We start from the raw sequence: 251,431 nt of genomic DNA, 5'->3' as shown, positions 1-251,431 counted from the left end.
TAGGACCATGCAAAACTTAATTGGGAGAAGGTATTTAGAGATTCCAGGAGTTCTAACAGGTCAACCTCACTATGAGTTGTGACATCAGTGCCTGTTTCACCACACATGCTATCTGGATTCTTCTTCCAGACACCAGTTTCTCAGAACTCCACAGGTGAGAATTAGCACTACAACATGTACTAGGTTCTTACCATCCTTCTGGCCTTAATTTACATGAGTTCCTTCCATCTTAGCATTTCTTTCACAGTAATTACTCCTTTCTTCACTCCACTTTAATTTTCTACATCTTTCATTTTCTGACTTGTCTATTTTTCACCATCCCCTTGCACCTCCGTTATGTACAATGCACTTAGCTTTTCAATCTTATTAACTTGTGCATGATGTTTTAGCAGTAATCTCTGTCTTGCATATTATCCTGTCTTCCAGTTTTAAGCTTTCAGGTTTACAATTCTCATCCTGTCTGGTAGGTCTCCCTTGACCTGGAGTTCTGGGTGAATTTTCCGAACTATTCCCCTTTTCTTGAACCTCTCAACCTCTCCAGTCCTTTTCCTTCAACCCTCTTCTGCCCCTTCAACTCTTCTACTGGAAAAAGTAGCCCCTGGCTCTGAAAGCTTCCAGAAGTTAAACATTTTGAGTGTGTGTGTGTGTGTGTGTGTGTTCTCCTGCTGCCATTTGGTGGGTAGATTTTTTTATCTATCCAATACCAGTATATGGATTAGCAATGTTTGGCCTATATGAATTCAGGTGAGAGAAATATTGGTGATGATGAGAAGTTAGAGGAGACCGTTTCAAGACAGGAAATAGTAGTTCAACTTTAGAAAAAGAAAGGATGCTAACAAGAATTGAATCTGCTCAATCAGTAATGGTTTATGAGGAAACTGAAGTGCCAAAACAATGAAACGTGTATAAAGGGTGCACATTTAAAAGTACCTGCCTTCCCTTTGAATGTGACTGAAATATTTCGACTTCTGAAATAGAGTAAACAGCTTCAGCAATGGACTTTTATGCAGCAATTAATTGTTAACATTCTTGTGTCAGCATTTCACTTTATTTTATCAGTGAAATTAGACATTTCTCTTTTTGACATGCAAAATTATTTTCTCGATAGAAGAAAGAATTGAAATTGGGAAAGCATATATCAGAATACGCTTGATTAAGGAAATTCATGACATTTTCAAGGTCATGTATCTGGATAGAGGACTACCAGCAAAGAGAGCAGTGCCAAGTCTATGGAAAAGCTGGTGCATCTATGCAAAATGTAAAATGACAAACAATTCCTTCAGTTCACACACCAGAAGCTTTTACTTTATACTGAAAAGTCTTAATTTGAAGCTATATCGTGAGACAGTTGTACAGCAGTTACAGGCAGATGACAGTCAGAAACATGTAGATTACTGCATGTGACTTTTGAATAACATTAAAAATGGTTTGTTAGACTCTTTCTATCACATCAAGAGTGATGAAGCATGGTTTCATCTTTCCAGTCGTGAATTCATAGAACCAAGGTAGTTGGCAATGGAGAACCCTAACATTGTGTGTCAGTAACCACACTGTGATGAAGAAATGGGTATTTGGTGCAATATAACAGGAATCTGTGTCATTGGACCAATATTTTTTGACACTACCCTAAACATGGTTGCATATATGGAAATTTTTTATATGCATTGTGCTCAGTTCTTTGAATATGAAACGCAATGCTGTTTCTTACATCAAGTTGGAGCAACATTCCACAAATCTAAGGTACACTGGATCTAACAACGTGATTTTTTTTCCTGTAGGGACATGTGAAGAGGAAGGTTTATGAAACAAATGCACATTTTATTTAGCTTATGGCATATAACACATCATATAGAAAAGACATAAAAATTATAAGACACAGAAATAAAGAGTAGTCACAGTGTGTAACATATAGTTGTAGATATAAAAGTGTTTAAAAATAGTGTATATAACAAATAAAAGTTCACAAACAAACATCCAGATTTGTGACATAGTCTATTGCACTTTCAGTCGCGGTCAGAAACTCATTGGGGTCTCCTGCAAAACGTCTCAGAGGGCAATCTTCCACGATGTGACGAATCGTCTGCTGGTCCGCACCGCAGTCACATCTCGGGGTGGTGATTTTACACCACCTGTGGAGGCTGTCTGCACATCTGCCGTTATTTGTCCGAATTCGATTCAGGGTCGTCCACGTTTTCCTTGGCAAATTGAATCCTGGTGGTTGGACATTGATGCATGGCATATTCTGCAGGTTTTGGGGCACAGATTCTCTCCACCGCATTTTCCAGAGGTTGCCATAATCCGGGTTGAGAGGATGCGTATTTTTTGCCTTTTTTAAAGAGGGGTGTCTTGAGCACAATCTGTTCATCTCCAGGGCAGGAACATCCTTGTGGATTGGCAGTTTCTCGTTGTTCAGCACTTTTCCGTACTCGCGTAAGAGAGCGTTCTCTCTGCGCAGGTCCGGTGGGGGAACGTTGCTCAGTATAGGTAGCCAGTGTAAAGGCGTTGGCTTTATTGTTCCTGATATCATCCTCATTTTGTAGTTTAGTTGAGCATCGATCAAGCCTGTGTGTTTACTGTTTAGCCATACCGGTGCGGCATATTCTGCTGTTGTGTAGACAAGTCCCAGAGCCGAAGATCTCAGTACAGCCGCGGAAGAGCCCCACGTGGTCCCACATAGCTTCTGTATGATATTATTTCGAGTTTTAAGTTTTGCGGCTGTATTACGTAGGTGTTCCTTGAGTGTTAGGGTTCTGTCAAAGGTGACGCCTAGATATCTGGGGTAATTATTATGGTTTAGCTGCCTGTTTTCGAAATGAACGTTGAGCTTTCTTTTTGCTTGGGCATTGTCGAGGTGAAAGCATGTCACCTCCGTTTTTGTCGCGTTTGGCCGTAATCTCCACCTTCGGAAGTAATCTCCCAGCTTTGTTAGATCCGCAGTTAATGTGTTTTCCGTTGCCTCCATTGATCTGCCTCTTGCAGCTATTGCCCAGTCGTCGGCATATCCGAATTTTTGAGAAGTGGTTTCAGGTAAGTCAGATATGTAGAGGTTAAACATCAATGGCGCCAGAACGGAGCCTTGTGGTAAACCATTGTTGAGCTTCATTTGGTCACTTTTTAAGTCGCCCATTATGACTCTGAAACTTCTATCTGTGAGCATGTTATCAATGAGGTTGGCCAGCTTATTACATGGTATGACCTGCAGCAACTTAAATATCAGGCCTTGTCGCCAAACGGTATCATAAGCGGCTGATAGGTCAATAAAGGCTACTGATGTTTTGAGTTTTTTCTGAAATCTCGCCTCTATATGAGTTGCTAGGGAGAGGATCTGGTCGGTGCAACTGCGGTTGGGTCGAAAACCTGCCTGTTCAATCGGTACCACTTCAAGAATTTTTCCGCTTATTCTATTGTAGATGATACGTTCCAACAGCTTATAGACACAGTTCAGCAGAGCGATAGGGCGGTAGTTTTGGGGCATGTCATTAGGTTTGCCTGGCTTTAGTATCGCTATAATCTTTGCTCGTTTAAGCTGGTGTGGGATATTACCCAATTCTAAAATATCTGTTAAGAAGTTTACGAGTATATTTTCCACAGTGAAGTAGGAATTCCGGGTGGATGCCATCGAAGCTGGGACCCTTGCCACTTTTGATTTTTGACAAGGCTGCTGCAACTTCTTCCGCTGTGATAGGCTGGGAAAATTCGGAGGTAGGCGATGCCCTTTGTTTTAAGGATCTTAGTTCACGTTTGACGGTCGTGGTGTGTGTTCTGTCCCTTGGTGCTCTTGAGGTTCTAACTATGTGTACGGCCACATTGTTAGGGGTTATCGGGTGGGTGTCTTTTATTTTACATTTACTGCCTCCCAGGTTACGGAGTAGGGTCCATGCTTGCCTACTAGATTTAGTGAAATCTAGATTCTCCACGGTGTCCATCCATTTTTCCCGTCAAGCTGCGTCTAAGCTGTGCAACAGTTCGTCCGCGATTTCGTGGTTGTTGGTTTCGGTAAATTCCTGGTACAGGTCTTCGCATCTCTCATTCCAGCCAGGGATGTACTCTTTCCGGTAGCCTCTGGGTACATTCCTCTTAGCCGTGGCGATGACTGCTCCCACAAATCTGTCATAGTTGTCCCTAGTCAGGGGTATCCAACCTAGACACTTGTCAACGTTTTCTGCAAAGGTGGCCCAGTCTGCCTTCTGGAAATTCCATCGTGGGCGAGGAAAGGATTTTATGATTGGGATGTTAATTCCGACTTTTAAGATAACAGGGCGATGCTGGCTATGTGGGAAATCAGACAGGACTTCACGAGTTGCGGCTAGTGGTTGGTTGTTTTTGTTTTTAGTGACAAAACATAAATCAGGGTTATAATCTCGTCTCCATGCTGCTGATCGAAATGTTCCGCGGTCCTTGGCGTCGAAAATCAGGTTGGTGTTAGTCTCCTCACTCCAGCTCATCAGGGATTCACCATTCTGGTCATTTCGTGCGTACTTCCAGTTCTCATGGTGACTATTAAAGTCTCCTACGTAGATAGCAGGATGGGGATATTCTTGGAGTACTTCTGGAGGCCATGGACAGCCGGGAGGCTTATAGATGTTAACTATAGTGGTCTCGCCAATTTTGACAGCAACTTCATGTATGTTGTTGTCTGTAGATATCTTACACAGGGAAGCATTTTCTATCTTATTTCGTATGTAGGTTGCCACGCCGTAATTGCGGTGATAGGTGGCTCCCAGTATGCACAAACAATACAGGAACTGAAAGACATCATCATCCTTGAAGTTGCTGCCACCAATATCCGGACTTTACATTGGGTGTATCCAAATATGCTCAGTTGTGCACAACTGTGTATTGATGTTGCAGGGGATATCTTTCAGCATCTTCTATAAATGTATTTTTCACTGAATTTGTCATTCTACATAAATGGTAAGTATATTTCAGCTCTTTGTTTCTGTAATTTCACTGCATTTCCTTCATACTTACATGGAATACTTTTATCTGTGCAACCTTGTGAAAAAGCTGGTAAGCTTGTTCCAGAAAGGTCATGTTCAAAAAGGCTCTGTGGTCGTCTTAAAACTGTCGTAAGGATACATCACAAGAAAACTGCAATGTATATGCAAAATATATTGTGCATTGAAAAATATGTCCATAATGAGTCAACAGGAAGAGGTCACATTAAAGGAAATCCAACTCCTCAAACTATGGAAACAACATACATACTTATTGCAAGATGTAGAGTGCCAATTATGTTGTGTGTTAAAACTTTCTTTGAGGCATACTGTGCACTACTAACAGAATTATAAATGTTGCACTGAATTGGAAAGTGATAAGTGTTAACCATGTTAACAAACAAGATAAATGTGAGCTCATAACAAGACAAGGACAACAGATATCCAGGAAAAAATAAGGTGCTATTACTCATCACGTATTCATGTTTGACTTACAGAACACTTTACTTATACATTGATTAAAATAACTTTGTGATTAATGTTTCAGCAAGTCCAGTGGTATGAGCCAGCCACCAGCCAGTCCCAGTTCTTCCACAGCATCCTAGTCCATCCCTCTGCCACCCTCAATCCCAACCCCATGCCGCAAGGATCATATCCCTGTGGAAGACCTAGGTGAGAAACCGCCCCAATACACTCACTCAGCACTTCCTATTCTGATCCTATCACAAGTTTATCCTACCCCACCAGGGGTTGGATCACCTGCGAAAGCAGCCATGTCATTTACCATCTCTGCTGCAATCATTGCACAGCTTTTAATTCTGGTATGACTATCAATTGGCAGTCTACCAGGATGAAGGTCCAATGCCAAACTGTGACCAATAGCAAAGTAGACCACCCTGTGCCACAACATGCAGCTGCACAGAACATGGTTGATTTCAGTGACTGCTTCACTGTCTCAGCCATCTGGATCCTCTCCTCCACCCCCAGCTTTTCTGGAATGCGCAGATGGGAGTTACCCATACAACATATTCGCCACTCCTATAATTATCCCAGCCTCAACACATGGTAACATACTATGCCCACACCCTCCACCCAACAGTAAAGTTTCCACCCCCTCTGTCCTATCATCTCATTCTTGTCTCCCACACTCTTTGTTTGCAACCATTTGACACTGCACCTGCCCATCTCCTTTCCTTTTTTGCTCCTTTTTGCCCCACTTCCCTGCCTCACACCTCCTGATGCTGTACCTTTTGGCATTCTAATCCCTGCACACTCCGACAGACAGCACTCATCTCTCACCCCACTCGTACACTACTTCCCCTTCCCCGCCCCCTCCAGATTGCTGCGTGCATCCCACGTGATAGTTGTATTTTGGCCTGAGCTGCTGAATCTAGTGGTTATGTGTATGTGAGGTGTGCTTGCCTGTGTGTGTGATTGGAGAGTGTCTCTCTTTTGCTGATGAAGTCTGTGGCTGAAAGTTTTGTTTAACTGTCTTTTAATTGTGCCCCTCTGCAACCGAACAAGTCGTCTTTAAAAAAGACAAAAAGGATCATTATGAGTAAATATTCTATCCTGGTGGGTAGCTATCTGTGACAGAATTAGCAAAATAAACTGTTAGTGATTAACAAAATGACTGCAGTGAGCTTTATTTCATCCTCAGCTCTGGAAGCAGATATCTCAAATCAAAAGACATCTCTAAATGGAGAAAACATAAACTGGCTTGAAATTGGCTGCTGCTCGAAAGAATTAAATAAAGAGCTTACTTATTTAATAAAATTTCCAAAAAGATTCTCCTTTAAAAGACATAAATTTTTGAAAGTCAGGTAGAGGAAAACAATCACCACCCCTCAGCAATGATACATACCATTGTTTTACCCAGAAGGCAAAGCTATTACAAAATAAGGGGAAGAAGAACGTTTGGATCTCTTGCAATACATACTTTCAGTGAGGCATGTTTGTATAGGAACCTAAAGGCTGAAAATTACACTTATACTGGGCTATATGGTGACAATGCATCTGAATAAATGGTTTTTGTTTTTGTTTATTTGTGTGATGTGGTTAGCCACCTATAAAAAAAATGTGAGTCAAGAAGTTTCACAATGCACAACTTTCCAAACCTTTTGAAATTATTAAAAATAGTTTCAGTAGTTCCATTGTTCTTTTAAATTGTTGAACTGTTTTAATGCCTTTATATCCACAAGAAATGAAGGATATGTTCATTAACTTAGGTTGATATTTCAGTAAGACTGAAACTTGCCCACCCGGCTAGCCATGCGGTTTAATGCAGAGCTTCCCACGTGGGAAGGTGTGCCGGTCCCCAGCGTGAATCCACCTGGCGGATTAGTGTTGAGATCGTGCATGCCAGCTAGCCTGTGGATGTTTTTTGAAATGGCTTTCTGTCTGCCTCGGCGAATGTGGACTGGTCCCCTTATTCCGCCTCAGTTACACTATGTCAGCAATTGTTGCGCAAACACTGTCTCCACGTATGTGTACACCATAATTACTCTACCGCGGTGTGTGTGTGTGTGGGGGGGGGGGGGGGGGGGGAAGGGCAAACTCTGCACAATACACAATAGTCCTGGGTTCAGTGTGGGGCAGCAGTGGGGTGAGTGGACTGCTGTAGCCTGTTGTGGGGTTGTGTACCACTGAGGGCTTCTGCAGGGACAAAGCCTCTCCATCATTTCTAGGTCCCCAGTTCAATACATACACACATACACATAAAAGACTGAAACTTTAGAGCTAAATATCTTGTTTACATACAGATGTGGGTTAGCCATCACTACTCTGAGCCTCCCATTATTTTTATTATTTATTATATTTTACATAAGTGGACTTTTGTTAAATATATGGAGTCAGTCAGATCCTTGTTATATATCTCTAATGGAATGTAATGTGTGCTTTTTAAATAAGACTTGTTTTTAATTAATTGTGACGGGTTTGAAATCAACTGCAGACAAAGTAAGCAGAGGAAAAACAGTAGGGGAAGATAAATTTGAAGAGAGGAATGAAAAAGAAAGAAACTATACAAATTTTGCACAGATTACTATTTAATCGCTGAAAACATTTGTTTTAAGAACCATGATAGAAGTTTTCATCTATGGAAGAGACCTGCAGATCACAGAAGGTTTCAGATAGCTAATACAGGGAGATTTGGAAAACAGATTTTCAACTGCGAAACATTTCTAGGAGCAGATGAGGCCTCTGATGATGATTTATTAGCTATGAACTGTAAATTGAAACTGAAGAAATACCAGAAAGGTACAAAATCAAATAGATGAGTCCTAGGTAAATTGAAAGAACTGTATGTTGTTGATTTTCAAAGGGAGCATTATGCAACAATTTATCAAAACAGAAGAAACGAATTCCACTGCAGATGAACAGGTAGTTTTGAGAGATGAAAGAGAGAAGGAAGCAGAGGACCAAATAGGCACAAAGACAAGGCCTAGAAAAAATCCTTGGATAACATAAGATATTGAATTTTATTGAAGAGAAGAAATATAAAAATGAAGCAAGTAAAAGGAATACAGACATCTAAAAAAATAAATTGACAGAAAGTGCAAAATATCTGAGGAGAAATGGCAAGTTGTAGAAGCGTGCATGAATAGGGGAAATATAAATGCTATCTACACAAAAATTGGAAAGACCTTTAGAGAAAAGAGAAGCACCTGCATGAATATCAAGAGCTTAGACAGCAAGCCAGTACTGGGCAAAGAAGGGAAAGCTGACAGGTGGAAGGAATATGTAGAACGGTTCTACAAGGGAAACAAACTTGAGGACAATATTACATAAAGAGAAGAGGGGCAAGGTGAAGAGGAATTGGCAGATATGATAATGTGAGATCAATCTGACAGCACACTAAGAGACCAAAACTGAACCAAGGCTACTGGACTAGATGACATTTCCTCAGACTTATTGAGGTTCTTGGTAGAATCAGTCATGAAGAGAAGCAAGATTCCACCTCAGATTTCAAGAAGCATGTCATAATTACAATTCCAAAGAATCCATGTGCTGATGTGTGTGAATATTACTGAACCATCAGCTTAATGAGTCATGGTTGCATAATACTGATACAAATTATTTACAGATGAACGTAAAAACTTGTAGAAGCCAATCTCATGGAAGATCAGCTTGGGTTCTGGCGAAATGTAGGAACAAGTGAGTCAATAACTGCCAAATGACTTATCTCAGAAGATAGACCAAATAAAGGGCAAACCAACATTTATAGTATTTGTAGGTTTAGAGAAAGATTTTTACATTGTTGATTATAATACAGTCTTTGAAATTCTAAAGATTTTTTTAAACATCAGTCTTCTGACTGGTTTGAAGATGCCCACGAGTTCCTGTCCTGTGTCAACCATTTCATCTTAGAGTAGCAATTGCACCCTATGTCCTCAATTATTTGCTGGATGTATTCTAATCTCCATCTTCCTCTACAGTTTTTACCCTCTACAATTCCCTCCAGCATCCCTGATGTTATCGCCTGATGCCTTAACTTATGTCCTACCATCGTGTCCCTTCTTCTTGTCAGTGTTTTCCATATATTCCTTTCTTTGCCGATTCTGCAGAGAACCTTCACATTCCTTACCTTATCAGTTCACCTAATTTTAAAAATTCTTCTGTAGCACGACATCTCAGATGCTTCAATTCTGTTCTGTTCTGTTTTCCCCACAGTCCGTGTCTCACCACCATACAATGCTGTGCTCCAGATGTACATTCTCAGAAATTTTTTTCTCAGGTTAAGACTTATGTTTGATGCTAGCAGACCTCTCTTGGCCAGGAATGCCTTTTTCATCAGTGCTAGTCTGCTTTTGATGCCCTCCTTGCTCTGTCCCTCATAGGTTATTTTGCTGCCTAGGTAGCAGTATTCTTTAACTTCCTCTATTTTGTTATCCACAATTGTAAAGTAAAATTTCTTGCTATTCTCCTTTCTGCTACTTCTCATTACTTTGGTCTTTCTATGATTTACTCTCAATCCATATTCTGTAGACTGTTTATTCCCTTCAACACAACTTGCCATTCTTCATCAATGTCATAGAGGATAGCAATGTCATCAGTGAATATTTTGACATCTTTCACCTTGAATTTTAATCCCACTCCTGAACCTTTCTTTTATTTCCCTCATTGCTTCTTTGAAGTATAGATTGAACAGTAGGGGCAGAAGACTTCATCCTTGTTTTACATCCTTCTTAATCTGAGCACTTCATTCTTGGTATTCCAATCTTATTGTTCCCTTTCGGTTCTTGTACATATTGTATATTGCCCACCTTTCCCTATAGTTTACCCCTATTTTTCCAGAATTTCAAACATCTTGCACCATTTTACATTGTTGAAGGCTTTTTCCAGATTGACAAATCCTATGAACTTGTCTCGATTTTTCTTCACTCTTGCTTCCGTTAACAACCCCAATGTCAGAACTAGACTAGATTAGATTAGATTAATACTAGTTCCATGGATCATGAATACGATATTTCGTAATGATGTGAAACGAGTCAAATTTTCCAATACATGACATAATTAAGTTAATTTAACAACGTACTTAAGTTGTTATAACAACTTTTTTTTATTTTTTTAATAATTTTTTTGTTTGTTTTTTTTTTTTTCTTAATTTATATCTAAAAATTCCTCTATGGAGTAGAAGGAGTTGTCATTCAGAAATTCTTTTAATTTCTTCTTAAATACTTGTTGGTTATCTGCCAGACTTTTGATACTATTTGGTAAGTGACCAAAGACTTTAGTGGCAGTACAATTCACCCCTTTCTGTGCCAAAGTTAGATTTAATCTTGAATAGTGAAGATCATCCTTTCTCCTTGTATTGTAGTTATGCACGTTGCTATTACTTTTGAATTGAGTTTGGTTGTTAATAACAAATTTCATAAGAGAGTATATATACTGAGAAGCTACTGTGAATATCCCTAGATCCTCAAATAAATGTCTGCAGGATGATCTTGGGTGGACTCCCGCTATTATTCTGACTACACACTTTTGTGCAATAAATACTTTATTCCTCAGTGATGAACTACCCCAAAATATGATGCCATATGAAAGCAATGAGTGAAAATAGGCGTAGTAAGCTAATTTACTAAGATGTTTATCACCAAAATTTGCAATGACCCTTATTGCATAAGTAGCTGAGCTCAAACGTTTCAGCAGATCATCAATGTGTTTCTTCCAATTTAATCTCTCATCAATGGACACACCTAAAAATTTGGAATATTCTGCCTTAGCTATATGCTTCTGATTAAGGTCTATATTTATTAATGGCGTCATACCATTCACTGTACGGAACTGTGTGTACTGTGTCTTATCAAAATTCAGTGAGAGTTCGTTTACAAGGAACCACTTAGTAATTTTCTGAAAGACAGTATTGACAATTTCATCAGTTAATTCTTGTTTGTCAGGTGTGATGACTATACTTGTATCATCAGCAAAGAGAACTAACTTTGCCTCTTCATGAATATAGAATGGCAAGTCATTAATATGTATTAAGAACAACAAAGGACCCAAGACTGACCCTTGTGGAACCCCATTCTTGATAGTTCCCCAGTTTGAGGAATGTGCTGTTCTTTGCATATTATGAGAACTGCTTATTTCAACTTTCTGCACTCGTCCAGTTAGGTACGAATTGAACCATTTGTGCACTGTCCCACTCATGCCACAATATTTGAGCTTGTCTAGCAGAATTTCATGATTTACACAATCAAAAGCCTTTGAGAGATCACAAAAAATCCCAATGGGTGGTGTTCGGTTATTCAGATCATTCAAAATTTGATTGGTGAAAGCATATATGGCATTTTCTGTTGAAAAACCTTTCTGGAAACCAAACTGACATTTTGTTAGTACTTCATTTTTACAGATATGTGAAGCTACTCTGCCGGCCGAAGTGGCCGTGCGGTTAAAGGCGCTGCAGTCTGGAACCGCAAGACCGCTACGGTTGCAGGTTCGAATCCTGCCGCGGGCATGGATGTTTATGATGTTCTTAGGTTAGTTAGGTTTAACTAGTTCTAAGTTCTAGGGGACTAATGACCTCAGCAGTTGAGTCCCATAGTGCTCAGAGCCATTTGAACCATTTTGAAGCTACTCTCGAATACATTACTTTCTCAAAAATTTTGGATAAAGCTGTTAGAAGGGAGATTGGACGGTAATTATTGACATCAGATCTATCCCCCTTTTTATGCAAAGGTATAACAATAGCATATTTCAGTCTATCAGGGAAAATGCCCTGTTCCAGAGAGCTATTACACAGGTGGCTGAGAATCTTACTTATCTGTTGAGAACAAGCTTTTAGTATTTTGCTGGAAATGCCATCAATTCCATGTGAGTTTTTGCTTTTGAGCAAGTTTATTATTTTCCTAATTTCAGAGGGAGAAGTGGGTGAGATTTCAATTGTATCTAATTGCATAGGTATGGCCTCTTCCATTGACAGCCTAGCATCTTCTAATGAACACCTGAATCCTACTATATCCACAACATTTAGAAAACGATTATTAAAAATATTTTCAACTTCTGACTTTTTGTTCATAAAGTTTTCATTCAATTTGATGGTAATACTGTCTTCCTGTGCTCTTGGTTGACCTGTTTCTCTTTTAATAATATTCCAAATTGTTTTAATTTTATTATCAGAGATGCTGATTTCAGACATGATACACATACTTCTGGATTTTTTAATAACTTTTCTTAATATAACACAATAGTTTTTATAATGTTTGATAGTTTCTGGGTCACTACTCTTTCTTGCTGTCAGATACATTTCCCTTTTCCAGTTACAAGATATTTTTATACCCTTAGTAAGCCATGGTTTGTTACAAGGTTTCTTACGAGTATATTTAACTATTTTCTTGGGGAAGCAGTTTTCAAATACATTTACAAAAATGTCATGAAATAAATTATATTTTAAATTGGCATCAGGTTCACGGTACACCTCATCCCAGTCTAACTGCTGTAGGCTTTCCCTGAAATTTGCAATTGTTAAATCGTTGACTGAACGTACTACTTTGGAGGACTGTTTAGTATTGCTGAATGGAGCTATGTCATATATTGTAACTAGCTGTGCACCATGATCAGAAAGACCATTCTCAACAGGCTGAGCATTTATCTGGTTAAACTTATCTTGGTCTATAAAGAAGTTATCTATCAGTGAGCTGCTATCCTTTACCACCCGAGTAGGAAAATCAATAATGGGTGTCAAATTGAAAGAACCGAGTAATACTTCAAGGTCATTTTTCCTATTACCCTCTTTCAGAGAATCTACATTGAAGTCCCCACAAATAATAATTTGCTTCCCCCTGTCTGACAGATAGCACAACAAGGAGTCCAAATTTTTCAGAAATAGATGAAAATTTCCTGATGGGGACCTATATACAGTTACAATTATAAATGTGCCTTTATTTAATTTAAGCTCACAGGCACATGCTTCTATATGTTTCTCTACACAAAACTTTTTTGTATCTATACTTTTTGCACAATGATAACTTTTGACATATATGGCAACTCCTCCTTTCTCCATATTTTCTCTCATTACATGTGCAGAGAGCTTATATCCACTTACATTTACCTTATCCATATCAGTAACAATGTGATGCTCAGATAGGCATAATATATCTATTTCATCCTCAGCTTCTAAATCTTCTAAACAAACCAGAAGCTCATCTATTTTATTCTTTAAACTCCCAATATTTTGATGAAATATACTTACATTATTTTTAATTATACTTTTATGAGAACCTTTCCTTATTCTAACATTTGCAGCACTCTCCTGTCTGAGTTTCTCATTGTGCTTAGGCCTAGTTCCTATACCAGTGGTCACATGGTGTTCAGAGAGGCAGATTATGTCAACTGGGTTGGGTGACTTTAATTCATCAATGCAATTACCTAGGACTGAGATACAACTTGGTGGAGATAAAATTTCTGGTGATTGGTGAAAATTTATAATTGACAGCTGTGATTGGTGATCCAATGTGCTAGAATTGTGCTGATTAATTTCTTTCCTTAACTGAAGATTTGTTTCAATCCTGACCTCTCGTAGAACTTGACATCTTTCTGTCTTACCTATCCTAAAAAAGGTGCTGCTCCAACACCTGTAACCACTGGTATTTTACCATTCATGGCAGTGCCTCCCCCCCCCCCTTAAATTTCCTGCTATTACCCTAGCCAGTTTCCCCTTCCCTTTCCTCTTGAGATGTAGGCCGTGCCTGGTATAGTCCCACCTATTGAGAGAATCAACAGGAACCACACCAATATGAGTCCCCCCACCCGACCCAAGCAGCCGTTCCAACTCCAAATTAACTCTCGCAACAGAAGAGTTCAAATGAGGCCGGTCATGGCGTCTCAGGACAGATACAAATTCAACATTGGTGTGTCTCGATGCCGACGCAATCTTTACCAGGTCACACTCTATACTGTACCCAGGATCTCTGTCGATGCTGTTCCCTGGCCCTCCCACAATAACCACGGTGTCTTCCCTGGTAAATCCTTTACAGAGTGAACCTAAATCCTCTGTCACCTGATCCACATTAGCACTTGGTTTGAAAAAATTTGTGACCTGGTATTCTGGTCCTAATTCCTCCTGCAGAAGTTGGCCTACACCTCTGCCTCTCTGGTGCCTTTACCTTTCCTAAAGCCAAACTGATTGTCATCTAACAGATCCTCAATTTTCTATTCCATTCTTCTGTATGTTATTCTTGTCAGCATCACGGATGCAAGAGCAATTACGTTGACTGTGCAATAATTCTCTCACTTTTCAGCTTTTGCTATCTTTGAAATTGTGTGGATGATGGTTTTCCAAAAGTCTGATGGCATTCCTTGTACCTAGGTTTTCATTCCCTCTTAAGAGATGTCCACTCCTTTTCACCTGTACTGCCTGCTGTCTATAGCCTCAGAGGACATCAAACATGTCTGAACTATTGTTGTCAATGTTGGTTTGCTGTTGATTCTGATGAGAACAACCCTTTCACGGAACTGTTCACATTAACTAACTCTCTGCTTTATGTTACTATTCATAATGAATCCTACACCCATTATACAATGTCCTGCAGCTGTTGATATTACCCTATAGTCGTCTCATCAGAAATACTTGTGATGAATTCTTCTCGGGTTATCAGCCGAGTGGTGGCATCATCTTGTCGCAATGTTTCATGAGTTTCGTACCCATCATCTTCTGGCGAAGTGTCGGGATGCTTTGTTCTGCATATCTATATAGTTGCTTGACCGTCATCCACTTCTGTAGGCTGGCCAATCACGTTCCTCCGGAAGGAGGTAACACGTCGGTGGTGGAGGGAGTGGGGCCATGGCGTGGCCCAGTGTCGAGACCCAGTGGCTATCCAATCTGTCTGCGGATGCCGCTGCTTTCAGATCAGATTGTTCCTGATGTGTTTTGCCAATTGCGGGATTCCACACTGCACTGAGCTGAAAACCACTATTCCTGTTTACTAAATTGTTGTCAGACATATCTCCACTGCCTCTTTGAAGATCGAGTTCCAGAAACCGTTGGCACTGCACAGCTTCCATTTCCCCCCCCCCCCCCCCCCTCCCCCCCGAATTCGAAGGTGTGTCCCTTGATACTGCTATGTTCTGCTACTGCAGACTTGTTTGTCTGTCCTTGTCACATGTTCCTGACGTGTTAAGTACAGCGCTGGGAGATACATCATTGTGTCTGCCCTATATATCCATCCCATATCTGCACTCAATATTGTAAATGCCCGGCGGGTCTGCAACCCCAGCTGGTCTTTGGTTGAGCCAAATATATCTTTGACTTTTTTGGTGCACAAAAGATGGTCGTTATTTTATGGTTCTTTAATATTCTTGCGATCTTGACTGTTGGCGGTCCAGCAAACAGCAGAAACGTCACAAGTTTTTCTTCATCTTTTTCTGCTTTCTCCTCCCGCCTCTTGTCTGCATGCAAGGTGCGTCTTATTTGTGTCTTAGTGTAGCTGTTCTTTCAGAAGGTTTCCTGCAGATGTGCTAACTCACACAGCAAACTCTCGCTCTCACAGATCAACCTGGCTCTTTGTACTAAGGTGTTCAGTACTGAGTTATGTTGTGCTGAATGGTGACAGCTCCGAGCATTGAGATATTAGGCTGTGTGCATCTTTTTCCTGTAGCCCGAGTGTCCCAACATACCATCCGGATTTTTCTTCATCAAAATATCCAAGAAGCGAAGGCAGCCAATCTCTTCTACCTCCATAGTGAATTTGATGCTGTCATGTATGCCATTGAGATGGCGTAGGAACTCCTGTAGTTTTTCCTTGCCATGATGGGGCCACACTACAAAAGTGTCATCTACGTATCTGTAGAACACCTTTGGTTTATGGCAGGCAGTGTTCGGTGCCACATCTTTAGCAGACAGATTGGATAGTCACCGGGTCTCAAGTCCAGGCCGCACTGTGCCCCCCCCCCCCCCACACACACACACCACAACCACCATCAATGCAGTACCCCCAGGAGGAACATGATTGGCCAGCCTCCAGAAGCGGACGATGGCCAAGCAACTGTATAGATATGCAGAACATAGCATCCCGACACTTCGCCAGAGGATGATGGGTACGAAACTCATCAAAACGTTGTGACAATATGACGCCCCCACTTGGCTGATAACCCAAGAAGAATTCATCAGTGGAATACACCGAGAAAGACTGCAATCACATACAGAAATACTTGTCTTCGTTCCGTTTCACTTTGCTCATGCACACTATATCTAGACTGAGCCTTAGCATTTCCCTTTTCAGATTTTCTAGCTTCCCTACTGCATTCAGACTTCTAACATTCCGTGCCCCAACTAATAAAATGTTATCCTTTTGTTTATTATTCAGTCTTTTTATCTTGGTCACCTCCTCTTTGGCCTTCCCCTCCCAGAGATCCGAATGGAGGATTAGTCCAAAACCTTTTGCCAATGGAGAGATCATCATGATGCTTTTTCAATTACAGCCCACGTGTCCTAGGAACACACGTTATTTGTCTTTAATGCAGTGATTTCCATTGCTTTCTGCATCCTCATGCCATTGATCACTGCTGATTCTTCCACCTTTTAGGAGCAGTTTCCTACCACAATGGCAAGAGAGTGCCCTGAACCTCTATCTGCTCCTCTGCCCTATTTGACAAGGCTGTTGGCTGAATGAGGGTGACTTCTTATGCCAGAAGGTAGCAAAGGTAAAATGCTGGGACCTTCAGCTTATTTAAAACTCATACAGAAACCAGACTGTAATTGTAAGAGTTGAAGGATGTGAAAGGGAAGCTGAAGTTGAGAAGCAAGTGAGATTGATTTGTAACCTAGTTTTAACCCTTGAGTGGGCGCACTGTTCTTTATAATATGAGTGGGCATGTGGCATCTTTGTACACATGTAAAGAATAGCTGCCTTTATGTTACCAAAGTAAACATTTATGAGGAAAATCACAGCTTAATCTTAGTTTCATTAAACAATGATAAAATAAACTTACATTATACGAGCTAAATCACTGTTTAATCGAACAGTATACAATAAACTTTCATTATATCACTCTGTTGCTGTTTACAATTGTTACACCACAGTAATGACCCACTCAAAGTGTTGAACACTGCAGCTGCATCAGATCCCAGCCAGCCACTTATTCGATTGCTAATTATCTCGTAGAGAACTGCCTCATTGTGGGATTGTGTCACTAGTTTGGAGTCAGGTATATGTTCTTGTACAGATCATACATTTTTTCTCAGTTAGTATGTTGTTTATTGTATATTACTGCTACTCACTTGGATGTATGACAGCTCAACTTAATGCTTTGTCAAGTGAAGCAATAATGAAGGAATAGGTACAGACCCGCAATTGTGAAACACCAATGAGTGATAGAAGACAATGTTATTTGTGGATGGCACACTTTATACATAGGCACATATGATTGAGGATTAAGTGGTCCCACCACACCATGCCAGATTTTTGTAATATGTGATGTTTAGTGGAGGTGCCCTCTCTAAGGTGGCTGACTGCCACATGGTGTCACCGCTGTTGCATTTCCTGTCACACCACCATGCTGCTAAGCCACTACACTATGCATGTCTTGTTGCTGCGCACACAAGAACTACATCTTTCTCAAACAATTTTGACAAAACTTTTCGTTTAAAAAATTTGGTAACTTCACGATAGAGTCTGACATCTCTACTGGACTACTGACTACCAATTTTTTCATTATTAGTGATAGTTCTTATGATGTTTCAAATGTAACTAAACCATTCATTGAGTCTGCTTTGAAAAATGTAATCATGTGCTACCTTACATCTGGTGCACTTTAGGTTAAATATTGTTATATAAAAAATGTAGCTAACATAATGAATCTACTTTGAAAACAGAAAGCAGTAACATATCTATTTCCAGTCTAGACTAAATACATTTTAAGTAGTGGAGTCACACCACACCACACCACAATCATGCTGCAGACACATACATCATGTGGTATGTTTGTATCATGTGGGATATTTGTTTACATGACAGGTATTCCATCTTATTGTCTATAGTGTGAAAACCTTATTCACAAAACAATATTTAGTAACTGTTATTGGTGGAACCATGGACGGACCTTGCCGTTGGTGGGGAGGCTTGCATGCCTCAGCAATACAGATCGCCGCACCGTAGGTGCAACCACAATGAAGGGTTATCTGTTGAGAGGCCAGACAAACATGTGGTTCCTGAAGAGGGGCAGCAGCCTTTTCAGTAGTTGCAAGGGCAACAGTCTGGATGATTGACTGATCTGGCCTTGTAACACTAACCAAAACGGCCTTGCTGTGCTGGTACTGCGAACGGCTGAAAGCAAGGAGGAACTATGGCCGTAATTTTTCCCGAGGGCATGCAGCTTTACTGTATGGTTAAATGATGATGGCGTCCTCTTGGGTAAAATATTCTGGAGGTAAAATAGCCCCCATTGGGATCTCCGGGCGGGGACTACTCAAGAGGATGTCGTTATCAGGAGAAAGAAAACTGGCATTCTACGGATCGGAGCGTGGAATGTCAGATCCCTTAATCGGGCAGGTAGGTTAGAAAATTTAAAAAGGGAAATGGAAAGGTTAAAGTTAGATACAGTGGGAATTAGTGAAGTTCGGTGGCAGGAGGAACAAGACTTCTGGTCAGGTGACTACAGGGTTATAAACACAAAATCAAATAGGGGTAATGCAGGAGTAGGTTTAATAATGAATAGGAAAATAGGAATGTGGGGAAGCTACTACAAACAGCATAGTGAAAGCATTAGTGTGGCAAAGATAGATACGAAGCCCACGCCTACTACAGTAGCACAAGTTTATATGCCAACTAGCTCTGCAGATGAAGAAGAAATTGAAGAAATGTATGATGAAATAAAAGAAATTATTCAGATAGTGAAGGGTGATGAAAATTTAGTAGTCATGGGTGACTGGAATTCGATAGTAGGAAAAGGGAGAGAAGGAAACGTAGTAGGTGAATATGGATTGGGGCTAAGAAATGAAAGAGGAAGCCGCCTGGTAGAATTTTGCACAGAGCACAACTTAATCATAGCTAACACTTGGTTCAAGAATCATAAAAGAAGGCTGTATACATGGAAGAAGCCTGGAGATACTGACAGGTTTCAGATAGATTACATAATGGTAAGACAGAGATTTAGGAACCAGGTTTTAAATTGTAAGACATTTCCAGGGGCAGATGTGGACTCTGACCACAATCTATTGGTTATGATCTGTAGATTAAAACTGAAGAAACTGCAAAAAGGTGGGAATTTAAGGAGATGGGGCCTGGATAAACTGAAAGAACCAGAGGTTGAAAAAAGTATCAGGGAGAGCATAAGGGAACAATTGACAGGAATGGGGGAAAGAAATACAGTAGAAGAAGAATGGGTAGCTCTGAGGGATGAAGTAGTGAAGGCAGCAGACGATCAGGTAGGTAAAAAGATGAGGGCTAGTAGAAATCCTTGGGTAACAGAAGATATATTGAATTTAATTGATGAAAGGAGAAAATATAAAAATGCAGTAAATGAAGCAGGCAAAAAGGAATGCAAACATCTCAAAAATGAGATCGACAGGAAGTGCAAAATGGCTAAGCAGGGATGGATAGAGGACAAATGTAAGGATGTAGAGGCTTATCTCACTGTGGGTAAGATAGATACTGCCTACAGGAAAATTAAAAAGACCTTTGGAGAAAAGAGAGCCACTTGTATGAATATGAAGAGCTCAGATGGAAACCCAGTTCTAAGCAAAGAAGGGAAAGCAGAAAGGACAATATTATGGAAAAGGAAGAGGATGTAGATGAAGATGAAATGGGAGATACGATACTGCGTGAAGAGTTTGACAGAGCACTGAAAGACCTGAATCGAAACAAGGCCCCGGGAGTAGACAACATTCCATTAGAATTACTGACGGCCTTGGGAGAGCCAGTCCTGACAAAACTCTACCATCTGGTGAGCAAGATGTATGAAACAGGCGAAATTCCCTCAGACTTCAAGAAGAATATAATTATTCCAATCCCAAAGAAAAAAGGTGTTGACAGATGTGAAAATTACTGAACTATCAGTTTAATAAGTCACAGCTGCAAAATACTAACGGGAATTCTTTACAGACAAATGGAAAAACCAGTAGAAGCCGACCTCGGGGAAGATCAGTTTGGATTCCGTAGAAATGTTGGAACACGTGAGGCAAGACTGACCCTACCTAGAAGCTAGATTAAGGAAGGGCAAACCTACGTTTCTAGCATTTGTAGACTTAGAGAAAGCTTTTGACAATCTTGACTGGAATACTCTCTTTCAAATTCTAAAGGTGGCAGGGGTAAAATACAGGGAGCGAAAGGTTATTTACAATTTGTACAGAAACCAGACGGCAGTTATAAGAGTAGAGGGACATGAAAGGAAAGCAGTGGGTGGGAAGGGAGTGAGACAGGGTTGTAGTCTCTCCCCGATGTTATTCAATCTGTATATTGAGCAAGCAGTGAAGGAAACAAAAGAAAAATTCGGAGTAGGTATTAAAATCCATTGAGAAGAAATAAAAACTTTGAGGTTCGCCAATGACATTGTAATTCTGTCAGAGACAGCAGAGGACTTGGAAGAGCAGTTGTACGGAATGGACAGTGTCTTGAAACGAGGATATAAGATGAACATCAGCAAAAGCAAAACGAGGATAATGGAATGTAGTCGAATTAAGTCGGGTGATGCTGAGGGAATTAGATTAGGAAATCAGAAACTTAAAGTAGTAAAGGAGTTTTGCTATTTGGGGAGCAAAATAACTGATGATGGTCGAAGTAGAGAGGATATAAAATGTAGACTGGCAATGGCAAGGAAAGCGTTTCTGAAGAAGAGAAATTTGTTAACATCGAGTATAGATTTAAGTGTCAGGAAGTCGTTTCTGAAAGTATTTGTATGGAGTGTAGCCATGTATGGAAGTGAAACATGGATGATAAATAGTTTGGACAAGAAGAGAATAGAAGTTTTCGAAATGTGGTGCTACAGAAGAATGCTGAAGATTAGATGGGTAGATCACATAACTAATGAGGAAGTATTGAATAGGATTGGGGAGAAGAGAAGTTTGTGGCACAACTTGACTAGAAGAAGGGATCGGTTGGTAGGAAATGTTCTGAGGCGTCAAGGGATCATCAGTTTAGTATTGGAGGTAGTGTGGAGGGTAAAAATCATAGAGGGAGACCAAGAGATGAATACACTAAGCAGGTTCAGAAGGATGTAGGTTGCGGTAGGTACTGGGAGATGAAGAAGCTTGCACAGGATATAGTAGCATGGAGAGCTGCATCAAACCAGTCTCAGGACTGAAGACCACAACAACAACAACAATTGGTGGAAATATATTAACAGCAATTTAAAGGACTATAATAGTGTTGAATACAGTCACTGTGAAATATGAAAGGGAAAAGTAACATTAAAAGATAGAAACATGTAGTACCATTTCTTCCTTTTACTGACGTCATTTACAAAGGATCAATTCAGCTTTTGACTAAGTTATGGAATAGAAATTTCAGATAATTTAATGTAATGGTTAGTGTTATTATTAGAAGCTATAAATTTACACTAATTTGTATTCCATTTACATGTTTCTCAACAAGATTACAAGTTTAAGTAAAATATTTTAGATTGTTTTGAAGTAAATATAAAATAGATTCTCGTCTTGAAAATGTTTTCCCAACTCTGATATGGCAAAAAAGTGCTGCAGCCACTGTGGCATGCCTGAGATTTTTGTAACACATTTCGTGTAATGGGACTGCCCACACTGACACAGCTGTCCGTCAGTCAGCATAGTGGTACAGCGTTTTCTGCCACAATGTTGTCTGTTCACTACAAACCGCATTTTCTGCTGAACTGCCTCAGAAATGTGCCAGGTAGTGCATGTTCCCATAACCTCATGACGTGAACAGAGGAACTTACTGAAGCAGTCAAATGTTTTCCTATTCTGTTCGATATGTCACACTGTAACTATAAAAAACCAAGAAGAGTGACAACATTTGGAATGAAATAGTGAATGGACTGAGAAGCAACAGCAGTAAATGCAAGATATGAGTGCAATGTGCAGATACAAAAATCTTCAGTCATATAACAACTAACTTGAAATGTATGACAGGTAGCAAAGCAAAATTTGTGGCCAAATAGTAATAATTTCTTTCTGTACAAGTCGTATTGTGAACATAAATTTTTACTTTAGAACCAGTGGCATTTGTAATACTTCTACTGTTAAATTTCAGAATGTTAGATAATTAGCATGTTAAATGTGAAAAGAATAAGATGTTCGCTTTTGTTGAATCAATAACAGTTCAACAGAGTACACAACTAATGTTTTCACTTAGATGTCTATGCACACATCATGTAATCCTGTAAATAATGAACTGCTTATTTGTTTACACAATGATGGCATCCAACAGCAAACCAGATGAGTTCCACAGGATGTATGTCAGGTGAAATTGGTCACCAAGTCATCAAATGAGATCACTACAATGCTCCTCAAACCATTGTAACTTGGTTCTAGCCTGCGTCTGTGGCACGCTGAATGTTTTGAGCTGCCGTTCACCTAGCTAATGGCATTTGTGGAGACACCCATCAGCCTAGTGTAGTAAAAATGTGATTCAACCAAAAATCTAACACGTTTCTTTTGATTGATGGTCAAATCCTGGTGTTCCCAAGCCCACTGCTATCATAATTAATGATTTCATTGGGTTAGCATGTGAACACACAGGGGTTTTCTGCTGCAGAGCTCCATGTTCAACAATGTACAGTGAATGGTGTGCTCTGAAACACTTGTGCATGAACCAGTATTGTGATCTTTTGGCAGAGGGTCCACAGATCACCATCTATCCTACTTTACAATCCTCCAAATCCCACATTCTGTGAAGAGTTGTGGACATCCAACCCCTTAGCACTTTAGTGGCAGTTTGACTGTCCTTCTCCCTCTGTCCTACCTTCTTCCATAGAGGCTAATGGCAGTAGCACATGAACATTTGACCAGCTTCACCATTATCAAGGTATTCATTGATAGGCTCTGTGTAATAATAAACTGCTCTTTGTCAAAGTCACTTATCTCAATAGATTTCCACATTTGCACCCCATATCTTCGCTAGGGTATTCCCATGCATGTCTGCCCCACTAACATACTTTTATTACAGCATCACGTGCCCACAACGCCACCAGGTGGCATCCAACATCATGGTAGACAGTGGTCATAATGTTTTGGCTTATCAGTGTAAAGAAGGGTAGCAAAAATTTATTATAAGTGTAAAATGTTTATTTTGCACTAAATTATCAAATATCTTATTTCACAAACATTCAGTATTTGTCCCTTAATAGAAAAGTGGGAAAGGTCTGCACAAATATACATTGTTACTTTCTGCTCATAAGATTGAAACATGGAATTTTGTGGAATAGCAATGTATTTTGTCTATTGTTTGAGCTTAACTCCTCAGTAGCTGGATATACTGTGTACATTTATTAATGACACTCTAAAAGTCCCAGGTGTAGAAGTATGAAACTGGAATTTCACTATAGATGGTGATAGCTGTCAGTGTGGGGCCCATGAAACTGCGTCTGCAGCACCATCTGCTTCCTGTAATGGATGACAACTAATGTCAACACACAATAACCCAAGTTACATACACTGGTATCTGTTTCAAGCACATAAACATGTTGAGTTTTGTGCCTATAAAGTACGATTTGTGAACAGCATTGGTTTTCTGTTATCATTTGAAGAAAACTGCTGCAGAATCACATCAAATGCTTGTTGAAGCTTTTGGCAAACATGTTCTTGGGAAACACAGTGTTTTGAGTGGTTCAAAAAATTCAAATGTGGTGATTTTGATGTGAGAAACGATGAGCGCAGGAAACCCTGCAAAAGTTCGAAACAATGAATTGCAAGCCTTACTGGAAGAAGATGATACTCAAACTCAACAGGAACTCATGGAACAATTGAATGTGAATTGGAAAGCCATTTCTCTTCAGTTGAAAGCTATGGGAAAGGTGTAGAAAGTGGGAAAATGGGTTCCTCATGAACTGAATGAAAGACAGCAAGCTAATCAAAAGACCACTTGTGAAATGCTGCATGCCAGATACAAAAGAAACTCATTTCTCCATTGAATAGTGACAGGTGATGAAAAATGGATATATTTTGAAAATGCTAGGCACATGGGTGAATCCAGGCAAAGAGTCAACATCCACTGCAACCCCAAATCGCTTTGGAAAGAAGACAATGCTCTAAGTTTGGTGGGAACAAAAGGGTATCATCTATTAAGAGCAGCTAAAACCTGGTGAAACCAATAGCACTGATCACTACCAACAGAAAATGATTGATTTAAATCAAGCAGTACATGAAAAATGACTGGAATATGGAAAAAGTAAACACAAAACCACATTGCTCCATGATCACACACAGCAAAATGGATCAGAAAAACAATCAAGGTGTTCAGTTGGTTGGTTGGTTGGTTGGTTGGTTTAAAAGAGGGGTGAAGGGACCAAACTATGAGGTCATCGGTCCCTTGTTCCAAAGGAAACAATGGCACAAGTGTGAGAATAAGACAATGAGACAACACAAAACAGAATGAAAGGAAGGACCACAAAACAACTAAAGGGCACGAAACACTTAAATGGACAAAAGGTGACAAGAAAACTACAGAGATGCAAGAAATAGGTAGAAGAGGTTAAATCAAAAAAGCAGGCGACCATGGTTGGCTGACCATGAGGGTAAAAAGGAAAAGCCAGCCGCTCTGCAACACATTAAAACCCCCACCCTGAAATCACTTGGGTGGAGGACACACAGGGACAAAGGACATGTGCTAAAACTTAGAGCAAATGATAAAACTTACCCTCACAAATAAAACGTAAAACTAAAGCTGCTGTTGGGGCATTGTCACCCAACACTGAAGGTAGGGTGCTGGGAATGTTAAAAGTCCGCCGCAGAGTGGCTAAAAGTGGGCAGTCCAGCAAGAGATGGATGACCATCATTCATGAGCCACAGCAACACCGATATGGATCCTCGCGATGGATGAGGTAACCATGCATCAGCCACATATGGCCAATGCAGGGCCAACGGAGAACCACAGAGTCCTTGCGAGAGGCGCGCACAGAGGTCTTCCACACATTCGTATTTTCCTTAATGGCATGCAGCTTGTTGTGTGTACTGAGATTATGCCATTCCATCTCCCAAAACCACAAAACCTTATGGAATAATACTGAATGCACGTCAGTTTCAGAGAAGCCAATCTCCATAGGCGGTTTCTGCGTAGCCTGTTTGGTGAACCTGTCAGCAAGATCATTGCATGGGATTCTGACATGACCTGCGGTCCAGACAAACACCACTGAACAGCTGGATCGTTCCAGGGCTTAGATGGACTCCTGGATGGTCGCTACCAAAGGATGACAAGGGCAGCACTGGACAATAGCTTGTAGGCTGCTCAAGGTGTCAGTACACAGGAGAAATGACATGCCTGGGCATGAGCGGATGTACTCAAGACCACGAGATATGGCCGCCACCTCTGCAGTGAAAACACTGCAGCCATCGGGCAAGGAGTGCCATTCTATATGTCCTCCATGAATATAGGCAAAGCCAACATGGCCATCAGCCATAGAGCCATCGGTGTAAACCACTTCATGGCCCCGGTACATGTCGAGAATCGAGAGGAAGTGACAGCGGAGAGTCGCAGGGTTAACTGGGTCCTTAGGGCTGTGTGAAAGGTCCAGGCGTAGCCGCGGCCTAGATGTACACCAGAGAGGTGTTCGTGAATGAACCTCAAGTATAGGTGGTAAAGGCAAGAACTTCAGTTTGGAGAGAATGGATCGCACACAAACTGCAATTGTATGCCCTGACCTGGGCCGCCGATGCGGGAGATGAACCTGTGTGGTCCGGATAAGGAGATGGTAATTTGGTTGCGCAGGAGAATTATAAACATGTGCAACATAACTGGAGAGCAATTGTGCATGCCTAACCTGCAATTGAGGGATTTGAGCCTCCACTAGGACACTGGTCATTGAATTCATACTTAAAACTCCTGTCACTAAGCAAACGCCACAGTGGTGCACTGGGTCGAGTAATGCAGTGCTGAGGGTGCCCCCCAACCATAAACCAGACTCCCAAGGTGGGGTTGAACAGGGGCTCTGTAGAGCTGCAGCAGTGTAGAGCAATCTGCACCCCAGTTGGTGTTGCTCAGGCAGCGGAGGGCATTGAGGTGTTACCAGCACTTCTGCTTAAACTGACGGAAGTAAGGAAGCCAAGTCAATCAGGCATTGAAAACCAGTCCTAAGAATCGATACATCTCCACTGCAGTGAGTGAATCATCATTAAGGTAAAGTTCTGGTTCCGGATGAATGGTGAATGGTACGATGCTGTCAGAAGTGCATAACACACGACTTTGTGGCCGAAAACAGGAAACCATGGGATAGAGCCCATGACTGCACCTTGTGGATGGCTCCCTGTAGGCACCACTCAGGAACACCAGTACTGGTGGAGCAGTACAAAATGCAGAAGTCGTCTGCATACAGAGACGGTGAGAAGGATGACCCTACAGCTGCTGCTAAACCATTAATGGCCACTAAAAATAGAGATACATTAAATACAGAGCCCTGGGGGACCCCATTCTCCTGGATATGGGCTGAACTATGGGAGGCACCAACTTGTACATGGAAAGTACGAAGTGACGGTAAATTTTGGATAAAAATCAGGAGCGGGCCTCTGAGATCCCACTTGTATAATGTGGCAAGGATATGATGTCACCAGGTGGTGTCATAAGCTTTTCATAAATAAAAAAAATGGCAACCAGATGTTGGCATTTGTAAAAGGTTGTTCAGATGGCAGACTTGGGGACACAAGATTATCAGAGGTAGAGGGACTGTGGCGGAAGCCGCCCTGACGTGGAGCCAGTGGTCCACCTGACTCCAGGACTCAACCCAACCGCCAACACACTATATACATTCCAGCAGCTTACAAAGAATGTTGGTGAGGCTGATGGGCCGATAGCTCTCCACATCAAGCGGGTTTTTACCGGATTTAAGCACTGGAATAATGCTGCTGTTCCACAAAGATGCCATCACACCAGATCCAGTTGAAGATGACTTGGAGATGTTGCTTGTAGTCAGATGAGACATGTTTAATCATCTCACTGTGGATCCAATGTAGCCCAAGGGCACTGAGGAGCTCTCACTCTGTAAATGGGGCGTTATAGGGTTCACTGTGGCATGTAGTGAATGAGAGGACTTTCCTTCCTGCCCGCCGTTTGAGGATGCAAAAGGCTGGGGAGTAGTTCTCCGACACAGAGGCTCGAGCATAGAGCTTAGCAAAGTGCTCAGGAATCAAGACAACACACCATTGATGTTAATGCCAGGGATACTTGTTGGGGTCTGGTACCCAAAAAGATGTCTGATCTTCGTTCAGACTTGGGAAGGTGATGTATGACATCCAATGGTCCAGACGTATTTCTCCCAACACTCCTGCTTTCATCTTTTGATAAGCTGCTGAACACAGGCACAGAGCTGCTTAAAGGCTATGAGGTGCTCCAGGTAAGGGTGCCACTTATGCTGCTGAGCACCGTGAAGAGCGAGGCATTTGCGTTTTCCGCCGCATTAACAATGGTTATAGTCACCTGCTCAATCATCTCATCGATCGGGAGAGTAAATGGTGATCGCAGAGGTGAAAGTTCCCCAGTCTGCCTTGTTTAAAGCCCATCTAAACAAGTGTCCATGGTCCTGATGTTGGGGCAGTGACAGGAAGATGGCGAAGTGGTCACTACCACACAGGTCACCGTGTGCTCTCCAGTGGATAGATGGGAGAAGTCCTGGGCTGCAAATGGATAAATCAGTGGCCAAGTAGCTACCAGGAGCCACACTGAAATGCGTGGTGGCCCCAGTATTTAAGAGGCAGAGGTCGAACTGAGACAGTAACGTTTTGACATCTCTGCCTCAGCCAGTAAGCATGGTGCCACCCCACAAGGGGTTATGGGCATTACAGTCTCCTTAAGGGAGGAAAGGTTTAGGGATTTGATCAATCAGTGCAGCTAATACATTCAGGGGTACTGCACCATCTGGAGGAAGATGTACATTGCAGACAGTTATTTACCATGTCATCCTTATTCTGACAGCCGACAGCCACAGCTTCAAGATGAGTTTGAAGGGGCACAGGTTCACTGCAGACTGAGTCTAGGACATAAACGCAAACTCCACCTGACACTCGATTATAGTCGCTACCGTTCCTGTAATATCCCATATAGCCATGGAGGGCAGGAGTCCACATTGCCGGGAACCAGGTTTCCTGGAGGGCAATGCAGAAAGCAGGTGTAAAGCTTGACAGTTGCCGTAGCTCAGCCAGGTTGTGGAAAAAACTGCCACAATTCCACTGGAGGATGACATCGTGAGACGGGGAAGACATGGAACATTCATTGAGGCAGTTTATGGCTCAGGGTCACCTGCTGCCACTGATTTTTTAGCTGATCAGTCTATATCCATTGTCTCTGTGGGTCCGGTAAGATCTAGGTCCTCAGCGGACGCCAGAATTTCCACCTCATCCCCAGACGTAGAGCTTGTAGGTAGCGATGGTGTGGGTGCCACCGCAATATCCTTGGTCTTAGGGGTCTTCTTTTTGGACTTTTCTGGCTGCTCCTTGGGTTTCTCTCTGTGGGAGGGCTTCACTGATTCAGTCTTTGGGACTGAGGAAGATCATGAAGCCCTATGACCAGTTGCTTTTGGGCACTTCAGCCCACCAACAGAAACCTGGGACGGGAGTGACCCAAGAAATCGCTTCCTGGCGAGAGGAGCCAAAGAAGACTTACACTTCTCTGGCTCAGAAGTGGGGTCTGGTGTCGCCGATGGTTGGAGGGGGGCAGTTCTCCCAAAGTATGTGGTGCAGGAGCAACAGGAGGGGGAGGGGGGCAATTGGCCCCCGCCATCAAGGGGGGCAGGTGTAGCCTGCTGGCTCTGAGAGCTGACTGGAATTCGTGGAACTGATGAGGCTACAAATGTTCTTGTAGTGGCAGCGAACGAGGAGATCATAGCCGCAGGACGTAGGCGCTCATATTTCCTCTTAACCTCAGTGTAGGTCAGTTGGCCCAGGGTCTTGTATTCCATGATTTTCCTCTCTTTCTGTAAAATTCTGCAGTCTGGCGAGCAAGGTGAATGATGCTCTCCACAGTTGACACAGATAGGAGGTGGGGCACATGGAGTATTGGGATGTGATGGACGTCCACAATCTCGTCATGTGACGCCGAAAGTACAGTATGGCCGAACTTCCAGCACATAAAGCACTACATCGGGGGAGGGATGTATGGCTTGACATCACAGAGGTAGACCATCACCTTGACCTTCTTGGGTAAAGTGCCACCTTCAAAGGCCAAGATGAAGACACTGGTGGCAACCTGATTATCCTGTGGACCTTGATGGATACATGACATGAAATGAACACCTCACCACTCTAAATTGGTGCACAGCTTGTCATCAGACTGCCAAAGAAGGTCCATGTGGAATATAATACCCTGGACCATATTTGAGCTGTTATGTGGCTTGATGGTAACGGAAACATCCCTCAACTTGCTACAAGCGAGTAAAGCCCGTGACTGGGCAGAGGATGCTGTTTTTATCAAGACTGACCCAGAGCACATTTTGGACAATTCTTCCACCTCCACAAACTTGTCCTCTAAATGCTCCACAAAAACTGTGGCTTCAGTGAAACGAAGGAGCCCCCATCAGTTCTCATACATATGAGGTACCGGGGCGAATAAGGTACGCTGCCATCCTTAGCCTGGCATTCTTCCCATGGTGTGGCCAGGGAGGGGATGATTTAGGGTCATACTTTCTTGCATTGTACTGAGACTTAGAATGCTTAGAGACTGCTGGTGTTTGATCACCAGCAAGTGATGTCATGGTAAGCTTCATCGCACATCATCTGCCCTGATGCCACCCACTCCGACCAGAGGCCCTCCCCACGGGGGCCACCCAGCCGCAGCAAAGGCCACCTGGCCAGGATGGCCATTGCCAGGAGTCCCAATGCCCCAGGGTGACAGGATCTACTCCTTGGCATACGTAGGGAGTTAATGGTGCAGGCATCATCAGAGAGATCCCTGTGTTGTCAGGGGACTACAACCAACAGGCTACATGATGGCCCCACCACACGGACTGGTTACCGAGCTGGATATGAGGTGCAAACAAGTCCATGGTCATTGTCGGCACAGAAAGCGACATTGCATTGTGTGTCATGGAAAATCCACCCAGGAAGGTGTCCTCACCCAAGAGATGAGAATGAGTGGGACTTCAATGCAGCAACAAGAAAGCAAGCTACAGATCTGAAGGCATGATGGACACGATACACCATGTAAGGCATCCTTCCGCGGCTCACTCTTTGAAAAATTTTGAATAAAGGAGGTCAAACCCTACAGGAGACCATCACATAAAGGCGAAAATGTGTGTGACTTCTTTTAGTCACCTCTTACGACAGGCAGGAATACCTCGGCCCTATTCTTACCCCCTGACCCACGGGAGGGGGGGGTGTTCAGATGGGAAATACTAGGGCATACAGCTTATTCTCCAGATTTGTCTCCATCCAATTATCATCTATTTGGGTTACTGTGACATGCTTTCACTGAACAATGCTTTAATTCATATAAAAATTATGGAAATGGCTCGCTGACAGGTTCACTTCAAAAGAAGAACTGTTTTTTTGGCATGGCATTCATAGCCTGCCAGAGAGGTGGGAGAAATGTATAAATAGCAATGGAGATTATTTTGAATAAAATATTGTTTATCAATTTCGAACAACAGATGTGTAATTATTCCAACCAAATTCTGGTTTCATACTTCTACACCTGATATATGCTGGACTGAAAATTGCATCCAGAAAACTATTTTACACGGGCAGCGCAACCATTTCTGCATATTGCATGAAGTATCTAACAGTTTCGACTTTATTTATTTATTTATTTATTTATTCATCCGTAAACAAATTTCTTTGTATGGATGTCGTCATTATACATACATATGTACATTATTTTGTCACATAAGATAATGAAATACAAGATATATACAATAAATTCATACAGTTTATCATTGAATTACATAATGCGGAAGAACCTGCATCAATCAAAAGAAATGGATCACAAGACTCCTCTAATACTTGTATGGGTAAATTATAATCTAGAATGTCCACTTTATAATTGATTAACCTGATTATTTACTTATGCCAATTTTATGCTGCATGAATTCTCTAATCGAGTAAAAACTATTTTTAATAAATATTCTTTAAGGAATGCTTTAAATTTATAGAGTTCCTTTATGTTTTTGATTTCTTTTGACAATTTATTGTATATCTTGACACCTTGGTAAAACATAGTGGTTTGGGTTTTAGTTTTATTCATTCTGTCTAGGTACAAGCAATTACTGTTTCTGGTTTGGTGATCATGTATGCAGCTGTTTGCTAGATATTGCTCAATATTTTTGCGAATAAAAACTGTAGTTTGCAAGATATATTCACTTGGGATTGTCAGAATACCCCATTTTTGAAATAGCCCTCTGCAGTGTGCCCTTTTGCGACTCTTGCTCATTATTCTGATAGCCCGTTTTTGCAATCTGAACACATATTTCAAATTTTGGGCATTTGCACCCCAGAATGTTATGCCGTAACTTATTATAGAACGTATATATGCAAAGTATATCATTCTCTGGGATGAACTATTGCACACAATGACTAATATTGATAAGGCATAGCATGCTGTGCTAATTTTTTTCCCAAGCATCCTAATATGTTCATCCCATTTTAATTGTTGATCAACATACATACCCAAAAATTTTGTGCTGGCTACACACGCTATCCTTTCATGTTGAACTTTAAGTTTTGTCATATTTGGTTTTTTCTTTATATAGAAGTTCATGTTATTAATCTTTTTCACATTAAGGGTTACTTTGTTGTTATTTGACCAGTTGTGAACTGCCATAAGTGCCTTTTCACCTTTTACATTTAACATTTCTGGTGTCCTATCTGTAATTATTATATTGCTGTTATCAGCAAATAACACTATTTCACCTTACATTACCCACTGTGGGAAGCTTTGTCCTTACACTCCCAATACTGTCATAGTTATATTGCAGTACTGGCACCTGTGAGACAGAGAACATAGCTGAGATATGGACATTTCTTGGCGTCAGTATTGTTTGGAAGTGGAAGCAGAGAAATAGGTGCATGTTGAAGATATTGATAGGTCCTGCAATGTGCCAAGGTGATTCAGTAGCTCAGCAATGTCTACTAAAGGCAAATGTCTGGGTTCGAGTCCCACTCTGGCATATAGTTCAACACTGAGATTTGTATTTAAATGTAGTATAATATGGATTGCTTCATTTGATGGAAGTTATCCCTGACAAAGTATAACTGTACATTACACTCAAATAATAATTCTGATGCCTGACCAAGCTCATTCTTGATAAGAGCTCTTTCAGTCATCACATTCTGATGACATCACCAAGAAGGAGAACTTTTAGTGATGTATGAAGATTCAGTGTACACAGTCAGACAACCAAATCATAAAAATATAATCTGTATGCTGTATTAACACCAAATTGTAACTGTACTGCTTAAAGCTATTCGTACTTAAGTTAATTTTTATCAAATTAGTAATAAAGTTTTAACAATGAAAACAATCAATTTTTGACAAAATAATTTAACTGGATTGATTAAAAAAAACTACTCACCAAGCAGTGGCAGAACACACACATAAAAGAGGGTTGTAATTAGGTAAACTTTCAGACCCAGTGGCTCCTTCTTCAGGCAAGAGGGTTGAAGGGGACAGAAGAGGGGCGAAGGGAATGGACTGGAGAGGTCTAGGAAAAGGCGGTAGATTTTGGGAAAGTCACCCAGAACTGTGGGCCAGGGGAGACTTAGCACACAGTATGAGAAGGAAAGACTGATTGTTGGGGATTGCATAGGACGGGATTAGAAAATCTAAGGGCTTAAACATGGAAGACAGGGTAATATGCAACACAGAGATTACTGCTTAAATATCATGCATCAGTTAACAAGAGTTTATATAATAAAGTTGGTAATTGAAAAACACCACTGCCTCCTCAATTACACTAGATAGTTGTTGTTCATCTCCTATTGGTGGCATAATATTTGATTGAATACATTGGCATTTTTGAATGAAAATGGTTACCTACATGTTTAAACCATGTGTCCCATCTGTAGTAGGCCTATTTGCTAATTACCATGCAACTTGTAATGGAACTGATCAGTGGCTCATTTATGCTATATATTGTACTTGTCGATACAATTTGAGAACTGATTACTCAAAGCATGCATTGGAGTACCTAATACACTTATACAACCTTATCATTCGATACACAAACATCTTTCCAAGATCATAAAAATATCTTAGAGTAAACAAATAATAAAGTATTATGTTATTTATATTCATGTATGAAAATGTAAAGATGGAAAATACCACAAATTTACAAGGTGTACAACTTTGCTTCCGCCATTTGCCGATAGGTGGTGACAACGGTAAGTAGCGGTCAAAAGAAACAGATCAAAGACATCAGGCAGTTAGCTTGGACCTTGGTTAACATAACCTCATTCAAACATTAGTTGATTTGTGTGTGCATCATAAAGTTGTTCTTGATTGAAAATGTCAGTTTACGAGCCTAATTCTCGTTATTTTTGGGGGGTGTTACTGTTTTGTTTCAATATGAAGAAAACAGCAACTGAGTCTCATCGAATGCTCTCAAGTATGTATGGTAAGGACGCTATTAGTGAAAGAATGTGCCATGAGTGGTTTAAATGCTTCAAGAACGGTGATTTTAATGTCATAGACCGGCACAGTGGTGGAAGAGAGAATGTTTTCGAAGATGCAGAGTTGGAGACATTGCTGAGTGAAGACTTGCATCAAACTCAATAAGAAATAGCACGATTAGTGGGAGTGACACAGCAAGCTATTTCAAAATGTCTCAAGGCTATGGGCATGATTCAGAAAGAAGGAACTTGGGTCCCGTGTGAGATGAAACTAAGAGACGTTGAACGGCATTTCTGTGTTTGTGAACACTTGCTTCAGAGGCATAAATGGAAGGGATTTTTGCATCGCATTGAGACCGGGGACAAGAAATGGGTTCATTATGATAACCCTAAATGCAAAAAATCATGGGGGTATCCTGGCCATGCTTCCACATCAAATATTCATGGCTCCAAGATCATGCTCTGCAGTTGGGTTGGGTTGGGTTTTTTGGGGAAGGAGACCAGACAGTGAGGTCATTGGTCTCATCAGATTAGGGAAGGATGGGGAAGGAAGTCGGCCGTGCCCTTTGAAAGGAACCATCCCAGCATTTGCCTGGAGCGATTTAGGGAAATCATGGAAAACCTAATTCAGGATGGCCGGAGGCGGGATTGAACCGTCGTCCTCTCAAATGCGAGTCCAGTGTCTAACCACTGCGCCACCTCGCTTGGTCTGCATTTGGTGGGATCAGCTTGGCGTCATGTACTATGAGGTGTTAAAACCGTCCGCCTCCGGTAGCTGAGTGGTCAGCGTGACAGAATATCAATACGGCCCGGTTTCTATTCCCAGGTGGGTCGGAGATTTTCTTTGCTCAGGGACTAGGTGTTGTGTTGTCCTAATCATCATCATTTCATTCCCATCAACGTGTAAGTCACCGAAGTGGCGTCAAATCGAAAGACTTGCACCCAGCAGACAGTCTACCCGACGGGAGGCCCCAGTCACACGACATTATTATAGGTGTTGAAACCAAGTGAAACAATCACAGGTGCTCATTATCAAACATAATTAATGCATTTGAGCAGAGCATTAAGAGACAAATGGTCGCAATACGGTGAGAGGCATGATAAAGTGATTTTGCAGCATGACAATACTCGACCCCATGTTGCAAAAGAGATCAAAACGTGGAGTTATTGTTATAAATGTTAGACTGAAGTAATGGGGAATAAATGTGTACAACACTTCTTTTATTGTTCATATTAATAATCAGCTATTAATAATTACTATAATACACAGCAAGGTTAGAACAACCATCACTGAATTTAAAAATGGAAATTCACCTGGAGAAGACAACATATACAATGAGCACTTAAAAGAAGCCCAAGATCTCCTAACACCAAACATCACAGAGGTGTTCAACAAAATCATACAAACTGAAGACATTCCCAATCAGTGGAAAACAAGTACAATTATACTTTTGCACAAAAAAGGTACGAGAGATGACGTGAACTATTATAGACCCATAAACCTGATGTCTAACCTATATAAATTGTTCACAAAAAAAATAACAAGGTGATTAACAAAAACACTAGATAAGAACCAACCCTCAGAACAAGCAGGATTCTGCAAAGGATTTAGCACAGTGGACCAAATTCAAACCATTAATCAGATAATAGAAAAATTGAAGATTGCCACCTCAAAATATACCTTGCTTTTGTTGATTACAGCAATGCATTTGATACCATCAAACACCCAGACATACAACAGGCACTAAGAAATCAAGGAGTAGAAGCAAAATACGTCCAATTACTAAGGAACATACGAAACCACAGCTTCGCTAGAGTTAAAACTGAAAAGACTGGCCAACCTTTCCACATTGAGAGAGGAGTTAGACAAGGGAATATCATCTCCCCAAAACTATTTACCTGCATACTGGAGGACATATTCAGGCAACTAAAATGGAATAATAAAGACAGAATATGCCACAACAGCAAGAGACTAACAAATTTGAGGTTCGTTGATGACATAGTCCTCTTCGCCAAAACTGTAAGGGAACTGCAATCAATGCTCCAGGAGCTTAACACTCAAAGCAAGAAGGCAGGACTCACAATGAACAAATCTAAAATGCAAGTAATGACAAATGGATTAGAAACCCCAATATATCTTGAAGGAATGGAACTAATATATGCATCACAATACATATACCTAGGCCAAATAATTTCCTTTAACAATAAAATGGAAAAAGAAATAAAACAAAGTGTTTCCTTAGCTTGGAAAGCTTTCTGGGCCTTAAAGTTCATATTGCTAGACAGAACACTGAATAGCAGGCTCAAAATGGAGGCACTTGAAAGCTGCGTTTTTCCAGTGTTATTATATGGATGTCAGATGGGCTCTCAAAGCCAAAGAGAGAAACACTCTACAGGTATGCCAAATGAAAATGCAGAGGAAATCCTTGTCATCTCTCTGAAAGACAGAATATTGAACCCCTGGTTACACAAGATGTCAGCAACAATAGACATAGCACAACAGGCTACGAATACCAAATGGAAATGGGGCAGCCATATGGTGAGGCTGCAAGACAACAGATGGACGGCACGAGCTACCACATGGGACCCCTACATTGGCATGAGACTCCAAAGACGACCAAGATGCAAATGGTCGGACTTATTCAGAAAACAAGCAGGAAGACAGTGGGGCAGCATAGCCATAAACTGAAACTAAGTGATCAAGTGTAATTCAATGTGTAGTGTGCATTAAGTGCGGTACCCTCTTACGCGGACTAGCTCATCACGTGCGTCTTTAAAAGCAGCTACCCCTACTTGTAGGAGGCCTTTGCCCTCAATACGACAACACAGGCTATTTTCATTCATTCATTCGAAGTTGAATGAAAATATTATTTTGCAACAAGCAGGAATGAAAAATACTCCTAGACAAAAGAGCCTTCAAAAATGAAGAAAATACAATGGACTTCAGCAAGAAATTAAGGCAATTTAACTACATTTGATAGTTACTATTCAATTAACACATGAATTGTAATGCTTCACCTTTATTCTTCGCAGGTTAAAGCACTGTAGAAACTGAGAGTGAACCACATCATTGTATAAATGAGCTTTGAGGGGACATTCTTAAGTTTTGATAAAATTGAGTAACTTTAAAGCAATAAAACATTATAATTGGAGGCTCCATTAAGATGCTGATGTTGCATACCTTAAAATAATAAAATGTTGCAGGAACTGTATTAATTAAAATTACAATGTTATGACCATGACCGGATGCTGGATACACACTCAAATGAAGGGTATGTAACATATTGATGGGAGCACCAATGAAAGATCTGGTCACCAATGGTAGCACATATGGATACGAGAAGATAAGTAGTTATTTTAAAAGTATAAAAAATTCCTCCAAAGTAGCATCTTATCTTCAGAGAAGAAGTTGTGCAGGACATCGCAGCTGACTATCATGAAAAAAAGATCAGCGAAGCAATTCCAAGTAAGTTCGATAGCCAAAGGGGGACTGTGAGTCTTGCACACCAGTACCACACTGCCACCCTAAAATCACCGGAAACCACCAGAATGTAGCAACAAAAGTGAGCAGGACATGAAAAGGAGCAATTTTTTGAAGAATATTGAGATGATAAAAGGTTGTGAGTTTCCATAGCAACATATAATAATGAGACGAAAAAATTGGTCTACAAGAACCGATTAAGAAGATTTGGTTGTGGGGAGGAAGCAATCCTCACACAAGCAGTAACCAGCCAACACTGACGCAGTAACCAGCCAATGCCGATGCAGTAACCAACATCTGACGCTGCCGGCGCCCGTTCAGTTCACTGGTGCTCTGTTACTACACTTCACCGAAGCAGCCTACAAACCTATGCTGGGTGAGCTCAAGATAATAACTATTTGAATGTAAATTAGGGTGGTCATTATTCACAGAGGTGATTTTTTTTAATGATCTCAAGATCAAAGAAAATTAGGACTATGGAGAAAAAACAACAACCAACGCAAACTTTAGAACCAGCCATGGCGATGACAGTGACTAAGGTCAAGCCAGACTGAACTGAAGTAGCTAATTTAATTAAGGGACTAAGTCTGAAGTTAGACTCAGTGAATACTCAGTTAAGTGACCAAAATCTTTCTTTAAGTGAAAAACTAGAAGCACAAGGTGAAGCTTTAAATTCTAAATTTGAGGTGTTAAATGATAAAGTGGAAAATTTATGAGTAGATTTAAAGAACGAATTAAGTAATTCTTAACTGTACAAATGAATCAAATGTTTACAGACTTTAACCAAAAGCAGGATGATCAATTTCAGAAGTTGACCCAGAAATTAGAATTAGATATTGAGAACAAGTGTACCAATATAATGTCTGAATTTAATGAGAAGTTTGGGTGATTTCAAAGTGTGTGTGTAATGTTGCATTTGACACAATGAAATACAGATTACATACCTTAAAAGGTACCATTGAAAGACAAGACAAACTAATCCCTATTGTCCAATCACAAACTGCAGGGTTCAACACTCGTGTAGATGCAGTAGAGAGAAATTTTAATGAAAAGCTAGCAATGTCAGACACCATAAACATAAGCGGTCTTGAGGAACAGGTAGAGGAATTTATCGTCCGGAAAGTTGCCGCAAGGGTAAACACAGACAACATTCCACCACATTTAGTGTCAGAACTTGATGATACTAAAAAAGGCATAGACAATTTATGGAAAGAATTTAAACTTATTCAGAATAAGATAGAGAAGGGGGTAGCTTCACAGAATGTAGTGTTGACTAGTAAAGTGGTAGTTGTTTTGTTGAGGGGAGACTTTCACACAAAATATAATGAGAAGTGCTGGTCTGCACTTGCTCAAATGAGGCTAAGAGTAGACCCATGGGATCTGGGCAGGGTCACATTATTCCCCAGGGATGTTAACATTCTGTGTTAACGGGTGGAGCGATGACCATTGGATCCCGAGTTGGGTTTAGTGTTACTTCCATATTCGTTTTCCTACATCGAATTCTCTTGATGTCTTATACTATCCTGTATTCTGTTTTCTTCCTCTTATACTGTCATATAGTTTAGTACTTGAGCATACTCATCTAGATGTCGCGGACAAGCAGGGTTGATATCAAGGTCATACTGCTAAGTGTGGAGGTGGTAGTAAGTGATCTCGTCAATATACACAGTCTTACTTGTTTTACAGGCACTGTGATTCCCCACTGCATATTCACTGTGATGAATTGGGTTGTTATATTGAGTCAAGATGGAAGCATTGGGTAATATATCATAATATGTGAACTGATAACATGCTCCGCTCTAGTCTTGATGTAGAGGTGAGTTGACAGCATTCTCCGCTCTAGTCATCAAGGATCTTGAATACAATCATAGTTAGGTTTTATTTTTGCCCAAAGTAGTCTTTGAACGTAATCTCTTCACCAGTTTTCCATATGAACCTGTGTGCAGAGGTATTCATGGATGGCAACAAAAAAAAAAAAAAAAAAAAAAAAAAAAAAAAAAAAAAAAAAAAAAAAAAAAAAAATTTATACCTGCTGGAATGTACTCCTCAGTTATTCCAAGAGTGCCATTGCTGGTCTTCATTTGTAGTGTCTACAGCAGCCGACGCAGTCTGCACAGATTGTTAGGTCATATTTATGACTAACCAGCCTGTCTCTCCCGCCATCTGCGTGTAGTTAGGTCATAGTTTTGCCTAGCCAACCAACCAACGTATAGTTAGGTCTGATTTGGGCCTAAACTGTTGGAGGATATGATATAATATGAATATTTCTATATTTGCAATGATATGATACATTGTTTTTTACTTACTACTGAATATTTTACATCCTTTGTGAAAAATGATGTGAATGATACGATATGGGGTAAGAGGAATAATGAGATATTTGTGATGATATGATTTCTACTCACAATGATGTGATATATAGTTTTCTGCTTATTATGGAATAATTTATACCATTTGTGAAATAGGATATGAATGGGGAGGGTTTCTATAAATTTTGAAAGGAGTGGGTACTGTGGGTACAAACATGACTAACACTACACACATACGACCCTCACAGACAAGTGTGACTGATTCTTCACCATTGCTGTTCCATAGGAGTTGCTAAGATCTTTCTTTGGGGACTTCAAAGTTGAAGGTGAGAATGTCCGTTCTGCAGGCTTCTCACTCAAGTACCGGCAAAGTGCGGATCCTGGGGAAGGGGGGTGGGAAGGGTTTCCTGTCTTTGGAGCTATCTTCTTTCTCTTCTTCGATCTTAGCAACCATTTCTACGTTTTCCTTTCTTACTTCTCTTTTGAGCACCAGTCTATCTTTCTCTCTGTCCATGTGCATACACTTTTATTGCTGAAGTCCTTCTCAATTTCCGTGCTCTTCTATAACCTTCAACTTATTTTCCATAAGCTGGTCAAAGAATCAGGCTACACGACTACCCATATGCATACACACAATAAGACACAAAGACACAAACAGGAAGAGTACAGTTTAAGATAATGTGAAAACTGGGATGTGTTGGAGGGAGAAAAGTGTGCACATAGTGATAGGTATGTGCACCTGGTTATGTGCGGTGACGGTCCCACATCATGTAAAGGTATGTACAGGGATATATTTATATATGTAAGAGCTAAGAGTATTTATGGTTATGATGACTGATGTGTGACGTATCAACACAAATTATTTGCCCTTATATTCCTGAACCATTTAGATACCCCCTTTTTCAACACTATCATAATTTGGCTCATCACCAGCTGTTAAAACTACTGTAACTATGGTCTCATCAGTATCTGTCGGGGTCAATATAAAAAAAGCATGTCCAAAATTGGACAAAAACATGTACTGCTTGTTAGAAAAACAAAATATCATGATATGTTCAAGTGCCATTATGATACTTTCCTCATAATAATGAATGCTTCAAAATAATTTGCCTTGACTTCATAGGACCAATGCCTCCTTCTGATGAATATGCTTATTGTTTAACAGGCACTGATTGAGTTATAAGCTGGACAGAGGTACTGGTACCTCTTTGGGTCATAAAGTAGAAGCAGTAGTACAAGCATTTTTCAATCATTGGATCACTAGATTTGCAAGGCCATACCAAATGGTGACTAACTGTGGAAGACAGTTTTAAGTTTGGGTTATTCCAGACACTATCAAAAATATATGGTTGTAACCAAACCCAAACACACAGCTTATCATCCTCAATCAAATCAAAAAAAATTTCATTGTAGACTTAAAGCAGCCCTCATTGCCCAAGCAACTGTTAAATGGATTCAAATAATACCTATAGTACTTCTAGGTCTTCAATACACCATCAGAGAGAATACTAACACTACAATTGCAGAAACAGTTTATTCATCAGAATATCGGGTGATTTTTTTCAAAAGTATGGGACAAAAATGAAAGTAGACTTACCTCAATTTCTTTTACATGTGAAACAATATATGACTCATCCGAAATCCGTGCAATACCCCAAAAGCAAAGGACACACCATTTGTACACAAGGACCTTAGCAACTCAACCTGTGTGTTCTTAAATTTTGACACAGTGAAGAAGACATTAGAGCCTCCATATGAAGGCAAACACAAAATAATTGAAAGGACCCCAAATTTTTTTTGAACTTGAAATGAAAGGCTAGGTAAAGAATATCTCCACTGATCAATGAAAACCTGCATACATGCCTATGTTAAAAAGAATCCTTAATGAACTTAGTATGCAATAAAACAATGACCATAGCCGAGCAAAAGGTGGAAGCAGGAGTGGGTGGGGGTGAGAATTTAATAGACCTGGCAAACTTTGACAAAGTAATTAAACAAGAGGATAAAATGTCTGAACCAGTAGTGTTGAGGGACCCTGACATGGAAAGGATTTTGTTGGGGCTATTTGAGCAGTCACAATTAGACAATCAGGAACAATTCAAAACTCTCAAACAATTATCTTTAAGAAAGGAAGAAAGTCAAAATGCATGGAACAAACAGCTACGGTTGTAAATTAGTCAGAAGCTAGTCTTGAACACTTGTTGTCACATGATATTCAGAATCTGGGGGAAGAATGTTGAAGTTAGAGTACAGTCTATTGAAACAAGAGTGGGAGGAGGAGAATCTGGGCTGAGCAACAAAATTAAAAATAATAGAAATAATTGAAGCAGACAAGAATGGCAACCAATTTAACAGTGAGAATAATTATGTTGAAACAAAAAATGCAGAGGAAAATATCATAACTTGTATCATTAGTTTTAAAGCTATTGTTGAAATAGAATGCTTCCCTGCTGAAAAAAGATCAATTCACACCTTAACTGTCAAAAGCAGATGAACTTTCAATCTTAGGAACTGAAAACTGTTTGGAACCTGTCACTTGCAAATAATCAATGTGGAAAGACGTATCTGTTTTGGGAAGATTATTAAGATTTTGAATCAACGACAGCTTAGTTGGTGGTCAAAGAGCCTGAATGAAACAATAGCAAACCAATTTGTAATAATGTTGCAAATAGTGCTCATTTATGCACAACATAAAGCTCTGATGCAAAATTTTGTAATTTTGATGTGCATATTTCAATGGTTGATCATAAATTACACAATTATTTTGAAATGATGCTGTAACAACGCTAATAAATTAGTTAATTTGCATGGAATACTTATTTTTTTTTTTTTTTGAAAATGGTAGTTTTGAGCTGACAGTTGTTTCAAAAGAGTGCGTAACTGTAGTTTGTGATAGTAAAGCTATGTCAGTTTGTATTCAAAGGTCAAGTAGTTCTAGTGTGAAAGCAAGTTTAAATAAAACATTAACAGTAAATATAAAACTAAGGTACCGCAGTCTGTGAAAATGAAAGAAACTACCTGATGAATTAATGTGTAATAATAAAGCATAGCGATGCATGCAAATTTGTGTTCATAGGGGAACAAATCACCTGTTTGCTTTACTTTATTTGCTATAAGGACTCTAACTTCTAAGAGCTATGTGGGTAATGTTAGGGTTTGCATCATACTGTAAATTTCATGATTTTTCTAAGTACTATCTAAATGATTTACTGCCATGTTTTGTTTGAATTGATTAATGACTTCATGTGATTTGGGTATAAGTAGCAGCGAGGATCCAATATTTAACATTTTTCTGTCTTATTCACATTTTGCATTGAAAACAACAGTAACTACACTGTATGATTTTCAAATTAACACGTGGTGGCCTGTATACAAATATTATGGTTACATTGGGGTAATTTGCACAGTTGTGTTCAGTATTGGAAAGATTATGGATAGTTATTATTCAATTAACACATGAACTCAAACATTTCACCTTTATTCTTCAGTCATTTAAAATGATAGAGAACCTCAACCTGAACCACATTCTTGTATAAACGGGGTCTGGGTAGATGTTTATAAGTTTTGATAAGATTCTGTATCTTTAAAAATGGAAAACACTGGAAGCTTTTTAACGAAACTTGTGACTTGCCATTACTTTTCAATTCTTGAATCTAGATATTTAGGAGATTTGTGGAAAGAGTGGGTATTGAGAAATGTTTTTAATTTTCTTGTGAAGTGGTTGGGATTCCCAATTACTTGCTTCATGTTAGAGGTGTTTGCTGAATCCCTTTGTGCAAGAGTACATACTCCACCCTGAGCCCTTGCCAAAGAGGAAAAATCTATATGAAAATTATGTTTGTGTCTTGTTCTATAATTATGTAGATTACAGTTTATCTGAAACTGATTATTATTGTCAACAACAGAAACTATTAAGGACAATAATGAGAAAAAAATAAAAGATTCTTAAAAAGGCTTCTGCAAGATGTACAGTTATTTACTTTACACAATATTCTTACTACTGATCCCTTATGTCGAACAAAGACTTTATTTACTTTAGGTGCACTGCCACAGAAGATGATACTTTGAATAATAGTGTGTGAAAATAAGCTGACATTTGTCTTTCGGTCAACACAGTGGGAATGATTCTAAGGAGATAACATGCTGAACTGAGCTTCTTGATTGATTTATCCAAGTGTTGACTCCCACTTAATTTCACACACTAGTCTTCATTCAAAAGTATGATCATTAATGTCTAGTCCTGGTGCTAAAGAGTCAGCATTGCTTGTTTGAAACTACGTAATGTGTGACTTTGTGAGATTAAGAAAAATTGTTAACTGTGAAACACTAGTACGCCTGTTCAGCTGTCATCTGAACTGTGTCTGCTAGGGTTGAATTCGAGCTCTTGATTAGTATGCTTGTATCACCAGTAAATGCTATACCTTTTCAACTGGCATTCAGAGTCATTGCAGATTATTTATGTAGACGAGAAACAAGAATGAGCCCAATGCTGATCCCTGTAGTATTTCACATGCTATGTTTCCCTGCCATTTTGAAGTTAATTTCATACCCAAGATACAGTCTGTTGAGACCCTCTGCTTTCTGATATGGAGGTAACATTCAATCTACACAATAAGATGCCATAAGTACCGTAAGAATTTAGTTTGCTAAGTAGAATTTTGTGATACAAGTAGTCAAAGGCTTTGGCAAAGTCACAACACAATGAATTTTCTTGTTTAGCTATGTCAGCACTTCATTTGTGAGGTCTTGTATTGCTTTCTTGTGGGGAATCAGTTACAGAAATCAAAAAGAGGTGGTTAACAACTTCTGCTCTGTTACATGTAAGTATTGTATCATATGCTATTTTGTAAATGGGTGTCACTACGGCATATTTAAGTCTGTCATGAAATATGACAAAATTGATTACAAAGATAACTTATGGGTAATCCTATCAAGTCAGCACAAGATTTCAGCTTTTTGCTGGAAATACCACCACACTTAGCAGAATTACTACTTGTGTCACCTGGTGAATTTTTTACTCTCTTTAGGGTTTGTACTTTTGATACTAATGTCTATTTCTGGTGCATGCAGTGTCTTTACAAGTAAATCTAGTGACGTGCATTTGGTTCTTTACCAGTGGGTGCAATAGTTGCCACCACTGTGAGGAAGCAATTAGCGAATTTAGTGTACAATAATTTGAAAGGGTCACCACTTCTGCCAGAGCTATTTTCTTGAGGATCAATGTCATTTGGATCACTATGTTTGTTTGTTTCTTTCTTAATAACATTGGAAATGTTCTTGGAGTGTTTTATTGTTTGAACATAGCATATGAGTTTTGCTTTTTTAATAACAGTCTAGAGGATTTTGAAACACCGGTGGTAATGAACTTTTGGTCTTGACTAGAGTACTAACTACTACAGCTTGAAACCAGTGAGTAATTTGAGTTGCATGCCACATTCACTGGCTTTTTATTAATGGTGGTAATGTTATAAAAAGGACAGTTGCTGGAGGCCTGCAGTATATTTCTGCATTTAAAATGTGGAAAAAAAAGGTAAGTTATACCTGTGTGTTTGCGTGTGGGGGGGGAGGGGGGGAAGGGAGAGGGAGAGGGAGAGGGAGAGGGAGAGGGAGAGGGAGAGGGAGAGGGAGAGGGAGAGGGAGAGGGAGAGGGAGAGGGAGAGGGAGAGGGAGAGGGAGAGGGAGAGGGAGAGGGAGAGGGAGAGGGAGAGGGAGAGGGAGAGGGAGAGAGAGAGAGAGAGAATTTTGACACACACAAGGTTTGAATACAATCCATATTGGCTATTTCTGTGTACCACTATTCTGAATAAAGTTGTCACATGATTATGATTATTTTCTGCTGTATAGTCATGCTTTTCACACATACATGATTTTGTATAAGGTCTGAGCCTACAAAATTAATCTAATGACTTATGCACAGTGTCCCACGAGGAATGATCAATATTCAGGGATTTGACAAGAATGATCATTTGAACCAAAAAAATTCATATGAACATGTGCCCTCTTCTGAATGGTTTCCAAGATAAATACATAATGTAGATTTGTTTTTTGACATCATGGACACTGCTGCCCTCATTAGGGAACGTGCAGACACACTCAAACAAGCATTACAACATGTTCTCCCTAGAAGACACAAATGCATTTAAGTTGACACTGGGACACTCGAACATTTATTGTGAACTGTACAATAGCTGTAACGTGACGTGTATGGTAATGCTTAGAAATTAATGTGTTAAAAATACGTTATCTCAATTGATACTTTGTATAATGCATGTTGTAATGTTTACTAACAGTTGTACACGTGTAAACATGACAATGTTGTAAATAATATAGTAAATAAATAACAATGTACGTTAAGTATGTTCTATCTCAGCAACCATTCCAAACAGGGCACATGCCCGTATGAAGTTATTTGCCTCAAATGATAATACCTGTCATATTATTGAATTCTGACCATTCCTCCTGGGACACTCTTTATATACCATCTGTCCAAAATTTTCCAAGACTGATTTTCTTTCTGGTGTATAAGCAACATCAGCACAATAACTACCGTGGCAGCTTGAACTAATAATTGTAAACAACCAATTGTAGTGCCCTCAGGAATTTTACGAAAGTCTGGAGACACCTGTGTTCCAGCCGTTTCAAACACGCGTTATTTTAAAGCAGGGCATAAGGATGAGCATGGGATACTGCACCCATTTATTGTTTGTGCAGGTGAAACTGAAAGGGAGATAATTCGTCGGCGCTGGCAAGTGTTCAGCGCGACCTGCCAAGAATAAGCAAATACGGCCCGGAATCTCCGTGGCCGGCTGCAAAGAGTAATGTAGCATTGTATTGTTAAAAAACAAATGGAGAGACTTGAAATAGTGACTGTTTATTAGACGTTGAACTGCTGTTGAGAGTATGTGGACTGGACATGGATAGTCAGCCACGATAAAAGCTTATGTATTAATTGTGTTCAAAAATGTGTAATTAAGTGATTCTGGGTGCCTGGTAATGTGTGGGCTTACGTCATAAAGTTTAGTTGTTTTTTTTGTACAAAGTGGAAATAAATATGTTTTGGTGCATTGAATGATATTCCGAGAGTAGCACATTTTTTAAATAAGAAGAGAGAGAGCGAGAGAGTTAAAATTTCCCCTTCCTAGCAGTTAAATCTTCAGAGAAGCGTCCAGTGCTAGCAGAAGACATCAGTGCTGCGAGAAAGCAGAACCAGTATTCTTCAACAAGTAAGTCAACAAAAACGCTTAACTTTACACCGGGCCACCGCACAATGAGCATTCAACTGGTTAGCTGTGAGCAGGCAGTGTTAAATAATAGACAAGCAACCAGCATGTATCAACACCTGTAGCACAAATCAGAATGGATCAACAAACTGCACATCTCTAAATCAAGTGTTCAAGACATTCTCCAGAATGTTTTGAAGAAGGGAAAATAGTACAAAGTGTTTGTTCCACAGACCTTGAAGCCTGAAAAAAAAGAATGATGTGTGAATGCCTTCCTTGACTTGAGTGAAATGAAAAACGCAGACAGTCCTTTTCTGGACGAAATCATCACAGGTCATGAGAGTTTGTATGAAAATGAGAATGTGCAGAATGGGTCTCTGATGGTTCACCATGGCTGAAGAAGGAGTGAATGTGACATACAGAACAATACATTGAAGAAGAGCTTTTCTGACAGTTTCACATGGTTGTATGAATGTTCTGTGCACTGTACTCAAGTGGGAGGAAGCTATCCAGAACACCGGAGCCATTCATTCAACCATTGTACAGTGAACAGGGTGATCACCTGCTATGGTGTGTGGTGGAACAGGCAGTTGCAAATCAGGATGCTGGTAGTCCACCACTCAGTGTGGGTAGATGTGGAAGGTGAGTGGTTGCCTGGTAGTCATATAACTGTCACCAAGAAACTGCATTTTTAAACCACTCATTTATTACTCAGTACTGCAATAGAGGAAGTGAGAGGAGAAAGTACAAACTGGATCAGACTAGGAAAAGGAGTAAGACAAGGATGCTGTCTATCACTTACTCTTTTCAACCTCTACTTGGAAAATATGATTGACCAATGCTCATTAGATTACAAAGGAGTAGAAATTGGAGAAAGAAGAGTAGGGTGTTGGAAGTTTGCTGATGACATGGACTTCTAGCCACAGGGGAAAAAGAATTACAGGATTTGGTGGACACCATTGAAGCTAATGGAAAAAATTATGGAATGAAAATTAACACAAAGAAAACGAAAGTATTGGCACTAGGAGGAAATAAAGAAAGAAAAATTATACTGAATAGAGAAATACTAGAACAGGTGCAAAATTTTAAGTATCTTGGAAGCACGATAGACACCGACTGGTAGTGCACCACATAAATTAAAACAAGGATAGCAATAGCAAAAGAGGCATTTTATAAGGAAAGGAGAATTTTCTGAAGAGGTCTGGACAGAGAAGTCAGGAAGAGTCTCATAAAATGTTTTGTATGGAGTGTTCTTCTATATGGTGCTGAAACGTACTTTGAGGAAGAAAGACAGAGAAAGGCTGGAGGGAGGCTTTTGAGATGTGGACATGGCAGAGGATGGAAAGAATAAATTGGATGGACAGAGTAAAAAATGAAGAGGTATTGAGAAGAGTGGGAGTGAAAAGACAGTTACTAGATGTAATTAAAAGAAGAAAAAAGAATTGGATTGAGCATATATTAAAAATGAGTGACGGACTGATAAAAACAGTTTTAGAAGGTTATGTAGAAGGGAAAAGGAAGTGACGAAGGAAGAGATTTCAGATACTGGATGACGGGATGGATGGTTCAACATACAGCAGCCTTAAGAAGGAAGCAATGGATCACAGAAAATGGAGAGGCAAAGGACTTACTAATATAGCAGAAGACTGATGATGATGACTACAATAGCCCAGACAATGACCAGAGAGGCCAATGCCCACAGGTTGTAAGCGATAAACCGCTGGCTGGCTGGCTGGCTGGCTGTGGTCACAGCATGTGGCTTGTTGTCACAGGCAGCTGCTGGTATCATGCAAACAAGGAAGTGGTGATGCCAACAAGCGTGGAAAGGTCACTGAGACCAGAAAGATGGCATCACATAGCAGCAGCCACGCTGCAAAGAAACAGCCTCAGGCGAAGCATGCAATGGCATACACACTCTCGCCATCGACCTAGTGTAGAAGTAGCCACTCATAACAGCAGTGTCTGCCTATAAGAGCAGATGCAGGCAGTAAGGAGCTTTCTCGCAGTGGCAGTTGAATGGCTGTGTAGCCCTGGAATTGAGCTGTAACCCTCCAGGGTCAGAGGTCAACAGCAGCTGAAGTTGAAGTACACTCCTGGGTGACCTGGCATTTGAAAGTCGCAAAACCCACAGTATAGGACTTGGCACCAGGAACAGTGCCGTGGCTAGCAGCAGCTAAGTCTACAGTGGAAGACTTGTAGAAACATGAAAACTCATAATCCAGCAGCTTCATGGACCATCATAGGTTCCCCCTCAATGCTGGTTGCTTTAGGTTGCAATCTTCTGACAGGAAATTAATATATGTATGCCTGGCCCATCTTTGTTTTGCCAAAGTACATGTTTCTACCATGTAAGTCACTAATGAACCATGGCTCAGTTGTAGTGGCTCTGCCGTTCCGCTAGTACCTCTGCTTAGTGACAACATGTTTGCTCAGCTGGCCCCGACCTGCTTCTTAGGTTTACCTAGGAAGGTGCCTCAATTCCACTCCGCTGCACCAGGTAAATTATTTGCAGCAAAACAACTTCCTTCCATCTTTCTGAAAATCCAGTCTCTGGACTTCGGCTCATGATAATTCTTCAAAATCTCAAAAACATTTACAAGTTGACAATTACATACAGTACATTTAGTATTCATCTTACATTAGGTCAGCTTAAGCCACAAGGTTCATGGTCATATTCTCAACTCTAAACATTATTTTCTAGGTGGACTATCTTGCTGCCCAACAGGAATATGATCCCACTTAATCATCACTTACAGACCAGCACAATAACATTATTAAATTCTCCCATCTTAACAAATTCCTCAGCAAGCATTTCACAATAAACGATCTTGCTCAACTCCTCACACTTCACACCTCTCCTTTTTTGCCAAGTAGTTTCCTTTTTTAATTCTTACTTAACTAATCACTACTTGCTTTAGTTTACCCAAAACACTGGTAGCTGATGCACTGGGAGTTCACAGTGGTGAATATTTTCCCCCTAAGTTTGACATAGGTTACATGAAGTAAAACCAGAACCACTACAGTTCTAGAAACCGAAATATTAAATGGTCATGATGTAGTTATATTGCTCAATGCAATACGGCGGTACATTAGTTAGTTACATGTTCCACTGATCATCTGAATGATTTTTTTTTAACAAAATGATGTGGAATGAGTCAGTTTACAGGATAAGTACCGGGTGATCAAAAGGTCAGTATAAATTTGAAAACTGAATAAATCACGGAATAATGTAGATAGAGAGGTACAAATTGACACACATTCTTGGAATGACATGGGGTTTTATTAGAACCAAAAAAATACAAACGTTCAGAAAATGTCCGACAGATAGCGGTTCATCTGATCAGAATAGCAATAATTAGTATAACAAAGTAAGACAAAATGCTCAATATGTCCACCATCATTCCTCAACAATAGCTGTAGTCAAGGAATAATGTTATGAACAGCACTGTAAAGCATGTCCGGAGTTATGGTGAGGCATTGGCGTCGGATGTTGTCTTTCAGCATCCCTAGAGATGTCGGTCGATCACAATACACTTGCAACTTCAGGTAACCCCAAAGTCAATAATCGCACGGACTGAGGTCTGGGGACCTGGGAGGCCAAGCATGACGAAAGTGGCGGCTGAGCACATGATCACCACCAAACGACGCGCGCAAGAGATCTTCCACACGTCCAGCAATACTTTTTTTTTTTGTTCTAATAAAACCCCATGTCATTCCAAGCATGTGTGTCAATTTTTACCTCTCTATCTACATTATTCTATGGTTTATTAAGTTTTCAAATTTATACGGACTTTTTGATCACCTGGTATACAGGATCAGTGTTAACATTAATAAACTCATTATTTTTAATCCTACTCATGCAACTAAACTTCTTTTTTTTTTAAATCTGGATAACAGTTAAGTAGGAACTTTTCCATGGAATAGAAGTAATTGTTCCAGGAGAAATGATTTTAAATTAGATTTAAAACTTGCTTCATTAACTGTCAGACATTTTATGTTATTGGGAAAATGATCAAAAATTTTTGTTACTACACATTGAACTTCTTTCTGAGACACTGACAGCTATAAAAATGGGTAATAAAGGTCATTTTTCCCTCTAGTGTTGTAGTTGTGGACATCACTGTTCTTCTCAAATTGTGATGGACTATTTGTGACAAATTTCATTACATGCTGGAACATTCAGCTCAGCGGTAATTCAACCCTTATTCAACCATTCTGTGAGGTTATAAGCTCATCTAGGGAATGAAGCCCCCCCATGAACCTTGCCGTTGGTGGGGAGGCTTGCGTGCCTCAGCGATACAGATGGCCGTACCGTAGGTGCAACCACAACGGAGGGTTATCTGTTGAGAGGCCAGACAAACGTGTGGTTCCTGAAGAGGGGCAGCAGCCTTTTCAGTAGTTGCAAGGGCAACAGTCTGGATGATTGACTGATCTGGCCTTGTAACACTAACCAAAACGGCCTTGCTGTGCTGGTACTGCGAACGGCTGAAAGCAAGGGGAAACTACGGCCGTAATTTTTCCCGAGGACATGCAGCTTTACTGTATGATTAAATGATGGTGGCGTCCTCTTGGGTAAAATATTCCGGAGATAAAATAGTCCCCCATTCGGATCTCCGGGCGGGGACTACTCAAGAGAACGTCGTTATCAGGAGAAAGAAAACTGGCATTCTACGGATCGGAGCGTTTAATGTCAGATCCCTTAATCGGGCAGGTAGGTTAGAAAATTTAAAAAGGGAAATGGATAGGTTAAAGTTAGATATAGTGGGAATTAGTGAAGTTCAGTGGCAGGAGGAACAAGACTTTTGGTCAGGTGATTACAGGGTTATAAATACAAAATCAAATAGGGGTAATGCAGGAGTAGGTTTAATAATGAATAAAAAAATAGGAGTGCGGCTTAGCTACTACAAACAGCATAGTGAATGCATTATTGTGGCCAAGATAGACACAAAGCCCATGCCTACTACAGTAGTACAAGTTTATATGCCAACTAGCTCTGCAGATGATGAAGAAATAGATGAAATGTATGGCGAGATAAAAGAAATTATTCAGGTAGTGAAGGGAGACGAAAATTTAATAGTCATGGGTGACTGGAATTCGTCAGTAGGAAAAGGGAGAGAAGGAAACATAGTAGGTGAATATGGATTGGGGGGAAGAAATGAAAGAGGAAGCCGCCTTGTAGAATTTTGCACAGAGCATAACTTAATCATAACTAACACTTGGTTCAAGGATCATAAAAGAAGGTTGTATACCTGGAAGAATCCTGGAGATACTAAAAGGTATCAGATAGATTATATAATGGTAAGACAGAGATTTAGGAACCAGGTTTTAAATTGTAAGACATTTCCAGGGGCAGATGTGGATTCTGACCACAATATGTTGGTTATGAACTGCAGATTGAAACTGAAGAAACTGCAAAAAGGTGGGAATTTAAGGAGATGGGACCTGGATAAACTGAAAGAACCAGAGGTTGTAGAGAGTTTCAGGGAGACCATAAGAGAACAATTTACAGGAATGGGGGAAAGAAATACAGTAGAAGAAGAATGGGTAGCTCTGAGGGATGAAGTAGTGAAGGCAGCAGACGATCAAGTAGGTAAAAAGACGAGGGCTAATAGAAATCCTTGGGTAACAGAAGAAATATTGAATTTAATTGATGAAAGGAGAAAATATAAAAATGCAGTAAATGAAGCAGGCAAAAAGGAATACAAACGTCTCAAAAATGAGATCAACAGGAAGTGCAAAATGGCTAAGCAGGGATGGCTAGAGGACAAATGTAAGGATGTAGAGGCTTGTCTCACTAAGGGTAAGATAGATACTGCCTACAGGAAAATTAAAGAGACCTTTGGAGAGAAGAGAACCGATTGCATGAATATCAAGAGCTCAGATGGCAACCCAGTTCTAAGCAAAGAAGGGAAGGCAGAAAGGTGGAAGGAGTATATAGAGGGTTTATACAAGGGTGCTGTACTTTAGGACAATATTATGGAAATGGAAGAGGATGTAGATGAAGATGAAATGGGAGATAAGATACTGCGTGAAGAGTTTGACAGAGCACTGAAAGACCTGAGTCGAAACAAGGCCCCGGGAGTAGACAACATTCCATTAGAACTACTGATGGCCTTGGGAGAGCCAGTCATGACAAAACTCTACCATCTGGTGAGCAAGATGTATGAGACAGGCAAAATACCTTCAGACTTCAAGAAGAATATAATAATTCCAATCCCAAAGAAAGCAGGTGTTGACAGATGTGAAAATTACCAAACTATCAGTTTAATAAGTCACAGCTGCAAAATACTAACGCGAATTCTTTACTGACGAATGGAAAAACTGGTAGAAGCAGACCTCGGGGAAGATCAGTTTGGATTCTGTAGCAATGTTGGAACACGTGAGGCAATACTAACCTTACGACTTATCTCAGAAGAAAGATTAAGAAAAGGCAAACCTACGTTTCTAGCATTTGTAGACTTACAGAAAGCTTTTGACAACGTTAACTGGAATACTCTCTTTCAAATTCTGAAGGTGGCAGGGGTAAAGTACAGGGAGCGAAAGGCTATTTACAATTTGTACAGAAACCAGATGGCAGTTATAAGAGTCGAGGGACATGAAAGGGAAGCAGTGGTTGGGAAAGGAGTGAGACAGGGTTGTAGCCTCTCCCCGATGTTATTCAATCTGTATATTGAGCAAGCAGTAAGGGAAACAAAAGAAAAGTTCGGAGTAGGTATTAAAATTCATGGAGAAGAAGTAAAAACTTTGAGGTTCGCCGATGACATTGTAATTCTGTCAGAGACAGCAAAGGACTTGGAAGAGCTGTTGAACGGAATGGACAGTGTCTTGAAAGGAGGATATAAGATGAACATCAACAAAAGCAAAACGAGGATAATGGAATGTAGTCAAATTAAATCGGGTGATGCTGAGGGAATTAGATTAGGAAATGAGACACTTAAAGTAGTAAAGGAGTTTTGCTATTTGGGGAGTAAAATAACTGATGATGGTCGAAGTAGAGAGGATATAAAATGTAGACTGGCAATGGCAAGGAAATCGTTTCTGAAGAAGAGAAATTTGTTAACATCAAGTATAGATTTAAGTGTCAGGAAATCGTTTCTGAAAGTGTTTGTATGGAGTGTAGCCATGTATGGAAGTGAAACATGGACGATAACTAGTTTGGACAAGAAGAGAATAGAAGCTTTCAAAATGTGGTGCTACAGAAGAATGCTGAAGATAAGGTGGGTAGACCACGTAACTAATGAGGAGGTATTGAATAGGACTGGGGAGAAGAGAAGTTTGTGGCACAACATGACAAGAAGAAGGGATCGGTTGGTAGGACATGTTTTGAGGCATCAAGGAATCACAAATTTAGCATTGGAGGGCAGCGTGGAGGGTAAAAATCGTAGAGGGAGACCAAGAGATGAATACACTAAGCAGATTCAGAAGGATGTAGGTTGCAGTAAGTACTGGGAGATGAAGAAGCTTGCACAGGATAGAGTAGCATGGAGAGCTGCATCAAACCAGTCTCAGGACTGAAGACCACAACAACAACAACAACAACAGGGAATGAAGGGGGTATAGATTTAGGATGTCATTTAGATAGGTCAGATTCTAGATTGGTAATATGTCAAGCGACTTCTCCACAGTACAGATTCATTATTGTTGTTCCAGTGATTGTACCCACTATGTCACAGGCTGTACCATATGCTAAGATTCCATTTTCTCATAATTCCAACCTTGTCATTCCCTGGGCCTTCCTCATCCATAGCAGTTTACTATTACTTCCTATGGAGTAAACGCTGAGTAATCCCTGTGTGTGCCCACCCTTTGAAAACAAGAGTGTGGTATCACCACTTCCCTCCCCCCTGTTTTTCTTTTAGTTAAGAATAATTACATTTCATGGGTTCATGTTTCAGTCCAAACCATCCTCTCTCCCACCTTAACAACAAGTGTGGTGCTAAATCCATCACTTGACATGACTGGAGCCTTAACCGCTCATGCAAAAATCACAACTCCTGATACTCTTCCTTTGTTCCCCTAGTATTCCTTCCCTATCAGCTCTGAGATGCATCATAGCAAATGTTTCTTCCAATGTCCTTATTTCATTCCCTACTTCCCATGTGTTATAGGTTAGCCTTAATCTCCACTGAGAACTGCTTAACACAATGTCCTCATGTTTGGAAAACAGCATTCCTGCTTCAAGTTGCTGGTTCAAATAGTGGGCCTGCTACTTCCCCCCCCCCCCCCCCCCCCCAAAGAGGTGCAGTATCATCAGAATTATTGTACCATTCTGGACGTTCTTGGTGGTAATGTCACCTGGGGGAAAGAATAACTACTGGTGTGATATGAGTGCATAATGCACTCCAGATACACCTGCTTGTCTTCTCAAGTTCTCTTTCTTTCCTTCTTATCCTTAACGTCCTTCACTAGTAATGACACTGGCACCTGGGGTACAGCGTCCACTGTTCCTTATAAGGCTTGATGCACACTGTACGAACAATGGTTGTAATAGCAACTTCACATTCACAAGTGATGCCATTTTTACGACTTGACATGGCCCTTGACACCCAGTAAGGATTTGTGTGTGTGTGTGTGTGTGTGTGTGTGTGTGTGTGTGTGTGTGTGTGTGTGTGTGTGTGGCTTTGCCAACATGACCACTGATCAAGTCCATATTTGTGTGTCATTCCACTTGTTCTTGATATTTGAGTGCTTTTGTATTTACTTGTTTCATCATTTTCTGTAGATCCTGCAACATCTTCACTAACTTCTCCATCAACTCTGTTTTTCTAAATTTTAGGCTAATCATTTCAAACAGCCACTGCATCACTCTATTGTGCACCATCTAATACAGTGAAAGCCCAACACTGTTATGTATGAGGGTGTACTGAAAAGCAATGCCTCTGAATTTTTTATATAAAAACTCTTAAAGCGTTTTAAATAACACACACATTAGTATCAATCCATATCCTTATTCATGTCTTCACATTTATTTCCCAAGAAAGGCAACCTGGCGATGAACACATTTCTCCCAATGAGAGACTAGGTGGTTGATGCTGCTGTTGTATAATGTTTGACTTTTTGGTGGTGCCAAAACCTCATCTCTGCTTGCACCTTCTCATCACTATCAGAGTCAAGGCCTTGAAGCTATTTTTCAAGTTTCGGAAACAGATGAAGTTCTATCACACCTGTTAAGGTTAGCACCATTGTTTCCTTCATTACAAGCATGAACAATCCAACATTGCACACTACTGATGTAAATACAATCATTACCTTGCACAACTGTCATTCTTCTATGGATTTCGTCCGCAGCCCGTGGTCTTGCGGTAGCGTTCTCGCTTCCCGCGCACGGGGTCCCGGGTTCGATTCCCAGCGGGGCCAAGGATGTTCTCTGCCTCGTGATGACTGGGTGTTGTGTGTCTTTCATCATCATTTCATCCCCATCGACACGCAAATCGCCGAAGTGGCGTCAACTCGAAAGACTTGCACCAGTCGAACGGTCTACCCGACGGGAGGCCCTAGCCACACGGCATTTCCATTTCTATGAATTTCAATTGGTGTCACATTTTCTGTGGTTAGAAATTCAATTACAGCACACTGTTTCTCATGCAACCCCTCTAGCGGCAGAGGGTTACAATTTGCATCAATGAAGCAGGAAAACTGAATAATACCTCACCCTATATTGAGAACAGAATAAAAAAATTGGGGCTATTACTTTTCAGCATGCCCTCATACTTCACAGTTATATGCAGCTATGACATTAAGAAGGTAAACATCCCAATCATTGTTACGAGTGTTCACATAATAACTTAACATCTTGTTGACAATATGGTGGAGCAATGGATGCACCCAGTTCTTCCATTTGCCTGGGGATGGAAAGAGCTAGTTCTCAGCTTCTGGATCTGCAATAGATGGCATAGCTACTTAACCCTTTCAGTCACTATTTTTTCTTTGCCAATGAAAGAATTTATTTTTGCATTTTTCTTGATCAAATGATTTATCTCAACATGTTGTCTGAAAAAAAAAGAAATTTCAAAAATGGTTTTTGAAAAATATAATGTAGTCATTTGACAACATTGTGTCACTATGGGTACATATAACTAAAGAATGCGGTCAACAACTTCTTCGTACAGAAATAATTAGTACACCATTCAAGTGACAAATTTCTTGCAACAAATTATTTAATATCAAATTTAACAAAACAATTCGTATTTTTGTTCAAACAATGTTTTACATGGCATTTCAAACATTGAACTCGGCTTCTGCCTATGCATTTTTCTAATCTGCATCTTTGCTCCTTACATTCAATGTAATATGGCCAGTGAGAAAACCCATCATATCTGGCATCTGAAACTGGCTTCACCTTTCTCTGTGATGTTTTTACTGCATCCGATGTGGGTTCTTCATCTTCAAACTCATCTTCAGTCAATCGCAGACATCCTCTTTTCCTCAAAGTGGAGCTGTTTTCCTTCTCGATTACAATTAAAGCTTCAGCTTCCTGGTTTCTGAACTTCAGCATATCCATTTTCTCTTTATGTCCTTTCCCTTTGGCATCCAGATCTCTCAGGTATTGTAGCCACAAGTTGCATATGGAGAGATAAACCATGTGAAAAATTACTTTTACAGGCCACTTCTTAGTTTTCATGTGTATTCTGAACAGAGAGATCAAAGAATCAATTTTGTCAATGCCATCCATAAATACACAGTAATACTTCATGTTGGCTGATCTTATGACCTCCAGATGTTGCTTTTGTGCTGCACTCCATCCCTCTACTTTATCGATAGTCTGCGCCCTTGTATGAGGAAGTGAGAGTTACAGCACAATTATCGAGCCAGCAAATGCCAGAGAAGACTCCTCCTGTGGTCAAACAGATATCGACAGATCCTCTTTTTTCCTTCTTCAGTTCAGATTTGGATTTCAGTGGGCACTTTTGTAACTGGTTAGCTCTGATGGTCCCAATGGAAAAGATCTTCTTTTTCAAAAATTCTCGCACCAGTGACATAGATATAAAATAATTATCAAAATATAGTTTATACCCACAGCTTTGTGGAATGTGTTCACTCATTCGCATCACAATGGAACCACCAAGACCCAGGTGCTTGTGCTCTCTTCGAATTCCCATACTTTTGCCCTGATATATTTCAGAATCACATACAATTCCGAAAATTCAACAACAAACAAAATTTTTTAGACCAACGGGTTTTGGTACCATGCTTCACTACTGTCCTTCCTTTGAAAGGCATCATTTGCTTGTCAATAATTTGCCTTTCCTCTTGTTTCACACTGAGACAAGTTTCCCTGATTCTATTTAGCAGTGGACTCACTTTCCAAAGTTTGTCTTCCGGAGAGCCACCTTCCATATTGTTGACTAAATGAAGATGATTCCTCAGTTTGATTATTCTATTTACAGAAAATGTGTGTGCAATCAAAGGTATTGTTGTGTGAGGCTCCCAATATGTACACAATCTGGAAAATACTAATGTATCCATCAAAATATGTGTTCCAATCAGTTTTCCTATTTTAGAGCTGCTACATTTCACTGGCACTCCATTTTTCTGCACTGAATACAAATTTATTTGTTCCAAAAGCAATTCCAGAGAACCGATGATGGAGTATTCTGAAAAATGTTCAGCAGGACTTTTTACTCCTTCATCAGCTGTAATACCTAAACCAATGAAAGTAGTGTCAAGGCACATGAAAAGCATTTTTTTCCATTTGAAGTTACCCTGCAGCTGTTCACTTTCTGCCTGTGAAACTTCTTTTACGGGTTCTAGAGTGCCTCTTTCATGTTGTGAGGTCTGGCACTCCCACTGTGCATCTTCATTTCTTGAATCTGCTGTATCTCCAACAGTTTCAAGTCCAGGCTCTTCACTGTCTGAGATCTCTGAAAGCTCACTGTCATTGAGCTCTAGTAGAACCTGCTAAATCTCCTTGTAGAAAAGTTTCACCATATCACAGTTTGAAAAATTAAAATATTTACTAAAATGAACTATGTGATGTGTGAAAATAATTGGAATATCCATTAAATAAATTAAGAATGATTAGCTTTCAAACTTATTTCAACTGAACATCAAAAATATTACCTACAAAAATGAGAATGTCCATGCAACATGAACACACATCATCACAATGGTGTCAAATGACAACAACCAGGCTTGAAAAAAGGTAATAAAAAAACATTCACCAAAACATGTACAATAACCTTAACTTTAAGAAAATTGTAACACATTTGTCTTGTATAAATCTTCGATAGGCTCGAAACAGGAAGGAAAAAATGTGAAGCATATTGCACACACTACAGCACACGTAACACAGCATGACAAACATTTGACTGTTGACTTCCCTATACAAAGGAGATGAAAGCACTCCATATGGCACATGCCTTTGCTAGATTGCTGTCATCAGTCACCAGCATGACGAAATGCAGATATTCTGTTTTTCCACTCTGCAGCCGGTGAAACATGATGGTGTCAATTGACAACACGATTAACAGAAGGGTTAATTGACTCTGACAAAGTTGGTGCCCTGATATGTAATTATTCTGCAATTATTATGGTGAGACTGGCAAATTAACAAGTTGTTACAAAAAATGGCATGTAACACTTGCTGATTCAGGATTGTAGGCATCATGACATAACATGCACAATAAAATGTTGAATCAAAACACCTTCAGTCGTCTAAATTCCCAGTTATTTTATTTGAGAAACCAGTTTCAGCACTACATTATGCCATCTTCCTTGACCGATGTGTGGGAAGAATCCCACCTGCGGTCCAGTAAAAATAGAGGACAGCATTCAGTGACTGGTATCCAGTGACTGGTATCCACAGATTTTAACACAGTGATCCCTTCGATCATCACTTGCAGAAGGGATTGTTGTGTGAAAAATCTATATATACCAGTCACTGAATGCTGGCCCCTACTTTGACAGGACCAGAGATAGGACTCTTCCTGCACGTCGGTCAGGGAGCATGAAGATGGCATAATGTAGCGCTAAAACTGGTTACTAAAATAAAATAACAACTGGAAATTTAGACAGCTGAAGGTGTTCTGATTCATCATTTTATACTGAAATGTTGAGGTCCTGCAATCATTTGTATAACGACTGACTCACAGTAACATACAAAATCGTCTACAATGGTTAGCATGTAGTGGTTACCCACTGGTGTTAGGCTGAATGGACTCAAAATGTACATTCCAACCATTTCAAATGGCTTGGGGTCTCTTCAATAATCTTTGCAGCAGTAACTGTTGCTGACTGAGGCCAGCACATGCACACAGTATGCAATTCCTCACTTAATGGTAGACGTCCAGCATTGTCATCCTCCACCAGAATTTCTATGCTATATGACCAGAAGTTATCCTCTGCCCTCCTTGATGTGCTAATAAATGTTTGTATGCTTCCTCCAACACTTTGTCCATTAAAGTTGCAGGTATCACAACATGTGACCCATACTTCATCATCCTACACAACACCCTCTCACATGTAGCGAACTGTGGTTGTGTCCTAAATAACTGTCAGTCTACATCAGCTGTCTGTGCTTCTTGCTAAGTGACAAGTGCTCATAAGAATCTAAACATTCTGCTTAAGCCATCAGCATTGCTATGCTTCCTGCTGGGTTCATGCATTATCTCATAATCGAATTATCTGAACTTTAATGCCCCACATGTTAATCTACTCTAAGGACCTTCTAAGCCTTAGTGGCCACTTAAACACTGCATGGTCCATTATAACTTTGAATTTCTTACCTCACAGGTAACAATTTAAATAGGTAATACCTCATATGTAACTCCACATCTCTTTCTAAGTGCTTGAGTAATTCTGTTTGGCTTCATTCAACTGTCTCAATGTATATGCTGCTGAATGTTCCTCATCATCTGTATCCTGACTTGAATGCATCCAGTTGCCTGACTGTTTGCATCACAGGCTAGGATAAATTCCTTCATACTATTTGGAAATATTAATACCATGCTACTTAACACCTCTTTCAATTTCTCAAAAATGGTCCACCAGTTGACTAACCACTGGAATTTCACACCTTTTTTTCAATAAGTAAGACAGCACTCTACCAATTTCAGCAAAATCTTTGATGAATTTTCTTTAATAATTACACAGTACTAAAAATGACTGGTGGTGTTTCATTGTCTGTGACGCTGAGAAATCATAGACAGCACGTACCTACCTAGGGTCAGTCGTCACACCACCTTGGGGTAATCACGACCAAGATACTTTACCTCCATGGATGCAAAGGACACTTTTCAGAACTTAATGTTAAATATGCCAAACGCATCCTCCAGTTATTGCACAAGCTCCTCTAGATCTTCCGAAAAACACAATACTTTTGTCTAAATAGACCATATACTGCAGTGGTTTTAATCACTTTAACACTCCATCCAGTAACCTTTGCAGATGTGTCTGGTGCCTTCTTAAGCCCAAACGGCATCCACTGATACTGGAATGATAAATGAAGTGTTCAGCATCTTCTGGAACCAACAACATTTGGTGATATCAAATCTTCAGAGCCATTGTGGAGAAATATTTACATTGGGCTAGATTGTCCAAAACTTCTGCTATGTTCAGTATAGGATATGTATCAGTGACTGTTCTTGAGGTTGGGTGTAGTTATCCACAGCAAAACCTGTATTTCTTCATTCCTTCCGATGATATCTTTGGAACAATGACAATGACTGCTACCCATGGCTATCGCTTTCCTCACTAGTGACATCAGCAAACTGCTGATTGATGAGTTCTTCCATTATATGTTGCAAGTGCCTGGGTATTCTGTGTGGCTTTTTGTAGCCTGGTGGAGAGGGGGGAGGTTCTATGCTGAGTCACAGGTGTCACTGGCAATAGTTCACCAGGATTGAAGAAATCTGTAAGTCGTATTAACAAAGTTTCCTTAGCTGACTTATTCTTTTCTTTAAATGTTTCATTTCTCACATAACTCTGATGAACTGATGGTCTGCTAGTGGTAAAGATCTTCACTCAACCTATCCAAATCATCCTCATCCAAATTGGCAATCAATAACTTTCTTGGCAGATCCACTTCATCAGATCCAAAAATATTTACACTAATTGGAACCATGTTGTCACCATCTGTTTACTGCACATGTGCCACTATTCTACACACAAAACAACACAGAGATTCAGTTTGTCATTGTGTTCTAATGGCTCTATAACACAAAATGCATTATTTGCTAGGTCAGTAGCCACACTCACCCAGAGTAATTTTCGTGTACCTTGTGGTATTGCACAAACTCAGCTTTAATGAACATTCACACACTTCATTCAGTTCCATTTTGTGATCAGTGAACCTTGCGACAATATATCACTTGCAGCATCATTCCCAGCTGGAATAATCATCCACTGAGTTTGATAGTATCCTATGAAAGATCAATTTTTGTGTGATGCTTATTCAGAAAATTGTGCAATCCCCATCACTGACACTGGTTATTACTTCCATATATTCCTGAAAATTCCTTGCTCCAATACAGAAATTGTGCAGTGCTGATCCAATGATGCCACATCACTGTACCCAGGCACTTGCAACCTATAATGGAAGAAATCATCAATCAGCAGTTTGCTGACGTCACTAGTGAGGAAAGCGATAGCCAAGGGTAGCAGCCATTGTCATTGTTCCAAAGATATCATCGGAAGGAATGAAGAAATACAGGTTTTGTTGGGATTAACTACAGTCAACCTCAAGAACAGTCACTGATGCATATCCTATACTGAACACAGCAGAGATTTTGGACAATCTAGCCAAATGTAAATATTTCTCCGCAATGGATCTGAAGATTGGATATCACCAAATCACATGAGCTGCACTATGTAAAGTAAAAATCTAAGTTCTTTTACATTTATCATGCCCACCAAGCAGCAGTCTGCTTCTGCAGCACTCTGTTTTACTCGAAACAGTATCCGGTAGTCAAAGAATTCCAGTTGGTGTTGAATAAACACACATCATACCATACCATACCATGATACCATTCACTCAATTTCTTTTTAACAGTCTCATGCCTGGTGCCTCACCACCCTGCATTCGTAACACTGAGGTTGGCAGCACCATTTCCAAATGTACAACCTCACCTATAGCATTTTAGGCCCAAGGAAAAAAAAAAAAAAACCACTTCATTTATCACTAAGTCCACCTCCTCGAGCTGTGTAGAAAGCTTACTGGTAGCAGCCAAAACTTTGGAGTTTCCATCTGTATTCTTCTTGACACATCAACTGGAAGACCCCTCAAAAATGCAATACCTCCCCTCATTTTGCCTCTTGCAAAATGATTTTCTCTCTCTCTCTTTACTCTGCATCAACTTCCTGGTTTGCGTATTAGTTTTCCTGATTCTATTTAAGAATGCCTTCACCAGTTCATCTTGTTCCTGAGACATCCCATTAAGTTGTTCCTGTTCTGTTTCTGGTGTTCCTGATAAGAGTCACTTCTCAAATTGTTCACAAGTACGTACCTCATTTTAACCCCTCATGATACAAGATGTACATCTTTGTGTCACCTACTGATCATAACTTGACTATATGCAAACATATATTGTCCAGCCCATTAACCCAGATTAGCATCAGCCTCCATATTGTCAATAACTGTTGACACATACTGAGTTGGTCTATTCAAGGAAGGAGCCACTGAATTAGCCCCAAGAGGAACAGATACACTGACCGAAGCTTATGCCCCCACCATTCCACCTTTTCTACACTCACTATTTGCTGTTGTACAGCCATATGTTTCATCAAATATTCAACCACTTCTCGTGGCATTATGGCTTGTGTTTTTGGCATTTGTGTAACCTCTACCAAATAACACAATACACATAAAGAATACCACAAAGCAAGGACATCTACCACAAACACTAGGACAGAAGCTCAAGAAAATGAAACTAGTTCCTATGATGGATCTTAGTCCACTGAGATTCTGAGCACGGATGTGCTTCATGCCCATGTCAGCTTGTGTCACACACAGCTGGCATTGCCAGCATACAGAGTAATTCGTGATGTCTTAAATTAAAATCTTGCCATCTCACTGGCTGCAAATAGCATTCTTTATAATTCCTCTTCAATATTGACAACTCCACAGGTTCCTCTGCTTTCATGAGCTGCACCTTCCAATTTCTTTCCATATCCCATATACTTGAAATGGCCATGACAAAAAGAAAACAAAAAACGCCAAAGTCATTCACCAAAACTGTACTGATGAGCTGCATGCTGCAGATCCAGATCCGTGCAGATGCCAGTTACAATTTCTGTTACTGCTTATAGTGACTGGGGTCGTATGCTGCTATGGTGCGTGATGGATCAGTGTAGTTGGAGGTCAGGATGCCACTCGTGTAGTGGTGAGTGGTTGGTTGGTTGGTTGGTTGGTTGGTTTAACAGAGGGGGGAAATGGACCAAACTACAAGATCATCGGTCCGTTGTTCCTAATAAAATAATGCCACAAGTGTGAGAATAAAATAGACGAGACATATAACACAAAACGGAAAGAAAGGAAAGACCACAAGAATAAAAGAAAGGCAACGAACACTAAAAGGAACAAAAGCGGATAAGGGAACAACCAAGAGATGCGATACACAGTTAGAAGAGAGTAAAACAAGGAAGCAGATTAAATTGGCTGGCCGAACACGAAAATAAAAAAGAAAAGCCAGGCACCCTGCAACACATTAAAACCTTCACCATAAAAGCACTAGGGTGGAGGACAGAGAGAGACAAAGAACAGGCGCTAAAACACAGATCGAATGATAAAACCCATCCTCACGGATGAAACATAAAACCAAATCAGCCAATGAGGCGTTGTCTGCTAAAATCAATGATAACGAGTCCGGCAACAGAAGATGAAGTCGCAGGGCAGCAAAGAATGACATAGCTGAAGAATATGGGCCACTGTCAACCGAGTGCCACATCAACACTGAGGTGAGTCTTCACAGCGCAGGAGGTAGCCGTGGGTCGCCCATGCATGGCCAATGTGGAGCCTGCAAAGAATCAGAGTCCCTGCGAGACACCCTCATCAAGGACTTCCACACATTTGTGGTCCCCTTAATGGCTCGCAGTTTGTTGTGTGTACCGAGATTTTGTCATTCCGTCTCCCAAAGCTGAAAAACCTTGTGGCATAATAACGAACACAGGTCAGTTGCTGGAATGCCCATCTCCAAAAGTAGTTTCCGTATAGCCTGTTTGGCCAGCCTGTCAGCAAGTTATTTCCTAGGATTCCGACATGATCAGGGGTCCAGATGAACACCACTGAATAACTGGATTGTTCCAGGGCATAGATGGACTCCTGGATGGATGCTACCCCAATGATAATGAGGGTAGCACGGGTCAATAGTTTTCAGGCTGCTCAAGGAGTTAGTACATAAAGGAAAAGACTCCCCCAGGGCATGAACGGAGATACTAAAGTGTACGAGAAATGGCCACCAGCTCTCCAGTGAATACACTACAGCCATCGGGTAAGGAAAGCTGTTCAGTATGACCACTGTGAACATAGGCAAAGCCAACACAACCATCAGCCATCGAGCCGTCGGTGTAAACCACTTCATAGCCCTAGAACACGTCAAGAATCGAGAGGAAGTGACAGCAGAGAGCCACAGGGTTAATGGAGTCCTTAGGGCCATGTGAAAGGTCCAGACGAAGCTGCGGCCAAGGTGTACACCATGGAGGCATACACAAATGGACTAGAAGTAGAGGTGGTAAAGGGAAGGACTCCGGTTTGGAGAGAAGGGACCGCATGTGAACCGCAATCGTTAGCCCCAACCTGCGCCGCCGAGGCAGGAGATAGACTGCAGCAGGAGGGAAAAGGATATGGTAATTCGGATGCTCAGGGGAACTACGAATGCGTGCTGCGTAACTGGCAAGCAGTTGCGTACGTCTGATCTGCAATGGAGGGACACCAGCCTCCACAAGTACGCTGGTCACCGGACTCATCCTAAAAGCTCCTGCTGCCAGTCGAACCCCGCAGTGGTGCACAGGGTCGAGTAAATGCAACACTGAAGATGCTGCCGAACCATAAACGACACGCCCATAGTCAATTCAGGATTGGACGAGGGCTCTGTAGAGCTGCAGCAGCGTAGAATGATCTGCACTCCAATTGGTGTTGATCAGGCAACAGAGGGCATTGAGATGCTGCCAGCAGTTCTGCTTAAGCTGATGAAGATGAGGGAGCCAAGTCAATCGAGTGTCGAAAACCAGTTCTAGGAATCGATAAGTCTCCACTACAGTGAGTGGATCATCATTAAGGTAAAGTTTTGGTTCCAGATGAACGGTACGATGTCGACAGAAGTGCATGACACACGACTTTGCGGCTGAAAACTGGAAGCTGTGGGCTAGAGCCCATGACTGCGCCTTGCGGATGGCTCCCAGTAGGCACCGCTCAGCAACACCAGTACCGGAGCAGCAGTACAAAATGCAGAAGTCGTCTGCATACAGAGAAGGTGAGACGGAGGGCCCGACAGCTGCTTCTAGACCGTTAATAGCCACTAAAAATAGGGAGACACCTAATACAGAGCCCTGAGGGACTCCATTTTCCTGGATATGGATGGAACTATGGTAGGCACCAACTTCGACACCGAAAGTATGGAGTGATGGGAAGTTTTCGATAAAAATCAGGGGTGGTCCCCGTAGACCCCACTCATACAATATGGCAAGGATATGATGTCGCCAGGTCATGTCGTATCCTTTATGTAAGTCAAAAAAGATGGCAACCAGGTGTTGCCGTCTGGAAAAGGCTATTCAGATAGAAGACTCGATGGACACAAGATTATTAGTGGTAGAACGACCCTGGCGGAAGCTGCCCTGACATGGAGCCAGCAGGCCTCGTGACTCCAGGACCCAACCCAACCTCCAACATACCATATGTTCCAGCAGCTTACAAAGAATGTTGGTGAGGCTGATGGGCCAATAGCTTTCCACATCAAGCGGGTTTTTAACGGGTCTGAGCACCGGAATGATGGTGCTCTCCCGCCATTGAGACGTAAAGATGCCATCGCACCAGATCTGGTTGAAGATGATGAGGAGATGTTTAATCATCTGGCTGTGGATCCGATCAGGCCCAGGAACTGTGTTGGGGCAATGAGGAGCTCTCATTCTGTAAATGTGGCGTTATAGGATTCACTGTGGCGTGTAGTGAATGAGAGGACGTTCCCTTACAGCTGCTGTTTGAGTGTGCCAAAGGCTGGGGGGTAATTCTCCGACGCAGAGGCTCAAGCGAAGTACTTGGCAATCATGTTTGCATCGGTAGATAACACGCCATTTATGGTAACACCGGGGACACCTGTTGGGGCCTGGTACCCGAAAAGACATTTGATCTTCGCTCAGACTTGGGAAGGTGACGTATGGCACCCAATGGTCAAGATGTATCTCTCCCAACACTCCTGCTTCCGTCGTTTGATAAGTTGGTGAACACAGGCATGGTGCCATTTAAAGGCTATGAGGTGCTCCACGAAAGGGTGCCACTTATGCCACTGCAGAGCTCGCCAACACTCCTTAATTGCTTCAGCGACTTTTGGCGACCACCAAGGGACTGCCTTACACCTTGGACACCCTAAAGAGTGAGGGATCGTGTTTTCTGCTGCAACAATTGTTGTAGTCACCTGCTAAACCATCACATCGATGTACTGTATGGGGGAGATTCAATGGTGACAGTAGAGGTAAAAGTTTCCCAGTCCGCCTTGTTTAAAGCCCATCTGGGCAGGCGTCCATGGGCCTGATGCTGGGGGAGTGACAGGAAGATGCAGAAGTGGTCACTACCACACAGATCATCATGTGCTCTCCAGTGAATAGTTGGGAGAAGTCCTGGGCTGCAAATTGATAAATCAATGGCCGAGTAACTACCAAGAGCCACACTGAAATGTGTGGCGGCCCCAGCGTTTAAGAGACAGAGGTTGAACAGAGACAGTAAAGTTTCAACATCTCTGCCTTGGCCAGTAAGCATGGTGCCACCCCACAAGGGGTTATGGGCGTTAAAATCTCCCAAAGGGAGGAAAGGTTTAGGGAGTTGATCAATCAGTGCACCTAATACATACAGGGGTACTGCACCATCTGGAGGAAGATAGACATTGCAGAAAGTTATTTACTGCGCCGTCCTTATTCTGACAGCCACAGCTTCAAGAGGGGTTTGAAGGGGCATAGGTTCGAGGGCCCCACCATCAAGGGGGCAGGTGTAGTCTTCCAGCTCTGAGAGGTGACTTGGGTTGGCGGAGCTGATGGTGCCAGAACTGTTGTAGCGATGGCGTAAGACAATGTCATACGCGCAGGATGCAGGTGTTCAAATTTTCTCTTAGCCTCAGCGTAGGTCAGTCGGTCCAGGGTCTCATACTCCAAGATTTTCCTTTCTTTCTGGAGAATCCTGCAGTCTGGCGAGCAAGGCGAATGATGCTCTCCACAGTTGACACAGATGGGAGGAGGGGCACATGGAGTATTGGGATGTGATGGGCGTCTGCAATCTCGACATGTGACACTGGAAGTACAGCGGGAAGACGTATGGCAGAACTTCCAGCATCGCATCGGAGGAGGGATATAGTGCTTCACATCACACCGGTAGACCAACACCTTGACCTTCTCGGGCAATGTATTACCCTCAAAGGCCAAGATGAAGGCACCGGTGACAACTTGATTATCCCTAGGACCCCAGTGGACACGCCGGACGAAATGTACACCTCACCGCTCTAAATTGGCGCGCAACTTATCGTCGGACTGCAAAAGAACGTCCCTGTGAACTATGATACCCTGTACCATATTTAAACTCTTATGGAGTGCAATGGTTACAGAAACATCCCCCAGCTTGTCACAAGTGAGTGACTCCCGTGGCTGGGCAGAGGATGCTGTTTTGATCAAGACTGACCCAGATCTCATTTTGGAGAAGCCCTCCACCTCCCCAAACTTGTCCTCTAAATGCTCAACAAAAAACTGAGGCTCCATCGTCATGAAATATTCCCCATCAGCTCTCTAACAGAAAAGGTACCGGGGTGAATAAGATCCACTGCCATCCTTAGCCTGATGTTCCTCCCATGGTGTGGCCAGGGAGGGGAATTATTTGGGGTCGTACTTCTGTGCGTTGAATTGATCTCATGAATGCTTAGAGACTGCTAGTGTTTCACCACCAGCAAGAGATGATGGACTATGCTTCATCGCGTGTCATCCATCCTGATGCCACCCACTTTGACCAGGGGCTCTCCCCATGGGCACCACCCAGCCGCAGCGAAGGCCACCTGGCGGTATGGCCATTGCCTGGAGTCCGAATGCCCCAGGGAGATGGGCATCTAACCCTTGGCATACGTGGGGAGTTAACAGCGCAGGCATCTGCAGAGTGATCCTTGTGTGGTTCGGGGGCTACAACCCACAGAGTACACAGTGGTCCCATCACAACGGACTGGCTACCATGCTGGATATCGTGTGCTAAGAAGTCCATGGTCATTGTAGACGCAGAAAGCGACACTGCATAGTGCGTGGTGTAAAACGCACCCAGGAAAGTGTCCTCGCCCAAGAGATGGAGAATGGGCAGGACTGCAATGCGACAACAAGAAAGTGGGCTGAAGATCTCAATGCACAATGGACACGATGCACCATGTAAGGCGCCCTTCCCTAATTGGCTCACTCTTCGGGAAAATTTTGAAGAATTGAGGTCAAAACCTACAGGGGACCATCACATAAAGGCCGAAATGTGTGAAACTCCTTTCAGTCACCTCTTACGACAGGCAGGAATACCTTGGGCCTATTCTAACCCCCGGACCAGCAGAGGGGTAGTGGTGAGTGGTTGCCTGGTAGTTGTCTAATGTGGTAGCAGAAAAATGGCACTGTCAAACCATCCATTTATTACTCAGTACCACAACAGTCGAGATGATGCCCAGAGAGACCAATGCCTGCAGGATGTAAGCCGTATACAGCCAGCAACGAAGGTTCTGTGATCAATACACAGCTTATAGAGAAACATTAAAACTGTTGTGCTGCAGATAATAATCTTGGCACAGCTGATGAGTAACTGACACCAGCACGATGGCGTTCCACAGTGGCAGATGTGCTGCCTAGAGGTGGCCAAGCAGCCACGGACCAGGTGTGCCGGATCATCCTCACTGAAGTGCTAGCCCACAACAGCAGTGTCCTACCCACATGAATAGAGGCAGGCAGCAAAGAGTTTGCTTGCACAGGTGACAATGAATGGTTGCACAGCCCTGCACTTGAGCTGCAGACCTCCAGGCTAGGAGGCTAGCAGCAGCTGAAGCAGGTCCCCCCGATGTCATGCTGGCTGGAAGGTCTTAAGTCCTCAGCAAAGGGCTTAATACTAGCAGTAACGCAGCATTTAGCAGCGGCTAAGTCCAGAAGTGAAGACTTGTAGAAACATGTATACCTGCAGATGCATGGACCATCATAGATCTCTGCTCAGTGCTGGTCACTGCAGACTGCAACGTCTCTTACTGGAAATGAGGAATATTTATACAGCCCTAGCCCATCCAAGTTTTGCTAAAGCACCAGTTTCTGCCACGTGAGTCACAACAGAACCCTGGCTCAGACATGAATTAATTAGGCAATCCATCCTACAGCACTTCTGCCTTTCTCTTGTTTCAGTGCTATTGCACCACTGGTCCCTTTCCATGGTGACAACATAAGGTAACCAACTTACCTCCTCAGCTACAGTACTCACAGCTTCCTTGGCTTCTTGCGTTTACTGAAGAGGGTATCTCAATTTTACTCAGCCACGCCAAGAATATTATTTGCAGCCCAACAGTCTTAATGAAGCTCTAATATATATATATTTTTTAATCTAGTCTCAAAATTTTTTGGACTGGTGGGATAAAATGTGAAATAATCAAACACCAATTGGTTGTGTGTTGTACAGCATAAAACATTTGCCCACACGTAGTGCAACCTTACAGCTGCTGCACGTGAAACAGTATTCTCTGTGTTATCCTTGATTTCAGTAGAGTATACATTGAAATTTCTGTGCTGCCGTAGCCCATGACCTGCAGTCATAGCTTTACTTCTGACAGTGTCTCTCTCCTACTTTCCAAATTTCACAAAAGCTCTATTGCATACCTTGCTCTTAAAGCTTCCATTTAGTTGGGAAGTAGGAAACATTCAAGATGCCCGACCATTAAGAACACTTTTTGGATTTTCTTTACTGGATCACTTATTGATCCACATCCTGTTTGTTAGCAACAAACAACTTTTGCTGACCTAACCATTGATAAACTCATGGGTTTACTAGATACAAATTATGGAGGCAAGAAAAATTAATACTTTGATTTCTATTTCGACTTCAGTAAATTTAAGACCACCAATACAAATCAAACAACATGACCTTACAGATGAAAGTGAGCCAGCACTATGGCATGCCTAGTTTAGAATTTATTACTATTATAATTGCTTAAATGATGAATATTTCACATATTTGTTTGTATTCAGGAAATAAGACAAGTGTTGTAACTGGCAATTTATTTCCTGTGAAGTACTGTCAGCTGATGGAGCTAGATTTAATGTCAAACATGCATACTTGGCTTTCAGAACTATACTCTGAGAAACTAAGTTCTTAAATAAAACAATGATTACAAAAAAATAAAAACCTAAAAGCACTTACACACCACAGCATGTGAAAACGACACCTTTCCTAATTGATAGACATTCTATTTTGGTTAAATAACAATTTCCATGAGTGGATTATGCTTCAGTACGTATTAGTTATAGTATTTCAGCAAATAAGTTGAAAATGGTGCAAACCAATCAAGTTTTAGGAGCAAATGTAATGTGCCATGGAAAATAAGTGTGGATTAGTTGCTTTGTAAAGACTACTACTTAAAGAAAAAAAGAACTAACCTGCAAAAAGTTTCAAACGTAGTGCTTAAATGTGTATCAACAAGGATCTTGAAAAAACATATCTGGTTCTATATGGAATTAACCAGTTTCTTAGCAAGCATTCAATGATAATTTGATTATTTAAATCAGTCAACTGGATTAAGAATTGTAATTTTGGCTTTTGTGGTAATTTGCATCAATAATGGTTGCACAGCAGGGGACCAATGGTAGCTGCAGCCAATGAAGAGCAACGTGTTTTCGGAGGATAGCCAACTTGAGTATGAGGACTCCTGTTGTGGACATTGAAGGGAACACACACTGATTGTGGCAATGTGGAAGAGTAAGGTTGTGGGTTTGGCTAGTTTTTTAGGCAGCATACTTCTGCTTGTCCTCAACATCACAGGACTTAATAATATTTCATGGGCAATGTTAAGGTGGGACTTAGAATGGTTGACACCTCACCTGGTGATAGAATATGATGACTGGACCAATGGATGTCAACTTAAAGCATAGCTGATTAATAGTAAAGCTGCACTTACAACTGCCAACTTTAATGAACAAAGTGCCACGAGATATCTAAGTTGAATTTTGAACAAACCTTCCAGTTTAAAACAAACTCTTGTATAGTCTAGTAGTTCTTTTCAATTGACAAACACTTTTTAAGTAATTTTCTGCACTTCTCACTTCTGCTACTGAATTTATGCAACTAAAACACAAAATAATACTGTATATCAAATCCAATCTCACATTTTTGTTCGCCCTCAAAGTAAGAGACAGCTTTACAACAACATTAAATAAATAAATAAGTGAAAAATCAGTGGCAGGTCACAGATTCCAAATTATTCATCTATCTGCACAGACAATCCCTACACAAGTGGGAGGAACTGAACTAACTATCCATTTCTTTAAAATGAAATCATTTCTAATACAACATTTACACCAGGTGCAAATTTGTTGGTGCCCATATGCATTTCTCAAGTCAATATCATCTTTTCTCAACAAACACTAATGATGCAAGGATGAACAATTTGCTCTTACAGAGGTTTTTCAACTGGCTTCTGACATCGCATACTGATTTTGAGCTAAAACTTAAGATTTGTGGAAAATTTTAACATAAGAGACTTAACTGTTATAGGCAAAAGGATGTGGAACATTTTAACACAAAAGATATTTAACTATCTTAGGTAAAAGGGCATAATTCATGTCGTTTGGTTCATTTTTCAAGGTGTTTTCTCTTCATTCCCCACTACCCTTACCTCAATGATTACACTTATTCCAAATACTGTCTTATTTAAAATCATAAAATTGTGACTGTTTCGTGTAGGTCCCCTGGTAATTGCAGTAAACAGTGAATATAGACTTTCCTAGTGTATACTGCTGATTAAAAACTCTAGCATTTCCAGTTGGATGGCTGCGATGGAAATTATGTGAAATTTTATTGTTGCCACCTGGTTGGAAACCTGAGCGTTTCTCATTAGCAACAGTAAGCAGCATCTGCAGAAAATACTATGTCTTGACACCAGGTTTTCCTCTCTCTGATATTTAATATTGAACAGATGAAGCATCCCCCAAAATTACATCTGACTTTCATGAATGCAAACATTTTTCTCCAGCACATACATTCTATAAAACCCAGCAAGAAATTGTTAAATAACAGGACTCACCTTCAGCCTATCATATTGTGTTCATGGGAAATCAGTAGCAAAGTGAAAATACACAGCTGCACATTAAAAATTGCAACAGGAAGGATAGTAATTACAGATATTTTTTTTCTTATTGTACATATACATTACAGCAAGAAGATTACACAATTAAATACATAGGTGATTTCAGAGTACACAAGGCTCGAAATTTAGTACACACACTGCCACCTCTGTCGGCAGCAGCTGCTATATCATGGTTGGGCATCGAGTTGAACTGAGCTTGGATGAGGGATGCTGTTTCAACTCCATTGAGTAATTGTGGTATCTTGTGACTGGTGACATGCCAGTCTCTTGGCAACATATGGGTAGGTTTTTGAATGGGCGACAGATCCGGAAAATGTGCTAACATTGGCAACAGCCCAACAGCTGTTTCTAAGCAGGTCAGGACAGCAAGAGTAACATGCAGTCTCATGTTATCTTGTTGAAAGATGATGTCATGGAGATCTCAAAGATAGGGCACTGCAACAGTCTTTTACACATCATAAATGTAATACCTACTGCACAAAATACCAGCCATGTAAATCACTTGTGATAGTATGTGTATCCTCCAGCATCCCACACCACCACACCAGGTGCTCACCCCATATTACAATGAAAAATACGATCTGGTAACATTCATTATCCACAGAACCTCCACACATGTATGCTTCCATCACAATGCTGTACACAGAACTGAGACTGTTTGAAAGTGCGGCTCATTCCCACTCCTGTGTCCAGTGTTGTCACTGGGTGCACCACCTTGCTCTGCTCACACATCAAAGAAAGCCACAACAATGGCCATCATGCTGACAGTCAATGGTGTTACAGAGGTTGTTGCACTGTCCATGGAAATACTTGTCCTGGTGGCTACATGATCCTACACCTCATAATTTGCTGTTTCCCTAGGAAGTGGCAGGAAAGTATGTGCAATGCAAGGAGGGAGTAGTGAAATGGTGAGAACCAGGTCTTTTGACAGATGAATCAGCAGCTGCACAACAGGACAGAACGAGTACAGAGGCTAGAATATGTAAAAGGTAGAAGAGGGAGGGGAGAAGAGGGGAATGATGGGGAGGAAAGGAGAAGACAGTAAAGATAATGAAGGGAGGGAAGAGAGAGATAATTGCTGGAGACAATTCCCAATTGCATAGTTCAGAGAAACTAGTGCTGCAAGGGAGTATCCAAATGACTCGCATAGCAAAACAACTCTTGAGGAAATTTGTGTTGTGGTGCACAGAAAGTTCAGCAACCAGACTCTCAAGTTTGCAGATTGACTCAGTTTGGCAGTGGCCATTCATTCATGCAAGTAGATGAATGGTTCCTTACCATGCCCACATTGAATGGTTCGTTGGTATGTAGAGTAAAGGGACTAAATTGCATGGAATGCTGTACAGTAATTGCAGAATAGCTGATATACAACATGGCTTTCACATTTGGCCCTGCCTTTTGCAGGGTAGGAAATGCCCGACTGGACTGCAGTAGGAGGTGGTAGACTTCAGACAATGTGAGTAGGATTTTGGGTAGGATATCCCTCAACTCAAGGCAAGAGAAGAGGTAGCCAAAGTTCTGGTGAACGAAGTGGTTAAGCCTTTCAAGGCCAGGGTGATACTGGGTGATCAGGAGTGCTGGTTGGTTAACAGGTCTACTGGTAAAAGAGGAGCTAGTATGAGAGATCTGTTTGTGGATGAACTGCATAGGATACTGTCTTCAATAAAGGCTCTGGTAACATCGTCAGTATATTTTGACAGCTCCTCCCTTCCTCTGTAGATGCGGCATTTGCAAGTTACGAGGCTGTAAGGAAGTGATGTTTTGATATGGAAATGCATGGCAGCTGTCAAAGTAGAGGTACTGTTGATGGTTGCTGTGCTTGATATGAACAGACTTTCTTATGTAGCAACACACTGCAAGGTAATCAGTCATCAGTTGTTGGAGTTTTGCCAGACAGAGAAAGTATCCACTAGAGTTCCACCAGATTATCACCGTACATGATTCTGGAGGCAATGCAAAGATGATAAGTATACGTTACTTTTCTATTGATGTATGTTCTGTCTAAGAGTGAAATATCACTTCTACATTCATGGACTCAGGTTCTTAAAACATATCATAGACAAGTGCCTGTACGATTTAACGTTGCACCAATAACTACTGACCTCAACCATTTCTTTTATTCATTTTCTTCAATCATCAAGAGGAAAGCGCCAATCTTTAGTCTATACCAATTGGTTATTTAGAATAACAATTTTAAAAACTGAAGTGAACAATGTTTATTTACAATTTTAACAAATACACATATGGTTCATGAGACATATCTCCCAAAATATGCATCTTCAAATCCTACGTTAGTTCCTGTAACTGGCTTCACACTAGATGCTACACAGAATGCAGAATGTGTTTTAATGATGTCCCGAACTCTCTTGACTAGGTTTGCCGTATTGCTTTTCCCACCACTCAATGAACTGCTTTTTACGTTGTTCCCTTCGTGCAAAATACTCCGGATACTGTGCTTTCTCTAGTGGGTGCCAATAATCCAAAACCCAATCAGGTGGTTCCACTTCTCTTGCATACGCTACACCTCCTGGAGACCTCGCAACTGCAACAGAAATTAAAATATAATAAGAAAGTTCTTGCTTCTTTTTTTTATATATTCCATGTTATTTCAGTTTTAATTTATAAATTATTTTTTGTCAAATCCTCCATTCCATGATAGTGTGCCTTTTGTTGCAAATAATGAGAAGTAATTTAACAATTTTTTAGAGGAAGAAAACAAATATGTTTAGCTTTGGAACTTTTTTAATCACAGGTCATAAAGAGTATGGATTGTAACAGCAATATTTTCTCTTGTGTTGCAGGAATGCAATGAAATTTCTCCCTTAACTGTCAGAATCTTGCAACAGATAACCTAGTACTACTTGCACAAATTAGAGAAATGGAAAGGAACAAATGAAACTGTTACATCATATCGTAACAGAAAAAACATTAGCATAGTTCACTAAGGATTTTGTATCAGTATGGTGTGCTTCAATATTAACATGATCATCTATTAGAAACTACACGGGGAATCATAAAACAGAAGTGACAAATGGATCTGATGATTTTAAAAAAAAAAGTACTTACTGCACAGAACTAGATGGGGTAATTTAAGATGGTTATCCTAAACTTTGCAAGTGGCTTTGCATTAAAAAGGTCAAAATTTTAAATCATATAAAATAGTACAGCCCAGATGGTGAACTGAGAACGCACGCATAAATCACCATAAGTAAAATACATATTGGGCCAGGGAGAGGGACAAACTGTCATGGTCATATTGTATGCACACTGCAAACTTATGCTTATGAGCCAAAACATTATAACCACACGCTTAATAATCTGTTTGTCCACATTTGGAGTGCAATATAACAGCAATTCCACATGGCATGGTCTTAAGTTCTTGTTAGGTTTCCTAAGGTATGTGGCACCAGAAGCCTATGCACAGGTCACATATTTCCCACAAGTTATGGTTTGGTGATGTGTGGACGCTAAGCTGATGTCCGACAGTGTCACAGATGTGTTTCACGAGGTTCCGAAGAGGCGTATTTGTTGGCCAAGACATCAATGTGAGCTCACTAGAAAGCCGCTCAGAACACAGTAGCATTATCTGGCGTTACGACACAAAGATAGCTCTCCTGATGGAAGACGCCAACACTGCCGGGGAACACACCATGCACGAAGATTTATATGTGGCCTGCAATAATTTTTACATAGTACACAGCTGTCATGGTGTCTTCAATTATCATAACAGGTCCTATTGGGGCACATGTGCATAGCATACTACTGCCTCCACTGACCTGTGCTTGTTTCAATCAGCTGTTTGTCTCAGAGGTGTAAATGTAAATGTAAAATTATGTCAATGCATTCAATGACATATACAGTAGTAGCTTTTCACTGATACATTCCTGAAAACATGAGAACGAGTTTTACTGAAGATTTGGATTTATCTCCTGTGGGACTATAAGACAATGAAACCTCAAGACACTGATTCTATAGAAAATATAATGCACAAAATTCCTGAAAGTTAAAATTAAATTACAATGATAAAAGTTATTTTTTCATTGAAGTGGTATACTAAACAAATGTGTTCATTAAGCTGGCACAGGAAACACAAAAGCCTTTGTATATTATAAATCCCTATGCTGCAAAGTGTGGGAAACCAATTCCAGGCAAGAGACTTGAGTATTTCCAGCAGCAAAATATATGTAGCAAACAAGAAAGTATTTTTTTAACCAAAGTAATGTATAGAGAAGATATCAAGATAGTTTCATTTGGTTTGGCTCAGGAAGTAAATATAAATAATTAGATTCACTTACATGTAGATCGAGTTCCAATTGGTGAACAAACAAATAAAACAACAATTTTATACTGAAATATCAGAATGCTGTTGTAGTTCAAAAATATAAGACAAACACATTTGAGCTTGAAGACAGACAGAGAACACGAAGAGAGGAAATGGTGAAAAGTTGTCTACAGTACGGGAAAAATATAGAGGCAACTAAGTAAGCTGAATAATTCCCAATAGATACAGAATTTGGGACAGGAGAGGTTGGGGGGGATTAGCACAAACAATAAGCAAACCAGGACCATATGCCCAAGTATGGGAGAAATAGCAGAAAGAGAATAGAATAAATAACAACAACAATGAAGGAAAAGTAATTTTGCTACTTACCATAAAGAAGTCACATCAAGTTACAGACAGGCACAATTAAAAGACACTCACATTCAGATTTTGGCCACAGCCTTCATCACTAAACCACACACACACACACACACACACACACACACACACACACACACAAACAAACAAGCAAGCAAGAAAGCAAGCACATCTCAGAGGCATATGACCACCAACTCCAGCATTTCAGGCCGGTACGCCATTCCAGCCCAAGATGCTGGAGTTGGCGGTTGTTTGTGCATGAGGTGTGCTTGCTTGTGTGTGTGTGTGTGTGTGTGTGTGTGTGTGTGTGTGTTTTACTGATGATGGCTGTGGTTGAAAGCTTTATGCGAGTGTCTTAATTGCGTCTGTCTGCAACTTGACACGTCTTCTTCATGGTAAGTAGGAGTCTGTATTTTCCTACATTGCTGATACGCCAACCAGGAGTTTCCATTGTTTGATAGAATAAATATATGCTTACAAGGAGAATTTGGAATGTATGAAGGCAACCACAGGGGGATATGGAATTTCCTAATTAAAGGGACAGAAGATAGAGGAGCAGGAAAATGATGAAGGGGCAGAAAATGGAGATCTGCAGAATAAAACCACAGGAAATGCCAAAGATACATTTTGTCTTCCACATATCAGAAGCTATTGATGGTTTGGAAGGACCATACACCATGGATCCCTGACAGTTGATATTCAATACACCAGGATGTACCAACAGGATTGAATAGGCAGAATATTTGAGAACAAATTCTTTTGTGACAGCACTGTTGTATAAAACATTCTTTGACTTCTTGCCACTTCAGTTCAGGGTATAACTTCAAACATTCAATGATTTCCACCACTGTCATCATCAGGAGCAACTGACCATCAAAATTGCTGCTGCAGAGGTCAACGTCTGCAATGAAGGTGGCACCACTCTTGCCTTAGTGTAAACATTGCAACGAATATTAGTGGCTCTTCTCTGAGCAGATGATACACCCTGTTAAGGACAGTCTCTGCCTCAGGATGCCTGGAATTTACAACATCTCATGTGAATGTGGCAGCAATTACATTGGTCAGTCCACCCGCACCATTTCCGACCACAGTGCAGAACATCGACATTACATTAAAAATCATGTGCTGGAGAAATCCGCTGTTGCTGAGCACAGGCTCCCACATAATTCTCTATAATTAAAGAGGCTGTAGAAATAAAAGTGTGTAACAAAACTTTCAACCATGATGGCAGATACAATCTTAGCAGTGCTTGGAAGCGACCTCTTGATGCAGGGAAGAGCTACAGATATTCGTTGCAATGTTTACACTACAGCAGGAATGGTGGCAACACCAGCACAGACTTTGACACCATCTGTGACAACATGATGTAACTACCAACCAATCAAAAGCTGCCTTTGGGCTATACCAGGCCACCACAGCAGTGATTTTGACAGTCAGTTGCTCCTGATGATGGCAATGGTGGAAATCGTCGAAAGCTCACGGATTTACCCTGAATTGATGCAGCAAGAAGTCCAAGAATGTTTTATACAAGACACAATATTTGTAAATTTCATACATCAACAAATACATGTGATATCAACACCATGGCAAGACGTATGACAGCTATTTCTCTTTACAAGCAGATAACCACTCATCGTTTAATTACAACTCATTTACCTTTAGAGACATACCATGTTTACCAACTCCATTTTTAAACAATGAAACAATGTCACAATGTTGACTTTTACAAGAAACTGCTTGACAATTTGATGTCGCAAAACAAGCAACATTAACATGGACCCAAAACAAGTGTGAAAAGCAATAAAATATTGAGTGTATCATTGTAGATGCTCACGAACAATATGGAAATATGACTAATTAATAAAAATAAATTATTTAACACTACAGCTAACACTTGTGTTATATAGCATAATGTGTGTACCATTATTAAATCATAAGGCAAACAAAACACAGTTATCTGGAAACTTATCAGTTTAGGTCTACACACACACACACACACACACACACACACACAGTGTATGATATTTAAAAACATTACAAAATGTAATCTTCAATTACTCAACTTAGCACTAATGTAGCTGTAAAGAGCACAGTCTCCTTAAATATTACACTTAATACTTGATAAATATTACTATTTGCAAGCAAGGGAAATGTCCAATTCCGGTGGTATTGTTGGTGTAGCAGAATTCTGTAATTTAAATTGTTTTGGAAAGATGCTGTGTTTTTTTTTATTGTTGTATATTTAGCTTGTTCTCTCTGTAACCCCCCAACTTCTCACGGTTGTCTTGTTAGTTTTATTTTATTCTTGCAGTGAGACGTTATTGTGTCATTTTTATTGGTGTGTGTATGTAGTGACATCATTGTCGTCATTTTGTATACGCCGGAAGTAGCCATTTCTGCCATATTGATGATGTTAAGAGTCAAAGCAGACCGGTGGAATCTGACACTTCTGTAAAGTCGAAATATTGTCATAGATTTATCATATTATCGTTATAAATTTTTTTTATACATTAGGCCAGCTGTGTGGTGCTTAACTTATTTGGGTCCATTTTGTGCTAGTTTATTTTTACACTTTGAAGTGTTCTTGATATTTGGTATGAGGCAAAAACAGTTATTGCAGTTTAAAATCTCCTAGTGAGTTAGGCTGAGATTCCTGGTGCAGAAATAGTAGCTCAACTGCAGATAACGATACCAAAAGCCTACAACCCCAAAAAAGGAATCAGACATTTCCCTTGACCTATACAGCTCACCCACAGCTACTGATACTAAAAAACCTTGGCAGTCTCATGTTGTTGCCACAAATGCGACAGCTAACATTCATCAGTGAGAGTGAAAATCTGAAGAAACTGTATGACATACATAGTATCATCACCCATCTCAAAACACAGTGATAAGACTTGTGAACATCACTGTCATATCCATACCTAACAGAAGAAGCAATTTAAAAAAATTAAGAGTTCTTTCCGCACAACAAACACCAAACTAATCAGAGCTAACAAAAATGCCACAAACACATAAACAAAAAAAAATCTTAATAACTCACTGAAAACGCTTCACAACCCATGTTATCGCACCACCTACCTAAACTCTAAACCACTTTCACACGATCACAATGAGAACTCAAATGACCCCAATACCACAAGTTAAACTCATCACGTCCACATCCACCACAAGAAGGCACCATCAAATATAACAATACAACATCTACAAATACAACCAACTCAAAAACTCAGTGCCATAGTAACACCATACATCACTGTGTCACAGGTCAAAGCACATGGGTGGAATCGGACAGTTCTGTTGACCTATTTTTTCTGATGAGTAGAAATTGTATGTATTTTGATATTCCAAGGTAGCACAATTTCTGTTAATGGATGTTATGTGAGACTCATACACCAAGCCGTTAACAAAAACCACTGCTGATAATATTAGCAGAAAAATTTCCTCTTCTAGTTTAGTTTTCTAGTACAACAGGATCTTGAAGTCACAATAGAGGTTATGTGCAGTCTGCAAGCTTATTCTTGAGGTCTAAAACAGAAGAAATCAGAAGAAGCAAGATTCATCTAGGAGTTGTGAGGGGACAGTGGCAGGCCTGATTCTTTCTGGATAAAGAGGAATATTTGATACTAGTCATTGGCTTTGACCAGTGATGCAGGAAACATGCAAGATAAGCCGTCAAGGATATGGTGACTATAATGTGATATCAGAGGTGAATTTATCAAACAGACTACGCTAAGAGCAATCTGCCGCCAGAAGCAGGGTTTTGCTTTCACATTCATTGGCTTTGCCAATGCACAAGCAAACTTTCATCTCCCAACCTAACCTAGGTCAAAGGCTAAGCTACAGACGAATGTTACCACAACCAGTATTTTCTTCCACATTTGCTGTCTTCGCCAGCTCACAAATGGTAAAAATACGCACTAAAAAGAGATGTCACAGCAGCCTTTAACATTACATCACTGGTCAACATGTAAGATTAGCTTCTTTCTTACAGTACAGCCACCAGGTCTATGCCTCGTACTTCATATCAAGCTTTTAAACTCACAACAAAAGCCATGGCTAACACCCCCAAATAGATCAAGAACTGCCTTAACACACATTCAAATTCAAACAGTCTGAGTAAAGCACAACAAAATGAAACACTTCATTTGACAATATCAACATTCGTTTATCATTAAGGGCAGCAATCTGACACACACACACACACACACACACACACACACACACACACACACACACAGAGAGAGAGAGAGAGAGAGAGAGAGAGAGAGAGAGAGAGAGAGAGAGAGAGCAGAAAGGGTAGCAAAGGCTGCCTTGCCAGTACATAAACTTGCTTTCATTAAGCTGACAAACATTTTAGTGTAACACTGCCATTTATAACAAGTATACATCTAGATATGTAAGACAACCATAAAAGATCAGAATGAACTATACTTGATTCCAACACATGTCCAGATGTGGCTGCAGCTCATGATTTTCATACAGGTGAACAACTGTGAAGTTGGTACAAATGTGCCCAAATTGTTTAATTCTAGAGAGTCCTACAGACTTTTTTTTCTCCAAATTATATCTCAAAATACAGTGTAGGCAGTTCTAACACCCACATTGCAGAAGCTGTCATAATGCACCTCAAGATGGCAATGAAAAATGTCTTAAATAATGAATTCTAAACAGTAAACACTATTACAAGCAAAGAACTTATGAGCAACTGGAAGAAACAAAATGTTTTACACTCTTATTTCATCCAATCATTAGGTGGTGATACTTATGTTACCGTATTCTGGTGCAGTCTAGGGAGACATTTACAATCTTAGCATGCATTTTCTACCATTCATAGAATCTCTAATGCCAGAAACAAAACGTAGATATCTCCAACACTATCAAAGCAATATTAAACATCGAATAGTGAGGTGTCACAGCATAATAGAGAGATACAGAAATAAAAACTGAAGAGTGGTGGGTCACCCACTCTAGATTCCCTTATACTGTAAGCAGTGGAATGTGAAAATCATATCGAGGTTCGCATGACTACCTGAAGTTCATTGAGATGAGCCATCTAAAGGCCATGAGAACTGTACTCTAGAAACTATGACCTCAAACTCTGCTACAAGGAGATAACTGGCATTTAAAGAGACAACCTCAAGACTAGTTACTATCTGTCTGAAAAACAGCATTCAGTATTAACAGTTCTATGAAAGTTGACTGTGATTATTAAAATCCACCTGCCAAATATCTAAAATACTTCTTGGTAATTTAAATCAAAATTACATTTTCATATATCTTCTGACATAGCTACAGTTTGAGCCTTTAACACAAGCCACCCATGTCCAGATTTATACTGTGGAAGTAGATTATGCACATATTTAACAAATTAGTATGAAAGCTCTCAACTGTTAGGAGTAATGTCTGCAAGAAGTGGAAATAATGTGCTATACAAATAAGTTAAATTTTTACATGAAAATCTGAGGTTCATTACTGTATTTATTGAAATCCACAATCTCTTTAAACGTGATCCTATGTATTATGTTCACTTATATGTACGGTAACTAAAGTACTAAAGTGAAGATCAGTTTTCTATATTTTATTTACTAGATGTAGCAGGTACATTACAGTTCCTTTGTAACAGGCATATATTTGCTTAACAAATGTCAAAAAGGGTCTATTTTATGGTGCCACAACTATATAATTAATATGTAAAATCAATTACTCCAACAGAGCGAAATTAGCAGTATTTATCTTTCCAAGTGTTTATATAAAAGTAGCAGCCTGTTCACCTTCATCAGCTATAGTAAGCTTTGCCACCAGTTAAATGGCCAGTTGCCTGTAACAAACTGCCATTGACACAACACATACAATGAAACCTTCAAGGGTATGTACTACTGCTTGCTAGTTGCCAGGCAACTCTGCTTGCAGCAATAAGAGATTTGACAGCTGATGTATCACCATTTGTTTTACATATTAATTGTATAGCTGTGAAAATGGACCCTTGAACATCCTGTATGATCATGCAAGAGATTGTCATCTTGATGCTAGTGAATGTGTGACATTAACTTAACACCACAACTGATGAAGCCTGTATGGAGATATGACTAGCTACTTTTTACATGTTATCCTACAACTGATGTCTCATTTGATAATACTTGGAAGTACAGATACGTAGGAACAGGCAGAAGTGCTGGGGAGGGAGAGGTAACTACTGACTTCATGCACGTACATCAGTTAACAATACACACCATTTTCGTATTTCCAAATTGATATGAGACCCTAAAAAAATTCGTTAAACTGAAAGGCTGGCAACTAACTTTGTACTGTAAGAGCATCACAGTCCATTCCCTACTCCTTTGTTGCAAATTGCGATGTTTGAGAGTTTCAACCTAGGCGCAAATTAAAACTATAAATATAATATGTCAGCAACAACACATTTTGGGATTTAACTCACATTTTTTCGGTTGGTAATGCTGTTTCATGAATAACTCTCTTTCACCTTCCTCCAGCAGCACTCGGGCTTCTCTCATATCTTTCACATTGCGATTTTCGTCAAATCGATGGCGTAGGAGAACTGCTTGGTATCGAAACGCTGGACTGAAGAGAAGAATAAATAAAGGCTGGACTCTTTATAGATATTATTACGACTACAAATATGAAATTTCGCCATGCAGAATACTGGTGGCAACAGAGATTTCGTTATTCCGCTTTACTAACCGCCTGTCGTAAAATGACTCCAAATTTCTTAGAGCTCGTTTATAAAGACTGCATACTTTCCTAGTGTGGGACACCAACTCCATTGGTATCGCCATATTCTAAAGTAATCAGGCAGTCACAAAATACCAGCTGATAGTACCGTGTATGATCGCACCACGGTCGGATAGGTTATGATCGTCAGTTGTTCCATGGGAGACTCTGGTGGTAGCATGTTTCAATCGTTTGTCAGTTGTTTGTTTGTTTATTTTAATTCGAAATGTATGTTGTTATGGCTTACTAATACAAAACCCTGATTATTGCATTTATAAAAAGTAACATTATGGTTACCCGTAAGCGAGGTATTTGAACAATAGCTAATAAGAAAATATGATTCTCGTATTTCTACCAAATATGACTGGCTGCTGGAAATGCCACCACCAATTATTTACACTACTGTCCCCAATCTACCGCTGTTTTTAAATGATAGAAGCTCGTATGTTGTGGAAATCTTTAAGACGAAACTGAACCTGGACGAGTACTCCTCGATGCCACAATCATTGGCAGAGGACGAGGTTCCTAAACAAAGCAAACGAAAGGTAAGACAAAGCGTCACACGTGAAATGTTATTTGGCTGCACACTTTGATCTTGTGATTAAGTGTATATCCCTTCTTAGACAAAGAGAAGATGCAGCTCTGCAAACCAGACACATGAAGAAAGGAGAAATTCTAGTAGAGAAGATAGCCCAGTTCGTGATGTATCTCCGGGGTGCAACCGGCATCGACATCAGAAGCAGAAGCTGCATAAAGTCATGGTTCACGCAACTGCTGAAGGACCATTATCTCCCACAGCTGGATCACAGCGGTATGTTCAAACAGTTTTGAAAACGATTACTAAATTAATTTCATTTTAGAAGCGGCCCCGTGAGTTTCCAGAAGAGTGTATGTTTGCAGTTAATCCAAACTTAAGCGCGTACTTGAAAACATCACATTTATGTCGGTAACATACCTTTTACTTTTTAGATTTATGGTGATATTATGTTAGAGAGAGTCATGTTATAAAATACTATTTGTTCTTGATTTTATAGGACAAAAAGTACATCATCATCACCAAATTTACTCTACCTGTCAGCAGTCGCAATTAGTTCCAGTAGTTGTACATTTCAGAGAGTGTGTGTTTTAACTGCCTGGATCACGAGGATGGCAGGACTTTGTAGTCTAAACCTTGTCAGTTACATCCTATATACCAATTAAAAAACTGATTAGGCCTAACCTGTTGAAACAAAATATGAAATCAGTAGATATGTTCTTCATGGGAAAAATTCTTAGTGAGAAAGTGTTATGAGCAATCCAAATGCCACACCTACTCCATGCCCTGTGGGACTACAACCTGTGCCTAGTCCTGATGCTGCTAGGAGCTGAACTGGTGCCTTCCAGCCAGGAGGCATCTGCCAAATGACTTCTACAGATGTTAGAGTATCTACTTCGGGGCCCATGGTTTGCACCTGGACCCGACTTTCTGATGAGCTGCTGCCTGCCCTGTGCTCGTGCACTCAGCTGCTTTCTGGATTCTGCCTGTGGGTCACTGTCACAACATCCTACACTGGGTTTCTTGGTTCACCTCTGCATGCTTGATGCTTCATGCAGTAAGTTGCGCATCTGCACTATATGGTTTAATTGACTTGTTACATAGCTCACTGTTTCAGCATGTTGGTCTCCTGCCAGGACCTAATGTGCACTGCACTCCCCAAGGAGCTGATAACATAAGTTCATCACCGTTGTTCCTTGCCTAGTGTGGCGAATCTGTCCGCTATCTATCTCCTGAGGCCGCATGCTGATCTAACCATACATCATCGTCTAGGTCCAGCATGCATTGTATGCCATTAATAAATGAACTATTGTTGTTCATTGTTGCTGTGTCTGTAAAACAGTCACCCCTCTGGAGTCGGATGCTGTAAGAGGAGACAGGGCCCGATCCACTTTGGCTTTCCCCACTTTACATTCAGCTCCCACTAGCTTAGTTAATCCTTTTAGGCAAGGTACTGAAGAATAAACTATCATTCATCGATAATCTGCTGCCCTACCAACCATCCTGCTTGAAATCATGACCTGCAGTATGATAAATAAAGACTCCAGCCAGCCTGACCCCATTGCAATGGCGTCAGAAGTGGCCACTGGATTCAAAGTACATCAAGCTGCAATGTACTGCATCGTCAGGACAGTGGGGATGAGCGCAGTAACTATTTTTGAATGTGTGTTTTTTCTGCAAGTGCAATAGCCAGTCACCTGGGCTGTCCTGCGGGGCTTAGGTCAGATTTGTTAGGCTAGATGAGAGAACAGATTTAAGCCACTTTAAGGGATATGCAAGTGAAGACTATGTTGATTGGTATGCATGAATTGAGGTGCACACAGTGTAATTCATTATGTCATAGTGCACTGTGTATGGAATCGGTCCCAATAACGTGCTCTAAATGCCACGTACATATGGGTATTATGCTAGACAGTGATGGACTGTGCATGACTCGTGATTAGGCACAAGAACTAAGTAATACTATGATAGTGTTGCAGTTAGATGTAGTTCTGCTGATCCCATTTTTTCCCTCCAGTTTTTTGTTTGTAAGATAAATGGTTTACAATGACAGAATCAAAAACACAGGTGGGTACAGAATCAAAAACACGGGGGGTACCAGTAAGGACACAGTATAATCTTTCTTGGGTCAGGTAGCTCAGTTGGCAGTAGATAATACAGAGCATCGTAAGAAGTTGGATGTTGTAAGAAAGGATATGACCTCATCCAGTTTGGCTTTTCGCATCTTAGATTCAACTTCTGCTAGCCTAGTTAATCTTTTTAGGCTAGACGGTGGAGGATATACCAGCATTCATCGAGAACCTGTTGTGACATGATGAACTATATTTGTCATGGCTGATGTATTTTGGTCGAGAAGGCTAAGCGCACACTGCCCAGGCACTGCTATGGGGGACCTGTTGGTGGGCAGCCATATATACTTTTCCATATATACTTACTGAATTTGACTTGTCATCTCTCAGCATCAACTGTTCTCTTGTTGCAGCTGCAGGATCTCATCACCACCGATTTGTAAAAATTACTTGCACCTTCCATGTTTAATGGATGTAATCTGAAAAAATGTTTTTGCAACTTAAATTGGTCTTGTTTTCGGGGTCACCAATTATGTAGGTCAGAAATCCAACCCACATATACTTAGAGACATTTATTTTTACTTGAATTAATGTCAGAATTACAGTTCTAAATAAAAAATAAAAAAAAGAAATACAATGAATAAACATCAAACCATGGAAATCAGTTACTCATCCAAAGAACAAACAATGCACTTCACTGGTCAGTCTCTTGTTCCCACAAGTGTATCGAGCTCTTTGTCATATCAGAAAATCTTGAGTCTAATCACATGAAAGTATTGTTTGCTAAGCAATACATTATGGAATTCTTCAAAATAAATTTGTACAAAACCAAAGAAGCCAAAGCTTCATTTGTAAATATAAGACAATGCCTATATTAATCTATTAAACAATGTAAAACATTGACCTCAGCAGCAGTAGTATAATCTGCGAATGGAAGATGACCACATATTTTTCGAAAGACAAATTTTGGTAAAAACCTTGTCCGATAATGTGTCAAATACAGTAAGTCTTAATTTGAGGAAGAAATTTCTGAGAATGTATGTTTCGAGTACAACATTGTGTGACAGTGAGATATGGACTGTGGGAAAACTGGAACAGAAGAGAATAGAAGCATTTCAGGTGTGGTGCAACAGAAGAATGTGGAAAATTAAGTGGACTGATGAGGTAAGGAATGTGAAGGCCCTCTGTAGCACTGGTGATGAAGGAAGTAGGCCTATGTGGAAATCACTGACATAAAGAAGAAGAGACAGGGTGATAGGACATCTGTTAAGATATTAGGGAATAATTTCCATGTTACTAGAAGGAAGCATAGGGGATTAAAAACTGTAGAGGAAGACAGAGAATGTGATACATCCAGCAGATAATTGAGGACGTAGGTTGCGAGTGCTACTCTGAGATGAAATGGTTGACACAGGACATGAATTTGTGGTGGGCAGCACCAAAATAGTCTGTTGGGGGCTCCAGCTATTTTCAGATCACTTAATTGTATAGTTGCTTTCACCAGCCTATGAATTAACTTATGGAATTTAAAGACAATAAACTCTTAAAAATTAAAACTATAAACTGCTGTAGTTGTGGTATTTTATTTAGCTTTGATTGCACCTATGTTCCACTTAGTTATTATTTTTCTATGTGATTAATACATTAGTGGTGAACTTACTAGTATATTTTGAAAGCACATAATAACTAGATGAGGACTTTAAATCATCCCCAGTTGGACAAATGAACACTTGTTGCAGAAAAGCAAGTTGCAATTGACGGGAGACGTGAAAATTTATGTTACATACCTTGAGGACCTAAGGAATGTTCAATCGTGTGATGAACTCTGGTCTGGTACAGCAATATAAGAGGACAATAGCTGCAGATACTACCATTAGCAGTTAAATGGGATATGGCAGAACCAAAATGAATTTGTTGAGAATTTTGTAGATAGGATGTGAAATATTGATGGATAGTGGTGAAATGAATAGGATGTTCTACACAGTGCAGAACAGAAGATAGTAGATTATTTCTTCTTGGTTAAACAAATGGCATTTCTGCTGATGTAATGTGTTACCGGTATGGACATGTGATTCACATACAGAGGTTTTAAATTGTAAGACATTTCCAGGGGCAGATGTGGACTCTGGCCACAATCTATTGGTTAAAACTGTAGATTAAAACTGAAGAAACTGCAAAAAGGTGGGAATTTTAGGAGATGGGACCTGGATAAACTGAAAGAACCAGAGGTTGTAGAGAGCTTCAGGAAGAGCATGCATTAGGGAACGATTGACAAGAATGGAGGAAAGAAATACAGTAGAAGAAGAATGGGTAGCTTTGAGAGATGAAATAGTGAAGGTAGCAGAGGATCGAGTTGGTAAAAAGATGAGGGCTAGTAGAAATCCTTGGGTAACAGAAGAGATATTGAATTTAATTGGTGAAAGGAGAAAATATAAAAATGCAGTAAATGAAGCAGGCAAAAAGGAATACAAAAATTTCAAAAATGAGATCGACAGGAAGTGCAAAATGGCTAAGCAGGGATGGCTAGAAGACAAATGTAAGGATGTAGAGGTGCATATCACTAGCAGTAAGATAGATATTGCCTACAGGAAAATTAAAGAGACCTTTGGAGAAAAGAGAACCACTTGCATGAATATCAAGAGCTCAGATGGAAACCCAGTTCTAAGCAAAGAAGGGAAAGCAGAAAGGTGGAAGGAGGATATAGAGGGTCTATACAAGGGCGATGTTCTTGAGGCCAATATTATAGAAATGGAAGAGAATGTAGATGAAGATGAAATAAAAGATATGATACTGCGTGAAGAGTTTGACAGATCACTGAGTTGAAACAAGGCACCAGGAGTAGACAACATTCCATTAGAACTACTGACAGCCTTGGGAGAGCCAGGCCTAACAAACCTCTACCATCTAGTGAGCAAGATGTATGAGACAGGGGAAATACCCTCAGACTTCAAGAAGAATATAATAATTCCAATCCCAAAGAAAGCAGGTGTTGACAGATGTGAAAATCACCGAACTATCAGTTTAATAAGCCACGGCTGCAAAATACTAACACGAATTCTTTACAGACGAATGGAAAAACTGGTAGAGGCCATCCTCAGGGAAGATCAGTTTGGATTCCATAGAAATGTTGGAACACATGAGGCAATACTGACCCTACGACTTATTTTAGAAGCTAGATTAAGAAAAGGCAAACCTATGTTTCTAGCATTTGTTGACTTAGAGAAACCTTTTGAAAATGTTGACTGGAATACTCTCTTTCAAATTCTAAAGGTGGCAGGGGTAAAATACAGGGAGCGAAAGGCTATTTACAATTTGTACAGAAACCAGATGGCAGTTATAAGAGTCAAGGGGCATGAAAGGGAAGCAGTGGTGCGGAAGGGAGTGAGACAGGGTTGTAGCCTCTCCCCGATGTTATTCAATCTGTATATTGAGCAAGCAGTAAAGGAAACAAAAGAAAAATTCGGAGTAGGTATTAAAATCCATGGAGAAGAAATAAAAACTTTGAGGTTCGCCGATGACATTGTAATTCTGTCAGAGACAGCAAAGGACTTGGAAGAGCAATTGAACGGAATGGACAGTGTGTTGAAACCAGGATATAAGATGAACATCAACAAAAGCAAAATGAGGGTAATGGAATGCAGTCGAATTAAATCGGGTGAGGCTGCAGGAATTAGATTAGGAAATGAGACACTTAAAGTAGTAAAGGAGTTTTGCTATTTGGGGAGCAAAATAACTGATGATGGTTGAAGTAGAGACGATATAAAATTTAGCCTGGCAATGGCAAGGAAAGCGTTTCTGAAGAAGACAAATTTGTTAACATCGAGTATAGATTTAAGTGTCAGGAAGTCGTTTCTGAAAGTATTTGTATGGAGTGTAGCCATGTATGGAAGTGAAACATGGATGATAAATAGTTTACACAAGAAGAGAATAGAAGTTTTCGAAATGTGGTGGTACAGAAGAATGCTGAAGATTAGATGGGTAGATCACATAACTAATGAGGAGGAATTGAATAGGATTGGGGAGAAGAGAAGTTTGTGGCACAACTGGAATAGAAGAAAGGATCGGTTGGTAGGACATGTTCTGAGGCATCAAGGGATCACAAATTTAGCATTGGAGGGCAGTGTGGAGGGTAAAAATCATAGAGAGAGACCAAGAGATGAATACACTAAGCAGATTCAGAAGGATGTAGGTTGCAGTAGACACGGGGAGATGAAGGAGCTTGCACAGGATAGAGTAGCATGGAGAGCTGCATCAAACCAGTCTCAGGACTGAAGACCACAACAACAACAACAGTGTGAAATTTTATGAGAACAGTAGAAGAAGTGTGGAAGTGGGTAGAAAGAGCTAATACCAAGGCCCTTGAGCATCAAGGAAGAGTGGGACAGTGCAGTGCAAAATTACCTGAGTATCATATAGGTCAGTGGGTGGTGCTAACAAGCCCACGTAGCCCAAAGGGTAAAACAAAAAAATTCATCACCCATTACCAAGGTGCTATCACGTTATTGAGATGACTTCGTCATGTGAATGTCAAACTGCAATTGTGGACAAGTATGACCATCAGGTGTATTCTTTCATTTAGGGCACACCAGTTTCATTGCCCCAGTTATGGTGGCATTCCCTGAAAAGAGGTACATGTATAGAGGGAGGTGGAAGGTACTAAGGCTCTAACAGCATCGTACATGATGCTACTAATGAATCTAGACCAAGGAATACTGAACAGTGGTAGAATGCTAGAAGGATTACCAGTGGAACTAGCAGGTTATGTGAAAACAGCCACCAGTATGGTGAATCAGTAATTAAAAATATTACAGGCATGGCTAGACTTGCTGGAACCAGGTTGGCTGTAGCAAGACTTAACGAACACTGGCTGACAATGTAGGTGATACTTGAGTTGACACAGCAGAATTTCAGAAGGCAGTACTGGGCAGTTAACCACTAGACTGCTGTCACTGAAGCAATTTCTAACTGGCCCACATAGGCAGCAAAAAGAGCTGCTGGCTGTATTAGGACTTAAAACTTCTTCGTATGAGAAAGCCTTACACTATTATATCATTTCGTGACACTGAAAGTGGACACTGACAGCACTCAACTACATTTATTAGTCCTGTTCCCAGTGACAGTCACCAGTGCCCAGTATGAATGCTATACAATCCACTCATACCCAGTAAGATGGGAGGTTCAGGCGAAATATGTTCCTATACTCTTGTGACGTCCTGGCACTGCAACCCTATTTTCTGAGAATAGGATATATTCCACGTACAAACCTGTAATGATTATCGTGAACTGTTATGAGTAAGGATGACTTAAAGGTACTGAATGGTTGGAGCTGTGAGGTAGGAGCATACTCATAAATGGTACAATTTCTGATATCTCAGGACCAACTTTTCACCTTCCAGCTACCAGTGATATCTCAGAAGCAGCGTTTCACTTTCCAGCTACCATAATAGGGGCTGTGATTTTAAACATTATATATCCTCGACTGAAGTGATCTGACAAACCTCTAGATGTACTGCCTGCCTAAAACCTGACTCATCTCAACAGTACTTTAGAATCCAACTTCCTTTGTTCTCAGGACAAGTTAATATCAGTGCAGAGAGAGCATATTACTGCAGGGCAAATGCTTCAGCACAGGCAGCAGTGTCGTTATGATTACCATCATAGTGTCGTGGCAATAAATGCTTCAACCTCAGGTAAAATTTGGTTTTTACTCTTATCTGTGTGCAGTCTATATCTGTTTAAGAAATACCTGAACAACATGTGCGCAGGGCTTCTCCATAGCAAGTAATTAGTGATTAAGTATACTAGCCATTGGGTACGGTAATTCAAGATGGGTCAGTATAAGAGAAGTGGAACAAACGTACATAAACGTAACAATACATCAAGTAATTTTCTGAACCAGTCTGTGATCTGGTTGTCTGGATCTTTCAAAGAGAGGAGGTGTATTGTGCCACTGCTTTCTAACTATATGTCTTTGAATGTGACCATGCAAATGGAAAAGCTGTCACCACAGTCTGATGCAAGGAGCTATCGAGAAGCCGAGCTGACAAGCCTCAACACTGCTGCCAGAGCTAGAATATTGTGAATACAGCAAAATGCAGGATCCAGACTCGCCAGGGCATGGCACTGCGTCACTTCCTTGGCCTTCGAGGGGAAGAATGATGTCCTGTCAAAACAGGAATAGGACAAGCTACCGTAAATACTGCCCGTTCCCGCTACGCATTGTGTGTCTGCAACCAGCTCTGAGAAGTACTCCACGACAGTTGTAGATTTGATGTGGGTCACCAACTTACTGCTGGCTGATACTGCCTCTGCTAGTTGTGGGACTACAGGCTGTGCCCAGTCCTGATTCTGCTGGGAGCTGAATTGATGTGTTCCAGCTGGGGGCTACCTGCTGGTGAACTTCCACAGACTTCAGGACACCTACCTTGGGGGTCCATGGTTTGCACCTAGACCTGACCCCCTGCCGAGATAATGCTGCCCTGTGCACCTGCACTCAGCTATTGCTGGCTTCATCTGTGAGCTGTCATTATATCCTAAGCTGGGTCCCTTGGTTCACCTGCACATGCTAGGATGCTTTTTGCACAGAGTCCCGCATGTGCAACATACATTGCGATAACCTCACTATGGATCTCGCTGGTTCGCAAGATGTTTTCCTGCCAGAGCCTGACACAGCATTGTACTTGCCAAGGTTCTGAAAATGTAAATTTGTCACTATTGTAGCCTGCCTGGTGTGGTGAATCTTTGCACTGACTATTACCTGAAGCCGCACGTTGAACTAAGCACACATCGTTGTCCAGGGCCACTGTGCATCTGTGGACACTGACTGCAGAAAGAAAACATTTAGACTGCTTTTCTGTATGCCGTGAATAAATGAACTATTGTTTTTCATTGGTTCTATGACATTACAAAGGTCATCCACCTGACTTTGCATACCTGCTACCCCATCAACTATCCTGCCTCGTCATAATGACCTGCAATGGTAAAGCCATCTTGACCCCTCATTGCACAGCCATTATCTCACAAATATTTGTATTACGCAATTTCAAACAAGTGATAATGATCTTTTATCATCAGTAAAGCAGAAATACACTGTATAAAATTTGGGGGGGGGGGGGGGGGAGCAGCTGGGTAACTGTAACTAGTTACAATAGAGTTAACACATGGATAAATTAATAAACAGCTGCTGTGGCAGGAGGTGATTGATATCTTAAGTAACTAAACAAAGTTCACTACTAAAGCCATTGTGTACGTGTTGCCAGGGTTAGAGTCCGGAAGAGACTAGCTAAGTCTCAGTCCAAAACAAAGTTTGGTGCAACCAGTGACAAGAAATAATTAATCTGTAGGGAGAAGGCCTCTAGAAGGAACAAACACTGTTGGAAAAGGTTATTAACTAGTAAGTACACAAAGAACAAGTTCAAGTCCCCACATGACAGTCTCAAATGTAAATGTCGAGAACTCTGACTCAGTTCAATATAAAGTCCACAAAGGATGGTCCAATATTTACCCTTTCGCTGCTGTGGGCATGTGTACGCACTCTGCTGTGCCATTACCCATATGCTGTTGATGTGGATACGCATCTTGCTTGGATTTTCATACAGTGTTGTGACACCTGAATGCATCCTGACCAACCAACCTCTCACTGCTGCGGAAGAGTTGCTTCCATATCTCAGTGAATAAGAAAGTTTTGAGTATTTATCATACAACATCTTTGCCTGATTGAATGCTGTCACGAATGAGATATCCTTCTGCTCTAAGTTTGAAAGAAAATTTTGATGTCTGATCTCCATTTCATTTGCTGCAGTGTTAGAGCCAAAATCAAAGACATGTAAAGTTTACACAATGCATTTTTACTTCTGTGAACTCTTTAAAATTTCATGCGATGTTTCACTTAATTCGATGTAGTGCAGTAAGCATGGCGGATAATGAATAAAATCAGTTCTTTATCGAGTGAAGGTATCAGGCTGTAAGATATACGAAAATCAATATTTTTCACCTAATTGTTTCTAAAAAATTGGATGATAAGTATTTCATATCAGCAGGCAACACCTTCTCTTGGCACAGGCATTAGCATTTGGTGAGAAGTACAGCCATAACAAAAGCCACCTGAGCACGGAATGCTAAGATTACATACTCGACTCGAAGAAATACTAGTATGATTCAGTGCCTGGCCCAGGAAGCCCACACAGAATGAATTGTTACTCAGGGGCCTTGTGCAGGCCTAGATACAGCCCTGGCACAAATATACATATGGTTCTCTTTCCCATCACATGGCCCAAGTAGGTAAAATGTCTGTAGGGCCAGTGACCTCTGATGACACTTGTGTTGCCAGCTGGTTGTCGGTGGAATATACCAGCCTTCATGTGTCATCTGCTAGGAAGCTGACGGACCATGTAATTATCCAGGCCCCAATACATCATACCTCACCCCCACCCCCTCAACCTCCACCCACACTAGAAAGGGAGAAGAGGTAAGGACCCATGTCAACAACCGTGGAGAAGTGTAATCCCAGGTGGCGACATGTCCCCGCCCTCTCCAACAGTTGGCCATAGAGATATCGAGCATCTGTGTGGCTGGTGTGGTTTGACCTGATGAGCAAGCTGCCTGGAGCCAGTCTGTAAGGAGACCATACAACATAAGTGACAGACTTGATACAGTGGGTAGAAAAATGTGGAAAGGAGATGGAAGATTGAGTTTGCAGAAGCCCCTAGTAATAAAAATGAAAAAATCATAATGCAAAAGCATTTGGGATGGAAATGTATTGTGCAATTGCACTGAGAGTGGAAATTCATTGTGGGAAAGCTCTTAGGATGAAAATGCATTGTGCCAAAGCACATAGGATGGAAGTTTGTTCTGTTGAAGCATGTAGGATAAAATATTGTTGTGCAGAAGCATGTGGAAGGGAAAGGTGTCGTATGAAAGCATTGGGAATAGCATGTCATTGAGTGAAGGTAAGGGTGGGGAGCTGGGGGAGGGGGCAGGGGGGGGGGTAATGAAGACCTTGAGTCCATGAATGAGGCACTGAAAGGAAATAGGAAGACGTGCAAGGATGAGGCACCAAAAAGAGCAAAAATTGCATTTGTAGGGTAGGGAGAGGGCTCATCCAGTGGGAGAGAGGATGTGCAGTGACAGAAATGTTCTGGGAACTGGGAGGGGAAGAACTGTAAGGTAGAGTCAATGTAGATGAAGATGTCAATGCTGCTTCCAGAGGAGGAAACCACAATTTTGTAGGCTGATGGTAGCTAATGGAGCGACGGGGATGAGGATGCAAAGCGTTCCGTGTCCTGACGGCACTGACCTTAGAGTCCAGTGGTGCACCACAAGCAGGAAACAGCACCAGTGGATTTCCAGAGGTTGTGACAAAGTTCGCCTGCTTTTATTTCTTCGTTGATTGTCCTCAGTGTTGATGTACTGCATTGTTACACTGGCTAAAAGATAGGTAAGGAAGTGAAACTACTGTCTACTTTAAATGCCGTAGCAGACAGATGCACAGTTGTGATTCACAGTCTTTTACTTTCACTGTTCACAACCCCCCAATATTACATAGTTATATGGCCAGTGCATTATTGTTTAACTTCATACAAGTCCACCCACAGAAACACTCAAACAAAACTCAGCATTGTTGTTGAAACAGCTCCAATGTGAGTTGCTGATTGACAGAATGCAGTTGCATTTGGCACCTGTCCAAGGAAGTGCACTAGGGGTGAACTGACACTCAGAGCCCATGTGCTAGCCTAAATACAGCCCCCTGACACCAGGAGACAGCTGATCCTCTTTCCAGTCTTGTGACCCACATAAGGAGAAGGTCTGTGGGACCAGCAAACAGACAGTGCTTGGGTTGCCATCTGGTAGCCTTTGGAATGTGGCAGCCTTCGTGTGTCATCTGCTAGGAAGCCAGCTGCCTGCATGACTGCACTCTAATGTGGGTTGCTGGCAGAGTAGGAGTAGCCCCCTGATACAGCAGTGTCCCCTTAGAAGCATAGCAGCTTATGGAATTATCTTCTATAACAGTGCATCCAAGATAAAGGAAGTGTTTATTCTGCAATAAGAATTTTGTGTAAAGTAGATAATCGTACATCTTGCAGAAGCCTTTTCAAGGATCTTGAAATCCTTACAGTTACTTCCAAATATAGTTACTCCTTAGAGGTTTTTGTTTTTTGGTAATAAAATTCAATTTCAAATGATCTGTGGTATACACAATCACAGCACAAGACATAACAAAAATTTCAGGTAGACTTCGCCTCCTTGCCCAGGGTTTAGAATATAGCTATGTACTCTGATGTTAAATTATTCAATAAGCTTATATGTAATGTGGTGTCACCGCCAGACACCACACTTGCTAGGTGGTAGCTTAAATCGGCCGCGGTCCATTAGTACATGTCGGACCCGCGTGTCGCCACTGTCAGGATCGCAGACCGAGCGCCACCACAAGGCAGGTCTCGAGAGACGTACTAGCACTCGCCCCAGTTGTACGACGACGTTGCTAGCAACTACACTGACGAAGCCTTTCTCTCATTTGCCGAGAGACAGAATAGCCTTCAGCTAAGTCCATGGCTATGACCTAGCAAGGCGCCATTAGTTACTTCATGAATCTAAAGAGTCTCACTTGTATCATCAAGAATGCTGTATACCAAAGGACGATATAAAAGTTAAGTGTTGTAGTAGCTACGTTCTTTTCTTTATCACATTCATTACGAATCCTGTTCCAGACTTAATGCCAGACGGCGTGAGTTGACGCGTGCCCTTTCGGCTACTTCACTGTGGACTGGCTGCCTTAACAGTCCACAACATTGGCGGCGAGTCTCAAAAGGGACTTCAGCGTTCGTATTGTATTAATTTGCTTGTGTCATGGCTTCGCCACTTTCTCCAGATGTACTGTCCGAATTTTATCGCTTGCAGAATCAGCAGACGCAGGCGTTATTGGATGCCCTTGGACAGCTCGTCCAGGGTCAGCGTGCACTGCCACCCGATGCGGCCGCCGCCGCTTCGCCGCTACCGCAGCCACAACATGCGGTTGCACCCCCGTTTCGTAGCTTTGATGCAGCCGTTGAGTCTTGGACAGAATGGTCCCGACAATTTGGATTTCATCTCGCCGCCTACAGAATTCAAGGTAATGAGCGGCAGCCGTTTTTGCTTTCGTGTGTAGGTGTGTCCACCTACCGTGTGATAGTGAAATTGTTTCCCCGACGCGACGTAGCAACTCTGTCATACGAAGAAATTTTGTCTGCTTTAGATGCCTATTTCAAAGAAACAGTTAATGTAGTTGCAAAACGGTATACGTTCTTTCGTACAAAACGTACGGCCGGTCAGACTAATAGGGAGTGGGTTGCAACTTTGCAAGGACTTACTAGGGAGTGTGCATTTGAATGTGACTGTGGACTCCCTTATTCAGATACTATGGTGCGTGATGCAATATCACAGAACGTTTCTGATGTTCGCATACGGGAACAGATTTTGAAACTCGTCAATCCCTCCCTTCAACAAGTGATAGACATATTGGATAGGCAAGACACACTTGACTTTGCTCAGGAATCATTTGAAACTTCGCCAGCAGTGTGTCGCATTAACTGGCCTGCCGGGCGCGCTACGCGGACCTGTAAACAGCCTTCGCGCACGTCCGCACCGCCACGTGTCCCGCGAAAGCAAGCAAATGCAGTGAAATCTTGCCCGCGGTGTGCAACTAGACATTTGCGTGAGAATTGCCCGTCACGCCAAGCTAATTGCTTTTTCTGTAATAAGAAAGGGCATGTTCAAAGCGTTTGCCAGAAAAAGCTCAGATCAGACAATCACAACCATTCCAGGCCCTTTGCTTCGCGCCGGAATCGAATCAAGGACACACAGGCTCAGGAACCTTCGCCCATGGACATTCATGTAGTTAATGCCATTCCGCCCAGTGTTCCTCTCACTATCTCAAACAGTGACTGTGTTCGTCCCACACACCGTGTGCGTCGACGTCGCCGGAAATCTCGTAAAGTCGCAAGTGCTTCTGTACCTGTATCAGTTCAAATTGCACGAGAAAGTCGCTCTTGTCGTCAGCAGGACAATAAACTTTTTGTAGATTTGGACTTTGCCGGACAAGTGATACCATTCCAGCTCGATACCGGAGCTGCAGTTTCATTGATCAATCACGACACGTACAAATAACTGGGCAAACCTCCGTTGCGTGCCGCACATGTTCAGCTCAATAGTTATTCTGGACAAGCTATCCCTGTGTTAGGACAGTGCACTCTTCTTGCTACATACAAGGAACAAACAAAACTTGTGTGATTTTAAGTTCTTCGTTCTTCTACAGCAGTGAACTTGTTTGGTTTAGATTTATTTCAGTTGTTTAACATGTCTATAGTAAATCAGGTCCTATCAGTGAACGAGAGTGTGCCTTCAGACAATGTTTCTAGTCTATGTGAAGAATTTGCAGACATTTTTGCACCGGGCTTTGGTTGCGCTCAGAACTATGAAGCACATTTGGAACTGAATGTAAATGCGCATCGCAATTTTTCAGAGCACGCAATGTTCCCCACGCATTGCGTGATGAGGTCGCCAACCGCTACGATATCTTGTATCGGTCCACTGCTAAGCACAGAAACGCTGATGCGTTGTCCCGTTTGCCTGTTGCTGAGGATAAAGCATTCGATTCTTCCGAACTTGCTTGCATGTTCATTGATTCGGAAACCGATGACGTGGTCGAATCGTTTCCGATTGATTTTTGTCGTGTAGCTACAGCCACAGCTGCTGACCCTGTCCTTGCTACTGTTTTGCGTTTTGTTGCTACGCAATGGCCCTTGTCAACGTCGCGGATCACGGATCCGTTGGTTCGCCGATTTTTTGCTCACAATGAGAGACTTTTTGTACGACGTGGTGTTTTGCTATTGCGTTCTGATAATGACCAGTCCAGAGTCGTGGTCCCATGTTCGTTACAGTCCTCTGTCTTAAAGCTTCTCCACCAAGGACATTGGGGTATAGTGCGAACGAAACAACTTGCTCGTCAGCACTGTACTTGGTTCGGAATCGATGCTGCGATTACGGATATGTGCTCTTCTTGCATGGCGTGTGCCGAACAACAATCCGCACCACCGCGGAAATTCTTTGCGTGGCCAAAAGCCACTTCCCCTTGGCAACGCTTGCACGTCGATTTTGCTGGTCCATTCTGGAATGCTCGATGGTTGGTTGTGGTCACTTCTTTCAGTAATTTTCCTTTTGTTGTCCGGATGTCTTCCACGACGTCTTCTGCCACCATCCAAGCGTTATCCGCTATTTTTTGCATTGAAGGTCTTCCGCAGACTGTTGTTTCCGACAATGGCCTACAATTCCTGTCCGCAGAATTTCAGTCATTCTGCAAGGCCACTGGTATTCAACATCTGACATCCGCGCCGTTTTCGCCTTAGTCAAACGGTGCCGCTGAACGATTGGTCCGGACTTTCAAGTCGCAGATGTTGAAGTTGAAGGAGTCGCATTCTCGGGAGGACGCGTTATTGCTCTTTTTGTCCTCGTATCGCTCTCAGCCCCGCGATGGTCGCTCGCCAGCTGAGTTGCTCCACGGTCGTCCTCATCGAACCTTGATGTCTTTGCTGCATCCGCTGCATCAGGTTCCTGTGCTGCGGAAGACTCCTGCTTTTGCTCCTGGCGACGTTGTCTTCTATCGCAACTATCGAGGATCACAGCGTTGGCTCGCAGGGCGCATTCTTCGCTGCCTCGGCCGCGCGATGTATTTGGTTTTGGGGGCCTCTGGTGAGGTGCGTCGGTATCTCAATCAGCTGTGCCTCTGCCGTCGCCTGGGTTCTGCCGCTCCCCGTCTGCTTTCAGCGACGGTGCCGTCCGGTCAGCGCCCTGGGGACCCATCTACTGGCTCGCCTCATCCCCAGGTGTTACCGACGATGCCTTCCATTTTGCCCCATGGCGACGCGCCGCTGCCGCTGCCGCCGCCGCCGCCTGTTCTCCCGCCGGGGACGCTTCGCTGCAGCCGCCCAGCGCCTCCCTGAGTCACGCGCCGCCGATCGCTTCCCGTGCCCAGCTGTACTCCGCCATGGAACTCTTGCCCGCTCCGGACCAGGTGTCGTCTTCGCCCGTCGGGTGCCCTGACCACATGGAGGTCGACCCTTCAGCCCCTCCTGTCTCATTACGGGCGCATACGCCGCATGTTGACGTGCACCCTGGACTAGGTTTTCAGGCGTTTCCTAGCTCCCCTCGGACCGAATGGCAGGGTGCGGGTGGCACAGCCTCGCCTGTTGTTAGGCTCCCTTGAGCCCCTCCTGTCTCATTACGGGCGCATACGCCGCATGTTGACGTGCACCCTGGACTAGGTTTTCAGGCGTTTCCTAGCTCCCCTCGGACCGAATGGCAGGGTGCGGGTGGCACAGCCTCGCCTGTTGTTAGGCTCCCCACCTCATCGCATACGTCAACATGGGGTCCTCCCCACGGCGGGCGGAAGCCTTATCACACGACCGTCCGCCGATTTGCGGGGGAGGAATGTGGTGTCACCGCGAGACACCACACTTGCTAGGTGGTAGCTTAAATCGGCCGCGGTCCATTAGTACATGTCGGACCCGCGTGTCGCCACTGTCAGGATCGCAGACCGAGCGCCACCACAAGGCAGGTCTCGAGAGACGTACTAGCACTCGCCCCAGTTGTACGACGACGTTGCTAGCGACTACACTGACGAAGCCTTTCTCTCATTTGCCGAGAGACAGAATAGCCTTCAGCTAAGTCCATGGCTACGACCTAGCAAGGCGCCATTAGTTACTTCATGAATCTAAAGAGTCTCACTTGTATCATCAAGAATGCTGTATACCAAAGGACGATATAAAAGTTAAGTGTTGTAGTAGCTACGTTCTTTTCTTTATCACATTCATTACGAATCCTGTTCCAGACTTAACGCCAGACGGCGTGAGTTGACGCGTGCCCTTTCGGCTACTTCACTGTGGACTGGCTGCCTTAACAGTCCACAACATGTAACATAAAGTAAATAGGGAATCCCTTCCCTTAATAAAAAAGGGATTAAAAACATATCTTGTTAGGAACTCTTTCTACAAACTATCTTAACATCTAAACCCAGAAATTTAAAAATTGTGTTAGCTACATGTTACAAGTAGCAATGTTTGCTATGAAACAGTATGACAAGTAATAACGTTCAGTTGTAGACTTAAAATATGGCCTCCAGCACTACGCCACAGGGAGTAAGTCCGTATTGTTCAATGAAAGTGTAAATAAAACTGTCCGCACTCAGAATTCTAAATCCTACCATCTGCATGATACGACAACAGTGTAGGATGCAGAAGTGTCTGGAGGAATTGTTGACTTCCACTTGAGGTATTACATACACCTGAGGTATTACAGAGCTGTATCTGCTTGTGCTCTAGTGCTAATTGTCATGAAGTGTAGACACAATGTTGCAAGTGCAAGTCTGTGCCTTTCTTTATTTTTTAAAACCACATTTCAGCCTTTTACTAAAGGTATCAATCTGATGGAACCTCAAAGATAATTTGCATCACTTTCTAGCCCGCCAGTAACTGCAAAACATTCCACAGAAGAACCCATTGCTGTGTCAAGATCAGAACAGTTTATGCTTGAGCGTTTCCTCACCCAACAGTGGTCACTGGTCACTTGATGCCAGTCACTGTCCGACAAGGTGAACACAGTGCTGTGCATCTTAGGCACCTTTTTGCTGTAACAACGGTACGCATAAAGTTGTTCCTTATTTTAGTTTGATTTTCTGTGCAGTAATACAGTGTGTGAGAATAAGTGAGGTGGCGCAGTGGTTAGCACACTGAACTTGCATTCGAGAGGATGATGGTTCAAACCCGCATCTGACCATCCTGATTTAGGTTTCTAGTATCTGTGCTGCAGTTAAATGTTGGGTTTTGCGTACTTGAACTGCAGGAAAGTTTTTTAAACATTATAAAATAGAATCCCAAGTGGAAAAAGGTGTAACACATTTGAGATATTTTGTGTAGGCAGCAGAGCGAACTCGAAACATTTTAATTGTGTGTGGGGTGAGAGCTATTGAAGAAGCCACGTTGGAAAAGGATTTTCTTGTTTTAAGAAACATCATACTAACATAGCTATGACATAGTTATAAAGGAGGTATGCGACCATGTTGAAAAATGTGTGTCATCTGAAAAATGCTGGATAGGTCCCCGATGGAAAAGTCAGTGAATGCAGAAGACACGTACCCTGAAACTTCAAGTAACCAACAGGCGTAATAGTTACATGTTGTAGTGGTAGCCAACATGAGAAGACTGTACAAAATTACAAAATTTGTGAACAAATATCTAGTGCTTTCAGAAAAGCTAAGGCATAGATTGGCTTCTGTGCACGAAAAATACTCAATTCCATCTTACGCACTTCAGTAGACCAAAAGGCAGATAAGTTTTTGAATCCGGGCATTTACAAAATTACATGCAGATCATGTGCTAATATATGTGTGGAGCAGACTGGTTGTGATTTTAGGACTAGATTTATAGATCTTAATTATAAGAATGCTATTGCCCTTGGATGTCATTTAGCTGGCAAGAATTGAAAATGCAGTGACCATTTTACACTTTGAGTTGAAAGATATAGATTGAGAATCACTTGAATGACGTGAAATTTACACACACTGTATGAATAATCCACACAATGTGTGAATGAGCAAATTAACTTGAATCGTAAATGGTTCTTTGACATAGTGATTTATTGGATATATATTGTCCTTCCTTCCATCAGCATCTCACATCCATCTTGCACCTGCTTCTCATGATGCTATTTTTAATTACTCCCTCCTCAAATCAAACTTCCCAACCTCCTCACCAGCCACCAAATTCTCCCACTCCAGCCCCCCAAATCTCTCTTTTCATTATATTATTTACACTTTACAGGCTATAACAGCTTATAGTTATGTTTATGGCTTTCATTGATAGTCTTGGCGAGTGATCTCTGGTCGTTTTAACATTGTTTTGTTTGTTATGAATAAAATATTATACATGTTCTGTTCTGATAATAATGCTAGGTAGCGCCATGGCAAATATTCATTTCTTTATTTTTACTCTGTTGTGCTATTATGTTGGCACTAAATATTTAAGTCTTTTTAACTATTTATGGCAAGCATTGCATGTAGCTGTATTAGCACTTATATACAAGATTTTTCATTTAGAACAGACAGAGAATTTTACTACTCAAGTTATTTATTTTGCGCTTGACATCATGAGCCTTTTTTTTTTTTTTTTTAATTCCATCTGGCATCGAACACTTGCACTCTTAATAGTAGTCACAGTGAATTATACCGTGTAAATCATTTTACGTAACACTTATGTTCTGTTAATTTTTGTCACTTTTACTGTAAATTGCTTTGTGTTCTCTTGGTGTAATGTGGTTTGTAAGTGTTTAAAGTTTGTGTCCTTGTGTAAGGGCCAGTAATCTTGTATCAGTTTGCCCATGTTTGTTGCCACTACAACATGTCCACTGGTTACTTGAAGTTATGACTGTAATGTTTTTAACTGCAGTCCTATGTTGGTCAGGTAACCCATTTTTATTTCATATGTAATTACGTGCTTTATTTTATTTTAATGGATATTTGATGAGGGTAGATGCCGAAACATGTAATATTGGATTAATGAAGTCATTTTGCCTTAATTCAATGACTTTTCCCTAAGCGGTCTATCCAGCATTTTGCAGACTACTCAAACATCACACCGACAGGTATGATTTTTCATATTTAGGAAGTCTCAGTAACTGACATGTGAGGGACCACTACATTTGCATCCGATAGGCTAGGTTCAGGAGCTGGACATAGGAGTAGTGCATGCTCTTATTCAAAGCAACAGAAATCAAAGATATGACTATTACTATGTTTTCGCTTGAGCATAATCAGTTTGCTCATTGAGCATTGCTATGCAATGTTACTGATGACGAGTTATGATCCCTTTATATTAATTTCTTAAGAAGAAGTTAATGGCTTGGTCCTAACAAAAGACATGTAGAGCAAGCAGCAGTGTGAACAGATAGTACTAGGCATCTAATGGTATAAGAAGCTGTTGTGCACCATGTGTTCCTCCCTAGGGGTGTTTCCTGGAAATTTTTACCAACGACTGAGAAGCTTTATTAGTCACAGTATAACTAAACTGCTTCAAGTGGTACTACTACACGGTAATGCATTCTGCTAATTTCACAAACAAAACTATCCTGGGGTTTATTTCCAACATTATTCCTCACACACTTATTCATCTGATGCACCCTCAAATTTTTGCCTTTCCCACAACTTATGAAATAACTCATGAATTTCCTTCCTGGACGAAAATGCAGTTCAAATCTAGCTTTAACTCTGAATGAATAGGTTTGTACAGTTATAGAATCACTTAACTCTCTGAGCATTGTCAGACTGTTTTAGATAATGTTAGGGAAGTTTTGTTGATACTTAATTTCTCTCTTATGTTTACTGAAATATGCAGTGCCTAAATCTGCACAAATTAGTAAGCAATCAACTATTATGAAATGGGTAGATTGTTACTAACAGTAAAGATGACACACTGAGTTGCAGACAGGCACAATGAAAAGATTATTTCAGCCAAAGCCTTCATCAGAAAAGAAAACATAAATGCATTAACACATGTAAACACACTTCACACATAAGACTGCTATCTCTCGCTAACTTCCCACGCCAAACTGGCCTGAGCAGACAGAGATAGCTGTCATGTGTGCTTACTTGTGTTAATGGACATATGTTTCTTTTTTTTTCTGATGAGAAAGAGCTTCACAATAGAATAAGTCAATGAAGCATTGGTCCATCTCTGGCCCTTATGCCAGCAGTTATTTGGCCTGACATTGATAGATAGAATTGTTGGATATCATCCTTATGGATATCTTTCCAAACCCTGTCTAGTTGATGCATTAGATTGTCAAAATCCCAAGCTGGTTGGAGGACCCTGCCCATAATGCTCCAAACTTTCTCAGTTGTGAATAGATTTGGTGGCTTTGCTGGCCAAGTTAGGATTTGGCAAGCACAAGGACAAGCATCAGAAACTCTGGCCTTGTGTGGGTGAACATTATCTTGTTGACAGGTAGGTCTAGAATGGCTTGCTGTGTGGAGGGCAACAAAACAGAGCACATAATATTTTCAACATTCCGCTATGTTGTAGGAGTACCATTTATAACAAACAAAGTGGTTGTGCTATGAAAAGAATTGACACCTCAGACTATCACTCCTGGCTGTCAGGCCGTAAGGTGAGCGACAGTCAGGGTGGTACCCCACTGTTATCCAAGGCATCTCCAGATACGTCTGTGATCTGGAATCTCATTGACTGGAGTAGAATTGTCTTCAGCGACGAGTCCTACTTTGAACATAGTGTGAATGACCTGTGAAGATACATCTGGAGACACTCTGGGCAGCAGTGGGATACTGACCTAACTGTCACCCGCTATGTGGCCCATAAACCAGAAGTGATGGTCTGTGATGCCATTTTTTTTTTCATAGCAGGACCCCTTTCATTGTCAACCATGGCAAACTTACAACACAGTGGTATGTCTACAATATTCAACACTGCATTTTGTTGCTCTTCATAGCAAGCCACCCTGGGCTTAGACTTCAGCAAGATAATGCCCATACACAAACAGCGAGAGTTTCTGTTGCTTGTCTTTGTGCTTACCAAACCCTTGCTTGGCCAGCAAGATCACCGAGTCTCTCCCCAATTGAGAATGTTTGGAGCATTATGCGCAGGACCCTCCAACTATCTCAGGATTTTGACAATCTTAACACACTATTGGACAGAACTTGGCACTATCATCCAGGAGGACATCCAACAACTCTATCAACCAGTGCCAAGATGTATAACTGCCTCCATAAGGGCCAGAGGTGGACAAACATGTTACATCCATGTCCAATATGTGAAACTTTTTCTCTTGAATAAATCATCCAATTTCCATTCCATTCAGATAATTTCTTTGTGGTGCTTCTTTGTATTTTTTTCCACCCATCTTCTTCTTCTTCTCAGAGTGAACATTACTTTTGCATTCATGAAGAATGTCTTATATTTTTGCCAAATGTCCTACATTGTGCCCTATGTTTCCATAAAATAATCTGATAACCATATATAAGTGAAATTTGGCAACAATGCTGAGTGTGTTTGGCAGTTGTGTGACCATGAGTTATCTCCTGTATGGCACAGAAATATCCTGCTGAATTCGTTTGATATTTTCTTGTCATTTCCATTGAAGAACCTGAGTGACTTTCACTTAAGATATGAGATCATATTATCAATTTATGGTTTTGAGTCCAGGGAGGTAATTCCACACGGAAATTGCAACTGATCTTGTCTGTTGCATTGTGATACATCTGTGCTAGCCACCACTGGGGCAAGAATGAAAAGACTAAGGCTCAGGCTCTCCAGCTAGCTCTGAGGTAATGGTGTAGCACTGGGAAGTAACGACAGCGTAGGGTCTTGGTTTCAGTCGTGATGGAGGCCACTTGTTTTTTACCTATTCTATAAGTCCTCTCACAACTTGCAGTATCCCACAGGCTGAGGTTGAAAAACTTATAACACTGCACCTTTTTCTGCGCTCCTGCTGACATAATTTTTGGGTTCTGTGAATACACAATTTTATTTATGAAATTGTGGTACTGAATACTTTATTAACTGGGCTTCTTTATATATCTACTCCAACTACCATATTTCCATACTACTTGAGTATTACACAGGACAGCATATAAACATGGACCATTTTACAGTCCAAAATGCATAATATCATACTAACTCATGCAGATTTAGTCACGGTCATGTTATGGGTACTTCATGCTTTATTAAATTAGGCTTTTGTGGTAAGGTTAGTTCATTTGTATTAGTGCAGTGCAAATTTTAATAGAATTTTCCTTTGTCTTACTGCAAAGATCAATTAACATATGAGAGAAATTAAGTCCAACAATATATTACCTAACATTATTTAAAACAGTCTTACAATGTATAGGTAGTTCATCAATTCCATGCCTGTAGAATCCTACTCATTCAGAGTTAAAGATGCTATCAAGCCAAGTTTGAATTACATTTTCATTTTGAAAGCAATTTTCATGACGGTTGTCTGATAAGTGGTGAGGAAGGCAAACATTAGAGAAAGCATCATATGAATAAGTGTGTGAGGAATGGCTTTCGAAATAAACTCCTGGATAGTTTTGTTTGTGAAATCAGCACATTACCATGTAGTAGCAACACAATTTAGCTGGCCATTTCTCTTGTACTGTGACACCCCTTGGGAGGAGCTCTGGTGCACACCACCTTTTTTGCACCACTAAATGCCAAATATTATCTGTTCACACTGCTGTTTGCTCTACATGTCTTTTGTTAGGGCTCAGGTGTTAATTACTTCCTAAGAAATTAGCATAAAGGCATCGTAAGTCACCACCAGTAATAGTATCGCATAGGAATGCTCAATGAGCAAACTGATGATGTTCAAGCGAAAATGTAGTAATAGTCACATCTTTGATTTATGTTGCCTTGAATTAGAGCATGCACTACTCATACATCCAATTCCTGAACCTGGCCTTTTGAATGCAAGTGTCACAGTCCATCAGTTATATCAGTTATCAATATTTCTGGAATGTGAAAAATCGTTTATGGCAGTGTGGTGTTTCTTGAGACAAGAAAATCCTTTTCTGACATGACTTGTGGAATAGCTCTCACCTCACATGTTGCAAAAATGTTTAGACTTTAGATGCATATACCTTTCCATTAAACCCAAAGTGAACAGTAAGTCTCAAATTTGTGACAACTTTTGTAAGATTGAAGTACACAAAATTCAATATGTATTTGCAAGACAAATACTAGAACTTCAAATAACAAAATAACACTTGATAAAAAAACTCATAGCAACCCCTCACATGGTGTATTACTACTCCACAGTGTTCACTCAGTTTATTGAAGTAACTTCATGCAGAAAATCGAACGAAAATTAGAAACATTTTATACTTCCGATGTGACAGCTGAAAGGTGCTCAAGACATGCCACAGCGCATTCACCTGTTCAGACACTGGCGAGCGTCAAGTGGCCAGTGGCCACTATAGCGCAAGAAAACTATTAAGCAGAAACTGTTCTGATCTTGATGCACCACGAGCTATGTCACAGAAAGTTTTGGTATTACTGGTTGGTTAGAAAGTGATACTGTTACCAGACAGCCAAAATGTGGTTTAAAAGTTAAAGAAAGGTGTGGACTTGAGATTGTAAATTTTTTTGTACATTTTCCTGGTATGTAACTCTGGACCAAGAGCAGAACAGCAGATCAGATGGTTGGACATAGAATCCTGAGGGGTGACCAGTTTTATTGGCACCTCAAATGCACAATTCGCATTTACTATCTGCGGTATCCAGGTTTTATGTCCAAAACTGTGCTATAAATAAGAATCAATATTTATAGATATAAAAAAAATTCTTTAAAAAATACCCTGTGATCAAGTAAATATATTGTCACAGAAGAAGCTGAGTAGCACCATGGCGTAGTGGTCTTGATACTAAACTGTTGCATGGAGGGTTGAGAGTTCAAAACTCACCTAGACTGTACAATTTTAATTTCTATATTCGGTTCAAGTATATTCTAGAAGTATCCACAAATGTCAAGAATCATTGTACTGGAATGTTCTGTAGCTTTATATATACTGTATGTGCTCTGGCCGGAGGCAGTTCACTCCGTGCTTTTGTATGTGCAAGTGCTGAATAAACCTTCGTTGAGTGAAGTTACTGTTCATCATTCATCTAATTACACCTTCTTCTATGTAACATTATTCTGGTGGAGGCACTGGGTCTTGGAACTTGTAATAGCGCACATTATGGACGACACAGTGCCTCCCATCAGGCCATGACAGAGCCGCCATTTACGTGACGAGAAACCAGAATTCGAACCATATTCAACAGACCGCAATCCACCAGAGACAGAAGAAGAAGAGGAGGACGTAGCGATGACACCAACTGTGTGCCACCACATGAGACATCCTTCTGGGTTCTCTGGTGACGATGGCCAAGATCCAAACAAGTGGTTGTAGGTATATGAGCGTATAACCAAATTTAACAAATGGGATGACACCGTGTGTTTGGCTAACGTATTTTTCTACGTAGAGGGCACTGCCAAGCAATGGTATGAGAACAATGAGGAGAAGTTCACAAGCTTGGAAGATCTCCAGGTGGAACTGCGCAAGTATTTCGGCGACGCACAACGACAGAAGTGCAAGACTGAAGATAAATTAAAGTGCAGGGCACAGCGTCCAGGAGAAACTACAGCACCCTACATTCAAGACATCTTGGAGCTGTGTAAAATAGTGGATCCTAGAATAAAGGAGGAAGATAAGGTTCCACATCTCTTGAAGGGTGTTGCTGAGGACATGTATCAAGCCCTCCTCCTGAAGGTGGTTTTGACAGCAGACGACTTCATAAAATGGTGCCAGTATATCAAGATAATGTATCAATAAAGAATTACATGAAAGAAGTTTGAAGGGCTTCCAAATGTCATATTGATGTCTGTAATGGAGGAAGCAGTTGATTTCATGAGTGTTCTCCATCAGATAGTGAGAGAGGAAGTTCAGAAGGCACTTGGATTGCACGGCGAGCAAAAAACTGAGACACTTCAAGAGGTCATACGGGAGGAAGTGGAACAGACATTGAACCCAATCTCTCGTCCATCATTTCCGTGTAAAACAGTGAAAAAGTCGAGACCCAGGAAGAGTTACATTCCTACAATGCCCCATGAGGAACCTGTTTGGGCACCAAGGAAGACTGACGTCTGGAGGACCCAGGATAACCAACCAGTATGTTTACACTGTGGACAAGCGGGACATGTGGTGCACTATTGCTGAGAAAGGTGGCAGATATTTGATGACGCCTGTACCAGAAGACAGCAGATCAATCTTAGCCCACGCCAACTCCGGGACAACGAAGATGAACAAGAAGATGTGGGTGCAGGACAATGTAGGTCACCATCGCCACAAGCTAGCCACTGGAGAGGATGCTCCCCATCATGCCGATCAAGCTCTCCATCGCTGTTTAGAAGCTCCAGCCGATCACCTAACTGTCGCAACCTGGAAAACTAAAGGGTTCGACCTTCCTTGGAGGTTAGGCCACTGAAGATAAAAATCCTCCGCCATCGATCACTACAAAAATGATAGGAAACTATGTCAATATCCTCATGGATGGCCGACCAGGCCAAGCTCTTGTGGACTCTGAAGCATCATATTCAGTCATTTCGGAGAAGTACTGTCGCCAGTTCCAGAAAACCGTATTCGTCAACAGCAAAACATCTCTGTTGAAGGTGGCTAATGGGGAATATGTAAAACCTACACGAAGGTGCACCATTCATGTGGGAATAAGTGGCCAACCACAGCCCGTAGAATTCATCGTCTTACAAGAGTGAAGTCATGACGTCATTCTCAGATGGGACTTTTTGAAAGTTTCTCAGTCAGTTATATACTGTGGTCGCTCAAAGATTATGCTAGACAAGATGAGATACTGTGGACAAGAAGATGTGCATCTGAGTGTGCGGAGACGATGTGTGCTGGATGAAGTGATCATTCCTGCAGTCAGCACTAGAAAGGTAACTGTCGTGGGTCATGCCATGCATCAACCCATGGATCTTGTAGTTGAATGTAAGAGAAGCGTACCACTGAAGAATAACTTGGTCATCACAGCCTCTGTCGTCTCATTTAAGAATGAATTCGGTGAACTGTGGATAGTTAACAGTCGCCAAGAACCACAGATCTTTCCAAGAAGCATGTGCTTAGCAAACGCTGAGCCGTTAATTAAAGAACAACTGAGAATCACAGAAACCTCCCATGCTGAGTCTGTGGGCGAAATTAGCGCTACCATTACGAGACAAAATCTTCTAGCTTGATTATCACCAGATCTCACTACAGAACAACAGAAGAAGCTACTTGCCATCCTCAGAAGTTCTCTGAATGCTTCAGGTGAAGAGCAAATTAGACAAATTGACAGCGAAGCACCGGATTAGCACTGGAGGCCATCAACCAATAAGCAAGAGAGCATACCATGTGTCAGCAATGGAATGTTGAATAATTCACCATGAGGTAGAGAAAATGATGAAGAGTGACATCATTCAGCCTTCGCAGAGCCCATGGTCATCACCAGTGGTCCTTGTCAGGAAGAAGGATGGCAGTTAGCGCTTTTGTGCTGATTACAGGAAGCTTGATAAGATAACTAAAAAGGATGTTTACCCTCTTCCATGAATACTCGGGACACTGGCAAATCGAAGTAGATGAGGCTGATCATGAGAAAACTGCATTCATCACCCTGGAGGTCCTGTATGAGTTTAAGGTTATGCCGTTTGGTTTGTGTAATGCAACTTTTGAACAGATGATGGATAATCTTCTAAGCCACCTGAAGTGGACAATGTGTCTTTGTTATCTCCATGACATTATAGTGTTCTCAGAGACATTTGATGAACATATAAAAAGACTGAGGGCCATTCTTAAGTGTCTCCAACAAGGCAGATTGAAACTTAATCCAAGAAAGTGTCCCTTGGAAGCAAAAGAAATCAAAATACTTGGACACCTTGTGTCAAACAAAGGTGTGCGGCCAGACCCAGAAAAAGTGAGATCTGTAACGGAATTCCCTATTCCTAAAAATGTTAGAGATGTGGGAAGCTTCCTCGGATTATGTTCTTATTACTGTTGTTTATCAAAGACTTTTTTATCAAAGCCAGGCCACTCCAAGAGTTGTTAAAAGCTGATGCTAAATTTATCTGGACAGTTGCTCAACAAGATTCTTTCGATGTGCTGCGAAAAGCTCTGACGAGTGACCCTGTGCTTGGTCTGTACGATGAGAGACCACCTACAGAACTACACACAGATGCCAGTTGGTATGGGGTTGGTGCTGTTCTGGTGCAAATTTCAGATGGAAAAGAGAAGGTTATAGCCTATGCTTCTAGGACACTTACAGAATCTGAGAGAAACTACTCAACTGCAGAAAGAGAATGTCTTGCTGTGATCTTGGCCATGTGCAGATTATGACAGTACCTCTATGGAAGGCTATTCACAGTTGTTACAGACCATCATTCACTTTGTTGGCTGACAGGTATTAAGGATCCAACAGGACAACTCGCCAGGTGGGCGAGTATGACATTACTGTAGTGTACAAAAGTGGGAGAAAACACCAAGATGCCGACTGTCTCTCAAGCAACCCTGTGCAAGACCATCAAGACTTTGATGAAGATAGTGACTATCTCACTGGACTCCAGGATCTCTCTGCTGAGCAGAAGAAGGATGCCAAGATATCTCAAATTAAGCTTGCCTTAAATTGATCAGAGGTTGTACAAGGACAATTTAAGGTAGTTAGTGGATTACTCTGCACGAAAAACTTTGATCCATTTTGATTCCTAAAAACATGCACTTAGATGTTCTACAGAAATTCCATGACACACCTGAGGTGGGACATTTAGGATTTATTAAGACCTACAATAGAATCCACAAGAGATTTTTTTTGGCCAGGTTTATTTAGGAGTGTCCGTCACTATGTGTCACACTGTAGAGAGTGCCAGAGGAGAAAGGCAGTTCCTCAGAAACCACCTGGCTGACTCATACCAATTCTACCAGCCGAACGCCTTTCCAGCATGTTGGGTTTAACCTCCTCGGACGATTTCCTATGTCTGCTATTGGCAATAGATGGATTATTGTTTGCACTGATTATCTGACACGCTATGCCATTACAAAATCCGTGAAAACATCCAAAGCATCTGAGGAAGCCAAATTCATCGTGGAAGACATTGTATTAAAACACAGTGCCCCAAGATCGTTAATTACGGATCAAGTGAAAGTTTTTCAATCAAATCTTGTGACAGAGATAAACCATCGGTGCAACATTACTCATCACATGACGACTGCCTACCATCCGCAAACTAACGGGCTTACTGAACGCCTTAATTAGACCTTGGCTGACATGCTACCAATGTTCGTCAGTGTTGAGCAGAGCAACTGGGATGAGGTGTTATCTTTTGTGATGTTTGCCTACAACACCACCCAACAAGACACCACAGGATTTACACCATTTTTCCTGGTGCGTGGGCATGAGGCAACTATGACCATGGACACTGTGTTTCATTACATCCTGATGACGACTACATCAGCCAGGTGTTAACCAGAGCTGAAGAAGCTCAGCAGTTACCTCGACTCTGCATGCTGCAAGCTCAAGAAAACGATCGCCCAAGGTATGATGCGAGCCACCGCCCTGTTGTCTACCAGCCTGGTGACCTCGTCTGGATCTTCACTCCTGTTCAGAAGGTTGGTCTCTCTGAGAAGTTCCTCAGGCACTACTTTGGACCTTATAAGGTTGTAAGACAGTTGTCTGATGTTACTTATGAAGTTGAAGATTTCGACCCCAATGCAAGACGACGAAAGGTCAGAGATATGATCCACGTTCTTCGAATGAAGCCCTACAAGGATCCTGCGAGCCAGGGTAAATTCGGAGCTCCAGCGACGAAAGGTGACGAAGAGTATAACCGCAAAAGAAGTTCTAAGAAGATCACAGCCAGGGTGAGCATCAGTCATCGGGAGTCGGAGTATGCAGGACCAATGACACGTTCCCGGACTAGGATGACGTAACACTGAGACGCTGTTCTCTTGAGTAGAGTAGAGTTTTATTGGTCCTGGTAATCATATAGTGCACAAATAGTACATTGTCTGATGTAGGTCAAGTCAATGTATAACAAACTATAATATTAAATTTGAATTAATGTCACTATTTCTACATTAAATGGTAAGGAGCAATATCACAGAAGAAGCTGAGTAACACCGTAGCATAGTGGTCATGATACTAAACTGTAACATGGAGGGTCGTGAGTTCAAAACTCACCTGGACTGTACAATTTTAATTTCTATATTCAGTTAGAGTACATTCTAGAAGTATCCACAAATGTAAGAATCGTTGTACTGGAATGTTCTGTAGCTGTATACAGGGTGTCCCAGCTATCTTGTCCACCCAAAATATCTCTGGAGCAATAACAGCTATTGGAAAACGACTTTCACCGGTATCAATGTAGGGCTGGGGCCCATGAATGTACATATTTGGAAACATTCTAAAACGAAAGCATATGTATTTTTTAACACAAACTTATGTTTTTTTAAATGGACCTCCTATATTTTTTCTTCAGCAATCCATAGCATGACAAAGCACATGCACAATGGCGTTGATTGCATCGCAATATTCCCATTACATCCCAAGATATTGAGACGCGAAGTTGACGCTTGAAACACCCGACATGCGCTGCTAGCACACGTTCTAAGGCTCAGGAGTGAACCCCATGCTGTCCGTAATCGCGATGTGATTGACATGTGTAATCACACCTCCATACTTATCAAGAGGTCTGAAACGAATAATACGGTCTGCTGCCATCAACTCTCATAAGCACCTAATGGTTTCCCTCTTGCACGTTTTACGTATCTACGTACACAATATGAACCAGTACCGATCAGTGTACACCCGTCAGGTTGTCTTATTTATCCTGCACACCCAAAATAAGGTTTATCTAATGCGTTATATGACCCATTGTGCTTGTCACGCAGGGCCTGGCTCTACCTAGTCAAGTGTCCAACGTAGTTCCCACTACTGCCACAGTTACCACTTCGCCTTGTTTATGATTTACGACCCATGCAAACTCCTGTACTCCACCACCCTCTGAGCATCCCATTTGTTGTTGCTTTGGCGTGCAGTACACCGCTTGCCAGTGTAGTCGTGCATCAGAGTAATCTAGTGACGGCACGGAGGTAGTACACATTGTGAATAAACGTTGCGTTATGGAACTTATACTGTACAGTATAATGTACACACTTGAAGATATGGTAGAAATGCTGCTGATATATGGAGAATGTACGTTGACAGGAAATATGTTATGAGATTGCTTGTTTGTTGATAGTACTGTTAGCGAACATCATGATTATTTAGTTAATATGTCTGTTTTCTACCCTACTCTACATACCTGTACTGTACCCTGTTGTAGGTGGACGAATTGCTGTTCAGGCAGAACGACTGTACAGAAGACGATTCCCTGACAAGCCATCGCCTTCGCGCCGGATGTTTGGTCGTCTCACATCTCGTCTACATGAAACGGGAAGCTTAAATCCAAGACCTCGACATTGTCCTAGAACACGCACAGATGAACGTGCTGAAGTTGCTGTGCTCGCTACCATAGCTGTGAATCCTCAAGTCAGCACACGTCAAATTGAACGTGAAGTTGGTGTGTCGAAATCAAGTGCACAGCGTATTCTTAAACATCATAAATTTCATCCTTACCATGTTCATTTACACCAGGATCTTCATGGAAATGACTTCCGCAATAGGGCAACATTTTGTCGGTGCGCTCAGCAAAAACTTCTGACTAATCCAATTTTTTTTGCAGATGTTCTCTTTACCGACGAGGCATTATTCTCCAACAAAGGAATTGTCAATATGAGGAATATGCATTATTGGTCCGCAGACAATCCAAAATGGCTCCGTCAGGTAGAGCATCAACGTTCGTGGAAAGTTAATGTTTGGTGTGGGTTTATTGGAGATACCATTATCGGACCTTTCTTTATAAATGGCATCCAAAATGGCAGACAATACTCCAGATTTATACGACACAATCTTCCTGTTCTCTTGGACACCGTACCTCTGAACTGCAGAATGATCATGTGGTATCAGCATGACGGATGCCCTGCACATAACACCTTACGAGCACGACGACTTCTGAACCGTAAGTTCCCTGGTAGGTGGACCGGACGAGGTGGCCCAGTTAGGTGGCCTGCCCAATCTCCGGACCTTACACCACTGGATTATTTTCTTTGGGGAGCAGTGAAGGATGCTGTTTACCAACATGAACCAACAACACCAGAGGACATGAAGCAATGCACTATTGATGCTTGTACAGCCATCAAAGAGGAAACAGTAGCACGAAGTAGGGCATCCTTCATCCGCAGAGTGACACTATGTATGCAAGCCAATGGGCATCACTTTGAGCATGAGATGTGAATGCTATGTTTAGTATGTAGTGCTGGTATCACAGTGGAAGTTTCTACAAAGGACCATTTTACCCAGTGATGTTAAGAAACATTTGTTTGCAACAATTTGTCATTTAACGCATTAGATAAACATAACATTGATAATTATGTGATAATAAAACTAATTGGTTAAACATGTTTACATTCATCTTCTATGTCCTACCTGAACTTCCCAAATCAAAACATTTTTACCTAACAACGGTAAAACTTTTAGTCCACTTGCTCGTTTCACTAAAACTATCAACATGAATTTTACTATTACGAGTGAATGATTAACTGTCACTTGCACTAGATCTACAGTAAAGTAAAGTTTTAATGTTGAACGGCATTACCTTTTTAGTAACGGATTAATGATAAGCGAAGTTAACTTTGTGACTAACGTTGCGGTACACAGATATGTTACAGAACCGCATCACCCCTAGCCTACGGGATAAATACCTGCTGGAATGTGCGACGTTAATGCAGGATGGCAGCAGACCGTATTATTCGTTTCGGACCTCTTGATAAGTATGGAAGTGTGATTACGCATGTCAATCACATCGCGATTACGGGCAGCATGGGGTTCACGCCTGAGCCTCAGGACGTGCGCTAGCAGCGCATGTCAGGTGTTTCAAGCGTCAACTTTGCATCTTAATATCTCGGGATCTAATGGGAATATTGCGATGCAATCAATGCCATTGTGTATGTGCTTTGTCATGCTATGGATTGCTGAAGAAAAAATATAGGATGTCCATTTAAAAAAACAGAAGTTTGTGTTAAAAAACACATATGCTTTCGTTTTAGAATGTTTCCAAATATTTATATTCATGGGCCCCATCCCTACATTGATACCGGTGAAAGTCGTTTTCCAATAGCTGTTATTGTTCCAGAGATATTTTGGGTGGACAAGATAGCTGGGACACCCTGTATATACTGTATGTGTTCTGGCCGGAGGCAGTTCGCTCCATGCTCTTGTATGTGGAAGTGCTGAATAAACCTTCGTTAAGTGAAGTTAGTGTTCGTCATTCATCTAATTTCACCTTCTTCTACGTGACAATATAACTAAAAATAGTAGGTAAGCCCAGGAGGCTGCTACTTTTTTCAAAGTCACAGCTTTCTTACTGATTTACTCATTTAAAATTAGGTCGCAGAAGTTCGAATAGCATTAACCAGTGTAGAAAGACATAGTTTATTGTTAATACAGTATACATATTTACTTTTTGTGATATGGTTGTCTCATGTTAAACCAATCCCTGAAGGCTGTCCTTGATGGGCTCTACAAAACACGCTGAATGAATGAGTGTATGCATGCATGCATGCAAGCAAGCAATGTTTTCGATCTTGTTTGTAATCCTGTCACTCTACACCTCAACTACACAATGAGTACATTACTCCTTCTATCATTTAGCTTTTGCGACAGACCTATATAAACGAGCAAGTGAAATGTATGTTGATACCAAAGAGAATATTCACTTTTGATACTGAAAACAGCAATAGTTTATGTAGTTAGTGCTAGGATGTCAAGTGTCTTAGCATAATTTTTGGTTTCTATCACAACTTGTGGGTACACCAGCAAACAAAATGAAGGAATAACAATAAAGTCAGTCTGTATTTAAGGGAAATGAGTGTTTGGCGCCATAAGCCAAGAGGCCCCCTGCAGGACAAGCCTTGGTGCAGGTCTTATTACATTCTATGCCATATTGGTCGACCTGCACGCCAGATGGGGATGAAATGATGATGAAGACAGCACAACACCCAGTGCCTGAGCAGAGAAAATCCCTGACCCTGCCGGGAATCGAACCCGGGCCCGTAGGACGGCAATCCGTCACGCTAACCACTCAGCTATCAGGGCAGACACTGTATTCAATTATTTATAGTCTATCCAGAACATTCCATTATAATGTACAGGTGTAAAAAAAACTATGTGCAGAAAAGTTTTGAGCGTTCAGAAGAGATACAAAGAAATACTTTAGTATGTGACAAAAATGTCACCTGTGCACTGTTCCCCACTAGGCCTACATGAAGATTTTGATACTAGTGGTGTTTAGGTGTTTAACAAATAATAGCTGCAGCTTGAGGCAAACGTGCAGCCATCTCCTCTGGAGTGTCTGACACTGTCTCGTACACAAAACGCTTCATCTCAACCCCCATCACCCCCCCACCCCCGCACGCACACACGAAATCCATAGGAGTGAAGTCAACAATATAATATGGTGGACATGGTACCGGTCCGCACCTTCCAATCCAACAGTGTTAACTGACATCATTCTGGCCCTGTAATCATTGCCTGACTGCTAGTGAGACATTATCCAATATTTCTGGTATTACTTCATAGAAAAAGATATAAGGTCCACTTCCAAGCATGTTAAGCAGGAAATGTGACCCAGTCAGATGGCTGTGAACAATTTTAGTTCACACATTTACAATAAATTTCTGTTGATGGTGGATTCACAAATTGCATTTCGATTTTCCAGCTCCTTCCCTTCTGAAAGCAACTTCATCAATAAACATAACACTCATTTTGAAGTCAGGGATGTTTACAATTTTGTGTAAATATCATTGGCAGAATTCCACACACTGGTGAAAGTGACCAGCTGATATGTCTTGTACCATCTGTTAATAGAATGGATGCATGTCCATCTGATGCAAGATATTCTACACATTGGCATTGGAGCTATTTAGTTCCTTGGCTATGGATCGTGCGCTGGTGCAAGGGTTGTCTTCAGTTCACTGTAGCACACTTCCTCAAAGTGAACTGTTCACTCACTGTGTGGTCTACCAGTTTCCCATCAGTCTAGTTTAAGGGATCCTGCTTCACCAAGACAGCCAGCAAGTCTTTGAAACGTGACATGTTTGGTAACCCCTTCCATGGTAATTGTTCTGCTCCTAGGTGCTTGACTGTTGCATTATGCCTCCCCATAAAAGAATACTGTCTTGATTAAAGTGTAACCAGCCATAAAGAACCAGTAAACATCATTAGAAACTTTCATTTAAACTTAAAATAAACAGTATGATGTAATTATTTATCCAGGGACGTGGACATTTCTAGCAGTAATGAGAACTTACCCTTCCTCGAAGTAAGCTGTAATTGTGTTGCAAATCAGATTCCAGTGCTAATGTGTTGTATAAGAAGCAGTCAAAACATCTGTGAAGTCCAGCAGCAAATTCTTTGATGACACCTAGTGGGGAAACCGTGCACCTGTGACATATTTACAAACAGCCAGACCATGTAAACCAGTAATCATGATTTATGAAAAATGGGTCATTTACCAGCTACAAAAGGAGAAGCTTCACAGATGATGGAGTAAATGAAAAGTTTCTTGAAACCATAACTCTGGAAATATGCAGAAAAATAGCTGGAATTCACAAGACTCAGTCTGATTTTCTTTCTTCATTTCACATCCATCTATCTTCCAGGGTGCATTTTCAGGTTTTCGTGGCCTAAGGAATAATTCATTAAATTCAGGTGGAAGTGTTGACATACCCATGATTGCATGATAACACAAGATAAGACAATTTTATTGTCATTAGGCCTTGTACAGCAACAGACAATTTTTTTTTATGCATGTAACATAATCATTACGTTAGCAAACAGAACTATTTGGTCATGTCAGTTGTTAGCTTACAGTTCCACGATGCATCAAAAAATTCTTTTAATTCATAGAAGGAGTTGGCAACAAGCCATTTATTTATTGTTCTCCTAAATTCACACTGTAGAAGGTCTTGTACCCTCTGCGGAAGCTTATTAGTTTGTGGCTCACTAGCTCATAGCTATTGATTGACTTTGATAATCTGTGGTGTGACATATGTATGGAATTATTATTTCTTGTGTTGTGACTATGAATATTATTTCTACTTTTTACTTTGTGTAGCTTCTTTTTTGTGTAGGTTGTTGTTGTTGTTGTTGTTGTTGTTGTTGTTGTCTTTAGTCCTGAGACTGGTTTGATGCAGCTCTCCATGCTACTCTATCCTGTGCTAGCTTCTTCATCTCCCAGTACCTATTGCAGCCTACATCCTTCTGAATCTGCTTAGTGTATTCATCTCTTGGTCTCCCTCTATGATTTTTACCCTCCACGCTGCCCTCCAGTACTAAATTGGTGATCCCTTGATGCCTCAGAACAGGTCCTACCAACCGATCCCTTCTTCTTGTCAAGTTGTGCCACAAACTCCTCTTCTCCCCAATTCTATTCAATACCTCCTCATTAGTTATGTGATCTACCCATCTAATCTTCAGCATTCTTCTGTAGCACCACATTTCGAAAACTTCTATTCTCTTCTTGCCTAAACTATTTATCATCCATGTTTCACTTCCATACATGGCTACACTCCATACAAATACTTCGTGACACTTAAATCTATACTCAATGTTAACAAATTTCTCTTCTTCAGAAACGCTTTCCTTGCCATTGCCAGGCTACATTTTATATCCTCTCTACTTCGACTATCATCAGTTTTTTGCTCCCCAAATAGCAAAACTCCTTTACTACTATAAGTGTCTCATTTCCCAATCTAATTCCCTCAGTATCACCCGACTTAATTTGACTACATTCCATTATCCTTATTTTGCTTTTGTTGATGTTCATCTTATACCCTACTTTCAAGACACTGTCCATTCTGTTCAGCTGCTCTTCCAAGTCCTTTGCTGTCTCTGACAGAATTACAATGTCATTGGCGAACCTCAAAGTTTTTATTTCTTCTCCATGGATTTTAATACCTACCCCGAACTTTTCTTTTGTTTCCTTTACCGCTTGCTCAATATACAGATTGAATAGCATCGGGGAGAGGCTACAACCCTGTCTCACTCCCTTCCCAACCGCTGCTTCCCTTTCATGTCCCTCGACTCTTACAACTGCCATCTGCTTTCTGTACAAATTGTAAATAGCCTTTCGCTCTCTGTATTTTACCCCTGCCACCTTCAGAATTTTTAAAGAGAGTATTCCAGTCAACATTGTCAAAAGCTTTCTCTAAGTCTACAAATGCTAGAAATGTAGGTTCGCCTTTCCTTAATCTTTCTTCTAAGATAAGTCGTAGGTTAACACTTGATATATATATATATATATATATATATATATATATATATATATATATATATATATATATATATATATATATATATATATATATATATATATATGTGTGTGTGTGTTGACTTTGATTGCTTTCTTCTGCAGGAGTAACACATTTTGAACTTGGCTTGAATTTCCCCAGAGAATAAATCCATTTGACATAGTACTTTGAAAACGTGCATAATAAGATGTTTTACCATAAGCCTCTGGTACACATTTCATAAGACATCTTAATAAGTAAATTATTCTGGATAATTTAACACTAATGTATTTTATGTGTTGCTCCCAGAACAATTTGTCATCTAGGTATACCCCCAAGAAGTTTATATAACAGGGATCATAAAAATTACTTTTTTCTTAGACAAAATACTGTTTTTTGTGTTTTGATCTCATTCAGGACAAACCCATTTGACCTGAACCAATATGACGCTTGTGTGAGGGCATTGTCAGAAAAATCTTTTTAACTTATTTAGTTCATTTTTGTAGTTTAGGAAGGTAGTGTCATCCACAAATAGCACTGTATTGGAACTTATTACAGAGGGTAGATCATTGATTATTACCGAAAACAAAAATGGTCCCAATACAGATCCCCGCAGAACTCCCACGTTAGATTGGTTCTCGGAGACTTTTCTGTGCCAATACACACAACTTACATACAGTTTTGGAGATAACACTTTAATAGTTTTCGGTAGTACCCCTTGATGCTATAAAAATGGAGTTTCTGTAGAAGTGTGCCATGTCCTACACAATCAAATGCTTTACTCAGTTCACAGAATGTGGCATGAGTAAATCCTTTCTCCTCAAACACTTTAAGAACTTATTTAATTACACAGTGTATTGTGTCTACTGCTGATGGTCTTTTTTTTTAAATCCATATTGTGTTGCATTAAATATTCCAAGTTTTTAAAAATGAGCGGACAACTGATGATAAAATGGTGTATTCTATTATTTTGACCATAACTGGAATTATTGATATTGGTCTGAAACTTGCAGAGTTGTCTTTGTCACCCCTTCTAGACGCAGGAACCACCCTAGATAATTTCATCTCCTTTGAAAAGTATTCCTCTGATAAACATTTATATATGCAGTGAGTCAGTGGATAAACAATGGAATCAATGACTCAGTCCGCACCGCTAGCTGAGTGGTCAGCGTGAAGTAATGTCATGCCAAGGGGCCTGGGTTCAATTCCCGGCTGGGTGGGAGATTTTTTCCACTCAGGGACTGGATGTTACGTTGTTGTAATCATCATCATCTCATCCTCATCAATATACAAGTCACCGAAGTGGCGTCAACTCAAAAGACATGCACCAGGCGAATGGTCTACCCGACTGGAGGCCCTAGTGACACGACATTTCATTTCATTTCAGCAAATTGCAAGACTTGTCACAAATATCAGCACTCTCTGATGACTTAAAACTTTCTTACTGTTTTTAATACAGTACTAAGCATAACCTCAAAGAAAGTGAGAATATTATGTAAAGGCATCCCATGATGAATTTCTTCTAAGAGTTCTGATGGACTTGTATCAGGTTTACTGATGCCATTGCTTTCTTCCTCAATAGATTTAATAAAATAATCATTCAACTCTTGTGGAGAAATATTGATTTTTACCTTATGTGATTCTTTACAACACTATTTATGAGATTCCAAGCAGCTGTGCATTTATTGTTAGAAGGCTCAATGTAGTGGGCATTGTGTGACTTTTTCGCTTCAGTAACTGCTTTTTTATAACCATTTCTCCATCTTACATACAGAGATTTTGCATTTTCAGACTTAGTATTATTGTATATAACAGCATCATTACATGATCTTTCATATCAGACAGCATTTTAGTGTACCAAAAAGTTTCCTTTTTTGACACCTTCTTTTTACAACCTCTGTCTGTTACATTATATTTCCTAATAGGAATACTATCATTAAATATTTGCAAAAATGAGTTAAAGAAACATTCAAAATTCATCTTAACTGACTAATTATTTGATAGATAAAGATTACCATCATTTCTGTGGCAGTATCAGTCTCTGTCTGCAAGGGTTTTCCTGAACTTGTCATTTTTTCCATTGTTCAGTGGTGTAGTGATCACCATTTTTGAATTGTCCATGTTACCAATAAGATTGACTGGGCTGGTCCTGTTAGCATACACTAGGGACACTGATTTGTGATCAGAAAAGAGAACATTGTTACATCACACTTAGCTTAGGTACATTTAAAATTAGCAAATATATTGTCTAAGCACTCTTGTTCCCTAGTAGGTTTGTAGTTAACACACTGTAGATTGAACTGTTGTAATAGGTTTTTCAACTGCACCTGAAATTTAATGGATTATTCTTCTGTGCTTCTTCTGACTAAGGTTTGGATCCACTTTTGTTCTTCTCCTCAATGTGTACAGCAGGATCTACTTATCGATTTACAAAATGTCATTCATCAGTCTTTCTTTTTGTGTACCAGTGTCATTCCATTAAATCGTGTTTCTGGAGCTGGCGTGGATACACACCTTTTCTGCCACACAGGATGAAAATTTTCTTTGCTGAATTTAGACCTTGGTATTTTCTGTTGTAAAGTTATTTCATGTCTTTTATTCCGGGCATGAGAGCACTTTGTATCTCTCATTGTTAAGTTGGAGGAGTTTTCAGATAGGGGAGGCACATGTATTTGTGTCAAGATTAAAATATTTTCAGATATGAATCCATGTCAGTTGTTAATTTGCCATTTACCACATTCGTTAATGGATGGAGCGTTGCTATAGCATCATGATTTGCATAGTTTTTACTTTCTTCACATGAGAGTGCCTGTTTTTAACTGAATAAAATTATCTGCTGTTGATTAAATATGAATCAGAGTTGAAGATGAGTTACTTATTCCATAGTATTCAAGCTTTGCAATCATGATATCGCAAGAAATAGTCAATGGCATTTCTTGCATTATGTAAAATCAGAGGCACAATTAAAATACAGTTAGTGCTTCTTTAACAGTATCAAGGACATAATGGTAGTATTCTTCGCTGTAGGAAACCAAACTGTCTAACTAATAAAAGGTAATTTTCAAAATAGTTACACAGTTAACAATACATTAGGAACTCAAATATTTTAGACAATATTGGAACAATAGGCTCCCACCAGATCCAAAAAAGAGAGTAATCTACTCCAGCCTTTCAAGTATGGGTTACATGGCTTCTTTGTGGCACACTCCCTTTACTCTGCACAGGAGTTTCTTATAGTAGTTTAAAACCTTTCACTAAATTGTTTAACAAGTATACGTACAGCCTATCGTCACAAATCTCTTGTTCTTGTGTGTCTTTTTTTTTTTTTTTACCTGCTCTCTTCTTGTTAACTTCAGCTTTCTGTGAATTATGTCTGCAATAACTTCGGCTCAGGTGATTAGCTACAAGTGTACTCGTGTATCATGCTTTCATTCCATCAGTTTTGGGTACAGTGTGTCTTGTCGATGTTCAATGCCAGAAGCAACTTTTTACAATGTTCCTGTCACATTATTGTATAATAGTTTTTATAGTTGCAACAACTTGTGTGCTGCTACATTACCATAAGTGAAAGTCAGTAACAAAATACTGAACAAAGCAGTCTTCTGGTGCACCCACTATGCTAAAAGTTTCAGTTAACTCCTTCAAGATATATAATACACTCTACATAGCAGTGTCTCCTTGCCATGCACTAATAATCTTCACTTGCAGTAATTATTTTATATTACTGGGGATGCTACTTACTCACAATAGTATTATTTTGAAAGCAAAACTTTGCAATTCACATATGTTTCTGCCTCATAATTTTCCATTTTGTCAACTAAGATATGCCACATTTTATCACATAATTCTTTTCTGTTCAAACCATTAATTTGCATAACTTATTTCACAGCACTCATGTGGATGAAAAGCAGTATGAAGCACTGGTCAAAGAGGTCCAAAGGCTCACAACTGAGAATCAACAACTGGCACAGAAGGCGGCTATTACTGATTCTGGACATCAGCTATGTGTGTACTGCTTTTTTGAATCATGGCATTATTTTGCCAATTTTACAATTATCTATAGTTGAAAACAACATGAGTAATGCTGTAGAGGAGAACAGCAGTAGGTAAAACATTGTAAAGTGTTCAATAATTAAGAAAGTATCACTCTGTGCTTCCAGATGAAGAAGCCTTTCGCAGGAAGAATGAGCAAATAGCATCTTTACAGGCACGCCTCAGTCGGTATGAGAAACACAAGCAAGATTTGGAACGACAGCGAGACTCACTGCGAGAGCAGCTGGAGGATACTCGCCAAAAAATGGAGCAGTCAGTTTTTGAATCTACACAGGCAAAAGAGTCAGAGGACATTTCCATGCTGCAGGAGCTGGTGGTCAGGCTCAATGCAGAGCTTGAACGTTACCAGCAGAAATTCCACAAGCTAGGTGTGGAAATACCATCACAGCGACAAGACACACCACATCCTCCAAGGGATGTATCCCCTGAGACCTGGGCTAAGGTAGGTTATTATAGTTATTCCTTAATTTCTTTCCTTACTCTAAAAGAAAGCAAAATAAAATATGTAATATATAGCTGTCAATATTTCTTTTCTTGCTACTGCCAGTATATATTTTATGTCCTCTTTACTTCTGCCATTATTAGTTATTTTTCTGCTCAAATAGCAAAACTTGTCTATGACTTTTAGTGTCTCATTCCCTAATATAATGTCCTAGTATCGCCCGAGTTTTGTTGACTACATTCCAGTGCCCTTGTTTTACTTTTGTTGACATTCATCTCATAATCTGTTGTCAAAACACTATCCATTACATTCAGCTGATCTTCCAAATCCTTCTCTGTCTCTACCAAAACCAAAATGTCATCGGCAAGCATCAAAATTTTTGTGTGTTCTTCCTGAAATTTACATTCCATCACAAATTTCCCCTTAATTTCCTTTACTGGTTGCTCAATATATAGGTTGAATAGCATATGAGAAATAGGTTACAAACCTTTCTCACTCCCTTAGCAGTTATTGCCTTTTCTTCAGGTACTTTCGCCTAGTTTCTTTGCAAATTGTAGATAACCTTTCACTTCCTACAGAGCAAGGTGCCACAGTGCGTGTTTAGCACACTGGACCCGCATTTGGATGGGCAATGGTTCGAATTCCCATCTGACCATTCAGATTTAGATTTTCCATGATTTCCTCAAATCACTCCAGGCAGATGCCAGTTTGGTTCCTTTCAAAACGAGTGGGCAATTTCATTCCCCATCCTTTCATAATCCGGACTTGTGTTCCATCTCTAATGACCTTGTTGTCAGTGGGAACTCTAATCTTCCTTCCATCTTTCACTCCCTGTATTTTATTCCTGCTAACTTCCTAATTCCAAAGAGTGTATTCTAGTTAACATTGTCAAATCACCAGTGATTTACCTGTCTTCAACAACATTGATTTACATGTTCCTGTATTTCTCTGAAAACGTAACCGAACTTCCCTCAGGTCAGCTTTTGTCATTTGTTCCATCCTTCTGTAGATAATTCATGTTATTATTTTGCAACCGTGACTTACTAAAATTATGGATCAATTGTTCACACCTGCCAACAACTGCCTGCTTTGTAGTTCAAAATTACATTCGTCTTTAAGTCGGAAAGTATTTTGCCTGTGTCATATGTGCTGCATACTAGGTGAAATAGTTTTGTTGTCGTATGTTCCTTTGATCCATGACCACCAAATTGCCAATGAAACTTACAGAAATTGGTCTGAGCATGATCTGAGGTGCAGATATTTTGCTCAATGGATGTGCTCAGTAGTAATGAGTCCAGGTGACCTTCCAAGTCACATAAGTACATCATGTCTGTAGTGTGTTCCTCAAACCATCATGACACAATTCAGGATTTCTGGTGCAATGTCTTCATGAAGGTACATGTCACACACATGGAGTGCTGTGAAAAAGAAGCGAGACAGATATGTTGCTCACTACCAAAAGACAATGGTAGATGTGTCAGGACCCCATTTCATGCTGTATAAATATCCCTCAGATGAAAATACTTCCACCACCTGAGGAAATGGTGTCCTGTTAGTATCGTGCATTGTCTCAGCAATTTTCAGCGCACTGCTACCCAGCCATTGCATATTCCAATTTGTTGTGTGACGTTTGAGTAGAGGTGACCTATTCTGTACTTAGAGCATCCAGTTTGATTTTCTGTGCCCATGCTAATCTCTGTGCCCTGTGGTATGGTAAGTAGATGCACGTTTGTGATGAGGTGACTCCTGCTCTCTATACTGAGGAGATGGTTCTGAATGGTTTACATGCTCACCAGTTGGCATTGTCCATCACTGAACTGGCAAGTGCTTTGTTGCACAGTGGCCCATTATTAGTCCATGGTAATGTCAGTCATCAACACATACTTGGCCAGGACAGGTTACTCAGGCCATGGACAATTCCCCAAGTCTAGATACTTGCAGTACATCCTTTAAAAGCTGGCAGTGCCTGCATGACCTAGCGGATGGAGTGTTCTGTAGACCAGGCACCCCCAAACTGCATTGATGTGGATCTTGCACACCCTGTGCTTGACCGTCATGCAAACTGGCAGTATTTGGTCTCATCACATCTCAGTCACATGACACCCAGGATATTGTATTTTTTGTGGCAACAAGAAAGCTCTCTGTAATTCTGTTTCTTTTGAATGCTTGTGTGGATGTAGTACTAGGAAGATAAAAGCAGCAGAACTGAATTTCAGAAGCTTCAGAAGCTTTTGTGCTGAAAACTAAAATGTCATTGGCTTGGAGAGTTAATAATTTTACTGTATTATGTGTGTGAAATGCAAGAGTAAGTGTTATGTTTATATCTACAGGTTAGCCATGGTCTGCTGGGGCCTTTGCTGAAAGCATACTCAGAAACTATCCAAGAAAAGGATGATCTTGCACGCAGTTATGAAAAAGACTTGGCACAACTTAATGCTCATTGCAGAGACCTTGTTTCAGAAAATGAGCAGCTGTATGCTGAACTTGATGAAACTACTAGAAAGGTTGGTTTAACATTTTCCAGTCAAACAGTGCCGTAAGCTTACTTGGACAGTACACCAGTAAAATTTGCAGAAGAAAGTGCTTGTGTATGATGTAAGATGTATTTATTTGCTGACACTCACTTCTATGATACGCCTTGGCTTTCTTGGATATATCTTTTTTACCATCATTCTTCCGTTCTATCACTTTCTTTGATTACTATACCTTTTTGTTTTATTATTATTATTATTTTGTGGCTTCTTTTTAATTATGGAAGATATCAGTGTGTGCTGGGAACATAATGAAAGAGATGAGACACAAAATTGCCATAATCTGAATTCTCCTTCTAGAGTCTTCATATCCACAAATAAATAACAGAGCTTCTCGAACAACTGCACATTTTTGTCCTTTTCAGAAATTATTGAATTAGACACTACAATTGTCATCATGTTAATTTACAGAAGACTTGGGTACAGAAATTTTTCATTCTTTAAACTGTATGGGAAATTTCTCTAAATTGAATTCTACCATATTCTGCACCCTCTTAGCTGCTTTCATTTTTCTTCCTTTTTCTTTGTTGGTGCCCTTACATGTCTCATCTGTGATTCTCTTCAGGTATATCTGACTTACTGACTATTCTCAGTTTCTATAACCTTTTCCCCCTCTGTTGCCAGGAACAGACAATCTTATTCCCAAAAGTAGTGTTTACATATCCTTTTATAAGGATTTATATCTGCTGCTGTTTGGTAAGTGGAAATTAAAAATAACTTTTATTCTGTGGATTGGTAGCTCAGTGGTCAATACAGAGTCTTTGGATTGGTGCAAGAATTATTTCTTTTACTTGTCAATTCATGCACCTCTGCCAGTTATCCCTGTATGTAAAAAATTCTGAACAGCACCTTGGTTTGCAGCTTACATCAAACTGTAACACCCCCCCCCCTCCCCCTTGTAACTGATTGGATAAGTCAATTTGAAGGTTGAAGAAAGGCAAGGAGATCCAGTAGGATCATACATAGCATTCATCGTTTTCTTGTGCCTTTGTCCTACATCAGCACAGGGTTGGGTGGCCAGTTGCCCTACCTGACGTCATCCCCTTACCCTCCAGGACAGGATATGTGCACCCCCAACTGTCTGTGTGTAGTGTTGTGCATCTGAAAGTGAGTGAAAGTTTTCTAAATATTTGCTAATTGTGTTACTGAGATGGGAATTGGGTACCAGCCTACTATTCACTTACAGGGGAAGCTCCCCATCACGCACCCCTCATTTCATGGTAAGATGGTCCACTGGATAGCCCATTGGATGGCCCATTTCATGGTAAGACGGCTGATCACAGATCAAGCATAAAACAGGAAGAAGGTGTACTGAAATGTGAAAAAAAGAAGCAAAATAGAAACATCATTTTTTTTTTTTTTTTTTTTTCACAAAATTGTGAACTGTCTAACACCTCACTGACATGTGTAGGCTGTATTCAAATTTGTTTCTGTGTCATGGTGTAAAGTCCATTTGCAGCAGTGTAGTCTAATGAAGAGGCTCATAATGAAAGTTGATTTCGAGATCTTTGGTGTTTTCACCGGTACTCGACACTGGGATGTTGTGATTATAAGGCAATGATCCTCCAGACATACTTACCTCCTATTTTTTCTACACAAGTACCATATGTTATTATTCTTGTGTTCCATTTTGGAACTTCTGACTCTTGAATTCCTTTGTTGTAACATAGTTCACACCCATTTATTTGTAATTTTCGTTTGTGTGTGAAAGGTCTATGTGGCATCTCGCCTATTCTTGTATTCATCACATTTATGTATGATAGTAATATATTTTTACCATGTGACTCATGTTCCATAACCAATGTAAAGCACGACAATTGTGAAGACTACAGAAAGGGAACAGACATGCCAATGGCCAGACAGACAGTTCGTAATTTTGTGAAAAGCAGTCCAACACGGTAACTACATAACTATGATGTGTGGCTCTTGCAATTTGTTCAATACTGCACATCTTGGACCATTCACTTTTCCTATATTGCTTCTTTTTTCACAGTTCAATACATGTTCTTCTGTTTTCATGCTTGATCTATGTTCAGTTTTTTATGAACTATCTACTGTGCTATCTTACTATTAAATCTGATGGAGGCGCAATGGAGAGTTTCCCTTGTTAGGAGGATGTGGAAAACTGCTTGAAAATCACATCCAGTCCAGCCAGCACACCGACTCTTGTTGTTAATTCTCTGGGCAGATTCGATCTGGAGCCGGCGCACCTCCCCATCCCAAAAGCAGCTATCCGAATGGGTCTGATCTTGCGTAGTGCTGTGTTGTGTAAGTCAACCTTTGGGTTGTGCCAGCTTTATCTGTTCTATTATTATTTTCTATGAACAGAATTCTATTTATAGATATTTCATCAAACTAGTTCAGGAACTTCCTTCCACTGCTTCCTCAAATTTCATTGAAAGTTTTGTGTGCTCTCTCATGATTTCATTCAGTTACAGGTATGAAATACTAGGTGATTATCCAGTCTTGATGATTTTTGATTGATTCCTTCTCCCAGTCGTCATAGGTATTCGTACTTGTAATTGGGTTATTTAACAGCATAGAAATTACCAGTAAAATTATTTCTTGAGTGTTCTTTTACAATATCCTGTCATTACAGTCATCACCAGTGAGCCTGGTGATTCTAAAGACTGTGGATTTGGCACTAACATTACTTATTTTTCAATGGTTGTTATGTGTCACTCCCTTCCCACACCTATCCATACCCTTATAGCTAGGGGTGTGAGGGGTGTCTTAACTGCCCTGAAATAGTTTCTGTTTAGTAAGATTTGTATGCACCAAGTTTGTCTGAAACTGTTCTACATGTAAATCTATAGGTGTGTGTTATCCATATGGAATCCATATGTGTACCAAATTTGGTCAGAATTGCTTCAGGGTTATGCATATTTTTTACATTTCACCCTCTTTCCACCCCACCTTCAATTGTACTATAGTTGAGTTGGCATAAGAAGACATCTGAAAGCTAGCAATGCCGTTGCCAGCTTACAACTGCAAAGTATGACAGCTGCAGGTGAGGACAGTAATCTTTTATAGAGCTGTGGCAATACTGAGATGTTGTCATAAAGACATTTACAAAATCACATTACATGACTGGTTGAGGTAGGCATGTAAAGTTTTCCCAACATGTCCACTGTAACTGTCAGAGATTTTCTTACGCCGACTCAACTATAAGGTGTGTCTATGTGTTGTCATCTCCCCCCCCCCCCCCCCCAAGCATTTTGTTGCGTATTGCGTATAGAGGCCAGTGGAATAGTGGAATCCACCAATGTCAAGCAAAGTTGGTGCATGTAAGATCTGCTATAGGGTCATTCTGCAGAAAGTGAATCAATTTGAGGAACCATCCCACCTGCCCACCTCCAATCTGAATGAAATTTTATACAGTGGAAATTCCAGGTAGGAATATCAACAGTGTAGGAAAAGACAGATTGCCAGAATGCTTTCCAGCCCGAGATGCTGGGTTTGGTGTGCATGAGATAAGCTTGCATTTGTGTGCAAATGGTGTGTGTGTGTGTGTGTGTGTGTGTGTGTGTGTGTGGGTCTGTCTCTTTTACTGATGAAGGCTGTGGCTGAAAGTCATATGTAACTGTCTTTTAATTGTGCCTGTCTGCAACTTGACATGTCTTCTTTACAATAAGTAGCTATCTGTCTTTACTACAAATTTTATACTGATGTTTCTTACAGAATAAAATTGAATTTTACAAACTTTGAGCTCAAACAACCAATTGCGCATCTATCCTACAGCAAAATAATTTTAACTAGACACCCTTGTCTTACACCTTGCAGCTGCTTAATAAACAAAACAGTTATATTTTTATTGCAATCTCCACAATTAAGTTGGCAATAAATTGCTGAGTGTGTCCTTGGACCCAGAAATGGTTAGTTTCATGGCTATAATTCACCTATGTGTACGTCAATGCTAGACACATTCACATACTGTCATGTCCTCCTACTCTTTGAATGTGTAGCAGTGTGTGTGTGTGTGTGTGTGTGTGTGTGTGTGTGTGTGTGTGTGTGTGTGAAGGAGACAGAGACACTGAACATAGGGGATTGGGGGGGGGGGGGGGGGGGGGGAGAAAGCCCTTGAGAAATCCTACTACATTCTCTAATAGGAAATGTATTGTAATTGTAAAACTGACTCATCTATTCATTCTGTATAATAGTAAGAGGTCACAAATTGACAAATGTGGACAGGGTATTAGTTGTCAGTGGCAGCCACCACTGCTCTAACTACAAGGCTCAAGGCTCTGACCAACAATTAAAAAATAGCATTAGGGAGGGAGGGATTGAGTTAGTGACTCTGTGGACGTGTCTAGTATGTGAACTACATTTATGCAATCGTGTAAACCTATAGGTGAGTGGTTGCCTGTTCTCCTTTTTGAATTATTTCCATTTATGGCAGTGCAGTCTCGCTCCTTTTCCTGAACTTACTCATTTAGCCCTGTGAGCTCCTCAGAACCACTGCCTGCTGTGAAATGACACATATGTGATTCAATCTGGAAAACCTGTTTAAAAATGCTATGTGAGTCAGCAGGGTTCTTATAATTTACTGTCCCATAATTCAGTCTATCACGTCTGACTAAAGCTATGAAATAAAACTAGTTCTTGGTTAAAACGTCTGTGCTGTATTATCACTTTAGCAATACCATGCTGCTCTCAAGGCTGCCTTAACACACAGTTCCTCAGGTAAAAGCAAATATTAGAGCAAAATTTGTACCATTCTGTTCATTCACACAGAACAATATCTCATTAGCATGAGCATAGAACTCGTGATGTGCTTTCCAAAGAATCACAGCTTTAACTAGTCAGTAACCAGCTGACATTCCACACAATGTTAATTAATTTAGTAATATGAACTTTCTGAAAGTCAGCTGCATAGTATGCCACATTGAATTTTAGGCCATTGGAAAAAGTCACAATTTCTTACTATAAATCCCAAAACTTCTGGAAACATCATTTACAACAGATTTCAAACTACTCAGCTTTTCAGCAAAATCAAATTAGAACATTTTCACCAAATTACATTACTAAACCTGAACCCATACTCCTAGTAACTGAATAGTGGATTGGGGGGGGGGGGGGGAGAGAAAACTATTATATATAATGGAAACTGATTAAAAATTGCTGCTTAGATAATTTAAAAGGGAAATTTTGAAAGAAATTGGGAGGTACATATATTCCCAATGAACTTTAACTGGCGCTAATATCAACAGACCTTCAATATTGAATACATTTAAGATCAACATTCACCATTTAAATATACGTACTTCTCATTATCACTCCGTGCATAGAGCTGGTTATGATGATCGCCCCTCCCCTGCTCATGCAAATTCCTCTTGTTTGCTCCGATCCTCTTGATGCAGGATTCACGGCATGTCATGGAATGATGAGCAGATTTTTTTTTAATAAACGTCATCCCCAAATAACTTTTATAACACTTCTTTAATGTCCGGTTAGAATACACATTTTTGAACAATATTAATGTGGTCAGAGTGCCCGTGCCATGCGTTCACACAGGCTTCATTGCACAAATTTGTGAAACTCGTGTTCAGCAGCGTGATCCTTTGTGAAATCTTCAATACGGTGACAACTGGTTTCCTTATCAGCAGCCCGAGGAATGTATTTCAACTCGTCGTTCATGCTTATTCAGTGGGGACACCAGCCATACATCTCACATCCCCCAACATGGTAAGTTTCTTGCCGCTTCTATGATGTCGAGCACAGAAAATTCATGTCACACGAATTATGGTCATTTTTAGTTCATCACGTGCGCGCGTCTGCACGCGCGCGCGTCTGCACGCGCGCGCACACACACACACACACACACACACACACACACACACACACGCACACACACACACACACACACACTCTTAGCAGACAGGTTTCATATGTTTTTGAACTTTGTGTTTGAGCATCTCTTTCATACCATTGCATTACACAAAGTTTCTGTAGTGTCCTTTCCACATACTATGCACATGGCCAAAAAAAAAAAAAAAAAAAAAAAAAATACAAATAAAAAAAAAAACTTATCGTATTCATTTGCTGACATGCCATTATCATCCTTATATACATTACAGTCTGATTGTCATTCTGTTTAGTACATTTTATTAAATTATAATTTTGTTACATTGTTCAATTCCAATTATATGAGTACACTTTTTGCTCTCGTTTGGTTTTACATTCTTTGCATAACATTCATACAATGCTAGATTCATTTTTCTTTAAGACATGAATTGACAACTGGTAGAAGCCAACCTCGGGGAAGATCAGTTTGGATTCCGTAGAAATGTTGGAACACGTGAGGCAATACTGACCCTACGACTTATCTTAGAAGAAAGATTAAGGAAAGGCAAACCTACGTTTTTAGCATTTGTAGACTTAGAGAAAGCTTCTGACAAAGTTGACTGGAATACTCTCTTTCAAATTCTGGAGGTGGCAGGGGTAAAATACAGGGAGCGAAAGGCTATTTACAATTTGTACAGAAAGCAGATGTCAGTTATAAGAGTCGAGGGGCATGAAAGGGAAGCAGCGGTTGGGAAGGGAGTGAGACAGGGTTGTAGCCTCTCGCCGATGCTATTCAATCTGTATATTGAGCAAGCAGTAAAGGAAACGGAAGAAAAGTTTGGAGTAGGTATTAAAATCCATGGAGAAGAAATAAAAACTTTGAGGTTCGCCGATGACATTGTAATTCTGTCAGAGACAGCAAAGGACTTGCAAGAGCAGCTGAATGGAATGGACAGTGTCTTGAAAGGAGGATATAAGATGAACATCAACAAAAGCAAAACGAGGATAATGGAATGTACTCGAGTTAAGTCGGGTGATGCTGCGGGAATTAGATTAGGAAAAGAGACACTTAAAGTAGTAAAGGAGTTTTGCTATTTGGGGAGCAAAATAACTGATGATGGTCGAAGTAGAGAGGATATAAAATGTAGACTGGCAATGGCAAGGAAAGAGTTTCTGAAGAAGAGAAATTTGTTAACATCGAGTATTGATTTAGGTGTCAGGAAGTCGTTTCTGAAAGTATTTGTATGGAGTGTAGCCATGTATGGAAGTGAAACATGGACAATAAATAGTTTAGACAAGAAGAGAATAGAAGCTTTCGAAAGGTGGTGCTACAGAAGAATGCTGAAGATTAGATGGGTAGATCACATAACTAATGAGGAGGTATTGAATAGAATTGGGGGGAAGAGGAGTTTGTGGCACAACTTGACTAGAAGAGGGGATCGGTTGGTAGGACATATTCTGAGGCATCAAGGGATCACCAATTAAGTACTGGAGGGCAGCGTGGAGGGTAAAAATCATAGAGGGAGACCAAGAGATGAATACACTAAGCAGATTCAGAAGGATGTAGGCTGCAGTAGGTACTGGGAGATGAAGAGGCTTGCACAGGACAGTGTAGCATGGAGAGCTGCATCAAACCAGTCTCAGGACTGAAGACCACACCAACCACAACATGAATTGACATAAATTTCATTTCAATTTACAGTGACTTCTTGTCAGGAGCATATTTATCAAAGAATTAAAGAAGTAAACAGTAGTCACTACAACAGATTCTACGCGCTGCTTAAATAACTACACATGGCCTTGCCTCTAGCATTCTCCAGGAAGAATCTACACACTATGGGGTTGAGGAAATTTCACGGAAGGACATTATGTGCTCAGTTATGTCTCTTTACTAGACTTAATTGTTTGTTGTTTATAAACAGAACATGAATCTGATGATACCAATCATATCGAATACTTATTCAGTGCTTAAAGTGCACCTCAGTATTTACTTGTTATGTTCATTGTATAAAGGATAACCATTTCATATGCTAAGGTAAACAGTGTTGTATCATCAATACTATATGTTATGTACAATGAACGTAAAACAGTATTTATGTAAGTAGCACACATGTCTAAAAATTTCAATGTAAATCAGGTGTTTGTTGTTTTCATGAGTCGTCGATTCTCACAGTAGTTAGGTTTCAACCCCATGATTATTTGGTAGTACTCCACCTTCATTTAGCATTGTGATATGTGACATACTGCAACTGTATTCTTCTACACATATTTTCACACTATCACAATCATCCATATCATAAACTTACAACTATATTTACTTGTGGTGCGGTCCTTTCTTATGTTTATATGGTACCTAACACTCGACAAGCATTTGTTTTTCTTCACTTTAGGATGTGTCAATGCATCATTCCCTGGAAGAAAAAACTTAATACTAACTTAAAACTAAATCTTAATAGATAAGTGTACAGTGGCTCGATTGTCACTAATACCTCTTTCATATATTCAGCCATGTATTCATTCACTTCAGTGTGCAGTTGTGCTATCACAAACTTATTTAGTGTAATGTGTGCATCTCTACTTACCTTGTTAATCTAAAATATAAAGTGTGTTACCAGCGTGGTGGGACGTCTTATTTAGCTTGTCACTTATATTGTATTCGCTTGTTTACGTGCAGCAAGAGTTTTCTGGTCCCTCAATTATAATTAATGCATATACTTTCCACACTTAAATTTGTAAGTTTATAGGTATAATGTATATAGTAGCATAACTTCAGAAAATATTTTGTAGTTTAGGATCCCTTTCCGTGTATATAATCCCTTAGCTTATCTTCGTTTGTGTGTATTGTGTAGATAGTCTTAGTTGTAGAATAGGCTCACACTTAATTTCTATGCCCCAGTTTATGCAGTAGGCTTTAAAAATGCTAGTGCAGGCTGTAGCTTTAAAAAATGCTAGTGCAGGCCGTAGCTCATAGTGTTTGTTTGTTTCGGGTGCTCCAACACTTTCAGCTGTGTCTGGTGCGCATGTGCTTACGGTTTGTTTACTAGCTTTCTCCCCAATGTGCATGTGCTGTATCACTCTGTTACCACTAACGTCGCAGCAAGTTGTGTATTTCAGTGCGTGCTACTGTACGTTTCACAAGTTCGTTTATTCATTTACAACTGGGCTACGCTCAAGGCAAAGTGTTGTGTTTAAAGTAACGTCATCTCTAGACACATAAAAGTAAAATTTTTTTCCTTGTTTCATTCACTTACCTTATCATTTATACATTTGACATATAAGAAAAAACATAAACAAACAAAAATTTTCCTTATCAACTAACAACATAAATTCAGGAATGTGATTTTCCAGCATTCTAAATCTAATATTATTATACATATGTTCAACTTGAAGGGTATATCTACCTTGATAGTATCTGATAAAGCAAGTATTGATCAAGCTCATGCCCTCAATCCCCTCCAAGGTCACTGAATGGGGGCCTACCGTGACCAGTTCAAGTTTTCCAGCGTCGCGGTGGCATCAATTTCTAGGTTAGGCGTAACTTCCACTATGTTGATCATTGGTGTTTGGTTACGCCAATTAGTGTCCTGAGAGGCTCTCAATTGAAATTCTCTTTGCCTCTATGTGTTATTCGGCATATGTGTATTACTTTGGTGGTCTAATTCTGCTGTCTGTGAGTTATTTGGTTGTCTGTTATTGCTTTGCGTTTGCCAAGCGATCGGCTGATTATTGCCCGTAGCTTGTGTCTGTACATACATATTGTACAGACTGGTCATACCCTACTCGCCCATAGTAATTGTTTTTGCTAAATTTTTGCCCATTTCTTTTATATCCACCTTTGCCGTTGTGATTACCGTTACCATTACCATAGGTCTGTGTGGGGTAAGGTTGCCACCCTTATTATACTACGAATCCATTGTTTACTTGTTTGTCCATAAATCTCTGTGTTGCTGTCGGCGTATTAACAGACTTCGATTGTACTGGTCTCTCTTTGTATATTAAATCTATTGAGTCCAGTACAGATAGAAAGTATTCGGTGTCGTGTTCCGAAATGGTAATGAGTTTTTCCCTATTGTGGGCAGGAAGATGGCTCTTTAAAATTTTCAGCACGTCTGCTTGAGATACGGGGTTTGTCCAGTATCTGATTTTATTCAAATATTTTTCAAAATAGCCCCTTAAGCTTTCATACTTGCTATTGAACGGAGCTGGGTTGAATACTTCATGTCTGAGTCTCTCTTGTATGGCCTCAGACCAATACTTATCCAGAAACGCTCTCTCAAACTGTTCATAATAGTGACAACATTCTGCCATGTCTGTAGTCCATAGCAGAACATCACCCTGTGTCTATCCAACAACAAATCTAATTTTCTGGGCTTCAGTCTAGGTACGAGCTACATCATTTCGAATTGCTCTGATAAAGGCCACAGGGTGTGTTCTTTTCCCTTCAGAAGTAAATACCAGAAATTGCCGATGCCTAAGTAGTCACTCATCTGCAAGCAATGTTGACAAACACACAGTGCTGTAGTGACAGGCATGTATATGTTCACTTGTGAGGTAGCGCATGGCAACTGCACTTGCTCGACAGGTGCAGCTGCTGGCAAGTGTTGTTGCATTGTGCAACCTTTGCTATTTTCCTTTGACGGGCTAATCCCGTTATGTGGGTAACCAGTGAAGGTATCTAACTTCTCTAAAAGCATAGATTTGTTTTCCGTCACATGTTGTTTTGGAATGTCAGTAGTGTTAGCAACACTGCCTCATAACCTTTCCTCTGCTTCCTCTAAACCCAAATCTATTTTAGCTAGAAGTTGACTTTCTTTCTCTTTTAGAGCTTCTTCTACAGTATCTACATAAATTTTGCTTTCTGCAAATTCTGACTCTAAACTTAACTAATCTACTCTTAGACCTGTGTTTTTCTGTAGGTAGGTCTTTGCATGCATCTTGCAGCTCGCTGACTGTGCACGTCACATTTTTTACCGACGCATCCTCTTTGGATTGCGTCTCCTGAATTTGATAATATTCTTCACTAAGATTCAGTGTGCGATTTGCAGGGGGGATGGGGGGGATTTCCCCCCTCTGCATCAGACCATCCCCTCCTCTGGTTTTAGTTTATGCATCCCAACCTGGGATGTTTATTTCCCACGCACTAAAGTAAAACTTAACATATAATTTAAATTTGTGGAGCCAAAGTTTTTAATAAGTCTTACTATTAATATGTTTCAGTTTTCTATCATCAGGATAAGTACAACTTTTCACAAATGTGCCTCTACTTTTTGAATTCCCCTCGTATATCTGTACCCGTATGTAGATGATTTTGTAAATAAGCTTTACCTATAATGTACTTTTAAAGATATAACAAGGGATGGCTTTTCTGATAGTGCATACGCGTCAATAGTGAGTTTCGGCATTAACATCTATTTATAAATACTGTTTAACCATGCATAACGCCACGATCCAAGTTAGTAACATGTATAATTCTACTAACCCCCTAAGACATCCCCCCCCACTGGTAAAAGCACAAATCGCACCCTGCTAAGATTTTGTAACTCACCTGCAAGTTGGCCCTGTTTATATAGTCTATGGATGTTACTTTTTCCGTTAATGCATTTGTATTGCGGGACATGTCAGTGATTATTTCTTGTTTTCGTTGTTACTGAGCTCTATGAACTTACCAGATAATTTGTCAGATAATCCAGTGCGTATAGCTTTGCTCACCTCACCTCACCTCACTGAACATTTGACTAATACTATTCTTGAAGTTGTTAAATGCCTGATTTTGCTGAGCAAACTGTTGTCCTATATTTTCCAGAAATTCCTGGTCTTTTGTAAGCTATTGTGTTATTATTTGCATGACTTGTGTCAAATTGTGAGTGTCACTAGTATTGACATTGCTTTTTTGAACTGTTTCTTGCTCTTGCATTCGCAACATAGTGAACAAATAGTCAGAGGAAGTTTCGCTGTCGTGTGCTTAAGTTTCACTATTTAAAAAAATGTTTCCCAGTGTGACCTGAGAAATTGTCTCATCATGCATCATAAAAGTGGCATCAGGATTAGTTATATTACCAGTGTCATCATTTTTTGATAGTGGAGCGTCAACGTGGTTGTTTTGGTAGCCATCGGCCAGTTCACGAGTTGTCGCATTACTTTCAACTATTGCCAAGCTTGGATTTCTGCCATCTTGGCATATTGCATTTTGTAATGAATTTCCAACAATGTCCATTTCCTTTGACTCCATTGTGAACAGTGTTTAACAAAATTATGGAAAAAAAATTATTTTCAAAAGCTAAATTTTGTTTGTATTGGTACTTTTCAATTAAAGCAGTTTTATATGCATATCTGTTAATGAACCTCATTATTCTGTGATACAGTCTTACAGAATTTGGAAGAATTACACCGTGATGTTTAGTTTACACAAATTTTCATCTTTCCTATAGAAATGCCCTCTCCGTAAAGTAAAGGATATTAATTGGAAGGAAAACAGATTATTTCCTGCCAGAGAGACGGCGCCAAGCACAGCCATGTAGGCATATGGCATAGCAGCTTCCTACCTTAAACGCTGAAATCAGCATTCCCGAAGTATTTAATTTTAATTTTCTCCTTCAAGTTGTTAATAGTTCCAATGTCACGGACATGTAACAAATGCAACATTTGTTTCTTGTAATGATAAAATGAATCATTTATCTCAAAAAAAAATTTATCTCAACAATTGAAAGGTCTGTTCATATTCTGCTCAGCACCGTCCTTTGAATGGTCGCCATTGAATAGTGGCTGGGGGCGATAAAATGTATGTGTATATTGGAAACTGATTCAAAAATATTGCTGCTTAAATAATTTAAAAGGGGAATAATTGAAAGAAATTGGAAGGTACACACATCCTGAGTGAACTTGAACTGCCACTTATATCCACAGACCTTCAATATTCAATACATTTAAGATCAACATTCACCATTTAAATTTACGTACTTCTCGTTATCACCATTGTGCATAGAGCTGGTTATGACAGTCGCCCCTCCTCTGCTCACACAAATTTATCTAGTTTGCTTTGATCCTCTTGATGCAGGATCTTCTGTGCATTGCAGAATGATGAACAGATGGTTTTTTAAATAAAGAACAAGGGAGAAAAGGAAAGAAAATATAATAATATGATACATAACATAATGGGGCCATTCAAACATCTCCCCATTCCAGAATGTACAATTATTCTGGTGGAAATATACTTTAATCCATCAGTTTCATAGTGTTTCTTGAACAACATGATAATTACCTCCTTGACCAATCCTCAACTCTAAATTTAAATTAATTATGTGCCAAAATTTTGTACTTTCCTAAAATTAACTCAAGACAGTTTTACCTTTACTTGCCTTAAGGACAGAAGTAAAAATTTTGTTTCTAGAATACCTAAAGTGACTACTTTCCAATAAGCATTTCATGCCATTGTGATTCACTGCTCAGTTACACAACATGATTCACATGCTCATTCATAATTAATTATTAATAAATTAGCAACCTACTGTGGCTTAATGCTGATATCTGCAGCCGGATAACTAATTTGGTGTGTGGTACATGCAAACCTCCCTCAGGATCCAGTCTATCTATTAGTGAAAACTGTATCAAAATTCCTACAGAAGTTCCTGAGATTAGCATTCACACACAGACAGAAAAATGTAGCAGGGACTTTGAAGTATAATATGTGTACATTCCAAGATTCTTAAGTCACACACATGCCGCATTCACTGCCTCACTCACTCTGACAGCATAACACAATTGTGTCAAAGAACTGCAAATAAAAATTACTGTTAAAAACTGAAATTATGGTATAAAGTATAGTTTTATGACTAGATACTGTTTAACTATTTACCAACAAAGTGTTTAGTCAAAGTCACAAAAACATACCAGTGTGTCAGAAGTTTGTCTGTGATGGGAAGTTAAAAAAAATCTAGCTTTTAGATAATTTTGAATGTACCACAAAAAATAATTTAGGACACTTGTACAGCAGTTAGCTATTGTAATTCTGACAGGTTACATAAAATTTCATGGCGACTGGTTGTGGCAGTTGACTTTATTAATACACAGGTTTGTGTTTGGTTTTCACATTCTGCAAAGAGTGCAAGTGTGTGAATGGGGAGTTGCCAGCATAACTAGCATAGAGATGGCGAATGACACCCTCTCAGGGGGGGAACCATGTCCTTTAGAATGCAGGACCACTGAGAGCAGCAAAAATAATCTTACAGATTTTTAATCATTAATTCATATAGCTACATCACACATTGCCTTAATAATTTTGCAGTTACAGTTAGATATAGATTAAAAATAAAAATATTAGCAAATACTCAAAATTACAGCAACAAAAAATAACACAGCTCTGTCAAACATTAAATACAAGAACATTTTCTCGAGGGTGGGGAGTAGAATTTTTGAACTCATATTTTAAACTGTTATATCAGTATAACACAATAACATCCAAAATATTTAAGTGATTTATTCACAGAAATATTGGTTCACAATTACACTTCATAATCCATAGCAATTACACAAGTCCAGGGCACTCCAGTTCACATCCAAGATAGTTGAGACCGTATACTAAGTTCCACAGTGTTCCTAGTATAGGCTCGTCCAAACTGTGCCCCTGGGGCGCTAGCGCCCGTGATCGCCCGTGGCCAGCGCCCCGGGCGAATTCGTATGTTGCTACAGTGACCAAGCCGTGCCGCTTAGCTGGCTGTGCGGACTGCCCGGACGCCAGCCGATAGGTATGCTTGTTCGCCCGTTTTCCCTTCGGGCGCAGGACGTCTCACAAGTGCTTCAACTAGAGCTGATTGACCTGCATTGCCATATCCGCCTGAAGGACCACTTTCTTATGTGTAAAACTTTGGATGACTTTTACAGCTGTCTTCCACAAGAGAAATATCCTCTAGCGCGCGGCCAAAGTTCTCTCAATGTTTGGTTCCACGTATATTTGTGGGCGCTTTTTCTCTCTTTTAAAGCTTGCTAAAACTAAGAACCGTTCATTCCTTCGCAATAAAAATTTGACCAATTCTTTGAGGTTAGCAGTCTCACAGAATATTTTACCAAGCCTAGACAAAACCATTTCCTCGAAAAAGAAAAACGTGTAAAATGTTAATTGTCTTCTTTAACAATGTTGACTGTAAGAATTAAAGAGCTTTATAACCTTAATTCTATTTTAATAAGTTTTCAAACTTGGTCAGTTAAAATTATTACGTACAAAACAGCAAACTAAGGATCCGATTTCTAAACTCTGAAAAGGGATACAAAAAATTGTAGCACGAAGAGCTTCTGTAAAGTTTGGAAGGTAGGAGACGAGGTACTGGCAGAAGTAAAGCTGTGAGTACCGGGCGTGAGTCGTGCTTCGGTAGCTCAGTTGGTAGAGCACTTGCCCGCGAAAGGCAAAGGTCCCGAGTTCGAGTCTCGGTCGGGCACACAGTTTTAATCTGCCAGGAAGTTTCATATCAGCGCACACTCCGCTGCAGAGTGAAAATCTCATTCCCGAAAAAATACTTACTTGTAACTACTAACAGTAAGAATGAGACTCTATATCCCTTACATAAAATTAATTCTAAAATAGAATATTTTGTTTACGTTAGATCTGACCGCGGGACAGTCCAGTGCAGAGCAGTGCTGTGCGGTCTCACTTGCTCCGCAGCTCTCTCTCTCTCTCTCTCGCTCCTATGGTGACACTAGCGACACACAGTCGCGGACGGGGCGCTGAGCTACACTGTCTTGCGCCCGTGGGGCGCGGGCGCGCCTTCCGGGCGCAATTCTTGGATGAGCCTGTCCTAGTATGTGCAGTGACTAGTCATAAGTATGAGTGAAGGCAGGCATAGGACTGGCTGTATGATGCTGTTGCAGTGGCCTATATACCATCCTGGTAGTCCGGGAAGAGACCTTGAAGGCCCAATGGTACCAATCATCTGCCGTGTCATACTCAGCCTTTAGGCATCATCGGATGCGGTACAGAGGGGCATGTGGTCAGCAAACTGTCTGTTTTCATGACCAGTGCCGCAACTTCTTAGTCAAGTAGCTCCTCAATTGACCTCACAAGTGCTGAGTGCCTCACTTGCCAACAGCACTTGGCAGACCCACACGGTGACCCATATAAGTGCTAGCCAAGCCTGACAGCACTTAACTTTGGTGATCTGATGGGTACCGGTATTACCACTGTGGCAAGGCTGTTAGCAGCTTCAGTGCAAAATTTAATTGTAATTGGAGATAGTCAGATGGGGATGGTTTCACAAATTGGCCCAATTTATACGGAATGACCCTATAGTAAATTTTAAGTGTACCAGCTTTCGCTAAACTGCCCTAGGCACTCCAGAAAAGTGCTTCTTTTCGCCCTTCCCACCCCAAAACTACAAGGTCTGATTGCAATTGGGACTCACATTTCAGAGTTCCCACCATTGAAATTAAACCTTCATGTCTTAACACATGTTCTATGATCCTGTCCCTTCCTCTTGTCAATCTTCTCCACATGTTCCTTTCCTCGCCAGTTCTGAAGAGAGCCTCCTCATTTATTATCTAATTAGTCTATCTTTTTTTCAGTATCCTTCTGTAACACCACGACTCAAACATTTCAATTCTGTTTTTCGTTCTGAGTGTGTTATTCCAATGTTCCAGTACTCTGGGATGTTTTTATTTTCCAGTTTGTAGCTATGACTGCATTAATTTTGTGTATTAAAGGCTGACTGAAACAGTTTGTAAATTGTAAGACTATATCATCTACATTATGTGCACAAGAGACTTGGCAAAGGATTTAGTTGATGTTCTGCCCAACAGCATAGGGCACGAGGGCTATAGTGCACCCAACCTCCATAGAGGGAAAATAGATAATGCTGGTCTGCCAGCATTATGGCCTGACTTTGGACCAATAACATCAAAATGTAAAAAGACCACATTACCCAAAAAAATTACCTGTACAGTGGTGGAAAGAAGTGGCGAAAGATTTAGAATTAGGGGGAAAAGAGGTAAAGAACATTTGCTACAAAGGATAATGCAGAGAGTGATGAGAAGAAACACCCTACTTGTGTTGTGGTATGATAAATGAAGCAGAAGATTTGGGTTTTGAGTGTATGTTGGAAGCTCTCACACAATGCACCTATTAACAAATGGAAACTGACTGACTGTCTCCAGTATTACCCTCTGCTAGCTCCAGTGGTCCGCTTTGATAATATACTTGGCATACTCATTCTTCTTATTACCCACCTTGACTGTAGCTTACACCTGTTTTCCTCGGAATTTCAAACGTTTGGCACCATTTTACATTCTCAAACAGTTTACCTAGGTCCACATTTCCTGTGAATGTCTCTTGATTTTTCTTAAGTCGTGCTTCAAGTACAAACAGCAACATCAGAACTGTCTGGCTGATGCCTTTACCTTTACAAAAGGCAGTCTGATTGTCATTTCACAGCGTCTCAAGTTTCTTTTCCATCCTTCTTTGTATTATTACTCTTGTTAGTCACTTTTATGCATGGGCTGTTAATCTGATTGTACAATATTTTTTTACTTATTTGCTCTTGCTATCTTTAATGGTATGTATCCAGTTTTTAGATTCTACACACCACCTTGAATAGTCATTTGTTTGCCACCTGCCCCAATGATTTCAGCAATTCTAAAGAAATGTTATTTATGACTTCATGTTATTTATGAGTTCCGCATTATTTGATCACAAGTCTTCCCAATACTTTGTTAAACTCTGACTCCAATATTAAATCCCTTTGTCTTCCATATCAATTGCCATTTCTTCTTACATGTGTTCCACCTTATTTCAGTGAAAGTCTTTCAAAGCTCTGTTAACACTTTGAGGACTGGGCAGCTAGACTGTCATTTTCACAGCTTATCCAGATTTTTATGTAGCCATTTCTACTGCACCAAACTTGCGTCAGTTTACTGCATTTGAATGGGGGCCTGAAAATAAACATAGACTTAGAGTCACAGACAGTGTTTTTATATTGAAATGAAAGTGTGTTGTTTTCACAGCAACAATTTTTGTTTTTGGTTTCATAAATAGTTGATAAGGTTAGAAGTTTTTGGTAGTAAAAATAAAGCTGTTTGAAAATGGTTTTCTGTTGAAAATCACTTAGTTACAATGGCTTTAGTGTGAAAACAAAGTCCTACATCAGATTTTTCACAATAGTACCTGGTATCTCTTCTTACCACTTTCTCAGATTTGCACATACCTTATATCTCCTTTGAGGCCATTTTAGCTTTTCTGTAGACTGAATCAATATGGGAAAATGTCTTCCATAGAGTCTGTTTATAAGTGAACTATCTTGAGTGGAAGTTAACCAACCAGGCCTCCTTTGTTCACCAAAGTCTTTGCCATTTCATTAATGAATTCATCAAGATGTTTATTACAAGACCTCAACTTTTTGCGTAAACATATGAATTGTGATCATCATCATGAAACACACACACACACACACACACAAGCAAGCAAGCAAGCACACCTCGCACAGACATGACCACCAATTCCAGCATCTCGGGCCAGAATGCAACATCATGTGGGATGCAAGCAGCAATCTGGAGGGGGTTAGGAAGGGGAAGGGATAGTAGTGAACAGGTGGTGGAGTGTGCATGGACTAGACTGCCAACAAATCAGGGCGTTGTGGGTCAGGGAGGTGAGGGGAAAAGGTACAAAAAAGGAGTGGAGAGGAAAGGAGCAGGGAAAGACAGCGAATGCATTGGCAGAGGGCTGCAAAAAAACAGGGTGGGAGACGAGAACAGGGAGGAGATGATAGCATAGCGGGGTTGGAAACTGTTGGGTGGAGGGTGTGGGGACAGTATGTTACTGTAGGTTGAGGCTAGGATAACTACAGGAATGGAGAATGTGTTGCAAGGATTACTCCCATCTGCATGGTTCAGAAAAGCTGTTGGTTGACAGAAGGATCCACATGGCTCAGGTAGTGAAGCAGCCATTGCAATCAAGTGCGTTATGTTTAGCTGCATCTTGTGCCATAGTGTGGTCTACTTTGCTCTTGGTCACAGTCTGGTGGTGGCCGTTCATCCTGGTGGACAGCAGGTTGGTAGACATACCAATATAAAAAGCTCTGCAATAATTGCAGCAGAGCTGGTAAATGACATGGCTGCTTTCGCATGTGGCCCGGCCCTTGTTGGAGTAGGATAAACCTGTGACAGGACTGGAATAGAAAGTGCTGGGTGAGTGCATTGGGCAGGTTTTGCACCTGGGTCTTCTCCTTGGTTCAAAGGGTTGATATTGGGAATGGCATAGGGATGGACTTGGATGTTGTCGAGGTTGGGTGGGGAACATAACACCACTTTAGGAGGAGTGGGAAGTATCTCGGGTAGGACGTCCCTCATTTCAGGGCACAATGACAGGTAACCAAGGACCTGGCAAAGGAGGTGATTCAATTGCCCCAATCCAGGGTGGTACTGGGTGACAAGAGGGACACTCCTTTGTGGCTGGTTTTTAGGGTTTTGTGGAAGGATTGGAGTTGTGAGGGGAAATGGCACAGGAGCTCTGTTTGCAGTCTAGTTCTGGGGGCTAGTGCTGTGAAGGCCTAAGTGAGACCCTCAGCATACTGAGTAAGTGAGTTTTTGTCACTGCAGATATGCCGTGCCCGAGTAGCCAGGCTATGTGGGAGGGATTTTGTCGTCCGAAAGGGATGACAGCTGTCAAAGTGCAGATACTGTTGGTGGTTGGTGGGTTTAATGTAGACAGAGGTGTGATTGGAGCCATCAGAGAGGAGGAGGTCAACATCTGGGAAGGTGGCATGTTGGGTTGAGGAGGACCACGTGAAGCATTTGGGGAAGAAGGTGTTCAGGTTGTCAAGAAACGAAGATAGGTGTCTTGGCACTGGGTCCAGGTGATGAAGATATCATCAATGAACCTGAACCAGACTAGGGGTTTGGTGTTTTGGGAGTCAAAAAAGGTCTCCTCTAGGTGGCCCATAAAAAGGTTGGCGTAGGAGAGTGCCATGCGGGTGCCCATGGCTGTGCCGCAGATTTGTTTCTCATTTGAAGGGAAGGTATATAAAACAATCCTGTGGCCCACATCAATCTTGTTTTTATTATAATCCAAAATACTGTTAGGTTTCATCATTCTGATTTTGTGTGGTTATTGACATTGGATGCAGTCGTTTTGTGTTTTTTTGTCAAAATAAATGCAACCATAGTGTCTTTCCATTTTCACAAACAGCAAACGGTCTTGTCTGGGACACAAAAGTTCATTTTTTTCAGCTTCTTTTTTATTTTTCAGTACTGTAGCCACTGTCTGAGTTTTGTTTTTCCATAAATGTTCAACTAGATCAGGACTTGGATAAAAATGACCAATTTATAGAGCTTGGTCTTTACCACAGAAACTTTCATACAGTCTGTTTACTTGATACAAAATGCTGTTATTAGCATTTGCCTGATTACCAGAATAAATTTCACATTTCAAAATGTATTCACTTTCACATAACATAAAAATTTATGCCATTGCCCTGAAATAAGTGAATGCCTTCATCGATAGTGAGATTTTCTCCTGGTTTGTACACTCTTTTACTTTTTATCACGAATATATGAAATATGGGTCCCACATTGTGAATAGGATTGTGCTCTTCTTCTTCTTCTTCTTCTTCTTCTTCTTCTTCTTCCTTTCTTTCTTTCTTTTTTTTTTTTTTAATGAAGTTTACATTATCTATGAGATGTAACATTTGCCAAATTCACAGAAAACTATCTCTTGGTAGATTCTTTCCTGCAGGGAAGGTCTGCAGTATGGAATTTAGAGACCAATAGTTGGTCAATTTTGGTATTCTAAAAAGGCATAACATCTGAAACCACACCAAAAAACTTGTGCAGTTCACTGAGTTTCACAGCACTCCACTTATGCCAAGTTGAAAGCAGCTTCAGTTTCCCTGTTGCAGTTATTATGCCAATTATTGTTCTAACGGAGCAGTTTGTCTTTCATTTTACCATATTCAGCAGCAGTTTCTCATCAAAAATGCAGGTGAAACAATCAAACACAGAGGAGTTTTCATCAGTTTGAGTTTGAATTCAGTGGAATGGTAGTGTCATCATCTGTCCACTGCCTAATCTAAAGAGGCAGATTGATATGTTGAGACAAGAGGGATCTCTGATACAACATTGACATCAGCAGCTTTCTCTTGAGAGCTCGCTGACACTTCATCATCAGATATTCCTTCTACTTCTATAGCATAAATCATAAATATTTGCTTTCTGCTGTACAATATACATAAACATACAGAAGAAATGTGATGAAACAAATAACTTACCACTAATGGTTTCAAAACAAGAAATTGATTCAGCAATCTGTAAACCACTATTGTTTGACAGAACTCTTATCTCATCATTACATAAAACCATCCTGAAAATAAATATGAAGAATGTAGCAGACAACACAGACAGCCGCCCCTTGCACTGCATGCGGTGACTACTGTAATTATTCTGTATCGATAATGATGTAACACTGTGACTGACCTCAGAGAGTTAGACGTATGTTACAAAAATCATTACAATTGATTCCTGAGTCAAGTTTGGAAAACCACGTTTTTTCATTAAAGGTGTGTAAAGTTTCTTGTATTTTCTTACCAAGCTCTTGCGCATGAGGGAAACACTTCCCACATCTTTCTATATCCACGATGTTGTATCTCTTCTTTCTTGACTGTCACCTAGAATTGAAATAATGAACTTTTCTTCTCAGGATTGCTTAATGAGAAGGGCCAAACTTCATTTTCTTTCATTTGTAACTGTATTCTTACTATAAGTAGAGCTGCGAAGTATTACACTCATCTCCGTGATGCAATAATTTTTGTTTATCATTCAGAAATGCATTTTAGTGTAGCAACATCATTAATCCTCAACAAAAATAGCTCAAATACTGTAATATAGATTTGTAAGATTTCATCTAAGTCTCTAGAATGCAATAATATTGCCTCATAATAATTATTGTTAGACGTGGAAAAGGTCTGTTCAAGGCACAGGAAATTTTATATTCTACAAAAATAAAAGTTGAAATATTCTTATTTGGTTTTATTTCTCATTTGGGATCTTTTAGCATTTGTTAGAACAAATTTCATCATTTTGTAGGCTTTGTAAATTTAAATGATACTGTATGCGAACTTGTGAAGTGCTGCATATGGCACCAATGTGAATGTGAACATCACAAAGTAAATAACATTCCTTTCCTGCCAGTAAAAGTGACAGGTGCTCACATATGTGGTTTATTTCCCATGATAGTGCAAGTATCATAGAGTAACTCTGCACAGCTGGTAAATGTAAGACAAATGTTGGAATACATTCACAAAGTTGAGAAATGACTGAAATAGATCCTAAGTTGCTCATCTTTTTAGAGGTTAATCCATGTGCTGTAAGAGCTATATCACTCATCTCCAAAGTGTTAAACTATGGGTCTAATACTGGATCCCCTATGTCTTTCATATCAACAACTCCCATTAATACTTCTAGCATGTCTTCAGACAGTCCCCCACCCCTCCCCCCTTGTAGAAGCCTTTGGTGTACTCTTTCCACTTATCCACTCTCTCCTTGGAAGTGCACTCTTAATGTTGCTACCTTTGCTTTTCTTCCACCAAAGATTGTTTTGACTTTTCTATATGCTGAATCAGTCCTTCCAGTAACCATTTCTCCATATTTTTCCTGCACCCATTTCACCTTGGCTTTCCAGTACTTCCTATTTATTTCATTTGTGGATAGTACCACCTACCATTAAAAAACACCATCCACCACCTCATCCCCTCTTCCTCTTTCTCTCTCCTAGCATCCCTTCATTGTTCCCAGGCCCTGTCTTACTGACCGGCTCAGTCCCCCTCAAAACGTCTTCACTCAGTGAAAAACCAGTACTCATGAACAAATTCAAAATTCCCAGTTTTATTGTTGACCTATCATCTAAAATCTTTATCTCTGGATAAGTCTCACCAGTCCTCAAAAAAAAAATCCACCTTTGACCCCAAATCCATGTTTGATAATGTGTTCCGCTCTGTTGAAACTTTTTCTCGCCGTTCAGTTACCAATCACAGGCGGCCTAAAGCACACAGTGAACCTTCTGTTAACCCAACTGATTTCCCCCCACCCTCCACACCATTTTCCTTACCTGTTCTACCTGAGCTTGTGTTCCATCTCTAATAATCTCACAGTCAACAGTAGATCAGATGCTAATCCTCCGTCCTTTGCAGTGAGACAATATCCTATCCACCTACTGCAGAAACAGATCCTCCACACTATGTTTTCTCACAACAGCAACAAATCTCACACCACTGTGAAATAGGCACCACCCAATACTTCCCATTGCACCCAATATCAGCCAAGCCACAGAAAAAACAATCCCACTTCTCACCAGGACTCTGACTTACTCTCATCTTGTCTTGCAATTAGAGAAAGCTTATGCAAAACTCTGTCCTCAACTTCCCAAGAGTTATTCCTTCATCCATCCAATCTATACAGTATTGTGGTCCATACCAATGCCACCATTACTCTCAGCCCTGCACCTTGTTGGTCATTCTCCTGTGGGAACTTCAGAACCTGCCACACATATAAACTACTACTGTAATCCAGTCACAAATGGTTCTCATTCAGTAATAGATAGGCAATTATATGAAGACAGCTACATTACATACAAGCTGTGTTTTTTTTGTGTTCTGTGGCAACTAACCAGGTGTCTGTCCTCATGAACAGTCACCACCCAACTGGTGCTAACTCGTTGTTGAGCATGCTGCACACAACAACACCAGTGACTTCCAACAGCTGCTTCAATACCCATGCCATGTGGATTCTTCCATGCAACAGCAGCTGCTCTGAACAGCTTGGTCAGGTACACTGTCTAGAATATATCCTCCATTCATGAGAATCTCGGAAAATTTTGGATTGAAAGATTTGTGTAGCCATCCCTTACAGCAGTGGTCACCAAATTTATGTAGCTTCTACGCTACAGTACAGTTTTCAAATCCTAGTGGTAGGTGCCAAAAGAAAGTAGGAAAAAAATAAGGAAACTAGGAAATAAATAAGAACTTCAGAAAATTTGTTTACTGTCTATAAAGTTGCACTTCAGGTAAATATGAAATGAATTTTAATTAAATCTTATTTTTGAATCGGCAACGTCCAAAAATGCAGATTTGATTAAGTCACTGTCTTCTTATGGTTTCATATTTTATGCAATAATGTTTGAAACTCAGAATGACCCCTCAGTTACTGCTTTATTCTTGTCTAATGCATTTAAAAAAGTATATTGTTGGGAATTAAGCTTAGATTTTAGCAGCCTTACTTCTTCTTTTCTTGGTGTAGAATTCAGTGTGAAATCATTTTCAGTCCCTGAGTGAATTGGTTTGAAGTGACAGTGGACGTTCCCTTTCTCCCCAAATGATAGACTTACATAGTACAGTAAATGCACATATTATTTGTATCCTTTACATGGGTAAAGAAGTTATCAGTTTCCCATCAAGTTTTTTGCGTTTTGGTGAAATGCCATGATTAGAAAAAACCTAGCTTTTGTATCAATGTGTAAATCAAACTATTCACTTTAGCAGATGTCTGGTAAATACACAAAAAATATAATGTGCACAGTCTCATGTGTATACAATCAATTGTGAGGTTGACAATGTAGTATTCTTGACTGACAGTGGCAGTTACTTGGGAGAAACAAGAAGTTGTTGCTGAGTGCGGTCTGAGCTCAGTGGAGCTATCCAAATTAGCCAGCCCGAATGTCACTGCAATCTACCAAAAATGTCCCCACGAGCTACTAGTAGCTTGTGTTTGACAATTTGGCAATCACTGCCATAAAGTAATCCAAATTGCTGCTTCATGGTAGGGTGGACTCAGAATCATTACCAACAAATTAAATATGATTAATAAGTGTATGTAGTGTTAATTGATGTATTTTTTATTGCTGTTACTGTCATTAAAAAACCTAATTTTCATTGTGCCATTATGAATACTTCATTTTATTTGTATGCCCCTGGGCATAATCAGGCTACTTCAGATGTTACTTTCCCCACACTGATCTGTAGAATATAATATCCTGTAAGTATAACAGTTTTCATTATGAATCAAACAATGGAAAATCCAGGATAGAATGTAACAATACCAGAGAAGGAAAGTTGCTACTCACCATGTAGTGGAGATGCTGAATCGCGATAGGCACAACAAAAAGATTCATACAGTGATAGCTTTCGGCCATTAAAGCCTTTGTCAGCAGTGTGGTTTCAGCTCTCTGAGACTGCAGATGTGTGTGTGTGTGTGTGTGTGTGTGTGTGTGTGTGTGTGTGTGTGTGTGTTTGTGTGTGTGTGTGTGTGTGGCCATTAAAGCCTTTGTCAGCAGTAGGTGCACGCGCACGTGTGCGCGCGCGCGCGCGCCCCTGCATGTGTGCATCTATTGCTGACAAAGGCTTTAATGGCCGAAAGCTATAATTGTGTGAATCTTTTTGTTGTGCCTATTGCGACTCAGCATCTCCGCTACATGGTGAGTAGCAACTTTCCTTCTCTAGTTTTCATAATGATGTAACCTTATGATGAATTAGCTAATTGCTAAATAATGAAATAAAGTGGTTTTTTTTATTATTTATTATTAGGGCACTCTTCACACAAAACCAACAGAGACTACAGAATGTTCCTTGGAGTAGTGCAAGCTATTTTAAGGAAGCATTCCAATGAAAGTCCAGTTTTTGCATTATCAGAGTGCCACCAATAACAAACAGAAACTGAAAGGTAAACACCGGGAACCGCACCAATAGACCAAATGGCGCGCACACTTCACTGACCGAACTTCCCCAGCTACTGGGTTTCCATAGTGACATTTGGTAGAGCCACTACAGTGTTTATTTCATAATAAAAGTACAGCTTACGAAGAAAAATGACATCCTTTAAGAAATGGCACATATTTAATGTTGTATTATGAGTCCAATTTTCAAATAAAATTGAGATCCCCTCAAGGGATTCCAACACATCAGTAGTTGGACTTTTTATCACTTAATCCACTATAAATATATGATAAAAGCCAGTAATCTCTATTGGAGGTTTAAAACACATGTTTGGTGATCCACCACTAAAAAACTCACTATCTGCCCTCATGTATAATGACGCAATGGTATAGGATACTCTGCAAATTAGTCATTGCACACTCCAAATAATGATAAAATTTATTATGTGATTTATAAGTTCTTTGAAATCATGCTAATTCAAGTGTAACAGGAACACAGCTGTCAGAGCATGTTGTAAAGAAAAAAAAATGACTGGCATTCAGCAGTAAATAAACTGGGGACTAAAGTAGAAATGCCCATCAGTCGTTGATGGATTTTTTGCTAATGGCATGTTTTATAACAGTACTAGCTGACAAATCCGGCAATGCACAGGTATTTACTTTGTGAGTTTTCTGTTAGAAACAAAAACAAAAAATAATTGTGTTTTTAGTGTTAAAAAATTTCATTTTCATGTATTTGTGAATATGCCTTTGAAACAATGAAACAATCGTACAAAAAAATATGCATAATGTACAGATGTATAAGTACAGTACCCTGGGCAGTTTCTATACACTAGGTGCAGCTGCTTCATTTGTCTACAACACAATTTTTTAAATCTCTCATGGCAATGCCTTTTCGCAGCTGTATAAACAGTTACTGTTTTTGCTTACAGCCATTTTTGCTTCACAGTTGAAAGCTGTTGAAAGCACTTCCAGGTGTCAGGGATTTCCTTAAGTTGATTCAACCGAAGGAGTATCGTAGTAGTAAAGAACAAATGTATTACAACCTAATGCATGATGGTGCATTTTTTTCATGCATCTCAGTGTTTATGGTATCATATCTCTTGAACTTTGTCTCGTACAATTATATATTCATGGTACATTCAGTGGCATACATGATACTGTTGTGTGAAATGTTGCAAATAGTTAGTAGCAAAGAAGTAATAAATTTAAACACCATACACGATGCGGCAGTTTTTCATGCATCTTAATATCTCCTGAACTATGATAGGTGGGTGGTTCTTTGCCCCACAACATTATTGCCTGATGGTATGGAATATGTGTACCAAGTTTGGGTGAAATTGGTCCAATGGTTTAGGAGAAGATTTGGGACATACACCCACACATACATACATACACTCTGTGGTCAAAAGTATCTGGACACCCCCAAAAAACATACGTTTTTCATATTACGTGCATTATGCTGCCACCTACTGCCAGGTACTCCATATCAGCGACTTCAGTAGTCATTAGACATCATGAGAGAGCAGAATGGGGTGCTCTGCAGAGCTCACGGACTTCAAACGTGCTCAGGTGATTAGGTGTCACTTGTGTCATACGTCTATATGCAAGATTTCCACACTCCTAAACATCCCTTGGTCCACTGTTTCCGATGTATAGTGAAGTGGGAACGTGAAGGGACATGTTTGGGCGAAGAGACCAAACAGTGAGGTCATCGGTCTCATCGGATTAGGGAAGGACGTCGACCGTGCCCTTTCAGAGGAACCATCCCAGCATTTGCCTGGAGCGATTTAGGGAAATCACGGAAAACCTAAATCAGGATGGCCGGACGCGGGATTGAACCGTCGTCCTCCCGAATGCGAGTCCAGTGTGCTACCACTGCACCACCTCGCTCGGTGAAGGGACATGTACAGCACAAATGCGTACAGACTGACCTCATCTGTTGACTGACAGAGACCTTCAACAGTTGAAGAGGGTCCTAATATGTAACAGGCAGACATCTATGACCATCACACAGGAATTCCAAACTGCATCAGGATCCACTTCAAGTACTAGACAGTTAGGCGAGAGGTGAGAAAACTTGGATTTTATGATCGAGCGGCTGCACGTAAGCCACACATCACGCTGGTAAATGACAAACGACGCCTTGCTTGGTGTAAGGAGCATAAACATTGGATGATTGAACAGCGGAAAAATGTTGTGTGGAGTGACAAATCACAGTACACAATGTGGCGATCCGATGGCAGGGTGTGGGTATGGCGGACGCCAGGTGAACGTCAGCTACCAGCGTCTGTAGTGCCAACAGTGAAATTTGGAAGTGGTGGTGTTATGGCGTGGTCGCGTTTTTCATGGAGGGGGCTTGCACTCTCGTTGGTTTGCATCGCACTATCACAGCTAGAGCTTACATTGATGTTTTAAGCACCTTCTTACTTTCCACTGTTAAGAGCAATTTGGGGATGACAATTGCATCTTTCAACACAATCTAGCACCTGTTCATAATGCATGGCCTCTGGCGGAGTGGTTACACAACAATAACATCCCTGTAATGGACTGGCCTGCACCGAGTCCTGACATGAATCCTATACAACACCTTTGGGATGTTTTGGAATGCCTGCTTCATGCCAGGCCTCACCGACCGACATCGATACCTCTTCTCAGTGAAGCACTCCATGAAGAATAGGCAGCTATTCCCCAAGAAACCTTCTCGCACCTGATTGAACATATGCCCACCTGATTGAACATATGCCTGTGACAGTGGAAGCTGTCATCAAGGCTAAGGGTGGACCAACACCATATTGAATTCCACCAGTACCAATGGAGGTCGTCACGAACTTGTAAGTCATTTTCAGCCATGTGTCTGGACACTTCTGATCACACAGTGTACATACATACATTTTCATAATATGTACGGATGAAGTGCTGTGCATAAGTTAGGGACTTCTTTGTTCAGTAATAAAAATGCAACATTGTCCCAGCTTTTCCCTATCCTCTCTTTTTGCTTCTTTCTTCATTACCTCTTCTGCTAACTTTGCCTATTATTTCTTCCTCATTCCTGGATGAGTGAACTTCTGCTCCAGCCATGCCTTTTATTAGTGTAGCACCACTCATATCTGATAAAAATACTGTATTATGCAAAATCTACTTGCAACAGTGTTAATAGGCTGGACATTCTATAGTAGCTCTGTTAGAAAAATGTCAGGCCTATTAACAGTGTGATAAATTAATCATTGTCACTATTTTCATTATTATTAGTGAAACTCATTTTCTATGCACAGTAATCTTAACTGTACCTAAAGGTAATCACTAAAGGTGCCTGCTTAGGTGTAGAATATGGCCAGATGCTGTGACTTTGCCAGATAAAGTAAATATGCATATAAAAGATAAAATAAATTTCTACCTTCAGCTGGATTATAATTTAAGCTAATTGTTTCATTATTACTTCTGCCTTTCTTCCATCTTTTCGTGACAGACAACAATAAAACTGAAGGTACTTTCTACAAATCCTAAACTGTAGGTCACATTTCACAATGGACAACTCGTGTGTGCTATTCTTGTCTTCAGGAATCGTGTTGACTTCATGATTGGTTTCACAAACAATACTTGATAGCTGCTACTAAAACAAGTTTGATTTCTCATCTTTAAATGGGCACCTACACATAACATAATGATATTGTCCCATTGTAGATTCATTTTATTTTAATTAAAATTAACCTACTTTGGTTTTATCTTTATAGATGAATACTGCTGCAGCAGAGGCAAAAATCCTCCAGCAAGACACTGCTCTTGTACAAGAGCAGAATGAGTTGCTGACAGGACAGCTTGATGTACTTAAACAGAAGCTACAAGAGATCCATACTACATATCAACAGAAAGGTGTTATACTTTTCTAAAGCAAATAATTTCATAGGTGTTGCTCTTAATTTGTACTGGATGTTAGCAGCTGTTGCAGCAGGGGATTTTCTGTTTATTATATTATTTCATGTTTTGTTGTTCTTTTACTGCTCCTTTCTTCATCTTTATTATCACCATATTTCCATGGATCATTATGGGACGTATTTCCCTTTTGTGTATGTGATGTTTAATATGCAACTCATCTCAGTGCTAATTAATGCATTGTAACCCCCGGGATTGGATTGTGTCCCTCAAACTTTAAGATTAGCTGCATGCAATGGGTGGCCTTAAAGACATGTGGCTCTACTACTCTCAGGTAGGTCACAACCTGATTATGAAGTGTATCTTTCAGATGATTTTCACCTTCAGACAGGTAAATTCATGTGATACTGATTCATTATTCTTTTTCTCATCCGTGAGTAATGGGTAATACTCTTTTATCCATGGAATAGTTTTCCAGATTTTGGCCCAGTATGTCTCATAAGGATCCCATAATGGTTGTGTGTGCCAGTGACCAGCATTATGAAAGACCAGATGCTATAGTTGTGAATTTCACGTGGCAGTGATGCTGTCATCTTGGACAGATTTGTTTTGATGTACATGTCTCTTCATAGTCTTTTTTGCCATTACATTTAGTTTTTTTTAATGACATTTGAGTGTATTTTATTTTCTTACTATCATACTTTTTATTAAGGCAACTGTTATGTTCAGAAATAATAATGAGTAAATAAAATTTTTAATTGTCAACATTACGTAGAATTGGAGTGTTAGTGAAAGGCATGACATGAAGATCAGTTAATATATGTGTGGCTACTGCAGAATTCCACTTATTGTATTGTGTGGATTGTCTTGTGTGTTTCATAATTGTTGTACCTAGAGATTATTCAGTCATGACGGCATCCAATTTTTTACAAGCATGTGAAATTAAGTACACTACCGATGCTATAGTCGTCCCCCACCCCCGACACTTCTCTTCATCAGTTTGTTGATATATTTTGCATTTCATTCCCAAAAAAAAAAGATCCATTATTTCTTTTTGTTACCCTTGAAAAGTCTTGCTCAATACAACTGCACTTGTTACTTTTCATATGCCCAGAACTTTCTGAGGGTTTTTAATACTTGTCATAGAACAAGGGTGGCGAAGATTTCAGTTCGTGGGCCGTGCTCAGGCCCAAGTATCAAAGCACTCAGACGTGCTTCACATTTCTTCCACCACCACACCGCACTATCTGGGCGCATGGAAGGGAAGAGGGGAAAACAGTAAACGCGCCGTATTTAAATGGCAGTACAGGCACACTGTCTGTGACTTAGTTTTATATTTCACGTTTCTCCACAGCATCCCTAAATCGCTTCAGGCAAATGCTGGGATGGTTCCCTTGGAAGGACATGGCCGATTTCTTTCCCCACCCTTCCTTAATCCGAGCTTGTGCTTCGTCTCTGATGATCTCATCGTTGACAGGATGTTAAACACTAATCTCCTTCTCCTCCTCTCCACAACGTAGAACATAAACAAAACAAGTTTCCAACCTAATTAGCTATTTCTGACACACTGAAGACATAATTTTTGTCTGGTACAAACTGTCGGCATACGGACAGACGAAATTTCACAGCATTTCGACACAAGTTTTCACATAATTGTGACTTATTTAGTTTTATAATAAAAAAATGTATTTCACACAAATATGTCAACTGAAATATTGTAGCACTTTCGTAACCTCAGAAAAGCGATGTGGATGTTCTGGACAGTTTTAACATAATAAGATTTTTAACTAAAACTGAATTATCTTGCAGGTCAGTCAGTTACATCTGCACATGCACAGAGGTGCTTTCAACTGAAATGGCAAATGGTCTCGAAAATAGCTCAAAAACAAATGTAAGATTGACAGTGTTCTCAAAATCTTTACAAAACTGTCATTGTAATTCTTTCAAGGCCACAAGGAATACCTTAAATCTCTTGCTTTCTTTGCTTTCAGTGAGCTTATGGAACTGCATTGTCTCTGTCAGATTGTGTTCCTCATCTATTGCAATTCTCTTTTTAAAAACACCTCCATGATATATCAGAAAGAAGTTATCTTGCAGTGTTATACTGTGGGCAGTGTGCAGTCAAGTCCACTTAAAATGCAAAGTCTGCAATTCATTCTAGATGTTCTAATTTTCGTTCCTGCACTCCTTTTTCCTTCATAAACACAACAATAGTAAGATTTAAATTGAAAAATCATGCTCATTTACTTGCCCAACACACTTTGCAGTAATACACTCCTGGAAATGGAAAAAAGAACACATTGACACCGGTGTGTCAGACCCACCATACTTGCTCCGGACACTGCGAGAGGGCTGTACAAGCAATGATCACACGCACGGCACAGCGGACACACCAGGAACCGCGGTGTTGGCCGTCGAATGGCGCTTGCTGCGCAGCATTTGTGCACCGCCGCCGTCAGTGTCAGCCAGTTTGCCGTGGCATACGGAGCTTCATCACAGTCTTTAACACTGGTAGCATGCCGCGACAGCGTGGACGTGAACCGTATGTGCAGTTGACGGACTTTGAGCGAGGGCGTATAGTGGGCATGCGGGAGGCCGGGTGGACGTACCGCCGAATTGCTCTACACGTGCGGCGTGAGGTCTCCACAGTACATCGATGTTGTCGCCAGTGGTCGGCGGAAGGTGCACGTGCCCGTCGACCTGGGACCGGACCGCAGCGACGCACGGATGCACGCCAAGACCGTAGGATCCTACGCAGTGCCGTAGGGGACCGCACCGCCACTTGCCAGCAAATTAGGGACACTGTTGCTCCTGGGGTATCGGCGAGGACCATTCGCAACCGTCTCCATGAAGCTGGGCTACGGTCCCGCACACCGTTAGGCCGTCTTCCGCTCACGCCCCAACATCGTGCAGCCCGCCTCCAGTGGTGTCGCGACAGGCGTGAATGGAGGGACGAATGGAGACGTGTCGTCTTCAGCGATGAGAGTCGCTTCTGCCTTGGTGCCAATGATGGTCGTATGCGTGTTTGGCGCCGTGCAGGTGAGCGCCACAATCAGGACTACATACGACCGAGGCACACAGGGCCAACACCCGGCATCATGGTGTGGGGAGCGATCTCCTACACTGGCCGTACACCACTGGTGATCGTCGAGGGGACACTGAATAGTGCACGGTACATCCAAACCGTCATCGAACCCATCGTTCTACCATTCCTAGACCGGCAAGGGAACTTGCTGTTCCAACAGGACAATGCACGTCCGCATGTATCCCGTGCCACCCAACGTGCTGTAGAAGGTGTAAGTCAACTACCCTGGCCAGCAAGATCTCCGGATCTGTCCCCCATTGAGCATGTTTGGGACTGGATGAAGCGTCGTCTCACGCGGTCTGCACGTCCAGCACGAACGCTGGTCCAACTGAGGCGCCAGGTGGAAATGGCATGGCAAGCCGTTCCACAGGACTACATCCAGCATCTCTACGATCGTCTCCATGGGAGAATAGCAGCCTGCATTGCCGCGAAAGGTGGATATACACTGTACTAGTGCCGACATTGTGCATGCTCTGTTGCCTGTGTCAATGTGCCTGTGGTTCTGTCAGTGTGATCATGTGATGTATCTGACCCCAGGAATGTGTCAATAAAGTTTCCCCTTCCTGGGACAATGAATTCACGGTGTTCTTATTTCAATTTCCAGGAGTGTATATGAAGTCTCCATACTCTCCATTCATTTCCACTGAAAATGGAGAAATAAGAGCAAATTCAGAAATTTTATTATTCATACCACCAATTTCCTCAAGTTCTCCATGCCTGCAAATTTAGCAAAAAGTGCTTCTTGACGCCCAGAATAATGAGTCCTGTTTGTTGATCATTGTAATTTTTTACTCTTTCATTGTCATCTAAAAATTTAAATTCTTTCTGCATGGTACAATAATGTCGTTTCCTAGGAAATAAGCAGTACCCATCACTTATGCGAATTGAAAATTCTCATCCCTCTCATCTGTCATTCCCATTTATTTTAGAGGACTGTGATGATAGATTGCTAGACTGTCTCTTTTTGTACAAACAGCCACTGGACCTGTGAATGTCCTTTATACCAAGAACAAATAGCGAAGGGTAAAAAGCGCTGACACCATGATTCTACCAAACTCGGAGAGTAGTGCCGGCCACAAAATGCCACACCAGAAAAGTGACAGGCCAGGCTGTGGCCCGCACACGCTGCATGCATGACGTTTGGCATGATGTGGCCGGTCCTGACACAGAGCATTTAATTGCTGTGAGTTAATACCTTGGGTTTGCATATTGACTTCAAGATTTTTAGGCTAACATACATATATTTACTTGAGTTACGAAACTGATTCCATCTCTATTGTTGTTATGTATACAGTGTGATCCAGGTATTCTCAATCTTTGTTAAGTAGGATTGCAAATGAATCAAACTGACAATCTGTCCCAGACTCCAGTGTGAGTAAAATGCTGGGGTAGATAATGTTAAGGTGCCAAAGAAACACTCTAAGTTGTTATTCACTAGATTTTGATACATAAGAAGTATCAAACACTTGCACCACACTGTTGGATAACAAACAGATTGTTTGCACTTGACAGGTTGCACAAAAAGTGATGATCTTTAAACTGGAGCTTTCAGTGATCAGTCCTCTTCATACTCATCGAACTTCCTGTTCCATATGAAGTACCTAATTGTGGAACAGAGATGGAAAACACTCACTGAGATTATAAGGGGAGATAGCATTAAGCAGTTACATAGAACCTTGCTGTGGGATTTTTGCAAACAGTGAAACAAGATCCAAGCAAAGCGTTGTGTTTTTCAGTGCAAGCTGCAACTACCTCATTTGATTAGTGTATTGCACTGCTGCTTTAATGCATGAATAGTTGCTGTCAGTATATAATTTTAATATTTAAGCTAAGGGCAGATATTGTCATAGTTTTTCCCTTGTGGATTTTCAGTAATTCTAAAAGTCATTGTGCCAAAGCTGCTGAGATTTTTAGCCTCTTCTGCAAGGCTGTAGGAAGAGAGATGTTTGGACTAATTGATTGGTAGCTCTTGTCACATAATGTTTGAAAGTTCTGTCCAGTTTCTGTGTATAAGTGAAATCAACAAGTCAACAATTGTTGATTAATAATTTCCATTCTTAGATTGGTGCCATGTTGTCAGCATCAAAACTCTTCACTGCATGCATTTTTGTACTAATGATGATTTGGGTTTGGCTTTGCACAAAGTTCTAGCTGTTTTTACATATTTGTCCTCTGATTTTTCTCAAGGCTGATACATATATGAAGGCTTTATTTCAGTAGCAATAGCCTTCCAGTTTTGTTTATTTCAAGATACTGAGGCTTACACATAATTGAGTGATAACTATTCTGTGACTGAAATATTGCAGTCCATTGCTTGTTACAAGGAATAACCATTTCTTTCTATTTTCACCACTCAGTTATGTTTAAGCCTCAGTATCTCAAAATGAACAAAACTAGAGGTATACAACCATTGAAATAAGACATTCACATAGAAACACGTCATCATCAATAATGAAGTATTGTGATCGTTACATCTTCCACTGACTAAAGTAAACAGCTGGTTAGGCTCATTTATTGAGAAAGTTTATGGAAGTTTGTAAATGAAAAGGAGAGTTACTAAGAAAATGAACTGAAACAAAAAAGACTTAACCAAATTTGTCTGAAATCGGCCCAGAAAAATAATATTAGTTATCTTGGTTTTGACTGGAGATGTTGGCATTGCCTCAGACTATTAGCAGGTTTTCTTTTTTTTAATTACTCAAACAAGAATTCATTTCCAAAAAATAATAATTGTAATGATAAATTCATTTTTTCTTTTGTTATTAATTATAAAACATAATGTACAGTTTTAACAACACAACTTTTGTCACAAAATAATTCATTCTAATTGACTTTCAACTTAACTGCAACTGCTTTGCTACTGAATTGCCACACAGCTGCCAGTTTATCCTATGATGTAATTTACAGTATACATTTTTGTTCAGTTAAGATTATTTTTGCATAATACCATCCCATTGAAACCACAATCAAGTCCAGATATGAAGGTGGGATCGTCAGTGAAGTACAACTTTTAACACTAGAAGCATGTGTATTGCTGACACCAATGTACAGCCAGAACATAACTGGCCTCCTGGATGGAGAATGCAGTCATTTATACAAACATCAAATGTTCCATAAATGATGCAGAGGTTTGCTGACTGAAGACGTCAACATGATTGTCAGGTGACTTAGATGGTCTTCAAGTGTCTTTAAAAAAAATGGCAATGTCAGCGAGACAGCAGACACACATCATCCTTTTAAAATATCAAAGCAGAAATTTGAAAGATGACTGGAACATTACACAGTCCGTACAGCATAACTTTAAACTAATAGAGGGTACCAAGAGTTACAAAGGCAATCTTTTAGCAGTCAGCCTCATCAACCTTAACTTGCCAGTAGCCTTCCTGCATGTCCATTGTTGAGAAATACTTTCCTCCTTTGAAGCAGTTTAGGGTGTCATCAATGCACAACAGTGGATGGACACCTTTTTTCATGATTTTGTTCAGTCATCCGTAGTTGACACAGCAGTGCAATATTCTTCTTCATCAGGACCACATGAGAGGGCCAAGGACTCTCTGAAGGTTTAATGATGTCATCTCACAGCATCTTATCCAATTCCTCCCAGATTATCCGTCATTCAGCCAGCAACATTGGCTAACTGGTGTGGATTATCTCCCATGTTAATATGATGTTTTACCGAGCCGTGTAGTCTTTTTTTCTCCATTCCCAATCTGAAAGAATCAGGAAACTGATGCAGAATGGATTTGACTCACCAACATTGTTGCACGGTCAGACCAGATCCTATTGGCAGTTCGATAGTAGCTTCCTCCTCTGCATTGTCTGTAGTTGTAGTAGAGTGCAACTCCCAGACAATGATACTAAGCTGCCCTTCCTGGATTGATTTGGCTGCCCCCACACATGTACCTCTAGGAATTAGTTGTGACTGTTTGTGACAGTTAGTGATTCACAGTTCTCCTTGACCACCTATGACGCTTATGATTGTTGCTTGTGTGTAGATTTCTTTTGTGATCGTGAGTAGATTTTCACGGTTGACAAAAACTTCACAGTTTAATTGAGCATTTTGATTGATGACTGTAACTTGTCTCATTGATGATGGCAGGATAATGTATTCAACAGCAAACAACTGCCCAGAGCAGTCTTTGTTATGTGAGCTCGTTAGGATAGCTTCTTCACTCTGGAGCTCTGATCTTCCACTGTCTATAACTACTTTTGAGCCTGCAAGATGTACCATTCTAGAATAATAATATTATAACTACATTTTGTTAAAATAACAAATTCAAAGGACTAATTACAATATTATGAAAAGCATAGATTGCTACTCACCGTATGCTGAGTCGCAGATAGGCACAACAGAAAGACTGTACAAGTAAACTTTAAGCCAAAAGGTATTCTACTGAATTACACAACATACACACACACACACATTCGTGCAAACACAACTCACACACACAGGATCACTGAGTTTGATTGCTGAGGCCAGCCAGAGACAGTGGCCATGTGAGTGTGAGTTGAATTTGTGTGTGTGTGTGTGTGTGTGTGTGTGTGTGTGTGTGTGTGTGTTTTGTGAAATGTGGAAGAATGCCTTTTGGCTGAAAGCTTACTTGTTTAACAGTCTTTTTGTTGTGCCTATCTGTGATTCAGCATCTCTGCTATATAATGAGTAGCAATCTATCCTTTTCATAATGCTGTCATTATTCCATCCTGGATTTTCCATTATTTAAATCTGAAGGGCTGTGTTCTGTCATTGATAGTTAATCGTGCAATATGTGCTCCTGTTGGCCAGAATATTTCCCATTCGTGACTTTCAGCATGGTCTTTTTTGTATCATGAAACAGTCTTTTTTAGCCAATGATGATAAGTATCCAACATTAGAGAAAAAGAAGCCCCTGAGTCAACTAAAACCCGGACAAGCTGGCAGTCAGTGATGACATCAGTGAGATTTTCTGATGTGGTGATTGTCATTCATGAAGGATTTGCATCTGTGGTGGCCTCAACTCCATAGATGGTGGCCTTGCTTAGTTTTTCTAAAGTTGGTGGCTGGGCAGGTGGCTTGTACCTCCGTACAGCGATGGGGAATAGCTACGGCATACTGGGTAGCAACCTCGTCCAGGGTACAGTGATGGGGTTCGTCCTGTGGGTCAACTGCAATTGTCTACGGTTGATTGGTGTCGATAGAGTTACGATGGTTAACATCTGGCGGTGTAGAAGTTGTGGAAAACTTGCCTTCTTTCTCTACATGTCCAGGGTGCTCATAGTGGAAACACAAGGACATCTTGTCCTCTGTCCTCCAAATGTATGTTCTTCTATGAGTCATTATACTTGTGTAGTAATTGGTTATACCTGTGTTTGCCAGGTGCTGGGTTGTCATTTGATGGCTGCAGCATAAGTCTTACTTGGCCAAGTGCATTCTACTTGGCGCATTTCGCTGGTGGCAGAGATGGTGCCAAAGATCGATGCACCTCTTCTTTGATATTCTGTATTACCCCCCGATATATCAGGTCAACATTTATGGCTACTATCTCTTGTCTACTCGGTCCCACATTACTGGTTGCCGTACACTGCTATATCTCTTCTCTATCTGGCATATGAGTTGACAGTGGTCGTCTACATCTGCTGGAGAAAGCACATTGGGCAGTCGGTCATACTTATTTTGTCTGAATATTTCTATAGCATTTCCTCAGTTCGCTGGCATCCCTTGATGGATTCCTCTGTTGTGACATCCTTTACCAGAAGAATTTGGTTAATGTCTTCTGCAACTCCTTTAATCACATTTTCGATTTTATCAGCTTCTGTCATAACTGGATTCACAATGTAGTATAGGGCCAAAATGTTCTATATGTGCAATTGTGTTGTTCTCGCATGATATTGGACCCTGTTCTTCAATTGTTCTTCCACTAAGCAGACCTCCTGCTGATTGTCGTCAAACATTTTCTTCAGTTTGGCCTAGAAATTTGTTCCAGCCATTGAGCTTCTCTTTGTTGTTCTCGAAACACTGATGGGCTGTGCTGTCCAAGTCAAAATACACATTTGACAAACACATTATGTCATCCCACCTGATTTATTCAGTGACTTGATTGAATCCTTTCAGTCAGTTCATTGATCCTGACCAGCATCTTCAGAAAACATTGATGGATGCCTGATTTGTAGTTGACTTACTGCTGTTTTGGAATCCACATGTCTCCTGAATATACAGATCTTAGAAATGGTATATTGCTTGTATTCTGGTTCCTGACCATGTAGGCAAGGTCTTTTATGTTGCCTAATTAGAGGCATGGTAATGCAAATGTACCTAGCATCTCCACCAAACAATGCCACATTGAAACAACAATTAATTCCAAACCCAAGGGCAGGGTCATCAGTGAAGTACAACATTTAGCACTGGAAGCACATCCATTACTGACACCAGTGTACAACCAGAACAGGGCACACCTCCAAGACAGAAAGTGCAGCTATTTATACAAACATTGAATATTCCAGGATGATAGTATGTATGCAAACATCAAATATTCCAGAATGTGGAAAAATAATGTATTTCAAGAACCTTCCAGAAATGATAAATATTAAACGGCAGATAACTGTTCGTGGTCAGGATTGGACCTGTGATCCACAGCATGTTAGCCAGTGCATCAGAGCATGCATCAGTACAGCACATTTTAGTGCATCTCAAACATTTACACATCTAGCTTTTCAACATGTTACAAGTGTTCTCCTAAATGTCCTTCTTGAGATTGTAAGTATTCAATTTTTAATCAATTACAGTTTTTTTTTTATTTGAAACATGTAACTTGTGGTTTGAAACTAATTTGATCAAGAATGAGATTTCATTAGTGAGAACACTGTGTATTTATAATGTGAACTATTGTGAGATAATTTTCATAAAAAGTCCTATTTGCAAAGTCCATATACTTCCAATTTCATATACAGAGTGTTTATAAATGAATATCAGAGTTTTAACGCTTTATAATATTTATTACACTAAACTTAGTTATAAATGATATGTCAAATGAAAGAGCAACTCAAGCAGTTTTACCAAGAACCGTATAAATGTTCAATGTGAGCACTATTTGTCACATGGCACACATCTAGTATATAGCAGATGTAGTAACACTGTTCACGTTTACGTCGCACTTCACTTAGCGTAGACCGGGACTGTGTCCTAGGCATGCCCGATGTTAACTGACTGGGCACGGCCCATGCTGCCGGAGTTGTTGTTGTTGTTCTTGTTGTTACGCCAGCAGAGGTCGCGTCCGAATTCTCGCGTGCCCTCTGGTGGACAGGACTCTACTTGCGGCAACTACCGCCCGTGACGCGCCGTGCCAATGTGCGCCTCCCGCGATCTTTCTGGTGGCTACTACACTCCTCCTCCTTCGGGGGGTGAAGCCACTGTGATCCACTGCGTCGGAAGGTGGAGCGTCGGGCAGGAGCGATGACCTCCACATCCATTGGATGGCCGGAGTCGAGGGGATCTGCCAACCCTCGAGCTGAAACCTTCGAATACGGCTGGAAATGACCCACACGAAGAGGCCCCCATCGTCCCACAACCGGAGCTCGGGACAGAACAGGTGACAAGCTGTCGAACTCCGGATCCTGTTCCACCTCGGGAGGGGCAAGACCCAGTGGCGGGGACGAAGGGGAAGGGACGACCACAGGTGAACTAGCCCCCTGAGAAACCGGGCCTGATAGGGGGGCCGGCTCTCACTGGGGCATCTCGAACGATGGCGATGCCGGTGCTGGAGCTACTGAAGGCTGCCAAGGCTGAGAACCATCGCAGTGCGGCAGAGTCACAGCGGGGAGAGGAGGTAACGTCCCCTGTGAAACCCATACAGGTGCCGGCAATGGGGAAGCCGCTGTCTGAGAGGTCGGAGGGTGTGTGCCCGAACGTGGACATAGCTGATTTTGGTGACGACGCACCACCCGATCCCCCGCCTGCAAGGTATAGAGCCGGCGGCCATTTCGGCGCAGGACCACCGCCGGTATCCAACGTGGATGCCCAGACCGACATACCCAGTGGAAAGCCAGGTACTCCGTTTTGTGAAGACTGGCGAGGACCAGGCCGGAGGAGGTGCAGCAGAGTCCGAGGTTGACGCCCATGGAGGAGCTCTGCGGGGCTGCGGTCGCCCATTGGTGTGGTCCGGTATGCCGTCACGAAAAACGTCAAGGCTTCCTCCACAGGAAATTCGTGCACATACTTTTTCATCTGCGTCTTAAATGTGCGCACCATGCGCTCGGCTTCCCCATTCGATTGTGGATGGAAGGGTGGAGAGCAAACGTGCCGAATACCGAAGCGCCTACAAAAATCCTGGAAGGTCTGCGAAATAAACTGCGGTCCATTGTCTGAGACCAGGGTGATTGGCAGACCTTCCACAGAAAAGATTTTTGCTAGTGCCTGGATTGCAACTTCTGAAGTGGTTGAGGAGCAGCGAACCACATATGGGAATCGGGAATAAGCATCAATGACAACGAGCCAAAAGCCATTGAGAAATGGGCCCGCAAAATCGATGTGAACATGTTCCCATGCTTGGGTTGCCGGCGGCCAGGAAGAGAACGCTGCCCTGGGAGATGCTTGTTGGCTCGCACACTGGGAACAGGCGGTCACCAAGTGCTCAATTTCTCTGTCAATACCGGGCCAGTACACATGTCTGCGAGCCAAGGTTTTAGTACGGGAAACACCCCAGTGCCCCGCATGTAATAACGTGAGGACCTCCCTTCGTAAACCTGCAGGAACAACCACGCGAGGAGCTGTATCATCGGTAGCCAGAAGGAGAACTCCTTCCAAGACCGAGAGGCGGTCTCGTAGAAGAAAATTATTACGAAGAGGGTCCGAGGCCCGGCCCGGAGGGCGGGAGGACCACCCCTGCTGAATGAGGCGAACTACTTGCCGGAGAACCGGGTCAGCCGCCGTTTCCCTGGCGACTCGAGAACTAGTGATCGGGAAGCCATCAACTGCTTGGCGGGATGCCACATCCAAATGAAAACACATAATCTCCTCTCGATCGAACGTAGGATCCGGGCCCATCGGAAGACGGGAAAGAGCGTCGGCGTTGGCATGCTGTCCTGTAGGGCGAAAATGAATGTCATAATGGTACTTAGAGAGGAACAAGGCCCAGCGCTTTGCCATACAAGAAAGGGTGAAACTTGGTAACAGCGTAGACAATGGCCAAAGCCTCTTTTTCCACCTGGGAGTAATGGGCCTCCGCGGGACTAAGCGTTTTAGACGCAAACGCCAGTGGTTGCTCGAAACCATCTGCGTTGCGATGGGCCAGGACCGCCCCCACCCCATACTGCGAAGCATCTGTAGCCAGGACCAACGGCTTACGGGGATCAAAAGTAGCCAAACAAGGGGCTGAAGTGAGGAGGCCCTTCAACGAGGTGAATGCTCGCTCGCATGCAGGCGACCAATCAAAAGGAACACCCTTGTGCAGAAGGCAGTACAGGGGGTGGGCTATAGTGGAAGCCCTGGGAATGAACCGGTGGTAATAGGCTATCTTGCCTAAAAAAGCTTGTAACTCTTTCAGCGAAGTGGGCCGAGGAAGGTTGACGATACCTTGGACCAAACTTCCTAGTGGCTGGATGCCATGCTGAGATATGGTGTAGCCCACATACTCAATGGACGGTTGGAAGAAGGTTGACTTATGCAGGTTGCAACGCAAGCCCACAGACCTGAATTTGAGAAAGAGGGTGCGAAGGTTGTGCAAGTGTTCCTTCGTGCTGCGGCCTGTGACAATTATGTCATCCAGGTAATTAATACAATGAGGGATTGTCGACGTGACATGCGCAAGATAACGCTGGAATATCGCCGGGGCACTGGATATTCCAAAAGCCAACCGCTGGTATTGGTAAAGGCCAAACGGGGTGTTGACGACCGCCAGCCGTTTGGAGTCCTCATCAAGTGGTATCTGATGATAAGCCTCCGACAGATCGATTTTCGAAAAATATTGGCCTCCCGCCACGGCGGAGAACAATTCATCAGCACGAGGCAAAGGATAGGTGTCCACCACCAATTGGGAATTAATGGTGGCCTTGAAATCGCCACAAAGACGTAATTTTCCCGAGGGCTTCTTGACAATAACGAGGGGCGAAGCCCACTCACTGGAAGAAACGGGAAGAACGACCCCTAGGGCTGTCAGCCGGTCTAGCTCTTCCTTTACCTGAGGGCGGAGAGCCAAGGGGATCTGTCTCACGCGTAGAAAACGCGGGCGAGCCAACGCCTTCAACGTTAAGTGAGCTTCAAAATCGGAAACACGCCCCAGGCCCTCCTCAAAAATATCTGGAAAGTCTGAGATCAAAGATTCCAATGAGTGATAGGGAACGTCTTCGGAGACCAACTGTATGGTGTCAGCAATAGAAAAACCGAAAGCTTGAAAGGCATCCAGGCCAAAAAGGTTAGCGGAGCTCGCATCACTGACAACAATAAAAGTAAGAGGCCGAGTGACTGATTTGTAAGTCACGTCGGTAGTGAATTGACCCAGTAGGGGAATGAACTGTTTACCATAACCGCGTAGACGCCGGTAAACGGGCGCCAACGGGGGCGATCGAAGGTCGGAATAAGTTTGTGCATTCAACAACGAAACTGCCGCGCCCGTATCTACTTGCAGTTGTAACCGGCGCGACCGAACCGACACCTCGATAAAGAGTTTGCGTGCCGATGCGTCGGGAGCCTGGCCCGATGAAACTTCCTGAATGTCAACGTCCATGTCCTCTGTACTTGCTTCCTTCGATTCTTTCGAGGCTGAGCGGCAAACTTTAGCAATGTGACCTTTTTTATTACATTTACGACAAACAGCCCAACACTGGGGACACTCTGACCGATCGTGATGTATATAGCACGACGCACACGACGGCAACAGGGGCCGGTGGCCGGAATTCTGTTTACGCGCCGTGCGGGAGCGGCCGTAACGGCCGGATTGTACCGCTCGCACGTCGTCCACCCCGGACACAGTGGACACGGCCGCGCCCCCTTAACCTCCGCGACGTCGCACCACGCTTCCAGCTGTTGACCTGCCGCGTGAGAGACTTCATACGATTGAGCAATGGACAGGACTTCCTCGAGGGAAGGGTCTTCTAACTGCAGGGCCCGTTGCCGGACCTCCCTATCAGGGGCCAAACGAACAATGACATCGCGTACCATAACGTGGGCATACGACTCTCGCGACTGCTCCGTGACAAAATGACACTTGCGACTAAGACCGTGCAGGGTAGCGGCCCACGCCCGGTAAGACTGATGGGGCTGTTTCTTGCATTGATAGAACTCGACCCTAGCCGCCACAACATGCGTGCGGCGGCGATAATATGAAGACAGCAACGAACACAATGCGTCAAAAGACAAGGACGAGGGTTCCTGCAACGGCGCTAGCTGCCGCAAAACTTGATACAGCGAGGGAGATATCCAAGACAAGAAGAGAGCACGACATACCTCCGCATCGGCAACATGAAACGCCTGGAAATGCTGCCGAAGGCGATGTTCATATGCGTCCCAATCCTCCGCCGTCTCGTCATACGGGGGAAAGGGAGGAGGGAACTGCGCCGGAGCAGACGGCGTGGAGAGCAACGCCGGAAGCACTTGTTTCATGGTGGCCATGAGTTCCGTCTGCTGCGCAACCAAAACTCGCACCAAATCCTCCATACCGTGGAGAAACTGCGAAACCGGAACAACGACGCAACACGCGAAAGAACGACCCTACTCGTCGCCAATTGTGTAGTAACACTGTTCACGTTTACGTCGCACTTCACTTAGCGTAGACCGGGACTGTGTCCTAGGCATGCCCGATGTTAACTGACTGGGCACGGCCCGTGCTGCCGGAGTTGTTGTTGTTGTTCTTGTTGTTACGCCGGCAGAGGTCGCGTCCGAATTCTCCCGTGCCCTCTGGTGGACGGGACTCTACTTGCGGCAACTACCGCCCGTGACGCGCCGTGCCAATGTGCGCCTCCCGCGATCTTTCTGGTGGCTACTACAGCAGAGTTCTTCTCAAACGTTGACAGGGCTTGCTTTGCATGACCTCCACGTTCACCTGACCTAACGCCATGCGATTTTCTCCTTTGGGGCTTAATCAAGGATCGTGTGTACGTGCCTCTGCTACCAGCAGACCTCTCTGAATTAAGAAACTGGATTGAAGCAGCTGTTACTGCAATCACTGAAGACACACTTATCAACTTTTGGGAAAAACTCGGCTATAGACTTTATGTGTGACGGGTGACAAATGGTGCTCACATTGAACATTTATAAGGTTCTTGGCAAAACTGTTTGAGTTGCTCTTTCATTTGACATATCATTTATAACTGTAAGTTTAATATAATAAATATTATAAAGTGTTAAAACTCCAATATTCATTTATAAACACCCTGTACATCGACACATATAAAGTTTCTAACATCAAGTTGAACAATATAGCTGTATAAAATTAACTAGAATATCAGGGCAATTATATCACAAGTGAAGGTCAATTGCTGCAGCTGAAAGAGAAATTTCAAAAGAATATAGGAAAGGAGTAATCAAGAATAATTAAGTACAAAGTACTTGAAACCTCCACATGGAAACAAGCAGCTGTGGAAAGTAAGAGGAAGAAATATGATTCACATGTGTTTGGTTTGAAGAATAAGAGAATAATAGATCTGACAGAAACAGAAGAAAGCTGCAAGGAAGGGTGGAGAATATACAAAAGTGCTTTTAGGAGCAACGGTTGAAGAAATTTTGTAACACAACTGAAACTGCAGCTGTCAGTCACTGGACAAAAATCTTAGTCCAAGGTAACTTTAAAGCATTGTTTTGAAGCAGTTAGCTTTCAGTTCAAGAGATAAATTAACCATATAGATTTTGTCTTAACATTTTTGTTTACTGTTTGCTTCTTTACACTGACCGGATTTGTCTCCACCACTTTCCCATCCTCTCTTTACACTGTTGTAACACATCATTGTTTGCGTTCAGTTCTTTTTTGTACATAGCATGTTTTTCTTGGGTATAGATTCTAAGCAATCTTTTCTGTTCCATGCACACACATATTCCTCTACATTTTCCCCTCTCTTCTATTCTATTAAAAGATAGAACCACTGGTTATAAATACATCATCAGCTCTTTAAGTCTTGCTGCAACATAAATTCAGTCTGTATAGCCCCTTTTGATGCCATAATCAGTCTTAATGTTTTACGGATTTTGTTACAAACTGCCACTTATAGATTTTGTAAGTGCTCTCTTTTAATATATGCCTGTGATTTGTGTAGTTGCATCATTGACACATGACCTGGAGGAAGTCTGTCAGAAATACCACAGTTGCAGAGGAGATTTATTGACATTACGTGGACAGCACTCTGTGCTGCGAGAGGAATATGATCGCTTGAAATCTGACCTAGATGGAAGAGTACCATTCTCTGTGCACTCTGCATCTGTGTCCGAGTGTCGTAGGTATATTTCCTGTAGCTAAGTTTGTTTGGTTTTTTTTTTTTTTCCACACTAATTTGGAATGTGAATGAATCTTCAATTTATTTCAGTTCTGTTATAGACCTTGATGTACATTTTTATTATATTGTTTATGAGGCTGCCAGGTAGTTTTTGAGGTTGGTAACACACATGCTATAGAAATGTTTGAGATTTCAAAGTCACACAAAATTTGATTATTTTAGTGATAAAAAACTGGTCAAGGAATAACTGTTAGTTAGACGTTTAGTTCTAGTATGGAAATATTAACTTAAGTGTATTTGCAGTAATTAAATGTAACTGCAAGTGTGGAAGCACTGGACTAAAGTATGAGAATAAAATATTTTGACTGGACACGGCATATTATTAAAAAAATGTTCCTTACCAATTATGTGTAAGTTAGTGATTATGCACATTATTCCTGAGGACAACAAAGTCAAGTCTTGTAGTAACAATACTTCTTAATGTCTTATAAAAAGCCGCTACAATTCCATGTAAAGTCCAGATTGCAATATCAACAATATTATGAAATGAATGGGTTATTACTCACCGTACGATGATGTGTTGGCTTGTAGACAGGCTCAACGAAAAGACTGTTATACATTGAACTTGTGGTCAAAATCTTCTTCAGAAAGGAAAACATGCACACATTCACATAGGCAAGCACACCACACATACATACCACCATTATCTCTGGCCACTCCAGCCAGAATGCAGCTGTGTCAGGTGGAACGCAAGGAGCAGTCCAGATTAGGGCAGGGGAGTTGAGGGATAGCAGAGTATATGGATGGGGGAGAGAAGTCAGCACTGCTTGGCAGAGCAGCCAGGGATTAGATGGTGGCAGAGAAAGGTTACGAGGCACAGTGTCAAAAGGGTGGGGGGGGGGGGGGGGGGGGAACAAAGAGCAGAAAAGGAGAGGAGTAGAGAAGAGTGAAAGAACAGGGTTGTGTTGGCAGAGAGTGGTGCACAATGAGGGTGAGAGGATGTGAATTGGGAGGAGGTGATAGGGCAGAGAGGTTGGAAACTTTTAAATGGAGGGTGTTACCATAGGTTGAGGCTGAGATGATTTTGGGAGCGGAGAATGTGTTGTAAGGGTAACTCCCATCTGCGCAGTTGTGGAAAGCTGGTGGAAGAGGGAGGATCCAGATAGCCCGGATTGTGAAACAGCCATCGACATCAAGTGTGTTATGTTCAGCTGCATGTTGTGCCACAGGTTGCTCACCTTTGCTCTTGGCCATAGTTTGGCAATTCATCCACATAAAAAAAAAAATGCAATGATTGCAGCAGAGCTCTTGTATGACATGGCTGCTTTCAAAGGTGGCCCAGGGATATGCCTGTGATAGGACTGGAATATGAAGTGCTGGGTGGAAGACCTGCCCAATGCACCCACCATTCTCTGCTTCATGTGCCTCCCACTTTTTCTTTACCCACAGCCTCTTGACACTGTGCAGCCTTTTCATGCCACCGTCTAGTCCCTGCACACTCCATCAAACTGCACTGACTTCTCTCCCCCACCCATATCCTCCTCCCTTCCCCGCTCCATTCCAGATTGCTGCCTTTGTTCAATCTGAAACAGTTGCATTCTGGCCGGAGATGCATACTTATGTGTATTTTCATCTGTATTGTTGTGTTCTCCAGCTCCCCTCACAACCCCTAATGCCTCCATTGCCCATTTCATAAGTTAATTTCCTGTCTCCTTAATGCCATTGCTGCACCAATTCAGAAAAGTATCCTTTTCCCAGGCTAAAACTCAGTCCCATATCCTATTCCTTAAATTGTCTAAACCATGGAATCTCCTGGAATGGCCTAACCATAAAAATTCCTTTGTTTGGGTCCAACACCTCATTCACAATCACCTTCATCTTTTCAGATTCTGCCAGTCCTTGTCCCTCACAAACCTGGTACTGTAAAAATACATCTCCATGTCACAGGTATCCCACAACCACCTCTGCTCCCTCTGCAAGATACTGTTACTTTGCAGATCCTACTACATAATTTACTTCTCTGTAATTGTCCCTCCAGTCCAGCATGTGAAGAGCATTCCAGACATCACCTCCATAAGGTATCCAGTCAGCAGACATCCTACTGCTGCCTTTGGGCACTACTGTCTAACCCGTGTCCTACACACTGTTTTTCTCCTCATCAACTACTCACAGCATCTAGACCCTGTCTAGCTGACCTTTCCAACTTGCCATATGCCCAAAAACTCACTACCAACACTCCAGTTAACCCAAAGCTGAAACGTCTCAGAACAGTGTTGTTCATCTTTCCACCAAAATCCTCAGGCCCACAGAAGCTTCAATCTTAGCCAAAGGCCTCTCCTTCAGCCCTACGTCCAAATTTAACCATCGCATGTCAGGCTTGTCACCAATCCCTCCAACCAAAGCCAACCCAATATCAAAATTGAACCCTGCCTCTCCCAGTTCACACCACCATCCAACTATGATGATTCTCCCCCCCCCCCCCTTTCTCCCACCTAACCCCCTGGTCACTTTCCAGGAATTCTTTACATCCAATTTCTTAGCATCACCACCCTCCACCAGATTCCTTCCTAAGGACACAGCAGAAAAAAGGACAGCCATAAACAGCCTCAAAACAGATCCTGACCCACTCATCCTACCTGCTGGCGAATGTTCCACAACTGTCATTATGAATCGCAGTGGCAACCTGGCAGAACGCTTCTGCAATTGTCTCATTCTTCCACCTGTAAACTCTGCAAGACAGATCCCATCCCAGAAGTCCACCATAACTTCAAGGCCCTGTTTAAAGCCTTAGGCCCTTCCCAGAACATCTCCCCTGAATCCATTTTCCTCCTAACCTCTATGAAATCCCATACAAACACCTTCTACATACTCCACAAATCCTGGACGCCACGTTGTAGCTGGTTATTACATTTCCATTGAAACAATTTCAGCTGTCATTGACTAACACCTCCAGCTAATCGCCCAAAATCTAGCCTCCCACATCAAAGATACTAACCACCTCCTTCACCAACTCTCCATCATCCCCACCCCATTGCCTCCTGGATACCTACTCATCACTGTTGATGCCACTTCCCTATACACCAACATCCGTCATGCCCATGGTCTTGCTGCTGTTGAGAACTACCTCTCCTGATGTACTTTAGACTCCAAACCCACTACCTCATACACCTCACTAACTTTATCCTAACACACAAGTACTTCTCCTCTGAAGGGAAGGTATACAAACAAATATGCAGCACAGCCATGGGCAGAGGCACCCTCTTATGCCAACCTGTTTATGGGCGATCTAGAGGAAGACTCTTTAGCCTCCCCTGGTGTGGTTCAGGTTCATTGATGATCTTCATGATATGTCTCTATCCTCAGTCCTCCACAACCTCAATACCTCCTCTCCGATCTGCTTCACCTGGTCTTTCATCAACCCAGAGTGCCACATTCCTGGACATTGATCTCCTCCTCTCTAATGGCTACATCCTCCCATCTGCCCATATTAATCCCATGAACAGTATCTGCATTTTGACAGCAGTAGTCATCCCTTCCACATCAAAAAATCCCTCCAGCTTGACCATCTGGGTATGGCTTATCTGTAGTTACAAAAACTCCCTTGCCCTCTACGCAGAAGGTCTCACAAGGCCTTCACATACAGGCACTGTCCCCCAAACCTAGTCTACACACAGATCCCCCCCCCCCCCCCTCCCGTCTTCCCTCCACCCCCAAGTACTGGTAAGCGGTGCCCCCTCCATCAACCAATGCCATCTTGGACTGGAACAACTGAATCACACCCTTAGTCAGGGCTTTGATTATCTTGTCATCACCCCATGAAATGAGGGGCATCCCACCCAAGATCCTTCCCATCCCATTCCTAAAATCTAAAATGGTGTTCTGTCAACCACCCAACCTCCACAACCACCACTCCAACTCCCAGCCCCGTTCCACTGGGATCATATCCCTGTGGAAGACCCAGATCCGAGATCTGACCAATCCACCCACCCACCACTACCTGTTCCAATCCTGTCGCAGGCTTATTCCACCCCATCAGACAGGGGGTTACCTATGGTGAAAGCAGCCATGTCATATACCAGCTCTGCTCCAGTCATTGCACAGGTTTTTATATTGGTATGAATACCAACCATGATGAATGGCCACTGCTAAACTGTGACCATGAGCAAAGTGCACCACCCTGTGACAAAACATGCAGCTGAGCGTAACACACTTGATTTAAATGGCTGCTTCACAACCCAGACCATCTGGATTATCCCCTCCACCACCAGCCTTTCTGAGCTGTAGAGATGGGAGTTACACTTACAACACATCCTCTGCTCCCGAAATCATCCTGGCCTCAAACTACAGTAATCTACTGTCTCCACACTCTCCATCCAACAGTTTCTGCCTCCTCTGTCATATCATCTCCTCCGAACTCACATCCCCTCACCCTCATTGTGCACTGCTCTCTGCCAACGCACCACTGTTCTTTTCCTGTTCTCTATTCCTTTCCTTTTTGTTCCCTGTTTTCCACCCCCGCCCCCCAATCCCTCCCTCCCCGAAGCCTCCCAACACTGAACCTGGCAGCCTTGTCCTGCTAGCATCTAGTTCCTGCAAGCTCCATCAAGCAGTGCTAACTTCTCTGCCCCCACCACTATTCTGATATCCCTCCTGTTCCCTGCCCCATTGTGGATTGCTGGTTTAGTTCATGCTGACACAGTTGCATTATGGCTGGACTGGCTGAAGATAATGGTCATGTGAGTGTGAGGTATGCCTGCTTGCTTGGGTGAATGTGTGTGTGTGTGTTTGTGTGTTTCGTTGTGCCTGTCTGCAACTCAACGTGTCATGTTTACAGTGAATAGTTACAATTCAGTCATCAGTTTGAAGGATGAAAAATACTAATTGCATTATTTCATTATATTTTGGAGTTTGTTTTCTTTACACTTGTGTAATAAGTGCAGCTTAACATAATCTCATTATCTGCTATAGTATCAATTACTAAATCTTTTATAGTAAAAATTTTTTGTTTAAAATATTTATTAAGTTGATATTTCATTAACTATCATAAATAATATACATGTGTTTGAATTGTAAAATAAGAATTAAAAACCAGGTATTTTTGGTCAAATAAAACACAGCACAATGCCATATAATTATAAATGCAAACAGCTGAAAATCATGCAAACTACGATTGGCTGGCGACTAGCCCCTACCCCTCTACTCGCTGAAACGTCAATCACAATGTCATTTCAGTCGGAGTATAGGTCAGTAGTGGTACAAAACAAACACATAAATAAAGTTGAAGAAACATACCTTAATTTTTGATGGCAAATGTACTCCTCCTCAGCTCATTCCTGCCTATGAACTCATCGCATATGGCATCAAGGTCGAGTTTTATCGATTCACCTCTATGGGCGTTGAGAAGGGCGACAGCATTAAGATAATCCTGCGTCATTATAGAACGAAGATACATTTTCACCCTCCGCAGACAAGAAAACGATTGCTCAGTGGTGCAGGATGTTACTGGAATAGTCAGCACTACACATATGAATTTCACTAGTTCAGGCAGTAGGTCAAACAGGTGGTTTTCCTGTTTTAGGTATTTCACTATGTCATCCAACGAACTAATATTCGCAGAATCACTCCTTTGGATAATCTCATGAAACATGCTTCAGTGGATAAGCAAGCATTCTTTGTCTATATCTGATTCGTAGAAAGATAAAATATAGAATGAATGTTTGTTATTACCAAGAAGAAATTGTTCATTTTGATTTACAAACATGAATGATTGAGTTTTGAACCGTGATTCCAAGAAGCTGATGGATGTATCCATTGTTTCATAATACAATCTTCTATATTTGTTACATACTTCAGTGAATGTTTCTACAGATGAATTGATGGAGTCATCATATTTCTTAGGGACTTTTCTTCTACAGGGTAATTTTGGGGAATCAACATCCATATCTTGACATTTTGAAGTCACTTCACCCCAGAATGATTCAAAATTGTTTCTCATAAATTTAATAGAAGTTACAAGAGTGAAGTCATCATTGGCCTCCTCTAAGTGTAGGGATTTCCTCTGTAGTGCTATGTTTACAGTATCAATGTGACCAAACAGTTTTACCAAAAGTGATAACATGAAAAAGAAATCATATGTCTGCATATCAATCAAAAATCCATTTGCTTTGGCCCCAGTGTCTGAATTGTCATTTCTTGAAACATTTAGAAAAAAATTCCTGAAGTTCTGTATAGATGGACAAAACTGAAGACATTGCCAAGTATCTTATGGCCCACCTTGTAGGACAGAGTGGTTTCAAATTTGTAGAGGCTTCTGTCTTCAGGTGAGCAAAAAGATCTAATCTTTTAGGTGAATCTCTCACAAAATTTATTAAGTCCTTCATAACATTCAATGCATTTCGACATTCTGGAACTGCTATCACAGTGTCTTCTAGTGTTAGATTTAAACAATGTGCAAGGCATTGCACAAACATAGCTCTCTTCTCCATTTCCATAAACTTTGCCTAGACACCATTATATAATCCGGCCATGTTAGCTGAATCGTCAAAGCATTGGCCCCTACAATTAGATGTAGGCAAATCAAATTGTCTTAAAATGTCGATAATAATATCAAATGGTACTTTGTATTGAGTATAGCCCTAAAAAAATATTCTTCTGTCTCTAGCGAAGCATCAACAAATCTTACACAGATACTAAATTGCTCTTTGGTGGCTATGTCTGTTGTTTTGTCTGCTATTATTGCAAAATACTCTGCACTCTTGATATCCTCCAATAATTTTCTAAGAAGTGTATGACTTAAAATGGCCAAAATTTCGTTTTGCACATCATGGGATGTCCATTTGTAAGTTTCGCACTGTAGCCATATTAAAAGTAGCTGGTTATCTTCACATCGAAGGCATAATAAATTGTCAAAGTTACTTGTTTCATCAGTATGCCCATGTATTGCAAGCCCCTGCACTCCTAAATAACGGAGGGAAGATACGATTTTTAGTAAACAAGCTCTGTTTTCTTTCATTTGTGTCAGTTTTTCTTTGGAAATCTAGCTAAATACATTGACATTCGATTTTAAGGATTTGAATTTCAGTACAGCTTCTCTGTGGCAGCCTGATGCTTCATGCGCTTTCAACTTTTCTACCCCTTTCTTCCAGTTCGAAAAACCAGTTTCCATGAAAGTTTTTTCCATTTTGTGAGAAAACTGAAAACGATTTTCTTCAAACATTTGTCCGCAAATTTTGCAAAAAATAACATATTTTACATTATTGTAATCTATCCATGCAAATTGCTGTTTCCAAGAGGGCTGATAACAGTGTAGTTTTTTTCCGGGAACAGTGTTTTCTGTCACCGCCACAGTTCCGTCACTATCTGTGTCTTTGTTGTCACACACAGCACCACTAACACTGGGTCTAGCTTCATTATCGCTAACACTTGCCACATTGTCACATTTCTTCCTAATTATAAACTTGTCCATTTTAAATTTGACAGTAAGGGACGAAAGATTAACAACTGAACCGAGTCACAGCAAGACTAACTGACCACTGGCAATGCCCAGCTCCGGAATATTTACGTTCGCTACCAACATTAGCTGCGGCCTGCATAACAGTACTGTGTGCCTAACAAGAAGTAGCCATGTAACAATAGTGTTGATTATTGTCAGCTCCGGCTCTAGGGAGTGGGGGGGTGGGGGGGGGGGGGGTGGGGGGACCGTGCCATCGCCCAGGGCGGCAGATTTTTGGGGGCGGCAAATCTATCTTGCATAAATGAAGGAATGTGAGAATAAATTGGAAATACAAATTATTCATAAAATCAAAGATCTTATTGAAAATTATCTATGTTACAGAAACAGTGTGCTCCGATTTACGAAATAAACATTTCCTCCAACAAAAAGGTCTTGAAATGTATTGCACTGTAAACATATTACTGACTGCTGGTGTGATCTTAAAGACATATTCACAACAAAGAGACAAATGAGTGTGATATGTGAAAATAAGGTGTCATGTATGAAATATATTGTGGGAAAAGTTGACTATGTCGAAAAAGAGGGTAGTGGGGGGGCGGGGGCGCTTGACAATCCCTGGAGCCGGTGCTGATTTATGTGGTGTTGTACCTAGTGATTGTCAATAGAATTTACAAAAATGAATGAAGAGTCCTTAACGTTACCTAGTCCTTCTAGCGATCGCCATCAAATTTGGCGTCACTATTGCTCATTAGTTTCTTTTACAAGCTGCCAGCAGGCTGCTGTAGGAGGAAGTGGAGCTCGTCCTAACAGCCAAAGCGCTGCGAGCTCATGGTGAGTTTCCATTCCCCGCATACCTCTGTACAGTAAAAGTGTGCTAATAGTACAGATGCAGGGGACAAATCCTGTCACGACAGTTTGTCATATGCAGAGGTTGTAGGAGTAGCAAAAAGGAATACGCAATAGCTCATAAAATCAGTATTTTTCTCCTACATGATCATTACATACTATTATGCAAAAATGTATGTGTAAGTTTTAAGAAATTTCCCAATAAAGGATGAGGAGGGGGGAGAGAGTGGTGAGAAATGCATGTTTGAATATTGGGGTGGGGTGGGGGGGGGGCAGGGGGGAGGCCCCTACTTTTAACTATTGGGGGGGGCACCTCCCCCCCCTCCCTAAGTCAGTGCCACTGCATACACACCAAAGCAAGCACACAAGACCGTTATTCTTGGCCATTCCAGAGTGAGCCAATGTAGCAGTCGTGTATGTGTGAGGTGTACTTACGTGTGTGAATATGTGTGTTTTCCTCTCTGAGGAAGGCTTTAGCCAAAAGCTCAATGTGTAATAGTCTCTTTGTTGTGCCTGCCTGCAACTCATTGTGTCATCTTTACAGTCTATCCTTTTCATACAGAGCACTCTATTCTTTTCATAATACTGTTGAAGTGTGATCTAAATAAAATTTTATTTCACTCAACTGTCTGTCCAAACAGAATAAATTAGTATGGCAGTGGTTGTTCATGAATATTAAATTTGGATATTTTAGATTGCCGACAGATAACACTATGCAGACGTAAATAACAACTACTGAATGTGTTGGGAATTTCTGTTTCTGAATAATGTGCCTCATTGGGCCTAAGCAGTTTGATTACTATATAGTGCAACTATCACTCCAAGTTAATTGTCTGCATGTCTTTCATTGCAAATTGGGAACGAACAGCTTTATATCAATTCAGATCATTATTTGCATAGTTGATCATTAGTTTGACTGTATGCAACTGGATTATTTCTCATTTTAAATTCCTTAAACATATTATCCCCATGAGAGGCAATAATAAAAATATTGTACACAATTCTAGAAATCAGATATCAATATAAACTTCAAAGTGAAAAGTTGAGCTGTTGATAAACACAGTTGGCTGAGTATAGGCAACTTGGAGATATGGAGGTGTCAAGAGATAACTAAACATGCAAAAATGGAGACTATTGATATAATTAATTAATTAATTAATAATGCAGGATATGGCAACAAGTTAAAAGACAATTTCTGGTAAACATGATGTTATAACGTCAAGTTGAACACACATATTTCCAAACGACACAACACGTGTAAGTCACTGAGCAAGTTGACAAAGCAAGACATGTGAACACGGTAACATTCTAATGAGCACTGAGTCCAAGTCTAGCGGCCGCTGGCTGGCTGGCCACTTAGGTGGCGCGGCTGCTGCATGACTGGCAGACAGCGCCGCATGTAGAGGACGTGCGTAATTGCGCGGCGGCACTTTGAATGATCGGCGAGTCACAACACATGATCTTCTGTAATGAGTTATGTGTCAGTGGACTTTTTGTGAAAGTATTTGCCATGGCAAGCTATGTACCCCAGATATAAATGAAGAAAGTATCACTTGCATATTTTGTACATAAAACATACAAAATATCAAAATTAGCACAGTATGGGATAGGAGAAGGATCATTGTGTGGGAAAGATGATGTGTGCTTATTTCAGAGTTACCAAAAGAACATCACTTAAAATAAAGTCAAGATTAGAAAAAGAAAGGGGCAAATATATTGATGTTGTTTATCACTTGTACAACATTTCTTATTTCAGTATTTTAATGCTTCATATTCTCACAGATCTGTGGACCCAAAGTATTTTAGGTACTTTGTAGTTATTCTCTGCTGTTCTGTTATTTGTACATTAAAATTTATTTAAATGTGCTACAATGTAATAAACATGCCATTTTTTATGCAGATTTACCTCTTTTTTTTTTTTTTTTTTTTTTTTTTTTTTTTTTTTTTTTTTTTTTTTTTTTGCAAGTACAGCATAAAAACATTTGATAAGAAAGTTCTCTAAATGAGGTTGTAGCTTCATAAATGTCTCTAGATTAAACTCGTTTTGGAAATTATTGAATTATTAACCAGCTGCTTTGAAGGAAAAAGAGAGGAACAATCAAAATAGCAGCAACAATTGGACAGAAATTTGAAAATGGAAAAAAATAAAAAAGTCATTGTTGTATATTCACATTTTCAATTTTCCTGAGTCACACAAAATTATGTTGTACAAATTTTGTAATACAAAGTAATCTGTAATTTTCTTGTTATGTTATTGTCATACTGTGTGAAGAAATATTTAAAATAAAATTTTACAAAATGTGAAGTCATTGGACTACAACTCAGAAGTCAGTGAGAAAAGTACATTATACTATAACTGACTTTCAAGGGGCAGCTGATTGGTAGCGTTGATATAAGATGTGGCAGACATACTGTGAAAATAACTTTTTTATTTATTATTAATGCTTCTCAAAACTTATGTTTCATTGATTTAAAAGCATTGACCTACTAAATTAATCAGTTAAAACTGCTTGCACTCAAATGATATTTTGTCAATTTATTGAATAAAACCAGTGAACCAGAAATGCGAGAACAGAGAGAACATTGGGCGCAGGTTATGCTTGACACAATTCTGTTTGCATTTTAACACTCAGGTTGTTTGAAGACCTACGTGCGAGGTATGAGACTGACCGCCAGCTTCTTAATTCAAGAGTTCGCGAATTACAGCAGCAGATAGGGCATATGGAAGGACAAATCACTCAAGGCCAAGCAGAGAAGGCACGATTGCAGACTCAGGTTACAACAGCAGAGGCCTCCATCAGGTATGTAATGTGTTTCTAATCTTAAACCTCTCAGTGTAGGCAGTACTTTTCCCATTCTATTTTCCTGCATGTTTCATGCCCTGCAAATCAGTCTAGTGTCACTTTCTTTTACATGTCATATGAAATGGATATTTTGTGAATACCTTTAGTGTATTTATCTTATGTGCTAATTGATTATAAACTATTATTGTATATTCATGGTAGAACATAAATTTCAAACAATTCATTGAGTAATGATAAATGCATGTAACACACAAAAACAGGACCCATTTGTTTTAAATGATTACATCTTTTGTTAAGCAACTGTGGAACATGTGCTACATATGCTTTGACTTAGTATTTACATTAGTATGAAGTGAACATCCTTTAAAAATAACAATAACCAGGATGAAAAATACTCCTATCATAGTGCAAAAAGGTGAATATGTCATGGGCAGAGTTACGGATGTAAAAGAAGGGAACTAGCCTTTTGACTTATCTGGCAGCTTCATTTTGACACATTCATATTTTTTTACTTGTCAGTATTTATTACTATGTCCTGTAATATAATGCATTGTATCAAGCAAAGTAACACTATACATAATGTCATCCCCAAGGGAACAAAACCACCCCCAGAAATTTTATTCTCCAGAAAATTTTTTAGCTACTGCATGTTCAGCCATTGATATTATATATTGTTTACTAAGGCTGGTGAAATTTCTGGATTTTGAGCACAGGATCAAGGACTGTAGCCTATAAATTGCAAGACACAGGTGTGCCAACATCTTGCAGCTAAAAGAGCTTGTGTATATTCCTCCCATGTCCACCTTTCAGCTTTCCTTCCTTTGCATAGTACTGGCTTACCATCTGAGCTCTTGATATGTGCACAGCCACTTCTCTCTTCTCCAAAGCTCTCTGTTTTCTCTATAGGTAGTATCTGTCTTTCCCCTAGTTGTGCATACTTCTACATCCTTGTATTTTTCCTCTAACCATTCATGCTTATCAAATTTACACTTCCTGTCTATCACATTTTTAGACCCAGTGACATACACCTCCCCCACTGCCAGCAGTAGTCTTTCCATTTAGTTTCGTGGGAGATCATGTTGTTTCATAATAATCTATTTTGGTTAAGATGCTATCTTAGAGAAATTGTGTCACTGCAGGCATTTTCTTCATTATCTGATGGTGATGAGATAGTCATCTTTTGTTTTCAGGACACAATATGGGTTGGGTGCATTATATAGGTTGTATTTCAAGTTGCTAGTATGCCATATTCTGGATTGTAACTTTACCCTGAATACATGGATGAGTTCTTAATATAAATACCACCATCCACATTCTTTATTTGTATTAATGAAGACACACATATTTTATTACTGTAGAAAAATTTACTGATGAATCTCTGGCATTTGCTTGATGATGTTGTCATTTTCCTGGAGCAAAGCACATAATCTGGTGACATCATTCCAAAGTAAAGAGAAATATTACAATCTGAAAGATAGGGAAGGAAGGTATAGACATAAATAAGTAAATAAAACAGTGGAAAATCCTATTTCATATTCTTATAGATAAGTAATATTTATAAAAAGATATTATGGCACCTGTACTCCCTTTTGTCTGCTCAATTTGCTGCATTTTTATATTTTCTGCTCCCATCAGTTAAATTCTACATTTCATGTATTATCCAAATTATTCTACACCACCTTGTCTTTTTGCCTATTTTATCCTCTACCGCCTTCACTACTTCATCTCTCAGTGTTATTCATTTGTATCTTATTGTATTCCTGTCCCCTTTTTCAGTCAATCATTATGCAATGCTATCTTTGAGACTTGCAAAATGTGTAGTGATTTGACTGGGAATACTAGGTGCAGTCTGAAAAAGGTATTAGTTTTTCTGTGCAAGTACGAGGGTGGTTTGAAAAGTTCTCGGAATCGCCACAAGAGGTCAGCACTAGCACAACGAATTGTACATGTGATATTCATTGGACTGTTGCCTGTAAACGCATACATCAGTGCTCTTGGAAAAGAGCTGTGGCGGTGACATGGCTCTGTTGATTTGTGAAGATGGAAAAAAATTGAGATTCAAGCAGTGATTAAGTACTTCATAAAGAAAGGTATGAAAGCAAAGGACATTCATGCCGATTTCTCATATACACTGGGCACTCTGTTCCTTCATATTCAACTTTTGCCAAGTGAACAAATGAATTTAAATTTGGTTGAGAGAGCTTAGACGATGATCCTCGCAGTGGTCGACCAAGACATGACTACTCCAGAAATCATTGCAAAAGTGCACAAAACGGTCATGGAAGATTGCTGATTGAAGGTGTGAAAAATTGCTTACGCTTGCCAGATGTCATCTGAAAGGGTATATCACATTTTAACTGAAGAATTAGAAATGAAAAAATTATCTGCAAGATGGTTGCCACGACTCTTGAAGTGCACCTGCACATGTGTGCCGCCACCATGGCAAAATTACATGAACTAAGGTATGAATTGTCACCACACCCACCTTATTCACCTGATATGGCTCCGTCAGACTTCCATCCCAAAGTGATAATTTTTCTTGGTGGACGAAGATCCATTTCAAACAAAGAAATGTTAGTCGGAGTTGACAACTATTTTGCAGGCCTGGAGGAAACTCATTTTTGAGATGGGATCAAGGCACTGGAACGTAGATGGACCAAGTGCATTCATCTACAAGGAGACTACATTGAAAAATTGTAAGTAGATGGACCAAGTGCATTCATCTACAAGGAGACTACATTGAAAAATTGTAAGTACTTTTTTTTCTATTCTGTTCTGAGAACTGTTTGCCATTTTGTCAGCAAAGTAACTGATGCTGGCCAAAATAGAGAAGATATAATCGACTCCGAGCTTTCATTGGAGGACCTTAAACTCCTGCCAAGCCTAAAAAAAGTATTTTGTGCACTCTACAAGTATTCTGCTACCTGAGTAGCTGCTTCCTCTGTGTAATTCAGCACTGATCTATCGAGGTGAATCATACAATTCTCCACCCCATAACATAGGTAGGTCCGGAAATCAACAAAGACCATCACAGAATCGATGGAACCTCTGGTTCAGACACTCCACTTGATTCCAAACTGAAGCACACTGATCATTTCTGGATATGACACTGCAAATTGTAAGTTCAGCTTGCACAAGAGTGAGGTTAGCAATCTTAACAACTTCCACTAGCTTTAAATGTGAACTGAGGACTGCATCAGGAACCAAGCAACAGGCATTATTAGTGCTGACATGAGCCACATCTTGAAGGTGACTGCACCCTCCATCACTGCAGGCAAGGCCTCCTCCATGATAACTAGCAAACTGCACCCCCTCTGTGCCTGTTTGGATCTTGCTGTATGTATTATTACTAGTATTAGTAGTATACTTTTATGTATCCATGAATCTTTTGTATAAGGGTATTGGTCCTATTGTTGCATTACAGTGCAAGAACAAACAAAACATTTTTCGTATGTACAGGCATATACAAACTTACAGGTCTTGTTGGACGAGGATGGAACCGGTAGTCAGCCAAGTCCTTATAGTAGAAACCATACCAGTATTTAGGGAAATCATAGAAAACATAAATCAGAACACTCAGATGGAGTCTGAATAAAAGGCCCATCTGAGTAGAACAGCGAAAGCTCACTCGGTGTATAAATATTTCTCCATGGGTCTGGTTGAGATGCATAATTTCAGTCTGTGACTCTGGCTTGATGTATCCTTCTGTCGTATCAATTAATATTCTGAGGCAGAACTTGTCAAACTGTTATTATTATTATTATTATTATTATTATTATTATTATTTAGTGATTCTGTTTTGGCATTTCAACGTACCCTGTTTTATTAGCTTGTTTTGTTTTGTGTCAATAAGTTATGTATATGTTGTAGTATATTTTTCTAAATGATTAATGGAAAATCTCATATAAAGATGTTAAACAAATAATAACAAAGAGATAGAGGGGCTGGCCAGTACTTACCTCCGCTCAGTACAGCCGATAGATACACAAAACAGAACAGAAAATTTACATTCTTAGCGTTTGGAACTTTGTTCCTTCATCAGGGAGGAGAGAGGGGAAAAAAGGGAAGAAGGGAAAGTGGATTCAGTTACTCACAACCCAGGTTATGAAGCAACAGGGAAAGGTAAACATGGGGGTAGCAAGGATGGAGGCATGGTTGTCAGAGGGAAGCCAAAGAAATTCTACTGTTAAGTACTAGAATATCTTTGGCTTTCCTCTGACAACCATGCCTCCATCCTTGATACCCTCCGTGTTTACCTTTCCCTGTTGCTTCATAACCTGGGTTGTGAGTAATCCACTTTCCCTTCTTCCCTTTTTTCCCCTCTCTCCTCCCTGATGAAGGAACAAAGTTCCGAAAGCTAGGAATGTAAATTTTCTGTTCTGTTTTGTGTATCTATCGGCTGTACTGAGCTGAGGTAAGTACTGGCCAGCCCCTCTATCTCTTTGTTAGTAGTATATTCTTCGACACTTTGTTACTGATGCAGAGGTCTAATTGCAGCATACAAATTAAATAAATAATGAAAGAAGTGTTTATGTATTTGCACTAGAGAGCAATAAAGATAACAGCAAAAATAAAGATCATAATGTAAATTCTTCTTTACTAGCTGTAAGCCAAGAAGAGTATAAAAACAAAGATAAAACAAATCAGTAAGTGTAACTTACATTTAAGTGAAGACAGTATTGTGTATGATGAAAAGATACAAAATTCTAGAATGAATCTTTCGCTCTATTCTGAAACTTCTTGAAAAATTTAAATTAGTGACAGATAGGGATTTGAATCCAGAATTATGCATGCCTTAATGTGAAATGCTCTTACCAACAGACCTATCCAGACAATAGACGATCAGAAATGAGATCTTTATACTCAACTTACACTTGCAAATGGGGTCCTGTGACATTGTCTCAGAGCTCGCTATCACCGTACATTCAAAGACTCTACTTCCAAATCTCTGCCACTACCCATTAAACTGAAAACACATCACCTGAGTCAATTGGTGGGTGCAAGTGGACTATACCAGTGTAGAAAGGAGAGTGAGTGCACAAGTCCACATGTATAACCAAGGACTCACAGCATTGCTGCTACAGTTGCAATCACTGGGCTTGTTGGTTACTATACACCAATATAGTGACTGTTCAGATAGCAGTGAATATTGTTCTGTTTATAAGCGCATACACGCAAGCATGCAGGCACGCCCCCCCGCACACACACACTGTAGTGCCTCAAGAATTTCTGCGTCAATTCCAGGACCACTCGTCCTTCTGCTGTCTTGAACACACGATATTTTAAAAATAAGTGTGAGGGAACATACATACTGTGCAACACATGTCTGTATGTGCAGGCTGGAAAGGAGTCATGAGCAGTGACGGTCGAACGGCATCTACAAGTGTTTGCCGCTCATGCTAAGGAAGTCGTATTGGAAGAGCAAGACGTAATCATGTAGTATTCCTTGCTGTTTTAGTGTCTACGATTGTTGTTAAAGAAAAATGAACAATTGATTATAGACATTTAATTGTACTTCATGTGCTGGACTCGCTAGAAGTAAGACACATTCATAATTATGTGGTTGCAAAAACTACGCTAAAAAATGTATTTGATCAAATCTAATGCTAGAGAAATTGGTTGACTAGCAAACATTCAAATATTTATGTGAGAAATGGTGAATTAGTTCTTTGTGGAAGTTGAAATATACCAAGGCTAAACTAAAAGTATTGTACGAGTATCCACTTATTTCAAGAGTAGAGAGACAGAGAGAGTGTCTGATAAATTCCCGTAATCAGCGTAATTCTTCGGAGAAGGAGGTTTTGGAGATTGATGTAGCCAGCTATCCAGAGAAGAAGATCGGCTGTGCATATGAAGTAGGTCAACTAATGTGTGAGAGGTGTGGACTTTGCTTGCAATCAAAAGTCACACCACTTCTTATCATTACACAGTGTTAGAACATGAGGTATCTCAGGAGTAATGGTCAGTAGCCCATGTTTTTCTTGATTTGATCTATACTATACCTGTCAAAATACAGAATACAAAGAGGTTGAAGTGGAAGAGATTTGTTGTTTCACGGTATACAAGACCAAGTGCTCGTAGCTCATAAGGTATGCATTTTAGAGCCCATGTTTACTAGACATTTTTGCTGTCATACCCCTCCTCCCCTCCGATTATTGACCATTTCTCCCGGGACACCCAACATATGTATGTACATGTCTTTGTCTGTATACACAACTGTACACATGTGTATGTATATATATTTTTGTATGAATGAGTACATACAAAACTGTTTTGAATACTGCTGTAAATTTATTTTAATATTTAATCTCTCTTCAGAAAATGTGTAACAATCACGTTGACGTACGTACACTTTCAATATATTACCAAGTCTGTGATGAAAGTACAGGAAAGCAAGGGACAAGGATGAAGTGTATTCTTTAAATGGAGATTAATTGTTAAAATAAATTGACAGAAGGCTTCAAAAAAGTTATAGAAATAAATGCCAAACACACACACATGACTTACCAAATGAAAGTGCTGGTAGGTCGACAGACACACAAAATTCAAGCTTTCGCAACAAACTGTTGCCTCATCAGGAAAGAGGGAAGGAGAGGGCTTTTGGTGAAGGATTAGGTGGGTGAGGGCAATGGATTGTTCAGTTTGGAACTGGTATAGGGACTGATGGAAAGAAGGGTTGCAGCCAGAGATGGGAACTTTAAGTGTGAGGCCTTTGGGAGTTATGCCAAATGTCAGACAAGCCTGAGAAAATAAAATATGCGAGCGTAATCTTGCTAGGGTGAAGGCATGTTTGCGGAGGGAATGTAAATAAAACTTAATGGGGTCGTTGTGGGGGTGTTGTGAGGGTGACATGGTATTAGAAGGTGGAAAGTGTAACATGAGGTTGAAATGAAAATGAAAGATAAAAATATATGGGGAGAGATAAGGGTGAACTAGAAAGTAACTGGATATCTGGTATGAAAAAAGGCGAAAAAGTGTTGGTTAAGTTGATCCTGTGGTGAACTTGGGTTGGTAGACAGCGGTGTGCATGAAGGTTAGGTGGTTGTGTTGCCGCTAAAACACGTTAAAGGACGGAGAAATTCGGGAAAATTTCAAAAAAACGTGTAAATGTATTAAAGGAGTGGTGTTGTGGTGAAAGATTACGAAAATGGGGCTAACAATTGTAATAATGACGTTAAAACCTGTGGGGAGCGGCTAAAAATGATCAGTGATGTGCGAAAAACGGAAGTGGAAATAAAGTGAAAGTTATTAGAACTAGTCGAAATGGTTGTTTAATACGTGAAAGCAGCTGTTATTGAACTAGAAACGGTGGATTTTATAGCAGCGGTAGTGTTGAAAGCGGAAAATAAAAATTTTTTGGTTATGGTTTGGAAGTGGGTTACATATTATTGAGTATATATAGGCGGGATAAAATTGTATTACAGTAAAAAGGGGAAGGTGAATGTGAGACTACTGGTAAAAACAGAAAGAGAAAATAAAGAGAAAATAAGACGACAGGAAAGATTTCGAAATGCAACAGCGACAATAACAAACGTAATTGTTGGGTTCAAGTTAATGATATGGTTATAATAGAGGGGGCCCTCTCCTTCCCTCTTTCCTGATGAGGCAACAGTTTGTTGCGAAAGCTTGAATTTTGTGTGTATGTTTGTGTGTCTGTCGACCTGCCAGCACTTTCATTTGGTAAGTCACATCATCTTTGTTTTTAGATATATTTTTCCTACGTGGAATGTTTCCCTCTATTATAACCATATATATATATAAAACAAAGACGATGTGACTTACCGAACGAAAGCGCTGGCAGGTCGATAGACACACAAACACACACACAAAATTCAAGCTTTCGCAACAAACTGTTGCCTCATCAGGAAAGAGGGAAGGAGAGGGAAAGACGAAAGGATGTGGGTTTTAAGGGAGAGGGTAAGGAGTCATTCCAATCCCGGGAGCGGAAAGACTTACCTTAGGGGGAAAAAAGGACGGGTATGCACTCACACACACACACATATCCATCCACACATATACAGACACAAGCAGACATATTTAAAGACAAAGAGTTTGGGCAGAGATGTCAGTCGAGGCGGAAGTGCAGAGGCAAAGATGATGTTGAATGACAGGTGAGGTGTGAGTGGCGGCAACTTGAAATTACCAACAAACACTGTCTGCCTGTGTCCATTCATGCGAATGGACAGTTTGTTGCTGGTCATTCCCACATAGAATGCATCACAGTGTAGGCAGGTCAGTTGGTAAATCACGTGGGTGCTTTCACACGTGGCTCTGCCTTTGATCATGTACACCTTCCGGGTTACAGGACTGGAGTAGGTGGTGGTGGGAGGGTGCATGGGACAGGTTTTACACCGGGGGCGGTTACAAGGATAGGAGCCAGAGGGTAGGGAAGGTGGTTTGGGGATTTTATAGGGACGAACTAACAGGTTACGAAGGTTAGGTGGACGGCGGAAAGACACTCTTGGTGGAGTGGGGAGGATTTCATGAAGGATGGATCTCATTTCAGGGCAGGATTTGAGGAAGTCGTATCCCTGCTGGAGAGCCACATTCAGAGTCTGGTCCAGTCCCGGAAAGTATCTTGTCACAAGTGGGGCACTTTTGTGGTTCTTCTGTGGGAGGTTCTGGGTTTGAGGGGATGAGGAAGTGGCTCTGGTTATTTGCTTCTGTACCAGGTCGGGAGGGTAGTTACGGGATGTGAAAGCTGTTGTCAGGTTGTTGGTGTAATGGTTCAGGGATTCCGGACTGGAGCAGATTCGTTTGCCACGAAGACCTAGGCTGTAGGGAAGGGACCGTTTGATGTGGAATGGGTGGCAGCTGTCATAATGGAGGTACTGTTGCTTGATGGTGGGTTTGATGTGGACGGACGTGTGAAGCTGGCCATTGGACAGTTGGAGGTCAACGTCAAGGAAAGTGGCGTGGGATTTGGAGTAGGACCAGGTGAATCTGATGGAACCAAAGGAGTTGAGGTTGGAGAGGAAATTGTGGAGTTCTTCACTGTGAGTCCAGATCATGAAGATGTCATCAATAAATCTGTACGAAACTTTGGGTTGGCAGGCCTGGGTAACCAAGAAGGCTTCCTCTAGGTGACCCATGAATAGGTTGGCATACGAGGGGGCCATCGTGGTACCCATGGCTGTTCCCTTTAATTGTTGGTATGTCTGGCCTTCAAAAGTGAAGTAGTTGTGGGTCAGGATGAAGCTGGCTAAGGTAATGAGGAAAGAGGTTTTAGGTAGTGTGGCAGGTGAGCGGCATGAAAGGAAATTCTCCATTGCAGCGAGGCCCTGGACGTGCGGAATATTTGTGTATAAGGAAGTGGCATCAATGGTTACAAGGATGGTTTCCGGGGGTAACAGATTGGGTAAGGATTCCAGGCGTTCGAGAAAGTGGTTGGTGTCTTTGATGAAGGATGGGAGACTGCATGTAATGGGTTGAAGGTGTTGATCTACGTAGGCAGAGATACGTTCTGTGGGGGCTTGGTAACCAGCTACAATGGGGCGGCCGGGATGATTGGGTTTGTGAATTTTAGGAAGAAGGTAGAAGTTAGGGGTGTGGGTTGTCAGTGGGGTCAAGAGGTTGATGGAGTCAGGTGAAAGGTTTTGTAGGGGGCCTAAGGTTCTGAGGATTCCTTGAAGCTCCGCGTGGACATCGGGAATGGGATTACCTTGGCAAACTTTGTATGTGGTGTTGTCTGAAAGCTGACGCAGTCCCTCAGCCACAGCATGAATGGACACAGGCAGACAGTGTTTGTTGGTAATGAGGATCACCCTGTGGCTAAACATGCCTTGGTGCACGGCCAGCACATCTTGGCGCAGTGTTACACCGTCCGGGTTATCTGGATACTTCCCACCAACACCAACCTATCCGAACTCCGGAGATGGGAACTTGCTCTTCAATATATCCTCTCTTCCCGTTACCCACCAGGCCTCAATCTCCGCTAATTTCAAGTTGCCGCCACTCATACCTCACCTGTCATTCAACATCATCTTTGCCTCTGCACTTCCGCCTCGACTGACATCTCTGCCCAAACTCTTTGTCTTTAAATATGTCTGCTTGTGTCTGTATATGTGTGTGTGTGTGTGTGTGTGTGTGTGTGTGTGTGTGTGTGTGTGTGTGCACGCGCGCGCGCGAGTGCATACCCGTCCTTTTTTCCCCATAAGGTAAGTCTTTCCGCTCCCTTAAAACCCACATCCTTTCGTCTTTCCCTCTCCTTCCCTCTTTCCTGATGAGGCAACAGTTTGTTGCGAAAGCTTGAATTTTGTGTGTATGTTTGTGTGTCTGTTGACCTGCCAGCGCTTTCGTTCGGTAAGTCACATCATCTTTGTTTTTAGATATATTTTTCCCATGTGGAATGTTTCCCTCTATTATATTAGAAACATATAATTATAATCATTTGTAATCAATAACAACGCTGCATGGCTGTGTAAAACATGCAGTTGCCTCGTATTACATTATATGCTGCTGCTTTGTATTATAAAGCAACTACAAATCGTCCAAACATGCCGTTTTATATATATATATATATATATATATATATATATATATATATAATGTAGTTGTGTAGATAAAGAAAAATGTACGCACCAAGTGTTGGCAAGAGAAAACGTAAGAGTTCAGGAAATGTACAAGGTTTTGGAGCCAGTGGCTGCTTCTTTTGTTGGCAGAAAGGTTGAAGGGAAAGGAAGAGGGATGAAGGAGAGAGCCTGGTGAGGTTTAGGAAATGGGAACAGTTACGGGAAAGTCTTCTAGAAACAAGGTCAGGGGAGACTTACTGGATGGCATGAGAAGGAAGACAGACACCAAGTATCTTGTTCCAGAGCTTGCTCTTGTGATCTCGGTGCCTGTTTCACCACATGTGCCATGTGGGGTTTCCTCTCTAACACCAGTTTTTCATAACTACACAGTTGGGAAGTGGCATTACAACATGTTCTTGGTTCTCATCATCCACGTGGCCTCAATTTACATTAATTTCTTCGGTCTCAACATTTCTTTTCAGTAGCTATTCCCATCTTAATTCCATTATAGTTTTATACCTTTTATTTTCTGTCCTGTCTGTCTGTCTTGCAATCGTATACACTGCATCACTTACTTTTCATCTTACACCTCCACAGTCTCACAAAAGACAGCTTCGTTAGAGACCATTTGATCCTGGCAATCTGTCATTTTGATGTCACTGTTACTTTTGCACTCGGCTTCCATACTAAGTCACAAGTAGGCTCACCCCAGCATGCTTTAGTTGAAGAGAATGAGTCAACAAGTAGGAAGTGACCACAACACCACCCTTCTCAGGCTTTTCATACTCATGGAATTACAGCAGGAAGTCAAAAAGCTAGTATAACAGAGACATAACAGCAGTGCCTTGATTTCTGGTATATGCAATTCTCAACATTAAACTCGTACTTGCTCTGTTTGTGATCTGTACTAGACATAACTCTCAATCCACCATGACAGCTTCAATTCTACCAATACTCTCTCCTACAAAATTGCATGTTCATTTGTACACTTGGCCTAATACACATCTAGCAGATGTTTACAGTTAGAATATTAAACTTGGTCGCAGTGTATCAAAAATGTATTTATAAAAATAGGGACTGTTTTTCATTTTAGTTCTCTTCACTCATTAAAGAGGTATTAACAATATTGCCATTTGTTTTTCACTGGGTGTGATGTATTGAAATTAAGGAAGAACATCAATTGTACAATTTATCAGGGAAATAGAAACCCAGTTAGCAGAAGCACAAGCTGAGTTGGTCACTACCCAGGCAGCACGGGATGCAGCCAGGCGGCAGCTTAATAAAGCCATGAAGTTTGCTGAGGAATTGGTTGCAGAGCAAGAGTCACTGATGCGGCAGCTGCAGCGCAAGCAACAGGAGACTCGCTCAATGGCTGAAATTGGTTCCACCATTGTCAGCCGTATGGGGTCACTTAAAGATAAGCTTGAGGTATGTGTGAATTTATTGATGCCCAAATAAAAGAATTTTAATTTCTGCAGTATTTATTTTCTGTTCAAACATGATGAGCAATATTTCAAATTAAACTAGGATTAGAGTTCTCCATTTAGACAAATCTGCCAATAGCTGGAATGGTAGTTTCTCACTTCAAAAGCTTTCCTGTCAGTCCATGTTTACTTTTCAGTTGGCTTTCTCAAAAATGTGTACATAATGCATTTTAATTGCTTCTTATTTTACAATTGATGAACATTTTCCCTAGAATTTCATATCAGCAGTTGTATTTCAAATTCATTTCTTGATATTTCTATGAAATTTCTACTGTGGTTCAACCATTTGTCGGCCACTTGACATTATTTTCATTATTACTGTTACCATTATTTCCTTAAAAGAATCATTTTTTGTTGCTCTAGCAAACAAAAGAAGTTTTATTTGTGGTTCATCGTTCTCTCTTCATCTAATCCAGCATTTTTTTTCATTTTTGAGTTATTAATTTCTACAAGATATTCCTTCAGTTATGGCTGTACCAAGATTCCGATGTCACAAGGATAGAGAGGGAGGGGGAGGGGGGGTCCAGAAAAATGTAAACCCTCATTGATAGTTAATGTCTTTGGAACAAAATGACGTATTATTGCAATTTTATGTGGTAGCATAGTCCATTGTTTTCCCAACGGATCATGGTGCGTGTTTTCCAGCAGATGACAGTGTGAATGAAGTAAGATTGTCATTTGAGAAACACAAGACCATGTTGAAGTGGTACTGGAAGTATGAAAACATAATGGAGGTACAATGGCAGCGGCATAATGTGTACAAAACTCAGCCACGAATACATACAGCAATTTATCATATTCGGGACAAATTTGAAGTCAACAGTACTGTTCAGGCTGACCAAAAACATCAACAAGCCAGCTTCCAAAGCTGCTTTGTTGCAACATTTCACTAGATCATCTCAAAAATCTGTGAAGCAGGGTGCACAAGAAAGTGGGGTAAGCCAATCAAGTGTACAACAAATTCTGAAGGCTGCAAAGTGCAAAGTCTAAATTCCAAGATCGCTGCTCGCTTTGAACAAGGAGAACCTGGATCAAAGTGTGGAATACTAAGAGTGGTTTGAAGGCCTGCTTTGTGAGGATGAACAGTTTTGCAGGGGGATCTGACAAGGCACAATTCAAACTAAACAGTAGTGTAAACTGCCACAACTGCATGTACTGTGCTCCTAAAAATCCTCACGTTCATGTGGACAAACAAGGGAATCTACCAGATGTTTTTTTTTTTTTTTTTTTTTTTTTTTTTTTTTTTTTTTTTTTTTGTGGTTTTAGGGCGCAAAACTGCTATGGTCATTAGCGCCCGGTCCGTGACTGAGGAAATAATAAAAACTGAAAATGGAAAACAGCAAAAATGGGAACGAAACTCAAATAATTGGAGACACTAAAAGCAGAAACAAGGCTTAAAAGTCCACTACAGAGAGGGGTTGATGGTCCCCGATAAAACTTCAAATGACTGACGTCATTTCACTGTCACTAATAAACTGGAGAATGCGGTCGGCTGAGCGCGTGTCATCTGCTAAAATCGACGATAGATCAGGCGATAGCTGGAGACGGGAGCGTAACGGATTAAAATAGGGGCATTCAATTAAAAGGTGTCTTACCGTCCACAGCTGAGAGCAGTGGGGACAGAGTGGGGGAGGATCGCCGCTTAAAAGATGTCGATGGCTAAAAAGACAGTGCCCTATCCGGAGTCTAGCTAAAATCACCTCCTCCCGACGACGCGTTCGGGAGGAAGAGGTCCAAGCGCAAGGAAGGGCTTTCACTTCCCGCAATTTATTTCGGGGAAGTGTTGACCAATGTTCAAGCCATAAATGGGCAACTTTGCGACATAAACCGCTCTGTAGATCGGTGAAGGGAAGCGACTGAATAGCTGGCCGGGGAAGAGAGACTGCAGCCTTGGCCGCTATATCGGCCGCCTCATTCCCACAGATACCAGCGTGTCCCGGGAGCCAGAGGAACGCCACCGAGACGCCCCCCAGGTGGAGCGAGCGCAGACAGTCCTGAATCCGGTGGACCAGAGGGTGCACAGGATAAAGAGATTGGAGACTGAGGAGAGAGCTGAGAGAATCCGAGCAGATTACGTACTGTATACACTGATGGCGGCGGATGTAGTGGACAGCCTGGAGAACAGCGAAAAGCTCCGCAGTATAAACCTACACCCAACGATGTTTTCGAGCCGTCGGTGTAAACAAAGGTGGCGTCCGTCATTTGTGCACATAGAGCAGCAAATGCCCGACGATAAACAAGTGAAGGTGTACCTTCCTTGGGAAATTGACAAAGATCACGGAGCAGACAGATCCGGGGACGGAGCCAAGGCGGTGCTGTACCCCAAGTTGTCAAGAAGGTTTTAGGAAAGTGGAAGGAAAGAGAATGGAGCAGTTGACGGAAGCGGACTCCCGGGGGTAGTAGGGAGGAGGAGCGGCCTGCATACCCTACATCAAAGGAGGCGTCGAAAAAAGGGTCATGGGCTGGATTAGCAGGCATGGAAGACAGATGGCTAGCATAACGGCTCAGAAGGACCGCTCGCCGATTGGACAGCGGAGGTTCAGCAGTCTCAGCATAAAGGCTTTCCACAGGGCTAGTGTAAAAAGCTCCAGACGCTAAACGTAATCCACGGTGGTGGATAGAGTCGAGACGCCGAAGAATAGACGGCCGAGCAGAGGAGTAGACTATGCTTCCATAGTCCAATTTCGAGCGCACTAAGGCGCGATAGAGGCGGAGAAGGACCACTCGGTCCGCTCCCCAGGAGGTACCATTCAGGACACGGAGGGTGTTGAGCGTTCGCAGACAGCGAGCCGAAAGATAGGAAACGTGGGAGGACCAGCACAGTTTTCTGTCAAACATAAGACCCAAGAATTTAGTGACGTCTGAAAACGGAAGGTTCACAGGACCTAGATGTAAGGAGGGCGGAAGAAACTCCTTACGTCGCCAAAAATTAATACAAACGGTCTTACTGGGAGAAAAACTGAAGCCGGTTTCGAGGCTCCAAGAGTGGAGGCGATCGAGACATCCTTGAAGACGGCGTTCAAGAAGGCTGGTCCGTTGAGAGCTGTAGTAGATCGCAAAATCGTCTACAAAGAGGGAGCCCGAGACGTCAGGAAGGAGACAATCCATAATTGGATTTATAGCGATGGCAAACAGTACAACACTCAGCACGGAGCCCTGGGGTACCCCGTTTTCTTGAGAGAAAGTACGGGAGAGAGTAGTGTTCACCCGCACCCTAAATGTTCGCTCTGCCGTAAATTCGCGAAGAAAAAGGGGCAGCCGGCCTCGAAAGCCCCAAGAGAACAGTGTGCGGAGGATGCCTGTCCTCCAACAGGTATCGTATGCTCTCTCCAGATCAAAAAATATTGCTACCGTTTGGCGTTTCCGGAGAAAATTGTTCATGATATAAGTGGAGAGAGCAACAAGATGGTCAACTGCAGAGCGATGCTTTCGGAATCCGCATTGGGCAGGTGTTAAAAGACTGCGTGATTCCAGCCACCAAGCTAAACGGTAATTCACCATACGCTCCAAAATCTTACAGACACTACTCGTGAGAGAAATGGGGCGATAGCTAGAGGGGAGATGTTTGTCCTTTCCAGGTTTCGGAATGGGAACGACGATAGCTTCCCGCCATCGTCTGGGAAAGGTACTGTCGGTCCAATTTCGATTATAAAGGCGAAGGAGGTAACGCAGACTATGGGTTGATAAATGCAGCAACATTTGGACATGGACACCATCCGATCCAGGGGCGGAGGAGCGAGAAGAAGAGAGGGCATGTTGGAGTTCCCGCATGGAGAAAACAGTATTGTAGCTTTCGCGATTTTGAGAGAAAGCAAGAGGTCGCACTTCCGCTGCACGTTTCTTCGGGAGAAACGCTGGCGGGTAATGTGAAGAGCTCGAAATCTCAGCAAAGTGCTGACCCAATGAGTTAGAAATTGCGACGGGGTCCACTAAGGTATCATGCGCGACAGTGAGCCCAGAGACCGGGGAGAAACTAGGCGCGCCTGAGAACCGTCGAAGCCGACTCCAAACTTCCGAGGAGGGAGTGAAGGTGTTAAAGGAGCTAATAAAGAATTGCCAGCTTGCCTTCTTGCTATCGCGGATGACGCGACGGCATCGCGCACGGAGTTGCTTATAGCGGATACAGTTTGCCAAAGTAGGATGGTGACGGAAAATGCGAAGAGCACGTCGCCGCTCACGGATTGCGTCACGGCATGCCTCGGTCCACCAAGGAACTGGGGGGCGCCGGGGCAATTCGGAGGTGCGTGGTATTGAACGTTCCGCAGCTGTAAGAATAACGTCGGTAAAATGTGTGACCTCATCGTCGACGCTGGGAAAGCGACGGTCATCGAATGTCGCTAGAGACGAAAAAAGTGTCCAATCGGCTTGGGCAAACTTCCAGCGTCGCGGGCGCATATATGGCAGTTGAGGCTGCAGCCTAAGGACACATGGAAAGTGGTCACTCGAGTGTGTATCATCAAGGGCGAACCATTCGAAGCGCCGAGCAAGCGGAACAGTACCGATCGCAAGGTACAAATGAGAGAAATTTGTCGTGGAGGCAGACAAAAACGTGGGGACCCCAGTGTTGAGGCAAACTAGATCCGCTTGGTGGAAGACGTCTAGCAATAGGGAGCCACGTGGACAAGGATGTGGAGATCCCCAAAGCGGGTGGTGGGCATTGAAGTCCCCAACCAGCAAATAGGGGGGTGGAAGCTGACCAAGAAGATGAAGGAGATCAGCTCGTGCGATCGGTGTGGATGATGGAATGTATACAGTACAAAGAGAGAACGTGTATCCAGAAAGGGAAAGACAGACGGCGACAGCTTGGAAGGAACTGTCTAAGGGGATTGGATGATAATGGAGAGTATCATGGAGAAGAATCATGAGTCCTCCATGGGCTGGAGTGCCTTCCACAGAGGGGAGGTCATATCGGACGGACTGAAAATGAGGGAGAACAAAGCGGTCATTAGGACGCAGCTTTGTTTCCTGAAGACAGAAGATGACCGGCGAGTAGGATCGTAAGAGGATCGACAATTCATCCCGATTGGCTCGAATGCCGCGGATATTCCAGTGGATAATGGACATAGGGTGAACAGAAAATGGAGGAATGTGACCAAGGGTGCTGTCAACTCAACGACTGCTCAGAGCTTGCGACCGACAGCATGGAATGGCATTCAGCCGAAGGCAGAAGATCCTGATCCATAGGTTGGTCAGGAGCAGCTCCTGCCACCAGCGATCGGCCGGTTGACCGGCCACCAGCAGTGCGCCTCGGCGACACAGAAGACGGCCGCGGGCGATTTCCGCCAGGTGGCGCTGTGGATGGGACACGCCTTGGCGGAGAAGGAGAGGAACTGGGTTTCTTTGTAGCCTTCTTGGAAGTATGAGGTTTAGAGGAAGGAGGAACCGATGGTGGTGAAGTTGCCGTACGTAAAAACTCTTCACGAGTATGCTCTTTCTTCGAAGACTTGGTGTCTGACTTTTGGGCTCGAGATTTAGCAGAACCCGACGAAGGGTGAGCCAAAGAGTGGGCAGGCGAAAGTAGTGAAGTTGAACGGGCGATCTTTGCGCTGGCCGATCGGACGACCGTGGCACTAAAGGTGAGGTCGCAAGTCTGCGTGGCCGCCTCCTTTGTTGGCCGAGGAGAAGCAAGGACAGTGCTGTATTTGCCTGTCTGAGGCACGGTGGGCTGTCGACTGGCGAATAATTTCCGAGCAGCAAAGGTCGACACCTTTTCCTTCACTCTTATCTCCTGGATGAGCTTTTCGTCCTTAAAAACTGGGCAATCTCTAGAGGAAGCAGCGTGGTCACCCATACAGTTGATGCAGCGAGGGGATGGAGGTGGACAAGCACCCTCATGGGCATCCCAGCCACACGTAACACATTTGGCCGGATTAGAACAGGACTGGCTGGTGTGATTGAATCGCTGGCACCGATAGCAACGCGTAGGGTTTGGGACGTAAGGACGAACGGAAATTATCTCATAGCCTGCTTTGATTTTCGATGGGAGTTGCACTTTGTCAAATGTCAAAAAGACAGTGCGGGTTGGAATGATCTTCGTGTCAACCCTTTTCATAACCCTATGAACAGCCGTTACGCCCTGGTCTGACAGGTAGTGCTGAATTTCTTCGTCAGACAGTCCATCGAGGGAGCGTGTATAAACTACTCCACGCGAGGAATTTAAGGTACGGTGCGGTTCCACCCGGACAGGGAAAGTGTGTAGTAGTGAGGTACGCAGCAATTTTTGTGCCTGGAGGGCACTGTGTGTTTCTAACAACAGGGACCAATCGGCACTTTCGGAAGGTATCAGCTCGGGTAATCACCCCTCCCTGGGCCTGGCCGTTACCAGGGGGTACGTACGTGTCCTACCTGTCTACCCGGGGCGGGGAATTACGCGTTACCCCGTCACCGGCTACGCATGGAAGTGCGTGGGTCGGCCTTCAGACACGCACAGGGAGGAAGAAAGAGAAAGGGAAAGGGAAAGGAAAAAAGAGGTCTCAAACGCCGCAGCGGAGAAAAGGGTAGAGAGAAGAGGTAAGGAAAAGAGAAGGACAAAGGAAGAACGAAGACTTACAAGTAAGGAAGGCGAAGAATGTAGTACATTTACAAGCGTCCGTCTCCGGACGTAGGCACAAACCTACCAGATGTTAATGGGTGTGGTCTCTCATCACTCAGTTTGCTTGGCCCTTTCTTCTTTGAAGGTACCATAACTGGTGAAGTGTATTGTTATATGCAGCAAACATTGATTTTACCTGCCATCTGAAATGTGTTTGGAAATAAAGGATTTTACCATCAACAAGATGGTGCTCTGGCTCACTTCCACAGAGATGTCCGAGCGTACTTGGATGAAATCTACCTGGACAGTGGGCTGTTGAGTACTTGCCACTATCTCCAGACCTCACACCTCTTGACTTCTACCTATGGGGGAGGTTGAAAAATGAAGTTTATCAACAGAAGCCAGCTACACTGAATGAGCTACAAGAAACCATGAAGGCATCCTGTTGTGGCTATCACACTTTCAACAATTCAACAGCATCAATGGTGTTTGGCTTCTAATGGGAGTCACTTTGAACACATAAAATAACTTTCATCCCATGCAAATTTTGTTCCATTAATATTGACTATCAAAGAGTGTCTACATTTTTGTGGACCCCTCTGTATTTTATTATCAAATGTAACTGCTAATCAACAAATACTTAATCATAATTTTTAATAAGAATAATATATTTTTACTTTTAATTTCTTATTGCATGAAAATAAATTAAAATTTGATATGGAAATGCAAAAAGCTTTATTAAAAAGATGTGTAAAATGTTTGTATATAAGGACCTGCCCAGATGCCCGCACACGTTAGCATACTGCTTCCAGTATTTGGGGAGGCATGCCAGCCCCAGATCAGCTCCACTCAGTGGACTAACGACTAGTGCTGGTGTGCCAGACAGCCTGGGTGTGGCTTTTAGGCAGTTTCCCACTTTTGACTACGTGAAATCTGTGCTGGTACCCATGTTCTGCCTCAGTTACTGATTTCAAACATTCAGAAAATGTTAGCACACTTTCATATGAGATAATGCTGGGCAGAGATTGTTGGGGTACACAAATTTCATCCTAGGGGAAAGGCTGTGGTGATAGGAAGGGCATCTGGCAACCTCTACCACTAAAGTTGCCAAAACTGAAAATTAACAAGCTGATCCCATGAAGATACAGGATGATGGCAAGGAAAACAAAGAAAAATAATATAAAAATTATATAGTGTTTAATCTCTAGAAATAAGGAATTATTTTATTTCCTATTTGATGTTTCACTGTTTTGTGCCAAATTTGAATTTATCATTGAATACATTGTCATATTATTACTAATTGAAAAGAAAAAGTTACTTTTTGTTAAAGGTTGTGATTCGGTATGTGTTGATTAGCATTTTAATTTAATAGTAAATGTAGAACCAAAATAAAGGTAAAATAAAAAAGTTGCTGCTAGTAGGAATTGAAGTAGCAACCTCGTGATTATGAGACTAGAATGTGTGTGCACAACTACTAGTTAGAAAATTCAAAATGTGTGCTTAACAGCACTAGAAATATGCAAAGGTGGTTTTTTCAGTGTTTTTTGAGAAGCATATTGTACTCTTTTAGTGCTTTCAGGCGCTGACCTTCAAATCCTCCAAGTATGAAGAAAATCAAAGAGATCATCTTGCTAATCTTCATTTCCTTTGATAACTGGTTAAGTCAATTGCCCAGTTGTTTTCATACTCTGACCACAATATTAGCCACACTATTCTTACAAAAACAAAAATTTGCAAATTAAAACTGCAGTTAGCGGCATATGTAGACATAAATGAAAAATGACAGATTTCTTAATTTTTGCTTGAATAATAACCTCTCCTACTGATTGATGGAACCTGTGGTTCCAAAACTATATGTTATTACCATTTAAATAATGAAAGGACTGAAAATAGAAACTCTTCATATATTTGAGACGTTAACTGTTCAGTAGGCTCACATACAAGACTAGAAATAATGCTGAGCTTCCAGCTACATTGTCCCATCAGGCTACATTGTACCAGCACTGCATCCTGACTGTCCATTGTGTTTTTGTGTGTGTGTGTGGGGGGGGGAGTCATCTTTTGTTTTCTTCTGTCTCCTTGCTGGTAAGTGAAATTTTCTCCTGTCCTTAGACCTGGATGAAACTTCAGAAATTACTTGTCTCTGTGGTCCCATTATAGGTATGTCAAGCAGATACCCAGCTGCTTTTGCAGTAGCTTTTTTCCCCACACACCTGCTTCATTCCAGGTAGAACTTGTGCATGTGCTGACAGAACAGACACCATTCATACCTACAATTCATTAATGTTGCATATCAGACTGGAACTAACCAGGTAGGGTGGCAACAGAAGTTCCAAATAAGCACAGTACAGTTTATCTTAGGTTTGTTTACTAAATCATGGAGATCTCGTCAAACTCCACTGGCAGATGCTTTAAAAGGGAAAACCACATATCCTGGCTGTTCTCTATTTTCAGTACATGTTCCTGTAATTTTATGGTGTCACCAGTGGGTTTCTATCTATTTATTCATTTTCTCTGAAAATTAAGTATTGTGGGATAAAAACACTTGCATATTGGGATTATGGACATCAGAACCACAAAACTGTTACTTCAAAAACATATACCTTAACAGCACATTGGGTTGTTCATGTTTCTGTCTGTCTTTTACAGTAGTGGTTGTTTTTTTAAGCTGTTTTTCATGTTCAACTTATAAGAGGTTTTTATATTGCTTTATTTTCTGTGAAACAAAAAACTTAGCAGTTCTAAATGAGAAAATATCTCAAATCCCAACAGTTCCATTTTAAGCCTCATATTTATGAGTGATAAATAACAAGATGGAATCCTCAAAACATATTTATTGTAGTGAAAGAATTCCAGATTTAACATGCCCATTTGTCTTACCATTTTAAAACATTTGCTAGCATCTGAGGAGGCAATCATCAGTAGCTTGATCTTTTATCCAGATTTGATGTCACAAGAGAATCGAGTGTATTTTATTTGGGGATGCCATTGTGAAAAATTTTGTAATCAGATACACCATTTAGTACAGTGAACTAAAAATTGTAAACCTTGTTTATTAAAAATATATTTACAGTCAGTCCAGAAAGGAGCATGGCAGGAACTTGACCACGTTGAACAACGTATAAGGCAGCAGCAAGAAGGAGTTACACAAATGAAGCAAGACTATCAACGTGAGTTAATGAGATTACGTACATTGCTGCAACAAAAGGAAACTATCATCAGCCAGCTGCAGTTTGAAAAAAGGTGAGAGATTTAGTAGTTCTTTTTGTGTAGTTAACAGTAGACACTTATAAAATAAAAATTTTTGTGGCTTTTGACTAGTGATAATAACAGTAATATTTGATCCATTAATTTGAATGTGTGGCGTCTGTACTTTCTGACATCTCTGAATGAACAGACGTCACATGGTATCTGCAGCTGTGATACATATTATGCAAATTGGAGGTGTAAGGTGGAGAAAGGAAAGGAACTAATGATATTCACTGCATGGAAACTTTCTGGGGAATGAGTGGCCACCCTGGTGGCTCAGTGGTTAAGACAACTGCCTAATTTGCAGGAGATCTTGGACTCGAGTCCCAGTCCAGCGCACATTTCACTCGTCACTGCTGATTCTGCATAAAGTCCAAACACAGCTGATATCACCAGTTCCTTTCCTTTTCTTTCCTTCCTCCCCCATGGTGGTATCTGTTCTTTCAGATTTTCCAAAAGAACAGACACCACATGTTCATACACTTGATATGTCTCAAATTGCTATGAATCAACAACCATCAGTGTAAATGCACATTAAGACTGACATCCAGTGGAATCTGAAATTAATGAGCATGGAGGACTTGGACGGAGACTGTGGGTAAGTGGTGGTGCTAGGTGAGAATGTGAGTCAGCTGAGGAGCATACTGAGATAGTCCGCACATTTGAAATTAGCACTGTATCCTGGTGGTGCAGTGGTTAATGCAGCTGCCTAGTAAGCAGGAGAGCCTGGGTTCACGTCCCAGTCTGGCATACATTTTCACTCATTGTTGCTGATTCTGCATGAACTCCTGATACAGCTGACATCATCAGTTCCTTTCCTTTCCTTTCCTTTCTGTCCCCCTCCACCTTCAATTTACATTAACAAGCTATGTTGTTTACAGTCTTTTCAGGAGAACTTTGTGAGATTTCCATACATCCACATTCCTCAAATATTTTGGGGTAACTCTTCCCATTCTAAAAGGATATTTTTGGCTCAGAAATGGGCAGTTCGGGTAATAAGTGGTGTAAGTTTACGAATCTCTTGTTGATCCCTGTTCACGAGTCTGGGTATTTTGACATTGGCCTCTCAGTATATATATATATATATATATATATATATATATATATATATATATATATATATATATATATAAAAAACAGAGGGAAACATTCCACGTGGAAAAAATATATCTAAAAAGAAAGATGATGAGACTTACCAAACAAAAGCGCTGGCAGGTCGATAGACACACAAACAAACACAAATATACACACAAAATTCAAGCTTTCGCAACAAACTGTTGCCTCATCAGGAAAGAGGGAAGGAGAGGGAAAGACGAAAGGATGTGGGTTTTAAGGGAGAGGGTAAGGAGCCATTCCAATCCCGGGAGCGGAAAGACTTACCTTAGGGGGAAAAAAGGACAGGTATACACTCGCACACACACACATATCCATCCACACATACAGACACAAGCAGACATATTTAAATATGTCTGCTTGTGTCTGTATGTGTGGATGGATATGTGTGTGTGTGCGAGTGTATACCTGTCCTTTTTTCCCCCTAAGGTAAGTCTTTCCGCTCCCGGGATTGGAATGGCTCCTTACCCTCTCCCTTAAAACCCACATCCTTTCGTCTTTCCCTCTCCTTCCCTCTTTCCTGATGAGGCAACAGTTTGTTGCGAAAGCTTGAATTTTGTGTGTATATTTGTGTTTGTTTGTGTGTCTATCGACCTGCCAGCGCTATTCCTTACTGTCATTTCTTGTTAACAACATTAGCTTAGTCCCAAGAATAAGCAGCTTTCACTCAGTTAATACTCAGCAGAAATCAAACCTGCATTTCAATCAGACTTCCTTAACTCTTTTGCAGCAAGGTGTGCAGTATACTACTGCATCCATTTTCAATAAGCTACCACTCAAATTCAAAAATTTTAGTAGTAATCCATACGCTTTCAAATCAAAACTGAAGAGTTTCCTCATGGGTCGCTCCTTCTATTCTGTCAAGGAGTTCCTTGAAAAATTAAGCTGATTCTTGTATTGTTGATTGTGTTTACTAAAACTTATGGACTGACTTTTTTCAGGTTCATAAACATTTTATTTTTATCTGTTATTACTTTTATGTTGTAATTTCATGTACTGTCATGTTCCATGACCTTGGAGATTTGCTCCTTAACTTGGTCCTACGGAACTTTAAATAAATAAGATATACTAAATGACGGTAATATTTGTATGACAGTTTACAACAGTCTCTCTAAATTTGACTTGAGTTTTTCGTGCAAAATGATTTGTGTGGGTTGTGAATATTAATTTTGCAAATAGAAAATCAGGAGTTTAGAACAAGAAATTTCAGTAAATATTCAGTCATTTAAAAAAAAATAAAAAAAAAAAACAGAAATTTAGAAACAGCAAATTCGACATCATTCAAGTTTCACAGCAGCAATGAAACATTGTACTCGTAATAATAATAATAATAATAAGAAGAAGAAGAAGAAGAAGAAGAGAAACGGACTTGGAAGTAAGAAATAAAACCTTAAGATTAACAAGACATGATGCAGCAAAACTTGAATTAATAAATTTCAGGAAACTTCTCATGCATAATACTGGTGTTTTCTATATTGAACCTACAGTTCTTTTTTTCCTCTCACAGCTCATACTTTTTAGTCACTTTTAAATGAATGTCCTCATAAAAAGTTGTGGAGAATAAAATGTAGTTATTATTTCTATTAAGGAAGATTTTTGTTTTACTTTGCAGCAAAGCAGAAGAAAGCCTGGAACTGATATGGCAGAAAGGAAACACAGACAACTCCCCAAAAGATTCCTTGAAACATGTCAATTTCCTTCCTGATACAGATGATGCTTTTCATAATAGTAACAGTTAGCTGTTATAGCTCTCATAATTATGCTTTGTTTGTATCATAATATAGTCATAATAAAAATGTCACATTCGCTTTTACATCCTAGTCATTTTAAGATTTGTGACATTCGAGTGAGCAGTTAAGCACAGTGCATTTTGTTGTGAAAATCTTATACCAAAGAAAATAAGGTTTATTTAAATTACTTGTTTACAAATTTGAATATTTCAAGCTCTATGTACATCAGTATGATTAACTGAATTGTTTAGAACAGTTTAACTGTATTGCTTTCTTTCTCAAACTGTAGATTTTTTAAGCTGATAGCTAATCTTACAAAGAGTGTTAATTCTTTAAACATGGTGTCTGTTTACTACAAGTAAGATTGTTTATGTTTAGTACTTCCTCAGTTTTTCAATAAGCAGCACACTCCTTCCCTTTTCTTCTCATGTACTTCCATTTGGATTTTCCTTTTGAAATCTCCCGCACCACCATCATAAATTACCAAATGAATGTTGGTAACATATTCCTGAAACAGTAGAATGTTTGTCTATCCAGCATATCACAATTCTTGCATGTTGACAGAAAATATATCATAGTCAGAGAAGCTGCAGAAGATTGATGGAAACAGGCTGTGGGATGTGTAGGTTGGACCAGTTAATAATAAGAAACATTGACAAACTGCCTATTGGCTTCTGTCTCGGGTTCTTCGGCCGACGTTCATGTAATGATTTTTCTGACGTTTCGCCAGCACGAGTGGCTGGCATTGTCAAAGCTTCACCCTCCATTGCCGGTGGTGAACTGGAGGCGAGCTCGCGGCCGCAGACTATATGTACCTGGCGCGCCAACGTCCGAGGGCTTCTCCGCGGTCATTTCCGGTGCGGTTCTCCTCTTGCTACCTGCGACGGTCGTTCGCTGCAGTACGGGAAGCCAGGATCCGTTTACCTTAAGGCTTTCCTCTTTCTTGTTGAAACTGTTCGCGTGTTTTTGGATTTCTACAGCTTCTCTGAACAAGCGCGTGTGATAGTGCTTCTCTACAGCCAGAACTTCCGTGTCGGCGAATTTTATAACGTGGTCGGTCTCATTCAGTGCGTGCTCTGCCACGGCCGATTTCTCCACCTGCCCCAACCTGCAATGTCGCTTATGCTCTTTGATCCTGGTGTTAACGGATCGTCCTTTGATCCTGGGGCAGGTGGAGAAATCGGCCGTGGCAGAGCACGCACTGAATGAGACCGACCACGTTATAAAATTCGCCGACACGGAAGTTCTGGCTGTAGAGAAGCACTATCACACGCGCTTGTTCAGAGAAGCTGTAGAAATCCAAAAACACGCGAACAGTTTCAACAAGAAAGAGGAAAGCCTTAAGGTAAACGGATCCTGGCTTCCCGTACTGCAGCGAACGACCGTCGCAGGTAGCAAGAGGAGAACCGCACCGGAAATGACCGCGGAGAAGCCCTCGGACGTTGGCGCGCCAGGTACATATAGTCTGCGGCCGCGAGCTCGCCTCCAGTTCACCACCGGCAATGGAGGGTGAAGCTTTGACAATGCCAGCCACTCGTGCTGGCGAAACGTCAGAAAAATCATTACATGAACGTCGGCCGAAGAACCCGAGACAGAAGCCAATAGGCAGTTTGTCAACAAGTGGCCACGAAAGCCTTAACAATTTTGTAATAAGAAACATTCTCTGAGTGTGGTAGTGAAAGCATCTATTCAGCAGGAGACTGAGAGGAAACAAGGAAGAACTGCAGAGGAGCTGGAGAATCTATAGACCAACAAAGAAGAAACTGGAATGAAGGCTTTCATGACAGCAGTACGTTGCTGCCGGTAAACCTTTTGAGGTATGAGGTCGTGGTCCACGAAACTCTTCTGTTTCTAACATTTTGCGCAGAACTCTGCTGAACATTTTCAAAGGCATTGCATCACATTGAGTCTGCAAGACTCAACAGAGGAGCAACACCTCTGTTAGGAACAGAAGAGTTTCGTGGACCATGACCTTATACCCCAAAAGGTTTGCCAGCAGCAAAGAAGAAACTGGTTCAAACAGATAATACACAGATAGTAAAAATGCAAATGATAAGTGGCAGTAATTCAGAGGGTTTGCAAAAGATCCCAGATGTGTCACATTGATCATATGTGTGCTCCACATGCTAATAGCTGCAAGAAGAAAAACTAAGAGAATTTATTCACCTTAGTGGGGATTGACTCCACAGGTAAAAGCAATTCAAACCTGGTATATTAATTGTAAACAGCAGCATTTTCACTGCTGTGTAGTCCAGAATGCAGATGATTTTCCAAATATGTTATGTATTTATTTATAAATATCTTCAGATAAATAAGTAACTAATATTTAGTGTAAAATGAAACAATTGAAAATTCAGGATGGTGTATGATATTTTATGTGGGGTTTAGTTTTCTTCTCAGTTTTTCAGTGAGAATGTTTCCTCTTTGTGGCAACAAGTAAATTTGTACAAGACTAGGTAACAGGCTCAAAACAAGATATTATGTTTACCATATTCATGTACACAGTTTTGTGTTTCATTAGAACTGGTCCATTAGGAATCTTGAGAAATGATTTTTTAACTAGGGAGGAAGAACCCATTATTTCAGCAAAGGTTGTACTCGTACAATAAACAATACATTAGAGACCCAGCTCAAAATGTCTGACACACATCAATGTCAGTTAAATCTGAATTTCATTAGGAATGTCTCAAACACATGACTGTCTTCCATAGAGTGAGGACTCGGTTCTTCGAGATGTTTGTGGCACATTACTTTACATCCTCTACCTTACCATTGTGTTCTTGGAGGCCAACCTTACTAAACTTGGTTTCAATGAGAAACCTACATATAGGCTGTGGTTAAACATTCTTTTCCATGTGTTTCTTGAGGGTATTAGTCTTGTGAGAGAGCCTCGATGAAGTTTGGAAAAGTAGAAGAGAGATTGCAGCAAAATGAAGCTCAGTGTGTTAGCTGTGTAGGTGGTTGATAGTTATTTACAAAATTTAAAGATCTGGATTTGGAATTCAGTTCTTCTTCTTCTTCCTGCACCTTCTGGAAGGTTGTCTTCTTGGTTGCTTCTTACCATTTGAAATTAGTGAAAAACCACTTTGGTCCATATGTTATCCATTCGCCTGGCCACATGCCCTACCCATTCCAAGTCTGTTCATCGAGTCATGTATTTATTTTTCTTTACTCCTAGCAATTCCAAATGTGCATCTTCCATTACTAACATTCAGCATTTGAATAAATTTAGCATCAGTTGTATATATGTCACTATTAAAAATCTGAACTGGTAATGTAAACTGTTTGTAAAGTTTCCTTCTCAGACTCATTGTAAGCTAAGATTTGAAAACACTATACAGTTTACAAAAAGCATTCAATACAATTTTTATTGTCCACTCAGTCTTCAGTTGCCCAAAATACAAAAATTCATTGACTGGTTCAGTGACTTCATTGTTGAATTGTACTATTTTCTTTTAGAGGTGTAGATTACACATTATTTTAGTCTCATAATAACTGATTTCTACCATACTCTCAGACTTGTTCCATTAATTTCTTCCATTTGTTGTTGAAATTTATCTGCACTAATAGCAAACAGCAGAATTTCATCATCAGAATGAAAGTATTGAGACTTCTTGCATTAGCATAAATTCTGTTTTTCTTTACAGCTTGCGAATCTTTAAACTTCCTCATGATAATAATTAAGGTGATATGGAACATCCTTGCCTGACTCTTCTTTCAGTCATTAATTTTCATTATCCTGATGCAGTTTGATAGAAGCAGTAGCATTGATTTAGATACATTCAGTATACTAGATCTGTAATCTAGTCTTATGTAATTACTATTTGGTTTCAACACAGTTTTAGTCTGATGAGAATGTTTGTAAATAAATTGTTTCACACTGAAATGTAATTATTGCAATATATTAACTTCTCTTATTGTTACTAAATGGTACAAGATTCAAGGAGTATGATAAGAGCACATCTCCGTTTTGGAATATGATGGAGAGAATTATCCATATCAGAAATTCTTGAATTCTTTCTGCATTTCTCTCCCACCGTACCATTGCCAACACTTCTTTTTCCTCCTTGCCTTTTTCATATTTCAGTGTCCATACTTGGTCAATTACAGTGCCTGCAGCCATTTATGTGCTGTTCTCTGTCATGATTTGACAGAAAAGATCAAAGATTTAAAAGTTTTCACTGAACGCAGCGCCATACTTCCCAAGCTGCCACTGCTGTTCATTCAAGATAAACAGGGGGCTGTGCCCAGCAAATCCTCATTAGCTTCTTCAAAAGATTTACTATTATTATTATTATTATTATTATTATTATTATTGTGGACTCCTCCACGTTGTGCTTTCCAAGAAATTAGGAAGATGTTTTTGCATAGAATTTAGCTTTGTGTAGCACTTGTACTTTTTGCATGGAGTGAGTCTGTTAAAGTAGTTAAGACCAATTTTTCTCTTTGCAGTTACTTGCAATTTAAGGTTTTCTCAATAGTATGGCTGTTTGAAGAAATCACAGATGTGCAGCCAAGTGTAATCAATGAAGGCAGCAATGGGAGGGGGAGAATTGTGTAGGTTCATAATCTGAAACTTTCAACAGTTATATCTGGCTGTACTACCATATTTTCTTCAGGCACCTATAACACTTCTAAAACTAGGATTAGAAGAACAATGATGCAGAATGATTATGAGTCCACAGAAATTGTAAATGTGTATGATGGATGTGGGGAAAGGAGAAACAACAGGACAAAGGGAGAACCAGAAAGAATCAAGAGTGAGGCAAGTATGAGAAAATTATAGAAGTACAGAAACTACTAGGTTCCTAAAAAGTATTTGGTTTGTTCTTATAAGTATTTTGAGGCATTTGACAGCTTGATGTGAGAGTAGATGTCTTAAAAATGGAGTCCTAAGGTAGCATGGGTAGATGGGCACACAAGAAACAGAAAGGGGGGGGGGGGGAATAATTAGTGATGCATAAAATACTGCTGAAGTATGGCAATATATAGCTGGTTCATCCCTGTTGCAAATGAATGGCATGTATGCCCATGTGACATTTTATGTCTATCAGTTTGCTAGGGAGTATCTGGAGAGAAGGCAAGTCCTACAAATCACAATCATTTTACACAAAATAAGAGATAAGACCACAGAAATAATGCCACGGTAGAAAAATTATGTACAGGTACTGTGTCTCTACCAGAAAATTTGATTTCCATAAAACTCTCTCTTCAAAGATTGTCCTAGATACCTATCAATGAGAAATATGATATGCAGTCATGTTGCAGATTCCAAACCAAAGTGACTGTTGCCAAATACAGCTGGATTTTATGAAAGATATATTCCAGTACATGTAGTACTTGCTATCTCAGCTACTCATCCATTCACCTTGACAGAACAAAGTCACGTTTATAAGCTGACTACTATACAAGTTGTGCTCAGTTTCTTTGTATTTTGATAATGCTTTATGTGAACTATCTTAAATAACCACTACTAACATTATTTCATTTCTCTTGATGTTAGTGTTTTATTGCTTCTGCATTTCAGCAATTCAGCACTGTAGGATATGCATTTTGTAGTGGTTTTTGCTATTTTTTAATTTGATTACTAATATTAGTTTACTGAACAGAAATTTATTTGATGGGAATTTTATGTTCTTTGTAAGTGTATAATTATTAAAAAAGTAATGCCTTATACCTCAGTATCATACAGATAAAATAAGGTTCATTCCTTTATAGATACATGTAAACCAATTATGACCAAAAAGGAAAGATCACATTTTCTGAAGTAATCTGCAGTACCATAATACATTGTTATGGACCTGTGCTCTGATGATGTATCTCACAGAAAATTGAGAAATTGGAGTAAGCAAACGTTATTACAGAATGTAATAAATGCCTCACAAGGAGAAAATGGCCTGAAATGAAATTGCAGTCAAATATAAAGGTAGAAAAAGTGTCTGCTTACAGGTCACAGCAGATAGAGTGAGTGATATTTAAAAAAGCTTTTCTAGCTTTTGGAACCTTCCTTTTCTTTCTTTTATAATGAAAAAGAGTATGTGGAATCAATCATTGGTAACTCCAGGTAGGAATATCAACAATGTAGGAAAAGATAGATTGCTACTCACTATAAAGAAGACACACAAGCTGCAGGCAGGCACAATTAAAAGACACTTACATAGAGCTATCAGCCACAGCCTTCGTCAGCAAACACACACCATTTACACACATGAGCAAGCACACATCATGCACACATGGCCACCAGCTCCAGCATCTTGGTTTGGAATGGCAAATAGTAATCTATCATTCCCTGCAAGGTTGAAAAGAGTCTTTCGGTTATTTTAGGTTATTACATATCTTTCCTCCCATATAGAAACACAGTTAAATGCATCTTGGCTATCAACTGTAAACTGTGTGATTTGAAGACCTGCAACAGAGCAGCACTCCTTTATGCAACACATCACACTGTCGAGTATCACAGTTTTAAACCTCAGAAGCTACTTATACTTCAATTAAAATAACTTTGAGAGTGCGCATTTCACCTTATTGGCTCTTTGTTGATATACACAGAGCCTTGTTAAGTGTGACTGGCTGCACACTGGCAACAGTGTGCCATGCCACTTCAATCTGTCAATCATAAAGCATCTTTTTTTATTTCTTTATTGTAGCTATAAATCACAAAAAAGGTGTGTTCTTCCCCAGCCCCTCACACACACACACACACACACACACACACACACACACACACACACACACACACCATTCCTTCCTCCCTCCCTCCGCCGTCTCTTCCCCTTCTTTTGATGAATGAAGAAACCCTTGATTTCAAAAGGTGGGCATTTTTCTGCTATTATCTGCCTGAAATGTCATGTTAGGCCAATATTTCAGTTCAGATCTCATTTATAGTGTATTTAAAGTTATTGATCAACTTAAAATTTTATAATTGTGAGCTTCCATTAACATAAATTTTATATATACCATATTGTTCCATAAAGCTGGCAATATTAATGGTTGTGTATAGAACTATAAAATTTTATTCCATAAATCTGTGAAAATAATTTTCACAACACAAAATTTTGTGTGTTTTTATATGATCTTAATTTTGTTTCATGAAAGAATATTGTCCTGTTCATTTGAATATGATATATTGTAAAAAAAAACATATATTGCACCAAAAATATGTATTACTTTTAACTCATTATGTACTGTCATTCGTACAAAAACTTCATTGATGGTTGTGAAATGTTTGACAAATATTAAACCCTGCATCAGTATTAAAGCTTGTATCAGAGATATTTTTTTTCCCTTCATGAGTGCTGGAATCAATTTCTCTCCAGGGAATTTGTGCTACACTGTGGAACATATGTTTAATTGTTGCACATGAAATATCAGACTTGATAGAGAAACTTCAAACAATTTCATCAGTCATAAAAGCTAAATTCTGTGTTGCACAGTTCTCCAAACAAGTCAGTAGTTAGTTAATCTCTTTTTTGGAAAGTTGATTATCTTGACCTAAAATGATTCACCAAAGACAATTTTGACACACTTCATAGACAAACATTTCTGATTTACCATAAAACACCACAAAATTGCTCAGAAGCTTAGGAAAAGGATAGTCAGGTGCCAAGATAGAAGAGAATGGGTATGGAAGGGGAACGCGTTGAAACAGGTGTAGCTGCATAGCTCTGACTGAAAACAAGTCAACTGGGACAGACCGACCAGCGTGGCACCCTCAGTCAATGATGTCATCTGGATGCGGCATGGAGGAGAGTTAGGTCCACTCTACCAGCCACTGGCAGCTTTGTATATCTTAGAGCCACTATTTCTCATTCAGCTAGCTCCTCAGCTGGCATCATGAGACTGAGTGGACCCTGTTCCAGACCTCCCAACAAGGAAAAATTCTTGGCAGTCCCGGATTTGAACCTGGGCCCTCCACATGACAGTCAGCCACACTCCTCAGCTAAAGAGTCAAATGAAACAGGCATATATAAAGAGAAATTAATGGAAAGATAATAGTAACAGCCACAATACAATGGATTGCTGCTGATAATTTGAAGCTATTCAAGAAAGAACTCTATGTTTTTATCTTCTAGCTATATTGATGTTATACTAGGTTAAATACCTCTGCCAAAAAGCAGTCACTTAATAAAACTGAGAAAATAAGTCTCCTCCTACTTCTTATTTTTAAAGTAGCATCAAACCTGGCAATTTTATGACATTAAATGTATAACTTGAGTAAAATGTTTTGGGTAGTTAACATTAAGATTTGTTCATTTGCTCACTTATTTTGTTCTTTAAATTCCATCATGAAGGAAAGTCTTCAGGAATGTGGAACAAGTCGCATTACCATTAACAGTGAGAAGCAGCCACTGCAGATTATGACTTGCACCGATCCACCCACAACACTAATTATGGCAATTATTTGTAGATTACTTTATATATGTACATTAGGAAAAAAACAGCTGCTTTGAAAAAATGCCACTGCTTCCCATTTCATACATAATTAGGTTTGTACAGTACCCTTAGAGTGGAAGTCTTATTTGCACTAGTCCGGTTTTATTTTATATGTTAACATTTCAGTTGGGTCCAAAGTAATTAAATATAAATAGTTAGTCATAACTCAAGTAGAAAATGATGTTAACTTCGACAATAAATAAAATTTTATTTTAACATACTTCTTGTTTGGCTGATTCATGATGCCCTTTGTTGTGTTCGAGTCTAATTCGATAAACACTTTTGAACTGAATTCGTTTTGTAGATCAGATTTCATTTAAAACTTATTTCTTATTAACCATAAGTGTAATGAATAGTAAATGTCCTGGTGAGTTTTGGGAGGGGGGTGCACACCCCTGTTCGCTTGTGTGTGCCAGTCAAAGGCATAGATCTTTGCCCGATATTCAGCTGTCTACATTACATTATTATTTTTTTGTATGTGTCACAATATTGGCCTAATAAGTGGAAACACAGGAAAAGTACAACTCATGACAAGTTCCTACAGAAACATTGCAAGGAAAGCAGGATTAGAAATTAATGAGAAGAAAACAGAGTACATGGTCGTGAGTAAGGCACCCAATGATGGTAGCCACTGACAGTTGATGATCTCACTTTTAAAAGAGTAGACACCTTCAAATATTTGGGAAGCATCATCAATGAACAGAATAAAATGGAAATTGAAATTAAAGCGAGGATAGCAGCAGTGAATAAAGCTTATTTTGGCCTACAAGATGTGTTATCCAGTAGAGCTGTTTCCAGAAGCTTCAGAGTTAGGCTATATCAGAGTGTAATTCTGTCAGTAGCTCTATATGGGTCAGCTTCACATTTAGAAAAGTAGGTGAACAAAAATTACTATTTTATTAAAAGAAAATATTACGGAGACTTTTTGGACCCAAGAGAGACACAGAAACCCAGGAGTGGAGAATACTTAAAAAACCAGGAACTGAAGGAGCTACATCAACAAGCTGATATTAGTCAAAGGATCAAGAGGAGGAGACTGATGTGGGCTGGACATCTAATTAGGATGGAGGAGGAACGGCTACCTAAAGTAGCATTCTCTGGAGCCATAGGGGGCAGAAGGAAGCGAGAAAGGCCACAAACCAGATAGAAGGATGACATCGATGAGGACACGGCGGCATTGGGCCAGAGTAAAGGAGAATGGAATACAAAAGCCAGGAACAGAGAGCACTGGAAGAGGAATGTAGAGAATGCATATGGTCTCCAAGGCCCAAGTGACAGATGATGACGATGATTATGTGTCACCAAAAAATATATATCATACAATAACATGGAATGACAGATGCAAAAAGTGTAAGGATTTTCCACAACAGACTTAACGCTATATGGAGTGTAGTGAAAAGAGAGACAAGATGGCCTACCACACAACAGGATGACATCACCACTGAATTGAATGGAAGGGCTATAAAGGATGATTCACAGATAGCAAAAATATATAATAATCATTTCTTAATTAGTGCAGAAAACATAGGGACAAACAGTACAAAAGAAACTTAGCAGCAGTATGGTGAAAAAGCAACTCATAAAATTCAATCATATGGATGTATCAGCAATTTCTCTAGCTGAAATTAAGAAAACTATATATTCTCTCAAAAATAAAATCTCATCTTAACTTGATGGTGTTTTCAATGGTGTACTAAAGATTTTATAATAAGCCCTGTCTTATCTGAGATAGGTAATGCAATACTAACTCAACGTATTTTTTCAGAGAGACTGAAATATGCCATTGTTAAACCCTAAACCCCTCCACAAGAAAGGTACAGAGATGTTAATAATTACCACCCTGCTTCATCATTTTCCAGAATTTTTGAGAAGGTGGTGTATCCTTGAATGGTGTCTTACCTGAGCAACAGTAATAGCCTTAGTAAATCACAGTTTGGATTTCAGGAGAGTTGTCCTAATGTGAATGCAATTTACATGTTTACTCCCCAAATTTTGCAAGCATTAAATAATAAAACAGCAATGGTTGGTATTTTCTGCGACCTATCTAAGGCATTCAATTGTGTTAATCACAATATTCTCCTAGGTGAACTGAGTTTTTACGGGATTGGTGGTGCAGCCAACCAATGTATAATGGCTTATCTAACCCAGAGAACACAGATAGTTGTAGTTAGCAATTCAACCAATGTAATCCAGGGACATTATACTGACTGAGGAGAAATCATGTATTGGGTTCCACAACACTCAATCATAGGTCCGCTATCATTCCTCATATGTGTAAATGATCTCCCATCTAATATACAAGAAGAAGAATTAGTTCTATTTGCGATGACACTAGTATTGTAATAATTCCAAGCATACATACAGAAACAAAATGAATGATGAACAAAGTTCTTAGATGTGTCGTTCAGTGGTTTTCTGTGAATGGTCTCACCTTCAATTTAAAAAAGTCATAACATACCCAGATCTGCACATCTAGAGATGCTACATCAGTGATAAATATAATACATATGTTGTAAACTTCGAAATTCTTTGGTGTCTATAAAGAGCGAAATTCTTTGGTGTCTATAAAGAGTATAACTGAAATTGGAAAAAGCTCATTTTGGAACTCCTGAAACAACTTGGTTCAGCAAGGTTTGCACTTGGAATCATTGCAGATCTTGGGGAGAGACAAATCAATAAGTTGACATACTTTGCATATTTTCATTCAGTAATAATGGTATGGGGTAACACATCTTTAAGATAGTAAATCTTTATTGGGCAAAAATTTGCTGTAAGAATAACATGAGGTGCTCACCCATGCTCGTCTTGTAGACATCTGTTTAAGGAGTTTGACATGCTGGCTACTGCTACACAGTACATTTATTCCATTATGAAATTTGTTGTAAATAATCCATTGCTGTTCAAAGGGAACAATGACGTACATAATTACAATATTAGAAGAAAAAACTACATTCATTATGCCACATTAATGTAGCGTTGAGCACAAAAAGGTGTGCACAATGTTGCAGCCACGAGTTTTAATGACTTTACAAATTTCTGTTATTGTCATGTATGGAAGGTGGTAGGTAGGAATTATTAAGTCACATCTGTATGTCTCTCTTAATAATAATAAACACTTATAAATGACAAGCATTTGGGCATATTTACAGTAAATGATAAGCATTTGGGCACATTTACAAAATAATTTGTGATGTTAATATAAAATGATTCATTCCACATCATTAAAATTTATCATGTAAATGATCCATGGAACGTGAAACTTAACTAACTGTGTATCAGTGCAGAGATTCTCCTATGTTTAGCACAAATTGAACTGACTTTTCTGATCATAAATTTTATAGCAGATGATCCTACATTTTGTGTGTTTGTTTGTTCGTGTGTGTGTGTGTGTGTGTGAGAGAGAGAGAGAGAGAGAGAGAGAGAGAGAGAGAGAGAGAGATAGAGAGAGAGGGAGAGAGAGAGAGAGACCGACCTTCAGTATTGACTTCGTAAGTCTGCAGATCATTGTTATTTTCTAATGAAGATCTTACATTGAACCAAACCATAAAGAGTGTTGCTGTCGCTCCCAGTTTGATCCACCAAAACTACTACAGAATGACCCTGTTTCAACATGTTTGCAGGATTTCACCATTTATGCTCACTTGCTTTGTATATAGTCCTGAAACAAGAGGATAGCAGCTAGTTTACCTACAGATTAGCTCTGTTTTATCTGACAGTGTGACAACTGTATTATGTCTTAAGATTCTGTGAAATGTCAGCCTTATTCCCTAAAATTTTAGGGAGAAGTTTTTAATGTACTATCAGGGTGGCTGGCTCATCTATGTTCTTTGTAAGTGAGTCAACCACATATCCCCATGTAATCATTGTAGCTTTCCAGTTGTATTACTTGTGTTTTAATTGAAAGATTTGAACATTTGATGAAATTTTATTTAAACACACACCCACCCACCCACCCACCCACACACACACACACACACACACACACACACACACACACATTCTCAGTTCTAATAACTCCATCATTATTTTGTCGGCAGATAAGATATTTGACCAGCAGAATTTCATGATGGAGGCACAGTACCAGCTCTGACACTTCTGTTCACAATATTTGACACCATTACCCACTTTAATGGGTTCACACAAGTTTGCGATCTTTAGTTCAGGAGCAATGTCAATGAAACACTTAAAAGTAGAAAAACTATTCAAAGCTATTGTAGATTTAGAGAAATCTTTTGACAACACATAGAAGGGAATTAAAGTTCAAGGAGAAGAGTTAAAAACTTCAAGGTTGCTGATGACACAGTAATTATGTCAGAATCGGTCAAGTACTTGGAAGTATTTTCTGAAGGTGTGTAGCTTTTTGTGGAAGTGAAACTTGGGCAATAAGCAATTCAGACAAGTAGAATATAGAAACTTTTGAAACGTGGTTCTGCAAAAGAATGCTGAAGATTAGACCGAACGCAAATTGGCACAGTGGTTAGCACACTGGACTTGCATTCGGGAGGATGATGGTTCAAGCCCGTGTATAACCATCCTGATATAGGTTTTCTGTGATTTCCCTTAAGCACTTCAGAAAAATGCCGGGACGGTTCCTTTGAAAAGGCACAGCTGATTTCCTTCCCCCTCCTTCCCTAATCTGAGCTTGTGCTCTAATGACCTCGTTGTCAATGAGACGTTAAATAGTAATCTCCTCCTCCTCCTCCTCCTCCTGAGGATTATATGGGTAGATCATGTAACAGAAGAGGAGGTACTGAAGTGAAGAAATGAAATGGAGAAAAACAAAATTTATGGCACAACTTGACTAAAAGAAGGCATCAGTTGATAGATGAAGAGGCGTGCGCAGGATAGTCAAGCATGGAGAGCTGCATCAGACTAGTCTTTGGACTGAAGACCATAACAACAACGGTAGCTTTCGCAATTTGCTTCATCATGAAAGTAAGAAGAATTGGCTGGGGAAGGCTAGAGAAGAGTGTCAGGTCACAGGGCTCACCTGTTGTGAGAAGAAGTAGGAGGTCTGGGTCCACACTTAATGGAAACATGTCACTCAGGCCCCGAGTTGAGAAGGACAGGCAGTTTTCCCATGACACCTGGAAGTATTATCACTTGCCAAGGTAATGGTTCATCAGTGGCAAAAATTTTGGATCCCAGAAGTTCACATGTGTAAGCAAAACAAAGAAATAAAATCAGAGATCACCAAGTTATATCACATATTGAGTGTGCATATATCACTGTCTGTTCAGAGTGCATATGTCATTGTCTGCTCTGTCTTAATAAAATATCTGGAGCCATTTGTCATGAAATATAAAAACTTTTCGCCTATTCTCCTTGGACTGAAAATGCCAGATCATTCTGCACTCTAAAAGATTACAATAGCCTTGTACCTTCAATTCATGATATTCTTTTCATCTCATTAGTCAGTGTCAAAAACTACTAAAACTATGATTATAAAAAGTATTCACATTGCCTACCTGAGAGCAAATAATATATAAAAATCTTATACAAACTACTTCCTCAGTTATGTGCATTGAAGATTGTAGGTATGTATTAGGTGGTAGCATTGGTGTGTTTGGTGATTAACAAATACAATGTTTCAATAGTTTTGAGTGTTATTGTTCAAGAAATTGTCCTTTGTTTCCTCCATATTGCACAAAAGTAATATGATATGCATTCCCGCCCTCCAACTGACACAGATTCTGGGTATATTGTTGTCTACCTGTGTCCTTTTATTAGCACATACTTGATTCCCACAGTTCATGTGACTCAACACAGAAAGTATTTACATGTTTTTCTTTCTGTCCAATGTGTCGCATTAGCTTCTAAGTGTTTTCTGTGTTGACAGATTATTGTTTCTGCTCACTAAGAGTTGTTCTTTTCTTTCATTCAACGCACATTTTGCTGTTGCATTTCTGTTTCTGATTTCTGTGATTCATATGTTGAAATCTGTAATTAAGTTGATTTGATGACAAAATTTATCAACTTTTTCTGTTTTACCTATGAGCAGTAAGTTTTTGAGTGAGCTTATTTTCATAGCTATACATCACATTGTATGGCCTGAAAGTGTGAACCCAAGTATTAATCTCTTACACCAACTGCCCAAACTGACTTGAAAATTTTTTAGTGTTCCTCAGATGGAGCTACAATTAAGTTCTTGTAAAATTTAAATGGAATTACTGCAGTTTGTTCCCTCTCAAAATTAGTATTCAAAAGATAAAAATGAATAAATGGAGTTGTTACAGGAATAAATCACAAGTTTGATTGTTAAGGCGCAATAGGCTATTTGTTCATGATGGTGAAACTGACATGTTCTGGGTCTTAGTAAAATGCTACAAAAAATGACAGGCTGTAATAATGAGACACAAGTGATCAGTTATACATTTCTGTTCTTATTGTAGCCAACGTTTACTCAGTCTGATAATTCATTTACTAATGTACTGAAAGTATATTCTGCCCCCTTCCCAAACCCCACTTTTCCAAACTTCCTGCAACGTTTCATATCTCAACAAATGTAGCTTAGTACAATTTATTTTTTGAATCAGTGTTTCAGATAGCTAACTATAGTCTCATTACATGAGCTGGAATGTAATTAGCATCATTTTCACACATGATTTGCCTGTCAGAATTGACTGCAAATTATCATTAACTAGTATTCATTAAAAGTGAAGAATCAGGAAATAAATTTTAATTCCACCGACAGGGTGTTTCAGTAATACATTTATTAAGTTTGGGGGCATATCAGTTACATAAAAATGAGAAAAACATCTATGTAAACAAATATACAAAAAAAAATTGATTCTGATTGTGAGTTATAATGACAGCCCAACTCTTGGTGCAAAAATGATGTTTATGTGGCAAAAATGCAGTGAGAACAATTACAGACATTCCAAACAGTCTTGCCAGTCACATTTCAAAGAACTAAAAATATCAACTGTAGCTTTCCACTTTATTAAAGCCTGTCTCTTCTCAATGAAAAATCAGCCAGAGACTTGAACTTACAGTAGCTCTATCCACAATTATTGAACAAGAAATAATATAGATTTAGAATATGCCAGTTATTTTAAACATGCTGGCATGAAGCTATATAATAAACTACATCTTGCAGTGAGACACCTATCATACAATTCCTTTTCAGAGGGATGTACAGAATCTATTAATCAATAGCTGTGTGTATGAAGTAGAATAATTCTATAACACTATGGTGATGCTAAATGTAACATTTAATTTTAATGTAAAATATGAATTTAATTCTTAATGTAAAATCTTATTACTATATACATGTCAAAACCTGTCCATGTACATGATCAGTGGTTGATGAGTAAATATGAAATATCAAGGGTGGACATAAACTTATAATCGGATCCTTCTGTGGACCCCAGTACTTACTCCAGATGTAGCCAAAAACATTATAGAAAACTAAATAAAGCTCACTGATATGTAAGTTCCTCAGTCATATTGTCATCATCAGAGGAGACTTTAATCATCCAACAATCAGTTGGAAATATTAGTTTTGTAAGAGATGAGCATGGCCAGAAGACCTGTGAAACTTTGCTAAATATGTTCTCTGATAACTACCTAGAACAAATAGATCAGAAGCTTACCCATGATGGAACTACATTTGGTGTAATGCCAACAAATAGACCTGACCTCTTTGAAGATGTCCACATCAAAACTGGTATCTGCGACAATAAGGCAGTTGTAGCAAGAGTGATTACCAAAATAATAAAGACAACTAAAATAAATAGGATTTACATGTTCAGCAAAGTGGATAAAGAGGCAGTAGTGTCATCTGTCAATGAGAAGTGTGAATCATTTAGTTCTGGACATAAGCATATAGAAAAATTATAGCTCAGTTTTAAAAGAATACTTGGCCATGCACATGATAGGTGTGTGCCTAGTATAACATAACTCAAAGGAAGAGACCTTCTATGGTGTGCAACCAACTGTACAGAAACTTTTGAAGAAACAGAAACTACTGCATAATGGATGTAAAACAAAGCATTGGGCTGTAGATAGAGGGATGCTGAATGAAACACATTTGGCTGTCAAGAGGGCAATGCTTGAAGTCTTCTACAACTATCACAGCAGAATATTATTGAAAAAACTATTACAAAACCAAAAGACATTTTGATTAAATGTAAAAACTGTTAGTGGTACCAGTGTTAAAGTCCAGAAACTGATGGGTGAGACAGGACATGAAATTGAGGGTAGAAAAGCAAAAGCAAAAATGCTCCGCTCCATTTCCAAATGTTCCTCTACAAAGAAATATCCATGAGAAGTACTGCCCCAATATAATTCTTGCACCACTGTTTAGATGATATAGATGTTAGTAAAGTTGTGTTGAGAAGGAACTGAGATCACAAAAATCAAGCAAGGCTCCAGGGCTAGATAAAATCTGTCAGATTCTACACCAAATTTGGAGCTGAATTATCCCCTTTTTTAACCATAACCTACTATAGATCTCTCAAAAAAAAACTACACCCAGTAGTTGGAAAAAACTACAAGTTGCGCCAATCTACAACAATGGTGGCAGCCCTGATCCACAAAATTGTCAACCAATATCCTTAAAATCAATTTGTTTTGGAATCTTATAGCATATTCTAAACTCAAATTTTATGAGGTTTCTTGGATAGAATTACCTTCTCAATGTCAACCAACATGATTCCCTAAAATATCCATCACATGAAACCCAACTCACACTCTTCTCACATGACATCCACAAAGCCATGGATAAAGGCAGTCAGGTAGACACAGTATTTCTTCATTTCCAGAAAGCATTTAACTAGTTGCACACCTACACTTCATTTCAAAAGTATCATGGTATGGGGCATTAAGCAGAATTTTTGACTGTTTGAGGATTTCTTTGTAGAGGGGATGCAGCACGTTACCTTGGCTGGAGAATCATCAACAGATAAAGAAGTAATATCAGATGAGTCCCAGAGACGTGTGGTGGTACTCATGTTGTTTATTAATGTCCTTGCATACAATATTAACAGTAACATCAGACTTTCCACAGATGACACAGTTATTTCTAATAAAGTACCTTATGAAAAAATCCACACCAATGTTCAGTCTGATCCTGCTAAAATTTCAATGTGGTGCAAAGATTGGCAACTTGCTTTAAATGTTAAGAAAGTTAAAATGTGCATTTCCTAAAACTAAGAGACATAGTGTTATATGACTACAATATCAGCAAGTCACAACTGAAATGGGTCAGCTCATAGAGATACCTGTGTGTAATAACTTGTAGGGATGTTAAAACTTCCTGGGAGATTAAAACTGTGCGCCGGACCGAGACTCGAACTTGGGACTTTTGCCTTGTGTGGGCAAGTGCTCTACCAACTGAGCTACCCAAGCACGACTCATGACACCCCCCCCCCCTCACAATTTTACTTCCACCAGTACTCATCTCCTACCTTCCAAACTCCACAGAAGATCCCGAGTTCGAGTCTTGGTCCGGCACACAGTTTTAATCTGCCAGGAAGTTTCATATCAGCACACAGTCTGCTGCAGAGTGAAAATTTCATTCTGTAGGGATATTGAACAAAACAATGACATAGGCTTATTTGGAGGTAAAGCTGGTGGCAGACTTTGGTTCATTGGTGAAATAAATCAGTCCACAAAGGATCTTTGTTACAAAATACTCATCTGATCCATCCTAGAATGTTGCTTAAGTGTGAGGGTCCTTACCAAACAGAAATAACAGAGGATATTGGAGGTATACAGAGAAGGGCAGCATAATTGATCACAGGTTTTTTGACCCATGGAAGAGTATCCTTGAGATGATAAAAACCTGAACTGGCAGACACTTGAAGATAAACATAAATTATCCTGAGGAAGCCCACCTACAAAGTTCCAAGAACCACCTATCAATGATGACTCTACAAATATACTATAAACCCTTATGTATCACTCCCCTAGGTATCATGAGATCAAGATTAGACTAATTACACTAACTGCAGCATGCACAGGAGCATTTAAACAATCTTTCTTTCTGTGCTCCATATGTATGTGAGTGGAACTGGAAGAAGCCATAATAACCATTAAACTCATAAGTACCCTCTGTCATGCAGTTCACAATGGTTTGCATAGTTTGGATTTAGATTTAGATAATCAATCCATAATATTAACTGGAGACAATCTGTTGATGTACTAACTGTATCCTTAATGAAGATGTTTTTCTATGGAGAGAGATTTATTTTTGATATTTATGTACAGGGTGGTTTTAAGATACAATGCTACTTGAGCCAGTGTAGATGGAAAACTATTTACTGTATGGATACCCAACTTTGTAGGGATGATGTCCAGACTGTGTGCTGCAGGATTTGCATTGTTAGCAGTGGTAGTGTTATGACTTGCTGTTAGGTGCCAGTACTTGTATGGTGACATAGGATTGAAACATGAGCATCATTATGCATTATGGTTGCAGACAGTCAAGATGAGTCTGGATAAGGTGAGCAGAGCTTTTCACCTAAAGCTCTTTTATCAAAACAACAGCAATAGAGCTGCCGCTCTTTGCGAGTATCAAGGATTAATGGAATATGAGGAGTTCCACTCCCACAATGGAGTTGATTTGGAAGTTCAAATTAACTCGTGATTTGTGAATTGCTCGTGGGAAAGGCCAGTGACCAACTGCACCACAAATTGTTGAAAAAGTTACTATTGCCATGGTTGAGAATGTTGGACACAATGTGTGCTCTTCAAGGAGTGCACCAGGTGTGTCACAAACATACCATGGTAAGAGCAATTCCAAGAGTGGTTCCAGGCTGTCGTGGATGCAGATGATCATCAGATTGAGCAATGTTTGTAACCTGGAATGTAAGCATGATACACAATTAAACAAATGTTACCCCCCCCCCTCCCCAAGTGGAGATTAAACTGTGTCTCTTTCAATGATTTATTTGTCATTTCTCTTCCTCATGTCCTTACAAATGTTCCCACAATGTTTCATTCGATTTCAGTTACTCTTTTTTTTATGGGCAGCCCTCTCAATTAGCAAAATTTTAATTACATCCACCCTTTACATATGAGGTTAGTCTGTCTTAGACATCTCATGTGTGTCTAGTTGTTGAGATAGCTAAACGTGTTCTGTTTAATTGAGGCAGGAAGTTCATTTTGCAAACATGCAGACATGATTTTTGTGTATGACGGCACAAATGGCAATAGATGTGAGGCTGCATAATTGTTCTCAAAATATGATTTCAGAGCGAAAATAGTTAAGTCATCCAACATTTGTTACGGTTTACATTTATGTTTCTGAGACACAATCCAGAGCCCCACAAATAGTGGATCAAGTTATACAACAAGATTTGCTTGTATACCTGACCAAAAAGAACACATTCTGGAGACTGGCTAAGTAGATACAAGTATACACACACAACACATCACCATAGTCCGGACTATATCTCATACCATATGCGGTATGTGAAGGGTCTTTCTGTCAGCCAGTCTTAGACCCACTGTTTGTTGCAGAAGTCACCATACTGGTTTGTATATTCAATCTTATTTAGAGACAAGGCAACATTTGGAAGAGATGAAATAACAAACTTTAACTATCTTTTCTTGTAGTCCAAAAAATTGGAGAATTAGAAAATAAGCTTTAACTTCATGGTACAATGTAACAGTTTCAGATTGATTTATGAGGTGGAACTATAGATTTAGATTAAATACAGCATGCAGAGAGAGGCATTTAAACAATCATTCTTCCCGTGCTCCATACTTGTATGGAATGGGAAAAAGCCCCATTAACTGGTACAATGGGACTTACCCTCTGCCATGCAATCCACAGTGGTTTGCAGAATATAGATGTAAACTGTCTGGTGGGCCCCTATATTAGACACACACACACACACACACACACACACACACACAAATGGATGAATGAAGTAAGAAATGACATGGAACAACTCAACATCATACAGGAAACAATACAGAATAAAAGACTCCTTAGGAACCTGATCAGAAGAAACAAACAAGAGATACCACACAATGAATAAACACAATGGACCAAACAGAGATGACAAGAACACAGCCAGAGGATGAAGGAACACTGGACGAACAGGGGAAAAAAAAAAAAAACCAAAGAGAACACAGGACCTAAAGTGGCCCATGGCCCAAAGAACAGAAGCAGAAACACAGCACACAAATGAGACAAGTTTGGGCAGAACATAAAGAGAAAACAACAGGGAAATGGACATCAAGTTTAGTCTAAATGTACTCTTCAAGGGCGCACAAATAATAGTAATGAGTATTTGTAATTACTTTGTATCAGTAATCCACACTCAAAGCTGTCACACACACCATATAGTACTGTTTGCTTGCATACAATCTCATTTGATTATGTTAATGGATACCTTGCATTATTTCCATGTCTTATACTTTTTTAATGTTGATTGGCATGATTAAAGTTGTACAGTTCTGTTGAAACCTACATCTTTCGTTTGGTGTTTTGTTGAAAGTTAGATGTTTATAAGAAGTGTAACCCAGGGCCAACCTTTGTCTATTGGATGTAGTCAAGTTACTGAAATCACACTACTACTGACAGGTACATATGACTGTTAAGAGCATACAATTGCAACAAGTCTATCCATCTGTCCCCAGAATGACATAATGACATACTGCTGTTTAGCAATGCCAGAGCATTTGATAATTTTTATACCTATTTCTATATGTTGAATGATATCAATCTTATCAAATTCAAGATAATCACAACTCACAGAGATGACACTCGTCCAAACTTCACAAAAATTAGGCCTAAGTCATTTCTTGCACAGAAAATGACATGTTCTATTTCCAACTGCTGCATTTTCCTCCATAGATGAATCATGGAAGATCACTCCATGTTTCCAGGTTTTTCCCATGAAATGTAGTCTGTGTAAATACGCAAATGCTTTGTCTAAAGTATCAGATGAAACCAATAGCTGAGCAGAAGAAAAGCAGGGGCAGTAACTAACAGAGTTGCTTTTTTCCTCATAATATTCATAAACATGTTTAAGTTACTGTAGAAGCAATTCCCATAATTATCAGAATGAACAGATGAACACTACTCAATTTGTTGTTAGCATACTTCACAGAAGTAGCTCACAAGAGGCTGCTTTTACACAGGGTGTTACAAAAAGGTACGGCCAAACTTTCAGGAAACATTCCTCACACACAAAGAAAGGAATGGAATGGAAACATACAGCAACAGAACGTACCAGCATGACTTCAAACACTTTGTTACAGGAAATGTTCAAAATGTCCTCCGTTAGCGTGGATACATGCATCCACCCTCCGTCGCATGGAATCCCTGATGTGCTGATGCAGCCCTGGAGAATGGCGTGTTGTGTCACAGCCGTCCACAATACGAGCATGAGGAGTCTCTACACTTGGTATTGGGGTTGCGTAGACAAGAGCTTTCAAATGTCCCCATAAATGAAAGTCAAGAGGGTTGAGGTCAGGAGAGCGTGGAGGCCATGGAATTGGTCTGCCTCTACCAATCCATCAGTCACCGAATCTGTTGTTGAGAAGCGTACGAACACTTCGACTGAAATGTGCAGGAGCTCCATCGTGCATGAACCACATGTTGTGTCATACTTGTAAAGGCACATGTTCTAGCAGCACAGGTAGAGTATCCCGTATGAAATCATGATAACGTCCTCCATTGAGCGTAGGTGGAAGAACATGGGGCCCAATTAAGACACCACCAACTATGCCTGCCCAAACAATCACAGAAAATCTGTGTTGATGACGTGATTGCACAATTGCGCGCGGATTCTCGTCAGCCCACACATGTTGATTGTGAAAATTTACAATTTGATCACGTTGGAATGAAACCTCATCCGTAAAGAGAACATTTGCACTGAAATGAGGATTGACACATTGTTGGATGAACCATTCGCAGAAGTGTACCCGTGGAGGCCAATCAGCTGCTGATAGTGCCTGCACACGCTGTACATGGTACGGAAACAACTGGTACTCCCGTAGCACTCTCCATACAGTGACGTGGTCAACATTACCTTGTACAGCAGCAACTTCTCTGACGCTGACATTAGGGTTATCGTCAACTGCATGACGAATTGCCTCGTCCATTGCACGTGTCCTCGTCGTTCTAGGTCTTCCCCAGTCGCGAGTCATAGGCTGGAATGTTCCGTGCTCCCTAAGACACCGATCAATTGCTTCGAACGTCTTCCTGACGGGACACCTTCGTTCTGGAAATCTGTCTCGATACAAACGTACCGCGCCACGGCTATTGCCCCGTGCTAATTCATACATCAAATAGGCATCTGCCAACTCCGCACTTGTAAACATTGCACGGACTGCAAAACCACGTTCGTGATGAACATTAACCTGTTGATGCTACGTACTGATTTGCTTGATGCTAGTACTGTAGAGCAATGAGTCGCATGTCAACACAAGCACCGAAGTCAACATTACCTTCCTTCAATTGGGCCAACTGGCGGTGAATCGAGGAAATACAGTACATACTGACGAAACTAAAATGAGCTCTAACACGGAAATTTAGCGTTTCCGGACACATGTCCACATAACATCTTATCTTTATTTGTGTGTGAGGAATGTTTCCTGAAAGTTTGGCTGTACCTTTTTGTAACACCCTGTATAGGCTCTCCTTTATGATGAGATTTACAGAAAATGGTGTGTGAATGAGTGAATGTAGGCCATGTTTATGCAGCCATGTTTATGCTGTGTTTGTGTAGCACTAGTATTCCGGAGTTTGTCACAGACTCCACGCTCCAAGGTGTTGGGTATGTCTTTTTTTCTTCAGCTCATTAACTGACATAGAAACATTTGGCTTCCAAGCAATGTAACAATTGCAAAACTAAATTATTTCTGATCATACTCACATATGTCATTCACTAAAGTGAGTCCTAGATCTAGCCGTAGTGAGAACTGACTTGGTCACATGACTAGATAAGCTATGCTCCATTTAAAATAGGGGTACTGTTATCTGGCAGTGGCAGCTTGCTGTAAATAAAATTAAATTTATTGTTTATGAGAAGGAGAAAACTCTGACAGTGAAAATAAAAAGGCGACGAAATGTGCAAGCAAAATGTTAAAACAGAGCCGGCTGATGATAAGCAAATTATCACAGGAGTATCATATTGCTGAGATGACTGGAACTGAAGTTATTAACCCAAAGTGCACATAATAAATATATGAAGATGGTATCCATTCTTTGGGAGATGTCCAAAAGAACAGACACCATTGGTGATCTTGAAGCTCTCAAAGAATGAAATTACAATGAAATCCAGACAATTAGTTGCTTACAGGCGTTGATAAATATCAACGGGGACAGTTGAAAATGCGTGCCCCAACTGGGACTCAAACCCGGGATCTCCTGCTTACATGGCAGACGCTCTGTCCAACTGAGCCATAGAGGACACAGTTTCAACTGAAATGTCACAATAAAAGCCAAAAATAGTTTTCATGTAGACTTTGCCTCCCTGTCCAAGGTTCAGGATGGAGTTATGTACTTCGGTGGTAAGATACACAACAAGCTCCCATCTAACATAATGCAAGAAATAGGAAATAACTACTAATTCAAATGCAAATTACAAACAGGCTGCTATATATCTGTACACATTATTTGAATATCCAGGGAGTGAGAAGTAGTTCTACCTACATGGCAAGTAGCAGTGTTCATTATAAAGGCATATGACAAGTAATGTATTACAAATAGGATTCAGCATGTACAAATGTAAAAAACATTTGCTTTGAAAAGTATTGCTGTAATCAAGAAAATACTAGGCTTATAATAGTATGTGAACAGCAGCTGAATAGTAAAATTGACAGAACAGCAACTTTTGTCAAGGTATTATGTAATTTACTCCACTAAATTTAGATGACATAAGAGGGAACACTATTAAGTAATATCGTGATAGTTTGTTATTACTGTGGTGTGCAGATAAAGTTCTTAGGATATCTTTGTCTTATGTTAATGCATACCATATGCCCGAAGATTCTCCTTGATGTGATCTTCTGGACTCTATGAATGAATAAACGAATAGCGACATTTAATTTTCAGTAAATTTAACATGAAACTTACACTAGCATCCAAGGAAATTTATCCAGGAGAGGGCAATACTCTAAAATTGTCATTTTTTCTATGTAAATGAGTTGTTCAGTTTCGAGATGTGTTATGCTGCAATAACTAAATTTTATAGATGACACAAAAACATTATTAGATCTCAGAGAACTGTTGATTATCCTCTCATTCTCACAAGCATATGATAATTCTGTAATGAAAGAAATTCTGGACTCCAGGTTCATTGAGGGGGAAGGGGGAGGAGTAAAGTTACCCCTACGCCCCACCATGCATACACCTGTAGAAACTTACATCATTAACATTCTGCAACACTGCTTTGTCACATGCAGGTACTAATTTTGCAACTGTAAACCAAAAATTTGAAACTTGCTCTGACTGAGCGGTCTTACCCTATTTTAGGTCTCGTCGTACACCACCGAATTTCGACACCGCCAACAAAAAAGTACTAGCACTGAACAACTGGACATAGTACATGGTCGGCTATTACACCATGCTTCATATGAGAACTGTTTTAATGGATGGTAGGTAAATTGTTTCTGTCTGGTTATCGAGGATGGTACCTCCTCTATGAAGGTCCAGGGCTTTAGTATGAGATAGCTGGCAACTAAAGCTACATGAAAATTCAGTCCATTATCCGATCCCTAGCCCCAAGCCAAGTCCTCTACTTTTGAGAAAAATTATACCCTGTATGAAATTTATTTTTAAAATGTACCAGAATTCGTTATCATGTTTGAACGGGAGGACATTGTTTCAAAGAAGGACAAATGAGATTATGTTTGTATGAAAATATGAGACATAAGAATTAAATGTGGTTTATTTAGACACAACTTGGATTTTAGATATTCTTATGTGACTAAATCCTGGAAAAATGGTAGTGGCCGAGGCGTATTATTAGACAAAAGTGCCGATCTACTTTAATTGTAGTGTAGTACGGCGCAATGACATAGTGTCCGCACAAAGTTGACAACTGGCGTGGTGGCTTATGGGTTCGAAGTGAAGGCAGTTCCCATTTACGGCCACTCCCATCAGCCACCGCGCCGATTGTCAATTTTAAGTTTGTACGAATAATTCCGCTTACTGCCCGTCCTTGCGAACGCCTGAATATGTGCCCATAGTTTCGCAACCATATATCGATTCTAATTCGTAGGTACCAACAGCATTCTGAACGGCGTAATTCTACGCTTCTGTCATACCTGCGCGATTCAGAAGTAATTACTTCGTCAAACAAGCGTTATTACAACCTCACTCGAGTTGTTATTGTCAATAGTGAACAAATGTGTTATTTACATATGTAGGTATCAACGGCAAAACCATTATCAAGTCTAATCACTAACAATACGACGAGTCGCAGGTATATTTTATCGACTACGGTGCGATAGTAGCTTTAACGCACACAGCGTTCGCCTCCAGGAAGACAGTGCACAGCAAATGAGACAGCGTGCAGATTGCGCTACACCATTATGTAAGTGTTCTTTCCGCTTTAATTACTCTTCCTGATAATTAGATGAAGTGTGTTTTTACATATTGGTAGAGATTATCGACTATAAACACACGACAGAGTACTCGTTGTGTTTGTTTATCCGCAGGCACTGTGTAGCTTGTCCAATATATACGCATACTGTTGTCAAGAAATCTAAATGGCCCACCTATGTGTAGTGACGAAGCTGTAACCGCAAACGGATTAGTCGGTAGCACGAGATCTATCAGTCGGGCCATGTGGCAGCCAATCAGAACATGATTGATTACAGTATGAGCTCTAGTCACGTGGTCTCGCCTGGAGAAGGCAGATTAAAAATCCATCAACAAAGCATCCGATAACAAGCGAAGCTCAGGTATCGGCAGCACAACGCCGTAATCAAAGGCAGGTGCCGTTCAGGTAACTGTCTGCATCCGATATCTGCGTTTTCTTGACTTTTCTCATTATTTTAGCATTGGAAAAGATTAAAAGAGTCATTCCAGCATAGGCATCCACAGAATTTATAAGGGGGGACGGGCGTCAAGACCGTAAAATTGTCATTTTTTAAAAAAAAAATACATGAGTTTGTTAGTTTTGAGGCGTGTTATGCCACAAGAATTAAATTTTCTATGTCTACACTTATTCTCTGGAATCCACTATGAAGTGCACAGTACATTTTACCAGTTTAATACGTCTTTTCGTTCCTTCCTTGTCGACCTGTTGGACAGTCCTCGTTCAAACACCCTAACTACTTTCGACCAAACTGCCTTGTCCCCACTTCGACTAATCATACTGCACTGAATCCACACAATCAACTGCCACATACACACCACTTCACGGCCATAACTTAACGTCAGCGAGGATGGTCATGTGACCTCGGGGTAGCAGTTCTCCGCCATTTACACATGGTCGAAAGCGACCAATGTGCTTTCTTAAGGGTTGACTAATATTTTGTTCTGTGGCCTCCGGTCATTCAGACAAATCACGACGACAGGGCCTCACAAGCTGGAACAAACCACTCTTCTAGGCTGTGGCTAGTTGTTAGTTCAAGTCCCCATTCAGCCACGTAGATTTAGGTTAGCCTTTTCCTCTCAGTCCCTCCACAATGCGAGTTGGTGTCCTTTCTCTAATGGCCTTGTTGTGGACAGAATGTTAAACAAATATTTTCCTTCGTTCATAAGTAACAGGGCTACGAGGCAGGCTCAGAAAGTAAGTGCGCTGTGGCCAAAAGGGGCTTTGGTTTTTGAGGGTTGGCAACATTGCGCGGTAGAGGGAGGCATCCCATGACCAGAGCGAGCAGCGCAGGAACACGACAGTACGTAAACACGCGTTGTAGCGTCGAGTTGTGTGAAAGATGTCGGTAAGAAATTCCACGAAGTGCGAGCCACGTGCTGTCATCCGCTTCCTCCTCGCAGAAGGTGTAACACTTACCGAAATATTTTCGCGAATCAGACTAATTTACGACGAAGGGGTTGCGAACAGAACAAGTGTGTTTAAGTGGTAGAGGGAGTTTAGTACAGGCAGAACAAATGGTCATGACGAACAGAGGAGTGTGAGATCTTCCATTATGACTGATGAGCTATTTCAAAAATTTAAGAAAACCGTTTGTGAAGACTGCCGATTGACAGTGGATGACGATTCTGTGAAGTTCCACATTTTATACGAGACACTCACAGACAGGAATGCTGGGACACCGGAAACTGCGCAAGAGGAGTCCCAAATCAGCTGACAGAGCAGCACAAGAAAAATCTGGTCAGTAGCGCCTATGAATTTCTTGAGCGACTTGAATTAGAAGGCGAGGTTTTTCTGAGCTCTATTGTGTCTGAAGATGAAACGTGAGTGGCTCATTACACGTCTCAGACTGAAAGTTTCACAGTTGCATCGCACCATTTTCCCACCTGAGAAAAAATTCAGAACCTCAATTTCGCGAAAAAAAACCGTAACCTAAGTGTTTTGGGATCGAAAAAGCATCATTTTGGTCGAATTTCTGCCTCAAGGGGGAGACCATGAATGCACACTGATAGTGTGAGATCGCAAAAAAAAAGCTCAAAATGAGCGATCAAAACAAAAGGAGGGGAAGGCTGACGAGAAAAGTGTGCTTGTTGCACGACAACGCCCAACCTTGCACAGCCGTAGGAACCAGGGCGCTCTTCGACTCATTTGGTTGGAATTTTGATCCACCCCCGTATTCCCCTGGCTTAGCGCCTTCACCACCGTGCAGGCACACACGAGTGACATTAAATTTTCACCCGATGAGCAGTTGCAGAAAGAGGTTCTGAAGTGGGGAGAGGAGCTGGCTTGAGAGTTCTTTGAGTTGGGCGTAAAGAAGCTTGTGCCACAATTAATCATATGCATTGAATTGGGTGATTATGTGCAAAATAGTCGACAAACGTATCAACACTATCGTGTGATTTTTTTCAAATACACATTTCTAAAAAATATATACATCTAGTACACTAACTTTCCGAAAATGCCTCATACATTCATACCTTACATAGCTTTTCCTTTTTCTTACTGACCTGGTTGGTGCACTGGTAAAACACTGGACTTTCAATCGGCAGGCTGGCGGTATAAATCTCGGTCCAGCCATTCAGATTTAGGTTTTCCATAATTTCCTTAAGCCACTTAAAGCGGAGGCCGGAATTATTCATTTGAGAGGGCACAGCCTTATCAATGTCAATTACTTTCAAACCTGACACGAATTGCTGCTGTCAGTGAGTTCTGTTCCATCTCGACCAGTTTCCAAGTGAAAACTGCGAAACGAACTGTGTGTGGACACGCAGTACTTTGAGTAGCCTACTACACAAAAGAACGTTGCTCACACTGGGACATAGAGTCGAATGTCTTTAGTGTGGCATGCTACACAGAAACCCGACAGCAACTGACTCCAGGCGTGTATTGTGGTTCGACGAGTCGTAATTTCGCGTTGTTGCCTGTTTCCTTCCTTGCTTATTTTCAGGTCACGAGTCGTTTATCCTACAGTGTGTGGAGGGTGTGCTCCAGACCAGAGGTGGGACTGTGAGTTTTAGGGGTTTTCATACCATGACTTGTGGTGCCACTCATGTCACCATGAATGTTTCTGTATTCTCAGTGACCAAGTGTTGCTCTTTTTCTCCGTCTTCATGAGCCGGCCGAAGTGGCCGTGCGGTTCTGGGCGCTACAGTCTGGAACCGAGCGACCGCTACGGTCACAGGTTCGAATCCTGCCTCGGGCATGGATGTGTGTGATGTCCTTAGGTTAGTTAGGTTTAATTAGTTCTAAGTTCTAGGCGAGTGATGACCTCAGAAGTTAAGTCGCATAGTTCTCAGAGCTATTTAAACCATTTGAACGTCTTCATGATAAATATACTGTGGACACTCTTCTTATCCAAACTGACAACATCCGAGTTCACAGGACTGCTCACATACATTCCTGGATTGATGTCCACTCAGGTAGCCTGTCACACTTCAACTGGCCTGCTAAGTCACCCCACCTTAATCCCATAGAAAAGTCTGGGACTATTTGAAACAGCGAATGAAATGCAGTAATCAACATCGTCCATGGTACCTAGTCATCAATGAATGGCTTCAACTGTATATGGCACAGCTGAAGAAACATGTGGACTCCATTGCTCACCAGAATGGAGCTAATTACCAAGGGTAGAGGAGGTGTTATACACTATTAGTGTAATATCTCCTGGAGGCTCCCAATTTTTTGTCAAACGAGCTTACTTGCAAAGTCATCACAATCCCCACTATTCCAAGGAAAGATTTTTCTAAAATTCATCAAGAGAAAGTGTTCAGCCACATTCATAGAAGGTCTGTCGTGTATTTGATTAATAGATGCTCTCCTTTTCTTTATACACTGCCTGACAAAAGAAGTGATTACCCAGAAAGGGAAGAGGAAAGCTGGAACTTCACTAGTTGAGGGGGGTACATGAGGTTATTTCAGTGATTACGAAATTGTGTCAAATCAAAATTACACTTATAAGTACGCTTTGCAGCCGCTATTGCCTAGATGAATGCAGTGATTCGGTTGGGAAAGGTATCAGAGACGTTGTACCCTTTAGTGAGGCAAACTGGACCACAGCTGTCATAACTTGTCCTTGATACCTTTTATACTGATACTAGGACAAGGATGACGTCTGAGCAGGTCCCACACATGTTCTATCAATGATAGATCTGGGAGGTCATAGGAGTACATCAACGAGAGGTAACACATGAGGAAGCGAGGTGTCTCTGATGCACCATTGTGCCATGTGACTTCGCTTAGTCATTAACTGCCGTCACTTTCAAAAATGGTTCAAATGGCTCTGAGCACTATGGGACTTAACTTCTGAGGTCATCAGTCCCCTATAACTTAGAAGTACTTAAACCTAACTAACCCAAGGGCAATACACTCATCCATGCCCGATGCAGGATTCGAACCTGCGACCGCAGCGGTCGCGCGGTTCCAGACTGTAGCGCCTAAAACCGCTCGGCCACTCTGGCCGGCGCCGTCACTTTAAGTCATACCCATGACGCCAGGAATAACACTGCCGTGCCTCTCCAATACACTGCAGGTCGCTCCCACCCTCGCTGACAATGGTTGTCTAGGGTAGCCGACAGCCATGATTCGTTGCTGAGCGCGGCATTCGTCAGCATTATATATTTCTCAGTCACAGCAGTACTCCAAACGCGCCGGCCGGTGTGGCCGAGCAGTTCTAGGCGCTTCAGTCTGGAACCGCGCGACCGCTACGGTCGCAGGTTCGAATCCTGCCTCGGGCATGGATGTGTGTGATGTCCTTAGGTTAGTTAGGTTTAAGTAGTTCTAAGTTCTAGGGGACTGATGACCTCAGATGTTAAGTCCCATAGTACTCAGAGCCATTTGAACCATTTTACTCCAAACGCAGCCGTTTGTGTTGTGGTGTTAACAGCAGCCTACACTTGGCACACTAATTCCACAGCAGCTGCAAGTCTCTGACCTATGCTTTGGGATGAAGCAGACTGATACAGGGCGTCTATTACTTTATTACTGGACGGCAGGCACTGATGTAGAGGGACTACAGTGGGGCTGGTGCAGGATAAGGCGCTTTCCATTGTGGTGGGCATACATGGTTGACTGGAACCTTGACGACAAGGGTTCCTGTCTTCTCGTTCCTATGCAGTTCAACCTTGGGCCAAGCTCACATCCAAATACCCAACTAATTTGGGTGTTGCGTGATTCAACCAGATGGCCAATTGGAGATCCACAACGAGGCCCCTTACAGACTGTCATTCGCTGATAACACTCTCTCACATGGATGATCACGCCAATTATGACACTATTGTATCCTTTATATACTCTAACAGATGTGGTAGCGACACTAAATACTAATGCACTCTGGTGGCCATTCCACTTGTCACAGAGAATAACAGAAGTGGTTCAAATGGCTGTAAGCACTATGGGACTTAACATCTGAGGTCATCAGTCTCCTAGACTTAGAACTACTTAAACCTAACAAACCTAAGGACATCACACACATCCATGCCCGAGGCAGGATTCGAACCTGCAACCGTAGCAGCCGCGTGGTTCCAGAACCGCTCGACCACAGCGGCCAACATAGAATTGCAGCTCTAATCATTTACATACCTACAGATGGTGTGTATGTGTACAAAGTTACATTGACATCCAACCATCCCCTGTGGGCACTTCACTTGTTTCGTTAGGCATTGCGAAAGACAACTACTTTCGTTATTGGTTATTGAATGTAATTAATCCTGAGCTCTGCGGTTTAGTGAAACAGAACATTTGCTTATTCTCATATAACTGAACTTTGTTTATAATCTCTGTAACGTATCATGCGACCACTGGGGGACAAATTTACTACCTTTTGACATAAATCGACTTTTCATTCATATTTATTTGTCAACACTACTGCAATATTTTTTTAAATTATAAGTTTAGGCCAAGTACTTCATACATTGGTAGTGTCTGGATGGATCAGTGTGGAAAATGGCTTGCTAAGCAGAATACGTAGGGTTGGTTTAATAAGTCATAAATCTAATTTGTTTTCAGTTGTAAGAGAAACAAAAATCGACATGACGCAATCAGCTCCACTTAAGACAATAATCTGCGCTCATAATAAGAGTAAAGAAACATAAAATACCGGGAAATTAGTCATGTTTATTTTAAACAGAAACTGGGATCATTGCGCGATAATGTGGGGGTGGGGAAAAATGCGTGGATTCACAACGAAAGTGAATAAATACGGATTCAAACACCCAATTGCTCACACAAAACAGATTTACCAAGAGAGAAGCTACCATTCCACCGTATCTAAAGCTACTGCAGACTGGCCAGAGAAACAAATCGGCGCAGTGAACAGGTACGAAAACCGCGAAAGTATGTTAAACTGAAAAAAAAAATAAAAATCAATAAAATTCCGCCACATATGTAAGTACATTAAATCGAAAATCAGAAAAACGGACTAAATTTAACTACACGGTTAAGTATTCATTTTATGAAGAAAATTTCGCACAGTTCCATGGTGAATACGAATGGGCATCTCATCATGATACAGTGAACACACCTGCATGGGAGGCTACGAGGGTTTTTATCAACTATGTGCATTTTATCAGTTGGATTTTTATCGATATATACGCGCATGCGGAGTGCCATTTATGCTTTGTCTTCATCTAATGTAACACGGAAATTTAACTACAAGCTCCCTAAGATGAGGTGATGGTAGCCTAAGATTGTTGAAACTGGTCGTCTTGGAACTGTAAAAGTATCTACACTGTGATCGCGGAATACGAAGTGTGTTCATTTCCAACATGGTGGAGCATTGACGAACATACAAAGTACAAAACCCAACTATTTAGCCATAAAAACCACATCTTAATGAAAAATCACCCGCATTCCAGGCCAGCACTGAAAGTGTGAACACTCATGAAGGAGCACGAAAGCAAAAGACAACTATCGTTATCACATTATCACCTCAAAATGTGACTGAGACCCAGTTACGAAGTCCACTAAAAATCGAGAAATTTGCAATCCCAAAACCGCGTTAAGTGCAGATAGACCCCTTTAATTTAACTAAAACACTAGGAATGAAACAGCTCGAGAAAATAATATTCTAAGCCTGAAACCTCACCATAAAACAAAGTTAAAGTTTATCATGACCATTCCAATAGACTGTATCCACATACCTGTGAACCGAAATTTTAGTGATTGGGAATGGAGGGGTGGGCTTCTATCATTTATTGAAATATTTATTTGGCAGTTTCAATCAATTTGCAGACTACAGTGGAGATTCCGTCGTGGCTGCAGGAAGACTGGAAGGCGACATAGGGCACCACCGATCCTCCACCAATGGCAACAGACCTGTACTGTAACAGATCGGTGTAAGAACCACGGCCCGCTGACAGCACCATCCTCTTACATATGGCAAGCAACACAATACGTGAAATGATTGCGGGATGATTATAGGGCAGTTTGATACCAAGGACATACAGAAGGGATATTACATTTAAAGTGTCATAAACGCAATATGTTATAAATTTGTATAACCTTAAAACCTTTCTAAAATCGGCAGATTCTCGTTCAAATAAGAATTTTAAAACTGACTACAAGTGTTATTCTATTGGAAAGGCTAAAATTCAGTCATGCAATATTATCAAAATTGTATAGCCTTGAACAAATAAAATAATTTAAAACACTAAAATCCTCAAATTCTGATTTAAAACATATCTCAGCTAACTCTTAATATTATCATTACTGAAAAAATTGAACTTTAATGTGATAGTACAGACTCAGCTTTTCATAATTAGCGTTACTATTTAACTTTTCTTTTGAATGGGCTTCCACCCTAAAACAATGAAGGCAAGTGAATCCATACTTTATTTCGTTGCCAACAAAAATCACTCCACATAACAAATAGATAGCTTTGAGAGCCTTAAGATAGATTTATTCTAAAGCAGGTCAGCGTAACGGCTCTAACATTTTCGTAGCAATCCTTAAAACTAAGGGGGACTTCCACTTAGTCACAAGGAAACTTCTTATACTAGTGCTTGGAATTAAATTAAATACAAGACTGACCACTAGTTTAAAAAGGCCGCGCAGGTTGCGCTTTATCACAACTTCCATTACCAGTTTTCTGTTCACACTTAATGTGGCAAAACCATAAATACACTTCCTTGCATTTTGCAGTAGAGTGCATAAGGCGTATACTACTTTCAAAGCCACTACTGCTAACGGACAAAACCTTCGCTTTTATCGCGCTTGTGGCGCCAGAAAATACATCTCAGCAAGTATTCCAATTACAACAAAATCTTACCCGACTAGCACGCATCCATAAATTCTAGAATCATGTTCCCACACAAGAGTGTAAAACGTCACTATAGAACACCCTTATAGCAGTCAGCAACAGAAAGGGAGAACAACTTACAGCCTGCTATAAACTCAAACAAGACAAGCAGAACAACAGCAATGCCATGCAACAAAGCTGGAACATCTGGCGTGGGCCGCAAACCCTTCGCATCAACTCAGACAACACACCTTGCTCAGCACTTGTAGGTGATGCTCGTAGGTTATTTTGCGGCGTCTGCTGTCCAAATGTTTCCACAAAATTCTAGTCCTGATCGCTGCACAAGCGACAGTACCTTTTTTCCCTACAAGTTTCTCTCTCTCTCTCTGTCTCTCTCTCTCTCTCTCTCTCTCTCTCTAACGTAATGGTGAAAACACTCGATAAAATTAGCGAAACATAGACGTCGCGGTTAACAGCAACGATGGAACAAAATCCAACTGCACGCCACTCACAATTTCACCTAGAAGAGCATGCCTCATGACCACCACCTACGACAAGGACGTTAACTGAAACAATCAATAGCAGACCTAATGTCTAACGCAAAACAATCAAAGTGAACATAAAAGAACAGTGTCCATTCAGTAACCGGGTATCTGTATTTTGGATCATCGAAACCGCATCGATATTTGCAGTCCTTTGAAACTGATAATTGAGACAAGTCGCGCGGAATTTACAGTTGCAAAAGCTGCAGATCGACGATGCGGCCACGGACGCCAATCATTAACTCTTTGCTCTATTATGCCCTAGCCGCACAACGTTACTTCGGCGATCAAAACATAAGGTCTAACGGGCCCCAAGTCACAGAGCCGAATGACTGCTCCTTGCCTCTACTATGCACCGCGTGTCGGTCACAGACATCCAGCACATCGGAACGCCTGACTTACCAAGAGCTCGATCGAGAGTTTCCCGCGATTCAACTGGCCAGCACTCGCTCGCTCCGGAAACCAAGAGAGGGGTGAGCAATGCTACCGATACCAACCCTTCCGTAAACGCCCATACAAAATGAACTACATCTTTTGGTAAACCGCTATGCCCTTGTAACTAATCAAGAATGACTAGAATTCGGTGAAGTGTCGTTGTGTGCGACTGGCATTTGACTGAAATCTGAATTCGGTGTCTGGCTTTCGACTGAACTCAGTCACATAACGTACCTCGCTCGCTACTTTTTAGACGCCATATTGGATTCATCGTATTTGGGTTGTTTCCGTAGTATAAGTTGCGTGCTGTGATAATATGGCATTTCGTGGCAATAGAACGTTGAAGATTTAACACAAACACATTACTCTAGGTACGATTTATTATCATTACATGGCAATTGATGAAACATCGGCTGTGGAAGCCCCTAGGAGATTGGATGATGAACAGTAATAACGATCGAAATTTTATGTGATCGCTATAGTCACGGGGTGAGAAATATGCAGTTACAGCATTGAAGGAAGTGGCTTCGTGTCCCGGACTTGTGGGAGGAGCACAAGAGTGCCAAGCAGCGTAAAGCGTACCGACGTACCTTCCAGAATTTCCTCCAAATACCGTTGGACGCAGCCTCCAGAGGCGTCGTCCAAAACACGTGATCGTCGCCGTCCTCCCACAACACCCACGCCTTAGTCAAATGGTTCAAATGGCTCTGAGCACTATGGGACTTAACTTCCGAGGTCAACAGTCCCCTAGAACTTAGAACTACTTAAACCTAACTAACCTAAGGACATCACACACACCCATGCCGGAGGCAGGATTCGAACCTGCGACCGTAGCGGCCGCGCGGTTCCAGACTGTAGCGCCTAGAACCCCTCGGCCACTCCGGCCGGCCGCCTTAGTCGTCACCGCCGTCCCCTCCCACCTCCCCCACATCCCACAAAGGTGTTGTGTCAAAGTGATTAGTGGAAGTGAACAGCATATGATTTATTAAACGTGTTCTGTTGTGTTCAGATGTGCTCCGTGTCCTTCCCCGTGTGCAACGAAAAAACAGTATGAAAATCAAATGTCACTCGTCATCCATCACGAACACTAGCGTATAAAATTTGTGTTTTCTATTTTTGGTTATGTATAGTGAAACAGAGTTTAGCATTTTTTGTGTTTTTCAATGTGTCTAGGTTCCTGTATTTCAGTTTGTCGCGCGAAAAACAAAAAGTACAAAAACAAAATACTCGCATTACAGACAAGCACTGCAAATCAATTTTATGTCTCCTTTGTACCATAAAGCAACGGTCTTGCCGCAGTGGATACACCGGTTCCCATGAGATCACCGAAGTTAAGCGCTGTCGGGCGTGGTCGGCATTTGGATGGGTGACCATCCAGCCGCCATGCGCTGTTGCCATTTTTCGGGGTGCACTCAGCCTCGTGATGCCAATTGAGTAGCTACTCGACCGAATAGTAGCAGCTCCGGTCAAAGAAAACCATCATAACGACCGGGAGAGCGGTGTGCTGACCACACGCCCCTCCTATCCGCATCCTCAACTGAGGATGATACGGCGGTCGGATGGTCCCGATGGGACACTTGTGGCCTGAAGACGGAGTGCTTTTTTTTGTACCATAAAACTTAAATAATATCTCGATAAAAAAGTGCTGAATCTCTCCATCCCTCTCCCTCCAAATATACACTCACTCTTCCCTCTCTCTCTCTCTTTCTCTCTCTTCTCTCTCTCTTATCTTCCCTCCCTCCCTCTTTCTGAAACTAAAACTAATTTTGTCATAACCCAGTGGGTCATTTGCTACATTGATACGTAATGCATGTCTTTTTTTTTCGTGTAACTAAACGAAGTATATTTCGTTTTATTATTATTATTCATATGTTCTGTATGTCTCATTTTATAAATCTTTTGCCCGATTGAACTGAATGTAAAATTGATTTGTACGCCTACATGTAATATAAATTATTATCTTCTTCTTCTTATTATTATTACTATTCACAATATATTTTTTCTAGGCCTTTATCATGCCTGTGTTGTTTTCTAATCCGCAAACTTAAATGCAATATATCTATGCTTCTTTTCCGCCTTTACATCATGTAAACAATGTCACAGCGCCAAAACAATCAAAACTGACAAGATATATGTAATCTCAAACCTTTACAGTCTAAAAAATCAATAAATCAAAATATTTCAATTCTTTGAATGAAATTCATAATCACACAACGCAAATTCACTTGAAGGACCATCGAAGAATAGAAGACTTTTTATTTAACGAATGACATTTATAAAACTACAAACAAAACCGTACCATAAAAATTCATCTAAACAACTATAATTTTTTAAAAACTGCAAATGAAAAGTTTATACACCTTAAAAAAAGGTACAAGTTAATCTTTTTTCATCTTCGCATTTGTAACACATTATGGGACTTTTTTATTCGTGCAGCAGAAGTATGTTCTAGAATATTCGATGTTGTTTAATACAAGAGTGTGCTCTCTCAGTCACGAATTCCTGCGAATTCGTGACTTCAGTCAGATTAAAAAATGAAATTGCTATGAGTGAAAAAACCAACAGTGACATTTATATTCTTTCTTGTCACAAATATTTGACTATTTTTTTAGAATAAGTCTCGATTTACAAGGGTGTGGTTGGACAGGAATCTAAGAGCACAGCTTAAACCGCTGAAAGCGGCAATCATACAATGATGGGCCAAAACATTATGAGCACCTGCTTAAAAGCGTCTTTGTCCGTCTTTTGAACGAAATACATAACTGATGCTGAGCATCAGGGATCCGATAGTTTGTTGGTAGACTTGTGGAGGTACGCGGCATTAGACGCCTGCGCACAGGTCTTTTTTTTTTCAATCTCTTCGTCTTGGACTAGCACTTGCAACCTACGTCCTCACTTATTTGCTGGATGTATCCCAAGCTCTGTCTTCCTCTATAATTTTTCCCTCCACCGCTTCCTCTAGTAGCATGGAAATCATTCCCTGATGTCTTAACACATGTCCTATCATCCTGTCCCTTCTTCTTGTCAGTTTTTTTTTTCACATATTCCTTTCGTCTCCGATTCTTCACAGAACCTCCTTATTCCTCACCTTAATCAGTCCATCTAATTTTCAACATTCGTCTGTAGCACCACACCTCAAATGCTTCGATTCTCTTCTGTTCCATTTTCCCACAGTCCATGTTTCACTACCATACAATGTAGTGCTCCAAACGTATATTCTCAGAAATTTCTTCCTCGAAGTAAGGTCAGTGTTTGATACTAGTAGACTTCTCTTGGCCAGGAATACCCTTTTTGTCAGTGCTAGTCTGCTTTTGATGTCCTCCTTGCTCCGTCCGTCATTGGTTATTTTGCTGCCTAGGTAGCAGACTTCCTTAACTCCATCTACTTCGTGACTATCAACCCTGATGTTAAGTTTCTCGCTGTTCTCATTTCTGCTACTTCTCAATACTATCGTCTTTCTTCGATTTATTCTCAATCCAAATTCTGTACTCTTTAGACTGTTCATTCCATTCAACACATCACGTAAGTCTTCTTCACTTTCATTGAGAACAGCAATGTCATCAGCGAATCGTATCATTGATACCCTTTCACCTTGAATTTTAATTCCACTCCTGAACCTTTCATTTATTTTCATCACTGCTTCTTCGATGTGCAGATTGAACAGTGGGAGCGAAGGCTACATCCCTGTCTTACACCCTTTTTAATGTGAACACTTCGTTTTTGTTCGTCCACTCCTACTATTCCCTATTGGTTCTTGTACACATTTTATATTACCCGTCTGTGCCTATAGCTTATCCCTATTTTTCTGAGAATTTCGAACATCTTATACGATTTTACATTGTCCAGGTCGACAAATCCTACAAATGTCTCTTGATTTTTCTTTAGTCTTGCTTCCATTATCAACTGCGAGGTCTGAATTGCCTCTCTGGTGCCTTTACTTTTCCTAAAACCAAACTGATTGTCATGTAACACATCCTCAGTTTTCTTTCCCATTCTTCTGTATATCATTCTAGTCAGAAACTTGGATCCACGATCTGTTAAGCTGATTGTGGGATAATTCTCGCACTTGTCAGCTCTTGCAGTATTTGGAATTGTGAGGATGAGATTTTTTCGAAAGTCCGGTGGTATGTGGACAGACTCATACATTCTACACACCAAGGTGAATAGTCGTTTTGTTGCCACTTCCCCCATGATCTTAGAAATTCTGATGGAATGTTATCTACCTATTCTACCTTATTCGATCTTAAATCCTCCACCGCTCTCTTAAATTCTGATTCTAATACTTGACGCCCATCTCTTCTAAATCGACTACAGCTTGTTCTTTTATCGCACCAGATAAATCTTCCCCCCCCTCATAGACGCCTTCTATGTACTCTTCCCACCTATCCGCTTTCTCCCCTGCAATTACCAGTGGAATTCCCTTTACATTTTTGATGTTGCCACCCTTGTCTTTAATTTCACCGAAGGTTATTTTGACTTTCCTGTATGCTGAGTCTGTCCTTCCGACAGTCATGTCTTTTCCGATTTCTTTGCCCTTGCTGTCCAGCATTTTTTATTTATTTCATTCCTCAGTGACTTGTATTTCTCTATTACCTGAATTTCCTTGAACGTTTTTGTACTTCCTTCTTTTATCGATCAGCTAAAGTACTTCTTCTTCTGTTAGCCATGGTTTCTTCACAGTTATCTTCTTTGTACGTATGTTTCTCTTTCCAGCTTCTCTGATTGCCCGTTTTAGAGATGTCCATTCCTCTTCATCTGTATTGCTACTGAACTACATCTTATTGCTGTACCTATAGACTTAAAAAACTTCGACCGTATCTCCTCATTCCTCAATACTTCCTTATCCCATTTCTTTGCGTGTTGATTCTACCTGACTAATCTCTTAAACTTCAGCCTATTCTTCATCACTAGAACATTGTGATGTGAGTTTATATCTGCTCCTGGGTACGCCTTAGAATCCAGTACCTGATTTCGGAATCTCTGTCTGACCATAATGTAATCTAACTGAAATCTTCCCGTATCACCCGGCCTTTTCGAAGTATACCTCCTCTTCTTGTAATTATTGAACAGAGTATTCGCTATTACAGCTGAAATTTATTACAGAACTCAATTAATCTTTCTTCTCTCTCATTTCTTGTCCCAAGCCCGTATTCTCCTGTAAC

At 40.8% G+C, this 251,431-nt stretch overlaps 2 protein-coding genes, 1 long non-coding RNA gene and 1 pseudogene across 3 annotated transcripts; 2 read left to right on the top strand and 2 right to left on the bottom strand.

Annotated features, from left to right (window-relative positions):
- Positions 1–75,786: 75,786 nt before the first annotated feature.
- LOC126195815 (NADH dehydrogenase [ubiquinone] 1 beta subcomplex subunit 9) lies at positions 75,787–85,112 on the bottom strand. Its single transcript, XM_049934456.1, has 3 exons — positions 84,927–85,112; positions 84,664–84,806; positions 75,787–76,127 (listed from the first exon to the last, which is right to left on the bottom strand). Exons 1-3 carry the CDS (start codon positions 85,019–85,021, stop codon positions 75,931–75,933), a joined length of 435 nt encoding a protein of 144 aa, XP_049790413.1. The 5' UTR covers positions 85,022–85,112; the 3' UTR covers positions 75,787–75,930.
- Positions 85,113–85,141: 29 nt separating this feature from the next.
- Positions 85,142–211,340, top strand: LOC126195814 (centrosomal protein of 89 kDa-like). The gene is made up of 11 exons (XM_049934455.1): positions 85,142–85,501; positions 85,580–85,767; positions 126,455–126,570; positions 126,726–127,060; positions 129,391–129,564; positions 158,782–158,920; positions 175,221–175,401; positions 186,330–186,497; positions 198,208–198,439; positions 208,101–208,270; positions 211,002–211,340. The coding sequence occupies exons 1-11, from the start codon at positions 85,334–85,336 to the stop codon at positions 211,126–211,128; spliced, it is 1,998 nt and encodes a 665-aa protein (XP_049790412.1). The 5' UTR covers positions 85,142–85,333; the 3' UTR covers positions 211,129–211,340.
- Positions 211,341–211,359: 19 nt separating this feature from the next.
- Positions 211,360–237,308, bottom strand: LOC126195816 (uncharacterized). The gene is made up of 3 exons (XR_007538613.1): positions 237,238–237,308; positions 234,390–234,510; positions 211,360–211,627 (listed from the first exon to the last, which is right to left on the bottom strand). It is a non-coding gene; the product is annotated as an uncharacterized LOC126195816 (long non-coding RNA).
- Positions 237,309–247,549: 10,241 nt separating this feature from the next.
- Positions 247,550–247,666, top strand: LOC126196904 (5S ribosomal RNA; annotated as a pseudogene).
- The last annotated feature ends 3,765 nt before the right edge of the window (positions 247,667–251,431 follow it).

This window comes from Schistocerca nitens, chromosome 7 (genome assembly GCF_023898315.1).
Source record: "Schistocerca nitens isolate TAMUIC-IGC-003100 chromosome 7, iqSchNite1.1, whole genome shotgun sequence".
Lineage (NCBI taxonomy): Eukaryota > Metazoa > Arthropoda > Insecta > Orthoptera > Acrididae > Schistocerca > Schistocerca nitens.
The sequence above is the reverse complement of the archived record's forward strand: the minus strand, read 5'-3'. Positions and strand labels throughout refer to the sequence as shown.

What these genes read in the sequence shown, in the direction of transcription:
- LOC126195814 (XM_049934455.1), top strand. Translation starts at nt 85,334, where the DNA reads ATGCCACCACCAATTATTTACACTACTGTCCCCAATCTACCGCTGTTT. An exon ending in CCCACAGCTGGATCACAGCG is followed by an intron (nt 85,768 to 126,454) that starts GTATGTTCAAAC and finishes CTTATTTCACAG; the next exon opens with CACTCATGTGGATGAAAAGC. An exon ending in CAGCTGCAGTTTGAAAAAAG is followed by an intron (nt 208,271 to 211,001) that starts GTGAGAGATTTA and finishes TTTACTTTGCAG; the next exon opens with CAAAGCAGAAGAAAGCCTGG.
- LOC126195815 (XM_049934456.1), bottom strand. Translation starts at nt 85,021, where the DNA reads ATGGCGATACCAATGGAGTTGGTGTCCCACACTAGGAAAGTATGCAGT. An exon ending in GAGTCATTTTACGACAGGCG is followed by an intron (nt 84,807 to 84,926) that starts GTTAGTAAAGCG and finishes TCTTCTCTTCAG; the next exon opens with TCCAGCGTTTCGATACCAAG. An exon ending in GCATTACCAACCGAAAAAAT is followed by an intron (nt 76,128 to 84,663) that starts GTGAGTTAAATC and finishes TTTCTGTTGCAG; the next exon opens with TTGCGAGGTCTCCAGGAGGT.